The sequence below is a fragment of the Piliocolobus tephrosceles genome, chromosome 13 (genome assembly GCF_002776525.5).
Source record: "Piliocolobus tephrosceles isolate RC106 chromosome 13, ASM277652v3, whole genome shotgun sequence".
Taxonomy (NCBI): Eukaryota; Metazoa; Chordata; class Mammalia; order Primates; family Cercopithecidae; genus Piliocolobus; species Piliocolobus tephrosceles.
In genome coordinates, this window is record NC_045446.1 from 76,655,298 (window position 1) to 76,902,924 (window position 247,627).

Genomic DNA, 247,627 nt, shown 5'->3' on the forward strand with positions numbered 1-247,627 from the left:
TGAAATACAAAAGCTAAGAAGGAAGTCTCTTAGACTATTTGTTTTCTGCCTGTCACATCTCTCCCTTGGGAAATGAAGGAAAGTTTACGTGGGAAGATGTTTGTGAACATTTAAACTTTCATTTTGCCCTACTACAAATACAAGATAGGAATGTGTTGAGCCCTGAAAAGTTAAGGAGAAAATATTCACTCAAGCTGATACTGGACAAATTTTGTTGCTAATGTTATCTTTTTGTATGAAAACAAGCATACCTGCTGATGATCACAATTTTTTGGAACCTCTTCTCTAATCTTTCTCCATTTCTGCCTTTCATTTCCTCAAAAAATCATTCTATGGAGGGCCAATCTGTAGGGAGACCCCATGAAACTATTGCTATGGAATAAAAGATGAAATGCTCCTGATTATTGTAAATACAAAGTTGCATGTAGGATTGTGTAAAGACAATGCCAGGTTGGACTGCCAGAATAAGCCAACAGTGTGTGACGTGCTTCCCCCTGCAGAGAGCCTATGAATGAACGTGCAGTCAGGGAGGTTTCACATCACCAAGATTCCTATCCCAGAAAAGCAGATGTTCATACCTCTGGGAATGGAATGCGACCCTTGTGGAGAGCCTATAAACAGATTCATGAGGGGCACCTGTTCATATGGATAAGATAGGGTTATAAACACCCTCATCTTGCCATGGCGCTTCTGGGACTCTTTAGGGTTAAGGCATACTCCCTTCTGAGAATTTCTGTTCTAACTGGTTGTCTAGCTTCACATCCTGTTTCTATGGATTGTTTGTAACCAGCTTTTGCTGCAACTGTTACTGCTGATTAATATCTTGCTAATCATAGGTTATGGAAAGACTGTGTTTCTGTTTTAAGGCTGTGTTAGAAATTACTGATGCACACACTATATCGTAAATTCTTATCTCTGTATACTGCACTTCTGCATACAGATGTTATGTTAAAGAATTACTTCATCCCCATGTGACCATCTCACCTCATAATCCAATGACCCTAAATCCCTCACTAACCTACCCCCGCCCTCACTAAACTTAATAATAAATGCTGGCATATCCACTGCATTGGCGGCATCGTGGGACCAGAAGGCAGTGACCCCTCTGGACCCAGCTTTCACCACCTTGCATGTGGCTATTATTTCTCGACCTGCTGATCCGCCTGGGAACAAAGAGCCCCTTTGCATTGCAGACTGCTGGCCAGATCCTGCAATACCAATCATCATTAACCAATATTTAAAACAATAGGCTTTCCCCAACACTGCCTGACCTGCCTGAATCTGTATCTGCTGCACCCTTGAAGTAATTTGTCTCTAATATATAATAAATTACTATAATAGTGTTATACTAATATATTTTTTAAAAATATAGAATGCTGGCTGGGGGCAGTGGCACACGCCTGTAATCCCAGCACTTTGGGAGGCCGCGGTGGGTGGATCATGAGGTCAAAAGATTGAGACCATCCTGGCCAACATGGTGAAACCCCATCTCTACTAAAAATACAAACATTAGCTGGGTGTGGTGGCACATGCCTGTAGTCCCAGCTACTCGGGAGGCTGAGGTAAGAGAATCACTTGAACCCGGAGGTGGAGGTTGCAGTGAGCTGAGATCACACCACCACATTGCAGCCTGGTGACAGAGCGAGACTCCATCTCAAAAAAAAAGTAGAATTCCTTGTTAAAGAAAAATAAGTTAATTTTGGTAGGTTCAGGTGAGCAGATTTAACTTCATAGACCTTTTTACTGGAGGAATTTATAATTTACTGTCATGGGTAGCTGTCAGTACTACAGTACTACAGTCAGACCCTAAAAATTGTTTTTAAAAATTATATATTGACAAATTATAGGTGTATATATTTATGGGGTATAAAGTGATATTGTGATTTTTGAATACCATGTGGAATGATTAAATCAAGTGAATTAAAATGTCCATCACCTTAAATATTTAACATTTTGTGATAAGAATATTTGAAATTTATTCTTTTAGAGAGACATTGACACGTAAAGTGCTCATTGTATTTACCACACTGTGCAACAGATCTCAAAAAGATATCAAACTTGGCTGGGCGTGGTGGCTCACACCTGTAAACCCAGCACTTTGGGAGGCCAAGGCAGGCGGATCATCTGAGGTCAGGAGTTCGAGACCAGCCTAGACAACATGGTGAAACTCTGTCTCTACTAAAAATACAAAAAATTAGCTGGGCATTGTGGCACGCACCTGTAGTCCCAGCTACTCAAGAAGCTGAGGCAGGAAAATCGCTTGAATCCAGGAGGCGGAGGTTGCAGTGAGCTGAGATCATGCCACCACACTCCAACCTGAGTGACAGAGCAAGACTGTCACACACACACACACACACACACACAATCAAACTTATTTTTCCTATCTGAGGCTTTGTACACTTCAACTATCATCTCCACATTCCTCCCATGCCCCACCCTCTGGGAACTATCATTCTACTCTCTGCTTATACGAGTTTTAGATTCCACATATGAGAAGATGTGGCATTTGTTTGTGTTTGGTGTACTTCACTTAGCATAATGTTCTCCAATGCTATCCACAATACCTCTACTTTTTATTTCTATGAGATCAACTTTTTTTTTTTTTTTTTTTGAGACGGAGTCTCGCTCTGTTGCCCAGACTGGAGTGCAGTGGCGCAATCTTGGCTCCCTGCAAGCTCTACCTCCTGGGTTCATGCCATTTTCCTGCCTCAGCCTCCCGAGTAGCTGGGACTACAGGTGCCCACCACCACACCTGGCTCATTTTTTGTATTTTTAGTAGAGACAGGGTTTCACTGTGTTAGCCAGGATGGTCTCGATCTCCTGACCTCGTGATCCGCCTGCCTCAGCCTCCCAAAGTGCTGGGATTACAGGCATGAGCCACCATGCCCAGCCAAGATCAACTATTTTTTAGCTTCCACATATGAGTGAGAACATTCAGTGTTTAACTTTCTGTTCTTGGCTTACTTCACTAAGTTCCAGTTCCATCCATGTTGCCATAAATGACAATATTTCATTCTTTTTCATGGCTAAATATTATTCCATTGTGTATATATAACACATTTTCTTTATTCATTCATCTATTATTGGACACTTGGGTTGATTCTATATCCTGGCTACTGTGAATAGTGCTGCAAAGAACATCTCTTTTGACATATTCATATTTGACTTCAAATCTTTGGGACAAACAACCAGAAGCGAGATTGCTGAGTCATATGGTAACTGGGGTCATATGGTAAATGTATTTTTAGTTTTTTGAGGAATCTTCATACAGTGTTTCATAATGGCTATACTAATTTATATTTCCCACCAACAGTGTACAAGGTTTTTCCCATATCTTAGCCAACACTTGTTATCTTTTCTTTTTGATAATAGCCTTTCTAATAGGTGTGAAGTCATAGTTCATTGTAGTTTTAATTTTCATCTCTCTAATGACTAGTGATATTGAGCATTTTTTCATGTATTTGTTAGCCATTCATATATCTTCCTTTGAGAAATGTTTATTCAGGTTCCTTGCCCATGTCTCCTTTTTTTTTTTTTTTTTTTTTTAATAGAGTTGAGTTCCTTATATATTTTGGATATTAATCCCTTATCATATGTATGGGTTGCAAATATTTTTCTCCCAATCTGTAGGTTGTCTCTTCACTCTATTAATTGCTCTCTTTGTTGTGTAGGAATTTTTCATTTTGATGTAATCCCATTTGTTTACTGCATATATTGCCTGCAGTTTTGGGTCAAACCTAAAAAATCATTGCCCAGACCAATGTCATGTAGTTTTCCCTGTGTTTTCTTCTAGTAGTTTTACAGTTTCAGGTTTTATGTTTATGTCTTTAATTCATTTTGAGTTGATTTTTGTATATGGTGTGAGATAAGGGTCCAATTTCATTCTGTTGTCTATGGATATCCAGTTTTCCCAGCACCATATAAAGAATAGCCTGTCCTTTTCCCATTGTATATTCTTGGCACTTTTGGTGAGTATCAATTGACTGTAGATACATGGGTTCATTTCTGGGTTCTTTATTCTGTCCATTGGTTCGTATGTCTATTTTAATGCCAGTACCATGCTGTTCAGTTACCATCAGTTTGTAGTATAGTTTGAAATTAGGTAGTGTGATACCTCAAGCTTTGTTCTTTTTGGTCACGATTGCCTTGGCTATTTGTTTGTTTGTTTTGTAGTTCCGTATGAATTTTAGGATTGTTTTTTCTATATCTATGAAAAATAACATTGGAATTTTGATAGATATTGAACTGAATCTGCAGATCATTCATGTAGTATGGACATTTTAACAATATTAATTCTTCCAGTCCATGAACATGGGATATATTTCAATTTATTTGTCTTCTTCAATTTCTTTTGTTAATGTTTTATAGTTTTCTTTATATAAATCTTTTGCCTAATTGGTTAAACATATTCCTCAGTAATTTATTTCTAGTAGTGACTATAAATGATAGTTCTCTTGATTTCTTTTTTGGAAAGTTCCTTGTTAATGTAAAGAAATGTTACTGACTTTTGTGTGTTGATTTTGTGTCCTGCAAGTTCCCTGAATTTGTTGATCAATTCTAATGGCTTTTTGTTAGAATCTTAAGGGTTTTTTCTTTTTTTTGTAAAAATGGGAGTCTCATTATGTTGACCAGGCTGGTTTCTAACTCCTGGCCTTAAGTGATCCTCCTGCCTTGGCTTCCCAAAGGGTTGGGATTACAGGCTTGAGCCACCACACTTGGCCTAAGGTTTTCTGTATGCAAAATTATGTTGTCAGCAAATAACAATAGTTTTATTTCTTCATTTCCTATTTGGATGTCTTTTCTTTCTTCTGCTTTATTGCTCTAAGGACTTTCAATATAACATTGAACGGAAGTGGCAAGAGTGTACATCCTTGGTCCAGATCTTAGAAGAAAGAGTTCCAACTTTTTACTGTTGAGTATAATGTTAGCTGTAGGCTTACTATATATGGCCTTTGTTGTGCTGAAGTATATTCATTCCGTAATCAATTTGTTGTTTTTGTCATGAAAGGATGCTGAGTTTGTCAAATGCTTTTTCTGCATTTAATGAGATGGTCATATGATTTTTGTCCTTCATTCTGTTCATGTGATATATCACATTTATTGATTTGAGAATATTGAACCATTCTTGCAACCCAGGGATAAATCCCACTTGATCATGGTGAATAATTCTATTAATGTGTTGTTGGATTTGGTTTGCTAGTATTTTGTTGAGGATTTTTGCATCTATGCTCATCAAGGATATTGGCCTGTAGTTTTCATTTCTTGTGATGTGCCTGTGTGGCTTTGGTATTAGGGGAACACTGGTCCTAAAAAGACCAGTATTGAAAGTATTATCTCCCATTCTTTTTGTTTGTTTGTTTTCGTTTTTTTTTTTGTTTGTTTGTTTGTTTGTTTCCTGAGAGTTTGTAGAGAATTGGTATTAGTTCTTCTTTAAATGTTTGGTAGAATTCAGCAGTGAAGCCATCTGTTCTTGGGCTTTTCTTTGGTGAGATACTTTTTACTACTGATTCAATTTCCTTACTCATTATTGGTTTGCTCAGATTTTTCTATTTCTTCATGATTCAGTCTTGGCAGTTTGTATGTGTGTAGGAATACATCCATTTCTTCTACGTTACACAAGTTTTTAGCAAATAATTATTCATAATAGTCTCTCATGATCCATTGTACTTCTGTGTTGTCAACTATAATATCTCTTTATTTCTGATTTTATTTGAGTCTTTTCTCTTTGTCTTTTCTTGGTTAGTCTAGCTAAAGGCTGGTTGATTTTATCTTCACAAAAAATGACCTTTTAGTTTCTTTTGTATTGTTTTTCTAATCTCCAGAGCAGAAATAAAATAGAGATTAGATTATTTCTGGTCTGATCTTTATTATCTCTTTCCTTCCACTAACTTGGGCTTAGGGTTTTTAAAAAAATTCCTTGAGGTGTAACTTTTAGTTATTTGTAATTTTCTTTCTTGGTGTAGGCATTTATTGCTATAAACTTTCCTCTTAGAACTGCTTTTGCTGCATTCCATAAAGTTTGGTATATTGTGTTTTCCTTTTTGTCTCAAGATATTTTTAGATTTTCCTTTTATTTTCTTCACTGGCACACTGATTGTTTATGAGCATGTTTAATTTCCATGTATTTGTGAATTTTCCAAAATTCCTCCTGTTAATGATTTCTAGTTTCATACCATTGTGAAACCTCTGGTATAACAAGGTAAAAACTAGAAAACCCGTGTATAACAAGGTAAAAACCTAATAGCATTGTGCATTGGTTGTTAGAAGAACAAGGTAGATTCCTTCTGGTAAGTTTACCATGGCACAGAGGGGAAAGCTTTTTGAGGAGATGAAGCCCAAACTGAATTTTAAGGATAAACAGGAAAAAGCCAGGTGAAGAGAAGAAGGGGTCATGACAACAGATGTCAAGGCTGTGTGCTCCAGTCTATCAAGGCTGAGATGGAGGCATGGTTATATGAATTATATAGACATAAGGTCTAAAATGTTTTCTATCATTCAACCATTTTAAGAATCAAATTTTATTATAGTCCTTCACTAAACAGCAGATTTCTGAGCAAGTCTTTATAATTTGGATCTTCTTCAATGATCCTCATTGTTAACTACTATTCTTGTCTTAGTCTAACTCTGTAATTAGCCCCAACTTGCTATCATCGAGTTCTGTCTTTTCCAGAAATACAGCACAGCCAGACCAGATTAATGTATCAAAGGATTTCCTATTTCAGTGGTTTTCAATGTTTTGGACAGTCATGGAGTCTTCTAAGAATCTGATGAAAAATATATACCCTTCTCCTAAAAACAGGTACATACTCCTATACAACATTTTGCACGCAGTTACAAGTTTCCTAGGCCCCCTGGACCACAGGCCAAGAATCCCTGTTCTAGATGGCTTTCCTTCACCATTTTTACAAGCTTAGGCTATCAAAAGTAAAGGATTTAATTTGCTCTTGAAACTTCCCTTTCACTTTTTTTTGGCTTTTTTCCTCCTAAAATTCTGTTACTTTGCCTTGATTTTTACATACTTTTGCTGGGTACACAATTCTATACTGACATTTTCTCTCAGCCCTCTGAAGAGATTTTTATTCTCAGGTTTCTTCTCTAACAACTGTTAGAATTTTCTAAAATGTCTAGACTTTGCTTCCTGGCCTTCACATGGCCCCTTTCTTCCTTCCTTCAAAGGGCTGAGAGAAAATGTCAGTGTAGAATTGTGTACCCAGCAAAACTTTTAACAATGAAGGGAAAGTAAAAGAATTTTAGAAAAAAGCCAAAAAAGAAACCTAAAGAAAAAACAAAATATGGTTTACTAACAATAAGGGAAATGGATTCAACAGTGAGAGATTTTCTAGCATATATAAAATATTTATCAAAGTTGATCAGATATTCAAAGGAACCTCCAAAAAAATGCTTCTGGATAAAAGAAAGTAACCTCAGAAAGAATCGAGCTGCAAGAAGGAATAGTGAGCAAAGAAACTGATAATATGAATAAACGTAAACAAACATTGATTTGTACCAACAATAATGTCCAATTTGTGGTGTTAAAAGATTAAGATGTATTAACAACATTAATAGTTAAAGCATACTGAATTCCTTCAAGAGACGGGAAAAGATTCTGAACCATGTTTGACTTTTTCTAAGTTATTTAAGCACTAAAAGAACAGAAATAGGGTATATAATAGACGATATGTATTAGAGAGGCAGACTCCAGAGCCAAAATTCCGGGATTCAGATCTTAGCCTTGCAAAACTACCTATTGGGTACTATGCTCACTATCTGGGTGACAGAATCATCATTCATATTCTGGGTCACGCAATATACCCATGTAACAAATGTGCACGGGCACCCTCTGAATTTATAATAAAAGCAAAAATTAGTTTTTTTTTTAAAAAAAGTCTCATCCCTGCCATTTACTAGCTGTGTGACCTTTGGCAAATTACCGTTCTATGCCTAGGTTTTTAAAGTCAGGACAGTAGAAATGACACTAGTATCTAATTCATAGGGGTTTTGTATTATATTTAGATTAAGCTTCGAACAGCGCTTACCCTAAAATAAGTGCTACGGAAGTATTAGCCCCAGTGAAAACTTTCAAAAGAGTAAAGGGAAAACCTTAATCCAAAACAGGTCAAGAAAGGGTAAAAAATATAGAAATATAGGTCAAATAGCACAAAATAAGAGGGCAAAAATGCATACATGCTTTTTCAGCTAAAAAAGTTTGTCAGACTGGATTTATGCGGGAAAAAAAAGCGCCAAATATTATGTTGTTCCCAAGAGACACAAACATAAAAACAGGTAGAAAAAGATACACTAGTCAGAGTCAACGGCTGGGAAATCTTCCGCAACCTTACCTTGTCTTCCTGCAGTTTCTGTCCAGCCTCTTCCTTGCTTCCTATCCCACCACCCGCGCGTAGCTCCTCACTCCCTCTCCTCTTCCAGTGGGAGACAAGGAAACTCTGGACTCATCCGGCGCTTCTTCGCTTCAGCAACTGGCTCACGTCGGCGGCGGCAGTGGTGACGTCCTCACTGGTCCGCCCAACCGCGATTAGTGAAGACGTTCGCTCGTCGCGCGCAGTCTACGAAAGAGAGGGCTTGTGACGCAACGGCGCCTCGGCGTGCGCGTGTTGGCTCAGTGGAGTCGCTCAGCTGGTCCTCCTAGAGTTTGATAACCCACCGCAGCTTCACCGCGACTACTGCGGCTGCTCCAGGCAGTGCTGCGGCCGCCGCGGGCCCAGCTGTATGGTTAGGCCACCATTGTTCATGAGTAAACATATTCCTTTCTGTGGTGTTCTTGATCACTCGTTTATGGAGTTTCTGAAGGGCCCTGGAGATTACTGCCAGGGTCAGCACGACCTTTATGAGGACAAATGAATGGTGGAAAGTCGTTACTGCCCCACCAAGAAGCCCCCACAAAGCGGGTCACCTGGACACAGAAGTGTAGAACTGAGATCATCAGAGCATTTTACAAGAGTTCTGACCTAGATGGGGTAACCCTTGGGGCACTTCCTTTCCACTGGCTCAGAATTACTGAATTGAAGAACCGTGGCTTCTTGTTGGAAGGTTCATTTCATTTCCTGTCAGTACCAACTTCATATTCAAAGCTCTGTGAATTTCAAGTGGAGTATATTGGCATAGACTTCAGTTTCTTGACATCATTTCTGTATTCAAAAATTTTTAATTTTTTTCATAACCATATCAGTGTCTTTTTTTTTTTTTTAACTGAATTAACGTGGCCCCAATGAATCACCCAGCTCCAGTGGGAGTCACATACGGGAACATGAGATTTCTAATCATACACAACCCAACCAATTCGACCTTACAGAGATTTATAGAAGAACTTAAGAAATACGGGGTTACCACAATGGTAAGAGTATGTGAAACAACTTATGACCCTGCTCTTGTGGAGAAAGAAGGCATCCAGTTTCTGGACTAGCCTTTTGATGATGGTTCATCACCATCCAACCAAATTGTTGATGACTGGTTAAGTCTTGTAGACGTTAAGTTTCGTGAAGAACCTTGTTGTTGTATTGCCGTTCACTGTGTTGCAGGTCTTGGGAGGACTCCGGTGCTTGTTGCCCTAGCATTGATTGAAAGTGGAATGAAAAATGAAGATGCAGTACAGTTTATAAGAGAAAAACGGCGCGGCGCTTTTAACAGCAAGCAACTTTTATATTTGGAGAAATCATTCTCAAATGCGGCTTCGCTTCAAAGACTCCAGTGGTCACAGAAACAACTGTTGTATTCAATAAGCCTGACTGCCTGATGCTATTGCCTTGAAAGTGGGACTTCAGACAAGACCTAATTTATTGTACATTTTAGCCAACATATGGGCTTAGTGAGTAAGTCTGATGAAGCTTCCACAGGGATATTGAAAAGCCACGAATTTAACAGAAATGCAGCTTCTATGTTTGGCTTGGTGCTATTCCCATGCCAGAAAAAATACATAAGAAATCTGCAGATTAGATGCCAAGATCCCCAGCACAAAATTTGTGTATTTTTAGTGTCATACAGAATTAAAACTCCAGGAACTATAACTTTATGTAGTTCATCCCTTAAGTCATATCAAACACTGCAAGTAGGGCCTATATGATTATTTGCCTGCTTCATGTTTACCATCCCACGTGGGTCTCAGTATACATCAGGTTTGTCCAACAGGTGATTTTGTTGGATTCTTTACACATCTTGTGATTATCTGATGTCTTTCTCTAATCTCGTTTTGTTATGAAAACCTCCATTTTGAAAAATCAATGTCTGATTGAAAGTTCATGCAAAATCCACGTTGTACAGAAGCATATGTGTTGAATGTCTTCAGATAAAAAGGCCTTATCATTGATGTTTACGGTGGGGGTGTAACTTAACAGGGAGGGCCCTGAAGACAAAATGAGAGGAGACTATGAAATATTTCTAGTAAAATGTTGTTTTGATCTTGTGCAGAACATATGAACTAGGACTTTTAATTTAGTAAATGTTTTTTAAAAGGTAAAGATGCATTGGTCCAAGATAAATAAAGCAAATATGGACAGAATTACAAGGAAAATTGACAAGTTTACCATAGCAGTGGGAAATTTTATTGTCCCTCTTTCAGAAGCAGATCAAGTACACAAAAATCAAGATTTTGGATATAGATCTACACAAAACAGTCAACAAACTCAATCCCATGAACATACAAAGGGCATTGCATCCAACAGTGGGAGAATAGGTATTTATAAGAGTACATGAACTATTACATTTGACCATATATTTGACTATAAACCCATTTCGGCACATTTTAAGCTATTTGAAAAATACAGAACACCTTTTATCACCACAATTCAATTAAATTAGGAAAGAAGTTAATATCCACACATCCATAATTTTGAAAATCTCTCTAGAGACTTCCACTTCTAAATAGGATGTAGTAGGTCATGGCAGCTTAAAACTTTTCCTGCAACAACTAGAAAAAGATGGAAAAATTATAAAGATCATATTTAAAGATATGTGAGAGCTATGAAAGCAATAAGGACTAGGTGAATGGGAATTCCAGAGAGGGAGGAGGCCTCCTGAGGTAAGTGACCATTTTATTTTCTAGGGACATTTTCTGATTCTGGACATGAACTAATAAGGATCAAGCTTGGTCCATGAAGAGGGTCTGTCCTGAGGGAAAGGGAAACCCAGAAAAGCTTTTGGTGGTCACGTGGGGCTGGTGCAACAAATTGGAAAATTAAGAACTTTGGCCAGTTTCCTCTACCTGTTGTAAGTTGGGTTCCCCAGGAAACAGACACTGAATCTGAGATTGGCATCCAAAGGATTACTGGGGTGTCTTCTCAGGGAACCACACCTATGGGGGAGCAAGAGAAATAGGATAGGGCATAAGAAGTTGAATTGTGATACATAGTAGTTGCAACAGTAGCCTCAGCCAGTCTCATAGGGAGCTCTGAGGATGGGATGGCTATTTAGAGATGTTCTCAATTGAGGCTAGGAAGCTGGGCCTTTGGGCCCTTGAATCAACCAGTCATTGCCTGTAGGCTTCCTTTGGGAATGACAGCATAATCTTGGGTGAAGCGTTCACCTTCAGTTGAGGGCAATGCCTAGAGAGCAATGCAGCTGTGGGCCCTCAGCTGATAATGACATCTGGAGGAATGAGTGTTTCAGACCCAAGGCAGGATCTAGGTGGTGCAACCACAGCATCCACTCTCTTAAATGATACTTGCTGAATACTGGGGCTATGTGTGGGAGGCTGGGGAGTTAGAGGGAAGACTTAAAAGGCAAGGGAACTCCTCCTCAATCTAATAGTGCTTAGGAGACAAAGTTCTCCACATTCTTACCAACACATCTCTCTTTTATTATAGCCATTCTGGTGAGTGTAGTTATACCATTGTGGTTTTAATTTTCATATTGCTAATAATATTAAGCATTTTTTCATGTGCTTGTTGGCCATTCACCTATCTTTTTGGATAAAATGCTGATTTAAATATTTTCCTCATTTTAAAATTTGAATTGTCATCTTCTTATTAAGTTGAAGTAGTTCTTTATATATTCTGGATCCAATGTCTTTATCAGATATATGATTTGCAATTATTTTCTCCCAGTCTGCTGCTTGTCTTTTTTCCTCCCAAAAAAAGTGTTTCAAAGTGCAAAATTTTAAATTTCGATGAAGTGCAATTTATTTCTTTTATGAATCATGCTTTTAAAGTTGTATCTCAGAACTCTCCTCAACCTAAGTCATAAAGATTTTCTGCTATATTTTCTCCTAGAAATTTTACAGTTTTAGCTCTCACATTTAGGTCTGTGATCCGTTTCAGGTTAGTTTTTGTTTGTTTTGAGATGTGTAAAGGTTAATTTTTGTGTTTAGTGTGAGGTGTCTAAGTTAACTTTTTTTTGCATGTGGATATTCAATTGTTTCAGCACAATTTGTTCAAAAGACTCTCTTTCCCCCAATGAATTACCTTAGTAATTCTGATGAAAAGCCAATTTACCATAAATGTAAAAACTTATTTGTGAACTCTCAGTTCTGCTTCATTTATTTATATGACCACACAGTCTTTTTTTGGTATAAATTTAAGGTGTACAAGTGCAGTTTTGTTACATGCATATATTGCATAGTGGTGGAGTATGGGCTTTTAGTGTAATCATTACTCAAATAGTGAATATTATACCCATTAAGCAAATTCTTATGCCTCGCTCCTCTTCCACCCTCTCACCCTTCCAGGTCTCCAGTGAGATTCCACATTCTTTGTTCATGTGTACACGTTATTTAGTTCCCAATTATGAGAACATATGGCATTTCACTTTCTGTTTCTGAATTGTTTCACTTAAGGGCCTCCAGTTCTATTTATGTTGCTGCAAAACACATGATTTTATTCCTTTTTTACGGCTGAATAGTATTCCATTGTACATATATATTCATTTTCTTCTCTATTTTCTTTATCCAACCATTGACTGATGGAAACTTAGATTGATTTCACGGCTTTGCTATTGGACCACACAGTCTTGATCATTGTATCTTTATGGAAGGTTCTTGACATTGAATAGGGCACTTTGTTCTTCTTTATACTTTTTTTTGACTCTTTGAGATCCTTTACATTTCCACATACATTTTAGAATCAGCCTGTAAGTTTCCACCAAAAAAGCCTACAAGGGTTTTGATAGGTATAGTGTTGACTTTATAGATCAATATGAAGAGAATTGCAATTTTGACAATATTGAGTCTTCGAATCCATGAACAAAGAATCTCTCTCAATTTATTTAGATCTTTAATTTCTATCAGCAATGTTTTGTAGTGTTCGGTATACTATACTTGCACTTCTAAAATTTATTTCTAAGTATCTTTTCTTTTTGATGCAGTTGTAAGTGAAATTGTTTTCTTAATTTTATTTTTAGATCATTTGCTGCCAGCATATAGAAACACAACTGGTTTTTATATGTTGACCTTGTGTTTGGTGATCTTTCAAAACTAATTTATTAGTTCCAGTAAACAGAGAGAGAGAGAGAGAGAGAGAGGAGAGAGAGAATGAATGAATGAATGAATGAATGTGTATGTGTTCTTTAGCATTTTTTACATGCAGGATTAGATTCTCTGTGAATCAAGGCAGTATTAACTCTGTTTCCAGTCTTGACACCTTTAGCTTCTCTTTCTTGCTTCGTTGCACTGGCTAAACACCCTCCGTGTTGACTAGAAGTGGTAAAAACAACATCCTTGCCTTGTTCCAGATCTTAGGGAGAAAGTGTTCATTCTTTTACCATTAAATATGTTATCTTTGGCTCTTTATAGATGACCTTTGTTAAGTTGAGGATGTTCTTTTCTATTTCTACTTTGTTTAGAGTTTTTTCATAAACAGGCGTTGATGTTTTTCAAATGCTTTCTTCATATCTATTGGCATGATTATATGATTTTTTGTCTTTCATTCTATTAACGTTATTGAACAACCATACTGAACAATTTTTGAATGTTAAAAAGCTATATTTCTGAGGATAAAGCCCACTTGTTTGTTGTATGTAATTTTTAGATTTCATGTTGCTGAATTTGGTTTGCTAATATTTTGTTTAGGATTTTTGCATCTATATTCATGAAGGATATTGGCCTGTACTTTTCTTGTGCTACTTTTATCTGGCTTTGATATGGCAATACGAGTATCATAGAATGATTTGGGAAGTGTTCCTTCCCCTATTTTCTGAAAGAGTTTCTGAGTAATTGGTGTTATTACTTAAGTATTTGATAAATTCCAGCAAATGAAGCCATCTGGACATGGCTTTTCTTGGGGGAAAGATTTTTTAATTACTAATTTCATTACTTATTATAGATATATTGATTTGTGCTCTAATCTTTGCTTGCTTTGAATTTTGTTTGCTGTCCCCCACCCCCAGTTTCTTAAGGAGGAAGTTTAAATTATTCACTTGAGACTTTTGTTCTTTCCTTTCTCTCTTTCTTTCTCTTCTGATATAGGAATTTGCATTAGTCAGGGTACTCCAGAGAAACAGAATCAATAGGATCTTTCTCTCTCTCTCTGTTGATTTATTATAAGGAATTGGCTTGGCTCACATGATTATGGAAGCTGTCAAATTCTAAGATCTATAGGGTGAGTCAGCAAGCTGGAGACCTAGGAGAGATGATGGTATAGTTCCTGTCTAAAGGCAGGAAAAAGCCAATATCCCAGTTAGAAGGGCATCAGGTAGGAGTAAGTCTCTCTTACTCAAGGGAGGGTCAATCCATTTTTTCTATTCAGGCCTTCAACTAATTGGTTGAGGGCAATTAGTGGAGGGCAATCTACTTTACTTAGTTTAATGATTTAAATGTTAATCTCATCCAAAGATACCCTCACAGAAACACCCAGAATAACATTTGATCAAATATCTGGGCACCCTGTGGTGCCATAAAATTAACTATGACAACCTTTAAAGCTATAAAGTTTCTTTCTAAATGCTGCTTTAGCTATATCTTATTAATTTTCATATGATTTTAAAAATTCAGTTCAACATATATAACTTGGCTTGTGATTTCTTCTTTGATCTGTGGGTTATTTTGAAATGTACTGTTTTCCAGTATTTTGGAATTTCCCATAGTTTTCTGTTTATTGATTTCTAATTTAGTTATTGATTCTGTTACTCTATAGAGCCAATTGCATTTGAATTGCAAGGGTGAATGCTGTTTCCAGGCAGAAAGTTAGAGTGAACTAAAATTTAATCGGTAAAGAGAAAAAAGGGGAAGGGAAGGACTTCCCAGAAGGAGAGACCAAGCATGGATAATATCAGCATAGGCTTGAAAGTACATGTGTTTAGTGCTGGCAAGATGGTCAGTGTGGCTGGAACAAAGGAAGTGTAATTTGTATCTTCTTTCTTTTTGTCTTGGTTAGTATAGCGAAAGTTTGTTTATTTAATCATTTTAAAAAACCTATTTTGCTTTCATTGATTTTCTCTACTATTGCTTTTCTTTTCTACTATATTGATTATAAAGGATATGTAGTGGAGGTACAGAAGAAGTTGTGGGACATGATATAAAAAGATAGTGTCAAAAATTCCATGGTGTTCAGATTCCAGCTTTGCTCTTCAAACTCTCTTCTGAATAGTTTTTCATTCTTTATGATCCCAAGGATTGTAGAGGAGGGATGTTTTCTCAGGATATTCTTCACTGAGCATCAGCACCGAGGAAGCAGTTTTTGGAAGAATAAGACCTGAGCAAGAGGTGAGTGGTATCTCTGCTAATTACTTCTCTATAAGTCTAATAGTCCATCTAGTCTGTCCTTGAGAGTTGGTCATATAGGACCTATCCGTTGCTGGCAGTGGAGATCCTGAGGCTGAGGTGGCTGCAGGAGTAGAGCCCTAAGCATGATTTATTGATTCCTTTATTATACAATGAAATTAGAGTCTGGAAGCTGCCATCTCAACATGTCTTAACATCTTAGTAGTATCTAATTTCAGGGGGCTGCAAGCTCTCTCCCGCCCCCACCCCTATGAAATGGGCTCTGCTGAACATGAGAGAGATGAAGGCTAGCACTGAACTTGGTCTAAGAAACACCCAGGATGGACTGATATTACTCACTAAGAAAACTGCTTTGGGTTGCTCAACTACTTCAGAGAGTGAAGGATGGAAGCCAGAGTGTGTTCCAGAGCCAGGAAAATGAAATCAAGTCTTCCCTAGAACTCCCTGTGGTGCTCTTCCTCTCACTGCCTCTCTTCCTCCTCACTCCTTGGCAGGCTGACCATCCCCACCCACATTTCTCTGGTTTTCCTTTTAGAAAAAAGAATGTCTAAGACTCAACAACCTAAGGGCAGTGACCTGAATAGTTAGCGAGCTGCCCCTAGCCACTCTTAATTTCACACACTGCCGAGTCTTGAAGGGTGTGTGTTGCTGACATGGACTAAACTCCCTGATGGGTGGACTGTGCTTTCTGGCTGGTGGCTGTGCTCACATTATTCATCTCCCCATGACTCCCACCCATCTTTTCCTCTTGGGACTCAGTGCAAACACTGCTGTCCCTGAAGCCTTCTCTTACATTTCCATAGGAAGCATCCTCTCCCTTTTCTGACTGCCCTCAGTTTTTATCTGCTCTTCTTTCATGCACTTACCACTTTCTCCCTTATGGCAAAATGAATTGTGTCCAGTTTCCTCCACTAGAGCCAGAGCTCTGTGGAGGCAGGATTCTAGGTGAGATTCTGCATTTCCCACAAGGCCTGGCCAATAGTTGATGATTAATGGATGAAGAAATGCTTAGGAAGGAACTCAGAGGAGGGTTCAGAAAAGTGAACTCCCAGGGCCTTCAGAGACAAGGCTTTTATTCACTGTATGCCTTGGCATCTCCTCTCACACCAGAAAGTTTAAAAGAAAAAACACAGCGACAAGGATTCACTTGGGCCATTTTGGAACCCATTTATATTGTGGGTGTTACTCTGGGCTTCATCTAGCCCCATACCAGGCTCTGAGACTGCATCAGACCGTCTGAACATTCATGGCTTCCTTGGGCCAAGTATAGCTGTCCAGTGTAAAGGAGTCATAGTCTGGAGTGTAGACCAGGGATCTCACAAAAGCCTCCTTGTCCTTAGGCTCTGGATAGTAGGAAGCCAGGTTGTGTTTGTACGCGTAGTCGAGAACCTAGAGAAAAACATGTTTGGCTAAGGAACCGGATCTAAGGGGAAACCTGCGTAAGGATCCTTGCTTGGGGTCATGAGGGAGGGGAATACACCTTAAGGAACCAGACTTGTTCCTTTCATGAGTATGGCACAGGCAGCTTCAACATAGTGGAATAAATACTGAGCCAGGATCAAGAGGCTTCAGCATAAATTCTGCCTGCTTCCAAAGGCCTGTGGGTCCTCAGAGGTGATATTATCCTTGCTGAGCCTCAGTTTCCTCATCTGTAAAATGGGAGTAAAGAGATCTTTCTCTGGAGCAGTGTTGATAAAATCAGACAACAGGCAAATGTGTCCAGAACCTGATTTTTTTTCCACTAGAATATGGGTTAAATTGGATGAACAGCCTGGACACTGTTCTCTGGGTATTAGATTTGGCTTCAAGAGAATATGAATCTAAATATCACCCAAAGGAAGAAACTGACAGGGTGAAGCTGGACCCTGAGCTGGACTGTTAATCTTGAGGCTTGATTCTGAATTTTGACAACTCGTGGGTAGTGTGTGCTGTTGTACAATGCATTTTCTGAAATTACTTTTAAACTTATAGAAAATGTAAAACATGCACACTAATAGAAATAATAGTATGATAAACTCTCATATATCTATTATCCAGCTTTAACAGTTATCAATGTTGGGCCAGTCTTTATTGCACCATGTTCTGATTCTTTGAAAACCCATCATCTCTGCACAGTTTTATAGTTTGGAATATTCCATGAAGCTGATCACCCCATAGCCAGCCATTCTGAGAAAAAGGGGAAGAAAGAGATTTACCCTGGCCGAGAGAGCACTGGGTATGGAGCTTTTTCACTGTTCTCTGCCAATCTCCAGAATTCTGGGAGAGGAACTACTGGCCCTTTGAAGAAGGAGGAAACTGAGGCTCAGGGAAGTGAAGTGATTGGGCCAATGTTATACCATTGCTGATTGGCAGAGCTGGGACCCCAAAGTCTGAGCTTTTTCCATGATGCTATGCAAGCTGACCTTTCTTATAAATGGGCGCTTATGAGTCATTTCTAAAATATTCCCATATTCTGGTCCATGGACTTTGATGACCTTTCTGCTTGGTGTATTAGGGGAAATCCAGGAGATTTCCCAGAACTGGCCTGGGTGGGTGTTTGGGGTGGAGCTCAAGCTGCAAACAAGAGTTTGTCACCCAGCCTCTGGGTTACATGTAGTGCAGCTCAAGGAGATCCAATGTCTCCACAGTTTCCATCTCCTTAACCCTCCTAAAGTCACAGACAGAGAAAGTGTTTGAGCCTCACTACCCATATTACAGGGGTAGGATGCCCCTTACTTTGATGGCAATTCTCAAAGACACATCTCGGATGGTGCTCAGTGGTGGGTACAGTCTCCCCTGGGACAGATGCTGCTCAGAGACTTCCTGGGCAATTTGCTGGGGAGAAGGAGAGAACCGAGAGGAATAAGCTGAGTCTCTGCCTTCCCAAAACAAGCCCAACCCGTTACCCTAGAGGCTCACCCCACCCTGCATAGTTAGTCAAACACTGCAATTCCAACTGTTGGCTCTGTTACCAGGGAAGCTTAATGCTTGGGCTTAAGAGAGGACACATCCTTTCTGTACTGTAAGACTGGCTGAGGCTTAAAACAACATTAAGTGTCTCTGATTTCCAAAGGAAAATCACTAAAGCCAAGATGAATAAATTTGTGGCCTGCAAAGCAAAGGCTATGAGATCTCCTCTTGGCTGGTCCAGCCTGTTGCATGGGGATCCCTGGGTCCCTCGCTTCCTGCGTCCCAGCCTCCTTCCACGTGCTTGATACCATCTTGAGTGACCATCTAGCCTATGTTACATCTTTTTGTTCAGTCTCCTGGAGCTCTTCCTTCCAGCTCTGGTCTCAGTCTGAGGAAGGCCTCTCCTCCAGTGAGTAGCTGAGCCTCATACCTTATTGGAATAAATGTCCTAAGCACATCATCCTGAGAACAGAGCCTCCCATAGCTTCCCTTCCAGGTTCAGAGCTTGCCTCTGAGGGTTAAGCCTCATCTGCCACAGGCCCTCATCCTCCAGGCTAAGACACTGGAGTTTGTTCAGCCTTGCAAATCAACCTCTTTAATGTGGTGGCTCTGAATCTATTCCCACCCAGTGTTCTGGTGTTAAATTTAAACTTGGGAAATGCCACTTGTGCTCTCTGAGAACTGTGCGTCTTAGAAGTGACAAGACTGAGAAGTTGGTCTCTCCTCAATGTTTTCAGATATGAGGGAAGTGAGCCTCCCCCTCTACCTCCTTCTCACACTTCCATCTTTCTTTTCCATTCATTCAGTCAAATGCTCACTGGTCACAGGTCAAACTTGACCTATTTTACAGAGTCGTTATAATGAAATGAGGTGGTGCATGCACATCTCACTAAAGCCTATATTAATTGAAAATCAAATTCAACTTAAATTATCTTCACTAAAAGTACCCTTTTCAGAACTATAACTTGCCAGGCCTTTGAAGACCATAATGTGAGCTCCTATAGGGGAGGGGCTTTATCTTCCTCACAGTGGGTGATGATAAGTAGATCCAGGAGAGGTTCCTGTATAATTGATGGACACTGCTCGTGAAATGATGGAGCTGAACTGTCTCACTGTACTGGAGGTAGTGGGGCAGATGTGTGGATGTCGCATGGTATTGCACAGGAAGGACTCTAGCAATTGTGTTTCTACTCAACAAGGGACTTTGCTTTCAGGCTGACTTCAAGCAGAAAGTGGCTCTTTCCATCCAATGGGGGCTTCACACAGCTCTGCTCACAGCTACAGGACAAGAACACCCACCATAGCAATGAGAAGATAGACAAACAGAATACTCAGACAAAAGGAAGAGAGAACTGTAACACAAAGTCATAAGTAGTGTGCACGGGGCAGGGGGCAGCTGAAGAGCCTTTGGGAGACATTATTTGCACAGCCTTGGAAAGCCAGGGCTCAAAGACTAGACATAGTAAGAAGGGACCTGGTGCATGAGGTTAGCTCCCTGTGGGACTCACAGAAATGGATCCAGACAGGGCTGTGTGGAAGCCATACACATGTCTCATTGGCTCTAAGCTTTCACCAGTGCCTCAGTGAGGAGGAAATGCAGAAGGATGTTAGAAGTCACAGGAGAGCCTTTGGAACTTGTTACGTGTAAATATGTTTAATATTTATATATGGCTTTGATTAGCTTAACCTCCCAACAGAAACATTTCTGTGCCTTGCTTTTGTCAGGGTGAGGATAAATGTCAGGTGCCTGGCACTTGGTAACCACCTGGTAATTTCGGCCACTGTAACTGTTATCAATAACCATTAGTGTGAATATAGGTTGTCATTCTTAATGAATTATTTCATGGTTTTCATCATGTCTAGTAAAGAACTCTTTTGTGCGCTTTTCTAGTAAAATACCTGGAACAGGTACATCTCCAACACTCATATCAGTGTTCAAGATCTGGGTCCTCCAAGGAGAAAAAACCAGGTATGACACCCACCCCCTCCCTCACAGAAAACTGTCCTAGTGGGGCTTACTACCGCCAGTTACTCTAGTGATTTGGTTAAGGCCTGTGGCTGGAAGAAGCCATCACCTATAATGGTCCACAAGCCCTCAGTTTTAGGTGGCTTTGATGGCATCTCCTCTGTCTAGGCATCTAGATGGCATTGCTAGGAGGCAGGGGGCAGAATGAGGCATGTTTCGTCCTCTGTTAGTGCCTCTTGCTAATACCCTTCACCACTATTCCTCATTCCCTATCCAAAGCCCCATGTGTGATTGAAGAGGTCAAGCTTCAGGGTGGCCATGAGAGATGCTTGAGGTTTAAGCACTTTGGGAATCCACTGGCAACGTTGGGGCAGATGGGCAGAAGAGATAAGAGAGATCCAGTATAGGACCCAGTGTTAACCCACAAACTCTATTGCAAGCATTTGAGGGAGCAAGGACAGTGATACCTCTGCTGTCAGGAGGAAGATCTCATCTGGGATGTGCCGGATCCCGCCGGCGATGACTCCCAGTGCCACCCCAGGGAACACGTAAGCATTGTTTCCCTGCCCAGGAATGAAGGTCTTGCCATCTTCCAGAGTCACACTCTTAAAAGGACTTCCACTGGCAAAAATCCCCCGGCCCTGGAGGCAGGAAGAAAACCAGAGATGAACTTGGAGATTGGTTTGGGGTAATAATCGTGGCCCCCTATTCTTATTTTCCAAATGTTGGACCCTTCTTCATCCTCTCCCCAATGCCCAGCACCATGCTGAGAACATGGCAGGTATTTAAAGCACATTTGTTCATTTGACCAGAAAGCTCAGCCCTCACCTGCTATTTAGCAGCCAAGAAACTGCTGAAAGGTGATGATGTTCACAGTAACATTTTTGTCACCTCCTGGCAGGGCCAACCCAGGACATGACAGAATGTGGCCTAGAGTGTACAAGTGCCTCAGGTTCTGGGTTCTGGTCAAACCTCTGTGTTATTAAGGGTGAACCTTCAGCAGCATAGCACAAAGAGCTTGGGTTTTGGAGTCAGACCTGGGTTTGACAGCCAGCTCTATTCCTTATTAGTTCTGTGACCCTGGGCATGTTACTTCATCTTTCTGAAACTCAGTTTGCTCATCAGCGATGTATGAATATTTTTCACCCTCATGGGGTTACTCATAGTAATTGTTACTATGTCCTCTCAGCCGGGGGAAGGAAGGACTCCCCGCTGACCTCGGTGACCCGGTAGCACTTCTCAGCCGTGCACTCGGCCTTGCTGGTGGGGTTGCTCAGGGCAAAGATGATAGGGCGCTCGTGGAAGGAGGCCATGTCCCTCAGAATCTGCTCCGTGAAGGCTCCTGCGATGGCAGCAACACCTACAGGGAAAAGGGGGGTAGTGGGGATGCCTACTCTTTATAAACAACTTATTCCTCTTCTGCCGGTGGTGGTGGGGGAACTAGGAACACCATGAAAGACTTGGTCTTGGGCCTGGCATTTGCCACAAGGACTGAGAGAGCAGAAGGGAAAATAGTCTTCCTGCTTGAGCTGCCTGAGACCTCCTTTTCATCTCTAAGGGACCACTGGTCCACCTCAGGTCCCTGCCAGTTAAGCTGCCCCTGTGAAGGCATTCCTAGGCATTTCCATGGACAGTGAGCTGTTCCTCAGGACACAGGGAGATGCCAGGGTCTGCTTTGGGAGAGGAATGCCCACCTCATTGTGGTTAGAGAGACCAGGCTGGGTGCGGTGGCTCATGCCTGAAATCCTAGCACTTTCGGAGGCCGGGGGCAGTGGGGCAGGGACAGTTCACCTGAGGTCAGGAGTTTGAGACCAGCCTGGCCCAAATGGTGAAAACCTGTCTCTACTAAAAATACAAAAATTAGCTGGGCATGGTGGCGGGCACCTATAATGCCAGCTACTTCAGAGGCTGAAGCAGGAGAATCAGTTGAACCCAGGGGGCAGAGGTTGCAGTGAACTGAGATTGCACCATTGTGCTCCAGCCTGGATGAAAGAGCAAAACTCTGTCTCAAAGAAAAAAAAAACAAAAAGAGAGAGAGAGAGAGAGAAAGAGAGAGACCAGCCCTGCACTTTTTCACTGCATTGTATATTTCTGCATCATTGAGCCCTAACTCTGGTGCCTTAGTTCTATGGTTTCTATACAGTAGCCACTCAATAACAGTTTGTGGCATTGAATTGCACTTGGGATAGGGGAAAGAGCTGTTTCCATGGGTTACTTAGGCTTCCTGGCTGAGCCTCTGTCTCTCCATCTGCAAGTCAAGAGGGTTAGCTGGGCTGGGCAGTGGGTACCCTCCCTCCTCCTACCTATGATGGCTGTGGGCTTCACCAGCCTCACCACCTCCTCCAGGGAGTTCACTTCAGGATGGTCTTGGGCAAACATCTCCTTTTCATGGTTCAGGTGGCTCCTCCCCTATAGGAAAAGAACACAGAGCAGCTGTGGTCATGATGGCCTGTTGGGCAGGAGTACAGATGCATTTGGAAACTCTGAGAGCGATTCCTGCTGAGCCCCATGCTTTGGTCTGAGCTGTCAGATGTTTTGGGGCCCATCTTCTTGACTACATTTCCTGGCAGAACCCATGGTGGGACCTAAGTGTGAGAGTGGGGTGTTTGTGTGTGTGTATGCACATTTCTTTAACCCAAACCACATATAGAGAATCCATAAAGAATTTCTTTGAGCTGTTAGGATTCTGGCTTCCTGGAACAGGAGAGAAAGACTTTTGGGCAATGCCTGAGTCTCACCAAGACCCTTTGGCCCAAGGCACCCACCACCCAAGCTCAGTTGAGGGATGGGGACCTGTGCACCCAGGGTCAGAGAGCTAATTTGAATATGCTTATAAGAGCCATTAATTCCCCTGTGAATAATACTAAACTAAGCTCCAGGAAGGTCTTAGAATGACTGGTCATGCCCAAACAGCTCCAGTTCTTCACATTTCTTCAAATGGAAGTGGGTGGGTGACAGGCTGGCATAAGTGCTGGTAAATGGGTTCAGATGCTTTTGATGACTCCTTTGGGTTAGCTGGCCTCATGGGAACCAGTGCAAAGATGTCATCTTTGAGAGCTCCTTGGCTAAGGTTGAGCTTGATGGAGTGAGAAAAATGATGTTCAAAGATGGATAAGAGGGAAGAGTGGGAGTCTCTAGCAGCCTATACCTGTGGCCAGATTTTGCTCTGGAAAGACATGGGGGTGGGAAGAGGAATCTCCGAGGCTAAGTTTCTTTCAGAAGAAATCTGGCCCCATATGGAACAATAGGAAGGTCAGTTATGCTGAGGATCTCTGCCATTCTTGATCAATGTCCTTATGTACTTCCCCTTTTCCCATCTCTGCCATAATTTTTTGTCTCTCACTGACACTCTATGTTAGTGAAATTCTGGGAATTAAAGCACCGAGTATAGCTCTAATGGAGGGGTCCTTCAGTTGTGTCTCTCAACACATGCTAGCTGGAAGCTGGACTATTTCTCTCTCATTCATTCTTTCATTCATGCCTCACACATTAATCATGCACTTACTATGTGCCAGGCATTGATATCAAGACTGTAGTCTAGTGGGGAAACTGGAAAGGGACAACTTCTCTACAGTGTGGTAAGTGCAATGTATGGAGCATAGATGCAGGAAATAAGCTTTTTGGAGGAGGTAACATTTGAACACTATCAGAAGATGAGGAGGAAACTGGGAAGGGGTAAAGGGTTGAGAGGTGGCATGTGGAAAAACGGAGGAAAGCAATTCAGGCAGAATAACAAGATGTGTAAAGATGTGAAAGACAGAGAGCAGGCTGCTTTTGGAAACTATGATTTAATGTGGCTGGAGTCTAGTGCAAGTCAGGAAGTGGTGGGGGACTAGACTAGAAGGGGCACACATCTAGACACTTGCACAAACTTTTGGACAGAAACAATTAAGGCTACTTAGGGATGAATCTTCTGCTTTGGAGTTTAGGCCATTGCCCTCGTTTTGCTCTCTATTCTCATTGAGCAGTTTACTTCTTGGGGACCTCTTCCAGTCCAGTTCCTGGAAGCTGTAAAGTGTCAGGAAACCTCCAGGTCTCCAGACTGACAGTACCTTGACAATGAGCCCTTTAGAGTCCACCATCCAGATCTTTCTTGTGGCCTCTGCCTTCGGTACACCTTCTTTCTCTAGGGCCATGACGAGGAGGTGAGCAATGCCCATAGCTGCCTAGAAGGTACCATAGGGTGGATGTTCAGACACAGGGCAAACAGCTGCTAAACATTTATCTGATGTCTCACCATAATGACCCCCTCTTCTTTCCCCCACCTCCATGACTCCCAGGAGGCCCAATTAAGTCCTTGCCTTGAGACACCCAATTGTCAGAGCCTAGGCAGCTGCAATGATCACAACATGTCTGTGCTGCTTCCTCTCTTCAGAACCCCAGAATGCCTCCCTTTTTTGATATACTTCCACCCATTCTTATTCTCTTCCTGGAGCAAAAAAGAAACCCTCAATGCCACATACCTCGCCTGCACCTTGGAAAACAAACACGTGATTGGAAAGCTTGTTCTTGGTGATTCGCAGAGCAGCCAGGATCCCTGCCACAGCAACGGAGGCTGTGCCTGAAACAGAGTGTCCTGAGATCAACCTCTGGCCACAGGCCCCCAGCTCCCAAGAGAAGACCCTTGGCAGAGTACCCCACACCTTGGACCTGTGGAGGAACAGGCAACTTTTCTTAACCCTTATGCCCTGTAGGCATGCAAGTTTTGGTGCAAATCCATGCTCTTTTTTTGTGGATAACTTTCTTTGTTGTTGAAGTTGAGAAACAGCTCCTGGTTTGTTACTTGACCCCATAAGATGGGATCAGATAGCCAGGTGCTGCTACCACCATCATTCATAAAGAAAATGATAAATATAATGGAAGACCAAAAAAAAGCACGAGTCTCTTAGAATTATATAAGGGCTAAATGCATAAAAACATTTAAAAAATGAGAACACAACCTGGCCATGAGGCATTAAATGACCATATGGCCTGAGCTACCTATCTTATCCACCAAGTCATAAGGTTGGGTGTGTCTGGTCACATACCATCATCAAATGGCTTCAGTATGTCTGGAAGGGACAAGTAAGTCATATGAGTAGGTGGCTCAGATTCATTAGAACCACTGCTACATGACTTTTCCCTGAATCCACATCTAAGGCCTCATTGGGGATTCCTTAAGAGTAGCTGACCAAGGAGAAAAAACTTGGGCTTGGTTTACAAGTTGTTGTGAATAATATGCTGATACCAACCAGAAGTGTAAGGTGGCAGCTTCACAGCCCCAGTAAAAGGTAGCCTTCAAAGGTAATGGTGAAGGACATTGGACATGACTTCAAGTGGTAAATTTAGTTGTATACTTTGGTCCAAGGGATGGTTAGCACTACACTGATTCATGAGCAGTTGCTAATGGTTTAGCTGGATGGTCAAGGACTTGGAAAGAACAAAATAGTAAGACTGGTGATAAGGAGGTCTGGGGAAAAGGTAGGTGATGGACCTCTTGGGATAGGTACGGAGTAAGGATATTCGTGCCCCATGCGAGAGTTTATCAAAGGACATGATGAAAACAGTCTTTCAATAATCAGGTGAACAAAATGGCATGACCTGGGTATGTTAGACAGCATCTTTCTTTAGTCACCCAGGGTTTGCTTAATGGACTTATGCATCAAACAGCCATGGTGGTAAGGATGGAGGTTATGCATGGGCTTCATCTTACCAAGCTGGCCTGTTACTGTTGAATGATTAACCTGTCAAACACAGAGAACAATGCTGAGCTCCTGAGGGGCACCATTCCCTGGGGGGACCATCCACCTGGTGGCAGGATGATTACACTGGACTGCTCCCGTCATGGACAGGAAAGAAATCTGTCCTAACTGGAGCAGATATACATTCTGGATAAGGATTTCTTTCCTTGTCGATAATGCTTCTGCCAGCACCATCATTTATGGATGTTTGAAATACCTATTTGTCATCCAGATATATTACAGACAGCAAGGCTTTTAATCAAGGAGTTTACTTCACAGTAAAAGATGGGCAGCAATATGCTCATGCCATGAAATTCACTGGTCTTAACTTGTGCTCAGCCATGCAGGAGCAGCAGGCTTAGTAGATCAGTAGAATCTTAACTTGTGCTCAGCCACGCAGGAGCAGCAGGCTTAGTAGATCAGTAGAATGGCCTACTGAAGAATTACTTAAGACTTAAGTCAAAGCAACACCTTATGGAGATAATGAGCTTCTGTTTTTTGGGATGCAATGTATGATGACTTAGCAAGCAAGACATTGTGTTTTTCTCTCATAGCCAAAATGTGTGTCTAGAAATTGCGGGGTGGAAATGGGAGTGGCTCTTCTCACCATTTCACCTAATAACCACGTACAGAATTTTTGCTTCCTGTCTCTTTAATTTTGTGCCCTACTGGATTGGAGGTCTTAGTTGCCAAGAAGGAAATACTTCTATTAGGATTTATGACATGGTTCTATTGAATTGGGAGTTGAAACAGCTCCCTGGCTAGCTGGGGCTCTTCATGCCACTAAATAAGTGGGCAAAGAAGGGGATTACTTTTCTGGCTATTGTGATTCATCCTGATAATCAAAGGGACAGTGAGGACAAGGAGGACTATGTCTGAAGCCTAGGGGAGTCTTCTAGGGGAGTATCTTCCTATTTCCATGCTCAATAGCAAATATTAATAAATACTATTGCAACTAAGGAGATTCAGGCCTATGGAGGATTCAGATCCTTCAGAAATGAAGGTTTGGGTCACTCTACTGGGTAAAGAATCTCGGCCACCTGAGGTCCTGTCTGAGGACAAGAAAACATGGAATGGAAGATTGAAGAAGAAATTTACAAAAATCATCTTTGACATCATGACTGGTTACAGAAACAAGGAATATAGCAGCCATGCATGTTTTTCTTCCTTGATCATAATGTGACTATATATAATGGTATACATGAGCTAATTTCTTCTCCCTTCTCCTATTATTTTATATAAGTTCTGTTGGAGGTTAATTCCACACGTTAGTCTTTAGATAACAGAGTTTTCAAATGTGACTGAATTTTATGAGCTATTAATTCTGCTTAGAGGTGGATAGCGTGACTATCTTCCAGAGCCGACTAAAATGTCTGTTGGGACATTGTCTATCCCCATGTTGGAGAGAAGGTGAGAATGTCTTCATTTGTTGGAAAACTAGTTGAATGTTGTGAGGCATTTTGTTAGAAGTTTTTTTTTATTTTTTAAATTTTAGACAGGATCTCACTCTGTCACCCAGGCTGGAGTGCAATGGCATGATCTCAGCTCACTGCAACCTCTGCCTCTTGGATTCAAGCAATTTTGCTGCCTCAGCCTTCCAAGTAGCTGGGATTACAGGCAGCCACCAACATGCCAAGCTAATTTTTTGTATTTTTAGTAACGACAGGGTTTTGGCATGTTGGCCAGGCTGGTCTCGAACTCCTGACCTGAGGTGATCTGCCGGCCTTGACCTCCCAAAGTGCTGGGATTACAGGCGTCAGCCACCATACCTGGCCAGAGTTGTTTTTGTTGTGTGGAAGTACATATGTGCCAGACAGTGTATGTGGATGCTGAATAGCCAGAAGGGTGGACTGTATCAATTATTGGGTAATTATTTCTCAGCTTCTTTACACTGCTTTGTCTGCAAACCACTTTTCAGCTTTGCCAACTTGCTCTATGCTGGGCTCTGCCAATAGTAGGTGCTAGAGGGAGACAAAGGCTAGATGAGGGGGATAATGTGTTCCCCCCTCCCCCAGCATCATCCGTCTTGTTAGGATTGCAAGGTAAAATGTAGGACACTTTGTAAAATTTGATTTTTAGATAAACGACAAGTTTTTTTTTAGTATAAGTATGTCCTATGCAATATGAGCATAAATACACTACAAATTATTTGTTTCTATCACCGAAATTTAACTGAGTGTTCTACATTTGGTTTTGCTAAACCTGCCAGCCCCACAGCCTTAGTTCTTCAACTCTCCGGCAGCAGTTTGTTCTTGAAGCAGAAGTTGAACCCAGTTTGCAGTTTGGCCATCACTGAGAGAACTAGCTTCATAGCTGCCACTAAGTGACACCAGTGCCACTAACTGCCACCTCCTCTTTCCTTTGTTCCCTTAGCCTCAGGAGTTGTAGCAGATCCTTAGTGTTTCTTTTTTGGCTTTTGAATTATTTAATAGACAATTAACATTTTTTTAAAGTATTAAGTGTTCTCTGTTAAAGCAAGTGGTATAGACTCTGATACAGAGAGCTCACAATAAAGTAATCACAATCAGCAACGCTAAGCCCCCACGATGGTGAAACCAAACCAAAACAAAACAAAACAAAAGGAAATTAAAGTAGGATTATTTATGGCTTACTACATTTGGATAATTAAAAAAAAAGTTTTCATCTATGACTGGTGAGGGATGAATGAAAAGTAAAATGTCCCAATATCCTTTGTGTTTTGAAGTGCTACAATCTTTTGTGGAGAACTGTTTCCCCATCTAGAGCAAAGGCATAAAATATTTTTGCCCTTTGACCTTATACTTCTACTTTTGAGAATCTATATATGGAAAAATCCAAAATGTATATACTAGGATATTTATAACAGTGTTATTTTTAATACAGAATGGCTGGAAATAACCTACACATCTAACAAAGGAGTAATGATTAAGTAAAGTAGCCAGTGTAGACACAGTAGACTGTTTTATAGCTATTAAAAAGGATCATCATGAATATTATGCAGCAACATGGAAACTGCTATGAAGCTAGTCACTAACATCAGATATTGTTCCAAGTACTTTATATGTCTTAACATGAAGACAGTTATTTGTTTAATCCTCATTGTTGCCATCCTCATTTTACAGATTGGGAAAATAAGGTATGGTTTGCTGAACTGTACAAGATCATATAAGAGCCAGGATGTGAATCCAGGGAATCAAGCTCTGGGACCTGTGTGCTTAAGCACTAACCTATGTTCCATTGAGTTGGCTGGAAGGAACATTAAATGGTATGCATATGATGATTCTAATTGTAATGTATCACACACACAGAATCCAGAAGGAACTTACAAAATAGTAATGGTTGCAGGGTAGGGGTATGAGTGAATTTTCTATATTCTCTGTTTCCAGTTTTCCAGGTGGCTTATTTTTTGCTAGCTCTGGGGTGGGCCTTCTCCTAGATTTATACTTGGCTCAGTGACTGAGATGGGGGTACAGCAAACAGTTGGTGGCCAATAAGTGCACATTCATCATTGTGGACATCAGAAGGTGGGACTCTATGCAGGCTCATACTTGTCAGAAGATGGGGTGCAGGCACCCCTGTCTTCACACAGCTGTGACCTAGAGGGAGTGTTGAACTGTTGGCAGTGTCACAGAGACAGGGCTGAGGATACTGGGACTTCCTAACGTCCTTCCCGAGGTCCCCAAAGTATGCATTGTGCACCCTCTAAGGGCCTAGAAAGTGACAGGCACCATGCCAGGCACTGTGGAAGACAGATGAATCAGGCATGATCCCCGCCATCAGGGAACTCCCAGTTTATGAAAATTTGGGCACAAAACAGTAGAGCACAGTGGGTAGTCAGAGATCACTGGAAATTGTTACATTCATTTATTTTTTGAGCATCAGTTATGAACCAGGCTCAGGTACTGAGGATACCATAGTAACAAAATAGACCAAGCTCATTTCTGTTTGTAAGGAAAGAAATCACTAAATGATTGCACGTGTGATGGCTATTATAAAACAGTTGTTCCTTACATACTTTTTGTTAGTTTATGTACAGAAAAGTAAGTTATCAGCATCAACTTACCTCTGCAGTGCCTCCCCGTGTACTCCACGTACCAGTAGCATTATTCATTGTTGCCTAAACATACCATGCATGTTTATGCTTATGTACATTTCCCTGCTATTCTCCCTATCTAGAAGACCCTTTTGCAGTTCATTATTCCTTAAGACTCAGCCCAAATGATCAGCAAGACATTCCTTGCTACCCCAGGCATCCTTACCCACCCCTCCTTTTCCCATATCTACTTTTTCATCTAACCTGAATGTCACCTGAATGAAGCTGGGCTGTATCATGGTCAGGCTCAGCACTGTACTGCATTCACAAGAAACACCAAGCTGACATCCAAGAAAGTATCAACAAGCAATTTAAATAAGTATTTAAATCACTTAAAGAGAGGGCGAGGAGAAATGAATTGTATGACCCTCTCCTGAAATCTCCAAATCCCCTTTGTCCTTAATTTTCTCCAAAGTCCATTTATTATGTGGAACTCCCCATTTTCTCTGCCTCCCTGCAAATAACTCCGTACTTCTTACTCTCTGCCCATAAAACCCTCTTTCATTTCAGTTCTACGGAGTCAGAATTTGTATTCAAAAAGATCTCCAGATGATTTGTATGCCATTCAAGTTTGAGATGCACTGAACTAGATGGCCTCTCTAGGTGAGGTACTAGTTTCCTGCCATTGGCTAGAGGGAGTTTTCTGCTCTTCGGAGTCTGTTTCAGGACAGCCTTTTGCCTCCCTGAAAGGAGGGGTTGCGCAAAGCATTTGCCACCAGATGGCGCCAAAGGTATTCCATCAGAGATGATCTCGCAGACACTACACTCTGGATGGGTCTTTTTCTTTTTGGATGTCAACTGTCTTCTGGGATTATTTGCAGGTTGAATAACCGGGCTTACTCACAGAAATTCAGTGCTGGATGGGGATTGGAGATAATGGCATTTAACAGCTGTACAAATGAGGAAACTGACAGAGAAATGTGGCTTGGCCCTGTCAGTCACCCAAAGCAAGGAAACCTGGGGGTTTCCTTCCCAGGTTTGCTTCCATCCCTTCACGATCTCTGCTGCTCGGACAGCCCTTCCTGACTATAGTTGAAGGCAGCAGGAGAGGTGTTATGGGGTTTCTCTGGGGAAGGACGGAGCAGGGTGTTAGCAGAGGCAGAGGGAAGTGAACTTAGGCAGTAGATGTCAACATTCAGCTGTACCTCTGGAAGGGGAGGGGAACTCAAAACAATGGGAAATCTGATGGGAAACAGTCACACATTACAATAAAAGGATGCAAGGTCAGCTGCCATTTATTGATCACTCTTACTGTGGCCTTGGCTCTGTGCTGTGTGCTTACCAGCACAGCATTGGCTCAATTAATCTTCCCAACAACTCCATGAAGTAGGGACTACTGTGCTCCTATTTTTTGCCCTTAAAAGTGGAGAGTGAAGCTCAAAGGAAATAGAACTAATCAGGACAGAACTTCTGAATCCTATCACCACCAAGTCTTCAGACCCTCTGCCTCCATGTCCACGTACTTGCCTTTCCCCCTGTTACCATCGATGCCTCCCTGCTCCTAGCTAAAGCACCGCTTGTCTACTGGATGCCATCATTCTTGCCTACTTTTCCTGTTATTCCCTCTTCTATTTCGTGCATATTCAATTTTGCCCTTTCTTTTTTTTTTTTTTTTTTTTTTTTTAAGAGGGGGTTTCCCCCTCTCTGCCCCCCGGGCGGGAGGGCAGTGGCCGGATCTCAGCTCACTGCAAGCTCCGCCTCCCGGGTTCACGCCATTCTCCTGCCTCAGCCTCCGGAGTAGCTGGGACTACAGGCGCCCGCCACCTCACCCGGCTAGATTTTTGTATTTTTTAGTAGAGACGGGGTTTCACCGTGTTAGCCAGGATGGTCTCGATCTCCTGACCTCGTGATCCGCCTGTCTCGGCCTCCCAAAGTGCTGGGATTACAGGCTTGAGCCACTGCGCCCGACCAATTTTGCCCTTTCTACTGTATCATTCTCATCAGCATACAAATATACTGTAAAACTTCCATCTTTAAAAAGCCCTCCCTTGGCCCTATGTGTCCCACCCTATTTCTCACTCTCCTTTATAGCCAAACTCTTCTAAAGAGCTGAATATATTAACTGCATCTAGTTCCTTCCTCCTTGGTCCCCATGAAACCCAGTCCAATCAAATGACTGACCCACCTCTTGTCAGGGTCCCCAAGTACCTCCAGGTGACCAAATTCAGTAATCAATTCTCAGCCTTCTTTCTTGACCTCTTAGCAGCATTTGGTACTGTTGCCCATTCTTTCCTTTGGGAAACTATTACTGCACTTGGCTTCTGGAACCCCACACTCATTGGGTACCTAACTGGCTACTTCTCCCTGCTCTCCTCCCTGGGATCCTGCTCTGAGGCCATCCTCTGAGGTAGCAAGCTGTTCTAACTATAGGCTAGAACTCAAGAGGAAAAACAGTGGTTCTTAAGCTCCAAATTACAAAGTTTGGCAAATAAAGTTATCTGCATTTTTGGGGTGCTCTTGGGCTATGCACTAGGGATTTAAAACTGGAGAGGAAGCTACTTAGCTGTTTCAAGATAAGCACTCTAAGAAGCCCATGGGTCCAGGGATATGCTGGAACATGGCTTGTGCCCATAAATGCCATGGGCAGCTGAAAGTGTGACTGGTTGTTCCTATTCATGATGAAAGAAAAAGTTTTCTTTTCAGAGGGAACTTTCCATAATTACATTTCCTGCCAACTGAGTACTTGAGGTTGTAGGTTCAGGAAATAGCACAAAGGGACATGCTGAAAATGTAGTTTCTGCTTTTAATAGTCAGATTTGACAAAGTTAAAGGAGTTTCTATGCTGAACAACAGATTATTGGAGGAAAGAATTTACTCTTTATCAGATAAAGGAAGACTTCTGACCCAGGCAGCAAGAAGGATAGAGTTAGGCTCTGTCAGGGTCTGGCCATGGTGGCTTTGGAGGTCTGGATTCCTATTGGGACAGTACAACCTCTGCTATGAGGCCACACCTGCTTCCACGATCCATAAGAATTACATTTCTACGGTAGCTACTGCCATTCATTTATTCATTAGTATGTGCTGAGTGTTTGTTCTGGGCCTTCTCTGGACTAGGCTGTAAATAAATAAAGACAAATAAAAGTCTTGTTCTCAAATAAAACTCTCAAGGAGTTGCCAGCACAAGTGTTCCAAAAATTCAGGTTCCCCTTTATTGGACACCAAGCAAAGGCCTTCTAGACTACTTCACTGCAATTTCTGTGTCATAAGGGAATTTTCTGGAGCTCCTGGACTCTCTAGAGGGCAGTTCCTTGGCCCATGGAGCAGGTAGGGTTAGGCGTATTTTGCCACAATTTGGAAGGAACCTGAAGGAATAATGATCATCTTCTTGACTTCTCTGAAGTTTCGACTGTTGCAGCAGCTAACAGGGGAGGTCTCAGAGGAGCCAGATACACGAGATCCACATGAACTTCAGGACTAGGGACAGCCCTGGAAGTGAAGAACAGCCTCAGAACACAGGACTTAGTGAAAAGGAAGGTGTTGGGAACAGGGGAGAGAAAAGGTTAAAGAGACCAGGAGAAGTTTCACTGCACGGGGAGAGATCAAGGAAAGGCCTAGAACTGCTACTCAGTGTGTGTAGTGGTGGTGGTGGGTGACAGAGAGGGCATTTGACCCCCGACAGCTGGAAATAATCCCTGGCATCTCGTAAACAAGACAAACGAGCTGCACGAAGTCTTCAGAGATGAGCCATTCCTGCCTGTCTGCCTCTTCCTTATTGTGGCATCTGAAGCCTATGCAAAGTTCCCCACACCTTCCCTCTCCAACAAGGTCATCATCTTCCAGGGATGTATTTTGCATTTCTTGGCTGAGAGCCCCACTCCTCTCCCTGGGGAACTTTGAAGCATTCTGTAAAGTGGGTGACCACCATCCAGTGTCACTCCCAGATCCTGGGGAAGAGTGGGATCATTTGTCTGTGGCTTGGCCCTGGATGCATTATCCTGGGGAAAGTGAAATGAGCCTTTATGGACAAACAGAAAGTAGTGAAGAACAGAAAGAGAATTCTAGGCAGTGGGACCAGCACATTCAAAATCATGGAGTTGGCAGAAAACTCACAGAAGAGTGACTAATACAACGGGCTGGAATAATAGGGTATATGGGGGAAGGGGGAGAAAAGTGAGGTGGGGTCCTGCCTCTCTTCTCCCCAGAGTTCCCCAGTCCTGTGCTCACATGTGGCCCTCTCCTCACCTCCACCAAATTCTGTGCCTTAAGTCTCCTCTTTCCTTCTTGCCTCCCATATCTATGTGTCAGGAGCCTACTAGGCATCAGAGATTTTAGTAATAGGTACCATGAACTGAGCACTGCTACATGCCTGTCCCTACCTATACATCACTGCAATTCTTACAACAATTCAGTGCCATAAATGGGTGCTGGAAATACTTATCAAGGAATTGGCATATACTACAACCAACCATAACAGATGCTGGCCTTATAAAAGCACCCTGACCATTCTGGTGGTACTAGCTGATGAGCAGTTGTGGCTGTTAAAACTGTTAAGTCCATTTTACAGATAAGGAAAGGAAGGTACTGAGAATTTCAGCCACTTGGCCAAAGCCACAAAACAGGAAAATGGGGATTCAGACCTAGGCTTGTCTTGGTGCAATGCCTGATTGTTAAGCACTGGGCTCACAGGGGGTGCTACTACCCTAACATAACACACAGGAACCTTGATGTGCTGTCTGGCTGGAGATTTAGCAGGATTGGTGGGCAAGGCAGGTCCAGTGAAGGCTGGCCAGGTGGAGGATGCTGCAGAGCTGATCAGCCAGTGGGGCTTTCCTGGCTCCAGCCATGCTGTGTGGTCAGCTTGCACATGGAGGTCAGAGACCCACAGAAACTGGGCCAGCAGCACCCTGGACCTGGCCCCTTGTGTGGCTCTTCTTCCTTCCCCTGTCCCCAGCGTGACCATTCCCACTTCCTTTCCCCTTCTAGGCCTTTCTTTCCTCCCTAAGAGCAGAGATGCTTCTCTGGTCCCAGCTGAAACAACAAAAGTCACCTGAGCCTCCGCCTTTTCCAAAATTCCTGAGAGGCTGCCAGCAACAAGTCAGTGCATTGGCGGCTCTGATCACCAAGGACCAGCCTGGGCCTGGGCCGAGGCTTTATGTGGGTCTGAGCTGGGGTGGGAGGCAAAGATGATCAGAAGCCCTGGCGATCTCTCTTTCCTTCAAGTGCTGGGGCTCCAGAGGCCCAGCCCTGTGGGGTCAGTGATTCTGAGCACATGATACAGTGGGACTGGTTGGGAGACAGTCAAATAATGTGCCCTGGGCTCCTGATCTGCACCAGGCATGGCCCTGCCTTCTGGGAGATCAGTAGACTGGAGCTTTCGAGGATTTAATTCTATCTATCCACTGAGGATGTAACGCTAGGCTGGTGTTCAGAGTAGGTAGCATGAACCTAGTCTCATTTTCATGTGGGTCGCTCAGTTCCAGCCCCCTCCATGTGTGGTTCCCAAGAAGATTCTGAGAATCTGTCTCCAGCTCCCATGTGCGGTGTGATTTGGGTTCTGTTTACGACTGTGATTCTGCATTGCTTCCTCCTCCCTCCCACACTCCCTCTCGCCCCTTCACTCCCAACTTTCTGTGGTTCTCTGCATGGAGGTGCTCCTCTCCCATTATGAGCATGGCTTGTAGTCTTAAGTGGCGTTGCTCCTTACTTTGTATTTGGAGATAAAGGGGGACAATTCTAGCATGGGCTGTATCTGCCGTGTTGGCTCATTAGTACTGGAATTCCTTACTAGTCTTCTCATTGTCCATTTAACAATGAGAACACACATCACAGGCTTCTGGCCTGGAACCATCCCTAACCAGCTCAGGACCGTGGGCCTCATCTTCAGGTCTGCATTCTGTAGGAGTTAGAGGAAGGAATGGAAATGATGGGGAGGACAGGATGAGAGCAGCAGGATGCCAGGGAGCAGCGACACCCGCACTGTTCCAGCAGGGTCTGGAATTTCATCCTTAATGAGAAGACACCCTCCACCACCTCACATGTTCAGGAGCAACAGGCAGCCTGATGCTATGGAGAGAGTGGAGAATTCCAAGTCAGACATAATGGGGTTCCAGTTCCAGCTGTGTGTCTGTCTGGCTGTGTGGCTGTGAGCAACCTTTAACCCCCAGGCTTCAGTTTCCTCATTAGTGACATGGGACAGCTGTGTTTGTCCCCCAGTGAGGGAGGGGGAGATGTTGCCAGGCACTTGTAAGATAGTGAGGATGAAAAGCACTTTCAACCTAAAGTTCTGTGTGCATGCAAAATGTTATTTGGTACAGTTTGGGTCCCCTGAAGGCAGATTCTGAGATATACTGGAGTGTTCAGGATGTTTTTAGGAATTGCCCTTGTGGGAAGGAAGGTAAGGAAGCAGAATGGGTTGAGGGGAAGTTGAGCTGTGATGCAGGCCCCAAAGCCTCAGCCAACTCCATGGGGAGCTTGAGTTGTCCTGCACTGGGCTGAAATAGTTAAGCCTTTATATTTCCTCATCACTGGTGAGGCCAGCTCCTGGTGGGGTGGCGAGGTGGCTCTTTCTCTCTGAGGCTCTGCAGATTGTGCTGACAGACTGCTGTCAGCTGGGCAACAAGTCTTTCCTTGAAGGAGGATCTGGGTGGTGCATGCCCATGCCCACCTCTTTATGGTTGTTAATGATACGGTCACACCTAAACATCAGGCTGAACTGATCAAAGGCTGGTTCTTATCGGGCTCTTGCCATTCCAGCACTATTTGCCAACTGTCCTCATGAGTTCTAGATTGATGGCTTTAGTCTTGAATTTCTGAGAAAAGAATGGTAAATCCCACTTCTCTTTGCTCTGGGACCCAGAAAACTATCCCACTTGGTTTTGCCTGGGAGCAAAATTGACTGTAGAGGCAAGACGCGAAAACCAATGAATGTAAACAAATGGATTGATTTAATTAACAACAGCTCCATGTGTCTGCATGTGGGGTTACACATGTGAATATGTATGAGCATGTGTAGAGGTGCATTTATGTGTGAGCACAGTCAGTCCTTGAACAACATGGGGTTGAGCTGCATGAGTCCACTTACATGCAGATTTTTTCAATACATATATTTTTTAAAATTTTGGAGGTTTGTAACAATTTGAAAAAACTCACAGATGAACTGTGTAGCCTAGAAATATCAAAAAAAAAAAATAAGAAGTATGTCATATACACATAAAATAGGGGTAGATACTAGTCTATTTATGTGTTAATCCACTATTTTTATGTTATTAGTAAGGCTTCTGGTCAACAGTAGGCTCTTAGTAGCTAAGTTTCTGGAGAGGCAAAAGTTATGCGTATTTTTGACTGTGTGGAGTGTTGGCACCTATAACCATCACCTTGTTCAAGGGTCAGCTGTACATGAATGATGACCTGGACAACAGAGAGGCTGCGGGGGCAGGTGTCCAGTGTAGACACACCCACATGAACAGGTGGGTATGCTTATGAGGATGTCAGTTTGTGTGTGTAGACATCATTCGTATATTCTTTAAACATTTATCAGGTGTCTATCATGTAGCAAGCTCAGCGCTGGGAGTTGAGGAACAAGAATGGATAAGGCAATTGTTCCTGCCTCCAGAAGCTTATTATCTTCTGGGAAGGCAGACAATGCATTACAGGCTTTTGGGGTACAATGAGGTAAGAGAACTGACAGAGGGGAACACCTGAGGGACACCCAAATCAGACTGATGGGCCTTCCCTGGGCAGGAGACCCTGGAGCTGAGTCTCTAAGGGTGAGTAGGAGTTACTCAGGTAAAGATGAGAAAGGGTGAGCAGGGCTTTCAAACACAGAAAGAAATGGCAGGTAAGGAGGTGAGAGGAGTAAAATAAAAGGAAGGGCAGAGAGCAGAGGAGAGATCCCGAAGTCTTATATTTTCATTGAAGGGGTGTGAACTTTCTCATGAAGAGAGGGTGGCATGGTGACTGATACTTTCATCTCCGAGGCACATTCTGGCAGCAGTGCAGGGGCGGATGGGGGCTGGTGGGCTGCAGGGCCTGGCTGTGTTCCTGTGCCTGTGTTTAGGAGGATGTATACACATGTGGCTGTCTGTGTGTCTATACAGCTGGAGGCTGTGCACCAGGTGTGCCGCCTGCATGGACTTGTTTTCCACTTCCACCCTCTGGCCTTGGCAGCCCGGTGGGCTCAGGGAACCGGCTGTCCTTCTGATTCATGGGTGAATTCATGCTGGGGAGCAGGTCAGGGTCTAGCAGGCAGGTGCTTCCTCAGGGCCACAGGCACACTCCCACCTGCTGGTCTGACACTGAGGTGAGTGAGGGCAGTGAGAAAATGCTTCCTTCTACCAGCGCATCTTCCTGGACTGCACAGTCCCGTCTGTGCTGTGTCCTGGCTTGTGTGGGTGAGGCTGGCCTAGCTCAGCCAATGCCTGTCCCAGGTCTATGCAACAGGGTAAAGGAGAGACAGAATGGAGACAGGCTGGCAGGGGGTGCCACGTCCCAGCTGTCTCCTTTTGGGTCTCCCCTCTCTCTGGATACCCACTCATCAGGCACTGAAGTCATATTTTAAACTCAATTTTCTAATAGTGTGTTCTAACTGTACTATCTTGCCTCTTGAAAATTTATGACAAATATCACATTTCTTATATTTTGTAATATGGACCATAATGGGGAAAAAAAGGCAACTTGGTTTGTAATATAAGACCTGGGAATTGCATGGTGAATGGTTATAGACTGCAATTTAGAGTCTGAATGCCTGGGCTCAAATCTCAACTCTATGCTTAATGGCTATAAAAGTTACTTACTCTTTTTCTGTTTCAGTGTCTTCATTCATAAGACAGAGATGCTAATGTCTCATCTGTTTAAAAGTGTAGAGTGCTTAGAACAGAGCACGATATGCAATAAGCATTCAGTGATTAATCTTAGCTATTATTACCTGAGTTTGAGTTCTCTGAGATCTATCCCTGACTCACTTAAAGGAAAGTTGTGACCTCTTCAGGCCTCTGGATAAGTCATCTGTAAAATGAGAAGTTGGCCATCCTTTAACAATACAGGGCCAATACCTGTCTCTTGCCAACTTATTCTTTCCACCTGACATGGATCTTTGTTTTAAAAAGATGGCTTCGCAAACTTCATTTGTTAAAAAATCATCAAGGTTTCTCTTGGACTTTACAAAATGCTAGGAACAGCTCACAGTGCTCCTTCCTGTGCACTCCTAGATCAAGTGAGTTGAATCCCTTTCCACTCCAGCTTCGGACACTGGTAACTCCACAGTAAGAAGCAAGCACCTTCAGATATTTCTGGGTCACAGAATAGATGACCAAAGGGAACCTGAACTAGAAGCTGCTTCATGTTGACTTTGGAAAGCTCTGGGTTTCTGGTGTCAGTATCTCTCTCAGGGTCATTATAAGCAACAAACACTTCAGTCAAAACCAGAGAAGGAATTGTCCTGACTTCCGGACTGAGACACGCCTTATATTTGGAAAGCCTAAAAGCAAGTTATCATGGCTGAGGAAGGCCATTTTTATGGTGATTGATGCTTTGTCTGATGAGTTTTATGGGTTAGTACTTTCTATAGTATTGGCTTTGTAAATTTTCACCATGCTCTTTCAAGGCAATCGTTATCCTCTCTATTGACTAGATGATGAAACTGTGGTCAGAGAATTGACTGGTTCATGTTTAACTTGCTAGTAAATTACAGTATTGTTTAGAGTTTCTTACATACATTAAATTACATAATTCTTACCTACCTCTGAAGTAGTAATGATCTTCATTTTGTAAAAAAGGAAACTGAATTCAAAGAATTAAGAATTAGCCAAGTAGGTGTTGAATCTAAGTTGAATGTTCTTTCTTCAACAGCTGCTGGCAGTAAACCAGCTATGAGGTGAGAGCCCTTCACCACCCCTTTGGCATCCCAGTGAGGTTTGAGAATATAAGTTAGTCCCCTGTAGCTTCATCACATGGGGTGGAAACCTACCTTGGATATCATCATTGAACATGCAGTACTTGTTGCGGTATTTGTTGAGCAGGCGGAAGGCATTGGCATTGGCAAAGTCTTCAAATTGGATGAGGCAATTTATTCCAAACCTGTGTGGAGGGAGAGGAAGAAACCCATGATTGCCTCCCTGAGGCAGATCCCTGACAGATCCCAGCTTGCACTGTGGGGTGGGGAAGAGCAGGCCAGGGGGTGGGAAGTGGCATGGCTCCTTCATCTGTGTTTTTGCTACTGGACTCTTGGGCTTGGAGCTCTGCCTGCCCTATCATGGATGAGCATGGTGAAGGGAGAGAGTACGACCCTGGGTTTGGTGGCCAGCCAAGCCAGCATCACTGTACTAAGCTGTGCTGGTGGCTCCCATGGCTTCCATGGCCAGCCCTGGGGGTGACAAGAGGGCCAAGGAGGGGCCTGCCCTCTCTGTAGCCTGTGGCCACCTGAGATCCCAGAAGAAAGCTCACTCCACATCCAAGTGCATGCAGACAGAGCAGCTTCCCCACCACAAATAGGTGGGGAGCCCCTGCATCCTCCAAATATCTCTCTTGCTGGACCCTGACACCTGGAGTTCCTCCACTAGAGACTCCTCTGGCACCAGGCATTGTTCTCTGGTAAGATGAAAAGATGGTTAGGAAAGGCTACTACAATAAGACACTGTTATCTACTAACATCTTGGTGAAGTTGTTCTCCAACTTGCAGGTGTAGAAGAGTCAGTGACTGACCTTGTTTAAAAAGCAGGTCACCAGGCCCATCTCACAGAGTCTCACTCGGTGAGTGTGGGATGGGGTCAGGAACCTGCATTTTGAACAAACACCCCAGAGGGTTCTGATTCTGAGAGCCCTGAGAACCCTGAGAAACAATGCCTTGTGTGTGAAGACAATGGCCATTAAGATGCTTCATATGCCTTATTTAAAATCCATGCTAGCATTGCCTCGTAGATTTCATGGCCTTCCCTTAAAAATGACTGAGTTCGTTAGAGTTTTGTAACCTATTTTTCCTTTTAACATTGCCTGAAAGGAAGCTGAGAGTGAAGTTTTTGCTCATTTGCAACAGGCCACCTCAGCCTGGGCTTCTGCACACAGATTTCCCCTTTACTCCATTCTTGCTCTTTGATCCTGGTGTTTGATAGTTTTGTTTGTGTTTCTTAGCCTTTCTGAAAGCAAGTGTAGTATAGATTATTCAAAACTACTTAATACATGGATAAAAATAGGCTTCATCTCATGGGTCAATTTGTGACTGAGTAATAGTGTCTGAGGTCATGTCATCGAGAAAAAAATGTCCTGATTGATCTATAAGAGGTGCCAGGGCATGTAACAGGTAGAAGTGGCCTGCCCTTCCAACCGAGTGTGACCTACAGGCTTGAAACCAGCTTGGGACCAGCTGTGGAAAGATTTATTACCTTGTTAGAGAGGGTGGGCTTCCTGTGCTCTCAGGGTATCTTTCTGATGAGGTTGGTGGCTATGAAGGAGTGAGGAGCACTGAAATGACCCAGAAAACATTTTTTCCAACCTTATAATTCTGTGCATGACTTACGCTGTCCAGCAGAAATACCAGTGGGTGGGCAAATATTTGTTCCTGCCATGGTCCTTCCAGAACCTTAGCTAGTCAAGGCTGTTGGTGGAAGGACTGGGAGATCGATTCACATTACAGGGGCAGAAACACAGGGGTAGTGACTTGCCACAGCCCAGTGCTTAGAGTGCTGGGCGTGGGTTAGAAGGCCATAGGCCAGACCTGGCTCTCCACATTCAACTGAGTTACCTGCACATGTCACTTCACCTCTCTATTCTACCTCAGTTTCCCATCCGTCAATGGGCACAACAATATCTGCCTGGCCAATATCTGTGAACTGTTGTGAGGGTTAAAAGCTGAGGGTAAGGTTTTCCTCCAGCTTTACTGAGGCATAATTAACAAGTACAGATTGCATATATTTAAGGTATACAATGTGATGATTTGATATATGTGTACGGTGTGAAATGATAACCACAACCATGCTAATTACCGTATCCATCACCTCACATAGTTACTATTTTGTGTGTGGTAAGAAAACTCAAGATCTACTTTCTTAGCAAATTTCGACTATACAATACAGCATTACTAACTGAAGCCTGAGGGTAATTTTTAGACCGTAAAATGCTAAACACAAATGCCATTCTGGCCACAATTCTTATTCACAGTCATAGAACAAATGCTAATGGAGGTCGGGTGGGGGGCTCACTGTGTCTCCCCACCCATCATCCAGCCCTCTTTTCCTTGTACTATGAATAGAAATGATAAATAAAACCTCCCATGCACAAATATAATGCCATGCTCACCAAGCCAAAATTTATTGTGAATTTCAAGTATTTGGACTGGGTGGGGAGGAACAGAATGTCTTTGGTTGCTGGTGACATTTTGCTATATATAATTTCTACAAGATTCCCAGTGTTGCTCCACAACTGGCCTGGAGCTAAAACGCTGAAAAGGTCAGACAACAAAACAATGTGATGAACATTTTGTCTCTCTCTCTCTCTCTCTCTCTCTCTCTGTGTGTGTGTGTGTGTGTCTCTCTGTCTCTCTCTTTCTCTCTCTCTCTCACACACACACACACACACATATACCCCTTTAAGCAACAACACCATTCACTTACTGAGGTAAAAATAAGGCAATAATTATAAATAAATACCTTTGTTCACTGTATGATTATTATTTATATTTAATTCAGTTTTAGATAAGAAACCCCCCCCTCCCTTCCATGGAGCAATTTGATGGAATATAGAATAAAACCTCATTAATTGAAGTCACTTTAATCCTAACTTGGAATTGCATAAAGGGCCATGTGAATCACCCATCCAATAATCTGGACTCAGAGTTCCTAGAACTCACTGGATTTAAGGACCCCCAGAACTCCTCTCTGTCTTAGGTACTCATCCCCTGGCTGCTTCCTGAACCTTTTATCACCAGGAACTGCTCCTACTCTAGGATTTCACACTGTCCCATCTCAGTCTCTGACCACAACCTTTCCTTCTATGTCCTTCCCTTCCACTGCACCTGCTGTTTGTCTGCACCAAGACCTCTAGGCCCTTCACCATGTTATTCTAGTCCCTCACACTCACCATTATAGCTTTTCATGAAACCAGACCACTATCCAGTCTGAGTCAAAGGTGGTTACTTCATGGTGCTACTGTCTTAGCACCATCCATTCAACCATCATCCACCTATTCATCTATCATCATCCAACCATCCATTATCCATCCATCCATCCATCCATCCATCCATCCATCCATCCATCCATAACCCAGCCATAAATTCATGCATCCAAAAACCTTTATTGAGAACCTATGATGATCTGTACTATAGTTTAATGTTTTAGGAAGGGGTGGATCTATGAAGGAGTTGGTGGAAGCTTAGTGATTGGAGTTTGTCTGCCAACTCTTTAAACTAATTAAAAACCAATTAAAAACAGAAAATTTCAAAGTGGAAATTTTAAATGGCTTAGTGGGTAAAAAAACATTTCTCAATTCATCCCTGTATATCCAAATACAGGTAATGAGCTTTCACTGTAACACTAATCTAAATGTTAATTATCAGTTGCCTTACATATTCATTAAAATACTAACAACAATGATAAAAAATATAGCTAGCTTTTATCAAGTGTTTATTACCTGCTGGGCACCACTTTACATATATTATCTTAATTTATCTTCACATCACTTTATGATGTAGGTGCTGTTTCCAGAGAGGAATCTAGAGCTACAGATTGCAAGTTATTTGCCCACAGGCTATTTACTCTATTGCGCTTGGTAAGTGGTGGAGATGGAATTTAAATCTGGTTCTATCTGACTCAAGAACCAGCCTCAGTTTAATTTTAATAGCCTTACAGGTTCTTAAAAAAAATAAAGCTAAATAGGTAATAAAGCTGGATTTCTTTCTCCACTGAGAAAGATCATGGGTGTGGTGAAGAAAACATTGACCAGGGGGACAGAGAAAACACAGGAGTCTTGGCTGAGTCCCCTCTCTCTGTCTGGGTCTCAGTTTGCTGGTCTGAGAGCACTGGAGGAGTAGCACAACCTACTTAATATTTGGGACTGGAATTGAATACTAGAAGCTTCACTCAGATATTTCTACAAGTCCAGAGCAGGGAGGTCAGACATTTCTCTATGAGAACAACATATGAGGAACATATGGGGGGTCAGTGTCTTAGAGCCCTTTGTGCTTACACAAACCGGACCAGCTGAGTGACCTGGGTGAGGCAGCCACCCTCCAGGTCATACTGTGGAACAGAGGCAGGACCCCTCCCGAGAAGCCCGCTCTCAGCTCCCTACTCAGGGCTCTGGGCAGCTTCCCGATTCTAGCGCTGGCAGCAGCCTGCTGTCTGACCTTCTGTCCTGTAAGAAGCTCCCTCTTACCAGAGAGGGTCCTGCTCATCTGCCCCCGTTTTGCAATTTTGAACTCTTCACCCTCCAACCCTGGCAGGGGCCGAGGAACACTGATGCTTCTCCAGTGGAAAATTCCTGCAATGGAGAAAGAGGCACCTTCCCAAGCCACACAGATAGCTTCCCAGACTTCCCAACCCTGGGGGCTCAACTGGGAAATGGCCTTGGAGTAGCCAGGGAAGGCATTCCAAAGCCAGGGCTCACTTAGAGACACAAGGCTAATGAGTGGATGTTTGATTTGTTTTTTCCTCAGTACTCGGGCAAGGGGAAGCCAGCAAACAGTGACCTGTGCCTGGGAGTCCTGGTGAGCTGTGTGTGACAGTGCGATGATACCCAGGCCACGACCAACAGTGCCAGCACTTGCCACCTGAGACACATCCTTCCATGGGTAGGAGGGTCCGAGGTGGCTGTTCTGACCTTCTCCCCGAAGTGTGAACCAAATGCAGAGTGAGGGATGTTGGTGGTGCAGAACATTCCAGGGGCTGCAGACCTAGTTTCTCTTTTCCATAGGTCAGGACCTGCCATTTTTTCAAACACCTGGGTCTAACATCTTTCAGGCCTGAATAAACATGAGGGACTGGGAAGAACAGGTGAACTTACTCAACCTGCCTCTAAATAGAATGACTAAAAGCTACCTCTCATATTTCCATGGGAGTCCATTCTGCTCCCCTCCCCGCAGAAAAAACACACATGCAAGACTTCCACAGCAGAGTGTTCAGTGAGATTATCAGTTGTCACCCAATGGAAAACTATTTCTTCTTTTATTTCCTTCCAGGAACTAGATCTGACCGAATCATTAAAACTCTTGGTCTTTTTTTTTTTTTTTTTTTCTATTTTACATATTCCATTAAACTCTAGTCCCTTGAGATGGTCTCAGAGAGAGGTTCTGTGGTTAAGCAAATTTGGAAAACTCTGTGTGTTACACACAGCATACACAATGTATATTAAAAGCTCTGAGAAATCTTGCAGTAAGAAACCTGTTTAACCCAACATGTTCAACACTTATTTGACCAGAGACCTTACCCTATTGCATCCCACCCTCACCACCTATGGTGGAACACACTTTGGGAGACATGGCTCTGCAGGAAGAACTTTGTACAGGTGGGGCTGGGTGGATTCAGGGCAAGGCCATCTCTCCCCAGGATTACTGCCATTGCTGCTTCTGTCCAGAACCCTGCAGTGACTGATCTCATCTCCTTCAAGTTTATTTCCCCTCCCCCAATCCATCTTCCACGTATTTCTAAACACAAGTTTATGTCGGCTACTTATTTTCTGAAAATCCTAAGAGGGCTTCCACTGCCTGTGGGGTTATATCCTAATTCCTTAGGTGATGTTTGCTTTGGCCCCAGCTCTATTGCTGAACACCTACTCAGGTCTGCTGACACTCTAGGCACATTGGCACATTTTGATGCTTCTTAACCACCGTGGGCCCTTGCACGGTCCCCTGTCTTTGCTCAAGTTGCTGGTTCTTTCCATCTAGAAGGCCTCTTTTTGTCCAGGTCAACCCTTACTTAAACTGTAAGGCCCAGAACTGTTTTTTTTTTTTTTTTTTTTTTTGAGAAAGAGTCTTGCTCTGTCACCAGGCTGGAGTGCAGTGGTGCAATCTTGGCTCACTGCAACCTGCACATCCCGGGTTCAAGCAATGCTCCTGCCTCAGTCTCCTGAGTAGCTGGGACTACAGGTGCGCACCACCATGCCCAGCTAATTTTTGTAGTTTTAGTAGAGATGGGATTTCACCATGTTGGCCAGGATGGTCTTGATTTCTCGACCTCATGATCCACCCGCCTTGGCCTCCCAAAGTGCTGGGATTACAGATGTAGGCCCAGATCTTAAACCGTAACCTCTTCTAAGAAGGCTTCCTTGACACATCTCTTTCTCCACCCTTAAAATAGTGCTAATTCTTCTCTTCTCTGGGCTCCCATGATATTCTGGACACATCTGTAACAATATATGTCACATTGTATTACAACTATTTATTGACATTTCTGTTTCAATTAAAGAAATGTATTGGGCAAGTTATCTTCTTTGTGCCAGAAACTATACTAAGTATGATATAATAAAAATTCAATTCAACAAACATTTTATTTTATTTTTTTATTACACTTTAAGTTCTAGGGTACATGTGCACAACGTACAGGTTTGTTACATATGTATACATGTGCCATATTGGTGTGCTGCACCCATTAATTTGTCATTTACATTAGGTATATCTCCTAATGCTATCCCTCCCCACAACCCCCTCCCCACTACCCCCTCCCCACAATAGGACCCAGTGTGTGATGCTCCCCTTCCTGTGTCCAAGTGATCTCATTGTTCAGTTCCCACCTATGAGTGAGAACATGCGGTATTTGGTTTTCTGTTCTTGCGACAGTTTGCTGAGAATGATGCTTTCCAGCTGTATCCATGTCCCTACAAAGGACACGAACCCATCCTTTTTAATGGCTGAATAGTATTCCATGGTATATATGTGCCACGTTTTCTTAATCCAGTCTGTCACTGATGGACATTTGGGTTGATTCCAGTCTTTGCTATTGTGAATAGTGCCACAATAAACATACGTGTGCATGTGTCTTTATAGCAGCATGATTTATAATCCTTTGGGTATATCCCCAGTAGTGGGATGGCTGAGTCAAATGGTATTTCTAGTTCTAGATCCTTGAGGAATCGCCACACTGTTTTCCACAATGGTTGAACAGTTTACAGTCCCACCAACAGGGCAAAAGTGTTCCTATTTCTCCACATCCTCTCCAGCACCTGTTGTTTCCTGATTTTTTAATGATTACCATTCTAACCAGTGTGAGATGTTATCTCATTGTGGTTTGATTTGCATTTCTCTGATGGTGAGTGATGATGAGCATTTTTTCAAGTGTCTGTTGGCTGTATGAATGTCTTCTTTTGAGAAGTGTCTGTTCATATCCTTTGCACATTTTTTTTTTTGATGGGGTTGTTTTTTTCTTATAAATTTGATTGAGGTTCTTTATAGGTTCTGGATATTAGCCCTTTGTCAGATGAGTAGATTGCAAAAATTTTCTCCCATTGTGTAGGTTGCCTGTTCACTCTGATGGTAGTTTCTTTTGCTGTGCAGAAGCTCTTTAGTTTAATTAGATCCCATTTGTCAATTTTGGCTTTTGCTGCCGTTGCTTTTGGTGTTTTAGACATGAAGTCCTTGCCCATGCCTATGTCCTGAATGGTTTTACCTACGTTTTCTTCTAGGGTTTTTATGGTTTTAGGTCTAACATTTAAGTCTCTAATCCATCTTGAATTAATTTTCGTATAAGGAGTGAGGAAAGGATCCAGTTTCAGCTTTCTACTTATGGCTAGCCAATTTTCCCAGCACCATTTATTATATAGGGAATCCTTTCCCCTTTTCTTGTTTCTGTCAGGTTTGTCAAAGATCAGATGGCTATAGATGTGTGGTATTATTTCTGAGGACTCTGTTCTGTTCCATTGGTCTATATCTCTGTTTTGGTACCAGTACCATGCTGTTTTGGTTACTGTAGCCTTGTAGTATAGTTTGAAGTCAGGTAGCGTGATGCCTCCAGCTTTGTTCTTTTGACTTAGGATTGTCTTGGCAATGCGGGGTCTTTTTTGGTTCTATATGAACTTTAAAGCAGTTTTTTTCCAATTCTGTGAAGAAAGTCATTGGTAGCTTAATGGGGATGGCATTGAATCTATAAATTACCTTGGACAGTATGGCCATTTTCACAATATTGTTTCTTCCTATCCGTGAGCATGGTATGTTCTTCCATTTGTTTGTGTCCTCTTTGATTTCACTGAGCAGTGGTTTGTAGTTCTCCTTGAAGAGGTCCTTCACATCCCTGTAAGTTGGATTCCTAGGTATTTTATTCTCTTTGAAGCTATTGTGAATGGGAGTTCATTCATGATTTGGCTCTCTGTTTGTCTGTTACTGGTGTATAAGAATGCTTGTGATTTTTGCACATTGATTTTGTATCCTGAGACTTTGCTGAAGTTGCTTATCAGCTTAAGGAGATTTTGGGCTGAGACCATGGGGTTTTCTAAATATACAATCATGTCATCTGCAAACAGGGACAATTTGACTTCTTTTCTTAACTGAATACACTTTATTTCTTTCTCTTGCCTGATTGCCCTAGCCAGAACTTCCAACACTATGTTGAATAGGAGTGGTGAGAGGGCATCCCTGTCTTGTGCCAGTTTTCAAAGGGAATGCTTCCAGTTTTTGCCCATTCAGTATGATATTGGCAGTGAGTTTGTCATAAATAGCTCTTATTATTTGGAGATATGTTCCATCAATACCGAATTTATTGAGAGTTTTTAGCATGAAGGGCTGTTGAATTTTGTCAAAGGCCTTTTCTGCATCTATTGAGATAATCATGTGGTTTTTGTCTTTGGTTCTGTTTATATGCTGGATTACGTTTACTGATTTGCGTATGTTGAACCAGCCTTGCATCCCAGGGATGAAGCCCACTTGATCATGGTGGATAAGCTTTTTGATGTGCTGCTGGATTCAGTTTGCCAGTATTTTATTGAGGATTTTTGCATCGATGTTCATCAGGGATATTGGTCTAAAATTCTCTTTTTTTGTTGTATCTCTGTCAGGCTTTGGTATCAGGATGATGTTGGCCTCGTAAAATGAGTTAGGGAGGATTCCCTCTTTTTCTATTGATTGGAATAGTTTCAGAAGGAATGGTACCAACTCCTCCTTGTACCTCTGGTAGAATTCGGCTGTGAATCCATCTGGTCCTGGACTTTTTTTGGTTGGTAGGCTATTAATTATTGCCTCAGTTTCAGAACCTGCTATTGGTCTATTCAGGGATTCAACTTCTTCCTGGTTTAGTCTTGGGAGAGTGTAAGTGTTCAGGAAATTATCCATTTCTTCTAGGTTTTCTAGTTTATTTGCGTAGAGGTGTTTATAGTATTCTCTGATGGTAGTTTGTATTTCTGTGGGGTCGGTGGTGATATCCCCTTTATCATTTTTTATTGCGTCTATTTGATTTTTCTCTTTTCTTCTTTATTAGTCTTGCTAGTGGTTTATCAATTTTGTTGATCTTTTCAAAAAACCAGCTCCTGGATTCATTGATTTTTTGAAGGGTTTTTTGTGTCTCTATCTCCTTCAGTTCTGCTCTGATCTTAGTTATTTCTTGCCTTCTGCTAGCGTTTGAATGTGTTTGCTGTTGCTTCTCTAGTTCTTTTAATTGTGATGTTAGGGTGTCAAGTTTAGATATTTCCTGCTTTCTCTTGTGGGCATTTAGTGCTATAAATTTCCCTCTACACACTGCTTTAAATGTGTCCCAGAGATTCTGGTATGTTTATCTTTGTTCTCATTTGTTTCAAAGAACATCTTTATTTCTGCCTTCATTTTGTTATGTACCCCAGTAGTCATTCAGGAGCAGGTTGTTCAGTTTCCATGTAGTTAAGTGGTTTTGAGCGAGTTTCTTCTTCCTGAGTTCTAGTTTGATTGCACTGTGGCCTGAGAGACAGTTTGTTATAATTTCTGTTCTTTTACATTTGCTGAGGAGTGTTTTGCTTCCAACTAAGTGGTCAATTTTGGAATAAGTGTGATGTGGTGCTGAGAAGAATGTATATTCTGTTGATTTGGGGTGGAGAGTTCTGTAGATGTCTATTAGGTCCGCTTGGTGCGGAGTTGAGTTCAATTCCTGGATATCCTTGTTAAGTTTCTGTCTCGTTGATCTGTCTAATGTTGACAGTGGGGTGTTAAAGTCTCCCATTATTATTGTATGGGAGTCTAAGTCTCTTTGTAAGTCTCTAAGGACTTGCTTTATGAATCTGGGTGCTTCTGTATTGGGTGCATATATATTTAGGATAGTTAGCTCTTCCTGATGAATTGATCCCTTTACCATTATGTAATGGCCTTCTTTGTCTCTTTTGATCTTTGATGGTTTAAAGTCTGTTTTATCAGAGACTAGGATTGCAACCCCTGCTTTTTTTTTGTTTTCCATTTGCTTGGTAGATCTTCCTCCATCCCTTTATTTTGAGCCTTGTGTGTCTCTGCATGTAAGATGGGTCTTCTGAATACAGCAAACTGATGGGTCTTGACTCTTTATCCAATTTGCCAGTCTGTGTCTTTTAATTGGAGCATTTAGTCCATTTACATTTAAGGTTAATATTGTTATGTGTGAATTTGAACCAATCATTATGATATTAGCTGGATTTGCTCACTAGTTGATGGAGTTTCTTCCTAGCATCGATGGACTTTACACTTTGGCATGTTTTTGCAATGGCTGGTACCTGTTGTTCCTTTCCATGTTTAGTGCTTCCTTCAGGATCTCTTGTAGGGCAGGCCTGGTGGTGACAAAATGTCTAAGCATTTGCTTGTCTGTAAAGGATTTTATTTCTTTTTCACTTATGAAACTTAGTTTGGCTGGATATGAAATTCTGGGTTGAAAATTCTTTTCTTTAAGAATGTTGAATATTGGCCTCCACTCTCTTCTGGCTTGTAGAGTTTCTGCCAAGAGATCTGCTGTTAGTCTGATGGGCTTCCCTTTGTATATAACCTGACCTTTCTCTCTGGCTGCCCTTAACGTTTTTTCCTTCATTTCAACTTTGGTGAATCTGACAATTACGTGTCTTGGAGTTGCTCTTCTCGAAGAGTATCTTTGTGGCGTTCTCTGTATTTCCTGAATTTGGATGTTGGTCTGCCTTACTAGGTTGGAGAAGTTCTCCTGGATGATATCTTGCAGAGTGTTTTCCAACTTGGTTCCATTTTCCCCATCACTTTCAGGCACACCAATCAGACATAGATTTGGTCTTTTCACATAATCCCAAACTTCTTGGAGGCTTTGTTCATTTCCTTTTACTTTTTTTTCTCCACACTTCTCTTCTCGCTTCATTTCATTCATTTGATCTTCAATCACTGATACTCTTTCTTCCAGTTGATCGAGTCGGTTACTGAAGCTTGTACATTTGTCGCATATTTCTCGTGTTATGGTTTTCATCTCTATCAGTTCTTTTAAGGTCTTCCCTGCATTGATTATTCTAGTTATCCATTCATCCATTATTTGTTCAAGGTTTTTAGTTTCTTTGCACTGGTTACATAGTTCCTCCTTTAGCTCTGAGAAGTTTGATCAACTGAAGCCTTCTTCTTTCAACTTGTCAAAGTCATTCTCCGTCCAGCTTTGTTCCATTGCTGGCAATGAGCTCTGTTCCTTTGGAGGGGGAGATGTGCTCTGATTTTTTGAATTTCCAGCTTTTCTGCACTGCTTTTTCCCCATCTTTATGGTTTTATCTGCCTTTGGTCTTTGATGATGGTGACGTACTGATGGGGTTTTGGTGTGCGTGGTCTTTCTGTTTGTTAGCTTTCCTTCTAACAGTCAGGACCCTCAGCTGTAGGTCTGTTGGAGTTTGCTTGAGGTCCACTCCAGACTCTGTTTGCCTGGGTATCAGCAGCAGAGGCTGCAGAAGATAGAATATTGCTGCACAGTGAGTGTTGCTATCTGATTCTTGCTCTGGAAGCTTCGTCTCAGGGGTGTACCCCACCGTGTGAGGTGTGAGGTGTCGGTCTGCACCTAGTGGGGGATGTCTCCCAGTTAGGCTACTCAGGGGTCAGGGACCCACTTGAGCAGGCAGTCTGTCTGTTCTCAGATCTCAACCTCCATGCTGGGAGATCCACTGCTCTCTTCAAAGCTGTCAGACAGGAGCATTTACCTCTGCTGAGGTTTCTGCTGCTTTTCGTTTAGCTATGCCCTGTCCCCAGAGGAGGAGTCTACAGAGTCAGGCCGGCCTCTTTGAGCTGCAGTGGGCTGCACCCAATTCGAGCTTCCTGGTGGCTTTGTTTACCCACTTAAGCCTCAGCAACGGCGGGTGCCCCTCCCCCAGCCTTGCTGCCACCTTGCAGTTAGATCTCAGACTGCTGTGCTAGCAATGAGGGAGGCTCCATGGGCGTGGAACCCTCTGGGCCAGGTGTGGGATATAATCTCCTGGTGTGCCGTTTGCTAAGACCCTTGGTAAAATGCAGTATTAGGGTGCAGTATAAGTTACCCAATTTTCCAGGTGTTGTGTGTCTCAGTTTCCCTTGGCTAGGAAAAGGGATTCCTTTCCCCCTTGCGTTTCCCAGGTGAGGTGATGCCTTGCCCTGCTTCAGCTCTCGGTGGTCGGGCTGCACCAGCTGACCAGCACCGATTGTCCAGCACTCCCCAGTGAGATGAACCTGGTACCTCAGTTGAAAATGCAGAAATCACCCGTCTTCTGTGTCACTCACGCTGGGAGCTGGAGGCTGGAGCTGTTCGTATTCAGCCATCTTGGACACGCCCCCAGCAAACATTTTATGCTTGATGCGGTGCCACATGCCAGTCATCCCAGCTACTCAAGAGGCTAAGGTGGAAAGATCATTTGAGCCCAGAATTTCAAGGCCAGCCTGGGTAACATAGTGAGACCCATCTCTTAGAAAAACAAAGCAAAACAAAACAAACATTTCAAAGTGTCCACTATGAACAAGGGACTGTACTACTCTCTAAAACCTCGCAGATTTCACAGTTGAATGGGGACACAAGAAAACAAAAAAGCAGTTGCAATACTCTGTGGCAGCAGTAATAATAAAGATATGTGCCAGGTACATGGGAATCCTCAAAGAGGGCAGGCAACTCTGCAGTGGGGAGAGGCAGTGAGGGCTTCACAGGGCAGGAGATTAGGAGGTAGGGCTTGAAGGAAGAGCAGAGGTTCCCAGACAGACTGTGGATGGGTGGGGATGGAAGGAGGGAGAAGGGCATCTCAAGGAGAGGGAACAGCATATGCAAGAGGACTGACTATGGTGCCTTCCTGGGGGTGCAGGAAAATATAGAGTCGGATCTTGCCATAGGAGGCTGAAGATGGGGAGAGATGAGCCTTGATGGAATCCAGGAGCCACCCCTTTCCATGCCCATGTAAAGAGCCTAAGCAATCTGGAGGGCAAGGGGGACTGACTGAGGGCTTTAGGCAGGAAGGTGGCGTGTGTTTTAGGGAGTTCATTCTGGCAGCAGAGTGGATGATGGGATGGACAACTGGGAGGACAGACTGGAGACAAGGAGGCATGGAACTGCAGTGAGAGATTGTGAAGTCCTGGTATTAATATAAGGCAATGTGGACACGTAGGCAGAGAAGCAGCTGGGTAAAAGATGTTAAGGAATTGAAAAGAGTAGCCTGGAGGAAAGGCAGAGTGTGGCAGAGCATAGAGAGCTTTGAGATCAAACAGGCGTGTCTCCATCACTTACTAAATACATGACCTCAGGAAAGGTACTTGATACAAATTGCAGTCTTCACTGATAATAGTGGGCTAATAATACCTCTCTTGCAGTCCTGTTATGCAACTTAAATGAGATAATATATATAAAAATCCTGCACACTATAGGCACTGAATCCACAGAGGCAATGATTATTAAGGACAGGATTTAATAATAGGCCAGATGTGGAGAAGAATGAGAAGGAGGAGCCCAGGAAGAGCGGAGGATAGAGGATGGAGTCCTTTACTCATCAAGGTTGGGGATAGGGAAAGAAAGGCAAACTTACTCGATAAGGCGGGGTTGGCACATGAAGAGTCCCAGGTTCTGTGGAATGTCCTAATGAACATGTTTGTGAAGCACTGGGCTATACATGAGGTCAGGAGAGGGGAATAGGCAGCTCAGGGCACTGTGAGCAGTTGAAGCCATGGCATTGGATGAGGGTTCTCAGGCAGCGCCTGTGCATGGAGCAGGGAGCAGGGCAAGGACACAACCCCAGGACACCCTGCATCCACGGAGCAGAGAGAGGCAGTGGAGTAAAGTCTAGCCATGGAGAGTGAGCAGGTTGGGCCTACACAGCAGCTGCTACCAGAGCCATACAATGGGCTGTGGTCAGGAGCATCAAATACTGCCAAGATGTCAAGGGAAACAGGGACCACAAAGTGTCCATTGGAGTCATTGTTTAGAGGCTCATTGGTGACTTTCACAGACCACTTTTGGTGGAGTGGAAGGGAGGAAACCATCTGGCATGGGGTTAAACTGAAAATGGAAGGGGAGGAAATGTCAGTCATCACAAATTTCAAGAAGCTTGACTGTGAAGTAGGTAGGGTGACAGCCATTGGGGGAAGTGGGACTGAAGGGTGAATTTATTTTGGGGATGGGAGGTGTACATATGAGATATAGGAGTCAGGATGGAGGGGAGATGAGAGATGACAGGGCTGGCAAGATCCTGAGGAGCTGGGAGGAGGTGGGGGCTAGAGCGCAGTTAGAATGGGAAGAAGACACAGTCAGATATCATAGGACAGATAAGAGGCCATCACTGCACAGCTCTGCCACAGACTTTCATGAGGAGTGACTTATTCTACTGGGGGTGGGAATGAGAAGAGGGGGTCAGGGTTTGGGGAGGGATTCACAAGGATGACAGGAAATCTATTCCATGCGTGAAAAAACTGGATACTGTGGATTGGAGAAAGAGGGAATATGGAGCCTGAGAAGGGCAAGTGGAATTGGGCATAATGATTATCTTCAATCATAGGAACGACCGTCTGTGGACAAGGACTTAAGCAGATTGATTTTGTATGGCTTTCAGGCAATAGCAGAGCCAATGGGTGGAAGTCAGAAGGACACAGATTCCAGTGCCATATAAGGCAGAGATTTCAAACACTGGTTCGAAAGAGATTCCTGGTCACTGGAGGTGAGTCCATGGTCACCGGAGCTCCACTTGGCACGGAAGTCGTGGAAGGGATTTCAGCCCAAGATGTGAGGGTGGATTGCCGAGGAGGCCCTTCCCTTCCCAGCTCCCAGACTGGGAGATTCCCTGGTGTGCTGGGGTCTGGCAGCCAGACTGGCGGGCTCCTGTGACTGGGATTCTGGCCTAAGGGGGAAAACTCCCATTGACTCGCAACATAGTCACAGGAAGCAGTAACTTCTAAGGAAAAGTCCCAGGATAATGTGGCCATTCCTCAGTCACGGCTCTGACGGCAAGTCCTGGCCAGACAGAAAACACTCAGGAACAGCTTGGCTTTCCTCCTGATTTTCCCTGTTTGTCTGAGTTCCGGGGCAAGTACACCAAATGGTGCCAGAAATCTCAGTGCTGGGGAGGGGATGGTGGCTGACCTGCTGACCTCTCAACCTCCCAAAGGTCAGTGGCAGCACAGAGGTTTTCCTCTAGGGCATGGCAACTCACTCCTCAACCTCCTGCTTATAAAGCCCATGCATTTTTCTTGGCCACCAACCCACTGGCTGGCTTGGGGGCTTCAGCATTTATGTCAGCCCATATTTGTCCTTAGATTGTGCATATCAGGTTGGCATGAGGCCACGGGTGTCCTCCATGAAGGTTCTTTGATTAATGAGGCCTGCTCTGAGTGTTCTGTTCAGTTGCTAGCGCTTTCCTGGGAATAAAGTCATGACTTTTAAAGTCCAAGTAAATGTCTCAGATCTTTTGACCACCTTATGCCCTTTATCAGCCTTGATCAACACTGCAGGCAGGGCCATTGGCTGCATACACATTAAATCTATGCAAACCCAGCAGTAATTATTTGGGAATTTCCCTTGTAGTTTATAAATTCCTTGACAGCAAAGTCTATTTCTGACTTCCTGCCATGTTCAATAAATGAATGAATAAATGGATGGATGAATACATGAATAAATAGGAAAACAAATAGCTGAATGTGGTCTTAAACTATTTTTCTGGTGACTTTATGTGTCCATGTTATAATCACAGGGAAAATTGAATTCTTCAGGACAAGTCTTTTCTTTGTTGATAGAGTTTGTATTTGTGTTGCCACCCAACTCTCATATTGAAATATAATTCCCAATGTTGGAGTTGGGGCCTGCGGGGAAGTGATTGGATCATGGGGGCAGAGTTCTCATGAATGGTTGAGCACCACCCCTCTGGGTACTGTCCTCATGATAGTGAATTGTCATGAGATCTGGTTGTTTAAAAGTGCATAGTACCTCCCCACTCGCTCACCTGTTTCTGTTTTCACCGTATGATATACCTTCTCCCGCTTTGCCTTCTGCCATTATTGTAAGCTTCCTGAGGCCTCCTTAGAAGCTGAGCAGATGTTGGCACCATGCTTCCTGTAAAGCCTGCAGAACCATGAGCCAATTACACCTCTTTTCTTTGTAAATTACCCAGTCTCAGGTATTTATAATAATGTGAGAAGGAACTAATACATTTGTATTGGCCACATTGTGGGGCATAGGGAAGGCACATGATAAATATAGTCTGAATGAAAATTTGGAGGAAATTTCACAAATTATGTGAAGGAGGGCACATAATTCGATAGGTTTTCCTTAATTTCCCAGAGCTTTTCTCATTATCTGGCCTTGGGGAAATAATTTTCTCTTTGAGTCTCAGTTTCCTCATCTAAAAAGTGAGGAAACTGAACCAAATGAGTGGATTGTTTCTTGCTCAGATATTCCAAGAATGCGAGATTCAAGTCCTAGGCTGAATCCAGTGGGAAAATGAGAATGCTAAGATACAGATTGAACCACAGAAGGCATTCCTAATTTTTAGCATATATATATAAAGAAAACTGAGCAATGACCCTCTATGCTGAGAGGGACTCAGAATGTGAACACCCCTGTGAAACATTGCAGTCAGGGCTTAGAGCTAACAGCTTTTCACAATCTTTTAAAATTAAAATAAAATCCTCAAACTTCCTTTGTAGTCTGGATGCTATATGCCTAGGGGTTTTTCTTTGCCTACCTTATGTTAAAACCAACAGGAGATGCTTGGAGCTACAGAGTCTCAGCTAAGCTTTTGGCAGGACACTTGGTTCTAACGTCCTGTCTTGTACGGACTTCCACACTTGACCTTGCCTGCTGTGGACATATCTGCAGGCCTGAATGATGAGATGGAAACAACTCTGAAAATGAAAGGACACTCAAGGCTGGGGAAATAGCAAGCACGAAGCCTCTGCCACTGTAACAAAGACAACACGTTTAAGGAGCAGCAGGAAGAGGGGTGGGAGTTGGAGCTATCAAAGGCATCCTTCCAGCTCTGAGGGCAAAGTACAAGGCTGCTATATGCGGAGCCTCTGAATAGGTCAGTATTAGTAGGTGATCTCAGAGCAATTTTGCAGCTTTCTGTTGGGCAAGCTTCTGTTTCTCATTTCTATACTGAGAAATGTGTCTCATGAAAAGATGTTTGGTTACTTGAGGGGGTGACACCCTCTGAGTGGTGAGTTTGAAAGGCCCAAGTAACACTCAGCTTCAAACAGCTGCAAAACAATATAACAACACCTCAACCCCAGGAACACACGGACCATACTGCTCACCTCTATGTACACATGAATCTACACAACACCGTCCACAGGAGGAGGGAGAACCAAACTGAATAGGTGTGTGTTGGGGGTGGGGATGAAGACCAAGCATTTACTAATTGCACATACCAGGGATCTAAAATGGAAATGGATCACACCTAGGGCTGTTTTGTTTTTGTTTTTGTTTCTTCCTTCCTAGGTTTAGCACTGGGGAAGAGCAGAAAGTAATATTGGAATGAAGGGGAGGGATGGGTGAGGGACTGTGGACAGCAGTGGTAGACATGTGAATGGATACATTAACTCAAACATGAATGCAGGAATGTGGGCACACTGAAGCACTGCCTAAAGGAGGGTGGCTTTGGAAACTGCCTAAATTAATAATAATAGCAAACATGATTTTTTTACTATCACTCAGGTGTATGTTAAACATTTTACATGGATGGCCTCATTTATCCATCATAAATACTCTACCAGTCTTAAAAATGCATTTTAGAGAGGAGGAAACTGAGGCACAGATGAATTAAGTCGCTTGTTGAGAAGTGTGAATAAGTAGCTTGTTAATAAAAGGTTGGAACTCAGGCAGTCTAGCTCTAGAATTCATGCTTTTAACAACTGCAGTTAGTGGGTAGGGTCTTAATTGGAGTGCCCTTTCTTAGATGAGGTACTTGTTCTTTGTAAACTTCAGTTTCTTCATCTCTTAAAATAAAGCGAATAATAGTACCTATCTCATACAGTTGTTGTGAGAATTAGACAAGTTAATATTGTGTGAAGTGCTTACATTAGTGTCTGCTTATGGTAAGCAATTAAATAAATAAGAGTTATTATTGTTATTATTGGTACTTATTCATTAAGAGAAATCAGATCCCCGCTCCCTGCCACCATAAGACTCTTACGTTCCTTCATCTCTTCTGCCACAATCTAAAAGTTTCAGGTCTGGGAATGATTTTGTTCCTATTCTTGATACCAAGCGATAAAATCAGGCTGCTAAGAGAAAATGTAAAGGAAATAGCCAGCTAGTGTCATTGAATCATTTCTCCAGGCAGTGAGCTTCTTCCAGCACATTTTGGCCTCAGTCCTAAGCCGGACCTTAGCTAGTGAACTGCAAACTCACTCAATTATGTAGTCTGCTTGGTGCGATGGAAGTGAAAAGGTCCTAGAGAATTGGGTGCTAGTATGCATTTTGATACAGTCTCCTAGCCTGTGACCCAGGACAGATTCCTTGCACACATAGGAGTTTGTCACCATGCAAAACCTGGCTCTTGTTGTGCTGAGAACATGGAGGAGCTGGACTGTCAACAATGAGCCATATCAGGCTGAAACTGGGAAACTATTCAGCTTCTTCAGAGGAAAGACAAGCCAGAATGAGTTCCAAAGTTCCTTCCTCTGTGCTTCCTCCGATGTGGTCAGATTCACAGCCTTCAGTCTATTCTAATTGGTAGCTAGCTTGGTGTGGACTTTTGACCACTCACCAATCAATCAACTCCCACCTTCACCATTTACTCCAGGAGTAAAGCCACGCTTCCTAGCAACTACCATTGGTAGAGATGTTACTGAGTCATAGGACCTGAGGTAGGAATGATCTATAAAGGCCATCCACGCTGGTTCTTGAACCTTTCTACAACAGTCCAGACATATCTTTGCCCAATCTCTCCTCTGACAATGAAAGCCTAAAGACCAAAAAAAAAAAAAAAAGTTTAAAGAAAAGCAATAGGCCATTTTAGAAGCAGTGTCACAAAACAGAGCATGATTAATTAGCAAATGAATTATACAGCCAGTAAGATTACAGTCAGGGCAAGAGTTTAAGGCCAGGCTGGTCAGAGTATATTTCCCTAGGGAAGGCAGAATTTGAATTGGGGCATTGTTATGGGTTCTGCTTCTAATCTCTTCCCACATCTTGTCAATTTTAATACAATACTTTTGTTACTCAAGAACATACCATGGCTCCCTGTTGCTCACTACATCAAGTCCCAATAGTGGATTAGTAATTTTCAAGCATTTTTAGCAGAATAATTATTTAATAAAATATTGAGCAGAAACCAGATGTAGAAGGCAATGAAAAACAATAAAGTGTTTCTTCAAGTGGTTTAAATTTTTTATGGTTGGTGGAAAGTATTTCATTTCTAGCACTCCTGATATGCTTCTTTGGAGTCCTGGGACCCAGGGAAGCTTGGTTGAAAAACCACTGGATTAGATGACTGTAGCTCTTCCCACTTTTGAGCTCTAATAATCATGACATTTTGCCTGGATTTCAAGGCCTATCATAGTGTGATGGTTAATTTTAGGTGTCAACTTGGCTGGTTTAGGGGATACTCAGCTGGTAAAGCATTATTTCTGGGTATGTTTGTGAGGGTGCTTCTGGAAGAGACTGGCATTTGTATCAGTGAATTGAATAAGGAAGATTCACCCTCACCCAATATGGGCAGGCACCATCCAATTGATTGATGACTCAGATAGAACAAAAAGGCAGAGGAAGGGTGAATTCGTTCTCTCTTCTGAATTTGGAACACCCATCTTCTCTGGCCCTTGGGCAGAACTCCACACTCTTTGGCCTTCTGACTCCAGGATGTGCACCATCGACCCCACTTTGGATTTATACTGAGCTATGCCACCGGCTTCCCTGGTTCTCACTTGCAGACACCGTATCATGGGATTTCTTTGCCTCCATAATCATGTTAGCCAATTCTCACAATAAATCCACTCTCATCTATCTAAATACCTGATATCTGATTGGTTCTGTTACTCTGGAGAAACCTAAATAATAGATGTAGCCAGCACCATTCTTATTTAACCTTATTTCAAACCACTAAACATTCATCTCTAGTTGGGCCATTCTTCTAGATACTCATTGCCTTCCCTGCATATTCATTGCTTTTCTTGTGTTCTTGCTTCTCTCATTATATACTTTCTCTATGGAACATCATTTTTTCTCCTGCTGCTTACTCAAATTCGGCCCTAAATTTATACAACTTCCATTTCTTCCCAATCATCCTTGATTGCCCCATCTCTGAATTTCCATTGAACTGAGGGTCAACACCAAATAGTTGGGTACTTAACTCTTCCCTAATTATTTTCTATTCAAAAATGTCTTCTTGGAAGGATGGTAAGGTTGTTGAGGACACAGCTGATGTCATGTTTTTTTCTTTTTTTTTGTGATGGAGTCACACTCTGTCACCTAGGCTGGAGTGCAGTGGTGCCATCTTGGCTCACTGCAACCTCCACCTCCTGGGTTCAAGCAATTCTTGTGCCTCAGCCTCCTGAGTAGCTGAGACTACAGGTGTGTGCCACCATACCTGGCTAATTATTTTTTGTATTTTCGGTACAGATGGGGTTTCGCCATGTTGGCCAGGCTGGTCTTGAACTCTTGACCTCAAGTGATGCACCTGCCTCAGCCTCCCAAATTGCTGGGATTATAGGCATGAGCCATCGTGCTTGGCCTAGCTGATGTCTTTTATTTTTTTTTGAATCTCATTACAGTGCCTAGTAGAATGCTGGATACGTAGTCATTATTCAGAAGCACTGGAAATGTATGATCAGATACATGCTTTGTTAGTGCTGCTTCAAGCTTCTATGAAGAGTTTTCTCACTTCAGTTATGAAAATAAAGCTAGTTCCCAGAGTTCTGTTGTAGTACCTACTGTTTCTATCTCTTTGCTGGCAAAATGCATTCCCTCATGGGATAAGTATACCCTTTCCAGTTTGAAGAGTCAAATTGCCAAATAGGCATATTTTTTGGAAAGGTGATATGATTTTGTGTACTTTCACAGGAAACCTTTTAGAAGAAATTCCCCAAACAAGGCAGTCACCACTGTCTTTACCTAACTAATGAATTTGCCATCTCCCTCTTCCAAGCTCACTGTCCAGAAACTTCTCAAGCAGGAAGTTTCACTGTCATGAAGTCAAAGCACTTTGTGGGGAATTGGGCCCAGCATGTGCCTGCTTGTGGGGAAAGGCAGGCCTGATTCTTGCCCATGACGTGTCTTCGTGTCTTTGGGGCTGGGCTATCTGGATGTGTGAGTGCTTTCCCCGCTTGTAGAAATGCAATTATTCCCCGCATGAAAGCAGCTGAAGTTCCTCAGGGCAAAGGGGATTCCAGCAGAAACAATGGGCACAGCCCTGCTTGGGAAGTTTCCAGACTAAAAGGAAGCTGCCAGAGCTGTAGGTAGGTGTATTGCAAGGTAGACCTCCATGGCAGGGTGAGCTCAGAGAACATGCTGGGTCTTACCTAATGTAGGTCCCTGCTGATAAAACTGTGGAAAATCTCTGTGTATTGGTCCTTACACCCTCACCTTGGGTTTCAGTCTGACTCTGAAAGTGGGAGGAGCTGGGGCCACACAAGATGCCTCTTCTGGGGATGTTGTCCATCAGTTTCTCTTTTTATTTTATTTTCTTTAAGAGACAGGGTCTCTTTCTGTTGCCTACGCTGGAGTGCAGTGGTGTCATCATAGCTCACTGCAGCTTTGAACCCCTGGGCTTAAGTGATCCTCTTGCCTCAGCTTTCCAAGTAGCTGGCAATAAAAGGGAGTGCCACCACACCCAGCTGCTTTCTTTTTTCTTTATGTTTTTTGGAGAGACGGGGGTATCACTATGTTGCCTGGGCTGGTCTTGAACTCCTGGCCTCAAATAATCCTCCCACCTTGGCCCCTGAAAGTGCTGAGATTACAGGTGTGAGCCACTGTGCTCAGCCGAGGAGTTTCTCAAATTTCAGTCTTTGCACAGCCCTATGAGAATCATTAGGACAGCTTCAAAAATACAGATGTCCGGGTCTCAACCCAGGCCTTCTGTGGCATAGGAGCCTGAAGTCTGTATTCTTGACAAGTTTCCTTGATGACTCAGAAGCAAAGCCAGATTTAGGAACTATAGGTCAGTATTAGCATGCCTACTTTTATTAGACCCACTGCTTTGCTCCAGAGCGGATTGGGAGTGGGTGTGGGGCTGGAGTGTACCCAAGAGAGCATATTCCTGCATGTTTTTGTAACTCAGAAGAAGCAGCTGCAGCTTCATGTGGACTAAAATAGAGGCCTACTTTAGCTCTTGAAATATCCTGAACACCTGGAGAAAAATAACCCAGAGGCTCCTTTAGCCTCCGAGTTGCTATTTCGCTGTGGGAGTCGCAGGACCAGCCGGCATGAGTGTTCACAGAGTCACAGATGCTTAGGTCACAAGGCTCCTCACAGCTCCAAGGAGGGTAAAGGATAGCACAGTGCTGCCACCCCTTATTCCCTGCTCAGGGCAGACATTGCTAATCAACCGTGACACTCATCCCTGTTGAACCCAGAGAGGTTCAGAGTCCTAAGCAATCAGAGCTGGCACAAGGAATGAAACCTGTTACCCTCCTTGCCATTCTTACCAACAATATCCTAGTCTAGTCCTAAAATTTGTTGGGCACTTTGACTTGCAATTATCCATAGGACACAGTTCAGAAAACCATGGTGAGTCATATTCTTTTCTCGTCTCTTTGGGGAAACTCAATCATTCCCTTGATATTAATACTATCTATGGGTTGGCAACTCCCAAGTTTATGTTTCTGCCCCAGAACTCTTCTTGAGCTCCAGACTTACACAGACACTTAGAGGCTAAGAAAGTGTAGAGTCTCAGGTTATCTAAACTTCAATAGATACATACGAAATATTTTTGACTATTTAGCTCTTTGAGAGGGGGACTGCTCATTTCTCTGTGTATTGCTCACTATGCCTGGCTCAGTGTCTGGTATACAGCAGATACTAGGTAGATATGCTTATTGATTTTATATACCATTCCCCTGCTTATCTGCGTAACTGAGTTATTCTTTTCTCATGCCCTCCTATAGTGAGGGCTGCCCCATTCCTTATCACCCCCAGGCTAGATGGGGCGTGGCAGTCTCTGACATTGGTGGCCCCCAATGCACCATGCCTCCTAGTATTTATTTCCTTGTATAACCTCCTCCCTTGGAATCTAGTATAGACCTATGATTTTCTTCAGCCAGTATAATGTGGTGGAAGTTAGACTGTGCCAGTTCCAGGTCTCATCCTTAAGAAGGCCTGGCAGCTTCCACTCTTGTGTTCTTAGGAACCCTAGACTGTCACATAAAAAGTTCAGCTATCCTGTGAAGAGAAGAGGCCATGTGAAAGAGAGACCCTAAGACTCAATGGAAAGACAGAGGAGCCCAACCTTTCCAGTGTCCCAGCTGAGCCCGCTCCCAGCTAGTTAGCCAGCTGAAGGCAGCAGTATGTGTGACCATTGACAAGACCAGGAGAAGAACCACTCCAGCTGAGTCAGTTCAGCTTCCAAGAATCAAGAGCAAACAAAATGTTAAGCCACTAAGATTTGGGATGGTTTGTTACACAGCAAAAAAAAAAAAAAAAAAAAAAAAAAACAGAAGATGTGTTCCTTGACACCACAGATCAAGAGGCAAGTGAACAGTCTTGGAATTTCATCTCCTTATTTTTAGCTTTAACTTTGGTGCTCTGCTCTGCACAAAGGCCTGACAAGTAACAATTCCTTTGATCCCTGTAAATCTGATCAGGGCGCAGTAGAGACATCTAGTCATTTTGACAGCACATATATTTGAACAGAAACCTTTAGGGTAGCCCTCCAAATGTAAGGGTAGAAACAAGTAGGATGAGTAGCAGAGGAGAGATGGAATGGGAGGAGTCCCATTTAGGTTGAAGTGACACAGAGAATGAATGCTGGAGCAAGCGGGGTTGGCTCCGGAAGGCAGGGGCTCACATCAAGTGTGGAAGGTAACATTAAGGGGTGGGCCTGTGTTAACTGGCTCCAGATATCAGAGAGGCCCATGGCTGCCTGAATTTCTCTGAAAACTAGAACTTTCTACAAAGAGCACTAATAGTGAAATTGTGACTTCCAATATGGTATGTATCTCAGGGATTACGTGTGTGTGTGATTATGATGAGAGGAGAGAAAGAGGGAGAGAGAATGAATGAATGCACAGAGATAAAAAAAAATGGAGAGACTAAAAAAAAAAGAATTTTTCCTAGAGCTAAAAAGTAGATGACTTTTTAAAAAGTAAGCTTTCTTTATTATTTCCCTTCTTTAACACTCTAATCTAAGCAGCTTAAGAATCCTGTATTTAGGGTTTGGGAACTAGGGAAGAAGCAGGTGGTTTCCTTTCCTGGTCTGCCTAAAGGCCAAAGCTGCCGATGACATCAAGCTTCTGTCCAGCCCAGGACATTTATCAGACAGAGCTAGGGCTCCAGGTGCAAACTTAAAATATAGTCAATTCCCATCCATACTACTGTAAGTAACAAAAATGAACAATGTGAATGGAAACTGTCAGGGAAAACTTGTGGCAGCAGGAGGTGGTGCTTGGGTACAATGCACCCATCCACTGCGTGGCAGGAAGAGTGGGGCAATCAGTCCTTGCCATTAGTCTTTGTCTCTGCTTTGAGAAGGACACTCCCAGCTGTCTATTGCTGTGGTTCACAGACTTAAATTGAGATTCCTTCTGTCCTGGAAGGTTCTTCTTAGTGGCCAAGCTCCACGACAGGAACTGAGCCATAGTAAGTTTATTTCAGGCCAAAAAATCTTAACATACACCCCTATTAGTGGGTAGGGGTAGGAAGGTGGAGCTTTTTATTAGCAGGATGTTTGGACAGAGCCAAGGATGTTGAAAGCAGGAGTCAACATTTCCCAAGGTTCTTTCTTAAAATACGTTGTGTTTGACTTTGGAACTCCTGACTCACCCCCAGGCCGGGCATTCTGTCCTGGAGCTACTGTATCCCAAGAGTGCTTGGGGAGACCAGCTAATTCCTCACCTACAGTATCCACAGAAACATCTGGTACAGCTTATTAGAAAGTCAAAACAACCAACCATCAATCCATCATCTTTTCTGTTTAAGGACACATTCCTGTTGGCTGACGCATGCCCCTCCTCAAGGATCCCCCCTCCCTGCCCCGGACTGCCTGTGTGTGTCTGTAAAACTGAACTGATTTTGATGATAATTTGCACAGCTTCTTACATCCTAGTTTATTTAACCTTCTCACACGAATAGCAATACTTTTCTTTGGGGAATCACAGAATGATTACTGACTCATTAGATAAGCAGTGAACCCTGGAAACAGGAAGCAAAAAGTGGGCTTTCAAAGCCAATTTCATTCCCTTCTCTTTTCATCCACAGGTGACACAGCATTGTAGAAAGAGTCTGTACTTGGAGTCAGTAGTCCTGGGTTCAGCTTGTAGTCCTGACAGGTACTGTGAGACCTGAGATAGCGAACTTGGCTTCTCTGAGTCTCAGTTTTCTCTTGCATAAAATGGGAATAATAACACCTATCCGGCTGGCTACAGAGGAGTTTTTAAGAGGTTAGAATAGAATACTGGGGTGGGAAGGCAGTTTAAAGAACATCTGATGCTTGAATTCCTTCCTATAATATCACCACAAATAAGCCATGTAACCTATCCTTGAACTCTTCTGTGACAGGGAACTCATTCCCACAGACGGTCCAGTGCAATGTGAGATAGCTCTGATTTATTTTGAGCTGAAAACTGCTTCCTTTAGCATTCCACCAATTGGTTCTTCTCCATGTAAATATATACAAACAAGTCCAATTCTCTTCTGAAAGAAGAGCTTTTAGAATCTGGAGGTGCTAGCATGTCCCTGATATAGACAGAGCCATCTCTGAGTCTTCTCTCTACCAGGCTCAGCTTTTGGTTCTCTTCACTATCATGGTTATTGCGCTCCAAAGGCATTTTAGGTAATTTTTAAGCCTCAGTGTAGCTTCTCTAGCACTGGATGTGGTATTCAGGATTTCTGAAAGGGAGAGAATGAAGTGTGACATTCATCTCCGTTGTCCTAGATGCTATGTCTCTATTAATGCAGCTGACCCTTGAATTTGCTTTATTTAGTGGCCACATCCCAATAGCAGCCCTTCCTCCACAATCTTAGCTGCAAACATCTAACTTTCTGATCACCACTTCCTTTCTTTCCAGCTTATTCCACCTATCATCCAATTCAACAGTTTCTAAACTTCACCAGGACTTACTATCCATTGATCACCCTTTCACTGACCCTTGTCCCTCCCCTCTACCACATCCTCCCATTCTCTCCCCCTTTTACCCAGCCTAGAGCTCATGACACAAGTATAACCATTCCCTCTTAACTCCTTGCTCTTTCCCATTTTCTCTTGCCTGGCAAAATCCCCAACCCTGATTACACCCTGCTCTCTTTGTCTTCCTGCCCTTGGACCCAGACGGTTGAACTTGGCTTCAGAAAACACAGAAAAGGTTAACTAGCTTAAGTTAAATTCATAAACAGTAACCCCAAGGGGGCCCAGAGAGTTGCCTGGTGATCATGATCCAGCTTCCCAGTCTGGACATTCTCCCAGTCTCATAGATAACTAGGTCCCACTTCCTCTATCCTTAAACCTCCCCATCCTCACTCTATGCTGATGACCTTGTCTTCAAGCAGATGGGACTCCCCCCTCACTCCCACCACACATATACCCACCTGCCCCATCAGTGCCCAGTACTCTGCCTTCCCTTTCTCCCTGTGGATGATTTTCTGTGCTCTAAGACTAAGCTCTTCAGGTGTGCATTGGATCCTTTTTCCTGCTTGCTTACTTAAGGACTTTTGCCCCCCATCCTACAGTCCATCATTCATTTCCTCTTTCGACGGGATCATTTCCACCTTATATAACCACAATATTATTTTGCTCTCATCTTAAAAAACAAAACACAACACCAACAAAACTCTTTTCTTATCTCCAGATAAGGAAACTAGATAAGGAGACTCAGAAAAGTTTAGTAACCTGCCCAAGGTCACATATCTGAAAAGTGGAGGGGTCAAAGGTCAAATTATAGTTTGCCCACCCCTAAAGCCCACCCAGATGAGACTTCGTGCAGTTTGTGGGCTCCAGCCCGCTGCTGTGGTTGGAGAGGCTGAGCTCGGGCAAGGGAGCACTTCGTCAAGGATGGGCAGGTCATCTCTGCCAAACCTGTGCAATCTTGGGGCAGCAAGAAGGCTGGAGCTTTGCAGGTGAGAAGGGAACCTGCTTTGTCTTCAGAGGCCCACTGAGCTGCTGAAACTCTGGCCTGATCAGCTTTTCTCTCAGAATAAACATGGGCGCGTGAGGGCTGTCATCAGGCCTCCATTCCAGCGGCACGTCAGCCACAGCAGTGTGAGCGGGTGGCCATGATGGCAGACAGATGGGGCAGGCAAGCAGGGTGGAAGCTGCCAGCATTGTGAAGCTTCCCCAGTGAAGACATGACACCTCATAAATCTTGCAGGCCCAGAGCCCATGTGGTCTGCCACAGTGCCTCATTAACACTTCCTTGTTCTCACATAGAGGTGGAAAATAACCAAATGTGACAAGCTGTCTTCCAAAACCATTTCATCAGAAGGGCACACATCTTTCCTCTATCACTTGCAACATCCCTACTTGTGCTGAGAACCCTAAACAGCTCAGGCTAAGGGGGTTTTTCTCCTGGGAAAACGATACTTAACTACCTCCAGATCACAACCTTCAGCCCTCAACTCTCTCATTCCCTCCCCTCTCTGCTCCCAGAGATTCTCTCAGAGAATGAGCCCATTTGGCATCCAGTCTTATCACTCCAAGCGGTCAGGTTGGAATTTTCAGGATACCTGGGAAAGCATGCATCTACTGCCTTTGCTTTGTGTATTGGCCAAAACCAGTGTTGGCTTTAGTCATGGCATCTCTTAAAAGTCCTCTTTCAAAAGGGACAGACTGGTCCACTTACTTGTCTGTCACAGCCTGCATGAACTCGTCCAGCAAGTCATCGTACGCCTTCCCGCGCACACGCTGGTGTTTCAGGCCGATGTACAGAGGGTCTCTGAGCAGCTCCTGGAACAGACAGCACCCATTGACTAAGCCTATTCCCAGTGTTCCTGTTTTTTGTTTTTGTTTTCCAACAAGTATCCAGGATTATTGGGAAGAACCAGAAGGTGGGAGGAGAGGGAGTGGTAGGAAGCTGACTGGATCTCCCCCGCCCAGGTGTCATTTCTGAAAGGGTCTGGAGGCTAAGCCAGTGATTGAGGTTGGACCCTCAGATGATCCTCATTTGGAAACCATGGATGCTTTGAACCAGGCAAGCCTTTCTCAGACACAGTCTTTCAACCTCTGTCTGCAGGCTTTAGGGTTATTTCAGGATTTCTCAACAGTGGCATTACTGACATTTTGGCTGGGATAATTCTTTAACATGAGGCCTGATGTGCACACTGTAGGATCTTTATCAGCATCTCTGGCCTCTAGCCACTAGATGCCAGTAACACTCGCAGTTGTGGCCATCAAAAATGACTTCAAGCCCGATGTGGTGGCTCACACCTGTAATCTCAGCACTTGGGAGGCCAAGGTGGAAGGATTGCTTGAGCCCAGGAGTTTGAGGCTGTCCTGGCCAACACAGCGAGACCCCATCTCTACAAAAAAATTTTAGAAAGTTAGCTGGGCATGGTGGTGTGTGCCTTTGGTCCCAGCCGCTCAGGAGGCTGAGGTGGGAGGGTCACTTGACCTTGGGAGGTCAAGGCTGCAGTGAGCCATGATCGTGCCACTGCACTCTAACCTGGGCAACAGATTGAGACCCTGTCTCAAACAAACAAACAAACAAACAAACAAAAACAAAAAAGAAAAAATGAATGTTTTGAGACATTGCCAAAGGTCTTCTTAGGGACAAAACTGTCACTGGTTGAAAACCACTGCAGCTGACTTCAGGCAGCATCTGCATGGAAGTATTGGGTCGCATCCAGAGTCCCTGGTCTGGACTCACGTTCGAAAACCAACCCACCCTCCTTTTCTTTCCATTCCTCTCTTTTCCTCTCCCTTCTTCTCTTCTTTACTTCTCTCTCTCCCTCCTTGAAATCTTACTGAATACCTACCCTGTGCCTCACATTGTACTGGGCCCTGGGGATACAAGCATAGAATGAAACAACCAGGAATTTCAATTCAAGAGAGATGCTCACCTTAACACCTAGCCTGTGTTCAGGGCCCCTCCACCTGACCTTCTGCAGCTCTTTCCATCACAGCAGTCATATGCTCTTGGGTTATCTGTGTCTGCGTTGGTGTGAATGACCACTCCTGCTGGCCGACTTGCCACATCTTCCATTCCTCTCACCGCTACACAGAGTCAGTGGACTCATTCATGCATGACACATTTATTTCTCATCTACTATTGCTGACACTGGACCCAGTGGGGGATTTGTAGAGGAGCAAGAAATGGTTGTTGCCTTGTAGGTGCTGACAGGTGGCTGCTGAGTAAACAAACACATTCTACTGCAGGGCAGAGTGGCACTGCTTTGGAACAAAGTGTGACACATGGAGGGACAGTGATGAGTGAAGAAATTCCCTTTGGGGGACAGACTGGGATTGTGTCATGGAGAAAATGGTCAGGTAGGAAGAGATAGGCAGATTTCAGCAGGTAGGCCTCAAGGCTGAGAAGTCAGCACAAAGAAAGGTTGAGGGCTGGAGGCAAGAGGAAGAAATACCTGGTGTATTTGGGAAATGGGAGGTAATTCCATGTGTTAGAGTTTCCTGGAATAATCTACTTTTTTGTCTAACTCACCAAAAATATAAATTCCTAGAGGACAAGGTTTTGTGTTATCTTCATCTCCATCTGAACTGCTGCTACACACAAAGATACAAAGATAAGGACCAGTGGGCCTACACTCTGACCCTCAGCCCTCGGGGGCTTACAGTCAAGTCCCACCTCCATCACTGTGATCTGTGTGACTTTGGGCAAGTCATGGGGCCTTCTGACGCCTTATTCTCATCTATCAAGTGGGGATAAAATATGGGCTGCATGGGGATGATTGTGATGATCAAGTGGAAAAATACATATGAAAGAGCTTGGTGAATTATAATATATGCTATAAAACAGTGGTAGCAATTTTAGCTTTCACAGTGCCTCCAATGTGTCACGTACTGCCCTAAGTGCTTTACTTAACCCAGTGAGGACATATCAGCCATGGAGGTGTGTGGCTCGGAACTATCTTAAGGGAACCTGCTGACAGAGGGCAATTGGTGGACAGCCTTCAGTTTGCACACTCTCTCTAGATTGCTTAATGATTGAGCATGGAGGGGGACTGGGGGAAACCATTCCTGCCCAACTGAGACTCTGCTGGGGCAGGAACTTCCCACCAGCCTGACGGAGCTGGGGAGGCTCTCCCTGGGCTCTCATACTCAGTCCTCACTCCCTCCTGCTCTCCCTTCACAGGTGTCTGACCTGTACTACAGTCTGAAGGCCCCACTCAACCCCAACTCCTCCCACTCCCTCCCCCTTTATTCTTCACAGGTGTCTACCCAGTACCTCTCTCACACATCTATTTCCCCCATTTTTAAAGAGGCAACAAGACTCAGAGAGGTGACGCAGCCTGCTTAAGACCTTGGACTTGTAAGTGCAGGAGTCAGGATTCAAAGCTGGGCTGTTGGGTCCAGAGTCTATGGTCTTAAGCACTCAGTCGTGCTGCATGGGTGGCTCTTCTGCATATCAACAAGAATCAATTTTTCTTTTTAAGGACACTGTTCTGGGTCCACACTGCTTTGATATCACTGTAGTAGGTGTGGGGGAGGGTGTAGTTTAAGGGGCAGAAAAGAACAGGAAATATCTGTTAACCCTTCACCCCAAATCTTGGGTACACATAAGATCTGAGGTGGATTTAGCACTTTGTCAAAGATACCACAGGTTTACATTTAGAAAGATGGTGGGTCCTGGCCTCCTCTCTCACTCTCCTAATCCCCTGGATTGGACACCCTTGAAACTGTTTAGGATTCTTCACTGGTAGGGGTATGTGCATGTGTGTGTCAGTGGGGGAGGACCTAAAGGGTGAAAGTGGTGCATACATGGTGCCCACCCTTCCACATGCTACCTTCAAAGTGACCATCAAAAGCCACTTAGAAGCATCAAACATCCAGAAAGAAGAAATGATAAATGATAGTAGAGTAACATGATGTATAGCTAGGCAGTGATTAAAATTGGTGGTTTTAAGACTTTGCAATCACCTGGACAAATTTGTAAGAGATTATTTAAAGTGGAAAAAGCAGGATACAAAATTATACAGATATCATAATTATAACTCTCTGAAACACACAAATACAGAGCTTGGAAGGACATACATTAAAAAATGACTGAAAATAGTATTCCTCTTGGCACTGGCAGAAAACATTCACTTTGCCAGTTCTTACAAAGATTAAAAGGGTCCATGGTGAGTTATAATTTGGAATGTTGCCAACTCACAGATTTGAATCTTAGTGCGTCAGGCAGCATAGAGTGAATTTCTCAATCCTGCATATGCAGTTTCTAGGGTAAGTTAAGTTCCCCAGTGGTGCTAAGGGATTTTTACATTTTCAAAAAATTTCTCAGTATACTGCAGTAAAGATCAAAGGTCAACCATATGAGATACTGCTAAGATACAAGGGCAACTATAAAAAGCTTTTTAAAAGTCCTTATATTTTGCTTCCATAATAAAATGTTCTATGTCTCAGATACTTTAACCACAAAACATGAAAAAAGTTCCCTTATGGATATGACGTTAAAAAATAGCTTATGTTTATATAGAGCTCTCAAGTAATGCACTCATTTGTTCCTTCTAATAGTCTGACCTCTTCTCATCCCATTTTAGAGGAAGTTGGAGTTCAAGGGTTTAAATAAACTGCCCAAGCTCACAGAGCCAGAAAGTAGCTATGCTGAGATTGAGCTTTGTCTGGGTCTCATGATGAAGCATCCTCTTTGTCCCATCACTTGATATTGTGGGAGCCAGGGAACCAGGGAGCCAAGGGGCAGCTCCTTACCCTCTGCCTGGTCCTCCTGGAAGAGGTCAGTAGTGGCTGGGAAGGTCCAGGCTCTTGACCTGCAGACCAGGCTGGGGAACGGGGAGAGCTGGAATGAGTTCAGAGGAAGGCTGTGTCCACATCTCTAGTCAACTGGTTCTTTTTTACCAGGAGTGGAAATGGCTTCTCTAAAAGAGTAGTGGGCAGAGCTCCCACAGCTGACTTGGCACAACATGGAACAAGCAGCCCACATTCTGCTCTGTATCCGCCAACTGATTCAGATATAAGAATGCCTGCCAGTAAGGGGTAGGAGTAGTAACCTGCCTGGACCCTCTCCTTGTAGCCCTCCTCTATCTTGACTTCTTCATATGATTTAGAAGAAAAGAGAATATTTCAGCAGATAGTATTGCCAGATAAAATATAGGACGCCCAGTTAAATTTGAATTTCAGACAGGCAATAATTAAAAAGAAATGTTTAGAATTAAGCGTGACCTATGTATTATGTGGAGCACACTTACGCTAAAAAACGTTGACTTGCTTATCTGAAATTTAAATGTCACTGGTGTCTGGCATTTTTATTTGCTAAATCTAGTAACCCTATCAATAGAGGCAGAGGAATCTTCAAGTTTGGAGGCAACATGCCATGGGGGAAAGGACACTGCTGGACCTGGTGGCTGTGGTCAGGATGCTCCCCTGTGAGCATCCTCGGTAGGGCCCAAAGGGGCTCTAGGCTTTCAAATCAGATAGACCTGGGTTTGAATTGAGGCTTTGTCACTTGACTAGCTCTGTGGCTTTGGGGAAGGTATTTAACTTTTCTCTGCTCTCTGTTAAATAGGGATAATAATTTCTATCACACAATGGAAGCTCTTTGAGCTCCTCATTCATCTGCATCTCCCCAGCTAATTGTACAGTGATGGAACACATAAGCCCTTGAGAAGCATTTAGTGATATGATTGCCAGAGTCCTGGGACTGGGCTAAGGAGATGCTGAATTAAAAACTAGGAAGGTCTTAGAAATCACTTGGTTCAGCTTCCTCCAAATGAGTTTTTGAAGGTTGGAAAGAATAAATGAGCCGCCCAAAGTCACAAAACACGTTGGTGGAAACAACACGGCAGAAATCATAGTTTCTAGACCAGGACTCTTCCCAGGGTGGGAACCAGGTTTATTCACTTCCAAACTTTAGTGTTCAGTAGGGTGCCTGGCACCTAAATATTGAGTGATGAAATCTTTCCCCTCTGTTAGTTACTGAGTCCCCTTTGGAATCAAGTAAGTCAATGATTATAATTTTAGGTGAAGGCCTTTATTCAAAGTGGGTGAAGCAGAACTTTCTCCTCTGCTGTGGGAGTTAGAGGGTTGAATGTGTTCTCTGTGGCTATTTGCCTAGCTCTGCCTCCTGTAAGGTTTGTCTTGGAGACAAAATGTCACGGAAAACGAAACGGTTTCCTCCTCTTCACTGCCCATATCAGTGAGCATTGCATTTCAGCTGGAAGACAGATAAACCTCCTGGTTGAAAAAATATTTATCTTGCATAGCAACAGGCATGCTGTGATATTACTCAGGGAACCTGGGGGTCTGGGAGGTCACAGGATTGGATTCATGCTGTGGGCACAGCATGCTTTCTCCTTACAGTGGCAGTCCCACCTACCACTCATTCCTTGGGAAGCTCAGCTAAGCCTGGGGTAAGCTACAAAGATCCTAGCAAGGGCATCCTCATAGGTTACACTTGTGTAGAGAGTGAGCTCTATGATGGCACCACATGGTGAAGGCTAAATAATGATAATCTTGCAAGGTAGAAGAAACCCTGCAACACCCAGCCTGATAATCTTGCAAGGTAGAAGAAAGTCTGCAACACCCAGCCTGGTTGTCAACTCCATGCTTCCTTGGCAATTCAATAACACCCAAAGCACTATTTACCAGGCTCTGCTGATGCTTGTTTCCCTAAGCAGACACGACTCCCCTCCCTCCTCCCATTCTTCAGTTCCAGAAGATCACACAGCATCTCCTTCTGAGGTGAATTCATAGAGGCTCAAGACTTCTGCCAGGAGAAGACCTCCAAGGCTCAGCAGGGTCATTTTAAAGCCAAGCCCCATCCCCCAGGATTCCCCCACCCTGCCTTAGCACAGGGTGGGATGAGCGCTGGGTTTGGAGTCAAACCTTGGGGAAGCCCTTTCTGCTCTGAGTCTCTTTTCCCCTGTAAAACAAGGGGGTTGAACAAGATGGTACTCAGGTACCTTCTAACCTGAATAGTCTGTGACTGGCTGCATATGGATGAAACAAAATAAATCCAATTCACATGCAGCCACGATGGAAGGTTGAGCAGGCACTCCCTTCCCCTGCCCGCTTGGAACTTAATCATGGGATGTCCTTTCTTCATGGGATCACGGCCCTACATATTTATTTTTCCAAATCTCCTTGTTGTCGGCAGGTAAAAGTGACGCAGAGTTTCAGGGCTGTGGACAGCAGATGTTTTCCTTCAACAGGAAACCTGGAGGGGTGTTGTCTTTGACTGTGATTAAAGCTCCTGTTGCCTCAGGAGTTTTTATGGAGACATACACACAGATGGTCAAGTTATTCTGACACTAAAATCCCCCATGACAGCATCCTCCCTGCGTGGACATGTGAGATTAAAATGGTAAAAGGCCAAGCTTCCCTCTGTTACATCTCAGGCTTGCTCTGAGCAAAAGGTGTGCCCTGGGACTTCTGGGAGGAATGTCTTGCAAACGGATTCATTGAAAAAAAAAAAAAAAAGGAAAAAGGAACTGTAGTTGGGAGATCACATAGTAAATCCATTTGAAAAGAGAAAAATCACCATCTTGCTAATGTTGGTCACTTTATAACTTTGAACATTTTGTGTCCTGAGTTTCCTCAAATGGGTCTGGAGAAGGCGCACCATTCCCTGGAGGGGATGGTGTAAACAGTATTGCTATCCTCTGACTTGATTCTGAATGTCCATGGGATCCTGCCTGTGTGAAACACCCATTCTTGGCCCCCATTTCCCAGTCTATAATGCAAACACCAGACCCCTTGGAACAGTGCACCATGTTGGGCAAGGCAGCTGTGGAGCCAGAGAGCTGTGGAGCCAGAGAACTGGGTTCCAATCCCAGCTCTGACACTTAGAGCTGTGGGAAGTAGTTGACATGTTTCAGCCTCAGTTTCCTTATCTGAAAATGAGGAGAATAATATACTGGGGAAGAACGGCTTCCTCTCACTCCCGGGGCACATACGGAGGGCAGATCAGGGCATGTTCCCTCCTCTCAGATGGGGGTACTCTGGTCCCTCCCTGACATAAGATGCAGACCCAGGGGAGGTTCTCTCCCCTCTACATCCAGGAGGAAGAGGTGATTCTAGAGGCCTAAAGCACCAGAAGAAGTAGACGCTTTGAGTAGATGTGACACACGACTCATTGAAGTGACCAATTAGGTGACAGTGTTGAAACACTGACAACTAGAATATTCTACTCAGGCTGACCCACGTTTATCTCCTTCAGGCTCAGCAGGGTGCCTGACACCCACTAAACACTCAATAAACTTTTATTAACTAAGGCAAAGTGTTCACAAAAGAATCTTAATTGAAGAAATTAGAACAAAATTACATTGTGATTACACCTAGGTAATAACTACCCTTATGTATAGGCATAGAAAAATATTGGGAAGAAACACAAATGCAGCATTGTGGGAGAAATACCATTTCCTTTTTCTTTAAAATTTTGAATAATGTTCTAAATTTATTTTAGCAATAAAAATTCTAAAAATCAAGAAAAAATCTTTACTTACAAAGCAACAGAAACTAGGCATAGATTTAACATGGGGAGAGGAGCACAAACTTGGATTTGGCTCCTAGCCCTGCCTCTTCTAGCAGATCTTCTTGGGCAAAAAAACTCTCTGGGCCTCAGTTTCCTATGCTGTAAAAAACAGGGTAATGACAGATGCTCCACTCACAGGGTTATTGCAAGGCTTAAACTGAGTGGTCCATAAAAAGGGCCTGATCCACAATTACTGCTACCTTCCAGTCATTTTTTCTGGTGGGTTTGTTACAAGTTAGAGCCAGCTCTAAACTTCAGCATATCATTGCTGAGTGTTGGACCTTCAATGACAAAGGATCCCAATGCACCAGCACAGCCAGCACCCTTCCAGTGGATGCAGTGGCCTCAGAATCAAACTCAATCTGTTCTAATTCTTGCCTAAAGCCAGCTTGTAGAAGGAATGAAGGTCTCAATTAAATCCAGTTGGAACACAGCAGGAGGTATTGGAGAGGAAGAATAAAACAAAGTTTGCTGCGCTCATCCATGTCTGCAAAGAAGCATTCTGTGAGGCCAAAAGACAATTTCAGCAAAACTCATATACCTGGCTGGGGGTAGGGCATTACTGTGCAGAGCAAAACTTGAAGACTGGTTTTGATGAGCAGCTGTAAAGCATGTATCCTGATCCAACTTCCTGTCTCCTGAGCTGGTGAGGAGACACATGGAGACCAGGCAGTTTTAGAGGTTGAAGGATGCTTAGTAACTTTCTGGTCTAGTCTCTCAATAAACTGAAAGGGAATTAAGTCTAAGGAGGTGCAGTGACTTATCTGGCTCGTCATGGTACTGGAACCAAGGTCCCAAACCAATAGTTTTCCCACTTTCTTGCCCTCCCTCATCTCATTCCCACCCCCAGGATTTCCCAGCTATTAAACAAGGTCTGCCCACCATTCCATCATTTGATCGTATCTGCAGATGAAGCCTGAATAAGCATCATTCCTTACTAGGATCTAAAGTGCTTGCTTTTGTTTGAAATGGGGATGCCTGGGCTGGGCATGGTGGCTCACATCTGCAATCCCAGCATTTTTGGAGGCCGAGGCCGGCAGATCACTTGAGGTCAGGAGTTTGAGACCAGCCTGACCAACATGGTGAAACCCCATTTCTACTAAAAATACAAAAATTAGCTGAGCGTGGTGGCGCATGCCTGTAATCCCTGCTACTGAGACAGGAGAATTGCTTGAACCAGGAAAGCAGAGGTTACAGCGAGCCAAGATCACAGCACTGCATTCTAGCCTGGGCAACAGAGGGAGAGTCCATCTCAAAAAAGAAAAAAAAAAAAAAAGAAAAGAAAATAAATGGGGATGCACTGTGTTTAGGCAAGAGGAAGGCCATGTAAAGAGTCTTGGCAAATTTTCTTAAGAGAGATCACTGCAGAATGCAAATAAGAATAACTTTTTGACAATGTGAATCAAGAATTTAAAAAATGACCATTCCTTTTGCTTCAATACGTACATTTCTAGAAATTTATCTTAAGGAAATACTCAGAGATAGTAACAAAGACTCATCTGCAAAAATGGGCTTCAGAGCACAATTTATATTTTAAAAAGACTAGAAACAACTGAAGTGCCCAACTGTGGGGGTTTTCTTATACAAATTATGATATACCAGGTAGCTATTAAACTGACACTATGGAAGAATGGTTAATGACCTGAAAGAAAACTCATGACAGATAATTAAATTTGAAAAAGAAATATAAAATACTGTATATATAATAAGAACATAACTTTTGTTTTATAAGTTCATGGAAAAAAAAAGCTGGGAGAAAATATACCAATATGTAAACAATGATTAGCACTTGTTGTGTGGCTGATACCTTATTTTTAACACTTCTCTGAATTGTCTTTATTTATTTATTTATGACAGAGTCTTGCTCTATCACCCAGGCTGGAGTGCAGTGGTGTGATCTCAGCTCACTGCAAGCTCTGCCTCCCAGGTTCTCCTGGGATTCTCCTGTTTCAGCCTCCCCAGTAGCTGGGATTACAGGTGTGTGCCACCACACCCAGCTAATTTTTGTATTTTTAGTAGAGATGGGATTTCACCATGTTGGTCAGGCTGGTCTCAAACTCCTGGCCTCAGGTGATCCCGCCCCGATCGGCCTCCCAAAGTGCTGGGAATACAGGCGTGAGTGACTGTGCCCGGCCTCAATTTTGAAAAGATGAACATGCACTGATCTCAAAGATAAATATCATTAAGAGGGAATCCTTGGATATTTTTTCATGTTTTCTGACACAGAGACAGAACTGCGAATCACAGACATGCCCATGGTGGTTCCCAGAGCAAGGAAACCCTTGGCTGGGGCCTGAACTCCTTAAACCACAAACTGCTAGGAATAGTGCAGCTGTAGGATCTCACCTGTCTGAGTCAGACATTTTGGCACCTGGTACTTTGAATTCTAATCCTTCCATTGGGGCAGACTGCCTTGAGAATGTTAAAAAACACAGCCCAGGGGTCACTCCCACCTCAAGGGAAATGGAAATTGCATAGGGTAATGGGGATCAAAGAGGAAGGAAGCCCAAGCAGGGGTCATTGTGGGTATAGAGGGCCTCATAGAGGTAGAGGATCAAGGGGACCCAGGAGTGGGAGAGGGAACAGAATGGAGCTAGGGGTGGGCAACCAGGGAAGAAGGTCCTCTACTCCACAACTGTGTAGGAGGAGTGCCCTGGTCAAGGGGATGCCAAGAAAGAAATAGCCTCTTGCTGTGTAGATATAACCACCCACAAACATGCTCCTCACCCTGTCTCAGTTGCTACCTTCTGACCCCAGAGCTCCTGGCCTGGGCAGTGTGTTACCTCATTGTTGGTGCCGACATCCAGCAGCACAGGGAGGCACTGCTGTGGGTTCACTCCTCCGCACGCTGTGTACAGGGCCAGCTTGCCCACAGGGATGCCCATACCGTAGCAGCCCAGGTCTCCCAGGCCCAGGATGCGCTCCCCATCAGTCACCACCACGGCCTGAAAAACAGTAGGGCACCATCAATCAGGGACAGCACTTCCCGCGACAGAGTGCTCATTTTAGCAGCCCCGGCCCATCAGGCTTGGTGACTGGATGCCCACCGACTTTGCCGGTGTGGAAGAGTTTGTCTGGGATAAGGGCAGAGCATTTATTCACCTGCAGGTGGCCGGTCCTTCCTGGCAGGCTGGTGAGAAACCCTACTGAGAAGATAACAGAAAGATGCCTGCCTTGCATTCTGAGCTTCAGGTGGGGGCTGCAGAAACAGCTAGAGGGAAACCACATCAAGTCACTTGACTCTTCCTCAAGGAAACTAAACAGACACTCTTAGCCTGAGACTTGGGGTGGTGGGGAGGGAAGGGCATAATTAAAAGAGAAAAGGAAAAATGAGTGTTCGTGCTGCTGCTACAGCTCCAGGATTTAGAGGCTAATCTAAATGCTCTCCAACCTACTCCTGGATTATGAAAAATCCGATTTGCAAAGAACAGGACTCCTTGTGACATCTTCTAGGATCATTATTGCACATGAAATCAGGAAGAGTTTCAAGCTGCACTGGGATTTACCTTTTGCATTTGGCAAAGAATTGCTGATGTACTAGCTGTCGTGCTACTTCAAGGCTTACCTACTGTGAATTAATAGATGTGAATGAAGCTGATGGTGATGAGAGGAATAATTGTATTATTATAATGGATATTCTTTTATTCATGTAATGCATATTTATGAAGCACCTACTTTGCATAAGACACTGTGACAAATTCTCGGGGAGCTTCAGTTTGCACATCTACAAAAACAAATATGCACAGACCCAGTCCTTAAAGGATTAATGGGCCAAAGGAGTGATGGAATGTGTTTATTAATAATCGTGATTCTGGGAGGGAAGCCGGACTGCAGCAGAATAGCATACAGGGTGGCAGAGATTAGAAGATGGGAGGGTAACCCTTCATGGGTGAAGGGACACACAGGCCCTACCTTGGACAGGTGGAGATTGTGGGGCATGGGTCGGGAGAAGGGCATTTGATACAAAAGAAAGTTAAAATCCAGGGTAGAGGTGCTGGGGGTGGGGAGAAGGTAGGGTGTGTTTGGGGAACGAGGAGGTGTAGGTTGCAGGAAGGGAAAGAATGGAAAGTCAGGCAGGAGTCAGACTGTGAAAGGCCTTGAATGTCAGGTCAAGGAGAGCCCCTCAGGGTAACAGTGAAGTTTTTTGTAGGCCACTCTCACCTGCTCACCAGCGCCAGCTCTCTCTATCTCTACAACAGTTAAGTTTATAGGTCCCTTATCCCTTCATTGGAACCTGGCTTTGGATCCACTCTAGGCTACACATGTCCTGATGGGCTATGGGCACCATAGGGTTTGGTTAAATCCATGAAGGTACATTGCTAGGCACTGGGGGTAAAGAGATGAAGACCCCTTCTTTCCCTGGAAGAGTTTATGATCTGGTACCCAAAGGGCTTATGGTTTCTTCTCACTTCTATTCTCTCTCTTTTAGTGGAAATAGGTGTAGACAGTTTTAAAAACACTTCTCTGCTTCTGGAAAGGGGTCTCTGGAGAGTGCAAGAGATTCATGAAAATCATGATATTCTCCCTTAGATTGGTCGACTGCCTCTGTGCAGAGTGCTCACAGACTGCATCTCATGTGACCCTCCCCATAACTTGGGCAGGTAGGTGGATCTGAGGTTGTTTTCTCTGCTTCACAGGTGAGCAAACAGAAACCTTTATTTCCTCCATATATTTGTTAAGTGTCAGCCACATGCCAGGCACTGGCTGGATGTTTCCACATCAGTTATCTTAAAAGATTAGGTGACTTAGCAAGGTCATCTTGCTAGTGAATGTGACAGGGCAAGGTTCCTGGTTCAGGGCTCCTTCTACCACCCCAACTGGCTGGGGTAAAGTGCGTGTGATCTTGGCAAAGTCCTGCCCTGCTTTGGCACCACCCTCTCTGCAGCCTGCATCTGACCTCCTCTTGGTAGCTCTCCCTGTTGGAGACTATGCCCTCATGCTGCCCCTGGGTGTCCAAACTCTGGGCATTTTTCTATCGTCTCTCCTAATTAGAACTTCCTTATTATGGTTCCCATTCTCTCAGAATCCTTCTCTGTGCTGAAGGGGCAGTGAGTGACATGAAGTTAAGCAGAGGAAATCTGCTACTCCAGGCTGTTATCCCTATAACCCTAGGATGGTGACAGGGCTCTGCAGTGGCATTCTCCCAGCCTGGACATGCCCCAGGGCACTCTACTGCATGCCCAGCTCCTCTGAATGAGTGTCTCACCTCCATCTACTGTCCACCCGCAATCCTACCATGGTTATAGTTGAGTTATTGCAACAGTTTCACAACGAGACTGCTTGCCTCTCACCTTCTTTCCTTCCATTCTCTCCTGCCAACCAATGTCAGATTCATTGTGTTAAAAGCCCATTTTCATTATGCCATTCCCAGGCTCAAAGACCTTTAGTGACTTTGAACTGTCCGTAGAATAGAGTCCAAAATACTTAACTCTTTAATGATCTGAATCCAACCGACCTTCTGAAACTTATTTCCTGCTACACATCTGTACACAATTGCCTTCTCTGGCTGTGCTGGCCTTCTCATTCTTCCCAGACACACTATGAATTTGCCTACCACCTCTCCATCTCAACCTGTCTATTCCTTTCTCCTGGAGGGTCCTTCTCCCCATTCTTCAGCAGCATAAATTCTGCTCATTATAATCTACTGAAATTTCTCCTTCCCCTGAATTGCCATATCTACCACATACCCTTCCTGTCCACTTGCCTGCCTTTCGCAAGCATGTATTAAGGACCCACTGCCTGCCAAGACCTGCACAAGGTGTTATTTAATCCTTTGATGGTGAAAGCAGCTGGGTTGTTATTAACTTTGTTTTAAAATGCACACTTTATCTCACCAAACAGCCTTAGCGGTTAATGGCAGGTGCTTTGGAGTCTGATAACCAGTTTTTGAATCTAGGATCCTTGATGATGTGCCATGTGTAATTTTAGATAAATAGATAACTATTCTGAGCTTCAATTCTCCATAAAATGGGTATAATAATAATAATACTTAACTCCTCAGGTTGTTGTAATGATGAAGTAAAATAACATATGTCTCATTTTAACCTGGTGCCTTGTATAAAGTAAGAATGATGAATAAATGGTTGCTGCTCTTATGATTGTAATGACGATGATTATTTAGGGCAAAGATTATATCTCAGACTTTGAAATTATTTCTGATCTCTCCAGTTTAACATTAACACAGAAAGACCATGCAATAATTGTCTGTTAAATGAATGAATGAAAAAGAAACCAAGGGGAGACCTTGGCAAATGCAATATTTAAGAAAGTCTGGCCATGCAAAACTTAACAGCTTCAACCCTGGCATCCTCATCCATTGCTATGGCTCCTACTGTCCTCTCTAAGTAGATGACACCTGTAGATAACTATCTGCTGGACATTGCCACTCAAATGTCCAGTACTCTTCCCAAATCCCACAATTCCCTAACCAAAGGAATCCTCTTTTCCCTTTTACTCCTTTTGATCATTTTTACTCTGCTGTCCTCCTGCTCTGTTACCCTGTATCTTCCAAGTTCAAAAATGTCCAGTCTTCTTTGATTCTTCTCTGTTAGTCAACCACAGCCAATTGGTCACCAAGTTCTGCTGATTGTGCCTGCTCCCTATTTTAAACATCTGTTCCATTATCTTCATATTATTGCTACTGCCTCGGATCGGATCATCCATCTTCACTTGAGCCATTGCAGTGTTCTCCTGACTCCAGTTCTCCTGACTGGTCTCTCTACTGGGTTTTCCCCATTCCATTTCATTTTTTCCGAAGCACACCCAGGTATATCACTTTCTTGCCCCCAGATCTCTAATGGTTCCCAATGTCTGTAAAACAAAGCCCAAAAATCTTAGACTGGCACCTAAAGCCTTCCATGGGCTAGGCCCAAGCTGCCCTTTGAATTTCCTCTTTATTCTTTCCATGCTCCATCCAAGCTGAAATATTTCCAATTTTGCACAAGGCTTGTACTTTCTTGGATACATGCTATTTTACTTCTTGATTTCTTTATCTCCTTGATACAAATCTTACCACCCTTGTGTGTTTCAAGGAACAGTTCAAAAAGCATTTCCTTCCATGAAGCTTCCCTTCTGAATTTTTTCACTTCCTTCTCTGAATTCCCACAGCATTTTCCTCACCTACAAAACCTATCATTCTCTTCCTTGTATTACAGTTGTACATTTCCTTGTGCTTCACAGTTGCTTGAAGCTCTTCTGGGGCCAGTAATGGGTTGTGTCATCTTTGATTCATCAGCACTTAACTTGGTGTCTGTAATGTGATACGCACTCACACATGGCAGGCAATGTGATAGATGCAACGGGGAGAACAAAGTGTCTTCGGCACTGAACAGAGTTCAGACCTGCTGTGGATTAACAAGTTTAGAGAGAAGACACTGCACCCTGTTTTTCGTAACATCAATGGACCTTATGCTGGGAGCCACTAGTTCTGTAAATTGTCAAAAGGCTGAGGGCAAACCTGGGCAGCATTCTTGAGCTTTAAAGCCAAGCAACCTTTTCTAGAACAACAGAATCACATTTTCCTTGTTTGGAAGAGTTTTACAATTCATAACTCCCCTGTCTCTCTATGACTATGGGGAGGTTTGTGGAATGCTGTGCCATATTCTTCCTTTGCCCACCTGCCTCAGACCTAAGGCCTTTTCTGAATTATTGCCCACACCCTTTAGTTTGGGTGAACCCAATGGGACTGACCCAAGACTGACCTGACGATCAAATGTCCTTGCTTGCTCTGGAGATTCCTTGGATTTGTAGCTATAGTATAAACATACAGCACTGTTTATACAACCCTCTTCTTCCTCTTCCTTTTGTTTCATCCTTCCTTCTCATCTTACCTTTTATCCTCCCCCTCCTCCTTTTCTTCTTCTGCTTCTCCCTCTCTCTCTTTCCACAACAAAAATAATGCACACTTCTTAGTTTCAAATCTTGGTTCCACTCCTCCCTTGCAAAGAACCTAACCTCTCAGCTTCCTTGTCTAGAAAATGGGGATAACAATAGTCCCTACCTCTTACTGGGTTGCCATGAAAATCCAATGAGTTAATCTATGTAGAGCACTTGGCATCATACCGCATGAGGTGGATACGATGATGTGCTGCCCAGATCCTCCTGCAGGAATGAAAGAGTTATTTTCCCAGCTGTATCCTTGGATATCGGTCCACTTAGGGGAATTTCCTCTACTGAAAAGAGCCACCTTGCCCAAAGCCACACCTCCTTCCAAGGGCAGCCCAGTACAGGAATCTAAAGGTCCACTCCGCTGCCTCACTTCTGGATGCCTTTGAAGGGCCATCCCAGCTCCAGAGCCTCCTCAGGGGCTCTGCGGCACCTTGCTTGAGATCTTACTGCAGCCCAACCTCTCCTTCTACTCTATCCTATTTCCTTCCTTCCCACAAGTGTTGACCGACACAAGAGCACTCCCTAATATGTATCTGAGACTGTTTTTCAGGAATTCTAACCTCTGAAAATAAGCACAGAGTGGGCTTTAACACAAAGTGGGCCAATGCATGGTAGGTAGGCACTTGGCACTAGCAATCTGCTCTAAGTGTAAAAACCTAAGTGACTGTTTACAGAGGATGTACCCAGTAGCAGAGGAGGATCCCTTGGCTCTCAGCACCTCCTCCCGCGAAGCTCCTGGGACTGGGGTGAGGGAGAGATTTAGAGCTTGGGAAAACTGTTAGGGAGGAGGCTATTCTCAGCTGGACCTTCCTATAGGCTCCAGGCAGTGGCCACTGTGGGAAAGAGTCAGAAAAGCAGTTCTCACTCCTCTTTGTGATTTACGCTGGACAGCTCAAGGCAGCCTGGCCTGGCCCGCCCCCTCCTTCCTGAAAAGCAAGTCCCACAAAACTTCGTGGTCTCCCCAGCCCTGGGCTTTGGCCCCATTTCCCTCGCAGCCTACTTTTCTTACACTGCAGTTTTCAACTCCACTTTCCTTCTGGGAAACCACAGAAAGTCATTTTTTACTTTCTGACTCGATTCAGAAGCTCCTCTAAACCACTCCTCTTCTCTAGGCAAGCAGCTAGCAACAGGTCTAAAGATACATATACCTTGAAAAACTCTGTCTCCCCCACTTATCAGCTGCTGGAGAAGTGATTTAGGACCACAGCTCTGGGCTGGGCACCAACACTTAATTGTGGGTAACCTCAGACAAGTCACTTAACCTCAGCTTGCTCATCTGACAAAAGACACAATCCTATACAGTCTTTTTTTTTTTTTTTTTTTGAGACAGGATCTCACTTTCTCACCCAGACTGAAATGCAGTGGCCAGATCTCAGCTCACTGCAACCTCTGCCTCCCAGGCTCAAGTGATTCTCCTGCCTCAGCCTCCCGAGAAGCTGGGACTACAGGTGCGTGCCACCATGCCCAACTATTTGTATTTTTAGAAGAGACAGGGTTTCACCATGTTGACCAGGCTGGTCTTGAACTGCTGACCTCAGGTGATCTGCCCACCTCAGCCTCCTGAAGTGCTGGGATTACAGGCATGAGCCACCATGCCCGGCCCTTTGTTTGTTTGTTTGTTTGTTTGTTTTTTAGACAGAGTCTTGCTTGTTGCCCAGGATGGCGTACAGTGGCACAAGGCTCACTGCAACCTCCGCCTTCTGGGTTCAGGTGATTCTCCTGCCTCAGCCTCCTGAGAAGTTGGGACTACAGGTGCCTGCCACCATGCCCAGCTCATTTTTGTGTTTTTAGTAGAGATGAGGTTTCACCATGTTGGCCAGGCTGGTCTCAAACACCTGACCTCAAGTGATCCGCCTGCCTCGGCCTCTCAAAGTGCTGGGATTACAGGCGTGAACCACACCCGCCCAGTCTCACTCCTACACATTCTTCAGGAACCACACTGGGGGTTTCAGATGTCCTTAGTCCAACTTCTCCCAGTGACTGTGGGAACAGAATGAAGTAGTGAAGGAGAGGTTCTGCATCAGTTCCCAAGTGCTATGAAAGAATAATGAGCAGAGATTCCCTACCTAGGTAGGGAGACCTTCCTCTCCACTTTCTAAAATAACTGGAAAACACACATCAGAAAACAAGAAAGACTGTGGCTTGGAAATTCTAAACCTTTGAAAGGGCACCCTGGGGGTTGGGGGAGAGGAACCTCCAGATAAAGGCCAGTGAGTAGGGCAAGGAGGGGTCCGGGGTAAGCCACAGGCAGTCCAATCAGCTCCAGTGGACCTACTTACATGCCAAACTACAGGCCCAATATTCAGAGCTCCTGGCTTTTCCAGAGAAGCCACAAATCCAAGTCCTTGGATATATATTTCTCATGAAATCTCCTGATTGAAAAATGTTGCCTACAAATTCAAAATGTTAGAAAACCACTAACAGCCAAATGAAATATGTCAAGGGGTCAAATCGTTTGATTGCTCATTTGTGGCCTGTGATTCCCAGGTAAGGGAGCCCCCTCAGGCCCTGCCTGCACTGCTGTATGGGCTACAGCTGCCTCCATCACCTCCAGTGATGACAGTATCCGTTCAAGTGCCCTTCGATGTGTATAGACTTTATCATAGTTAATCCTCACAATAGGAAAGCAAAGCTCAGAGAGAATATCGGCACACGCAGCAGGTAAGTGAAGCTTCAAGGCCAGAATCTGGGGCTGTCTTATTGCAAAGTCTGGTCTGATTCCTCTACACAGTCACTGGGACTGATCTCCAGGTTTCTTCAAAGTGAGACAGGAATAAAGGATGGAGGTGGTCCCAGGCACTCACCTGTGTACTCTGCGGAACCACAGGGTGGGTGGGCAGTCAGTCACCTGTCTGCTCCTTGTCCTCTGGGGTGCTCTGTTTGGCAGCACAGATGCAGTATACTGTCACTGTTTCTGGATCAGTCTTTCTAACTAGACTTTGAGCTCCTTGAGTATGGGCCCGTATACATTCTCTGTATCTGAACCTCCAGGGAGCTCTTCCAGAGTAGATGTTTTCTAAAAGATGGTTGAATGCAACTGAATTCAGTATTACGGGCCCAGATCTGTTCAGGCAACTTAACATTCTCCTTAGAGACTCTGGATATCTCTCTTATTTGGGGACTGCTGGAGTCCTACCTCTTCCAGGGTGTCCAAAGCCCTGTTTCTTTTCCTCTAAAATCACAACAGTTGTGGTCACCATCTCTTTGGCAATTAGCGTTCAGTATTTAGAAGGTTCTCAAAATACGTTATTAAGTCAATAACTATTTAGCTCCTAAGGTTCTATTTTGAATTTACATCTTGCTTTCTTAACCACAATACGAGGCAATTTGAGGGCAGGGTCCATGTTTTTCTCATTTTGCATCCCTCACAGCAAGGCCCTTGATACAGTTGTGCCCTGATAAGAGGAACAATTGAAACCTGAAATCCAGTCCATGATCCCCTCACCAAGTCCCTGTGTCAGCTTGGAGGAAAGGGTGCCTTTTTGTTAAACAAAGGTACCTTTTCATCATTCTTTCTAGTTCCTCATAATTTGCACAAAAGCACCAAATATATTAGTGGAGAACCTCCCGGCACAGTATCTGTGACATGGAAGATGCTCAGTATGTCTATCAACTGAATTCATTCAACTCTGTAGGCATCTACTGAGTGCCTCCTATGTCCAAGGTTTCCCCATGGTTGAACTGTCCAGGAAAGTGAGTGAAAGAGGTAACTTTACAGGACCCCAGCAGCATATCCACTAAGATTAGTCCATCCAGTAAGCTGGCTTCCCTTAATGTCCTCAAGGTTTTATTATAGATTCATGCTAGACATGCTCTGGAAACTTGCTTCTCTGGGCCTGGGACCAAAACCTGCAGGGCCTGCAGGACATATAACTGAAGTTGAAGCAGATAAGCAGGAGGGAGAAGCACAAGGCAAAATGATACCCAGACACAGATGCAAAAAACGAGCGAGGACTAAAGTCCCAGGGCCTTGGCTGTGGCTCCAGCCTGGCTCCTGAGGGCCAAGGTTCTGTCCCCAACCTGGTCTGTTTTTAAATAATGTCATTCCCTGGAGAGAGCCAGGAGTGGGTGGGACACAAAGAGAGGTAGATAGAAAGAAGCTGTATTTGGTGTCCAGTGGAGAAGGGTGGAGGGGCTCAGGGAATGGGCAGGGAAAAAGAGAGAGAGGTGCATGGTTCTCTCATTGGCAGCAGAGACACAGTGTACTGTCATTGTTTCTGGATGAGGCTTTCTAACTAGACTTCGAGCTCCTCAGGTATGGGCCCGTATACCTTCTCTGTGTCTGTATCTCCAGGGAGCTCTTCCAGAGTAGATGCGTTGGAGTACCACAGCCTCCCAGGCAAGGCAGGGTGATGTGAGCACTCATTGGCCCTGAAAGTTCCTTGTACTATACTTGGTCAGCACCAACACCTCCCCAGCTCAGGTGCCAAAAATGCCCTCACCCACCAGCCAGTGGATGTTCTGCATTTTTGCCTCACCCATATTGTTTCAGAAGCAACAATGATCTTAGATACCAGAACCCCTCAAACTCTTCCATAGATATCTCTATAGCAGGAGGAGATCTGGGGATTTAGCCAGAGGCTAATACATTTCTACAAATTTGCATGTTTTATATATAAAAATTAACATCACTAGGCATGGTGGCTCATGCCTGTAATCCCAGGACTTTGGGAGGCCTCGATGGACAGATCATTTGAGCCCAGAAGTTCAAGACCAGCCAAGGCAACATGGTAAAACCCCATCTCTGCAAAAAAAAAACCACACACACACACACACAAAATTACCCAGGCATAGTGGCCCACGCCTGTAGTCCCAACTATGGGGGAGGCTGAGGTGGGAGGATCACCTGAGCCCAGGAGATTGAGGTTGCAATAATTCATGACTACACTCCAGCCTGGATAACAGAGTGATACTCTGTCTCCAAAAAAAAAAAAAAAAAAAAAAAAAAAATTAAGGCAACTTTTGCTTTCTATAATGTATATTGTTTGGTATATAGAAATGTTTTCTTCTTAAATTTTTGAGTAAAATGGATGCTCCTGGAAGAAGTGGCAGGTTTATTTTGTCACTCTACATTTATGTCCCACATCCCCACCCCCACACTGCTGTGTACACCCAGGGGTACACATATCCAGGTGTGAAGATATTGTCCATCATAGGCTTTTACTCTTGGCGCAGAATGTCCTCACTCCACAGCCTAGTCTCTCCACTACCTAACTGTCCACAGCCTACCCCTAAATTCAAGGCTTAGCTCCACTGTTACTTCCCCCATGAAGTCATCCCAGAATCTCCTCAGGCTAAAAATCATCACTGCCTCTAGAAGAACACCCTCAGTTCTTTTCGTGTACTTTATTTATCTCTGGACAAGTACCACCTTGTTAGCCTTTTGTGCCTTTGGCTTATTTTCCGCATAACATGTCAGCTACTTGAGAAGGGGGTCTATGCCTGATTTCTCTCTGTGTCTACTATGGAAACTGGCACCATATATTTAGCAGGGACTCAACACATGCTGAACATATCTTCAGACTAATAATCACAATAATGAAGGGCAATGTCACATGGATGCCTGCTTCATGCAAACCTCTGCTCTGTGGTGTGTTTGTACTTGGCTATAACAGGTCTGTGGCTTAGGAATGGGTGGTAGTATGCTGCCTTCAGTGTCATAATGGCTCATTTTATAGCTGGAAATGACTCTGGTTCAGGCTGAAAGGATTCACCCAACAATGATTAAATAGCAATGAAAACGGGATCATACCTTAATATTGTCTTCTGGCCAAGAGTTCAGCATTGTTGCAAGATGGCCCTTGTCATGAATGGTGATGAACAGTCCACTAAAAGAAACAAAACATGTACACACAGAGAAACCAGGCAGTCAGACTAGGAACTGAGCAAAGTCCATAGTACTAGGTAGTCTCCTGCCCAGAGCCCCAGCAGTTTAGAGGGTCATCCTCAGGCTTTCTTCCAACTGCTTCTCTCCGCAGGGCAAGGAGTCCATGGGGCCAAGGGCTGTGCCCGCCTGGAGCCTGTGCTCCCCAGAGTCTGTGCCCTTCTTTCCTTCCTCTAGACCAATACCCAGGATACCAGAATTCCCTGACCGAATGGCCCCAAGGCTGATTCCAGGGACTGGAAGAGGGACAGCCTCTTCTCCAGGTCCCTCCTCCCAAGTACAGACCACACTGCAGTGGCTGGATACCTAGGGCTGAGTCCATGACTGAAACTTGGACACGTGAGTTGGGATGTTCAGACACATGTGCATGAGGTTCTTACAGTGGGGGATGGAGCTGGGGATAGGAAGAGGGGTGAGTGACAGTCTTGAGCTACTCCATCATCACACACACACACACTCACACACACACGCACGCGTGCGTGCACGCGCGTGAAGGCAATGGGGGTTGGCCAAGATCAGACAGATACTGGAGGGGAATCAAGCTTTGAAAGCAGGAATTATACCTTTTGGGATTTGCAAGTTTGCAGCTTTTTGCCTGAAGGCAGTCCAATCTGCAGGCAACTTGGGGCAACAGAGGCCAAAGTCTTAATAGCTTGAGGTATCAGATAATAGAGCTGGGGCTAGAAGAGAAGCCAGGAAATGAAGAGGGGGTGGATTCTGGAAGGGGACAAGCCACAGAAAAGATAAACTCCCAAATCTACCCAAATTATTGGCTGACCACTAAACTATGTACACACAGGGGGACTGGCAAAAAATAAGTACAGCTGGAATCTGAAAGAACCAAGCAGAGATTTCAGTTATTGCTGATTAGGAGAGACAGAGTTGGGAATTTGAGTCCAGCCAAATCAACTCCCTCCTAGAACAAACATTAGTCATCTGAGAAATAAAACAGAATCCAGAGTGCATAGAATCTAGGGTACATTGAAGCCCATTATAATATTCTGCTTACTTTATATATGTTAGAAATTTTCCATAATAAAAAAATTAAAACAAAATAAAACAACTACAAGAACACCACTGAACCCCAAACTGTTCTTGGCCTCCATATTTCTTGCCAGAACTGTTCTTTCACTCTCCTCCCTTCCATTGCCAAACTTCCTAAAAGTATTGCCTACGCTAACTGCTTCCATTTGTCCATCTCCCATTCATTCCTCAACCCACTGCAGTATGCCTTTTCTCAACATCATGCTACCAAAACTGCTCTTGCAAAGGCTACCAATGACCTTCACATTCCTAAATGCAATGGACACTCATCAGTCCCCATTTCCTTTGTCTTCTTGGTAGCATCCAACACTTTTCATCACTCCCCTACCCAATTTTTGTCTTTTGTGACTCCATTTTCTTTGAGTTTTCCTCCTACTTCTCTGCTGCTCCTTCTCAGTGTCTTATGTTGGGTAAGTCATCCAGCCATTATGCATTAAAGTTCCTCAAAAATCTCTACTATCCCACTTTTTTTCTTACTCTTATTCTTTCTATTTGTGATCTTATCAATACCCAAGGCTTTTGGCCAATGACTCTCAAATATCTATAGATCAGCGTTTCTCACCTTTGGCACTATTGACATTTTGGGTTGGATAATTCTTTGCTGTGAGGGGTGTGGTTGTCCTGTACATTGCAGCGTATTTGGCAACATCCTTGGCCTCTACTTTCCAGATACCAGTAGCACCTCTCACTACATTGTGACAACCGAGAATATCTCCAGACATTGGCAAATGTCCCCTGGAGGAAAAAAATTATCCCTGATTTTAGAGCCACTGCACTAGACCTTTTATTTAACTGCCTACCTGACATTTCCCTGTGCATACCTCAAAGGTACTTCAAACTTAGCATGTACCAAAACAAATTTATCATCTAATCTTCCAATATTACGACTCAAATACAAGACAAAACAAAGACTCAAGACAAAACTGATTCTCTTTCCTACTCCCTTTCTCAGTGAATATTTCCCCTTACATATCTAATTTAACAATTCCAACCCCTTGAAATCATCCTTGATGGTCTCCTCCCTTCTTTTATACAACCCATTGCCAAGTTTTTCATTTGTACTTTCTCAATAACTCCTGGTTCAAACACTTCTTTCATCAGTAACACTACCTCCTTTATCCAGCCTTCCAATATCTGTTGCCTGAAGTGCTGCAATAACTTTGTAACATCCACTCTTGCCTGTCTCCTATCTATTTTCTATATGCTAGTGAGAGTGATGTTCTTGAAATCAATGACTCATTGTTTTACTTCTTGTGCTAAAAATAGAATAAAGACCAAAGTCCTCAACATGCCCACAGAATCTTGTCTGGCTCTTGCCAACTTCCTTACTTCATCTTGTTCCACTCCTCTTCTCACTCCACATTCTTCAGCCACATTGGTCTTTTTCCATTCCTTTATGTGCCATGTTCTTCCTACCCCAGTGCTACTTTGAAATCACCTTTGCAAAGATTATGACAGTGAGAGAAATCTAGCACGGCTGTCTTCATGTTGCTTCTAGTCTTGAAGGCTGGCTGTCCTCACTGATTACTGGGCATGGGGCCAGGCTAACCATGGGAGGAATTTAGTTTCTAATTTAACTTTGAAGCAAGTGTGATAATAGTGTCTCCCTGAAACTGATCCCTTCTTTGTTCAGTTTTGTGGGCTGAAACTGCCTTTGTAAGACTAAGGAAAGGCCACAAGATTAGGATTATGGAAAGGGCCTGACCTCTGCTAAAATGTAGGCATAGTTTCTATAATCCCTTACTGCTCAGCAGCCATGTGGCTTGAGGTCACAAGATTTTTGACTTCCCTAGTTGTTTCTATAGATAACATCACTATTGCAGGACCTAAGATTGCTCTTTTTTTTTTTTTTTTTTTTGAGACGGAGTCTCACTCTGTCGCCCAGGCTGGAGTGCAGTGGCGCGATCTCGGTTCACTGCAAGCTTCGCCTCCTGGGTTTATGCCGTTCTCCTGCCTCAGCCTCCTGAGTAGCTGGGACTATAGGCGCCCGCCACCAGGCCTGGCTAGTTTTTTGTATTTTTAGTAGAGATGGGGTTTCACCATGGTCTCGATCTCCTGACTTTGTGATCCGCCTGCCTCGGCCTCCCAAAGTGCTGGGATTATAGGCGTGAGCCACCACGCCCGGCCAAGATTGGTCTTTTGAGATGTTTTTCAGATTTTTGCATTCTGGCAACCAACTGACCCCATCAAGACCCATGACTCATGACTCAAATGGTCCTGTGGCCCCTACCCAGAGGTGGGCTCAGTGCACAAGAACCATTTTCCACACTCTTATCATTCCATCCCCAACCAATCAGCAGTGCCCATTTGCTAGCCTCCTGCCCACCAAATTATCCATAAAATCCCTAGCTTCTGAGTTCTCAGGAGGCTGAGTCACTCCCTCCTCTCAGTTGCCTTGTGTTAATTAAACCCTTCCTTTATTCCAATACCATGGTCTTTGTGAATTGCTTTTGTCTGTACAGTGGGCAAGAAGAACCCACTAGGCAATTACAAGTTCATGTACCATTCCTTCTGCCTAATACACATGCTTCTCCTCACTCTGTAGTTAATTCATACTCATGCTCTTGATAACTTCCAATTCAAAGTAGAGGCTCTCTGCTATATGCTCTTAAAGTACTCCATCCTTACATAAACAAACTTGTCACATTTATTTGTGTGGCTATTTGATTAATAATCCCCATCCCATTCATTAGACTGAATTTCAGAGGGCAAAGTGTGCATCTATTTTGGCTGTTATTGTTTACCACTGTATCCCTAAGCTTAGTCCATAATAGATACTCAATGCATAATTTCTGAAGAAATGGAAAATGAATACACGAATGATGATAATGATAGCTGAGGGATGAGGATGAAAAGTGTTGAATAAAGCTGGAAGAGAGTTGGAACAAAGGCAACTTGTGTGTGTGCTATGTTGTATCATGTTCAAGGGATCATGTGGGTTGTGCTGTTGCCTGTGGCTTAGAGCAGGAAAATGAACACATGGAGATGGTGGATGAACGAGGAAAGAGGAAAACACCAGAATTTAAGACTTGGGGAGTGCAAGGCTCCGTTTATCACACTGAAGTGGGGCAGGGTAGGTATTTGAATTAACTTACTCATAAAGTTTGAGAGCAAGGTCCAGGTGAAGGGTACCAGAATATGCCATCCTAAAATGTGCCTGTTTGACCTGTAGATTATTTTGAGCTAAAGACCATCTAGAATAACCAGAGGCAGGAAACGCTCTAAAAACAGGGCACAAGTTTTTCTTTAGTAAAGGAGATTTACTTTTATAAAGGAGATGTCTCCTTCTCCCTTACCAGGAAGAGGAAGACTCTTAACAACTCTTATCAATGGAGAAGGCAAACAAAGGGGTAAGATACATGCACTATTTTAGACCTTACCAAAGCTCTGGTGGGGTTAATTAAACACAGGATAGGTGTGAATACTTAAATTATCTGTGTACATTAAAATAGGCCCTCTTTGTTGAAGATAAGGAGAGGGAGGAGGGACACTTAAAATGAACATTTTTACATTTAAATTAGAGCTACTAAAATTTCAAAGGACTCTTTTTTCTTTTTCTACATGTACAATTTCATGCTCTGCACTGCAAAAATAACACCTTTTGAAATGCATTAAGAGTTTTTAACCACTTCTCAAAGTGCTTTCCCATCTATTGCCTAAACTGTGGCTAGCTACAAAAGATTTTGAAAGGATTGCCCTGGCTGGGGATTTTGAGATGTCTAGTCCAAAGACTTTATTTTATAAATAAGGACATTAAAGTGCAGAGAGGTGAAGTGACTTGTCCAAGGTCACACAGCTCATAAGCAGCTGGGTCTGCCTGAAGCAGGATCCTGAGCCCGATGCACTTTCCACTAATGCAGAATATTGGTTTTCTCAAGGATCTAGTTCTTGACAGACACCTAGAGGAGGGAAGTGTGCCAAACAGAAATGCACTTTGGGGTCCCTAATAGTTTTCTTCGATGTATATTGAGGAAGTAAAATGTGCAGGGCTAGGGATTATTATGATAAGCAGATGTATTGCAGGTCCCAGCCAGAACCCTGCCCATCCTTCCATTTCCTGGCAGTACTGCATCTAAAGCAGCTCAAAGAAGATACAGTATCCCCAGGGAAGAACACCTCTTCAATGACCTCAGCAATGTATTTACAGATTTAGCCTATTTTCACTCAGAGGCTACCATTTTCTCCAGCAGTAACTAGTGATGGGGTTGGTTCTTATCTGTTTCCATGATGATATGGTGGTTTTGGGTCCCCACCCAAATCTCATCTTGAATTGTAATCTCCATGTGTCAAGGGAGGAACCTGTAATCCCCACGTGTGGAGAGAGGGAGGTGAATGGATTATGGGGGCAGTTTCCTACATGCTGTTCTTGTGATAGTGAGTGAGTTCTCATAAAATCTGATAGTTTAATAAGCATCTGGCATTTCCCCTGCTTGCACTTCTTTCTCCTGCCACCTTGTGAAGAAGGTGCCTGCTTCCCTTTTGCCTTCTGCCATGATTATAAGTTTCCTGAGGCCTCCCCAGCCATGCGGAACTGCAAGTCAATTAAATCTTTTCTTTATAAATTACCCAGCCTCTGCTATTTCTTTATAGCAGCATGAGAACAGATTGATACACATGAGATTCTGATCACCTGAGGAATGCACTCAGCCCTCTGCATTCCTTCTTAGTGGCTTCAGGAAGAACATTTAGGTGCCTCAGGAGGTGCTCCTACCTAGGCCTGCTTAGTTTCACCCTGAGATCTCAGACCCTGAGACAGGAGTCCCTGAGGCTGGAATGGGGATTTTCAAATGATTTCCCATCCTACAAGGCACTGAAAAGTGATGAGGCTTCAAACAATTCAACTGACGGTTCACTGAAGTTAGAGAGAATGTAGTATAGACTAGGGGTTTAATGTATATGCTTTGCAAATGCAGGCTCCAAGCCCAGCTCTGTTACTTCCTAGCTACATGGCTATGAATAAGTTACTTCCCTTCCTCAAGCTTCAGTTCCTCATGTGTAAAATGGAAGCAGTGACACCACCTGCACCATACACTTGTTACAATGATTAAATAAGACAACGTAACTTTAAAGAATATATTACAGCGCTGCTGGCCCATAGTAAATACTTAACAAATGGTAGCTCTTAATGTTGTTGATCTTGGTGCAGAGGTTAGAAGTGTGGGCTTGGGAGTCAGGTCGCCTGGGCTCAAATGCTGGCAAAATGTCCAGAGAGATATTTGGCTCATAGTAAGTGTTTGGTAAATGTTTGCAAGTAATTATAAATTAGTGTTTTAGCTAGAATCATCCATTTCAATATGCATGTTTGTCAGGAGTCATGATGAATAGTTATACATGTTACTGAAATAAGAAGACGGTTGCAAATAAAGTATGGCAGGTAGAAAATCTTTCATTATGTGGGTGACTGAGTAAGAACAAAATAGAAGGATCTTTGGTAATATACAATTGGGACTAATTTTCCATGTTACCTGAAAAAGCTAATATTCAATGAAAAAGAGATCAAGGGAAAACATGTCACAAAAAGGCAACATTTATGTTTATTTAATGAGCTTTCTTGAGTATCTCTGTTCCAGGGACACTGGCAGGCCCTTTATGTACATTGTCATAATGCTCATGCAACACTATCCAGGGGACTTCACCATCATTTTATAGATGAGATTAAGAGGTGGATCTGTGAAGGTGGAGGTGAGATTAGAACACAGGTCTCTTGGATCCTTGAAACATGGCCCCTATAGGTGTGTGACTTGGGACTAGTCACTTCACCTGTCTGTGCCTTAGTTTTCTCATCAGTAAAATGGGGACAATGGTTTCTCCATTACAGGAATGACTGTGAGAATCAAACAAGGCAAGTTTGCAAAATCCCTGCACACTATAAAACCCTGTAGACATGTGAATTTTAATATTTGTCTAACCTTGTCCAGTATGGTAAGTCTGAAGGGGGTGTTAGAGTGAGGTTCCCTAAGATCCCACTGCTATGGTTTCCTGGCAGCTCTTTACGGATGATTGGGGTAGTGATTTAGGTGCCAAGGAGCTCTCTGTATTCCACAGCTGGGTCTGTTTCAGTCTTTTCTCCTTGAGAATGAGTCAAAACCCCTGGGAATGAATGATGTCCTGTGAGGCGCTGCCTTTGACAGCTAATGTGACATGTTTAAAGTGGTATTATCCTGCTCTGAGGCACAATGGGAGGCAGGAAGGTGGGAAGACACAGGAAGCCATGGGCCTGGATCTGCAGAGGTGCAGAGACATTTCCAGCTTTTGAGCAAATTATAGGCTGCCCAGGGATCCCAAGGCGCTAAACATCCTGCAGTGAGTTACTGCAACCTGAATACTCATCAAGGCTAATGACTCCTCTGAGTCATTAGAACACAACTTCTTTTGCTACTCCTGGAGCTGAGAACATGGCCATCTGGAATAGAAGCAGTCATGGAAATCTTGCTTTTAATAGCCATTAACTGGAACAGGACAAAAACAAAAATAATTTTAGCTACTGATTACTTCTCCCAAGTTTTTCCTGTTTACTTCAGGGAATCAATTTTGGAACCTGAGGGATGGAAAAATATATAGTGAATATGGCATGCTGCCTACCTATGGAATCCAAGGTTTAAACAAATAGATGTCTTGCTTTACATAAAATATAGTTTTTACCTGAAAAGTTGTGAGTAAATAAAATCTCTCTCTCTCTCTCTCTGTATATATATGCTTTGAGAGACAGTGTCTCGCTCTGTCACCCAGGCTGGAGTGCAGTGGCATGATCTCTGCTCACTGCAACCTCTGCCTCCCGGATTCAAGTGATTCTCCTGCCTCAGCTTCCCAAGTAACTGGGACTACAAGCATGCGCCACTATGCCCAGCTAATTTTTGTATTTTTAATAGAGTGGGATTTCACTGTATGTTGGCCAGGCTGGTCTTGAACTCCTGACCTCAAGTGATCCACCCACGTCGGCCTCCCAAAGTGCTGGGATTACAGGTGTGAGCCACCATGCCTGGCCTAATATCTATATCTAAAATTATACATGTCGATAGGTTGGAGCTGATTAAAGTGGAAGTGAGAGAACCCCCTTTTTGAGGGACTTTGCACTGCTTTTCATCTCAGCAGCCACTGTTCTTTCAACAGACCTCTGGCAATGAGAGCAAAGGAAAAGAACTCCTTGTGGGAAACGATGCTATGACACTGGCAGATAGTAATTGCTATGTAGGAAATTATATCTCTGATGCATATCTCCTCCCACTAGACTCATGTTCCATGAGGGCAGGACGACATTTGTTCCCAGAGCCTAGCGTAGCACCAGGCACATGGCAGGTACTCTATAAGCGACGTATGTGTTAGGTATGGTGAGTTGTTCAGAATATGGGTACTGGAAGGAGGCAGAGCTGGGTCTTTATTTTGACAGTTGTAAACTAGACATATAATAATGTTCACTTTGAAGTATTTCCATGATGATTAAATAAAAGAATATATATCAGGAACATGGCCTAGGGCTTAGCATGTGGTAAATGCTCCAAAAGCGGTAACTCATATTGGTTACTTATGGTAGAGAGTGGGAAAATACCCAAAACTTTTCTGAGTGAGAAAAATTTCCAGCCATTTGAGTTATATCCCTCAAGAAAATATGTTGAAATCTGAAGTTGTGAAGGCTGTCCCATCCCCAAATATGCCATCTCGTGAATCGATTATTTAGAGTTGAAAACAGTTGGAGAAAATGTAGTTTCAGAAAGGGAGAGCTGACCTGTCTCTTCCTGCATGCAGCCCATGACAAAGATTCCTCTGGGAGTGGTAACCTCTCCATACTAGGGGAGAAAATGCCCTTATCATGAGAGACTGGGAAATGGAGGCTGTGATCGACTTAAATAAACATACTTAACAAAGTAACGCTTATCATCATGCACCTGTTTTACATTCCCCATATATCTCCCAGTGACTCCCCTAGGACATTTACTCCCCCAGCCAGATTTTCTTTGTACTGTCATTTCTTCTCGAATTTATCATTCTTTGTCCAAAATGCACAAAAGCATCTTGCTTTGGCCACTTCTACAGACTTCACTCTCTTAAGATCTCCATGTATAAGTAAAATTAACACAATTTGTATATTTTTCTCTTGCTTATCTGCCTGGTGTCAATTTGACTTCTAGAACCAGCTGAAGAGCCCACTGAAAGCTATAGGGGGGTGGTAGAGGTGATCTCCAGCTCCCCACAAATTCTAATGTCGGGTACCTGTGACCCTATTTGGAATAGGGTCTTTGCAGATGTGATCAAGTTAAGATGAAGATATTAGTGTGAGCCCTAATCTAAAAGCACTGGTATCCTTATAATAAGAGGAGAAGACAGGGACATGCAGGGAGAAATACCCATGAGATGAGAGAAGCAGAGATTGGAGTGATGCATCCAGAGGTCAGGAATGCCAAGGATTGCCAGCAAATAACAGAAGCTAGAAGGGGCAGCAAGGAGTGTACCCGACGGGTGTCAGAGGGAGCACGACCTGCTGACATCTGATTTTGGATTTCTTGCTGCTAGAACTATGAGAAAATACATGTCTGTTGCTTTAAGCCATCCAATTTGTAGTATTTTGTTATATACAGTAGCCCTAGGAAGCAAATATGCCAACCATCCAATTTTTTTGTAGTAGCCATGAGTAGCGGCGATATCACAATTCCTTCCCTGTACATTTCTTAAAGGTCAAAGTCTGCTGGAATTTCATCAGGGCAAGTATAGGTGAAGTTTCCTCCATCCGACAAAGGCATGCAAATTACATCACTATCTCCAGTTTCCATCAGGAGCCAGAAAATTCCTCTTGAATGTTTGAATTCAGTTACACGAGAGAGAAAGAAAAACAAAGACAATGTTCACTTAGGAGAATGTTATTTCTTGAGAAAAAGACTCTTATCCCTTATCTCGGCCTGTAGAAGAGTGATTCTTGGAAATTTCCTAAAATAGAATTGAAAAAAAGAACCCTCAATAACACCCACTCAAGTAGACAATGTTCATTTAGGCTTCTTGGCACCAAGTCCAACAATAAAGGGCTTAATTAAAACAGAGTCAGCGATGTTAGGCAAACCACTGCAGTTGGGCTCAGGAGGAGGGGTATGCACTGTCGACTCTAACAAAGGCTCGCTGTTGCCAATGAAACCACCATTCCACACATTTTCTGGCAGGAAGGGAACCTGTCCTCTGAGAACCTGCAAGAGGCTATTTTTAGAGTTCAGTTGCAGTCTCCCAGAGTCAACAGTCCAGCAAGAAAACATAGGTAAGTCTAAGAAGCCCAGGAAGCAGATCTAAGAAATCCTTGAAGGCTCTGTAGGACTGGAGGGCAGAACTGGAGATACTCAAGTGAGGTAACTGTCCACGCCTTGGAAGAGCTTTAAAATCCCACTTTCCACTGCTTTCTGTGGAACATCCTCAGGGAAGTGTGATAGAAGTGCGGGATGGGGTGGCCACAGCCAACTCAACATGTTAGTGGTGAGTCACTTGTAATCCTTCCTTGGTGTTATTTTCTATCCTGAAGAATATTTTGATTATTTGAACCCACTGAACAACCATAGCTAACTTCCCGTACCTTGGAAAGCCCATCTTGTTTGCCTCTGAGATGGGAGGTTACAGAGGGAGTGGCTATGTCCCCCTCCCAGCCTCATGGAGTCCCCCTTTCCTTCTGATCCTCCCAGATAACCAGTGGATGTGGAGTGCTCCTGATTTTAGAGCCCAGGTGTAAAGGTGTGGGCCCTGACATCTGTCCATGTGACTCCATCAGTGGGACCTCCCTGGAATGGGTGGGAGTTCCTCAATTTCCTACACTTGAGATGAACAAGTGCCTAGGCCCTGTACTGACTTCATGCATTCTGCTTTGCACCAGGCACTGTGCTGAGCACATGGAAAACAAGTATGAGGGAGACTGTATCTCTGATCCAGAGGGGTTTTCTGATCCAGTCAGATCAGAAACAAACAACAAACAAAAAACCCCCAAAAACCTTACAATGGGGTATAACAAATATTATTTGAAGACCGAGGAGAATTAGAGAACAAGCAGGCCCAGAATGGCTAATTCACAGAGTGAGAGAGCTGCAGAGCTGGGCCTGGAGTCCCTTCTAGGGCCCCTTGGCCCTCCCCTTTCTCTGCTTCCCTCTTGTTCCTGCAGGATGGTTTTCCTCCAGTGGACTCCAAGCTCAGAAGGGCAGGAACTGTATCCTCCGCTTCCGTTGATTGCATGGGTCCCCTAATGCAGCCCTGCAACCATAGTGTCCACTTCAGAAAGGGATTTCTGCATAGATGGTCAATTCCTTTCTCTGAATGTGGGAGTGGAGCATTTAGGACAAGCGCAATGTAAGTTTTTCTACGACTATATCTAACTACGTGAGTTTGGGAAAGTTACCAGACCTCTCTGAGCCTGTTCCTCAGTCGGTAAGATGAAGAAGGTAGATCACATAACTTCCAAAACTTTAGAGTTCCATGACTATAATCTAGCAAGGCACACAGTTATCTGTGACTTGGAGCTAGACAGACCTGGGTTCAAAGCCCAGACCCAACCTTTATTTGTTGTGCAACCTTGGCAAAGTATTTATCTCCACCGAATCTCCATTGTTCATTATTAAATGGAGCTGTAATCATTAAATCTATTTCACTAAGCTGGTATGAGCATTAAATAAAATAATACACGTACAAAGTTAGTTGTAAAGGAGTCTCTCTATAAATTTTAAGGTGGAATTTAAGAAATGTTTGTCAAAGGTATGAATGTCACTGCCTCTCCAAGAGACACAGAATTTCATGTTATGGTTCATGGACAGGGCAACCACATACTTTGGTTCCCCTGTGTCTTGACACAATTATTAACACAATTATTATTTATTTTCCTTTTCACTCTCAAAAACTCATTGATCTGTAGAGCCAGTCTACTAATTTCAAAACTACATTTGCTAGGTGCCTACTATAGAAAGTCAAGCTCATTCTCTTAGTGGCATTACTTTGAGTTCTTTCCCAGTGTAGTCATTAATTAAAATCCTGGTAACAACACAAAGCTTCTGTGAAGTGGCTTACAGTTGGCCATCCATATCCACAGGTTCTACATCTTGGATTCAACCTACCATGGATTGAAAATATCAGGAAAAAAGTCCGGGCATTGTGGCTCACACCTGTAATCCCAGCACTTTGGGAGGCTGAGGTGGGTAGATCACCTGAGGTCAGGAGTTTGAGACAAGCCTGACCAACATGGCAAAACCCCATCTCTACTAAAAATACAAAAATTAGCTAGGTGTGGTGGCAGGTGCCTGTAGTCCCAGCTACTCAGGAGGCTGAGTCAGGAGAATTGCTTGAACCCAGGAGGCGGAGGTTGCAGTGAGCCGAGACCACGTCATTACATTCCAGCCTGGGTGACAGAATAAGACTCTGTCACAAACAAACAAACAAACAAACAAAAGAAAACACATTAAGAAGAAAAGGCCAAATATAAAAAACACAATGATAAAAAAAACACAAATTAAAAATGTAGTGTAAAGACTATTTTTTTCTGTTTTTTTTTAACAGTATATGTTAAAGACTATATGTGCAGAATGTATTGTTACATAGGTATACATGTGCCATGGTGGTTTGCTGCACCTATCAACCTGTCATCTAGGTTTTAAGCCCCACATGCATTAGGTATTTGTCCTAATGCTATCCTTTCCCTTACCCACCCCCTACCCCCTGACAGGCCCTGGTGTGTGTTATTCCCCTCCCTGTGTCCATGTGTTCTCATTGTTCAACTCTCACATAAGAGCAAGAACACATAGAGTTTGGTTTTCTGTTTCTGTGTTTGCTGAGAATGATGGGTTCCAGCTTCATCCATGTCCCTGCAAAGGATACAAGCTCATGCTTTTTTATGGCTGCATAGTACTCCACGGTGTATATGTACCACATTTTTTTTTATCCAGTCTATCATTGATGGGCATTTGGATTGGTTCCAAGTCTTGTAACAACTATTTACATAGAATTTACATTGTGTTAGGTATTGTAAGTAAGCTAGAGACGATTTAAAGTATATTGTAGGATATGTATGTTGTAGGTGAATACCATACCATTTTATATCAGGGATTTGAGTGTCTGTGGATTTTGGTATCCAGTGGGGAAGGGGGTCCAGGAGGTTGACTATATATTATCCACAGTCTTTTGCTCTTCATGACTTTTTGGTAGTCTACAATTCACTCTTTGCCAAACTCTATGGAGAAAGACTTAAAGGTGTTAAACCAGCAAACCTCAGGCCTGGTCTTGGCTCCTTGAAGACCTGATCTTTGGACTGAGGCAAGTCATGTCATTATTGCCTTAGTTGCCATATGTAAAAAGTAAGAAAGAAAAGAAAAGAAGCCAACACTTATTTAGCTCCTATTGGGAACATTTTATAAATGTGACACCATTTACTTACTGCCACAAGTCCGGGAGGTTTAGGTTGTTGTTCTCATTTACACCTGAGATTAGCGAAGCTCAATAAGATGAGGTAATATCACTGAGGTAAGTTGCCAAAGTAGTAAGGGAAAGCAGGTAAGAAACCATTGTGCCTTCCTGCTTTTCTTGTTGGAGTTTCAGGTGATGATTGTAAAATAGCCCCATAGAAGACAGGCTTCTATTAACACAGAAAAATACTGAAATAGGTTTATAATTGTTGGACCCTTTTTTTCTTCCTGGAATTTGCAAATCTCAGATATTGCTCTAGCCTCTTTGTTGATTATGAGATTTTTTTTGGCAGAAAATAATTGTTCGAGTTGAGTTCCAAGGGTTGAAAGAGTTTCTCCTTCTATTCTCCTTGAATAAGAAGAATCCTGATAAGGTGTGCAAATGGTTGAAGAAGTATAAGTGCAATTTTCACTAAAAATCCTGAGTACCTGGAAAAGCTGATGAAGAAGGCCTTGAACCTCCATCACATCATTAGCTGACTGAACATTTTATAATCAGGAGGGAAAAAAAGGCCAAATAGAAGGAAATTTCAGCTGAAACTGACACCTTTATCCAAATAGAAAATCACTTCAGGATCTGAAAATCCTAATTCCGCAAGTCACAGATGCTTCCAATTAGAACAGAGATGGTTAATGTAGTTTCAGCTGTTACTTAAAATATTAAAATGTGCCAAGAAACTCAGAGAGTTGGTACAAAGAAGTTTCTTTTTCTACTAAAATATTTACTCCTTCAGAGATAATAATCAGAGGCTTTAGGCCCCTTTCCCTGAAAAGTCACACTTAACACTCTTCACTTTCTTTTATGGCTGTGAACATGGTACAGACTCACACATGCCTCCACTTTATAAAACAAACACCTTCCTGATGTCTAGAAGGCCTCTAGTGAATGTAAGTTTTTGGAATGTGTCTCTGTTCTAATACAAACATTTGATTTCCAAAGCAAATAATCATTAAACCCGCAATTCTGAAATTACTGTCCCCTTGACTCAGAGGCACAGCCAATGAGTCACTTATTTACATGTAAGTACAAGATAGGGAGAGAAAAACATCCTATCTGCTTGTTTTTCCAAAGCAGGTTTGAGAAGTAGTCACACATTTTTTTCCACTGAATCATAAATCTGCAGCCTCAGTTTAAGCAACAGGCTAGGAGCTCAGAACCCTGTGAAGATACACCAAGATAATAGTCCCCTACGCCAAGGACAAGCTGAAATTGTAAAAGCTCAAATCCATTTTATACTAGCATTTATGAGGCAATTCTCTGGACAGGCATCTGAGTCCTATCCTGAAGTAATTTGTAAGCAGAAGACCCCGCCCACTTTAATTTACCAGATAAACATTTCTGGAGCTATCATTGCATATTAGTCATGAAAGCTGGAATTTAATAAGAGAGAACAGAATGCAGTTTTCAAAGTGCACAAAAGTTCACTGGGAAAACATATGCTTAAACTTCAGGGACCATGATCCCTGGAAGCAAATGGAAGAGACAGCTAAGTGCCTGGAATTAGATGTCTGAAAGGACTACTCATCAGATGCAATTAAGCAGGGGGAAGGGGAGAAGCACACATTTGACCTAATGTGTTGTTTTGACTAAGTTCAGTCTCCAAACTACAAATCCCTTGAAAGGAAGGAATCTCAGAACATTTAAGATCAGAAATGTTAAAGGCCAAAAAAGTATTTGCTTTGAAATGATTGAGAAAAGATGTGTGTGTCTCTGGTCAGGCATAAGTTCCAGCGAGACCCACTCCAAGTTTCAAAACATTGATGTTATTGAGAAGCCTAAGAGCAGAGGTTCAGACAGATTTAGACCCAAATTCTAGGTCATTTGGTGAGTAGTGACCTTGACAAATGACTACAGTTGAGCCTGTTTTCTCATCTGTAAAATAGGGGTAATGAAATGTTTCCAATAAAGTAGTGACAATTAAAAGATAATATATGAAAAGTAGTGAGCACAATGCCTGATACATTTGGATTAAAATACATAATTCTTTGAAGAAAGTTTCTAACAGAAACTTTTGATGTTGACAGAAAACCATCAAACCGCAACAGCAAGAGAGGAAGAAAGGAATAGAGATATCCACAAAACAACCAGGAAACCATTAACAAAACAGCAGTAGTGAGTCTTTAGTTACCAATAATTACTTTGAATGTAAATGAATTAAATTCTTCTATCAAAAGACATAGAGTGGCTAAATGGTTAAAAAAAAAAAGACCCAACTATATTTTGCCTACGAGAGACTCAGTTCACCTTTAAGAATGCACAGAGGCTGGGTGTGGTGGTGTGGTGGCTTATGCCTGTAATCCTAGCACTTTGGGAGGCCAAGGTGGGTGGATCAACTAAGGTCAGGAGTTCGAGACCAGCCTGATCAATATGGTGAACCCTGTCTCTACTAAAATACAAAAATCAGCCAGGCATGATGGCAGGCGCATATAATCTCAGTTACCGGGGGAGACTGAAGTAAGAGAATTGCTTGAACACGGGAGGCAGAGGTTGCAGTGAGCTGAGATTGTGCCATTGCACTCCAGCCTGGGCAACAAGGGCAAAACTCTGTCTCAAAAAAACAAACAAACAAAAAAAAAAAACAAAAAAAACCAGAGACTGAAAGTGGAAGGATGGAAAAAGATACTCCATGCAAATGTAAACCAAAGAAGAACATGGGTTAGTTATATCAGACGAAATAGATATTAAGTCAAAAACTTAGTATATAAAAAAGAGACAAAGATCATTATATAATGATAAAGGAGTCAATTCATCAAGAAGATATAACTTCTATAAATATATTTGCACCTAACCTTGGAGAACTTAAATACATAAAGTAAATATTAAAATATCTGAAGGGTGAGATAGACTGTAATACAATAATAGCGGAAGACCTCAATATGCAACTTTCAATAATAGATCAGACAGACAGAAAATAAGAAAACATTCGACTTGAACTACACTTTGAACAAAATGGATCTACAGACATATACAGAACATTTCTTTCAACAGCAACAGAATATACATTCTTCTCCAATGCACACATAACATTCTCCTGGATGGATCATATGTTAGGCCACAAAACAAGTCTTAACAAATTTAAGGATGTTGAAATCCTATTTATGGAAAGTATATTTTCTAATCACTATGATATAAAAAGAAATCAGTAACAGGAGGAATTTTGGAAAATTCAAATATGTGGAAATTAAACAACAAACTCTGAACAACCATAGGTCAAAGAAGAAATTCAAAAGGGAAATTTAAAAATACCTTGAGATAAATGAAACTGGAAACATAGCATAATGTAACTTATGAGATGCAACAAAAGCAATTCTAAGAGGAAAGTTTATAGCAATAAACTCCTACATCACAAAAGAAGAAAGGGGCCTGGCATGGTGGCTTACACCTGTAACCCCAGCATTTTGGGAGGCCAAGGTGGGTGGATCACATGAGGTCAGGAGTTCCAGACCAGCCTGGCCAACATGGCAAAACCCTATCTCTACTAAAAAATCAGCTGGGCATGGTTACAGGCTCCTGTAATCCCGGCTACTCAGGAGGCTGAGGTGGGAGAATCGTTTGAACCCAGGAGGCAGAGGTTGCAGTGAGCTGAGATCGCATCACTGCACTGCAGCCTGAGTGACAGAGCAAGATGGGGTCTCCAAAAAAAAAAAAAAAAAAAAAAAAAAAAAGACTCACAAAGCAGTAACCTAATCTTATACTTCAAGGAACTAGAAAAAGAAGAACAAACTGAGCCCAAAGTTAGCATTAGGAAGGAAATAACAAAGATTAGAACAGAAGTAAAGACTAGAAAAATAATAGAAAAAATCAACAAAACTGAGAGTTGGATTTTTTGAAAAGATAAGCAAAATTGACAAACCCTTAGCTATACTATGAAAAAAAAAAGAGAAGACTCAAAATCAGAAATGAAAGAGAAGATGTTATGACTGATACTACAGAAATACAAAAGATCATAGAAGACTGTTATGAACAATTATATATCAAATAATTGGATAACCTACAAGAAACAGATGAATTCTTGGCAACATATTACCTGCCAAGACTGAATCATGAAGAAATAGAAAATATGAACAGATCTAAGAGTGAGTAAGGATATTGAATCCGTGATCAAAAGTCACCCATCAAAGAAAAACCCAGGACCAGATAGCTTCACTGCTGAATTCTACCAAATATTTAAAGAAGAGCTAATACCAGTCTTTCTCAAATTCTTCCAAAAAGAGGAGGAAATACTTCCAAACTCATTTACAAGGCCAGCATTACTTTGATACTAAAGCCAGACAAGGACACTACAAAGAAAAGAAGACTATAGGCTAATATCCTTGATGAATACAGATAAAGAAATCTTCAACAAAATACAGTCACAATGGATATATGTAATGCATCATTAGACAATTTCATCACTGTGTGCAGTTACCATAAAGTGCACTTACACAAACCTAGATGGTATAGCCTATTACACACCTAGGCTATGTGGTATAGCCTATTGCTCCTAGGCTGCAAACATGTACAGCATGTTATTATACTGACTACTATATGTAATTGTAGCAAAATAGTAAATATTTGTGTATCTGAACACCCAAACATTAAAAAAGTATGGTAAAAATGTGGCGCATATATATAAAATGGTGCACCTGTATAGGGCACCTACAATGAATGAAATTTGCAGAACTGGAAGTTGCCCTGGGTGAGTCAGTAAGTGAGAGGTGAGTGAATGTGAAGGCCTAGGACATTACTGTATACTACTGTAGACTTTATAACACCGTACACTTAGGCTACACTAAGTTCTTTCAAAAAAATTTTCTTTAATAATAAATTAACCTTAGCTTACTGTAACTTTTCTACTTTATACAGTTTTAAGTTAATTTTTTTCTTTTTAACACTTTTAAAATAACACTTAGCTTAGGCTGGGTGAGGTGACTCACCCCTGTAATCCCAGCACTGTGGGAGGCTGAGGCTCACAGATCACCTGAGGTCAGGTATTTGAGACCCGCCTGGCCAATATGGCGAAACCCCTCCTCTACTAAAAATACAAAAATTAGTGGGGCAGGGTGGCGCATGCCTGTAATCCCAGCTACTCGGAAGACTGAAGCAGGAGAATTGCTTGAACCTAGGAGGTGGAGATTGCAGTGAGCCAAGATCATGCCATTACACTCCAGCCTTGGCAACAGAGCAAGACTCCATCTCAAAATAATAATAATAATAATAATAATAATAATAATAATACTAATAACACTTAGCTTAAAACACACACTGCACAACTGTGCAAATATATTTTCTTTCCTTATATCCCTATTCTATAAGCTTTTTTCTATTTAATTTTCTTTTACTTTTTAAATGTTTTTTTTTTTCTGTTAAAAATGAAGACACAAACATATACATTAGCCCACGCCTACACAAGGTCAGGATCATCAATATCGTTATCTTCTAACTCTATACCTTGTTCCACTGAAAGGCGTTCGGGGCAATAATATGCACGGAGCTGCCATCTCCTACGATGACAATGGCTTCTTCTGAAATGCCCTCTGAAGCATCTGCCTGAGGCTGTTTTACAGCTAACTTTTTTTTTTTTAATAAGCAAAAGGAGTACACTTTAAAATAATGATATAGTTTAGTATAGTAAATAAACCAATAACAGAGTTGTTTATCATTATCAGGTATTATGTTTTGTACATAATTATTTGGGCTGTATTTTATATGATTGGAAACACACTGGATTTATGTCAGCATCACCACAAACACATGAGTAATGCTTCGTGCTGTGGCGTCACTAGGTGATAGGAATTTTTCAGCTCCATTACAATCTTATGGGACAACTATTGTATATGTGGTCCTTCATTGACCGAAACATTGTTATGTGGTGTATGACTGTACTAGCAAATCAAATTCAGCAGTGCATTAAAAGGATCATTTGCCATGATCAAATGGGATTTATCCCTGAGGTGCAAGGATGGTACAACATAGGTAAATCAGTTAATGTGATTCACCATATTAACAGAAAGAAGGATGAAACACATATGATCATCTCAATAGATACAGAAAAAGCATTTGAGAAAATTCAACATTCTTTCACCACTAAAACCGTCAACAAATTAGGTATAGAAGGCATGTTCCTCAACACAATAAAAATTATATGCTAGCATCATACTATACTAAAGACCCATGGCTAACATCATACTCAGTGGTGAGAAGTTGAAAGCTTTTCCTCTAAGATCAAGAACAAGACAAGGATGCCCACTGTTAGTACTTCTATTCAACATTGTGCTGGAAGTCCTAGCCAGAACAATTAGGCAAGGGAAAAAAAAAAAAAAAGCATCCAAATAGGAAAGGAAGAACTGAAATTGTCTCTCGTTGCTGACAATATCATCTTATACATGGAAAACCTTAATGACTCCATTAAAAAACTGTTTGATAAATTCACTAAAGTTACAGGACACAAAATAAACACAAAATCTGTAGGAGTGTTTCTATACACTAACAATGAACTGTCCAGAAAACAAATTAAGAAAACAATCCCATTTATAATATCATAAAAAATGCTTAAGGAATAAACTTAAACAAGGAGGTGAAAGATCTGTATACTGAAAATTATAAAACATTGATGGAAGATAATACAAATAAATGAATGCCCATCACATTTATTAGCTTGGTGCAAAAGTAATTGTGGCTTTTGCCATTACTTTAATGGCAAAAGGAGTACACTCTAAAATAATGATATAGCATAGTATAGTAAATAAACTAATAACAGAGTTGTTTATCATTATCAGATATTATATATTGTACATAATTGTATGTGCTACATTTCATATCACTGGAAATGCATTATAGCAAAAAACACAATTACTTTGTAACCAACCTATTAGTAAATATTCAGTAAATAAAGCTATTTTTACTTTTATTCCACACAAACTATCTTAGATAATTCTTCACATCCCAGGTGTTTCATTAGTAGAGGAATATAATGAATAAGGCTTAAAAAAGGTTGACCTGATCTAAATTATGTGGGTATGAGCAATATGCTTGCAATATTACTTCTTTTTTTGGTATTGGAACACCTTAGGTCTATACAGCCAAACCCTAAACTCTTCAATGACAGAAATGTCAAATAAGGATCTCATTCTTAATCTGTGCAAGAGACTGTGACAATATTGGTGCCACTATGAACAATTTATGCTGTAATGCTGAGAAACACAACAAGCACATTCTTTCGTTTCTCTTGGCTGTGTAAGCTGAAGCACCGGTTTATGAATTATTGAAGTCTTCTATATAATAGGTACCCTTTTAAGCACTTGGGATATTTATTTATTTTGATGAAAAAAAGACAAAAGTTCCTGCCCTCATGTAACTTATATCCACTCCATTCATTTATTTATTCATTCATCTTACCATATGGCAAATGCCATACTAGGAGTTATGAAAGGGAAAAGACAAAGATACAAAGAGGAATATGATACACTGTCTGATGAGCTCCTTGTCTGACAAAGTGGAGAGTGATAGAGTAGATCCGAAAATAGCTACTGTATTATAATACAGCAGCTCTACAATGGAGTATTAGCAAATGGCACCATGAACAGACATGGAAGAGCGAGCAAAGTATTCTCCCAGGGAGGGAGGAAGAACAGAGACTAAGGAGGTGGCAAGAGATGAGGACATTTGAGGAAGGTTAAACAGGGTTTGTCAGTTGGGGAGACTGGAGAAAGAGCATCAGGCAAAGCAAACAACTGCTGGGTTCTATCAGTTAATCAATTAATGAAGTATATGGTAGAATGTAAAATCAAAAGAAGGTATAATGTCTAAACTAAAGTCACTTATTTGGGAAACAACTCTTATCAATCACCAACTAATTAAGCTCTTAAGCTCTGCCTTTGTCTTTTTTTTTTTTTTTTTTAAAGTAGGCCTTAGTAGAGAACAGCCTTTATCCTCCCTAAGTTTTCCACAAGGTGAGAATAGTTGGGTGGACTTCCACTTGGGTTTGCTCTCTGATGCTCTGTGTTTTCCCAGGGTAATGTTTAAGAAAATATGGCCCATCTGTTAGCTGTGTGGAGAGTAAGCTTCCTGCAGGAGAATAAGTTGTAAGTAGTCTTAAAATGGAGAATCTTGGGCCCTACTCCTGACACAATGAATCAGAATTGGCAAGAGGGCTGGAGTCTGTAATTTTTCATGAGTGGATTCTTAATGGAGGTTTAAAACCACTGACCTAGGTAGAGATTTACTCTCAAACACTGCCTTCTCAGTTCAATAATCAAAATCATTTACCTATTTATCTTAATTATTTTAGCCAGCATTTTACCTGTATTTGTTCTGCTATTACTTGAATTCAAGCTTCCTGCATCTTCTTTGCCTAGTAAAATGTAATTTTCTCTGCTCCTTACTACTTGTTACCTCCACTCCCACCCCCTTACAATCCAAGGAGGTTCACTGTAGCTTCATCTATTCTTCTAGTTAGTAAAAAATGTTACCATGACAACATCACATCTATGTCCTCCACTTGGCTGCACATGAGAAGCACGGATTGGACCCAGGGTCCATCCTGCAGTGGCAGGCCAGGAAAATCTATGGAACCTCATTTGTGATGAGGATTGGACATTGTTATTAATTTTCCAGAAGCAAGGACTCTGGAAGTGTAGGACATAATCTCATTTCACTCTAGCTATTGATTTCTCCCCAACTGATAGGCTGGATTTGGGGGTAAAGTTACTTTGCAAATAATGGATAAAGTCTATCCTTTATCCTGATAACAGAAACTTTTTGAAACTACTTTTATCTCCCCATCCTAGCATTAAATCCAATTAAGTTTCAGAAACATTTACTGAATGCCCACTAAGCCCTACACAAGTCTTCCTGCTGAAGATCCTTAAAGGAATCAAACCACTTTTTACATTCATTTTTTTAAAAATTTAACACACAATGCATTTTAAACAAAGTTACAGAGTTAGAGCTCTGTCTTTAAGTAAGGAGCCATGGATAATAGAAGCTTACTCCTTTAGGATTCTATTGGAAGTTATCAGAAAAATAAAACTCAGAATTTCTTCTATCTATCCACTACTCCTTCCATCCATCCTTCCTTCCATCTGACAAGAACTGTGTGGAGGGCTCTGTGCTAGATGCTGGGTATAAAATGATGAGCAAACAAATTTGTCTCCTGACCATTGGAAGTTTATAGCTTAGTAGCAGAAAGAGTGCTGGAGGCAAACAGAAACTCCAACCCTAGGTTCAGCTCTCTCTCTATTTGTACAGATTGGGGGAGTCAGTGAATTTCCTGAATTCTCTATTTCCTTGTGTGGAAGGGGGCTGCCTTGTCTGTTGCACAGGGCAGTTGACAGGATTGCATTTGAGTTCACCCTAACAGTTTGAAGTGCTACATAAATATAATAATTGCAAATTAAGTTTGATTCAAATAGTGGAGAGAATAACTATCATGTGCGCAATGGAGAGAAGTAAAACTTATGAAATAAGAGGGAGGAAACCTGAATTCTAGTCCTATCATTTACACGGACTTGTGCCTGTGCCCTGCCCATGGGGCAAGGAGCCATTTCTCCCCTTGGCCTTGATTTGAGCTGATTGATTTATAGCTTCATGAACCTCTCAGTGTATGCTACTAGGAAAGGCAAACCTGCAGAAATGCAGAGCTCAAGTGTCTCTTAAAAGCTAATCAATTCCATCTGTTCCCATGTCAGGCTTCCTGAAGAGATCTTTCTTTTCAAAGGTCTCTTAGGAGGCAAATATCTCAGCCTGTCTTGGAACCCAGTGCAGGGAGCTGTCTAGGAGTGTTCAGAAGTGGGCTGCAGGGGCACACAGGTAACATCTGTGTTGGCTAGAGTGCTCCACAAGCTGTGCAGGGAGGTTTCAAAACGTGGAGGCCATTAAACATCCTGACACCCACTCAAGGGGGCATCATGAGAGCAGGAGCTCCATGAAGTTTTTGGTGTGACTTAAAAGGCTCTGCCTGTGCAGGTCTGAAGAACCTGCCCAAGGTGCAAGCCCTGGCTTTCTTGCTGAGGCTCTTTAACATGGCACTTTGATGTGGCATGGAAATTCACAAACCCATTTCACTCCATCTCCCTGCAAGGGACTCTAGCCCTGAGACTGATACACATGGACTCCTTCAGATACCTGTTGCTGATTTCATTCACTCTAGGAATGTGTTTGCTTTCTTGTGGTTGTTTGGGGAGAAGGAGCATATTTATGGGGACACACATAATTCAGAAATGCTGAGTTTTAACAATATAGGACTGAGGGATTTCAATATGGAACAAGGAAAGTCCTTGGAATAGAATAGATTCAGATTTGAATCCTGCCACTTGCTTGTCATATGGCCTTAGGTGATAATAAACACAACTTTATTATCTTAAAGTTATGATCAGTAAAAGGAGGTGGTAGTAGTTGTTATAATCATTGTTCCATTTCTGGAGCCCAAGCTCAACTTCCCACAACTGTCAGTCCACCACAACACAGTTCGCAATCTGACAATTCTTCCTCTCACTTTCACCTTCACATCCAGCTCACCCCCACACACCACAGACTCCTCTTTCTTGGCCTCTCGGATTTCCACCTCTCATTTCCACACCTAGGAACCCATCAGGCTCTTCCCTCCTCATACTTCAGTTAGTACTATAGCTCCCAGTGGACTCTCCTCTTTAGTCCTCTTGAGAATTAACCTCCTCAAAACTTGCTTTCAAATTACAGCCTACCCCACTGGAAAGTGCATCATGATCCCTGATCCAATCCAAACTCCTCACTTTGCCCTACATCCGGCCTTACCTTCCCTACCCTGGCCAGTGGAGCCATTACCCAGGAAATGTCCAGGGGAGAAGAGGGGCTTTCTTGTGATGAGGAAAGCTTTTCCCAGAAGTCCTCTGGCAAATCACTCTCACATTTCTTTGGCCAGAATTAGGTTATATATCTACACCTAAAGTAATCACTGACAAGAGACCACAACACTATGATGGCTGGGATTTGAGACCTAAGGTTGATTCTGGGAAGGGCCAAGACTCCCTCAACGTGCATGACCATTTGGAGGAAGATGGATAACTGAAAAAATTGGGGTTGTTAATAAGGAGGAGGAAGGGGAAACCAGCAGTGTCCCTTACACTCCCAATCCTGAGAGTCTATGATTCTTGGCTTGTTCCAGCCTATAGCCTTGCCCATGCATTTTCTCCTGTTTAGAACTCATCCAGTAAATCTTTGCATGTCAGAGACTCTGCTGGGCCATCTTCCCAATGTGAATCAAAATCCTTCTTTCAAGGTTTAGATCAAGAACCAATAATTCAATGGAGGGATTTCCTCCCAAAATGAATTACCTCATTACTTGCAAAGTAAACTTGACAACCCATGCCGCACTTCACACATTGGCTTATATTGGCTTAGAATTTTCTCAGTTGAGCTGTAAACTCCTCAAAAACAGAGACCATCAATGAATATCCTTATTTCATTTGGATCATACATGTACTTGTGGTGGCCAACCACAAAGACGGTGCTTAACCAATGCTTATTGAATTTAATAAGAAGATAGTCTCTATGCTCTTTCTCTGGTAGGTGCTTGAAGACACCATGCTTAGCACCATGGCAGATATAGGGAAGAACAATGCACAGCTCCTCCTCTCCTATAGCTTGTATTTCAGGAGATGAGATCACATACACTGTGTGAAGCTGCAGAAGTCCATCTTCCACCACCCACATTATTCTTTGTCCTTTTAGTCTGTTCATACATCCCCATCAGTAATCTTCTGCACTACGGCTGTCCAACCTTTTGGTTTCACTGGGTCACATTGAAAACAGAAGAATTGTCTTGGGTCCCATATAAAATATAGTAACACTAAAGATAGCTGATGAGCTTAAAAAAAAATCTGGACAATGCTGACAACACCTCACTAGGGCACTCTGCCTGAGCCTTGTTTCCATCTCTGGCAAGCTATATGGTAAAGATATCTGATAGCAATAACTTAAGCATACCCTGAATGACTCAGTATGGCAGATGCACCTGAATGTCTGTTCTGAGCTAGGGAATCTGGAAGTGGCCAACCCGGAGATTCATTCCTTGTCTATAAGGAACATCTGAGCCCCTGTCTTGTCCTGTGGAACACAGGCCATACAGGGAATAGAGGCCCCAAGTTCTGAGTTGAATGATGGTTGCCAGGTGGAAGTTGTTAGGGAACGGCAGTTAAGTGAAAATGCTACATAAACTGCATGCTTTTTTGTTGTTGTTGTTGCAAGCGGTTGCAGTTCTACTGTTCAGCCTGCCACCACTGGAACAGTGGTTCTCCTATCCAACCTACCGCTACTGGACACGCTCTCTTATATGTAAGCCCCATGTCTTGACCCAAGGCTCTGGGTCTCTTCTTCGGCCTCTTGAACCTGATGCCACCCCCAGTGGAGTGGATAGGGGTTTGGTATGATACACTCCAGATAGGACCTTCCTGATCTATTCCTTCACATCCTCTATGAAACAAAACCAGTCCTTCCTAAATCCAAATCCCTATGGGCTTGGGAAATGCTGGATTAAGAGTCTATAAGAAATCAGTTCATAGATAAAGATTTCAATGTTACCACTCCAGAGCACAAAGGAAATTTGCAAGGGAAATTTACAGTAGATATATGGATTAACACAAGGACATGAAAATAATAATGCATTTTAAAGGCTGGTCAGCTGAGGTTCCGGCAAGGCAGCCTTCACTTTTCAATGATCCTTTACTCTTCCTCTACCCCAGAACATTTGCACTGCTTGCAGCTTCTCTTAAGAAGCCGCTATCAAAGTGGCTGGCAAGATGGCCAAACAGGAACAGCTCCAGTCTGCAGCTCCCAGTGAGATCAATGCAGAAGGCGGGTGATTTCTGCATTTCCAACTGAGATACCTGGCTAACTTCATTGGGACTGGTTAGACAGTGGGTCCAGCCCATGGAGACAAGCTGAAGCAGGGTGGAGCGTCACCTCATCCAAAAAGTGCAAGGGGTCAGAGAACTCCCTCCCCTAGCCAAGGGAAGCCATGAGGGAATGTGCCATGAGGAACAGTGCACTGTGGCCCAGATACTACGTTTTTCCCACTGTCTTCACAACCTTCAGACCAGGAGATTCCCTCTGGTGCCTCTGCCACCAGGGCCCTGGGTTTCAAGCACAAAACTGGACGACTGTTTAGGCAGACACTGAGCTAGCTGCAGCTTTTTTTTTTTTTTTTTTTTTTTTTTTCATACCCCGATGGCGCCTGGAACACCAGAGAGAGAGAACTGTTCACTAGCCTGGAAAAGGGGCTGAAGCCAGGGAGCCAAGTGGTCTATCTCAGTGGATCCCACCGCCACAGAGCCCAGCAAGCTAACATCCACTGGCTTGAAATTCTCACTGCCAGCACAGCCTGAAGTCGACCTGGGACACTTGAGCTTGGTGGGAGGAGGGGCGTTTGCCATTACTGAGGCTTGAGTAGGTGGTTTTCCCCTCACCGTGTAAACAAAGCTGCTGGGAAGTTCGGACTGGGTGGAGACCACTGCAGCACTGCAAAGTCACTGTAGCCAGACTGCCTCTCTAGATTCCTCTTCTCTGGGCAGGGCATCTCTGAAAGAAAGGCAGCAGCCTGAGTCAGGGGCTTATAGATAAAACTCCCATCTCCCTGGGACAGAGCACCTCAGGGAAGGGGCAGCTGTGGGCACAGCTTCAGCAGACTTAAACGTTCCTGCCTGCTGGGTCTGAAGGCAGCAGCAAATCTCCCAGCACAGTGCTCGAGCTCTGCTAAGGAAAAGACTGCCTCCTCAAGTGGGTCCCTGACCCCTCATGCCTCCTGACTGGGAGACACCTCCCAGCAGGGGTCAGTAGACACCTCATACAGGAGAGCTCTGGCTGGCATCTGGTGGGTGCCCCTCTGGGACAAAGCTTCCAGAGGAAGGGGCAGGCAGCAATTTTTGCTGGTCTGCAATCTCCACTGGTGATACCCAGGCAAACAGGGTCTGGAGTGGACCTCCAGCAAACTCCAGCAGACCTGTAGCAGAGGGGCCTGACTGGTAGAAGGAAAACAAATAAACAGAAAGGAATAGCATCAATATCAATGAAAAGGACGTCCACACAGAAACTCCATCTGAAGGTCACCAAAATCAAAGACCAAAGGTAGAAAAAATCCATGAAGATGAGGAAAAACCAGCGCAAAAATGCTGAAAATTCCAAAAGCCAGAATGCCTCTTCTCCTCCAAAGGATCACAACTCTTTGCCAGCAAGGGAACAAAACTAGACAGAGAATGAGTTTGATTAATTGACAGAAGTAGGCTTCAGAAGGTGAGTAATAACAAACTCCTCTGAGCTAAAGAAGCATGTTCTAACCAATGCAAGGAAGCTAAGAGCCTTGAAAAAAAGTTAGATGAATTGCTAACTAGAATAACCATTTAGAGGAGAACATAAATGACCTGATGGAGCTGAAACACACAGCATGAGAACTTAGTGAACAATACACAAGTATCAATAGCAGAATTGATCAAGTGGAAGAAAGGATATCAAAGATTGAAGATCAACTTAATGAAAAAAGATGTGATGACAAGATTAGAGAAAAAATAATGAAAAGGAATGAAGAAAGCCTCCAAGAAATATGGGATATGTGAAAAGACCAAACCTATGTTTGATTGGTGTACCTGAAAGTGATGAGGAGAATGGAACCAAGTTGGAAAACACTCTTCAGGATGTTATCTAGGAGAACTTTCCAAACCTAGCAACGCAGGCCAACTTTCAAATTCAGGAAATATAGAGAACACTACAAAGATACTCCGTGAGAAGAGCAACCCCAAGACACATAATCATCAGATTCACCAAGGTTGAAATGAAGGAAAAAATGCTAAGGGCAGCCGGAGAGAAAGGTCGGGTTACCCATAAAGGGAAGCCCATCAGACTAACAGTGAATCTTTCTGCAGAAACCCTGCAAGCCAGAACAGAATGGGAGCCAATATTCAACATTCTTAAAGAAAACATTTTTCAACCCAGAATGTCATATCTAGCCAAACTAGGCTTCATAAGTGAAGGAGAAATAAAATCCTTTACAGACAAGCAAATGCTGAGAGTTTTTGTCACCACTAGGCCTGCCTTACAACAGCTCCTGAAGGAAGCACTAAATATGGAAATTAAAAACAGGTACCAACCATTGCACAAACATACCAAAATGTAAAGTCCATCGACACTATGAACAAACTGCATCAACTAATGGGCAAAATAACCAGCTAGCATCATAATGACAGGATCAGATTCACACATAACCATATGAATCTTAAATGTAAATGGGCTAAATGCCCCAATTAAAAGGCACAGACTGACAAATTGGATAAAGAGTCAAGACCCATCAGTGTGCTGTATCCAGGAGACCCATTTCACATGCAAAGACACACATAGGCTCAAACTAAAGGGATGGAGGAAGATTTACCAAGCAAATTGAAAGCAAAAAAAGCAGGGGTTGCAATCCTAGTCTCTGATAAAAGACTTTAAATCTAGAAAGATCAAAAAAGACAAAGAAGGGCATTACATAATGGCAAAGGGGATTGATGCAACAAGAAGAGCTAACTATCCTAAATATATATGCACCCAATACAGGAGCACCCAGATTCATAAAGCAAGTTCTTAGAGACCTACAAAGAGACTTAGACTCCCACACAATAATAGTAGGAGACTTTAACACCCCACTGTCATATTAGACAGATCAATGAGACATAAAATTAATAAGGATATTCAGAACTTGAACTCAGCTCTGGACCAAGTGGAGCTAATAGACATCTACAGAACTCTCCACCCTAAATCAATAGAATATACATTCTTCTCAGCACCACATTGCACTTATTCTAAAATCGACCACATAATTGGAAGTAAAACACTCCTCAGCAAATGCAAGAAAACTGAAATAATAACAGTCTCTCAGACCACAGTGCAATCAAATCAGAACTCAGGATTAAGAAGCTCACTCAAAACTGCATAACTACATGTAAACTGAACAACCTGCTCCTGAATGACTACTGGGTAAATAATAACATAAAGGCAGAAATAAATAAGTTCTTTGAAATCACGAGAACAAAGACACAATGTACCAGAATCTCTCAGACACAGCTAAAGCAGTGTTTAGAGGGAAACTTATAGCACTAAATGCCCACATGGAAAGCAGGTGATATCTAAAATTGACACCCTAATATCACAATGAAAAGAACTAGAGAAGCAAGAGCAAACAAATTCAAAAGCTAACAGAAGACAAGAAATAACTAAGGTCAAAGCAGAACTGAAGGAGATAGAGACACGAAAAACCATTAAAAAAAATCAGTGAATCCAGGAGCTGGTTTTTTGAAAACATTAACAAAATAAATACACTGCTAGGCAGACTAATAAAGAAGAAAAGAGAGAAGAATCAAATAGACACAATAAAAAATGATGAGGGAGATATCACCACTGATGCCACAGAAGTACAAACTACAATCAGAGTTCTATAAACACATCTACACAAATAAACTAGAAAATCTAGAAGAAATTCATAAATTCCTGAACACATACACCCTTCTCCCAAGACTAAACAAGGAAGAAGTCCAATCCCTGAATAGACCAATAATAAGTTCTGAAATTAAGGCACTAATTAATAGCCTACCAACCAAAAACAGTCTGAGACTAGACAGATTCACAGCCAAATTCTACCAGAGGTACAAAGAGGAAATGGTACCATTCCTTCTGAAACTATTGCAAACAATAGAAAAAGAGGGACTTCTCCCTAACTCATTTTATTAGGCCAGCATTATCCTAATACCAAAACCTGGCAAAGACACAACAACCAAAAAAGACATTTTCAGGCCAATATCCCTGATGAACATTGATGCGAAAATCCTCAGTAAAATACTGGCAAACCAAATCCAGCAGCACATCAAGAAGCTTATCCACCATGATCAAGTTGGCTTCATCCCAGGGATGCAAGACTGGTTCAACATATACAAATCAATAAACGTAATCCACCACATAAACAGAACCAATGACAAAAACCACATGATTGTCTCATAGATGTAGAAAAGGCCTTCGATAAAATTCAACACCCCTTCCTGTTAAAAACTCTCAATAAACTATCGATGGAATGTATCTCAAAATAATAAGAGCTATTTATGACAAACCCACAGCCAATATCATACTGAATGGGCAAAAGCTGGAAGCATTCCCTTTAAAAACCAGCACAAGACAAGGATGCCCTCTTTCATCACTCCTATTCAATATAGTGTTGGAAGTTCTGGCCAGGGCAATCAGGCAAGAGAAAGAAATAAAGGGTATTCAAATAGGAAGAGAGGAAGTCAGATTGTCTCTGTTTGCAAATAACATGGTGTATATTTAGAAAACCCCATCATCTTAGTCCAAAATCTCCTTAAGCTGATAAGCAACTTCAGCAAAGTCTGAGGATACAAAATCAGTGTGCAAAAATCGCAAGCATTCCTATACACCAATAATAAACAAGCAGAAAGCCAAATCATGAGTGAACTCCCATTCACAATTGCTACAAAGGGAATAAAATACCTAGAAATGCAACTTATAAGCGATGTAAAGGACCCATTCAAGGGGAACTACAAACCACTGCTCAAGGAAATGAGACAGGACACAAACAAATGGAAAAACATTCCATGCTCATGGATAGGAAGAATCAATATTGTGAAAATGGCCATACTGCCCAAGGTAGTTTATAGATTCAATGTTATCCCCATGAAGCTACTATTGACTTTCTTCAGAGAATTAGAAAAAAACTACTTTAAATTTCATACGGAACCAAAAAAGAGGCCATATAGCCAAGACAATCCTAAGAAAAAAGAACAAAGCTGGAGGCATCAAGCTACCTGACTTCAAATTATACTACAAGGCTTCAGTAACCAAAATAGCATGGTACTGGTACTAAAACAGACATATAGGCCAATGGAACAGAACAGAGGCCTCAGAAATAATGCCACACATCTACAACCCTCTGATCTTTGACAAACCTGACAAAAACAAGCAATGGGAAAGGATTCCCTATTTAATAAATGGTGTTGGGAAAACTGGCTAGCCATATGCAGAAAACTGAAACTGGACCCCTTCCTTACACCTTATACAAAAATTTACTCAAGATCGATTAAAGACTTAAATATAAGACCTAAAACCATAAAAACCCTAGAAGAAAACCTAGGCAATACCATTCAGGACACAGGCAAGGGCAAAGACTTCATGACTAAAACAGCAAAAGCAGTGGCAACAAAAGCCAAAATTGATAACCAGGATCTAGTTAAACTAAAAAGCTTCTGCACAGCCAAACAAACTATCATCAGAGTGAATAGACAACCTACAGAATGGGAGAAAACTTTTGCAATCTATCCATCTGACAAAGGGCTAATATCCAGAATCTACAAAGAACTTAAACAAATTTACAAGAAGAAAACAGACAACCCCAGCAAAAAGTGGGTGACAGATATGAACAGACACTTCTCAAAAGAAGACATTAATGCCACCAACAAAAATATGAAAAAAAGCTCATCATCTCTGGTCATTAGATAAATGCAATCAAAACCACAATGAGATACCATCTTACGCCAGTTAGAATGGTGATCATTAAAAAGTCAGGAAACAACAGATGCTGGAGGATGTGGAAAAATAGGAACACTTTTACACTGTTGGTGGGAGTGTAAATTAGTTCAACCATTGTGGAAGACAGTGTGGCGATTCCTCAAGGATCTAGAATCAGAAATACAATTTGACCCAGCAATCCCATTACTGGGTATATACCCAAAGGATTATAAATCATTCCACCATAAAGACACACGCATGCATGTGTTTATTGCAGCACTGTTCACTATAGCAAAGACTTGGAACCAACCCAAATGCCCATCAATGATAGACTGGATAAAGAAAATGTGACACTTATACACCATGGAATACTATGCAGCCATAAAAAAGGATAAGTTCATGTTCTTTGCAGGGACATGGGTGAAGCTGGAAACCATCATTCTCAGCATACTAACACAGGCACAGAAAACCAAATACTGCATGTTTTCACTTAGAAGTGGGAGTTTAACAATGAGAACACATGGACACCGGGGGTGGGGGGGATATCACGCACTGGGGCCTGTCAGGGGATGGGGGGCTGTGGAGGGATAACATTAGGAGAAATACCTAATGTAGATGACAGGTTGATGGGTGCAGTAAACCACCATGGCATGTATATACCTATGTAACAAACCTGCACGTTCTGCACATGTACCCCAGAACTTAAAGTATAATAAAATAAAATAAAAATAAATTAAATAAATAATTCAAAACAAAACAACAAAAAAAGAAGCCACTCTTTTTAGGCGAAACTCAGTGTGAGCAAATGGAACATTTAGTGCATTTTATAGGTCAATGGGAGATTAAGGTCATCTGAGGAATGGTACACTCAACTCCTGCTTGCATGTACGTATTTCCTTCTCAGGGCTAGGAAATTCTCCCCACACCTATCCTTTTGATCACCATGGCTGTGATTGCCAGGGACAAAGGAGGAAAAGGACAGAGCCAGATAAAAAAGAAACAAAAGTCAGTTTGTTTAAATTGCCAGGGAATGATGCCTTTGGCTAAAGGAAGTCAACCCAGAACATCCTGTTCTAGTTAATGAAGTTCATCTGTCTCCCATTTAAGTAAGGAAAACATAATCTCTGCATTTGTGGGGGCTGCTCAGACATTGCCACCTTCACTCCCACCCAAACTCATGGATGGCTGAGGAGTGTCTGTCCTTTCCCGAGAGCAAGCTGCTCCTTCTGGACATTCAAGTCCCAGGCAGGTCACGTGCATTTAAACACAAACTCACTTTTTCAGATGCAAATCTCAAAGCTTTCACTAAAAAAAATAAGCTAAATCCCTCAGTGATTGAAATCTGTATAATTCAGACACAAAAATAAATGTTCCTTCTCTCCTCTACCTCTGTTCCAAAGTATTTCAGCAATGTGGGATCTAGATACAATTCACTTACTTACTCCATGTGACATTCATGTCAAATAACAGCTGAACAACCTTATGCTTTGGAAGGACTCCTTCTCCTGCCACCTTCCTAAGATCTATTCCGGCATCAATTCCCAAGTCGCGGCATCAAATAATCCATGACAGATTCTGGATTGCCCAGCTGGTCTGTCTGGGAAGGTGCCCATTTGTGAATCAGAGCTCTCAGCAAAAAAATGACACTTCTGCAGATAAGCCTGCAAGCTTTTTCTTGTCAGAAAATGAAAAGTATGTGTTTTCATTTACTTTTGCATTTTCCTCCCTTAAATGCCAGAAACCTCAGAGGCAAATTTGTAGCCACGGTGCTCCAATCTGCAAGAAAAATGAAAGACTGCGAGGGTTGGAAGGAGCCCTGAGATCACCTACCAATATCGTCACTTTATAGATGAGGAAAGTGAGGTCCAGAAAGGGGGAGGGATTATAGGTCACGCTGCTAGTTCATGACAGGAACCCATATTTCATGACTCCCAACTCCATCTACTAATGTACAGTGGACCGTGGAAATATCTACTACTCCTACCTCCTTCCCATGGTCTCTGTTCACTTTGCAGTGAGCTGCCTTTCATCATCCTTTCTGGTGGTTCTCAAAGTGTGGTACCTGGCCAGAAGCATCAACATAACCTGGACCTCGTTGATACATAAATTCTCTGGTCTCCTCCCAGACTTGCTGACGCTGTTTTAACAAGCCCTCCAGGTGAATTTAATGCTCATTAAAGTTGAGATACTTACTTTAACCTGTTAGCTCCATCCAGCCTATTCACAAGGGATCAGATCTATCTGATTTCATAGCTCTTTTTTCAGTTTGGCTGTTCTAGTTACCTAAGGCAGAAGTTCACTTAAGTTACCCCTGGAGAAAGAGTGCCTATTGTAAAGTTTTGGATAGGAACTGGAATGGAAAGCTGTCATGAACTGAGGCAGCTTGAGGGGCCACTCTCTCTGTGTTTTTCCCTGTTTCTCTCCCATCTGCCCTTATCTCCTCTCTCGAAAATATTCCTTTACTTCCAGCTCTATTATTTTCTGTTCCTTCTCAGCTGGCATTTGCCATTGGCCTACCACAACCTAACTCTAAAGTCTAAACCAGGGTATCCTTTTTGCTTTAATTTTTCTTCCCAAGTGGAAAATTCTTTCTATATGACTTCTATCATGTCTCATTTCAAATTCCTGAAAAGGACATTAACTGGCCCAGTGCATCTCTTGAGCCAGGCCACACTGGTCACACGGTTACCTAAATGATTAACCACCCTTGAGCCAGATGTTTGCTCCTATCTAATCAATTATTGCCATCACATGAGTGGGCAGCTATTACCATTACAAAGTAGGTGATTACATGGGGGAGTCAAGAGAATAAGAGTGAAACTTGGAAGTGAGACTTCTGTGTAGTGATAGGAACTTGTGTACTGAGAGGAAATTGGGGGAGAGAGGAGGATGGCAGATGTAGAACTCCCCCACCAATCCTGTGAATGAGATGAGGGAGCTTGGGTGGTGGGGCTGAACAATTTGGCTTACTGAAGGTTGAGTTGGAGACGAAGGTTCTGTTATCTTATTATGACCTCAACCTTCAAGAGTACTTCCAGGTTGGGATGGGCTGGAAAATATGGGATGCAGATTATCAACTCCCTAAAAGTCACAGAAGATTCAAGCTGTAAGGAATTTCAGGGAACACCCAGCTCAGCAGTTCTCAGCCCTGGCTGCCCATTAGAGTCCTCTGAAGAGCTTCTGAAAACCAGAGATGCCTGGGCTCCACTTCAGGGATTCTGATTTACAGCTCCCTAGACACTTCAAGTGCACAGCCAGGACTGAGAATTGGTGCTCTAAGTAGACCCTCTTAATTTTACAGGTGGGGAAACTTAGGTTTGGCTGCATAATATTACCATGGATCACTTAAAGATCTATTTCTAACTTGGTTATAGAGTTTGGGTTACTAGATCATAAAATGTTAGAGCTAGAGGAGATCATGAAAGCCATGCAGCAGAACCCTACCACTGTTACTAGAGGCTAATGAGCTAAGTGACTTGCTTAAGGAGTTGTAGCCAGAAAGGGGATGGTTGAGGGGTAGAACCCAGATCTCCTGACTCCCAATCCAGTGATCTCCCTATAACAGCCAAGGACAAGGGACTAAAAGAGCCAGATGAGACATTAACCAGAACCAGTTGCAGGCCTTGCACACACTCTACTCAAGAAAGTCTTTCCAGCAGCATAGCTGAAAGTCTGGCAGCAGAGTCTTGGTGGAATTGGAATGTCAAGCAGTCTTAGCCAAAGGAATCGGTGCTTTGGTGCCCTGAGATTGGGCAGGAGGCTGGTTTGATGATGCTAGTCCTTGCTTTCTGCTTGCCTCCCGGTTGTCCTGGGAGTATGTGTGTGTGTTTGTGCATATTCCCAATCAATGGTCAGCTGGGTTGGAACTCTGTTGTGATGTGCTCAAAAACCATGCCCTGGGTGTCAGCGATCTCTCCATTTACTGGGGCAAGGTTGTCTTTGTTTTCCAGAGTGGCTTTGGTCAAAGTGTTGACATTCATTGGTCTTGCGTAGAGTTGGAAATGGGCTCCAGTGGGTATTTAGGAAGCAGAGGCATGTGATTCGTGTCCCAGGGGTCGCTCTGTGTATATGTGCACATGCATGTGCTTGTGAGGGTTGCTAGTGGAGGTGGTTGAAGACAAGAAGGTTCCAATGCAAGAAAATGAAGCATACTAGACATATTGAGCAGGAAGCAGGAAACTCCAAGGAGGTAAATGTGAACTGTAACCATATCCTCTTACAGGTATGGGGTGAGGGGAAAGAAGAGATGAAAAAGTAATACCCCTGCTTTAAGCTTATGAGGAACTTTACAATTGATAAAGCATGTTCACATGCGTTTAGCCCTTCTGACCCTCATAATGATCTCACAAGGTGGATAGTTCCTGTGATCCGAACTTGCAGTGGAGTAGCTAGGCTCCAAGACCACATGGTATTTAGATGAGGGGGCTGAACCACTACTTCTGACTCCAGCCCAAGAGCTCTGTCCAACGTGATATGCTATGCCTCCCAAGTGTGAGTGTGTGTGTGTGCACACATGTGTGTGCCCCTCCTGGGTGCAGACCTATCTGGCAAGGGAGTTTAAGTGAAGGCCAGAATGAGGTGTCATGTTTACCAGGGCCAAGCATAAACTGGACTATGAATTCAGGAATATAACACAGGAAGTTGGCTCTGGGTCAGCTGTGATTGTCTTAGATAAGTTAGCTTTCATTTTCATCTCAGTGAAATAATAAGCACCTCAAGGGGTTGTTGTAGGACTCAACAATAATGCACACAAAATAGCTAGACCACGTCCCTCCCATGAGAAGTACATGCATTCAATAAATGGTAACTGTTAATATCCTGTATATATGTTATTGGCCGGTGTGCAGAAGACCACCTGTTTGCAGATAAGAAAGACAGCAGCTTGGCTCAGGGCCAAGGGTTGCTGGCCTTGTCTAAATACATCTTCAGGTACTTTCCACAGAGCCTCCGACTATATAAACCAAGTCCCACTTCCCTGCCTCACCTTTCTAACTCATCACAGCCCGATCTCTAATTCCTCACACATACTTGCTAATGATTTGCTAGTTAAGTGCAAATACAGATGATCAGGTCTGAATCAAACAACAGAGTGTGGCAGTACTTCAGAGGACTGGGGTGGCCTCAGCAGGTTTACAGTGTGTATTCTTCGGTGGGGTGACTGAGTAGATGACAACTCCTGGGGGTCCTGGGTCAAGCAGATCACAGCTGCTGAGCTCTTACTAGGGCCAGGCCCTTTACATTTGGAATCTCACTGAATCTTCCCAAGCAGCCATATGAATAGGTGTGATTTCCATTTTATATATGAGGAGGCTGACGAGGTGCTAAATTAATTGCCAAAGGTCATCAGGAGCTGAGATTCAAGGCCTGGCTTCAAAGTCTGTGCTGCTTCTACTACCTACAACCCAGCCCTCTGACAAAGACTCTCCTTTGACCAAAGCTTTAGTTGCGCTCCTGAGTCTCCTCTGACTAGGTCAGACATTGGGTTTCCCTCCCTGTCCTTGTAGAATCCAGTTTGAGCAAGAATCCTGCTAAGCCGGTTTGGCTAAAATCCTCCACCTACCTTTGGTAACTCGCCACCCTTGTTATCTCAGGACTCTGGCCTGCCTTCAGCAATAATCCCATCCTATCAATTTAACCAGAAACCCCCTATTCTTGATGTTTCCTCCTAGTAATTTTCCAAGCACCACCCCCCATGCTGTTCCTGGGTTATAAATCCCCATTTGTCCTTATTGGAGTCAGAGTTGAGTCCAGTCTCTCTCCCTCACTGCAAGACTCCTCTGCCATAGTTATATGTCTATCGTAGTCCCCTGCTCTCCAGCTCCTGAATAAAGTCTGCCTTACCATCTTTAACAAGTGTCATAATGTTTTCTTTCAGATCTCCATCATCCATACGGGTTGGACCTATACCAAAGCCGGGAAATGTTAGGTTTACAGGCGGGTGCAGCACACTGCTTGGAGCCCAAGAGGATGAGGTATGTGAAGACAGGGCTGGTCAAGAGTGATGTGGCCTGGGAAAGGGAGAGTATTCACTGACACTGGACCCCATGTTGGCTTCCTCCCCACCCCCTTCCTCTGGGTTGAGTTCTATCTCGGCCTCCACCCAGCCTCACCTCTGGCTTTTACCTCTTCCAGCTTAGGGGGCATTCCCTTAAGCCAGGCTCATGGAGGCGTATGCAGAGAATGTGTCAGGTGAGAGGCAGGATGAGGCAGAGGAGGCTCCACCAGAGCCCAGAACCTTCTGTGGTGCCTATCTGCCCAGGGACACTCAGGTGCCCCTGAGATACTCTTTCCCTGGTTGTGAGGTGATGCAGAGCCCCAGGCAGGTTGACGGCTCAATTTTAGCATCAGCTGGATGTAATTAGCTTTGGTGGGGGGCCAGACATTTTACAGAGGACTTCATTGTTCTTGGGAACCTGGCAGGAGTGTTTATCATTTCAGAAACTGAGAAGGCGCTGGCTCTCTCCCTCTCGGCCTCGGGACTGTCCTCCCTTCAGATGCTAATCCACAAAGTAAGTCCAAGCCAGGTCTCAGATGAAGTTCAGGGCTTGGGTGGAGCCCAAACTTTTATTTCCCTCAGGAACAAGGCAGGTGTGGAATCCACACCTGGAAAGCAGCCAAATGGAAACCTAGAGCAACAACTCGGAATGTCACATGTCAAATAACTGAATTGGGTAATCATCTGAAGAAGGGTTTGTGCACAACATATTCAGGAAGTCTGAACCAAGAGTGTGAGGGACTAATTCAAGAAGACGGTCAAGTCTGCCCAAGCCTGCCTCAAGCTCACCCAGCTGCAGGCCCTGGGACCTTGCTGGATCAATTCCTCCCAGGAGAGCTCTAGAAATGGTATCTAGCAATCCCCACCTGAGACCCCTGGGCAGTCAAACATTCCTGGAGCTGCAATGACATCCCACCCAGAATGCCCACCAGCTGTGCACAGTCCTAAACTATAAGAGTCAATGTAGTGTGGTGGTTGCCTGTCTACACTTTGGTTCAGATTGGGTTGGGCCCTGGCTTTGCTGGTTATAAACTATATGTGACTTTGGGTAAGTTATTTCCCTGTGCCTCAGTTTTCCCATCTGCAATTGAGATAAAAATAGGGCCTACCTCCTAGGGAGGTTGTAATAATTAAATGAGTTAAGATATGTAAATTTAGTCCTGGTGGTTTCCCTGGATTCTGGAGTGGGCTCTGGAGGCAAATTCTACTTTCATAAGCCTGTTGCATATGCAAGGTCCTGACCCTGATACTAGTTTATCTGGAACCAACTGAAGCCACTACAATCTAGTTTCCATAGGAGCTTACAGAGTGAGGGCTTCCACACATCCTGGCAATAGGGGCCAGAGTGGGATAGACTTGAATTTTCGTAAGATCTTAGTCAGGGGAGATGGTTAATCTTGCCTTAGGGGGATAAAGGTCTTCTTCAGGAAAAAGCTGGTTCTGGAAAAGCAAAATTGTATATGTTTGCATAATCTTGGGTTCGGTTTCCTTCTGAAGTTAAAAGTGTTAGTTTGTTACATGTTCAATGATTCTACTTTCTTGGTAAATATTTAAACATGCAATGTATAATATGACTCTACATCTATTAATCCTTTCTCCTTGCTGCAATAGTTACTGAAGAGAAATAGACACTGACATTTATCTGGTTCCAATTTTCTGCCAGGTACCTGATCCACACTTCTCATTTTACCCTCATAATGATTGAAGTAGGTAGTATTGTTACCTCGATTTCATAAATGTGGAAATTAAGGCAGAGAGAAGATAAAAAAATCACCCAGGGTCAAGGAGATTAAAATTTGGGGCTGACTGCAAAGAACTAATTCTTCACAGTGAGTACACAGCATTACTTTCCCAACTGAGTGACAATTACTTGCCAAGTATTGGTCTAGAATACACAACTGATCCATCATGTTTCTTGCCCCTTCAAGAAGTTTGTATTCTAGTAGAACAGAGTTATATACAAACAATAACTAAAAACATGAAAAACAAAAAAGAAAACTATGGGATAGAAGAAGTATGTGTAATGGATTTTGAGGAGGCCAAAAAAGGGGTGGTCAGTTCAGCCTGAGGGGATGGGGGAGGGCTCCATGGAGAAGTTGACCCTTGGGGTGGGCCTTGAAGGATAACCTGAATTGTGATGAGTGGAGACCAAGGAAAGGGGAGATGCAGGAGTTTGAGGCAGACAGGACCATATGTATACAGGCATGGAGAAGAACTTCGGTGTACTTGGGCATGGAGAACAGATCGGAGCAGCTAGAACATTGAATTTCGGAGCTGGGCTGTGACAGGCTTAGATCTCTCAAAGTGTTGGTCTTGATTCTTTAAGCCCTAGGGAGCTGCTAAATGCTTCAGATGAAATGCCATGAGCTGATCTGTGCAGAAAGGATCATTTCTGCATAGGAACAGGGAAGTACATACAGTCCCGTATCCTTCAGAAATGTACCATCAGCTCCTAATGTCTCTGGCACTATTGGTTTTGGGAATGGGAATAAGAGAACAGGAGTCTCTTTCCTGTTGAAAGAAGCATGTTGAAGACCAGAACTGCTATGGGGCCCTGGCATAGTGGGCCTCTATAGGTTTGCAAAAGCTTAGCTGTTCTGAGTGATGAGGACGTGTCTGCTGCAACAGCCAGACACACCACCATCAGGATGAGGTTTGATGTGCCGTCCTTTGCCAATGGTAACAGTGGGACCCAGAAAGAAACAGGACTGGCAATGGGAACACACTGTAACCGTCTTGTAATATTCAACCCAAATGCTAGCTACAAAACTAGAAGATTGTTTTTCTAAATTAAAGCCGTTTTGAATTCATGATTACATGTTCCCCATATAACATGTGATTTACAAACACTGACTTATAAATTCTACATAAATGTAAATTACACATCTGTGCACAGTATGTTACATATTTGAACGTAGACTAGAACAATGTTCCATTACATATAATAAACCGGGTAGCTCTTTTAACATTAGTGCTAGAACTATGTGTTTATGATTATAAGGCAACTTCCCCCAAGGACCCTACCATTTTTTCTTTTTTTTAAACATATATTCTGAAGTCATTATGAAAAAAAAACTGATTGCTTTAGAAAACTGCTCAAAATTCTTTGGCTTTGAAAGAAAATGGAGTGCCAAAATTTGTCTAATCAAATGACATTTAAAGTAGAATCTGAGTCAAGCCTGAAGGAAGATATACTGGTTTTTCGAGACAGCAAAAAAAATCAGTCTTTGGTATCCAACACTCCATTATTCATTGGCCTGAATTGGCAGGAGAGCTGTTGGTACTTTGGAGATGACCAGAGAGGGCGAGAGAAGTGATAGGTAGATAATGGGAGAAATACAACCTGAACTCTCTCAGGTCAACTCTGAGCACGCTGGGCATTTATTATTTGGAAGTGAAGAAGATTCGATATCCCCTTGCTAGCTACTCTTTCCGCTCATTTATCTACTTACAGGGTCATTTTCCTGAGCAAATGCTTAAAATCAAATGTCTTTTTGTTGGACAACTGACCCAGTCAGGAGTTAGCCTCCAGGGTCCCAATACATGCATGAACGGTGGAAAGAATTTATTCCCCTCTATGAGGCAGCCCCTCCCGGAACCCTCACTCCACGGGGGCTCACCGGGGCCTGCGGAAGGTGAGGCCATAGTGCTGACAGGCCAGCCCCACGGTGGGTGTGTACACGATAGGCATGAACTTCTCCACATCCGAAGTCAGCACTCGGTAGAAGAGCTTCTCGTTCCGGTCTTGGAGTGTCATGAGAATGATGTACCTTGGAAAGGGAGAGAAAAAGCAAGCTGACATGGGGTAGCAGCAGGCCCTGATGCCTCTGTGGTATGGTGCAAAGACCCAGGGCTCCCGTTCCTGCCCAGCTACAAGGGCACCTTCATGGGCAAGCCATCTGCCCTGAGCATGAGCTTCAACAGTTATGAAATGTGAAGATGACCTGCTTGTGGTGCTTATTATTATACATGGTGAAGGTGCTGTTAAATATTTTACAATAACTCCTTTAAAACCTCTGGTGGCTTGTGAAGTAGGGATTATAATTCTTGCTATTTTAGAGGCAAGGAGACTAATGTAGAGAGAAACTGACTCACCCCAGGTCCATGGCAGGGTGGGAATTTGAATCTAAGCAGTCTGACTCTGGAATCTGTGCTCTCAACCATTGTTCAAGATGCTTATGATATTATGTGAACATTAATGAAATGACAATAGCATAATAATATTCTGGGGGTGGGGTAGGGTCAAGGAAAATCCTGGGCATATAAGCACTCTATGGACCGGCCTCTCCTACCACACTGGGCTGGTTCCTGTCACAAATTGTGATTTCTAAAAACAATCTCTCTTTTACCTGATCCCTGAAACCTTATCACTAAGCCAGGAAAAGAGCCTTCCATTCAGACTCCTAAGAATGCAAAAACCTCTGTGAGAGAAAACCTAGGGGCTGAAATTCACAATTAAGTGTGACTGCTAATATCACAACCTTTCTGGATAATAATCTTGGGGAGAATACTAAGGTACTTGATGCTCTGGCATGGGGAGGGATGAGAGAAATGCTCTAACAGGGAAAAACATCTGTGGTCTGGTGAAATGATCACTGGGCATGACATCAGGATCCTGGGGACGAAGTGGAGCAGAGACGTAGAGACAGGCATGTTAAGGAAGTGGTACGTAGCTTGGGTTCCTGGAATTAGGGGGACGTGGTGGGGGAGAGGGAAATGGACAGGGGACGCTTTAGGATAGACCTAGATGTCATTTGTTGGAGGCTATGGGCAACAGTTAATAACCCTGCCTCCTCTCTGAGTTCTCCTCCAATAGAGAACCAGACATAAAGAGCCAATGGGGAATCATGTGTGAACTTGGGAAAGTCCTGTGTGACCTCTTGGGTCTCAGCCTTCTCCTCTCTACCAAAGGAATTGGTCCTTTGGTGGAAAACTAAAAACTGTGCTCTGGAAGGTGTTTTCAGCAAGAGAGGACTGATACTCAGGAAGAGCCAGGATCTCAACCCATTGCCAGAGTGGGATTCTCTTACCCAATAGCCATTTGTGCACATCTTTTCTCAGTTCTACCTTCAGTTATGTCAAACTGGTAACCTGAAACTAGCCATCTTACAAGTATTTACACTATGGAATCTGGCGGATGCCATAATTTCCTACCCCATTCCTCACCCCACACAGAGAACCAGTTATTAAAGATTTACCAGCACACCACTGCCCTTACTTGAAAGAAGATGAGGAGTTTTCTTAGCATGTCCCCAAGCACCCTGTAAAATGAGGGACTCCTGGAAATAAGCGGGTCAAGGTGGTCAAGCAGCATCAGGGATGAGCCTCTAGAACTCCCAGGAATGGGCACACTCTTCTGTCCCTGAACCTGGAATGTTTCCCCAGATCTATGAGTGAGGCCCATCTAGCTGGAAATAACTGGGGAGGGAAGGATTTTTGAATTTAACGTTTAGAGCTTAATATCTGTAGGAAGAGGATTTCACTTTGGACTTGATTTCTTCTTTATAAATTTAACAAAAGGAGAAGGTTCAGATTATTCACATTTAGGGCGTGTCTCATCCTGTTAGTTGAATTCATTGTGTCATTTCTGGCTTGCTCTTCAGAGTGACTTAGCTAGACCCAATTAGAGTTAGATAAAAAAGAGAGAGAGGATATTTGGCCTGACTACAGTATGGCCTTGGAGTTAATGTGACTAACATCCTTTGAGTTTAGAGCTTTGGGAGTAGGGGTGGAGGTATGAGCAGAGGCTTCCATGCTCATCACCACTCAGAAGCAATGGATGGTATGAGGGAAACAGGAATATGAGTGCAGGGTGACCCTGGCATGCTGCTGAGCTCTGCCCCTAGGGGGACAGCCACACCTTCAAGGACCCGAAGTCTTGGCCAGTTTGTTCTATAGATTGAACTGGCCAAGTTCTAGAGTTTGTTCGTTCTAAGAGGGGGATTCCTTATCTTCTTCCTACATTTCTGCTAGAGCCAATAACAAGGTGACATATTTACTTGACAAACGCTGACATACTGCCTACTATGTGCCAGGCACTGTTATAAGCCCAACACAAATACTAAGGCATTTAATCCTCATAACAACCCTATGAGTTTTCCCTATGGTACTCATTGTACCAATGGGAAAAGACCCATAGAGGCTAAGTAACTTTTGCTATTAAGAGGTAGAATATAGATTTGAACTCGGTCTAGTACTAGAGTCTAGTCTTGTAGCCACTGGTCTCTGCTGCGTCTTAGCTGTGGCATACCAGAGAAATGAAAAGCATAGACTCTGGAGCCAGGTCTCTGTGTTTAAATTCCAGCTGTGCCCATTTATAGCCATGCGACCTGGGAAGTGACTCCCTTGTTTAGTAAAGCTGATAAAGTTGACCCCATGATTCCCCATTGGCTCTTTATATCTGGTTCTCTATTGGAGGAGAACTCAGAGAGGAGGCAGAGTTATTAACTGTTGCCCATAGCCTCCAACAAATGACATCTAGGTCTATCCTAAGGTGTCCCCTGTCCATTTCCCTCTCCCCCACCACGTCCCCCTAATTCCAGGAACCCAAGCTACGTACCACTTCCTTAACATGCCTGTCTCTACGTCTCTGCTCCACTTCGTCCCTCTCAGTGAAACATTCTCTCTGAACCCCACTGCTGTCTGCTGAAGTCTTATCAGTGCTTCTTATGCTGACTCAGCTTCTACCACTTCCCAGAGGCCCTTCCAGATTCCACTGGTTGGAATGCAGTTTCCCTTTCCAGTTCCCCCAGGACATGTCGGCTGTGTCTCAGTCATAACAAGCCTTGTCTCTCAGGGAGACTATGAATCCTTTAGAAGGTAGGATTGAGTCTGGGATCAATTTGGGCTCTCAGCCTTTTTTAGCTGGAGAGTTTCTGGAAAACCCTCTGTGAAGCATAGGAAACAGACAGCTCAGCCCAGGGACCAGGCAGAGAGAACAGACACTAGGTACTGACTTGTCCAGGTCACTCTGCTGCCGCTCATAATATCTCATGATTCGGAGGAGCTGGACATCCTGACTCAGAAAGCAGGGTGGGATTAAGCCGTGGATTCCAAGTTGCAGTCTTTCTTCAAGGGTAAAGGCCATCCCCTGGCAAGAACAAGAAAAAAACACCCACACATAAGTGCATACACAGGAAACAAACGAACAGAAGGGGTCCCACCCACAGACAGGTAAAAGTCAGTGTGACTCAGTAGAAAGGTCCCTCAACTCAAATCCCACCTCTGCTGTTTAAGTAGGAGGGTCATCTTGTGCCCGTTACTTTGACACTCCTGAACTTCAGCTTCCTCACTGGAAAAAATGGGGAAACTGTATCATCAGGGTTTTTCTGTTTTTTTTTTGTTGTTGTTGTTGTTATTGTTGTTGTTTTGTTTTTATATACATATGTTTTATTTTATTTTTTAGAACAGTGATATGATTTGTCTCTGTGTCCCCACCCAAATCTCATCTTGAATTGTAATCCAAATTCATAGTCCCCATTTGTTGAGGGAGGGACCTGATGGGAGGTGATTGGATCACGGGGGCTGTTTTTCCCATGCTATTCTTGTGGTAGTGAGTGAGTTCTAATGAGATCTGGTTGTTTGATAAGTGTCTGGTGCTTCCCCCTTTTCTCTCTCTCCTGCTGCCATGTAAGATGTGCCTGCTTCCCCTTCACTTTCTACCATGATTGTAAGTTTCATGAGGCCTTCTCAGCCATGTGGAACTTGGAGTCAATTAAGCCTCTTTTGTTTGTAAATTACCCAGTCTCAGGTAGTATCTTTATAGCAGTGTAAAAACGGACTAATACAAACAGTATTTACAGAAAAACTGAGAAGACAGTACAGAGTTCCCATATACCCCCTCAACCAGTGTCCCTGATTATTAACATTTGACATTAGTATTATACTTTCATTAGAGTCAATGAACCAGTAATGAGCCATTATTATTAACTAAAGCCTTCAGTTTATTCAGATTTTTTAAAGTTTTTATCTAATACATATACAGATATATATAAATATGTGTGTGTATATATATAAAAATATGTGTGTATATGTGTGTGTGTATGTGTGTGTGTATATATATGTGTGTGTGTGTATATATATATAAAATTCCAGGACCCCATCCAGGATCCTATATTAAGTTTAGTCATCATGTCTCCCTAGGCTCCTCTTGGCTTTGACAGTTTCCCAGATGTCCCTTGTTTTTGACAACCTTGACAGTTTGGAGAAGCCCTGGTCAGGTATTTTGCACATACTCCTCTACTGGAAACTTGTCTGATGTTTTTCTCATGGTTGGATTGTGGTCATGGGTTTTTGGAAGGAAGATCACAGAACTAGAGTGCCATTTTCATGACATCAGACCATGGGTACATATAATAAATGTGATTATCACTGTTGATATAGACCTCGATCAGTGGCCAAAAGTCATGCTTGTCACGTTTCTCCACTCTAAAGTTACTCCTAGCCTTGGCCATTGGGAGTGTTTTCGGTTGGCTCTTGCATTTCTTTGATATACTACCCATAATGTAACGGTAGTGAGTTGGTTGTTTTTTTTTTTGCTTTTGTTTTTGTTTTGAAATCCCTTACTTTCTGGCACTACAAGATGCTCCAGGTTCATCTTGTACATTCCCAGCCGTGGTCCTAGACTAAACCATTTCTCCAAGGATCCCCAATTCCTTTTTCGGAGCATGGTTATTAGAAGGCGAGATTTGGGCACTATTTACTACTTGTGTCCCTTGCTTATTTCTAGTCCCTGTCAGTTAACAGAGCAAGGAAATATACATGTGTATATTAAAACTGGAGTATAACCACATATCTATAAAGTTTTCTATATTTAACCATCTGAACCTGTATTAAGCTGAACATAAGTTCATACTAATGTCTCCAATGTGAATTCATTACCACATGGATCATTTTAACCCCATCACCTTGCTAAACTGTGAATTCCCACTCCAACGATAAAAAGTTTGGCTTTGACCATCTCCCATTTATGTACTTAATTGCTTAATTTCAGTATACCCATATAGCAGTGTCAAAATTGTTAACCTGAACCACTGTGGGAAACAACTATAAATTAGAGTACAGTGGTTATGTGCAGTTCTCTTTGCCTTTATTCTAACAGACTCCACTCATTTCCAAAGTTACTTAAGTCAAAACTTTTTCCCTCTACTCTCTTCACTGAGATTGTTACATACATCTGTAATACAATTAGATTCTCCTGTCATAGTCTGCATTCCTTTCTGGAATCCCCCAACCTATTAAATAATTTTTTTGAAATCTGGACACATTAAGGTTCATTCTTTATGCTGTAAAGTTCTATGGGTTTTGACAAATGCATGTCATGCATCCACCACTACAATATCATACAAAATAGTTTCACTGCTCTAAAAATTCCATGGGCTTTACTTGTTCATCTCTTTCCTCCCCCAAACCTCTGGTGACCACTGACCTTCTGTACTGACTACAGTTTCATCTTTTCTAGAATGTCATACAATTGGAACCATAAAGTATGTAACTTTTTCAGACTGGCTTCTTTTACTTAAAAATATGCACCTAGAGTTCATCCATGTATTTTCATCTCTTGATAACTCATTTATTATCATTGAATAACATTCCACTGTACATTGGTACCATAGTTTGTTTCTCCACTTATTGAAAAAGCTTGGTTGCTTCTAGCTTTTGGTGATTATAAATAAAGTTGCTGTAAATATTCCTGTGCAGGTTTTTATGTGAACATACGTTTTTAAATCAGTTGGATAAATATGTTGGAGTGCAACTGCTGGATCATATGGTAAAACTATGCTTAGCTTTGTAAGAAACTGCCAAACTTTTCTAAAGTGGCTGTACCATTTTGCATTCCTGCTAGAAGTGAATGAGAGTTTCTGTTGCTCTACATCCTCTCCAGCAACTGGTATTGTCAGTTTTTTGGATTTTAGTTGTTCTAATAGGTGTACAGTGATATGTCATTATTGCTTTAATTAGCAATCCTCTATTGACATCTAATGCTGAGTATCTTTTCTTTTTTTCCCTTAAATTTCAGTCTTTATTTTAGACACAGGGGTACATGTACAGGTTTGTTACACAGGAATATTGCATGATGCTGAGGTTTAGGGTAGAGATCTTATCACCCAGGTAGTGTGTATAGTACCTGATAAGTAGGTTTTCAACCTCCAGTATCCTCCTTTCTCCCCCATCTAGTAGTCTGCACTGTCTATTCTTCCCATGTTTAAGTCCATGTGTGCTCAATATTTAGCTCCCACTTGTAAATGAGAACATGTGGTATTTGGTTTTCTATTCCTGCATTCATTCACTAAAGATTATGGCCTCCAACTGCATTCATGTTGCTGCAAAAAAACATGACTTCACTCTTTTTTAAGGCTGCATAGTATTCCATGGTATATATGTACCACATTTTCTTCACCCACTCTATCATTGATGGGCACCTGAGTTGATCCCATGTTTTCGCTATTGTGAATAGCACAGAGATGAACATACAAGTGCATGTGTCTTTTTGGTAGAATGATTTATTTTCCTTTGGGCATATACTCAGTAATGGGATTGCTGGGTCCAATGGTAGTTCTGTTTTAAGTTTGAGAAATCTCTGGACTGCTTTCCATAGTGGCTGGACTAATTTACACTACATTTACATTTACAGTGTATAAGCATCTTTTCTCATCAGCCTCTCCAGTATCTGTGGTTTATTGACTTTTTGATAATAGCCATGCTGACTGGTGTGAGATGGTATCTCATTGTGGTTTTAATTTGCATTTCTCTGATGATCAGTGATGTTGAGCATTTTTTCATGTTTGTTGGACACTTGTATGTCTTCTTGTATGTTTTTGCTGCAGTTGCTTTTGAGGACTTAGTCAAATGTTCTTCGCCAAGGTTGACGTTGAAAAGAGTATTCCTTATGCTGTCTTCTAGGATTTTTTTATAGTTTGATGTCTTATATTTAAATCTTTGGTGCACTAAGTTAATTTTTATATATAGTAAAAGGAAGAGGCCCAGTTTTAATCTTCTGCATATGGCTAGCCAGTTAGACCAGCACCATTTATTGAATAGGGATCCCTTTCCCCATTACTTGTCTTTGTCAGCCTTGTTGATGATCAGATGGTTATACGTGTATGGCTTTATTTCTGAGTTTTCTATATTGTTCCATTGGTCTCCAAGTCTGTTTTTGTACCAGTACCATGCTGTTTTGATTACTGCAGCTTTATAGTATCATTTGAAGTCAGGCAGTATGATGCTTCCAACTTTGCTATTTTAGCTTAGGATTGCTTGGCTAGTTCAGCTCTTTTTTGCTTCCACATGAATTTTAGAATAGCTTTTCTAGTTCTGTGAAGAATGACATTAGCAGCTTAATAGGAATAGCATTGAACTTGTACATTGCTTTGGGCAGTGTGGCCATTTTTACAATACTGATGCTTCCAATCCATTAGCATGGAATGTTTTTCCATTTATTTGTGTTGTCTCTGATTTCTTTCAGCAGGGTTTTGTAGTTCTCTTGGTAGAGATCTTGCTTTTCCTTGGTTAGCTGTATTCCTAGTTATTTCATACGTTTATTTTCTATCTGTATATCTTCTTTGGTAAAGTCAGTAGGGAAATGCAAATCAAAGCCACAATATGATACACTGTACCACTTTACACCCACTAGAATGGCTGAAATTAAAATACACACGTACACACACACACACACACACACCAGGAAACAAGTGTTGGTGAACATGTGGAGAAATGAAAACTCTGGCTGGTACATTGCTGGTGAGAATGTAAAATATAGCAGCCTGTATGGAAATTGTAGTGGTCCTCAAAAAGCTAAATATAGAATTACCATATGACCCAGCAATTCTGCTCCTAGGCATATACCCAAAGGAATTGAAAGCATGGACTTGAACAAATAATTATATGTCAATGTTCATTGCAGCATTATTTACCATAGCCAAAAAGTGGAAATAACCCAGGTGTTCATCAACATATGAATGGATGAACAAAATGTATGTACATGCAATGAAAATTTATTCAGCTATAAAAAGGAATGAAGTTCTGCTCTGTGCTACTTCATGGATAAACCTTGAAAACACTGCTAAGTAAAATAAGCCAGACACAAAAGGGCAAATATTGTGTGATTCTACTTATATGAAATGTCTGGAACAGGAAAATTCATAAAGACAGAAAGTAGCTTTGAAGTTACCATGGACTTGAAGTAAGGGAAGTGATAGCTATTAATGATTGGTTACAGATTTTCTGTTTGGAGCGAGAAAAAGTTTTAAAAATGGATCATGGTGATGGTTTTACAACATTGTGAAAGTACTTAGTGCCACTTAATTGTACAATTAAAATTGTCAAAATGGCTAATTTTATGTTATATATATTTTACTACAGCTTACAAAACTACTAAGGTAATATATCCCAAACTGTTGAATTATACAACCTTAAATGGGTGAATTATATGGTATATAAATCTATTTCAAAAAATTTTTTTTAAATACTTCTTTGCATGTTTTGAATATAAGCCTTTTACTGGACATGTATTATGTAAATATTTGTCCTAGTCTGTGGCTTGTCTTTTCATTCTCTTGGCAGTGTCTTTCACAGACCAGCATTTTCTAGTTTGAATGCTGGGGAGAGAGATGGGGAATAAGATGTCATGGAGTCTCTGACCTGGTCACAGTCAAGCCCTGGAGAGACAATGTTTGCTGGAAGAAGTTGCAGGAACTGTTCTCATAAAAGACACTGTGAGAAAGGGACATAAGCTGCCCCACCTTTATCCCAAGATGAGAAGGTGCAAAACATGGTGAAAAACAAAGACCTTTTCCGTGTAGAACTCAGGGTGGCCCTGCTGGAGTGAGGGCTGCCCTGGCACTGGAGCTCCTGGACACACTCAGCTTTCTCACAGGAGGCACTAGCAACACTGACAATAGTGATCCCGAGTGGCTCCATGGGCGGCAGACATCAAGAAGGAAGGGGCCAGGATCCCCATGGAGGGATTGCGCAGGCCTGCTAATGTGACCCCTGTTGAATTCAAGGCTGATCATAGCTGGGGCAACTGTGGTTAAGTCTTTTATCCATACTGAGTCCCAAATAATGCAAGTTTCCCCTAAAAGTGAAGAAAACTGTGCGGGTGATAAACGAGACCTCAATTATGCTGTTGACAGGCAGCTTCCCCCAGATTTCCTTGGGGAGAGGAAACCCACAAAGGTAGGGAGCATCAGAGCTCCCTTCATTCCTCCACCACCTCAAAATGATTTCATCCAAAATTATTACAAACCCTTTGATAGGGAATTACTAACCATAGGGAGATTCAAACCCATATATTGATTATCCTCACCTTAGAGGTGTTGCTATCATAAGCTCTAAAGAAGAGACTTTAATAAATATCTAATCTTATTCTAACTTTCCTTACAACCACATTGTGAGGAAGATTTTACAACCTTCCCTTTACCAGTTGAGAAGGCTAAGCAAGAGAGGTTACATAATGTTCCTGAAGTTCCATGGCTATTACTTCATACTCTATTGCTTCTTAAACCAGGAGGCATTTTATAATCAATAAGTATATTTAGTGTGATAATTTTTTCCTGATGATTTTCTTTGACTAGAGGTATGTGATAAAACCATTTGTATTCTTGCCACTATAGTGCACATCCTCCCAGGACTTTGGTGAGACAGACCTCAGAAAATGTGATGGGGTGTCAGGGGAGTTGTGCAAAAGGAATGGATAAAAAAAGAAAGAGAGTGGCCGGGCACAGTGGCTCACACTTGTAATCCCAGCACTTTGGGAGGCTGAGGCAGATGGATCACCTGAGGTTGGGAGTTCAAGACCAGCCTGACCAACATGGAGAAACCCTATCTCTACTAAAAATACAAAATTAGTCAGGCATGATGGTGCATGCCTGTAATCCCAGCTACTCAGAAGGCTGAGGCAGGAGAATTGCATGAACCTGGGAGGCGGAAGTTGCAGTGAGCTGAGATCATGCCATTGCACTCCAGCCTGGGCAACAAGAGTGAAACTCTGTCTCAAAAAAAAAAAAAAAAAAAAAGAGAGAGAGAGAAAAAAAAAAAAGGGTGAATGAAAGACTCCTTGGCTACTCCCAATTTCCTCTTTGTTTTGTAATTTTGGATCTTTAAAACTTTGAATACTGGACTTCTTTTGTATTTTTACAAAGTAATAAGGACAACTTATGATAGAAGGGTGCCGGAGACTGGGCACTTTCACCAAATGCCTTTAGGCAGGTGACTGTTCACTGCCTCAGTAAAGACTATGATCACCTTTCCTTGGCCCAGAGCATCCTAGGGAGGCCCAGGTATCTAATTATGACATCATCTTTGTTAATGATCACCATGGTTTTTAACAACAGTCCACTTCTCTCTACAAGGAGAAATGTTTTTCTTGGCTGACTGCCACCAACTTCTTTTTTATTTGAGGAAAAGGGATGACTGTTTACCAACTGGTAATTTCAGGGATTACAAAATAATACTTCTTGAAGTTACTTTTCATCCTGAAGCTAATAATAAGGCAACCTCAGATTTACAAGTCTGCAAAGCAGAAATGCAGGCACTGTAGTTGCACCACGGCCTCCAACATAGGACAAGCACAAGAGAGTTCACTAGGGCTTAAGAGGGAAGTGTGAGAACTTACATTTCTCTACAAAGGAAATGAACTTTGGTAATCGGCACTCAGGTGCGTGTTCTGTGTATGTAAAAAAGTCGTAGGGTATATGAGGGATCCAAAGGTAAGAGTAGGGACTGTACAACATGTACAACTCGGAGGAGTTGAGAAGTTACAGTTTCTGTGTGTCTAGTAAATAGAGTTACAGAATATATTATCTAGTTTTAACAAAACTCTCAATATAGGATAGGTGGCTTTTGAAAAATGGCTGACTCTCACAGTGATATTTTAACCTCATACGCTTGTGGAATTCAGTGAGGACATGCTGGTAGGGACCTGCCTATTGTTACTAGTCTTAAATGTCTCATCTGTTACAGTGCCACTGCTCTGACCTCTCCAAGTCAGGTGTAGTCCCCACCTGCTCTGGATTCTCCCAGGGAACTTTTGGATCTCCTCAAGATCTAACAACTAATGGGTTAATGTCTGGAATAGTAGGAGGCCTCAAGACCCTTCCCTAGCACTAAGGACCTGTGACCATTTTGACTGGTCAGTGCTTATGCTGAATCATTTTAAATCTTTTAACTATCACTCCTGACTTTACCTATTTCATCAGCTTTCCTGAATGATCATTTCTGGTACAGCTACTGAACTCTACCCATGGGCTTGGCCCTGCCCAAGTTACCAGGATGAAATTTACTGGCATCGGAGAGAGGATATTTCAATAGCTCCCACCATCAAATGGCAGGGCGCAAAGGCAACAAGCCCCTTAGATGGTGCTTCTGTCCCAGCCTCCTGCTGTTCAGATGCCCGGGCTTCCCAGTACCCATTCCTTATGTCTGAGTTTGTCCAGGGTTCAGTCTCCCAGTACTGCTTTGTGATCTGCCTAGTGCCTCTAGGCCCAGAGCCCTACTGTGTACCTGACAATCTCTTCTCATTCATTCAACAAACATCCATGAGCTCCTACTTTAGGCCAGGTCTGCCATGTTAGGCACCGGGGATTGTTGAACAGAACAGGTCCTGGTCACTGTCCTCAAGCGTCTACTAGAGGAGACACGTGAGTTAACATACAAGAGCAATCCTGGGCCTCTGCCTTGGGCAAGCTGCTTCTCTCACTTATTAAATGAAGTGCTGCCCATTTCATGTGTTGTGGGATTAAATGAAATAATGCAGGTAACATGCTTAGCACAGATATTGGCACATAGGAAGTGCTCAGTGAACACCAGCAGTTCTCCTTATTACTATTAGTATTGTGTTCATGGGACAGGGTGGCATAAGAGAACTCATGAGCAGATGCTGGAGAGGAGCCTTGAAGGATGGTCCAGAGCTAGTTTGGCAGAAGGCGCTGCAAGCCAGGAGCTGAAGTGACATCACCACATCACAACGTAACTGCTTGTCCATGGGCTCAGCCACCATGCTGGCCTTTGCGGCCCTATGTGTTCTCCCCACACGCATTCTGGCTGTTGTGCTTTGACTCACACCAGCACCCCTGTTCCCCATTCTCTGACCGCTTCCTCCTCCCCTGCTTCCAATCCACAGTCAACCATCTGCAACCTCCAGGGGGCCTCCCTGCCTCCACCATTCCACACAGCTCTCCCCCTTCTCTCAGAGTCAGTGTCATACAGTTTAGCACATACAATGTGTCTCCTATTTGATTTCTTGAGTTGTAACCACTAGATAATAAACTCAGGGTGGTGGGGAGGCAGATGCTTTGAAGAAGCTAATGCAAGTTTATTGCAAATAATATTATCATCATCCATAATAACAATGATGACCTTTTATTGGACACCCACTAGGTTGGGTCAGGCACTGAGACAGATACTTTACACTCACCATGTCCTCTCATCCTCTGACTTTGGCAGGAAGGCATGATGATTATTATCCCCACTTTGTGGACTAGGAAACTGAGGTTAGAGGGGTAAGTTACTCGCCCAAGGTCACATAGCAAGCTGGTGGGAAAACCAGGAGTAGAACCCAGGCCTAAATATTTCCAAAGTTCTGAGTCTTTCCTCTGAGCTAATCAACAGCTTCAAGACTTGAAAGATTGTAAAAGTTGTTGACTGAGTTGGGTTTTTTTGATTAGGGATGTGATTATTTTTACCTACAGAGTCAGGTATCTTAGATTTCAGCTACTGTTGAGCATTCCTCTGTATTTGCCTCAGATCAGTCAGCCCATCTGCAAACAGGTATGTCTGCACCTCTGAGTTCATGCACTTGGCCCACGGCACACACACAGCCGTGTTTCCTTTTACCAGCATCATTACTGGAAGGAAGGATTAGCAGACACTGTATAATAGTAAAGGTTTTCTCTTCCATACATCATTACGTCATGCTCTGAACTGACTGTTTATGCTATAACTGGCTTCCTCCATCAATCAACCATGGCAGCATAGAGGGTAGAGCTGTGGGCAATTAGCTCTGAGATTGTACAGTTTAAGCTGATGAGCTATTAGGGGACCAGAAGGCATTTCCTCCTCTTTGGGCATATTCCTTCTTGACTTTATTTGTTTGGGATTTTTATGAGTTAGGGTGATGTGGATTCTGGTTGGAGACAGGAAGTGGGATTATTGAGGCTGCTGTTCTCTGCACTGAACCCTGCTTTATGAGGGCCCCTGAGCACACTCCTGAGATGGATATATGGGGATCTCAGAAACAGAGCATTGGGAAGTCTCCGCAGACACAGACCTGAGAATGGCCTTCCTTCCAGAAGTATTTCTGTGATCAGGTGCAATGTTACAGATCCAGAAACACATCATAAATTCCTAAGAGGGGAGTAGAGGATATGCTGCTCATTACTGCTCAGAACCAACCCTAAACAAGCCTAAATCTCAAAGATTGGGCTCTGGTGCCATGGGCTGGACTGCCTGCAACCTTCCATGTGTGACATACACAGAAGCTCTTGTTCTGGTTAGGAGATAAGATTCAATTTTCCTTCTATGGGATTCAGCCAGTATATGGAGGTGCTGTGCTCACACAGCCAGCGTGGGGGAGTGGGAAGGGAACTGGACGACAAAGGTTCTGCATTCAGTTCCTCCCCTGGCTGTGTGATACTAGAGAAATCACTTCACTTCTCTGACTCTGCTGCCTTTACTGGGTCATTATGTCAAAGGAGAATGTTAAAATTCTGTGAATTCAAAGATGGGGTTTTAAAAAGTTTTTAAAAGGCTGTGCGTATTGCAGTTTTAAATCTTTTTAGGTTAAGGGTTGTAAGCAATTTGGAATTGCACTTCATAGTCCCTTCCTGACTCTTTTCCCTGCAAGACAGTAAGTTTTTTGAGGTCAGGGACTCTGTCTCAATGAACTGCATGTTCCTTTTGCCTCACACAGTAACTGATACAGGATAAGTATTCAATAAATAAGTGGATGGATGGATTGATTCATTTCTTTGACAAAAATGTATTAAGTGTCTTCTATGTGCTTGGTCCTATTTTAGATCCTGTGGAACCAGCAGTGGAAAGATATAGAAGGTTCCATTTCTCTGTAGGCTCTAGGTGAGCCATTCCTATAACTAGTTTGTGGCAGCCTGCCCTCACTACACCACACTGTGGCTATCGAGTACTTGAAATGTGGCCAGTACAACTGAGAAATTGAATTTTGTATTTCCTTTAATTTTAATTAAATTAAATATAAAGAGTCACACACTGTATTGGACAGTGTGGATCTTTCCCACACTGGGGATCACTCCCAGCCTGGCCTAATGGAAAGCATGGGAACTGCGGACTCAGAATCCTGACTTTGGGTCCAGCTCTGGCCACATGGTGGAGACACCCTGATCTACCTTGATGCAGAGTGATGGTTTGTTGTGTGGAGTAGGCTGGGGAGGGCAGGGTAAATAGGAGTTAGAGATGAATGTCATGCAAGGGAAGGGCGGGAGCTTCACAGGGAAGAGCACTAAGGGCCTGTGACCACACCTAGGAAGCAGCAGGCAGGAGAGGCCTTCAGAGGAGCTTGGGATCCTCATTCTGGCCAGCCCAGCTCCTCCAGAGAACGGAAGTTTAATGATGTGAGGCTAAGAGGAAACTTCAGAAGAGGCAGCACAACTTTCACAGTGAGTGATTTTAAAAGTCAAGGATGAGGAAACAACACAAAATGACTGAAAGTAAAATAGAAGCAAATAAAATCCAAGGGACAGGAATTCCTATAACAGGTGGCACAAAGAACGAATCTTTCTTCCCAGAAGCCCTCGTGGGTATATACCGGAAACAACTAGTACATCTCACAGATGGGTTTTGTTGGGCTTTGTTGCATCCAGTAAAGCTCTGAAATAGTCTACAACCTGGTGTATGAAGGCTCTTATTTGCAGGCAGCCCTGGACAAAATAACTAAAGGGATTTTTTTTTTTTTTAAACCTCTGGGATACATGTGTAGAGTGTGCAGGTTTGTTACATAGGTACACATGTGCCATGGTTGTTTGCTGCACCTATCAACCCATCATCTAGGCTTCAAGCCCCGGATGCATTAGGTATTTCTCCTAATGCTCTCCCTCCCCTTGCCTCCCACCACCCAACAGGCCCTGGTGTATGTCGTTCCCCTCCCTGTATTGATGTGTTCTCATTGTTCAACTCCCACTTATGAGGGAGAACATGCGGTGTTTGGTTTACTGTTTCTGTGTTAGTTTGCTGAGGATGATGGCTTCCAGCTTCATCCATGTCTCTGCAAAGGATGTGTTCTCATTTTTTATGGCTGCACAGTATTCCATCATATATATCTACCACATTTTCTTTATATAGTCTATCACTGATGAGCATTTGGGTTGGCTCCATGCCTTTGCTATTGTAAATGGTGCTACAATAAACATATGTGTGCATGTGTCTTTATAGTAGAATGATTTATATTCCTTTGGATATATACCAGTAACAGGATTGCTGGGTCCAATGGTATTTCTGGTTCTAGATCCTTGAGGAATTGCCACACTGTCTTCCACAATGGTTGAACTAATTTACAATCCCACCAACAGTGTAAAAGTGTTCCTGTTTCTCCACAGCCTCTCCATCATCTATTGTTTCCTGACATTTTAATAATTACCATTCTGACTGGCATGAGATGATATCTCATTGTGGTTTTGATTTGCATTTCTGTAATGATCAGTGATGTTTAGCTTTTTCTCATATGTTTGTTGGCCGCATAAAGGTCTTCTTTTGAGAAGTGTCTGTTCATATCCTTTGCCCACTTTTAATGGGGTTGGTAGTTTTTCTCTTGTAATTTTGTTTAAGTTTCTTGTAGATTCTGGATATTAAACCTTTGTCAGATGGATAAATTGCAAAAATTTGCTCCCATTCTGTAGGTTGCCTATTCACTCTGATGCCAGTTTCTTTTGCTGTCCAGAAGCTCTTTAGTTTAATTAGATCCCATTTGTCAATTTTGGCTTTTGTTGCAATTGCTTTTGGTGTTTTAGTCATAAAGTCTTTGCCCATGCCTATGTCCTGAATGGTATTGCCTAGGTTTTCTTCTAGGGTTTTTATAGTTTTGGGTTTTACATTTTAGTCTTTATTTTTTTTGGTGTATATGAATGCTTGTGATTTTTGCACATTGATTTTGTATCCTGAGACTTTGCTGAAGTTGCTTATCAGCTTAAGGAGTTTTTGATCTGACACAATGGAGTTTTCTAAATATAGAATCATGTCATCTGCAAACAGAGACAATTTGACTTCCTGTCTTCCTATCTGAATATACTTTATTTCTTTCTCTTGTCTGATTGCCCTGGCCAGAACTTCTAATACTACGTAGAATAGGGGTGGAGAGAGAGACCGTCCTTGTCTTGTGTCAGTTTTCAAAGGGAATGCTTCCAGGTTTTGCCCATTCGGTATGATATTGCCTATGGGTTTGTCATAAATAGCTCTTATTTTGAGATATGTTCCATCAATACCTAGTTTATTGAGCGTTTTTAACATAAAAGGATGTTGAATTTTATTGAAGGCCTTTTCTGCATTGATTAATCATGTGGTTTTTGAAGTTCTCATGCTGTGTTTTTCAGCTCCATCAGGTCATTTATATTCCTCTCTAAACCGGTTATTCAGTTAGCAGGTCCTAGAACATTTTATCAAAGTTCTTAGCTTCCTTCCTTTGGGTTAGAACATGCACCTTTAGCTCAGAGGTGTTTGTTATTACCCACCTTCTGAAGCCTACCTCTGTCAATTCGTCAATCTCTTTCTTCATCCAGTTTTGTGCCCTAGCTGGAGAGGTGTTGAGATCATTTGGAGGAGAGCAGGCATTTTGGCATTTGGAATTTTCAGCTTTATGCCCTGGTTTTTCCTCATCTTCATGGATTTATCTACCTTTGATCTTTGAGGCTGATGACCTTTGGATGGGGTATTTGTTGGTGGGGGTCTTTTTGTTGATGATGTTGTTGTCTTTGCTTTCTCTTTGTTTATTTTTCTTCTAACACTCAGGCTCCTCTTCTGCAGGTCTCTTGCAGTTTGCTGGAGATCCACTCCAAGCCCTGTTCACCTGGGTATCACCAGTGGAGGTTGCAGATCAGCAAAGATTGCTGCCTGCTCCTTCCTCTGGAAGCTTTGTCCCAGAGGGGCACTGGCCTGATGCCAGCCAGAGCTCTTTTTCTGGCAGAGCTCCTATGTGACATATGACTACAGGAGAGTCATAAGTCACAGCAGTCCAGACAACTGCAAGGCTTCCCATGTGGAGGCTTGCCCCTGTAACCTGAGACAAGACTCAGTATGTCAACTTTCTCATAGTCACTCTTAAAAGGAAGGGGCGGGAAAGTTTTTAAAGTCAATAAAACTCTGTAAAACAGCTGCTGACGAAGTTTTCTTTACAAGCCTCTGAGTTTCAAAGGAGGTACCACTTTAAAAAGCCTTCCATGTGAAGGTATCTGAAAGTTCCAAGGCTGTTCACTCCATTTTCTGTGAACACTGGCAGCATGCAACCCTGACAGGGTGTCCAGCCTGGGCAGGGGCCAACTTGTTCTCAGATGCAGCAAGGTGTGGATATGGACACGGCCTGCTTTCAGTGCGTGGGAAGCAGTCATAGTAAAAAGGCATCACTCTCTGCCCTTGAAACATATCTCAAGGTCTTCACACAGCTCTTCTAACATTTTTAAAATGTGCTTCTACTAACTGTTGGGCCAATGCATTAAACAGCCATTGGAGATAAAACCCTTGGGAAAATGTGCTCCAGGGTCAACTCCCCATGCATGCTGTCACCTCCATCCCAGGTAAGCTTCTGGTTCCAAGTTTCTAGGATAAATGTGGCACAGATGTAGAGAGTCCACTTTAGCTAATGTTCTTACCCTTTTGTCACATTATGAAAGGGTGTTATTTCTATAGACCTTGGTTTTACCTGTTTGGGAAATGGGAATAATATGTACCTCATCTACTTCACAGAGATGTAGATGATTCAGCAAGGATAATGTGCAAGGAAGTGATTTGGAATATAAATATTACAGGTATTAACAGTGATAGTAATAACTAATGTAGCATCATTGCCCCTTTCTCTGAGGTAAGAATAAACTTGGGACTGTTGGCAATCATTTCTGAGAGGCCTTGGTTGCCTTTTAGTGGAGTCAGAGATGAAGTGGATCATGTGCTCCCCACCAGGTTGGGTGCAGTGACTCACGCTCCCTCAGAGCTTCATGTACACCTCTACCAGGCTTCAACATACTGCCTTGCAACTATCTATTCGTGAGTCTGTTCTCCTGGAAGACAGGGCCATGACTTGGTCTTATTCATTTTTGCAACCCCAATACAATGCTAGTACATAGGTACTTTATAGCATGTGTTAAATAAATGAACAAATGAATGAAAGTCTGTGAGTTCCACTTTATCAAGAAAGTTGGTGTAGAGGGCCCTTAGTGGTTCATAAAGTGGAGTGTGAAATTTTGAATAAGAGCCGGGCTTTGGAATCAGGCAGTTCTGGGTCTGAAAGTCTGCAACTTCTAGCTTTGTGACGTTGGGCATATCGTTTAACTCTTGAACAGCAGTTTGCTCATCACAAAGCTGGAATAATAATACCTGCCTCAAATGCTAATTTATGATGAATATATGTAATCAGATATGCGAAGTCTCCAGCACTAAGTACTCAGTGAGTGGTAGGTAGCTAACATCATTATTTGTTCCTTAAAAATAAAGGAGAGGATATAATTAATTCTCTGTGAGAAGCTTAGAGGAAAGTGGATGGGGGAGGAGGGTAACCAAGGCTTTTTGGAGGAGGTGACAGGAGGTAACTAAAGAGAGGAGGCCAAGAGAAGCTGCCACACACATCTTAATGATAGTAACCTGCACTGCCGCCTCCCCTCCGCCTCAGTGCACTTCAAACCTTTGGAGGTGAGAGGAGGCCAAGGTAGAGAGAGGAACTGTGTCCATCCCCAGCACCCAGCCTCTCCTGTCCACTCTGCTTCCATTCACCCTACCTTCCTGGGGCCTTCTGCAGCTGAAATCTCAGAGTGGGGCTCAGGAGAACCACTTCTTCCATGTGCTGCCTGCCTGAGCAAGCTCAGGGCAGATCAGCTCGTGCACTGTCCCCTGCAGTACTGGCTTATTTGCTGGTTCCATTTCCTTCCTCTATGTGCCCTTCCTGGAGATATGGTAAGAGCCCTTCTCTCCTCTCTGGCTTGCTGCACCACTGCTACGTGCCCCTCAGTGTGGGCCCAGCCTGAAGTCCCCCTCAGCTACATTTCTTGCTGTGTGCTTCTTCATTCAGGGCTCACATTTGGTTCTGCCTGGTAGACTAAGGGCCCCAGCCTGGCAGATAAACCATCAGAAGCACTTGAAAGCATCCCCAGAAACTGGTAGTTATGCTAGGGAACCAGAGAACGTATATATTTTTAAATTCCCTTAGTTGGCTCTGATTCTATTCAGATTTGGAAACTGCTAGGCTGCATCTTTTCTTTACCTGAATGTTAAGCTCATTGTGCTCCAAACCTAATTCTGCCATCTTTCCTTTCAAATAATCAGCCAAGTCCTCTGGATTCCTGCTGTGGAAGAAGCAGGATGGAAAGCTTCTTATCCCACCACTCTTTGGGCAGGATTTCCCCCTCTCCTGTTCCCATTCTAAAGCCTGTTTTCACCTTCAATGGCCACAACTGTGCTTTAGGACACAAGCAAATTACCCAATATCATTTAGAGAAACAAGGTTACTCAGGCAGCACTGAGTCCATTTTGATCCAGGTCATTGCCAAAGAGATTGCACAGATAGGGGATAAGAAAAGCAAAGCTGAGGAGGGCCTTGGGGCCACATGCACATGCCTGCTAGAGTCCTCATAGTACTCTGCTGAATGAGAATGAGAAGACTGCCAATCCCAACCTTGGATTTCTGGAGGTTCAGGCTGCTTTCCTAAACACTGTCTTCCTCCATGGAAGAGTGAAAGTTCTGTAGCCTGTTTATTCATTCACTTGTTTGTTCAACAAATGTCGGTTGCCTCCTCTGTGCTGGGTGCCTTGCTAGATGCTAGGGCTGCCACTACTTTCCTCACACAGCTCCTAAAACCTCACTTGGCACAGTGTTGGTATTAAGTTGGTGCCTCCTGCAGCATATTAACCAAAATGAAGAATTTCCCATTCCTGGGGAAGTGAAAGGAATCATAACTTTTTAAAAAAGAGCTCATTTTTATATTCTATGTTATTTACTTAAGTTCTTTATAAAAATAAAATTCATTACACAAGTGTCTATATGCCTTGCCCAATATCTTTGCCAATTATAAATAGTATCTTGCATATTTTTACTGCTTCATTGTTTCTAAAATGCTCTCATATGGCTTACGTCATTTGATCCTAGACAGGCTGGTTTTATTATCCCCACTTATAGGAGAATATACTGAGGCTTAGATGGGTCAATGACTTGTCAAGGGTGTGTGGCTAGTAAATGCCCTACAAATACATGTGAGAATAATGGCTATTTCAATTGTTTTGCTATTGAAAGACTAGTTTTTGCAAAGTTGTTGGATAAGAACCAGCATGGAAGGGATTCCATTTCTCTTCAAGAGAAATTCCATATCTACTCCTGAAATACTTGGTGACTTTAGGATTTTGTCCATCCCGACCGAACAAGGGAACAGAGGTGGATAGTTGGAAAGATTATGAATCACTTTCTTGGCAAAATTCCCTGTTAGTCTGAATGTTTCATGACCCTCTCCTCCCAAGAGACTATTATTTAAAATTTAAATAATATTGTTCTTGGCACCCTAATGGCCCTCTGAGTCAGCTGGACCTCAACAAGGTAATAGCAGAGGAAGGTTACAGGCAGGGAAGCAGCTGAGAACAAGGGAAGTAGCCTCTTTCCTGCAGCAACACAACAGCACTTTGATGGGCTCAGCTTGGGAGGACTGGGTCAAAAGATGAACTATGACCAGAAGGAAGAAAACAAACAGACACACTTTGGGAGGGTCTCAGAATAGGCACTGTACATGCATTCCTGATGCGTGCAAATAAATGGGCGGGGTGCCAGAACTGGACATGAGACAACCAAGGACAAGCTCATCTGACAGGGCAATTGTCTAGCAGAAGGCTGTTAACCTGTTCCAGCCCTAATATGAACCAAATCCTTATTCTCCTGGGCTTCAGTCTCAACTCTGCCACCTAATTGGGTGAACCAGGAAGGAAGTCATTTTTCCCTCAAGAAAGTGGACCACTGTGGTGCACAGGAGATCACAGCAATCAGTCCCCCTCTCTGTCTTGACACCAAGAAGCAGGAGTTCCATAATCCAGAGGCCATTTTGGACTGAGTTTATAACAACTGTTTACACTTCACTGCTTTGTTAGGGTCTACAAAGCAGTTTTATTTGCTATGATAGTAGTTCTGAAACTTTGCTACTCATTAGAACCACTGCCCTATGTGGTAGCTGTGAAAGTGTCATTCCCATTTTGCAGAAAGGAAAGTTGAGGCTAAGAGATTTCAATGATTTGCCTAAAATCATGGCCCTAGCAAGTTCCAGAAATGAGACTTGAATTTTGAGTTCTATTTCACTTTGTTGGCTCATTAATTCATTCATATTAAATGAGTTATTCATTTAACAAGTATGTTTTGAGTAGCAGCTATGTACTAGGCATTAGATATACACTAAGAGACTAAATATATGTAGCCCCTGCCTTCATTGAGTTTCAGTCTAATGATCTTTCCATTTGAACCAGTATTCTTTATACTCTTTCATATTTCAGAATTAATTTCAAATTATGTAGGCTGGGTTAGTGCCCAGCAGGCTCAACGCTCAGCAGAATAGCACAAGTGGTACATTTACTAGAGTTCAGGTGTGCAGGTCCAAACTAGCCCATGAGAGGCAGTGGGCCACAGAGAAGGGAGATCAGGCCTTGAAGGTGGTGTTCCTGGCTTCAAATAGTGTCTCTGCTCCAACTGGCCATGTGATCACAGGGAACTTTCTAAAGTTCTCTCTCTGTTCTCACTGTCCTCAGTGAGGGACTGAAGATTGTAATAGCCAAGCTCCCTGAGTATCATGTGTCTGGCTACTGGCTGGCACATCTGAGGCACTCACTAAACACAACTCTGACCAGGCATTACTAGACGCTGAGTACTGTGGAGAACAACCGATTCATGAACCTGGTGTTTCTGAGAGGCACAGCAGCCTACGGATGTCCTTAGAATTTCTTGCCCTGTTTATTCCTCCTCCTTTAATCTCTGTCCTCAATCCATTCTATTCATTTTCCTTAATAATCACAGTTTGGGTACCACTTATTTGGAATTTAAGGATAGGTGGTTGATAAATTTTAACTGGTGATAGTGACTTAATGCAGATCTAAAATTAATAGAGAAACTCACAGGTGACTGGATTTCAAGTTAAAAGTTCAACTACTGGGAATGCTTTTTGAATGGCATTTCCATTTTTTATTAGACTTATATTAAAGGAAAGAGAAATGAAAATATGGAACCTTGGAACTTCAAACCTTTTGAGATTTCCTTCTTTCCAGTGGTTAGCTAATACAATCAACATTGAGTTGTTTTCTTTGTCCCTTTCTGAGATAGAATCTAATTCTTGCACTTATGAATTTGAGAATCTTTAAAAATATTTTCTCATTTCATGAATATGATTAGCTCTAGAATCTATATGTTTAGGGGCTACATGCACTTTGTCAAATTGCTCTTTTCCATTCTCAGTTTCCAGAAAGGTCATTGGAATTCCTGTAAGTGTGGCTCTGCTGTTCTAGATTGACATTGTCGACCCTGAAGGAAGTGATGTTGACGTTCACAGAGACCTGCAGAGTGACCTCTCCTCCAAATGCCTCAAAATAAATGACGGCATGCCTGAGACTACATTTAGTGCCATTTGGCTACCAGGTTCTTCTAAAACCTTTATCTTGTGGCAAATAAAGTCAATATTTAAAGTCTCTTTTTAATTACCTACTAATAGCCTGTTCTAAATTAATGCTGATTGACTAAATACATGACTGAATGATTGATTGGGTCATTATTGAATAGTGTGGAAATTTTAATTGTTTTTATAGATTAATGCTCAATTTGTGGGTCTGTATTTTATAACTTAAATTAATAAAGATATTAACACTACTTTTTCAGTCTTACTATCAAATACTCTTGTGGTAGGTATAGAATGAACTAAGGCACTATTTCAGTTTTGTTCTTCTGCCATATCCCTACTAAATAGGAAACCTACCCAAGATTATACAGTTAATAAGTAGTAGAGCTGGAATGTAAACCCAGGTATGTGTGCCTCTGGCCACTGCCATCCATACTGGCCACTGAAGTCCATTTGTGTAAAATAATCATTATTTTGCACAAATTTTAAGCATTGCATTCTTTGTTGTGATTTTGGACATTTTGCAACCACCTTTGTCAGCCACACTAGAGACAAGGTTTGATCAGTCTACCAAAGTAGGTGTTTCCTGGTCAGCCTTATCCCACAATATCCCAGCTTTTAACCTTGGATACTTTCTCTAGAGGAAAAGCACACAACAACATTTAAGTGTTCTCTTCCAAAAGGTGGGAATGACAAAGTCTGGGAGTTGAAGTGAAATATTCTCCCCAGGGGAATAAAATACAGCAGTGTTTGTCAAACTCAATCCAACTCTGGCTGTGAAATAGTAAGGAGAAACCAACATCTAAAAAAATAATATAGCCTTAAGTAGAAAATATCAGGTTGCCTCACATTTAATAAAAGTACTGTTTTGTTAAACTTTTGCTTAATTGCATATGTATGTGTGTATATACACATGCATCCATGTGTAATATGTATGTGTGTGTACTAGCTTGTGGTATGAAGTGTACTTTTAATGATAGGTTGTGATTTAAACATTTTGAGGAATACTGTAGCATAGGATAATAATTATGAGTGATGGATCAGACTGTCCAAGTTTGAATGTCAACTCTGACCCTACTAGGTGCATGGCCTAGGTAGGTATATTTTAACTTTTCAAGTTTCAGTTTTCTCCCCTAGGAAAAAAAATAACTCATAATGTGTGTAAAGTGTGCAACAGAGTACCTGATGCTTAGAAAGGACTCACTAAATTAATGTCAACTATTGCATTTTAGTGAAGCAGTTTGGGCAGAAATTTGATGGCAAGCAAGAGCAATGCTTTGCATTATGTCCTCAGAATCATTTTAATTCCAGATACATACATTCATCTGCTTGCTGGCCATCCTCACATACATGTCTCAGAGGCATGTCAAACACCACATGCCCCAAACCAAACTCATCTTAAGCACTCCTGCATTCCCTACTCAACAATGGTACCACCAGTTACCCAGTAACCCAGTAAAAACTGGAGAGTCACCCTGGATTCCTCACCACTCAGCCTATATATGCAGTCAAGTCATTAATAAGTTCAGTGATTTTCTATCTCCTGCATAGTTCTAATTTCCTCCTCTGTTATCCATCCTCCTCAAAATCTCTGTTCTTTCCAATATTGAAATCACACTTTGTCTGCTATTAAACTAAAATCTGGCAACTCCTGAATTCTAGTCTTCACTCCCACTGTTCTGCCCCGGAATACACATTTTAGAACTTCTGCCAGACTGCCATTTTCCAAAAACCAAATCTGATAATTTTCTTGCTAACTTAAAACATCTTTAGCAAAGCCTGCAAGGCTCTTCACAAGCTGTGCATCATTTTTGGCTTTGCCACCAGCCACTCTTCCACAGGTGGCCTTTAATATAGCAAACTATACCGTTCCCAGAAGAAGCAGGCATTTTCATAGCTCTTTGTGTGCATGTGGTAGTTCCTCTGTTGGGAATGGCCTTCTGTGCCCATGTGCTAATCAGTATAGTGGATTAGAGGATGAAGAAGACATTGATTCAAACCTACATTTAAAATTAAAAATTCAGTGTGCATCAGGAGATCAGGAGCACCGTAGTTGGTGGGTTAAAATTCAAGTCCTCGGCCCCTACCTGTAAATGTTGATTCCAGGGCTTTTTGCCTGCACCCCTGATGATTATGAGAAACTGCCAGAAGGAAGATAAAATTTCTGTACAAATGCTAATCCTTAACACACATTTAGGAGTGGAGGTGACAACCTTGTCCTTGGGAAATATCTCAATAGAAATTCAATTTGGAGCATTTCCTAAGGGGAGTGGATAAGTGCTGACTTATTAGTAAAGGTAGGTCTTTTTAAATGAGTAGCAATGACAAGAAGGAAAAATACTGCTACTTAATGTAATTATCTATTAATGTTATTGCCTTAAAATATAAAAACTGCATAGTGCTAAAGCCCAATGATGGCACTGATCCGACATTGTTGTAGTGAGATCTCTTTACCCTAGCTGAAAACCCCACAGGAGTCCTGTCACTGGCTAAGTTTGTAACAGAGAGAAAATCAGTTGCCTCACCTACAGGCAACACAGAGGCCCAGTTGTTTCCACTGAGTCTGAAACAAAAGGCTTTCTCTGTATTTTCCACAGTAAGAAAAAAAAAAAAAAAAAAAAGAAGACGAACAGAAGCTTCAAGTTAAGTATCTGGGCATTAGTGGCAGTTAAAACTTGGTGAGAAACCAAGATCAGAGGCTGGCTTTTTATTGGGAACAAATTTCTAAAGCATTTTTATGGCTGAAAGTTAATGTAAACCAGATAACCCAAGGCTTACAGATAAGGATCTTAGAATGGGTTATCTGTCTCTTTTGAGCTGTCCACCATCAGACCCACCCTGCTTACTCAGCCTAATCATTCATTCATTCATTCATTCATTCATTCATTCATTCCCTCTTTCATTTAATGAGCACAGACTGTGTGATATACATAGTGCTAGGTATAGATGGAAAGAAAGATGAGGAAGCCTAAATCTCACATTCCATTAGGGGGAGTTGACACAGAAGATATTAGGTTGATGCAAAAGTAATTGTGGGTTTTGCCATTAAAAGTAATGCAAAAACTGCAATTACTTTTGCACCAACCTAATACAAGATGTAGTGATTTGTCATTCAAACAAAAATGGTCATCAAACAAAGTGATGCTATTCATTCCTCAAAAATTTGTAGAGCACCTACTTTGTATAATGAAGTATGTCTGGCAGTGGTTGTTATCTGGGAAAAACAAAGGTTCATTTTCTAATAGTAAAGACAGCTATTAAATAGATAATAACCCAATTAATTAATTCATTCAAAGAAATACTACAAAGCAGGTGCAGAGGATGCTATTAAAGGACATAAGGAACTCCAGGAGTCCCGATGTCATTTTTTTGTGTTGGGAATGGTATGTGATTAGAAGAGACATCTCTGAGGAAGCAATATCCAAAATGAGATATGACAGAGAAATAAAGAGTTAATTGTCTTCAACAATGGTATTGAGAAAACTGTATATCCACATGGAAAATAATGAAATTAACCCTTATCTTATATTCAAAAATGGATTACAGACTTAAAATGTAAGACCTGAAACTACAAAACTCCTAGAAGTAAACATAGGGGGAAAACTTTATGACATTGGACTTGGCAATGATTTTATAGATACAATATCAAAAGCACAGGCAAAAACAATAAAAATAAAGAAGTGGGACTGTATCAAACTAAAATGCCTCTGCACAGCAAAGAAAACAATTCACAGCATGAAAATGCAACCTTGCAGAATGGGAAAAAGTATTTGGAAATCATATATTTGATAAGGGGTTAATTTCCAAAATACATAAGGAACTCTTACAACTCAAAGGCAACCCCCCCCGCCCAATAACCTGATTATAAAATGGGCTAAGGACCTGAATAGACATGTTCCCAGAGAAGACACAAATATCCAACAGGTATATGAAAAGATGCTCAGCATCACTAATCATTAGGGAAATGCAAATTAAAACCACAACGTGATATTACCTCACCTCTGTTAGAGTGGATATTATCAAAACAAAAGGTAACAAGTGTTGGTGAGACTATGGAAAAAAATGAAACCCTTGTACACAGTTGATAGGAGTGTAAAATGGTAGTAACCACCATGGAAAACAGTATGGAAGTTCCTTGAAAAATTAAAAATGGAACTACCGTATGATCCAGCAATGCTACTTCTGAGTATTTAACCAGAATAATTAAAATCAAGATCTCAAAGAGATATTAGCACTATTCACAACAGCCAAGATGTGTAAAGGATCTAAATGTCCCTTGACAGATAAATGGAGGAAAAAAGGGCTTATACATAAAATGGAATATTATTCAGCCTTAAAAATATGGAATGCCTGCAATATACAACAATATGGATGAATCTTGAGGACATTATGCTAAACGCAATGATCCAGTCACAGAAGGACAAATACTGCATGATTCCACTTATATGAGATATCTAAAATAATCCTTCTCATAGAAGCAAATAATAAAATGGTGGTTTCCAGGGATTAGGGGTACGAGGAAATGGGAAGTTTCTAATCAATGGGTATACAATTTCAGTTATGAAAAATGAAGTTCTAGAGATCTGCTATATAACATTGTGTCTACAGATAACAATACTATATTATACACTTAAAAATCTGTTAAGAGGGTAGAGCTCATGGTAAATGTTCTCACCACAGTGAAAAAAAAAACTGTGATAAAGACTAATAAAATATCTTCAAACATAACAACAAAAAGAGTTAATTGGTCAAGTGGTGGTGCTCGAGGTGGGGTTCGGGTTGAGCAACTTTCTAGGCAAAGAAACACCTCGTTCAATGCTTGGAAAAGAGAAGGTGCACAGACAGGACCAAGACTGTGCAGTGTGTAGGTGACTTTGCTGAGGACTTAGGTTTTCAGCCTCAGGGCAATGAGAAACTACTGAAATTTTTGAACAGAAGAGGCGTAATTAAATCTGTGTTCTTTAGAAAAGATCATTTTGGCTGCAGTGAAGAGAATTTTTGGAAGAGTCCAAGAATGTGCTGATAAATTAGGAGTTTCCCGCAATGGTCCAGTTAAGAAGCAATGGTAGCTTGTGCTAGGATAGTGGAATGCAGATGGAGAGAAGGAGGATAAGAGATACATGCGGGGAAAAATGCACAGGATCTGGTGATAGATGAAATTTGGGGGTCTAGTGAGAGAGACGGGTCAAGGATCACTGCCATCACAACTGGGTGAATGGTTATGGGGTTCACTGAAATGCGACACTAATGCGAGGACCAGGACTGGCTTTGGGTGGGAGTGGAAGGAGAGGAGCTCATCTCAAGTTTTACTTTATATACATTGAGTTTTCCTTTGAGACATTTATCTGGAGGTGTCAGTGGACAGTTGCATATCTATAAGTCTGGGTCTTAGAGGGTAAAGAAATAAGTTGAAAATGGTGAGCAAAAAGATGGCAATTGAAACCGTAATGGGGATGTATGTGTTACTCTATGGAGAGAGCTTAGAGCAAAAACAGAGCCTGGCCTGAGCTTTGAGAAGCTCCAGCTTTTGAAGGCTGGACAAAGGAGGAGACTGAGATGGAACAGCGGACGGGAAGAAGAAGAATGATAAGATGGGTTGTCGCCAGGTTACAAAGGAGGATGTGTTTCAGGAAGGGAGGTGTGACCAACACTGCTGAGTTGCTCTGAAAGGTCATATCATTAGGATGACTGAAAATCATCTACTGGATTTGGAAAAGTGAGGTTCTCCGTAACCCAGTGAAGAGTTAATGGAGTTACACTGGAGTGGTTTGAGGAAAGTTGTGACAAAATGGAAACAGCAAATGCACAAAACTTTTTCAAAAAGCTTAGCTACTAAAGGGGGTGGTTTAAGGTGGAGATATATGAGCATGTTTAAATGCTTATGGGATGGAATCCTCACAGGTATAGGAGCAAATAGTTTATGGTGTTGTCAGGAAAAGTGGGAATGATGGCCTATGGAACCCAAGCTGGGTAGGATTAGGTTAGTGGATAGGAGCAATGGCTGGAGTAAGTGAATGGGAAAATGTAAAGTGGAGGGCTGAGTAGGATTGGAGACTGTGGGGTGTTCTGAGGGCACAGCTGACCCAGCAGCATCTCTGGTCAACAGTGTGTTGTTAGAATCACTGATTTCTGACACGGTGGAATTTCACAAGATGCCAAGGTCCATCTGGGAGAAGCTGAGGAAAGGTATTCCAGTTAGTCAAGACTACGGTGTTGGAGGAGCCAACATATTGATGCTGAAGTCACCCAGGGTGATGGCAAGACTGGGTGGAGAAGGTCTATAAGCTGGTGCCAAAGTCCTGAATAATTGAAAGGTGGCAAATGACAGTGATGAAAAGGACAAAAGGTCAATATCTCTAAATGGCACAACTCTTCAAATAGGAGCAGAGAAACAGATTTTGTTGTGGTGGTAGCTGTTTTTCTAAATAAGAGGATGGGGGAATACAGCTCTGAAAATGGTTTTAGGGAAAGAAAGGATACCTAGCTGTGTCCTGACTTGGGAGTTGAAGAGTGAAACGATAATGAGAGGGGTTTGGATGAAGCAGTCACTCAGGGTAAGGGTAGGTTTTAGTTGATAGACAGAGTTGGATAGAACTTGTGAAAATAACTGAAGATATAACAGAAATATGTTCCTAAAAGCCAAGTAAAATGGGGTGGAGAATGGAAGTGGCAAGGATGTGCAGATCTGAATGTCTGACAGAGAAATAGATGCAAATAAAGAATGAGTCAAGAGTGTGAAGAATGGGACTAACTGCTTAGGGTTACAAAGGAGGTAGATGGAAAGGTTTTGCAAAGGATGTCTTAGCTGAGCTGAGATCAAGTAGAAGTTCTGCTGATGAGCAAAGGAGGAGAAAAGCATCCAGGTAGAAGAATCAGTAGGCACAAAGATGCGGAGGCCCAGGAGGCATGCGCCTTGACGCCAGTGCAGTTTGCTTCAGCATGGCTGCTCTGCAGACTCCCAGAGGACCAGTGGTAAAGGAGGAGGTCTTTCCCTGAGACCATTTTCATCAGGCCTGGGCAGGCATGATGCAGGCAGGCACAGGTCAAGGAGAGCTTTGGTGTCCAGCTGGGGAGCCTTGTGTCTTAGGGATGGAATTTTAAGCAGGGCCGAGATGTGATTGTCATTGTTCCAGATGGGTGGGTCTCTTCGCTTTCCTCATAGCCCCACCATGCTGTGCTCACACGATCACTGTGATGTGCAACCCTCTGGGTAAATCTTACTCATCCCTGAGGCCTAACTCAAGTCTTATCCCTGGAATAAAGCCCTTCATGACTACTGTAGCCCACACCTTCCTCATTTCCCCCAAATGTTGTTATTCTTCCAGTTAGAATCACACTTCAAAAGAAAGACGGTGGAAAAAGTTGTCATTCATGGTTTGTGTTAGGAAGCATCCTCCCTACCTAGCTAGAGAGAAACCTGGTAGGACATAAACTTACTATAATTAAGGGAGAATAACTGGTCTCTCTCATTTAGTAAGATAACAGAACACAAATTGAGTTACTCTTAGAACAATAGAAAATAAAGGATTTCCTTCTTTTTTCTGTTTCACTGCCAAAAATGAGTGCCTTCTGGCTCAAGTATAAATAAGGGTTCTGTTTGAAAGTCCTGGATTAATACTCTCTCAGTTAATGTCTGGATGTGTGGCCTTAAGCAAGTTACTCAACTTCTTAGAATCTCAATTTTCTCATCTGTAAAATGGGCTAATAATACTAATTCCACAAGGTCACCAGAAGATCATACAAAGTCATTTGTGTATTTATGCATCATATTAATTGTATGCCTTACTATGTGCCAGGCATTGTGCTAGGAGCTAAGCTGTGGCATGCACAAGGTAGGCACAGTCTTGCCCTCCTGGAGCTTATAGACCAGCGGGAGAGAGAGACAAACAGTTTCACAATTAATTGGCAGTATCATAGTATAGAAAGCCTGGCAACAATACACCTTTAATATCCATTAGTCCCCTTCTGTTCTTAAGTTCTCTCAAAGTACTATAACAAGTAACAACAATAATATAACAAGTAATATAAAAAGCTGTTTGCTAACACACATTAATTACTTAACTAATTTTCAGAGGCTCTCACACTCTAAGTGGGGCCTATCTCAGGCTCACACAAACACAGATGATGTGCTGAGGAAACTATGGAAAGGTGACTAAATTCATGTCCTACCAAGGCTCCTAAGTCAAAGGAGACCCCATAGAAAATGCCATATTTCAACCCCAATATGTTTGGCTCACTAGAGCAGAAAGGGCAACACAGCAAGCTGCAGGGTGAGCCATTGTTTCAGGACTCAGACTGTGGAGGAAAAACAGTCGCCTCAAGTGGAGCCTTGGAACGCGGCTACTGAATGCAGAGGCCTAACCCGCTCCATAGCCTGTCCATCCACTAAAGTATGAAGGGCAGGGGAGGGCCCTTTCCCCTATTAATGGGCTCAATTCATTTCTAGTGAAAGAAAGCCTGGGTTTCCCTAAGGTTTACTCATGAGTGACAACATTATTTAAAGATCTCTGGGCACAATGCCTTTCCTAACTCCCCAGAGCCTGAGACAAAAGAGTTGGGCTGAGGCGCTGGCCCTGCTCATTGTGAGGTGGCAGCTGTGTGTCCCCAATGCTGGAGAGAGATTTCCTCCCCCTGCCCTCCCTCACCTCCCAGGGTCTGCTCCATGCACTCTGCACCACTGGGGATAACGGCTGAGCTGGAAGGCCCTTAATAGAAAAGCTTCCTCTTTTATTCCTTTAGCAGCAGCGGGGTGGGGAAGAAATCTCATTGGCCTGGAAATCCAGGCAACCTCATTTTGGGTGCACACTGGAGAATCAATTGCCCTTTCCTTTCTTGGTAAACTTGCTGCCACCTGCACAGCCCTAGAGCTCTAAAAATATTTGTCAGATTTACTGAAAGTGTTTATTTACAAGTCTGTCTCCCCATTTAAACTCTTAGGTTTCCTCAGGGCAGGTACTATGTCTCATGTATTTTTACCTTAGTGCTTGGCTTGTAGTAGGAGCTAAATAAATGGGGGTGGGGTTGTGGGAGGGAGAGGGAGAAAGAAAGAGAGAATATATGAATGAATGAATGGATGAATGAATGATGAGTGAATGAATCAATGAATGAATATCAGTCCTCAACTTGATTAGGAGATGCCAATCAAGGATGTTAAGACTCTAGCATATCCTCAGAGATTCTATAGAGGTGTCAAGTGGGGAGTGGGAAAAGGCATGTCAGGAAAACAGAGGCCTGTCTTACTTCCCCAACTGTGGTTTAACCCAGCTTTTATGATACTAATCTGTCTTAGACATTGATCTTTCTATTTGAGATTTTGTTTTAATAAAAGATTCTGTGACCAAGAGAACTATTTGAAAAATCTAGTTGGCCAGGCGCGGTGGCTCAAGCCTGTAATCCCAGCACTTTGGGAGGCCGAGACGGGCGGATCACGAGGTCAGGAGATCGAGACCATCCTGGCTAACACGGTGAAACCCCGTTTCTACTAAAAATACAAAAACTAGCCGGGCGAGGTGGCGGGCGCCTGTAGTCCCAGCTACTTGGGAGGCTGAGGCAGGAGAATGGCGTGAACCCGGGAGGCGGAGCTTGCAGTGAGCTGAGATCCGGCCACTGCACTCCAGTCCGGGCAACAGAGTGAGACTCCGCCTCAAAAAAAAAAAAAAAAAAAAAAAAAAAAAAAAAAAAAAAAAAGAAAGAAAAATCTATTGGGCTAGATTTTTCCTCCCGCCTTAGGTCTCTTCCAACGGGGATGTTTTCTGTGATGGGCAAGTATTTGTACGGCTTCTGCGTTTGACCACTATTGGAAAACATTTCTGCATCTTATTCTGATGAAGAATGACACAAATAAGGGGCCTACTTGTAAATATCCACATGTTCTCCTTGGACCAGAGCTCCAACAGCTGCTGCCTGACACCTGCATGTCCTGGTGTTGTTAAGTGTGCACTGCCCTACATCACAGTGATGGGGTGTGGGGACTTTTGAGGTGAGCGGTGTTTTTAGCCTCTATCTCCAGCTCTGTTTTCTCACATCTAATTTTAATATAACTTACTCAGCACTTTATATCTCTTCTGCTGACTCTCCCAAACCAGGCAAGAGAGTCGGCCCATGGAGGACTAAAGCGTTGCCACAGATGGGTAGGTCATAGACAGTATCAAAGGGGAGTTTGTTACTCAAGTTTGCAAAGGACGTTATTAGACAACCCAACAATCCCACAGCAGCATGGTCATGCAGAGACTTCCATGACTTCATCTATCTACTTATGCTGCACCTATCTACCCAGCATCTACTATGTGGGGCTAACTGTGGCACTGAAGATATAGACATGAGAAAGAGAGAGTGCCTTTGTTAAGGAGCTCACATCCCAGTGAGAAAGCAAGGTTAAGAAAGTGATACGATTCAAGATGATAAGCACAGACACAGAAATGTGTCACATGCTATGGGACTGCAGAGAAGGGAGAGAATAGTTCTCCCTGCGGGCTGGGAGGAGCAGTGGGGAAGCCTTCATAGAAAAGTACCTTTTCAATTAGGCTTTAATTTTGGACAGTTCTTCAAAGCTGGAGGTAGGAGAGGGAAGTAGGACAGGCATGGAGGCACCAGCCACAGAGCACCTCAAGGCAGAGGAGATTTGGGTGCTGTGCTATCTGGGAGGTGAGGCTGATAGGACAACTGTGCATCAGGCAGGGAAGCTGGAGTGGTAGGTCGGACCATAATGACATGGGTCCTGAATGCTTTGTTAATTACATTACTCTGGAGGCAGTGGGGAGTCACTGAAGGTTTTAAAGCATGGCCTCCTGTGCCGTGCTAAGCAACAGCTAATAATACTGAAGGCAATGGTGAAGGCCATCAAGCAGGCAAGGATTTTTCCAGTTTTCCCTTTGATGAGCCCACTAGCACTGTGAGGCAGTGATAAGGCTGCTGCCATAGTCCATGTGAAGGAAGAAGATGTTCTACCAATGCAAATGGAGTAGAGGTGAAAAGATAGATTCAAGGTACATTTCAGAGAAAGAGAAAACAAGACACGATTCCTTCTTGTGTGTTGGGCGATGTGGGGAAGGCAGAAGACATGCAAGCCTTGGATGTTTCAAACCTAGGGGTCTAGAACTGGTCCCATTTATGTTCCTAAGCACTGCTGTGGCATTTATGCTGGAATCCTAAGGGTCAATAAGATATTTTTCCTTTTGTAGGGGTCAGATTAGCTGCCATAGCTCTGGAGGAGTTGCTGACATCAGCCCTTAGGGTTTGGAATATGGCAATACTACTTTATCTGGATTCTCCACAGGCCCCTGTTATGGGCTGAATTGGGTCCTCCCAAAATTCATGAGATGAAGTGCTTGCCCCTAGTACCTCACAATGTGACTGTATTTAGAGATAAGTCATTTAAAAAGGCAGATGCATTAAAATGGGGTTGTTAGAGTGGACCTAAATCCAATATAATGGGTGTCATAGTAAGAGGAGATTAGAACACAGACAGAGGGACAAGGACTATGTGAGGTCACAGCAGGAAGGTGGCCATCTGCAAGCCAAGGAGAGAGGCTTCAGGAGAAACCAAACCTGTCAGTATCTTGATCTTGGAGATTGTATTACTCTGTTCTCCTGCTGCTGATAAGGATATACCTGAGACTGGGCAATTTACAAAAGAAAGAGGTTTAGTGGACTTACAGTTCCACATGGCTGGGGAGGCCTCACAATCATGGTAGAAGGCAAGGAGGAGCGAGTCACATTTTATGTGGATAACAACAGGCAAAAAGAGCTTGTGGGGGAAACTCCCCTTTTTTAAAACCATCAGATTTCATGAGACTTATTTGCTATCACAAGAACAGCATGAGAAAGACCTGCTCCCGTTATTCAGTTACCTCCCACTAGGTCCCTCCCACTACACGTGGGAATTCCAGATGAGATTTGGGTGGGGACACAGCCAAACCTTATCAGACATCTAGAGTCCAGAACTGTGAGAAAATAAATTTCTATTGTTTAAGCCACCCAGTCTGTAATGTTCTGTTATGGGAGCCTGAGCAAACTAATACACTTCCTATGAAGAAAATCTCACATGAAGTCCAAGCCTGTCTGGACCAGGAGATAAAAGGCACCACCTGGGAACTGGGACTTTTTTTTTCTTTTTCTTTTTTTGACGGAGTCTTGCTCTGTCGCCCAGGCTGGAGTACAGTGGCGCGATCTCGGCTCACTGAGAGCTCCACCGCCAGGGTTCATGTCATTCTCCTGCCTCAGCCTCCTGAGGAGCTGGGACTATAGGCGCCCACCACCACGCCCGGCTAATTTTATTTTTGTATTTTTAGTAGAGACAGAGTTTCACCATGTTAGCCAGGATGGTCTCGATCTCCTGACTTCGTGATCCACTGACCTCGGCCTCCCAAAGTGCTGGGAATTCAGGCGTGAGCCGCCGCGCCCAGCCAACATATTCTTTGTTCTAATTGCTCCAGCTAGTCCAGCTTCTCCACTAACCTACTCTAGCATTACAGACATGAACACCATGACAATGATGGGCAGGTGTGTTGGGAATTCAATCACTTGAACAAGAATGTCCCTGGGTTATAACATTCAGGCTGCTGTTTTTTTTTCTAAAGCACCAGTCAATTCATTCACAAAGCTCCCAATAACTCAGCTCTCAACACTCAAAGCCAGTTTCTTAGGCCTTGAGGGGGGAAAATACCCTATTTAAACTCAAATGACTATTGAGCTTTGCTGACAAAATACCACTTGGAAGAATAATATAAATGGAATCCATCTTCAAGGAAGCAAAGGTCAAGGAGCACTTCACAAAACCTATGTTTCTCTAGCCACAGTGACTTCATTACTACATCTGAGGGGAGAGAAGTGTGAGCTTAATTAGGTAAACATAGAGACAGTGTTTGGGAATCTCACTGTAACCAGTGGGAAGGCAAGGTTTTCATAGACAATTGCTGGATGTGATTAGGTGGGTCTCCAGATCTGAGATTAAACCCTTTATCTAAGGGTTACTACTTAAGCCAGCAAAAAGGAGCATTTTACCCAATTCCCACTCAGATTTAGAGATGCCAAGTTTCCCCTGTTTCTGACTAGCAACAACAGAAGAAATTAAAACAGCTCAATCTGGAATATCCCAGGAACCCCCAAATTTAGCAAGATTCAGGGAATATACCACCTAGTCACTCCTCCAGAAAGGGGCACAGTGATGGGGGACAGCACAGAACTCAGGCATCAAACACACTGCATTTGAGTCCTGGCTCCATGGGTTACTAAGTGTGTGACCATGGGCCAGTTATTTAACCTTCCATGGGCCTCAGCTCCCTTATCTATTAACCTGGTGAAATGCAGACCCCACTGCATAGGGTTACAAGGTTTCAGCATGACTGCATATGAAAAGAGAACAAAGAAGCTTCATGGAGATGACTGTGGCCTCGGCTCACTGCCAGGAAAATGACTCATTTCTGTATGTCAGGGTTATAGTTCACTGTTACCCTGACAAATGAATGCGGAAGACCCATGATTTCCTCCACCCTCCTTCACTCACATAGTAAAAGTTAGCTACTGCCTGCAACATACCAGGCACCGTACCACACGAAACTGTAGGCTCCTCCTCCAGGAACTGACAAAGTCATTCTCAACCTGTTGGAATTTTAACACCTGTCATAAAAGGATCTCATGATGCTTTGGATACTTTCTCAAAAGTTGTCACATGCTGCAAGAGTAGTAAGGACAGCAATAGCTATCATTTTGTACTTGGGTTTCATGTTTAATATTTTGTAAAACAATACTTTCACATATATCATAAGAGCCCCACAAAGGCTCCAGAACCTCAACATACAACCAGTAAGTTGCAGAACTGGATCACAAGCCTGGCCTCCATCTCCCTAAATTCAATAGGAATTTTCTGATACATTTTCTCCCAAGTTTGAAAGTCATATATGCTTATTATGTACAGAAAAGTTGGAAAAAAAATAACCACATCTTGGCCGGGCGTGGCGGCTCACGCCTGTAATCCCAGCACTTTGGGAGGCCAAGGCAGGCAGATCACAAGGTCAGGAGATCGAGACTATCCTGGCTAACATGGTGAAACCCCGTCTCTATTAAAAATACAAAAAATTAGCTGGGCATGGTGGCAGGCGCCTGTAATCCCAGCTACTCGGGAGGCTGAGGCAGGAGAATGGTGTGAACCCGGGAGGCTGAGCTTGCAGTCAGCTGAGATCACGCCACTGCACTCCAGCCTGGGCGACACAGCAAGACTCTGTCTAAAAAAACAAAAAAAACAAAAAAACAAAACAAAACAAAACAAAAACACATCTTATTTTCATCACCCAGAGATAGCCACTGTATCATTTTGTTTTGTTCTATTTTCTTCCAATCTTTTTTCTATGCTTAAAAAGATTTTATTTAAATAAACTTGAGATCATACTAAGTATAAAATGTTATACTCTTTTTTCCCCACTAAAAATGTTATGATTAGCATTTTCCCAATACTAAAACTTCAGCCTAAAACATTATTAAAAAACAGAAAAACACAGCATGCTTTATCTAATAATTCCTGTTTTATGTAATTGTTTCCAAACTTCCACAATTATGAATTATGCTGTAATGAGCACAAAACTTTTTGTTTCTGATTTTTCTTTAGATTGAACTGTAAGTGTACTTAAGAGACTGATCATTCATTCATTCATTCAACAAATATTTAATAAGCACCCACTAGGTGCTGGACACCATTATAAACTGATGATACAGTAATAAGGAAACAAAGTAAAAAAACAGACAAGATATCCCTGCCTTCATGAATCTTACATTCTAGAAAGATATCAACAATTTTAAGTATCTTTAGGCATATTGTCAAATCACTTTTAGAAAGGTCGAGCTATTTTATAACTCTACTATCAGTACATAAGTAGCTGTCTTACTACATTTTCACCAATACTGAGTATTATGATTTAAATATTTTTACAAATGTATAACATTTAATGAAAATATTGCATTCCTTAGAGATTTTTCTCCTTTGCTCTCTACCCCTATATATTCACCTCTTCATAAAATACAAGTACACTGAAGAGACATTTAAGTTCTCATCCAAAGTTGGTCTCCTGGCTGGGCATAATGACTCACACCTGTAATCCCAGCACTTTGGGAGGCCAAGGTGTGTAGAGCACTTGAGCCCAGGAGTTTGAGACCAGCCTGGACAACATAAAAATACCCTGTCTCTACAAAATAATAATAAAAAAATCAGCCAGGTGTGGTGATGCATGCCTGTAGTCCCAGCTACTTGGAAGGCTGAGATGGGAGGATCACTTGAGCCCAAGAGGTCAATGCTGTAGTGAGCTGTGATTGCACCACTGACAGAGCAAGACCCTTTCTCAAAAAACAATCCAAAAAACACAAACAACAAAGAAACCAAAGTGTGCTCTGCAAATCTCAAATTTCAAAGGATTTTTCCTGCCTGCAGTGAGAAAATAATCCCAGCCCCAAAGCAGGGATGGCAAGAGTGGAAATGCCTCTGATACTTTGCAAGGTAGCCCTTGAAGGTAGCAAAAAATAATGATGACAAATCTGTGCCTTGTTAGGGCCTGATATGTCTGGGGACTGAGTCAGCAATGAGTTTCTCCAATCAAATGCCAGACTTCTATGGGGGATGAGCTAGGACAAGCCAGGTGGGGACTCTGCAGGGGTGGTAAGGTCAGGATCAAATGAGGCTCTTTCATGAAAGCTCCTGGTCAACTATAGAGCATTAACAATAGAAGGGAGCTTTGCTCTTTTTTAATGGAGGCCTTTGGAGAATTTTGAGGACTTTGACAGGGGCTTATAATAAGAAAAAGGGGATAAGCATATGTATGGAAATATTAAAATAAATAAAATATTAATAAATAAAATAGGTAAAATATGTATTTAATATTTTTGGGGTGTTATCACATGTTAGCAATTTTCAGAATATTCTATTTTACATATATACAAGTATATACATATATATATATAGAGAGAGAGAGAGAGAGCTTGTATCAGTCACTGGTCCAAGCACTTTGACTCATGTAACCATAATTGGCTTATAAGGTAAATATTAGTATTCTCTCCATTTGACAGATGAAGAAACTGAAGCATAGAGTTAAGTATAAAACCAGGATCTGATCCCAATTAGTCTGCTTGGAGAGTCTGTGCTCTTAAACACTATCCTGTAAGAAGGAAACTGACGATCAGATCGAGTAAGTGCGTGCCGTGGTACGAAAGGTCAGGCAAGAAGGATTGATTGAGTGTCTGCTATAAATCAGGCACTGTGCTGGCTCAAGGTCACAAAGCTCATGAGGGGAAGTGCTGGGAACTGGGATCTGGCTCAAGATCTGCCTGACTCCAGGCCCTCACTATTTCTACTACACTCTGCTTAAAGGGAAATACTTCTGCATATGGGTTGATGTGTAAGAGGCAAGGCTGGCACAGGGTGCAGTGCTCTTGGAACAAAATGCCACAGCCAGAAGAACAGAAGCTCCCAGGTATGCTGTTATGGGAAAAGTAGTTGTGTTAGAGGGCACCTCTGGGTGGGCCCCTCACCATACCTTCTCGGCCTCAGACACTCTAATATGGTCCAGGTGATTCAGAATTTACCGTTTGGGTTCAGATGCCTCCATGCAATAAACATCAGTCTTTAGAAATTCCAAGAAGTGTTCTCACAATCTCAGGCTTTGGAATTAGAATTTGTTGAACTTTCAGTTATTAAAAATTCTTTTATATTTTTCCCTTGACAACTCACACTGTACTTCAGACTGCTTTGATAGTTCCCTTAACAGTTGACTTCGTATTTCAAAACCTATGAACTTATATATTTCAAGGGATTATTCATTTTTTTCCAATGGAAAGCATACATACTCCATAATGCTTTAATAATGATAACCAGATGGATTGAGGGGTTTTTGACAAGGGTTTTCTTTAGCTAATTTGAGAACATACTGAATTTCAGTCTCTTTTGACTAGTGAAAAAAATGGGCAGAATGTAAAGTGCCCTGTAAATTTCCTACTTGTACAATTTTAATACTTTCATCGTGGTCAGATGAAATCTAATTAAAGCTAACTGTCCCCTCCCTCTATTTTCAAAGTACAGGTTTCAGGCTTTTTCAGTGAAGCCCAGGAAAATGTTTAACCAGGAGTATTGGATACTCCTAAGTAGTTCCCACTCAAAATTCTGCCAAAATTACTTCCCAATCAGTGCTTATACCTTGACCTCCTTCTCCCTTACTCTCAAAGGAGCCCTTGAGACTTTAAGAAGATTTCTCACTTTCATGTAGAATCATGAGGTGCTAGGGCTGGAAGGGACCTTAAGGATCATCTGGTCTACCTCTTTCACGTTATAGATAAAGAAACTGAAATTTCAGAAAGGTTCAATGACTTGGCCAAGGTCACATAGGTAAGAAGTGACAAGGATTAGACTTGAACTTTATTCCATGTGTAACTCATTATATCACTTGGCCTCCCTTCTGCTCTCCTTTTCTGTTATTTCCCTCTTTTTTCTTTATGTTTTCCATTTTCCCTGTCAGAACCAGGTCATAGATGATGATGGGATGGGCCAAACCAAAGTGGACCAGGTTGTGGAGAACATCAAATTCAGCAAAGGAAAGCAGATCATAGACGGAGGCCTCTGGCAACAGGCAGCCAGAACAAGCCTGGCTGAGAAATCCAGCAAAAGGCAGAGGCCCTGCTTAGACAGATGGCACAGGCAGAGCAGGGAATCTGACATCAGGTCATGGAAGTGCTGTAAGCAGATTAGGTAATAGCAGGTAGCAGGGCCCCAGACTTGTGAATGACATTTCAGCAGCAGGACTCCACTTCATAAGAACTAAGGTGTATTGCCAAGGCAGGGATGTGATTGCAGGGTCCCCAGGGACCTGGAATCAAAATCTGGAGCTCAGTTCTAAGGAACACGTTCCAAAGTCACAGCAGAACCAGCAATGAGCTTCTGGTCCAGAGTTCCTTACATTATCTCAGAGCAATGTGGTAGAGACATTTAGCAGCTTAACAAATAGTCCATATACTTCCACACATCTCCCACCCTCTCTTGTAGCTGGATTGGGGCCATGTGACTATTTTTGGTCAAAAGACTTTGAGAGGAAGTAGAAACCATGACAACCAAACCTCTTTTTGTTGGAAAGGGAAGGAGGAACACTAGAAGTCTTTGGGAACAAGCCTGTTGTTAGCTCCTTGTCCCTCTCACCCCAACTCTGTGAAGTATGCTCTCTGGAGCATGTGCAGCTTTAGACACAGCATGACCTTTTTACCTGTTAATACCTACATGGGAAATGCCTTTGAGCAAGAAAGTATATCTTGCTACTGTTGACAAAAAGAATCAAATTCTTTAAAATATTTGAAGAGATTTATTCTGAGCCAAATATGAGTGACCACGACCCGTGACAGGGCCCTCAGGAGATCCTGACAACATGTGCCCAAAGTGGTTGGGGTGCAGCTTGGTTTTATACATTTTAGGGAGACATGAGACATCTCTTATATGTATCTTATATGTATTTGATTGATGTCTCATGTCTAAATCTATAGTGAGATTTAGAATGTCTTTAACTGGCAATTGGTTGACAGAGTTATCAATAGGGAGGGATGTCTGGGTTGCGATAAGAAGTTCTAGAGACCAAAGTTTCATTATGCAGATGAAGTCTCCAGGCTTCAGAGAGAACAGGCTGTAAATGTTTCTTATCAGGTTTAAGGTCTGTGTTGGTGTTAAAACTGGAGGGGTAAAATGAGGTGTGTCCAGCCCCCGTTTCTTGTTGGGTCATGAATCAGTCTTTCAGGTTAAATTTTAGAATGCCCTGGTCAAGGAGGGAGTCCATTCAGATAGTTGTGGGGTGAGGTGGAGGGCTTCAAATTTTATTTTTGGTTTACACTGTGCCAATATGATTTTCAATCTATACTACCGGTTCCTCCTCAGGGCATCTGCACATGCTATTCACAATTAGAAGGTTGAATGTGCTTCTGAGTCTTGGGGCCTTTGACTTAAGAACCTGTGACCAGGTATTGGTCCTGAAAAGCATTTTAGGGGTGTCATATAGAAAAAATTACTGTGGTTTTACAAGACTTTTGTTGGGTGCTCAGCTTTGCCACCAAAAACTGCTTAATTTAGCATAAGGCCAGTCTCTCTGGACATTAGCTATCTCATATATTCAGAGTCCCTTCTAGCCATGACAATCTATGATCTGGAATTTTCTGTATGAACAAGTATTTTTTGTTGAATTACATTGAAGTCAATGATCCTTAAAATAGTCATTAATCATTGAAGTTTTTTATTTTAGGCTCTGTTTAACTTTATTATTTAAAATCTTTGTAACAACCCTTTAAAATCGATTTATTAAAAATCACACCCATTTTACAAACGGCATGGACAAGTAACTTCCCTGAGTCATACAGTCAGAGGGGCAAGGGCCAGAGCTCAAACCCAGAGAGCCCGATTCCAAACACCAGTTTTGTTTTGTTTTTTTCACTTCAAATCCCTGCCTCCAGGACACTCTTTCAATTATTTTCTATTCTCTAAGTTTGCCTACCCCCAACCTCACCCCAAGTCCCATGGATCTCCCACAAGTGCCCAGAAAAATCTGACTATTTCTCCATTCCAGCCATTTTCTAAGAGCTTCTGGAGCCTGTGTGCATCCCTTCTAGTGAAGGATCTGGGAGTTCACCCTGTGTTGCAGAGAGAAGACTCCACCCCTCCTCCCTCCCCGAAGCTACCACAGCTTACAACAACATCATGTGACCCTTACATAGCAATGGTCAATTTATCCATTGATCTCTACTATACAATGGGATTGTGACAGCAATTCCATAAGCTGGGTGAGGATTAACTATAAATGAGGATACTGAGGCTCGGAGAGGTCACCTGTGATGGTCACATACCTGGCTCCAAGTACACTATTTCCCTCCTGGACCTTTGCCATGCTGTGTTGAGCTGCAGTTGGGGAAATATTTCAGGGACATGCCTCATCAGGGTTGTCTGTTGTGGACAGCAAAGGGATAGGTGCATTTCTGGCCACTTATAGCCACACACACAAGTGCCACTCGGAACACTGGCCCTGACCCTAAAGAATCAATTAGTGGTCTGCCTCCAGTGAAGCTATTTTCAGGGCCCTTTTGGTGCTCTCACATTCCACCAGGTGTCCCCCTCCGCCCCATGAGCTTGACAGTCTTCCAAAATATTTCTAACAACCCCAGTGAGTGATGTTCACCAGATGCTGCTCAGGCCTCATGTTCTTACATGGGTATAATGGGAAAATCATTACATACTGGGAAGTGACCAACAGTCCATGGTGTTTATGACTCTCCCCATACAGAAAAGTGTGGAGGAATTTCGGTGAAGGAATGTGGTGTCTTTGGTTGGTTGATTGGTTTTGATTTAGATGTTATTTGTCTTGAAAATCTGGCTGTGGGTTAACTAATGCTTACCCTTCCTGTTTTAATCATTCCTACCTCTTTTTCTAATCCATGTGTCACCAGGAGAAAGAAATGTAAATATGTGAGGTTGCTGTTTTCAGCAAATTCATTCAGGATTCAATGCCAAACCAGGCTTTGCCTGAAAACCAACAACAAGCACCAAAAAGAGGAGATAGGGTTACATTTCTTGTAAACCAACAGTCTGATTTTCATTGACACATCATGGGTTTTGTTACTGTTGTTGATCTGGATAGAGGTACAGGCTTATTTTCATAGCTGAGTTTATGACTAAGTGCAACACTGCTTCCTGAAACAACTTGCTGAATAAATTCCATCAACTTAACATATTCACAGCCATTAAGAAATCTAGCAATCTATTCTCCCCTCTGAATGATCTTTCTAAATTGCAAATGTGATGGTGCTACTTCTTATTTGGGATATTCTGGACGTAACTGGGATACTTCAGACATACTGGAGGGCCTGAACTTTAACTCCTCTCATCCTTCAGTGTTCTCAGGCATACAAAATTTTCCCTAACTCCTTTCTGTTTCCCTTTTCCCACCATACACATTGTTGGGCATTCCTTCCTCTCTGATTCATAGCTCCATACACGTACAATGAGTTGAGAGACGTAGGGTTTTTTTCTTTTTTTTAATTTCAGGGGAAAATATCCAAATAGAGCCAAGTGAATATCATCAGAAAAAAGGCAAACTAGGAGAGTAAGGCCTTTCTGTAAAGTCTTGCAGAATCTTAGAGTGGGAGGGGACTTAAGAGGGTAGGTACTTCCCACTCCCTTCAAATCTATCTCTTCGACAGATTTTTTTTCTTTTCCAGCTTCCAATAGAGCACATCTAGAGAGAGGGAAGTCAGTGTTTTTTTTTTTTAAAGAAATATATATATATATATATATATATTTTTTTTACATTGAGCAAAAGTTGATCTCGCAGTGAACTCTACTTATACGTCCTTGGTCGGCTTCTGGAGCCATGCAGAATATGTCTACTCCCCATTCTACATGATGGCCCTTCAGATATTAGAGGAGGGCGCCCATCTGCCTTTCGACCTTCAGAAAGAGAATGGGGCCCTGGAATCATTCTTTCTGGCCTGTTGGGACACGGATCACGCAATGACTGTCTCTGGGCGCCAAAAGTACTTATCAGGCATTTCCCACATGTTTGGCACCAGGCTGTTGTTTGGGGAGAAAGTAAATACATTTTATTTCAGGATTGATTAACTTAAACATAAGCAGTATACTCCTTAATATAAAGTTACAATGCAAAAGAAACCAAAAAACAAAGCTAGAAAAATCCAGAAGGTAATTCTTAGAGAGACAGGGAAGGTTCCAAATATTTTTAAATGGATCTAGCAGATTAAAGTTCAGCTGTAGCTCATTATTTGTGAAATGTTATTCCTGTTTCTTGCAGCAGCCAAGAAATACGGCCGTATAGCTCTTGAGTCCACGCACGCTTGATTAATTTGGAAAAAATTCCTAGGAGGGGCCACTGTGGGGAGCTGGAGACCACTCTGTAACGAAGCCCAGTTCTACTAAAACGAAGTATGCATGAGATGGAAGCGATGTGGGCAATGTTGAATCGATTTGGGGAAATGATCCCGAATTTTTCTCTGAGGATGCACTCACAATAGTGGATAGTGATGTTTTCAGATGTGATTTAAATGCCATTTCGCTCAGTCAGAGCAATGGACTCGAATTCCCTCTCAACTCCCTCTAGAGGCTAAAATGTGCAGCTGCTGGCAAAACCTGTGGGCTTGGAAGCCGGCCCATGTCCAGAGGGCAGTCAAGGATGAATACAAGCAGTTATCGGTTCTTTCTGTCAATTAGAGCAAAATCTGTTGGCTGAAAAAATTAAAAATAAAGTAAAACTTTATATTCTCTAAATACGGTAAGGCTGAGATAAAATACATTGTGAATATACATTCATATAGAAGAAGAAGTAGTAACTGATATATCAGATAATTAATTGGTATATCGGATAATTCACTGGTAAGTCTCGGTGCAATGAAGAAAGCAAAAATTCCATAATGACTTCCCAAGTATGCTTACTTCTAAAAAGGCACGTATTTTTTTGGATAATGGATAGCAATTGACATGATCATGATTATAGCCACCAATTATTGAGCTCTTATGTGTCAGGCACTGTGTAAACACTTTAGTGGCATTTTTCTCATGTAATCTTCAAAAATCCCTTTTAGATAGATTCTATAGTTAGCACCATTTTACAGACCAGGAAGCAAGAACTTACAGAAGTTAATTCCTTCATACAAGGTCATACAGCTGACATGCAATGATGCCTGAATTTTAACTCAGGTTTATTCTCTTAAACACAATAAAATAGTGTTTTCTCATCAGAGGTACAGGACTCAGCAAGATTAATGAGTAGTCCCAGGTACCCAACTAGTAAGTGGTACCATTAACGTGTGGTTGATTGAGAGTGCATATACAGTGCCTGGTCCGTCATGAATATTCAGTGAAAACCAAGTCCCTTACCCTCTGAAATGACCACAGTTCTGACTACACGTGTCCTGAGTGTGTCTTCCAGAGCAGAAAAATTCCTGGGAGATAGCCTGTGCCATTTAATCTTAGCATTCTGTTACCTAGACCTGTACACTGCCTATACTGGTTGCCAAATGAATATTTGCTAAATGAATCAGTGAATGATTGAATTAGGCCTCTCTTCAAGGAGCTTACAATCTGCTAGGAATGATAAGTGTGCACATACGTATGCATGCACACACACACACCCCTAACCAAATCCTAGTATAATACTAGTCAGAATAATACATTCATATAGAAGAAGTAGTAACTGGTATATCAGATAATTAATTGGTATATCAGATAATTCACTGGTAAGTTAAAACATACTGAAGAACATATATCAGCAATTCTGCACTCTTAAGCCAGAAAACTTGCCCATGTATACAAAGACATGTACAAGAATATTGATTACAAAATTGTAATAGCAAAAATTGGGAAAAACTTAAATGTTCTTCAACACAGTCATGGAGAAGTACGTTTCAGTTTACTGATATGATGGAATGCTAAATAAATGGTCTAAAACCAAATGTATAAAATGGATAACTCTAGAAGCACAATAAGCAAAATTATATATAAATATAATGATAATAATAGCTACCACTTATTCAACACATTGTGCACCAAGCATTTCTTTATGTGTGCTGCATTTGTTAACCCATTTAGTCCTCACAACCCTTCAAGGGTATAAACTATCATCAGACCCATCCTAGAAATGAGGAAGTTGAGGAAGGCTACATACATTTGGTATAATGTTTAAAATGTTTAAACATATGCAAAAAGGCTATAGTTTAAGAATTCCTCCATGTGTAGTAGAAGTGTAAAAACATGGAAGGGGATCATTAAACACCAAATTTATGATAGTGATTACATTAGGGATGCTGAAAGGAAGAGGAACATGACCAGAGAGGTGAATAGAGGGAGCAACAGATGTATTTATAATGTTTCATTTAAAAAATTAGATGATTGGTATATGGATATTTTTCATATTATCTTTTTATTTTTTCCTATGTCTGAAATACTTTATAATAAAGTGATTTGCAACCAGAAACTAAATACCTTAAGAATTCAAAGGAAAGCACCATTACTCCTCATATTTCATGGAGAAAGGGACATTTAAGTTGAGCCTAGATATTATGGGCAGGACAGTGCTAAAAATTTAGCAAACGTGGAAATCAGTGCATATGCCATGGGAGTAATGCCATGCACAAAGGTAGAAAGTGCAGCAGAAGGAAATTCCACTTTCCATTCCAAGGGCCCTGGGAAGCCCAGCCTGAGGGACTCACATCCCTCGCTGCTCAGCGTGGCTGTGCATGCATGAATCTACTGGCATCCTGTAGTTCTCTTTTGGGCTGTTGTGGGGGCAGTACTCTAGTCTGCTACTCAAAGGCAGATTGCTGCAATTGGGGGTGGCAGGGGACAGGGTCTGTGCTCACAAGCACAAACAATAACTGACAGAGTATTTGCTTTTGAGCTTTGGGAGAAACAATGAGGACTTGTTGCAACTCAAGACTCAGTCAGTGACTGGCTGACAACAAATAGGCGATAAATGTTTTGCTGAACAAAACAGCACCAACTGTTGGCCAGAAAAGCCAGGCACAGTGGACGACTGCAGACGATCCAGTTGTCAGGCAGCTGTAGCACTGGGGTCTGGACAGTCCCAAACTCCAGATATCGCTTCAAGCCAACCTGACTTCCCAGACACAGTTCCGAAAATTTGGGTCTCAACCTCATATATATGTGAATATTATTTAGCCCTAAAGAGAGAGAAATCTTGCCATTTGCCATAACATGGATGAACCTGGAGGACATTAAGCTAAGTGAAATAAGCCAGACATAGAAAGACAAATGCTGCATGATCTCAGTTATTTGAGGAATCTAAACAAGTTGAACTCATAACAGAAAATAGAATTGTGGTTGCCAGGGCCTGGGGTGTGGGGAAATGGGGAGATGTTGGTCAAAGGGTATAAACTTTTAATTATGAATAAAGCCTCTCCTTATGGCAGACACTTGTAAACAAAAAGAGAAAAAATGATGAGTAAGTTCTGAAGATCTAATGTACTGAATGGTGACTATAGTTAATAAGAATTGTATACTTGAAATTTGCTAAGACAGTAGATCTTAAGTGTTCTCAACACACACACACAAAGGTGGTTTGCTGCACCTATCAACCCATCATCTAGATTTTAAGCCCTGCATGCTTAGGTATTTGTCCTAATGCTCTCCCTCCCCTTGCCCCCTGCCCCCACGACAGGCCCTGGTGTGTGATGTTCCACTCCCTGTGTCTATGTGTTCTCATTTTTCAACTCTAGCTTATGAGTTAGAACATGCAGTGTTTGGTTTTCTGTTCCTGTGTTAGTTTGCTGAGAATGATGACTTCCAACTTCATCCATGTCCCTGCAAAGAACATGAACTCATTCTTTTTTATGGCTGCATAATATTCCATGGTATACATGTACCACATTTTCTTTATCCAGTCTATTATTGATGAGCATTTGGGTTGGTTCCAAATCTTTGCTATTGAAAACACTGCTGCAATAAACATATGTGTGCATGTGTCTTTATAGTAGAATGATTTATATTCCTTTGGATATATATCCAGTAATGGGATTGCTGGGTCAAATGGTATTTCTTGTTCTAGATCCTCGAGGAATCGCCATACTGTCTTCCACAATGGTTAAACTAATTTACATTCCCACCAACAGTATAAAGTGTTCCTATTTCTCCACAGTCTCACAACCATCTATTGTTTCCTGACTTTTTAATAATTGCCATTCTGACTGGCGTGAGATGGTATCTTCTTGTGGTTTTGATTTGCATTTCTCTGATGATCAGTGATGTTTAGCTTTTTTTTCATATGATTGTTGGCCATGTAAATGTCTTCTTTTGAGAAGTGTCTGTTCATATCCTTTGCCCACTTTTTGATGGTGTGTTTTTTTCTTGTAAATTTGTTTAAGTTCCTTGTAAATTCTGGATATTAGACCTTTGTCAGATAGGTAGATTGCAAAAATCTTCTCCCATTCTGTAGGTTGCCTGTTCACTCTGATGCCAGTTTCTTTCGCTGTGCAGAAGCTCTTTAGTTTAGTTAGATCCCATTTGTCAATTTTAGCTTATGTTGCAATTGCTTTTGGTGTTTTAGTCATGAAGTCTTTGCCCATGCCTATGTCCTGAATGGTATTGTCTAGATTTTCTTCTAGGGTTTTTATGATTTTGGGTTTTGCATTTAAGTCTTTAATCCATCTTGAGTTCATTTTTGTAAGGTGAAAGGAAGGGGTCCAGTTTCAGTTTTCTGCATATGGCTAGCCAGTTTTCCCAGCACCATTTACTGAATAGGAGACCCTTTCCCCACTGCTTATTTTTGTCAGGTTTGTCAAAGATCAGATGGTTGTAAAGGTGTGGTGTTATTTCTGAGGTCTCTGTTCTGTTCCATTCATCTCTATGTCCCTTCATGTTAAAAACTCTCAATAAACTAAGTATTGATGGAACATATCTCAAAATAATAAGAGGTATTTATGACAAACCCACAGCCAATATCATATTGAATGGGCAAAAGCTGGAAGCATTCCATTTGAAAACTGGCACAAGACAAGGATGCCCTCTCTCACCACTCCTATTCAACATAGTATTGGAAGTTCTGGTCAGGGCATCAGGCAAGAGAAAGAAATAAAGGGTATTCAAATAGGAAGAGAGGAAGCCAAATTGTCTCTATTTGCAGATGACATGATTTTATATTTAGAAAACCTCATCATCTCAGCCCCAAAACTTAAACTTATAAGCAACTTCAGCAAAGTCTCAGGATACAAAACCAATGTGCAAAAATCACAACCGTTTCTTTACATCAACAGTAGATAGCAAAGAGCCAAATCATGAATGAAATCCCAGTCACCATTTTTACAAAGAGAATAAAATACCTAGGAATACAGCTAACAAGGGATGTGAAGGACATTTTCAAGGAGGACTACAGACCACTGCTCAAGGAAATAAGAGAGGACATTAAAAAACGGAGAAACATTCCATCCTCATCGGTAGGAAGAATCAATATTGTGAAAATGGTCATACTGCCCAAAGTAATTCATAGATTCAATGCTATACCCATCAAACTACCACTGATATTCTCCCCAGAATTAGAAAAAAACTACTTTAAATTTCATATGGAACCAATAGAGAGATTGTATAGTCAAGACAATCCTAAGCAAAAAGAACAAAGCTGGTGGCATCACCCTATGTGACTTCAAACTATACTACAAGGCTACAGCAACCAAAACAGCATGGTACTGGTACCAAAACAGACATATACTCAGCACTTTGAATCAGAATCTCACATCATCTTCCCAGGACCTCTAAAAAGGAACTGGAGAAGACAGAGCTTAAATGACTTGCCCCAGTCACTTATTGCCTCAGCTAATACAGAGTATGGAGCTGGCATCAAACTCATGTCTCCATGTCTGACTCCAAAGACTATTACAGCACTGGAGACTGCAAAGTACTTTAAGAACGTATTTTCACTACTTATGTAGAAATTATAAACTCATTTCAGCCAGTTAAAACATCCCCTCTTGAACTGACCTGATTTGGAGTTAACTCAAACCCAAAATACACAGAATGAATTTTGCCTTTGCTGTGAGTCCAGAACCCCTCTTTGCTCCATCTGAGCAGACTGGGGATCTGTTTTCCTTTCTGTCTGGGCCCTCAATGGGTCAAACAAACACCAACCCCTTCTCAAAGCAGGCACAACCTTCTCTGAGGGACCCAGGTCTCCAAATTCCCAGGGTGGCGCCTTATCTTCGACCTCAGTTCCTTGTCTTCTCAGCTTCTTAGCAACAGGCACCAACCAGGTGCCTGTGGATTTTTTTCATAGTCTCTCAAAGCTAAGTCCTCATACACCAAATATTCACTTGATTTGCCAAACACTTCCCTGAGTTAAGTGTTTTGGAAATTAAGCTTTTCAATATCTTCTCTGTATCCCCCTAGCCTATAAACAGGTCCAACCACTTCTCTGACACTGGTATTATTTTTCATATTGTATTGCATATTAAGAGCTTGGTACTCCCAGCTCCATACCACTTACCACTTCCAATAAATTAATGAGCTGCTTTTTAACGAAATGTCTAACATACTAAACCATGTCACATGTGACCATGAGATGACTTTTAGAGTTTTCGGCCATAAGAATACACACAGTCTGGCAGAACCAAATCCTTTTTTAAAAAAAATATGATGGAGTATGAAAAACTAAGAGCTGTAGACTTTGGCTGGAGGTCCTTTTGGGACTTTTTTTTACTTTCAGAAATCAAAACAGGAATTTATGAACTATTCTTCCATAGGTACAAATCTTAGTGAGCTTCTATCCACATCTGGACCCTACACATATTTTTTCAAGGCCACAATTTGAGAAGCTTTAGCCTCTGGATAATTGGAATTATGGAATTTTTGAGTTGGAGATTACCCAAGAAATCATCTAGTACAGGATTCTGAAACTCCTGGTGAGTAAGGATTAACTATTCAATCATGAATGGCACTTTACATACATTAACTTATTTTGTCCTCCCCCAATTCTCATAACATACATTTTGGTATTATTCCCATTTTATGGATGAAAAAATGGAGAAACAGAGAATTAAGTAACCTGTGCAAGACTCAACGTCAGGTAGTAACACTCCACTTAACCACATCTTTATACTGCATCTTGATCAAGGTAGAAATACAGGCCTCAAGGTGGGATGACTTATTCCAGATCACAGAGCTAGTAAGAGTTCACCTCTGTCTGAGTCTGCACCTTGCTTTCAGAAAGCTATTGAGGAGGTACTTCATTACTACTTACCCCATATACATGGGGGTATTGGTGGTGGTGTGAGGTAAGTAGTAGTGAAGCACCTCCTTCCTCTTCTCAACTTCCCATACTCAGAATCTCAGCATGCTGACCTTGAGAGTGCTATGGCTTGGGGGTTGGGGCTGGGAGACAGAGTGAAACCTAAGTCACAGGTTTTGCTCCTAAAGATTTTCTTGTGTAACCACTTCTTAAAGTCACAAAATGTTCTTGCAGTGATTTCAGAGCATACTTCTTTGAAAAGAGTAAAAACTATCATTAACAAAAAAAAAAAAAAAAAAAAAAAAAACAAACCCTCATAAACATCCTAATTGCATAGAATGCATGGATAAGCAGAAGGAAGTAAAACTTATAGTCTCACCACCAAAGCACAACCACTATTGACATTTTGGTATGTTCTTCTTGTCACTTTAAGACAGCACATATATTGTTAGTTGTGACTATAAACAAAAAGCAATGTTATATCCTGTTTTTTCCACTAAATATTGTCTACATTATGACCCATCTTTGGTAAATATCTTTTTTAAAGTTTGTATAATATACCATGATGAGGGATATGCCATAATTTACTTAATTATTCCTTTATTGTTAGGCATTTGTGCTATTTTCTAAATGTTTCATTATCATAAATAGCTGTAAAGAACTTTTATGAATAAAGCTTTTATGATATTTAGGCTTACTTATCTTGGACATATTTTCAACATGAAAATACTGGAATTTCTCTTCACTGGAAACATTACTTTATGAGGAACTTCTCAGTGCTGATGTTAATTCTTAAACTGTTAACTGTCTACATGGAAATAAGCAAGTCATTTTGGGATTTTAAATTATATTATCTTTTTAAATGAACTATTTTTTCCCTAAATCATACCAGTATTATAGTTCATTCTTTGGTAGAATGACAAATAGAATTACCCTGCCCACTAATAGCACAGGCACATCTGAAAGTCACACAGCATCAGAAAGTTATTAAGAATAAGAATTCTACCTTTGTGACAGTCCTTTAAAAAACTCATAACCCCAGTCTAATAATGAGGGAAACATCATATAAACCTAGTTGGGGGACATTCTACAGGATACCTAGCCAGTGCCCTTCAGGACTGTCAAGGTCATGAAAAATAAGGAAAGATTGAGACACTGTCATAAACCAGAGGAGATGGGGAGACATGGCAGCCAAATGGAATGTGGTACCTTGGATTGGACCCTAGAACAGAAAAGGGACACCAATAGAAAAACTAGTGAAATCCAAAGAAAGTCCAGAGTTTAGTTCATAGTCATGTAGCAATATTAATTTCTTAGTTTTGATAAATGTTAAAATGATAAAACCATGGAAATGTTAACAGTGTGGGAAAACTGGGTAAGGGGTGTACATGAGCTCTTCTACTAGCTTTGCAACTTTTCTATACATCTAAAATACTCCAAAATAGAAGTTTAGTTTAAAAGAAAAAAAAAAAAGATGAAGAACAAAGGATCTGGAGCCAGTCTGATTTGGTTTTCAGTTCTGGGTCTGGCATTTATTACTGCTGAGTGGCCTTGGACAAATTATTTCCTTGAGCTTTAGTTGATCTAGTATATACATAAAAAATTACCTACTAAAGGGGATTGTAGGTTTTGAAAATAATAATGCAGTTAAAGCACTGAGCATTATTCCTGGCACAAGGTGAGCACTCAACAAATGTAAGCCATGTGTTTATTTTGTTTAGTTTGAAGGTTCTTCTTTCCAATTTTTAGTTTCCTCTAAGGTAACTAAGAATTTTATAAAACAAATGCACAACTATGTAAAAAGTGGAAAATTAAAGTCTCATTTAAAAGTTAAACTCAATATAAAGAAGAAAAACTGTTGCATGAATCTGGAAATGATAACTGATGTGGGCTTTGGGGTCATTGCTCTTGTTTTCTATGTTTTAGGTTGTTTCCTAAGGGTAGGTATACTGAGAAGATGCAAGATTTTGAAGAGACTCTACGTTTTAGCACAGATTGCCCAAAATAACCAACTTACAAATGCCCACTGTAAGACATGGGAATTTTTTCATTTGCGCTGCTTAGAAAAACAATCTTGTAGAGAATTTAAAATGGTCTGTGCTTGGCCTCTACCCAAAGGCAAATTATTTTAGTATGAAAGTCTAAGGAAAATAATTTAACCACAAGCTATGTGAAGAGGAAAGGAAAAATAACCAAAGGATAAAGAAAAATATACTCTGGCTCTTTCATATATAAAATTTCTTTTTTGGGTGCTAAACTGCAGCACAGATGTGAAACCTGATCTACAAGTTAGGGTCTAATTGACAAAGGAAAAATAAATAATCCAAAAATCTAAAAACTATTCTGAGATGATATTAAACTGCAGTCAAAGACTATAAATGAGCATGGCCAAAAACTGTTATTTAATATTGGACCTGGAGTCTCAGACCTGAGTTCAAATTCACTTACAAGATGTAGGATCATGGCTGAGCACAGTGGCTCATGCCATCGCTCTGGGAGGCCAAGGTGGGCAGATTTCCTGAGTCCAGGAGTTCCAGACCAGCCTGGGCAACATAGCAAAACCCCATCTGTACTAAAAATACAACAAATTAGTTGGGCATGGTGGCACGCACCTTTAATCCCAGCTACTTGGGAGGCCGAGGTGAGAGAATAACCTGAGCCTGGGAGGTGGAGGCTGCAGTGAGCTGAGATTGTACCACTGCACTCCCACCCTGTCTCAAAAAAAAAAAAAAAAAAAAAAAAGTAAGATCATAAACTACCTAACATGAATCACCTAGCTTCAGTTTTCTTACTCCAAAAATTATAGTAATATTCACATCAAAAATTCTTATAGAGCTAATACAAGGATTAAATGAGATAATGTCTATGAAAAACACCTTCCACAGATGTCACATATAGGAAGCAATGAAGAAATATTAGCTAAGTCAAAATCTAAACATACACAGCCTAGAGCTGGTCACATATATAACACTGTTTCTGATATAGTTTGGATATTCGTCCCTGCCCATATCTCATGTTGAACTGTAATCCTCAATGTTGGAGGTGGGGCCTGGTGCAAGGTGTTTAGGTTATGGGGCAGATCCCTCATGGCTTGGTGCTGTCCTCATGATAGTAAATGAGTTATCATCAGATCTGGCCTTTTTTTTTTTTTTTAAGATGGAGTCTCACTCTGTTGCCCAGGCTGAAATGCAATGGCATGATCTGGGCTCACCGCAACCTCCACCTCCTGGGTTCAAGCGATTCTCCTGCCTCAGCCTCCCGAGTAGCTGGGATCACAGGCACATGCCACCACACCCAGCTAAGTTTTGTATTTTTAGTAGAGACGGGGTTTGACCATGTTGGTCAGGCTGTTCTCAAGCTCCTGACCTTCTGATCTGCCCGCCTCGGCCTCCCAAAGTGCTGGGATTATAGGTATGAGCCACCACGCCTGGCCGAGAGCTGGTCATTTCTAAGTGTGTGGCACCTTCTTTCCCCGACCCACCATTGCTCTTGCTAAGCCCCCACTTTGCCTTCCACCATGAGTAGAAGCTCCGTGAGGCCTCCCCAGAAGCAGATGTCAGCACTATGCTTCCTGTACAGCTTACAGAACCATGAGCCAATTAAACCTCTTTTCTTATAAATTACCCACTCTCAGGTATTTCTTTACAGCAGGGCAAGAACAGCCTAATACAGTTTCTAATGTTAAATATGCAATCTTGTTGGTGAAAAATACTATTAATGTGAGAAATTATAGAATACTGAAATCATATAATAAAGTACTAAATTGAGGGTTAAAAATAAGGTACTAATTAACTTCAGTTTTCTTCTGGCTGCCAAATTTGATCTTACTTGTTGATATGGTTTGGCTTTGTCCCCACCCAAATCTCATCTTGAATTGTAGCTCCCATAATTCCCACATGTTGTGGGAGGCACCTGGTGGGAGATAATTGAATCACAGGAGCAGTTTCCCCTCTACTGTTCTCGTGGTAATAAATAAGTCTAACGAGATCTGATGGTTTTATAAGGGGAAACCCCTTTTGCTTGGTTCTCATTCTTTCTTGCCCTCTGCCATTAAGAAATGCTTTTGCCTTCTGCCATGACTGTGAGGCCTCCCCAGCCACGTGGAACTGTGAGTCCATTAAACCTCTTTTTCTTTATAAATTACCCCATCTCGGATATGTCTTTACCAGGTACATGAAAACAGACTAATACACTTGTCAACGTGTTACCTTTTATAAGTGAAAATAAGGAAGGGCTTGGATTAAATATTATACATTAATTAGGGCAGCAAATTCATCCCTTAAATGTGAGCCTGATTAACTGATTAATGTTCTTCCAACTATGGGATTCACAGTAATTCACAGCCACAAACCATTTATCCAGGGAATAAGCTCTTCCATACAAGTAAATTTTCCAGTGTAATTATCTTACCCTGTTCAGTGCTAAAATGTCAATATTTTTTGAACAAAAATAAAAAATAAAAACTTACATTATCTGTTTCATATTCTAGATTACAAACACAAATCCTATTTTCCCTTAAATCTCTACACTTAGCACAGTGCCTGTCATGTACTAGATGTTCAAAAAACATTTTATTAAACTGAAATGTATGACATATATCCTTACTTTTTTAAACAGAGTACATGAATATGATCCAATCTTATCAATGACTATAATAATTATTCTTAACTCAATAACTATATATCATTTCAGGTGAGTGAAGTCCTTTGGGCAATTTGCCTTCATGAAATGGTCTCAGACATGTAATATTTTAATTTTTCCAGCTTGCTTTTAAAGTTTTCTATCTCTTCTTTTATTGAAAAGACATCAGTGATCACTGCTATCTGTTGTCACATTGCCTCCTTTGAGGGTTTTCTAATATGTTGTATATTGGGAACTCAGAGAATCAACTTGTTAGGATGACATCTAAAAATAAGAGTGATACGCAAGGGACTTTGGAGTTAGTATGTGAAATCAGATCTTTGGATTAAAACTGCAGCACTATGCTATATGGTCACAGAAAAAATGTCAACCACATGTAAGGGAACAATCATTAAAGGGAGTTTACCTCACGTTCATTTGCACATTTGTTCTGAAGCTTACAAAGGGGTTACCTTTATGCCTTCAAGAAGATACAGGCACCTTTACCAGGTAGCCCACTTTGAGGAGTTAATTTCAGCTATTTGTGTGCCTTAAAATCATACATCTTTTTTTGATCAAATGTTTTAAAATTCAGACATTTTGCTAATTCAGCCAATTTCTCTGTCCTCTAGGGCCTCAATCCAGTTTCCTGAGGTTTTTAAAAAATGGGCTCCATCTGACCTAGGCCCACTTGTCTTGGTGCATTTTCCCAGCAGAGCATGAGGTTTCTCATGGTTGTGATTGGTTAACTAATACAAGACAGCCCAGGCTCCTGACCAGGCCTCCACCAAAGTAAGGTCTGGGTTTGGATCCAGGGGACAAATGATGTTGAGGGAACTCTTCCAAGCCTCACGATAAAGTGTCCAGACCAAAATGTTTCAGTTTTGAGTCCAGATCAGAAAATTAAAATCCACCTATTCCTGCCATCTCCAAATTTTGCTAGAATTGCTTTGGGAAAATTGTTTGCCAACTTGAAATATTTATTTCCCGTCCTAACACAATGTTCTTTGAGGTAATAAGAGGTAATAAAGTCACTCTTTTCAACAATTTCAGTCCGGGTCTAAGGCCAGTAAGAAAACATTGTTTTTATTGGCATAGAATTCATGGATTTAAGAACAATTAAGGTCAGCTGCATCATAGTTTTTAAACTTTTTTCTGCCTTAGTCTTGGCTAATTTGTTAGCATGATTCTCAGAATTCTTAAACAAAAATGCAGAACTCTGAATTATTTACAATTGGCCTGAGAATGTCTCTTGAGTAATCATCAGGCCAGGACTGGTTTCATCGCTTCAAAAAGTTTTTTTTTTTCTCTCTGTAAAGTTAAATTAGGAGTCTTTCTTTTCTTTCTCTCCTTCCATTCTTTTTCTTTCCTTCATTCCTTTCTTTGTCTTTCTCGCCTACAAATTCCTCAACCTTAAACTTGTTTTTGTGAATAGGGTTGTATTGTATTCAAATTCAAGCTGACTTAAAATGTAAATTTAAGGCAAAGTTAGTCTAACCTCAGCATAATTTGATAATGAAGATCTAGTGGGCTTTCAGGAGAAATAACATTCAAATCATAATTACAATTGAGGTTGGAATAATGGGGAGAGGGAAGGTCTGAGTGAGATTTGAAATAAATCAGAATATAAAAATATGTCTTAAATGCACTTTTATATAAATGAAAATGAACCCTGTAAAGCAGAATGTGATTTACTTTTTCCTTTAAGAGAGTTATTTATTTTTAGAGCTTCCAGGAGCTTTATGGATTATCTCTAGTCCAGAGATAACAGGAAAGTTTCAAATTCCAGCATTGCTAGTGGGTGCCTAGGGCTCGATGTTAAATATTGTATTGGATAGCCTCATCAGGCCTCAACGAGGAGGGTCATGATTGATTAATGATGTTTGCCATGGCCAGGTGAGAATGTAGGTGGTACAGGACTTGTGGAAGGATATGTGTGGAGGGACACGTTCCAGATACCTTTCACGGATCCAGTCTAAACTACAATCTTGACAGCGGTAAAATCTTAGACTGCAGAGAAATTGTCTGCCACTAGCCACATGGATAGGTTGTGCCACAGCTAAAACAAAAGCTGTGCATGTGGATTCTCATTTTACACCTCCCTATCAATGGGAGTCATTTAAAAATGCATTACATAGTTCAGACACTGCTATATCCCTGATATATCTACAAGGATTGTGGGAGGGCATTAAAAAAAAAACAAAAAACAAAGTTGTTTACTGCTCACTCAGTGCTCTCTTGAGATGAGAGCACCTAATAGTGTCTGTTAAAACAGGTGGCTTTCTGGTAGATCTGATCGATTACTGATTCAGTCAAAGGTGAGGCCTCAGCAACTATATTTTTATCAAGAGCTCAGAAAGTCTGTGGACCACAGTTGAAAAACCCTGAGACAATATCTCATTTCTTCCTGACAGTTATGTTCACTGGTTTTCCCACTTCACACTGTCCTTTTTACCACCTCTTCTCTCTATGGATCTCTTTCTCCTGCGTATATTTTTTGATGTTTTCTTGTTTCTTCTCCCACTTTTTGGTGCAGCTTCTCTCTTATTCCTGACTCTGGCTGCCATCATTGGCAGATGAAAGAGTTCCTTTTATTTATTTGGTGAATTGATCCATCAAGATTGTCTTCAAAGCTTTGTCTTTGAAGTTTTCACCTATTCCCAACCACTCCCCCTGGAAGCTTGTTTCCTGTACTGTTAAGAGCATGGACCCTGAAGGCAGACTACCTGAATTCAAACCCTACCTCCACCTCTTATTGGCAGAGTGACCTTGTGTAAATGACATCAGTTCTGTGTCTCAGTTAACACATCTGTAAAATGAAAATCGTATCTACCTGTGATGGTTAGTTTTATGTGCCAACCTGACTGAGTCAGGGAATACCCAGACAGCTGGTAAAACATTATTTCTGAGTGTCTATGAGGGTGTGTCTGGAAGAGAATAGCATTTGAATCAGTAGAATGAGTCAAGAAGTTCTGCATAGTCTCATCTGGAATCATCCAATCCATTGAGGGCTCACCCAAATAGAATAAAAAGGCAGAGGAAGGGTGCGTTGTCACTCTCCTCTTGAGCTGGGACATCCATCTTCTCCTGCCCTTGGATATCAGAGCTCCTGGTTCTTGGGTCTTCAGACTCTGGGACTTACACTCTGGCTCCCCTCTTTCTCAGGCCTTTGAACTCAGACTGAATCACACCACTGGCTTACCTGGTGTTCCAACTTGCAGATGGTATATTGTGTGTTCTTTCTGGCTTCTGTAATTGCATGAGCAAATTCCTATAATAAATCTCCTCTTACATATCTGTATATGTCCTGTTGGTTTTGTTTCTTTGGAGAACACTGACTAATATACTACCACATGATTGTTATGAAGATTAATTTAAATGAGTTAACAAAAGTTAAAGTGCTTAGAAGAGGGTGTGGTATATTAAGATGTTATGTAAGTTGTTGCTATTATTATTATTATTTTTGGCTTCATACTGTTTAAGGCTACCAGACAGTGGAGAATAAAATAACCAAGGCATTGTTATGGAAATAGCAATGTTATAGAAATTACAACTTAATCTAAGGCTCAATCAACCAATCATTTCACAGATACCTCTGAGGGCCTTTCCAGTTCAGCAGCAAGCAGTAATGAAATGTTCTGTGTGTGCCTAGGTGTGTTGTAGAACATACTTTTCCCCTCTGGAGATTATGAATGCCTTTTCTTAATAGAGTAGATGTCTTCTGGAGTGTCTGCCCAGATCAAAATCACACCTCCCCACCCACCCACACACATATGCCCACTCCCTCTCCAGCAGGCTTGATGTACAATGTGACCCCTTCCCTCTAGCTGCTGACTAAACCAGGAGTAGCCACCTAACTCCAGCTGGGCCAATCCATTCTTTCCCTTATAGTTTATTTTTGAGACCAGGAGTTTATACCTCTTAGGTTGGAAGTTGAATATAAATTTTGGGAGCTCTGGGGCAGCCATATTCCCCACAATTTTGGGAAGTTGAAGTTGGCTTATCGACCGTAAGAAAGAAGCTGGACGATTCTGAGGGCTTCTCAGCCCTGAGTTCAGTATTCCCCTGAGCCTGCCTGAATTCCATTAACTGGCTCTTGTCAGACACCCCTATAACCTCCTATTCTCTATTTCTCTTAATCTAGATACGTTTGTTTTTGTTTAAACCAGCAGAGATTTAGCATTTACTTTCGCTAGCAGTTGCTGTGAAATTTGTGGATTCTCTGACAAATCTCCTCCAAGCTGACAAACAGAATCAAATAAAAACAATATGTTTACCATATAAATATAGGTTTGAGAACACTCCTCTATTCTCCTTACTCCCAATGCCCCACTCAACCAGATTACTGCCCTAGGCCATACCTCATGCAGAGTTTCTGGAGTGGCTACTATTTATAGGAACATTTGAGACAACTGGTCACAGAAAATCGCCTAAGATTGATTTTGTTGACTTAAAAACAGCCTATGTGGAAAACTTAGCTGATTACATTGAGTGATTCAATTTTATTAGCTGGTTAATAGGTAAACTGCATGAATAAATGTTTGTGAAACATACCATTCTTCTGCTTTTCTCTGTTATTTCCATCTGATTCCTCCACACTTCTCCTCTGGCATCAGATAGTGGGAGAGAAAGGGCAAATGGGCTGCTTTAAGGACCCGATCACAGAGGGTCTCATGTACCATTGTCAGGACATTGGCTTTACTTGGAGAACAGTATTGCAAAGGCCACAGAGAAAAGAGAAAATGTAGCATGTGGAGCCCTGCAAGTATTTGGACTATGTGTAGAGAGATGAGAGCAGAGAGGTAGATAGGAGTTGGAAAATGACAGGCTTAGGAGAAAGGACATTGTCCTGAAGTAACAGAATACCATTTAGTCATGTTCAAATTTGCTAGAAGAAACACTTCTGTTTTCAGTATTTTTAATTAAATATTTTTCTTTAGTATTCTCATTATAAGAAATCCAAATAGTTAAACAGTACATAGAATAAAAAATAGGAGTGTTCTTATGCCCATTGCCAAACTCCTCACCAGACATTAACTATCGTTTACAAAGTATATCTGAGAAAGCTTGGGTAGAAGATCCAGCACCCTGGGTTTGGTGACCATAGTTACAGAGTACAGGTTGTTTCCATGCAGCAAGATCCAAGAATGAAGAAGCATAGCTGATCGTACATCCTAGATAACTCAAAGACCCCAAGGAACATCAACATTTGTTCAAAATACAGGAACAATGATGAATTTGCAGTGCCTCAATTACATAATCAGGAACCTCCCATATCACCGGCTAGAAAAAACTCGTCTGCCAGCTCATGACTAGGGAGAATATGGGCTCTGGAGTCAAAGAGACCTGGGTTTGAATCCCAGCTCTTATGGGTAACTGTTGGCTTAACCTTTCTGTAACTCAGATTCCTTCTCCGTGTATTCAACCATGCAATAAATATTTATCCAGAGCCTTCTAAGTGTCAGAATTTGTGCCAGGCACAGGGGATTAGCAGAAAGAAACCCAGTCACTGCCATCATGAAGCCAGCCTCATGAGAGAGACAGACATTGAGTCAGAATTCACAAATTAATGTAAAACTGAAATTAAGAGGCTCTATAGTATCGAATGAAGAGCACAGAGCCTGAAATGAGATTGTCTGGTTCTTCTGCTTTCTACCTCAGCATAACTTTGAGTAAGTAGGTATTTCCCTCTCTGTGTCTCTGTATCATTAGCTGTAAAATGGGGATAATATGAGTATATACTTCCACAGGGTTTTTACGGGATTAAATCTTGAAAAGTGCCTAGAATTGTGCTGATACATAGTGCTATATAAGTATTCATCTTTATTTTCACTAATTATAGTAAATGATATGGAGAGAAGATATACAGTGCAATATAGATATGATAGAGGGGACTGACTACATCAGGAAGTTCAGGGAAGGCTTCCTGTGCCCGTTATTAAATTATTGTCTCATTGCTCCAAACCTACTCCTCTATTGTCTGTGTTGCAATGTTGGGGCTGGAACCCTGTAAACCACATTGCAAACTGCCTTTATGCTTGGCTCTGCCAAGAGAGTACAATAGAGACCAAAAGCCTGGAAAAGAAAGAAGAAACTGGCTCCTTTCTGTCTACTTCCTGAGAGATTTCTGTGGTATCCTCTACCTGTGAGTGGCACCCAGGGAATGCTTCTTCGCCTAGGCAGTAGCAGTTCCCTCCTGTGGCAACAGCTCAGTGTAGTGAGCAATTTTTCTGCTATTTGTAAAACCAGCCTCATCTCACCCTATCTCATAGACACCTGCACCAGCCAGTTGGTACCCTTTCCTCAGAAGTCTGGGTCTCAGACCTCTTGGCCTCTTCTCTAATTTTCTGCCTTTTAATAATTCCAACTTTTGTCCCGACCTAAGATGGTAGGTACTTCCTAGGGTTGCTATCCCTGTGATACCTTAGAGCAGAGACTGTCAAACTTTTTCTGTAAAGGGCCAGATAGTGAATATTTCAAACTTGGTGGGCCACATAAAAACTTTGTTGCATTTTCTTTCTAACAAGCTTTATAAAGATAAAAACCATTCTTAGCTCACCAGTCATACAAATAGGCCATGAACTGAATTTGGCCCACGGGCCACAGTTTGCCAATCCCAGCTTAGAGTTTTCCTTTTTCTTCTGTTACCTGGCCAACAACTTTGCACTTGTTTAATCATTCATTATATTATATCCCCTCTGTTTCAAATAACTGGTGTGGTTTTTGTCTCCTGCCTAGACCCTGACTGGCATATTTTCCTTGGGATCTGAAGGAAGAGTTGGAACTAAGTAGGTAAAGGGTGATAGGAGAATTTGGAGGTGGAAAGAGGGAGAAGGGTTTTCCAAAAGAGGAAAGTAGGTGTATAAATGCCCTGCAGTGGAAGGAAGCAATGCTCACTTAAGAACTGCTGTGGTCAGAGCAGACAGAACCACAGGCAGTATGGGGTCAGCCCATGCAAGACCTTGGAGACAATGTTAGAGATTTGGCTTTCTATTCTAAAAGCTCTGGAAAGTCGAGAAGGGTTTTAAGAACATGGGTTATAGGCTCCTATTTGTATTTTGAAATTATCTTCATGGGTAAAGTAGAGTGTGGCAAGGATTAAATGATCTAACATTTAGAAAACAACTTGTATAAATCTAATAGATGCTCAAGCAATCTCAATTTCTCCTTTTTATCTCCTTTCTGTACCATGACTATAAGGACTGTTGCTGGATTTCTGACAAAATTGTAACCAAATTTGCTTGCCCTTTGTGGTTTTCAACTTTGGCTTTTCAAAGTTGGCTTTTTCAAATAGTGAAAGTCTTTCTATCCATATGCATACAAATATTAAGTGTATTATTTCTTTATTCTTGTCTTGCCCAAGACCGTGAATATAATTTTTCAATCAGACACACAATGAAGTTACCAAGATTCTGAGAATCATATACACACCCATTTGGCAAGCACAGTCTTGGCAGCTTTTCTGCTGATTTATGAAGTCTGCCCACTCTCCTTACTCTGAAGGATTCAGTATCAACCTCAAAATCGCAACCCTCAGGACCCAATGAATATCCTTAAGACTCCTCTGCCAAGGCCATCTCACTAGCAGATTTAATGTGCAGCAGAAGCCTTCATACTTGTACTAAAGAAAAAGCACAGGAAGCTGAATGTGGGGCAAGAAGCCTATGGGCTCGCAAGGAAAGAGTGGCTTCAGTTACACCACGTATAAGCAATTCCCAGTTTCAGATGTAAAAGCAGAATGGCTTCTGGAATCAATTAAGATGAAAATATCACCCTTTCCAGGATGTCTATGCTTCCAGCTGAAGTCCCCCCACCCTCCATGTCCAGTCACCATGTGTGCGGTCCTGTGCTACGCGGCCTGAGAGAGTGCAAAGAAGAACAGCAACAGGTCCTGCCCTCTGGTGCAGATGATTCAATGGAGAAGATGGTAGACATCTTTTGGGTGCTTGCATCTCAAACTCTGAGAGAACTTATACTCCATTTGGAGAGTTAAGATTTAAGTTCATAAAATAATTACATGCCAGTATATAGGAGTCAATCCTTTGGCTCCCACTGTGAGACACAGTCAGTGTGGTGTGTGGCTCCCAGCCTTGGCTGAGCTCCCTTGCCTGCCTCCATCTCCAGCCTCCTCCCAATACTTCGGGAAACACTGGAGCCTGTTCTGGGCCCTACTCCTGGGGCAGCAGATATTTAAGCAGCTCCATCTCCCCCATCTAAGATGTTATTTCTGTCTTTCCTAAGCATTTGTTCTCACTTTTGGCTACATATTTGTGTTACTTGGGGAACTTTGAAAAATTCTGATGCCTAGGCCATAAGCTAGACCGATTTGTTCAGAATCTCTGCAGGTGAGACGGCCATTAGTATTTTTAAAAATTTCTCAAATGACTGTAAAGTGCAGTCAAGGCTGAGAATCAGTGTCCTACAGTGGCTCTGTCCTCATAGACTATTTGATACTAAGGTCTATTTTCTGATCTAGACATCAGTCTTACCTGGAAGCTCTTAATAATGTTTCTGTTCTGGTCACCTGCCTAGGAACTCTGCTCCTTTCTAGGTAATGGGTTAGGTAACCATGTCAGAAAATGGAAATACAGACTTTAGATTCATGCAGACCACAGTTGCAACTCCTGCACTGGGTAGGCCTTGACTCAATTATGGGGCCTGTGACCTTCAGTTTCATAGTCCTACTTCCAGAAAAGTCTATAAGGAAGAAGGAGAAACTTCACATGGAGAGAAACCTCTAAATCTAGTATTGACAAGCAAGGGATGGAAAAATCAAAGATAAAGAAAGTGCTGTGCTTGTCATCTGATTCTCCCAAAGCATAGAACCAGTCTGCTCTTCTTACTCACGGTCTTGCATTAACAATTCCAATTAAACAGGGTCTGCAAAGAGAGGCCTGGGAGCTACATGCATGCCCCTTGTTCCTGCAAAACCTAACTGGTGATACAGAGAATTCAATGGGTCTGACTGATGATTTGTCTTTTGGGGAAAGAAAACCCAGGCCTGGAAACTGGAACCCTGCTATCTTTCTCACCAGGTCATGAGAATGTCTAGCATCTCGAGTTCATGTCCCTGAACTTGTATTCCTTTGTCATAACATTCAGAGCAGCTGGACTATTCCCAGAGGCATGGCTTTGTCTGTGGGGTTTCAAAACACATTTCGAGAGAAAGATGCAGGGTTCGTACTCATTTATTTGTTTTCCTAAAGAAGCCCTTAACTTAAAAACAGTTTTTAAAAACGGAGAAACAATCTCGTTTGCTGAAGAAGGGAGGTTGACTAAATATGTTTTGGGTAAGACCCTCCCCGTCCCCCGTGGGTAAAAGACACATTTCCTCCCACCAGGAACTGGTATACTTATACTGGATACAACTCCCTTCATCACTTGGAGCCTGAGGCACTGTGTGAAGATAAAACTACTTGAAGTTTGAAGTTTTACTCTCTGAGAGAAAACATATCAGCCAGTCTACGCTGTCCTCCAATATTAAAGTCAACTCTTACTGTCTTGGGTATCTTCTGTGTCTTGGTGTCCCATTGTTTGTTTCCAGAGTTCAAGAGTAGCCCTGCGGACACAGGCCAGGGGTATTTGCGGCTTTGAGCAAAGCAGTCATTCTTATCTAATGAGGCAGCTTACAGAACTTACCCTGCTAGCTGGGCTTACTACCACCCACCCGCTACTGCCAGGTGCCTCACTAGCAGCTTAGATGGCTGAGAACTTGTGATTGAAGTTGGATGTAAATAACAGTCTAAATGTGCACTGTTGAGGTTTAATTCTGCTATAGCTGCACCATGACAGTGAGGCGGTATGAAGCATGCAGAAGAGGAAACTGAGTCTGAATAATGCCTACACAAGCACTTGTTTCAAAACTGTAGACCTGGAGGAACTTCGGAGGTTCTGCAGTGATTTACTTGCCACCAACAACAGAGATCTACATCCCCTGATGAACCTTTTGTTGTTTTGATCTATTTTACATACAATATGTCCCCCCCAAAAATGTTCTTTTGAAGAAGAGAGTTCAAGGCCATGCTAATAACATATGAGCTAAAGGTTTGAGTTACCTCTATTAATAAAGGGAAAAAGCAAGCAGCAGAAGCGTTGATTTCTGGTCATGAGGCCCTGACTGACAGCACTTGTTTGAAGTATTTTCCAAATGCAGCTGGACTCGGCAGGCTCCAACTCCAGTGACATCTCTGGGGGCCTGACACCTGAGTGGGTTTGGTCTCCAGAGCCTCTCCTGTATCCTTCATGATGTTATGGATTGTGCTGTCTCTGGGTTTCCACGAAACAGAGCACTGGGAATGTGTTCCTGGCCTTTTCTTTGCTACAGAGTTTAAACAGCCACAAGTGCTTTACACACAAGCTTCCAAGCCCTAAAGCAACATTATAATTTTAGGTAAAAACCAAACCTCCTGCAGTGTTTGCCTCAAACAAGTCCAAATGCCAAGAGAAATCAAAAGGATGAAGCAGATTTGATCAAATCAGGCCTGTGGTCTGGAGACAACACACTCTTCGGCATCTTCTCGGAATACCAACCTCCAGCGTCTCCTCAGAAGCTGTTGTTATTCTTCAATGACTATGTTACTAAGTGTGAGTAGAACGTTAGAAACCTGACTCAGGACTTTCAAAGGCTGAGGCCAGTGCCTGTGCAGTGCCGCACGGAGTGTGCAGGCAGTGGGGAGGCAGTGAAGGTTTGAAAGGGAGCCATAGCTAATCAGGAGCCCCTGAGGAAATCTGGAAAGGAGCAGGGTGAGAGAGGGTCGGTGGTTAGATGGTGTTTGTGGAAGTCTCATTTCCGATGGAGGCGGCAGGGATGGCGGGAAGGATGTAAATGGGGGAGGACTGGGGTGGGAGGACCAACCGAGTCACAGATGAGCCCAGGTCTGGGACCTGAGGCTCTGGGAAACATGAGGTTGGAGGAACTGCTGGATTAGGGGAAGGATGCTATGTACTGAATTGCAGATGTTAGGTTGAACAAAATCTCTCTTAACAAGCAGTTAAAAAATAGTGGTCATGGAGCTTGGCCTGAAGAGCTATAGCCAGTAAGTTCCAAAACTTGGTCTGAATACAGGGATTTCCAATTCTGAAGCCAGTGGTCACAGTCCCTGTACTGTCCTGCCTCCCTCTTCTCTGCACATTAATGTCTTGGTGAGATGTAGCTCATTAGGAGGGATAGGTAAGTTACAGATCTAAGTTGGGGTCTTCCAAAGCTAAGGTCAGTCCACCTACAAAATTGCCTGTAACTTGTAGGCAGTGACAAGAATGTGAGAGAACTAGTGCCAAACTCATAAGAAAACCGTGGGCAATGAAGGGGTTTTAGTGGTTCTCAAATCCAAATACATATCAGAATCTCCTTGGTGAACTTTAAAAAAAAATTCCTTAGCTCCTTCTCCCACCTAATAGATCAGACTGACTTGTTTAGAAAACTCCTCAGATAATTCTGATGCATGTAGAGCCATGGGCATAACAAAGACAATTTGAGTGAAGCTTTAAAAATAAGTCAATAATAATAACAGGCATGGCACATTGGATGCCTACGGGCTGCCAGGCATTGTTCGGATAGCTATAAATTATTATTTTGAGATCGAGTTTTACTCTTGTCACCCAGGCTGGAGTATAGTGGCACAATCTCAGCTCACTGCAACCTCCACCTCTCGGGTTCAAGCAATTCTCCTGGCTCAGCCTCCTGAATAGTGGGGATTACAGGCGCCCACCACCATGACTGGCTAAGTTTTGTATTTTTAGTAGAGAGAGGGTTTCATCATGTTGGCCAGGCTGGTCTCGAACTCCTGACCTCAGGTGATCCTCCTGCCTCAGCCTCCCAAAGGGCTGGGATTACAGGTGTGAGCCAACACGCCCAGCCAAATTATTTTATTTCACCTATATGAAGAAGACTGCAGATGAAGAAACTGAGGCTTAAAGAGGCTAAGTACCTTGCCCATAGCCACATAGTGGCTGTGATTCCACCTCAGACCTGCCTGACTCCAACAGCATAGTGGTGTGGACTGGAGATCTCTAGAAGTGATGCTTTCAAGGGCTGCTGGGTGTAAGAGAGTATAGCCTAAGCAGAGGGCCTCTGGGAGAGCAGCTTCACAGGGGCCTCACAGTTTGCTGGGGAAGTAGTGGGGAACTGCCTGATCTGAGAGCCTAAATGGGGGAGTGAAGAAGGGAGACAAAATGGCCGAGGGGAGCCAGGTAGAGCAGGCTCTGGAAGCCAGGTATCTCAGACTCGTTTCCCTGTGCCTGCTTCTGCCTGTTCCTCACACTACAGCCAAGAAGATATATTCTTTTACTTTAGCAGGGTTTCCCGAAAAGAACATGGACTTTGGAATTAGTCCTCAGAATTCCAGTCCTGACTGTACTACTGAAGACCCTGCCTCCCTCAGACATTAGTATCCATGTCTGCAAAATAAGGAACAGCCCTGGACATCATCCTCAGGCCCCTCCAGCACTGCACACACTGATTCTCTGGCCATGTTTTGGAGAACCTGCCATATGTGTGCCAGCCTGCGCTGCGAAGGAGGGCACAGACGAGGCCACAGGGGCAGAACTGCGCTCCAGAGACCTTGGGTGGGCCCAGGTGCAGTGAGTAGTAGTGAAGGCCATGGTTTCCTTCAGGGCAACCCAGGGTGCTCTGTAGTCACACGAATCTCTCCTGGGCACTGGTCCTCCACGGAAGCCCCAGGCCCTGGGGCAGGGCTGTATGGACAGGAAACACACGGTGAGGAAGGGCTTTCAGAATCCGCATCCCTCAGTCCTCATGCATGAGTCAGCCACCATGGCTGGATGGTAGCACTTAGTCACTCTCCTCCCAACCACCACACAGCCCCTGTGCCCAGGGACACAGAGTCAGGACGTCGAGCGTTCCCACAGAAAACTGCTGTGGGTCTGATATGCATTTCAGTAATGACCACTGAGTCACCATCCAGCGTTGTGTGGCCAGGCTGAGGGTTTGGTTGCTTATTCTCTAGCCACAGAAACTCCTCTCTGTAAAGTCCAAGGCCACATTACAGTCTCCAAGCAGCTCATTCACCCACAAGAGAGATGTGACCAAGGACATAAGCACAGTGACAGACTGACATTTAGTCACTTACTATTTGCTAGGTACTTTCCTGGGCTTTGTGTGTTTTGATTCATTAACTCTCCTTTGCAGATCAGGAAACCGAGTACAACATGCTTACATAATTGGCCCAAGGGTGCCACAGTCTAGGGAGGCAAAGCCAGAATCTGAACCCAGGTAATGCTGCTTCTAGAGCCCGTGCTGTTAAATGGCACATTCCACTGCGCACATTAAAATAGCTGGAAAGTAAGGGCATGGAGGAGAAATGTAATAAGAGAAATGAAAAGGTGCTAGATAGGACACTTAGGGACATTGAGACTTGATTGGTATGAGACGGGTGGTTGTGAGGGAGAGGAAGATACTCTCATGGGTGTCTTGGCTGCAAATCCAGGTTGCTCTCAAACCTAAATGCATGCTGTTCTATAGGCCAGAGGTCAACAGAGGACCACGCTAGAGGGGCCCAGAGGAGGAGAGTATGTCCATCAGATGCAATCATGAAGGGCTTCACAGACAGAAGCATCTACCATAGACCTTGTGGGGTCGTTTGGGGGAGGTTATCATGGTGATGCTGTAGGGTTACATGTCCACTATCTAGAGGGGAAACCTGGGCTCAAAGCAGTTAAATGACAGGCCCACCATCAGAGGCAGAGCTGAGATGAGAGTAGGGCCACTGGCTCACAGTCCCGTGCTGATTCTGCCACTATGGTGCCTTTGGAGTCCAGATAGGAGGAAATAAAAGGAACCATAATTTCCTTCTTATAATTATTCTCCCTTAACCTTGATATGTTCCATTAACTCAGTCCCCAAATCCCTTCCAAAATACACCCCTCTCCTTCCATTCTAACAAACAGCCATCTTGGGCATAAGGAAGGAAAGAAGGATGAAAAAAAGGAGAGGTAAGAGTAGAGGGAGGAGAGATTGGGAAACCTGAGAGGGGTGTTCAGGGAGGCCTCCATCTGGTCAGTCAGAAGTGGGGGCCCTGATTTAAATCCCCCTCCCAAATGGACTGGGTTGTATGGAGCCAGAGCCTGGGTTCATGTCTCTACATGGGTGCCACGTAGAGTGGTATGATGTTCCCAACCTCCTTCCTGACATCCGGACTGTGAGTAGCATGTCAGCTAATGGTCAGCGTGCCCATGGGACAGCTTCTTAAACTCTAGACTTCCCAGTTTTCTTAGCTCACAATCAGATCATGAGATTGTCTTTCTTACTGTCGCTCAGTTGACCTGTCTCTCAGCAAAGCTGTGGATTTGGTTTGAAATAAATTATCATGCTGGCAAAAGAAAATCATCCGTAAAACAAAGAATGACTCATAGCATTTTAGTCCTGTACCTGGGGCACTGTCTACTATGAATGAAGGCTCATGTTAGAGACAGTATCACATTCCCATACTAGAAAATAGTTCTGGGTTTTTTTTGTTTGTTTTGTGTTTTATTCTGAAAATAAAACATCATAGATAGCAGCTGGTTTGTCCACTGTCTTCTTTCTTGGAAACCTTATGGCAGGTTCCTTTGAACACTATCCTTGGCTTCTCTGTTAGGGCAAACTGAAACTGTGATTGATGATAATAAACAATAAAAGTTAATTTAAACAGGATTATCCATTTTTATTGACTTGTGATCGTGAGAATAACAACAACAACAACAAACAGAACCTCTACATGGCAATTCTTGAGGGGTGAAATTGTATCTTTGCTCCATTCTGGATATTACCAGCCACCATTTAAAAAATTAGGAACAGGCTGGACACGCTGGCTCACACCTGTAATCTCAGAACTTTGGAAGGCCAAGACAGATGGATCGTTTGAGCCCAGGAGTTCCAGACCAGCCTGGGCAACATGATGAAATCTCATCTCTACAATAATTAGCCAGGTGTGGTGGTGCACACCTGTAGTCACAGCTACTCGGGAGGCTGAAGTGGGAGGATCACTTGAGTCTGGGCCCTATAAGAAGAGGATTGGGTGATTGGCTCTATAAGAAGAGGGAAGGACATCAAAGCTTTCTCTCTCCACCCACATACACTGCAGAAGGGCCATGTGAGGATGCAGTGAGAAGGTGGAGGTCTGCAAGGCAGGAAGAGGGCCCTCACCAGAAACTAACCACGATGATACCCCAAGCCTGGATTTCCAGCCTCCAGAACTGTGAGAATAAGGCCACCCAGTCTATGGTATTTTGTTATGATAGCCTGCTGTGGTCTGAATGTGTCCCCCAAATTTCATTTACTGGAAACTTACTTACCTCCATTGTAATGGTATTTAAAGGTGTGACCATTAAGAGATGATTAGAGCCCTCAAGAATAGATTAATGCCATTATCTTGGGTGTGGGTTAGTTATCTCAGGAGTAGGTTTCTAAAGAAAGGATGAGTTCTACTTTATTTCCTGTCTCTGTCTTGCAGGCTTGCTATCGCCAGATTCCAGAATCATGTTCTTGGACTTCCCAGCTCCAGAGCTGTGAGGAAATGCCCTTTTTTTCTTTATAAATTACCTGGTCTGTGATATTCTGTTACAGCAGCAGCAAATGGATTAACACAGCCTATGTCATTTTCCAGAACAACTCAGTGATGTTGATACTCATCTTGCAGATGAGGAAACAGACTTAGGGAAGTTGAGGGACAAGCACAGTCTAGTTAAATGGCAGAGCCAGAACTGGAATCCTGGTCTTTTGGCTTGATAATTTCTTTGCCTGGTTCTTCTGGGTCTGCTTTGTTTAACCTAGTCCCCATATCCTGGGAAGTTTTGGGCTAAAGCTCACACATTTTCAGGGGAGATGGTAGAGATCATTTACCAGCCTACAAGGATCCTAGAAAGAAACCTGGACCCTGTGGAAGCCTGAAGCTTCTGAGGGGTTGAAGGAATAGGAGGCAATTCAGTGTAGTGGGAAATGTGCTGGGGGCAGGGCGGGGGATGTCTGGTTTGAGACTTTCTGGGTTAAATCCTCTGTGAGAGCTTAGGGATGTCTATTACATTCCCTGAACCCAGTTTTTTTGTGTGTCTGTTTGTTTTAATCTATATGAGACTAACTAAGGTATTTGCTCCTTGGAGCTTTTATAGAGTCTTTAAAATGAGATAATGTCTGTGAAGTGCTTTTAGGACACTGCCTGGCATAAATACTCATAAAGAGAGGGACTGAGGTCATGGCCAGGACTGGAGAGTAGTAGCTGAGCACTGCCCGACCACTGCAAGCAACGCTGGTTCAGGAGAAGCATCACTTGGTGCACATCCAGAGTGACAACACTCCCTATGCCCAGACACACATGACAGCCTGCAGGGCATGTATAGCCCTCATTCCTGACTTACTCTTCTAACAACCTGGTGATGTTTCAGATGGAGAAAGTGAGACCCGGAGAGGACAAAGCAGTCCAGTAGAACATGCACAAGTTTTGGAATCGGAGCTGCATTTGTACTCTGGCTTTTCTATTTGCTGTGTGTGATCTTGAACAAGTTACTTAACTTCTCAAATACTCAGTATCTTCATCCTAAAAAAGAGAATTGATAAATGATTATCTAAAAGGGTGTTACGGGAATTAAAAGAGAAATATATGTGAAGGTGTTCCTAAGAAGGTTAGTTTCTGTTTTTCCTTAAGTGCTTTGCTTATAGTCACACAGCAGCTCGTAAGTAGCAGAGTAGGGTCTAAAAGCTAGGCTTTAGGATGCTGTGAGGCCACAGGAGTAGAATTATAGAGAAAGTGAGAAGCCAAAGATCTGGACAAGGTTGTGTTAAGAATCTACTGTTTGCATGCCGTCATTCTTGAATCTATGTAAGAGTAAAAGAAGCAAAAAATGGCGAAAAAAATGAGCATATCAGTAATGGTACCTGTATCCAGAATCCCCAATTGGCTTCAAGACTAACAGTGGCTGGGTCTTATACGTAACTAATATCTATACATGTATATTCAGGGAGTCTTCATTACCTCTTTCAGTTAACAAATACTATGAAGCATCTGCCGTGTGTGTGAAGCACCAAGCCAGGTTCTTAGGGTTACAAAAACGGACAGAACAGTCACTGTCCTTGGTAGATCCTATTATAGTACTCAAGGTAAAACTTAAACAACAACAACAACAACAACAAAACAAAAAGCAAAACTCATTACAGGAGTGTGATAAATGCCATGGCAGTGGAATAAACACCCAGACACAATGAGAAAGCCCGTATTTGGTCTAGAGCTCTTAGGGAAGATTTCCATGGGAATTGATGTTAGAGCCATCAGGGCTAAGAGAAGCAAGGGAGTAGGCAGCACAAAGATGTGGAACAAGAGAGCCTGGTGCGCACTTGGGAGCAGTGAGTCTGGTGTAGCAGGCATGGCACAGACTAGGTAGTAGGGATGATGAGGCTTGATTGAGACATCCCTCGAGAAGGCCCTTGTGTGTTGTGCTAAGGAGTTTAACTTTGTGCTGTAGGTGGGAGGAAGCACAGGAAGCTTTTTAAGAAAGGGAGTTCATGTATTACCAATTTCATCTGGTAGAGGTTGATGAAGTTGAACTGGGAGTAGGAGAAATTGGAGATAAGGAAATCAATACGGAGACCACAGAAATGTCCGGATGAGATCCTGAACTCTGCACACACAGAAAAATAGTCACTGATGATTACAGTGCACGGGCTTGATATGTAGAAATAATATATCTATGAATTTATGCAATATATGAATATATATGTGCAGACATGTTCATGAATACACACACATAAGGAAGCTGGTTCTGTCTTTACTATGGCACCTGGGTATGAAACTCACATGGCTCCCAGCTTCCCACAGGAGCCCCCAGGCCTGGCTGTGCCTCCCAACATGCTGTCTTAGAAATGGTGTACCCTCTGACTTTTCTGTTGTGGTAAACCCAAGTGGCTTTTCATTTCCATGCTAACCTCAAAGCTAGAGTTTGAGATGATTAAATACTGCCTGTGAGGTTGTGGTACTGGAAACTTCCTCCCAAATGATGTAAGTACAGGGAGTGCAGCATGCCTGGGTATACGCACAGCACATCCAGGGCCGTGCAGCACAAGAGCAGCACAGCTGCATTCATTTCTGTAATCAGACCTTTAAATTACATAACAATTACAGCTACAGGAAAAGGAAATCAGCATTTACTATTGATCTTTTATATATAAATGCAAAAAAAAAAAAAAAATCACAACCACAGTACACACTTAAATAAATAAGTAGTACTTAATGTGTCTTTGTTAAAATAAAACTCCTGCTCAGAAAAGGATGAACTCATGTGAAATGTAGGGTGAGGGTGGATGACACATTGTCTTTCAAGTTTGTAGAACTCTTACTAATATGATGTCATCGCTAGTAAAGGGTAAGGGAGCTTAAACTAGCATTTACTGTGGGCCTACAATATGTCAGATATTGTGTTAAACAAGTACTTTAAATAGCTATAATATCTCTTTTAATCCTCAGAACAACCTTAGGAGGTTAGAACTGTTATCCTCTTACTATAGATAGCAAACTTCAGGAAAGATAGATCAAGTAGTCTTCCCAAGATCACACTGCTAGTAAGTGGCAGGGTCAGGATGTAAATCCATGTCCCTTGAATTCCTAAGCCTGAGCTCCTTCCACTTTACTACCCCACTTACCTCCTCACCAAAATGTGAACCACTGTACTTCCAAACCTGTCTGGAAAGCCCTGCCAGAAGTCACTGTCATCGTGTCCAGTCTATGTCTAGAGAATGTTAGATTGGAAGGAGCCTTGGGTGATCAACTATAATACCCCAGAAACAGAAGTTTGCAGGTAACACAACCGAGAAGCAGAGCCTCTCACTCTATATTACTGTCTTCTCTCTCCCTGGCAAATGTTCTTATTACTATATCTATCTGAGATCTCCTGTCTTAGGAATTAATGGTTTCCCACAAAAGTTTGTTGTTATTATTGTTGTTTTAATCACAAGATTTGTATTCTTGCCTGTCTGAAAAGGAGCTAGAGGAGTAATGCCTTTTCCTTTAGCAGATTTATTCAATGGAAATGCATGAGCTGAGTCTCCCTAATGTACATAATGTGCTTCCAGAAGATCCTATAAGAGAATGAAAAAGAAGTGATTCAATCACAGCAAAATGGTTGTATTTACAATTAGTGCTCAGTTTCTTGAAACACAAACCTCCCACCCAAATATTCATCCGAAGGATAAACATCTCCCCCACATGTTGCCATAACCAGTTCCTGCTGGCACAAAAACATACATCTAAGCATCTGTATCCAGGATATAAAATGATGCCTTCCAAAGCAAGGGTTCAGAGGACATCCTTGTGTAGTGGTGCCTCTCCTAGAATCCTGGATCTAAGTTTTATATTGGGTCTGGATTCAAAGCTAATTCTCTCTCAAATAAGAAAATAATTCATAAGCTCAGTTGTGTTGATCTCGATGATATCTTGAACAGAAATTCCTCCTATGTTCTACAAACTGAGATACTAAATGGAATAAAAATGAAGTAGAAAACTTCAAAGTAAAAGAAACCTGAATATCCTTTCAAATTAGGCTATAACCATAGTTTTGCTTTAAGGGTTATATGGTTCAAAGTCTCTAAGACGGGCAGATAATTGGGACACAGTCTTCCAACTATGTTTGGCATGAGTGGGTGATTGGGGGCAGGATGTATGAGACAATTGAGTGAGCAGAACTGATGGGAATCAAAGCCCACCTCGGGGCATGTGGTATCAACATCTTCTATTGAGCAGAGAGTGGGGATGAGACCAGAATTGACCTTTGGCCTCAAGGCCAAACTTTAGCCACCCTACAGCTAAGGTGTTTCTGTCCCAGCTTCTATCATTCTCCTATTCGTAAGCAGGAGGTACAATTAAATAACCATTTGAGAGGTCCCTGATATAGGAAGAGGAAACAACAAAAATAAGACTGCATGACAATCTTTTGGAGCTTAGGCCAAACTCCTGCAAGGCCATCTTCTGGTACGTAGGATGCTGCAATCAGAGAGTTCAAGCTTGGTGGAGATCCACAGAACACATTAGCGTCTAGCACAAAAGGCCAGCAAAGTATGGAAAGAAAGAGAATATAGGGTTTCCCAAGCCTAGACGGCCTCTGATTTTTATTTCTATGGACCTCGGTGGCCCTGAAGTCCTTCAAGCTGCAGCTGCATAGGGTGATTCTACCATGGTCTGTGAAGGTAAGTGGCTGTGGTCCCAGTATTTGAAGAACAGCTTTAGCACATGACTAACATGTGCTCAGAACCCCACCTGGGGCCACAGGTTCTCACACTGACTGAACAGGCCTTAGCCATCTGGCCTGGTTGTTTTCAAGATGCACCTAAACAATAATGTCCAATGGGTATTCAGCAGTCACTCATTCTGATGCTGAACGATCTCACTTTGCCTATTGCAGATCTTGATCCTCATTCCTCTCTCTCATCACCTCTCTTCCTATGTGACATGTTATACCTTCAGTTATGCTCTCCATGATACAGAATCCAATTTCTGGCCTCTCCCACTGGCCCACCTATCCATTCAGTTTCTTTACTCTCCTCTCTGATTCAGTGTTTCCCCACTGATATACCTAGGAGACTTACCTCTATCTTAGCCCAGCTCCCAGGATCTCATCTCCAGGATGTTTCCCTTTCCCCATCTCCCCACAGGGAAAGATGGGGAAGAAGGTGTTCCCAACTTCCCAGAGGCCAACATCATCATGTTCAACAACTGGGGAGCAAGCAAAGCACACATCTAATCTGCTCTCAATTTCACTGGGAGGTCAATGAAAGGCACATGTGAGTAGATCTAAAAAAAATGAATGCATAATATATATTTAAATTAAGTATAGTTTTTACTAACCCTTATGCAATTCTCTGGGCTAAATACCATGTCCTGATCCCAAGTAGAAAAGGACAAAATAGGAGAAAAGTCTTCTTCTAACCCACTTGAAAAGAAAAAAATAGAAAACAGCAGCAAAATTAACAAAATAACTCAAGACAGAAATGGAATTATACATCAAAAATCAAAGGAAAGTACCACAGAAAAGGTTATTTGACCAAAGATGTTAATGAAGCACTTCCTCTCTGAGTGGGTTGATGGGAAATGCACCTCAGAGGCAAAGCCAATGAAATAAATGCTTCCTCATGGAAAGCAAGGACCCAAGAGTCCCTCAGATCTATAAACCATCAGCTAACTGGATGCAAATGTGTTTACAGCCTGACTTCTTTGAAGCTACAATATTAAGAAATGTTTACAGTGTTAGACCCCATTATAAAAATTTGTTCTTTTGAAGAGGAAGTGAATTAAAGAAAACCACTATAGTTACACTACAAAGAGTAAGTTATACAGGATCAAAGACTTGGAAAACTCATGGTGTAAAACCAAAGATCTTTTACAATTGTGCAAGAACTATAAGACTTCTAGTCTCCCAAGGATTTTTCATTCTGGAAAACTTGTTTTCCTCATTGGACTTTCTATGATATCTGTAGCATCATGGTTAGAGTCATACCAAGTGACAAATGACCTTGTCCAGATGATACCAAAAAAATGTCAAAAAATAAGAGCTGGCTTACAATGGTATTTTTGTTCCTGATGCTATTAAAACTTCACTTCTTTTTTTAAAAAAACTTTAAACAGCTTTTTACTTGGACAAGTGGCTGATACTGGATCAAACTAGCCAAGAAAATCATTCCTGCAAGCTTCTGATTTTCTATTTTTATTCCCCAGGAATCATGGTTCATAAAGACAAACTAAGACTTGGAAAAGAGAAAGGCAAGCTAAAATTCAACCCAATGGAGAAAGTGACAACACTTAGCCCATGCAGGGCCAAATTTGTGAAAGGTTCATGTTGCATAAACTCCAAATCCTGTCTTTATTCCACCCTAAGTCTTCTAAAAAAATAGAGCCAAGGAAATTCTCATCTAGAAAATATACTTTCTGAACTACAAACATTACTTCCATTTTTAGTGTAGGAAGTTATTGGTTTTCCATGGGACTAAGAAAAAGAAGGAAGTCTCTTGAGCTTTTATAGGTGTGAAAATAGAGTCCCACCCATGTGTTTGTGATTGTGGGCAGCGATGCCAACTACTGCATGGGAGGCTGATCAATGCCCACAAAATGACAAAAATGCCATCTCATGCAACAATGTACTCAGCAAATTGGTGCTTTCCATCTATTTTGGGAGATAAAATTATAACCAGAGTGTTGCTTTATGAAAACAGAACCAGAGTAAAGATGGTTAAAGATCAATGACCCCAATACTCACAATAAAATTCTTAAAATAAAAATTTGCCATGTGTGGTGGCATGTGCCTTTGGTCCCAGCTACTTGGGAGACTGAAGTGGGAATGGATCCCTTCAAACCTGGGAGGCAGAGGCTGCAGTGAGTCGTGATCATGCCACTTGCACTCCAGCCTGGGTGGCAGAGCGCGACCCTGTCTTATAAAATAAAATCAAATAAAAAGGGCTCAAGTATGTAATTCCTCACATATTCCTCAGTCTCAAAGTACTCCTTCATGAATTTCATGTTTTGAAAAATCCTGCATTTATTAATAGTTATTTTCCAATGTTTAAGACACATACGACTGCCAACCAGAACTTTTGATACTCGCATGAGATAACCAGTATTAATAGTTTTATTCTGTGTAATTCTAGGTAAAGACAGGAATGTGATATCTTGGTTAAGCTGTGTCAATTTATGATGGATAAATATAAGGTTTCCATTAGTTTTTTTGGCATGTTGACAATAACTCTTGGACTCCTATTACTGCTATTATGGAGCTCAAGGAATTCTGAGAAGAACCCAGTCTTTTACTTCCTTAGGACTCTCATGTCTGCGTTTGCCTCACTATTGGTCATGCAAGGTCCTCATCTCCCTCACAGAGACTGAATTCTTTCTTGACTAGTCTCCCAGACTCTGTTTCTGTCTCCTACCTGGGGCCAGATGATCTGTCTAAAGTTCAAATCCTATAGTGTCACTCTTCAGTGTTCATCTTCAGAACTAAGGTTTAACTCTTCATGCAGGCAAACAGCAGCCCCCACCCCGCCCCCATGACTTTCCCTCCTGCCCCATCCTTCCACACACTCTGTGCTCCATTCAGAACCACCCACAAATCCTTTCAAACCATACGGTTTTGCTGAATTTGCTTGGAACACCTTTCTCCCATCTTCTCTTCCCAGGAAATCCCTATCTATCTTTTAGGTCTTAGCCCTGACACACCAAGAAAAAGTAATCACCCTTGGAAAGAGGTTACAGCAACCTTCCTTCTCACCTGGTGCAACACATTATTTAGGTAATTTAAGATCAAAGGCCAGCTACTTTAAGAAACCTTCTTATCCTTCTTTGTCCCCACGAATGTAAAACTTGGACAAATTATCAATAACATACTTTTAATATGAAACCTACTATACTGCTTTACTCTTATGAGCTTGCTATTCTGTCTCTTCTTTGCACTCTAGGTTCCTTGAGAGCAAGGACCATGAACCCAGCACAGTGCCTGGAACACAGTAGGTGCTCCACAAGTGTTTATTGAATAAGTCAGTGAATGGTCTCTGGGAATCTGGAATTGAGGCTTGCTGATGCCCCTTACTATCTGGGAGACCATGGGCAACTCAGTCCTCTGGGCCCCAGCATCGTGCCCTGTGTAACGAAGGTAGTAACACCTGCCTCTCAAGCTTTTTGTGGGGATCAGATGAGATGACCAATCAGGAGCACTTTATAAAGGTAAAACAAAAATATTTGATTTCCTTATTATTATGAAGAATGCTGAGGAACCATGGAAAGTAACTGCAATAAGCAGTGGTGGTGACTGTGAGGGGTGTGGAGGGCAGAGGGCGGAACACACAGACTGGGTTCTGATGAATCCCAAGAACACAGTGGGCAGCCCCAGTTGCTGTACCTTCTAATTCTATTTCTAATCTGAGAGCTCCCGCTTCTCCCTGACCCCTCCATCCCAGCACCCATCTTCTCCTGCTCCGATGACTGCACTGGCCTCTAACTGGTCTTGCTGCTTCCACTCTTTCCCTCCTCCAATCTGTTCTCTATGCAGCACCCAGAGAGATCTTTTACTAATGTAAGTCAGAAGCACTTCCTTGCTTAGAACCATTTAATAGTCATCACACACCAGGGCCTGTCGTGGGGTGGTGGGGAGAGGGGGAGGGATAGCATTAGGAGATATACCTAATGTAAATGACAAGTTAATGAATACAGCACACCAACATGGCACATGTATACACATGTAACAAACCTGCATGTTGTGCACATGTACCCTAGAACTTATAAATAAATAAATAAATAATTATAAAAAATAGTGTCCCGCTTTACAGAGGATGAAACCCAGCCCACATACGCAGACTCCCAGGCCTGGGACAATCAGACCCTGAGCTCTTTCCACTCTGATTTTATGCAATTTCCCTTTACTAATCACACTCCTATTAGACTGTCTATTGTCAGCTCCCAGAACCTTCCATGCCAAGCTATTTGTGGTCTCCAGACTCTACGTGATATGAACTGTTCCTTCTGCCCCAGTCTTACTGTGGCTTCTCCCCTGGCTGGCTCTTTCTTTAGGTCTCTTCTCAAATATCACTTCTTTAAGAGGTCCTCTGTAGATTCCCTGTTATTCTCTTACATGTACTCTGTTTATTTATTCCCTACCACCAATAACCATCTTTAGGATTCCCAGGCAAGATGGCCAAATAGGAACTGCTCCAGTCTGCAGCTTCCAGTGAGACCAACGTAGAAGGTGGGTGATTTCTGCATTTCCAACTGAGGTACCTGGCTTATCTCACTGGGACTGATAAGACAGTGGGTGCAGCCCATGGAGACCGAGCTGAAGCAGGGTGGGGCATTGCCTCATCTGGGAAGTGCAAGGGGTCGGGGAACTCCCTCCCCTAGCCAAGGGAAGCCATGAGGGACTGTGCCATGAGGGATGAAGGTATGTGGCCCAGATACTATGCTTTTCCCACTGTCTTCACAACCCACAGACCAGGAGATTCTCTCAGGTGCCCACACCACCAGGGCCCTGGGTTTCAAGCACAAAGCCAGGCGGCCATTTGGGCAGACACCAAGCTAGCTGCAGGATTATTTTTCTTTCTTTTTTTTTTTTTTTTGTAACCTAGTGGCGCCTGGAATGCCAGCGAGACAGAACTGTTCACTGCCCTGGAAAGGGGGCTGAAGCCAGGGAGCCAAGTGGTCTAGCTCAGCGGATCCCATCCCCATGGAACCCAGCAAGCTAAGATCCACTGGCTTGACATTCTCACTGCCAGCACAGCAGTCTGAAGTCAACTTGGGACACTCCAGCTTGGTAGGGGGAGGGCTATCCACTATTACTGAGGCTTGAGTAGGCTGTTTTCCCCTCACAGTGTAAACAAAGCCACCACAGCTCACTGTAGCCAGACTCTCTAGATTTCTCCCCTCTGGGCAGGGCATCTCTGAGAAAAAGTCAGCAGCCCCAGTCAGGGGCTTATAGATAAAACTCCCATCTCCCTTGGACAGAGAACCTGAAGGAAAGTATGGCTATGGGTGCAGCTTCAGCAGATTTAAATGTTCCTGCCTGCTGGCTCTGAAAGGAGCAGCAGACCTCCCAGCACAGCGCTTGAGCTCTGCTAAGGGACAGGCTGCCTCCTCAAGTGGGTCTCTGACCCCCATGCCTCCTGATGGAGAGACACCTTCCAGCAGGAGTCAACAGACACCTTCCAGCAGGGGTCAACAGACACCTCATACAAGAGAGCACCAGCTGGCATTTGTGAGGTGCCCTTCTGTAACGAAGCTTCCAGAGGAAGAACAGGCAGCAATCTTTGCAGTTCTGCAGCCTCTGCTAGTGATACCCAGGCAAACAGGGTCTGGAGTGGCCCTCCAGCAAACTCCAGCAGACCTGAAGAAGAGGGGCCTGACTGTTAGAAGCAAAACTAACAAACAAGGAGCAATAGCATCAACATCAACAAAAAGGACAACCACTCAAAAACCCTATCTGAAGGTCACCAAAATCAAAGACCAAAGGTAGACAAATCCATAAAGATGAGGAAAAACCAGGGCAAAAAGTCTGAAAATTCCAAAAACCAGAATGCTGCTTCTCCTCAAAAAGATCACAACTCCTTGCCAGCAAGGAAACAAAACTGGACGGAAAATGAGTTTGATGAATTGACAGAAGTAGGCTTCAGAAGGTGGGTAATAACAAATTCCTCCAAGCTAAAGGAGTGTGTTCTAACCTAATGCGAGGAAGCTAAGAACCTTGATAAAAGGTTACAGGAACTGCTAACTAGAATAACCAGTTTAGAGAAGAATATAAATGACCTAATGGAGCTGAAAAACACAGCACGAGAATTTCATGAAACATACACAAATATCAATAGTGAAATCAATGAAGTGGAAGAAAGGATATCAGAGACTGTAGATTAACTTAATAAAACAAAGCATGAAGACAAGATTAGAGAAAACAGAATGGAAAAGAACGAACAAAACCTTCAAGAAATATGGGACTATGTGAAGAGACCAAACCTACAATCCGTGTACCTGAAAGTGACGAGGAGAATAGAACCAAGTTGGAAAACACACTTCAGGATATTATCCAGGAGAACTTCCCCAACTTAGCAAGACAGGCCAACATTCAAATTCGGAAATACAGAGAACACCACAGAGATAATCCTCGAGAACAGCAACCCCAAGACACATAATCATCAGATTCACCAAAGTTGAAATCAAGGAAAAAATGTTAGGGACAGCCAGAGAGAAAGGCAGGGTTACTCATAAAGGGAAGCCCATCAGACTAACAGTGGGTCTCTCTGCAGAAACCCTACAAGTTAACAGATAGTGAGGGCCAACATTCAACATTCTTAAAGAAAAGAATTCTCAACTCAGAATTTCATATCTAGCCAACCAAGGTTCATAAGTGAGGGAGAAATAAAATCCTTTACAGACAAGCAAATGCTGAGGGATTTTGTCACTACCAGGCTTGCCTTACAAGAACTCCTGAAGGAAGCATTAAATATAGAAAGGAAAAGCTGGTACCAGCCCCTGCAAAAACATACCAAAATGTAAAGACCATTGACACTATGAAGAAACTGCATCAACTAATGGGCAAAATAATCAGCTAGCATCATAATGACAGGATCAGATTCACACATAACAATATTAACCTTAAATATAAATGAGCTAAATGCCCCAATTAAAAGACACAGACTGGCAAATTGGATAAAGAGTCAAGACCCATTGGTGTGCTGTATTCAGGAGAACCCATCTCACAGGCAAAGACACACATAGGCTCAAAATAAAGGGATGGAGGAAGATTTATCAAGCAAGTGCAAAGCAAAAGAAAGTAAAGGTTGCAATCCTAGTCTCTGATAAAACAGACTTTAAACCAACAAAGATAAAAAAAGACAAAGAAGGGCATTGAATAATGATAAATGGATCAATGCAACAAGAAGAGCTAACTATCCTAAATATATATGCACCCAGTACAGGAGCACCCAGATTCATAAAGCAAGTTCTTAGAGACCTACAAAGAGACTTAGATTCCCACACAGTAATAGTGGGAGACTTTGACACCCCACTGTCAATATTAGATCAACAAGACATAAAATTAACAAGGATATTCAGGACTTGAACTCAGCTCTGGACCAAGCAGACCTAATAGACATCTACAGAACTCTCCACCCCAAATCAACAGAATATACATTCTTCTCAGAACCACATTGCACTTATTCTAAAATTGACCACATAATTGGAAGTAAAACACTCCTCAGCAAATGCATTATAATGGAAATCATAACAAACTGTTTCTCAGACCACATTGCAATCAAATTAGAACTTAGGATTAAGAAACTCACTCCAAACCACAGAACTACATGGAAACAGAACAATGTACTCCTGAATGACTACTGGGTAAATAACGAAACTAAGGCAGAAATCAGGAAGTTCTTTGAAACCAGTGAGAACAAAGACATAACATACCAGAATCTCTGGGACACAGTTAAAGCAGTGTTAAGAGAGGAATTTATAGAACAAAGAGACAATGTACCAGAATCTATGGAACACAGCTAAAGCACTATTAAGAGGAAAATGTATAGCACTAAATGCCCACATCAGAAAGCTGGAAAGATCTCAAATCGACACCCTAAAATCACAATTAAAAGACCTAGAGAAGCAAAAGCAAACAAATTCAAAAGCTAGCAGAAGACAAGAAATAACTAAGATAAGAGCAGAACTGAAGGAGATAGAGACACGAAAAACCTTTCAAAAAAAAAAAAAAAAAAAAAAACCCAATGAATCCAGGAACTGGCTCTTTGAAAAGATTAGCAAAATAGATGGACCACTAGCTAAAAGAGAGAAGACTTAAATAGACACAATAAAAAATGATAAAGGAGATATCACTACTGATCCCACAGAAATATAAACTACCATCAGGGAATACTATAAACACCTTCACGCATATAAACTAGAAAATCCAGAAAAAAATGAATAAATTCCTGGACACATACGCCCTCCCAAGAAGTCAAATCAATGATTAGATCAATAACCAGGTAGAAGTTGAATCCCTGATTAGACCAATAACAAATTCTGAAATTTAGACAGTAATTAATAGCCTACCAACCAAGAAAAGCCCAGGACCAGACAGATTCACAGCCAAATTCTAAGAGGAGCTGGTACCATTCCTTCTAAAATGATTCCAAACAACAGAAAAGAAGGACTCTGCTCTGTTTTTATGAGGCCAGCATCATTGTGATACCAAAATCTGGCAGAGATACAACAAAAAAAGAAAATTTCGGGCCAATATCCCTGATGAACATTGATGCGAAAATTCTTAATTAAATACTGGCAAACTGAATCTAGCAGCACACTAAAAAGCTTATCCTGCACCATCAAGTCGGCTTCATCCCTGGGATGCAAGGCTGATTCAACATACACAAATCAATAAGTTATTCATCACATAAACAGAACCAAAGACAAAAACCACGATTATCTCAATAGATGCAGAAAAGGCCTTTGATAAAATTCAACACCACTTCATACTAAAAACACTCCATAAACTATGTATTGATGGAACATATCTCAAAATAATGAGTTACTTATGACAAACCCACAGCAAATATCATACTGAATGGGCAAAAGCTGGAATCATTTCCTTTGAAAACTGGCACAAGACAAGGATGCCCTCTCTCACCACTCCTATTCAACATAATATTGAAAGTTCTGGCCAGGGCAATCTGGCAAGAGAAAGAAATTAAGTGTATTCATATAGGAAGAGAGGAAGTCAAATTGTCTCTATTTGCCGATGACATGATTGTATATTTAGAAAACCTCATCATCTCAACCCAAAAACTCCTTAAGCTAATAAGCAACTTCAGCAAAGTCTCGGGATACAAAATCAATGTGCAAAAATCACAAGCATTCATATACACCAATAATAGACAGAGAGCCAAATAATGAGTGAACTCCCACTGACCATTCCTACAAAGGAAATAAAAGACCTACAAATACAACTTACAAGGGATGTGAAGAACTCTTTCAAGGAGGACTACAAACCACTGCTTAAGGAAATAAGAGAGGACACAAACAAATTGAAAAACATTCCATGCTCCTGGATAGGAACAATCAATGTTGTGAAAATGGCCATACTACCCAAAGTAATTTATAGATTCAATGCTATCCCCATCAAGCTACCACTGACTTTCTTCACAGAATTAGAAAGAACTACTTTAAATTTCATATGGAACCAGAAAAGAGCCCGCATAGCCAAGACAATCCCAAGCAAAAAGAACAAAGTTGGAGGTATTATGTTACCTGACTTCAAGCTACACTACAAGGCTACAGTAACCAAAACAGCTTGGTACTGGTACCAAAACAGAGATATAGACCAACGGAATGGAACAGAGACCTCAGAAATAATACCACACATCTACGACTATCTGATCTTTGACAAACTTGATGAAAACAAGCAATGGGGAAAGGATTCCCTATTTAATAAATGGTGCTGCAGAAACTGGGTAGCCATATGCAGAAAACTGAAACTGGATCCCTTCCTTACATCTTATACAAAAATTAACTCATGATGGATTAAATATTTAAACATAAGACTAAAACCATAAAAACCCTAGAAGAAAACCTAGGCAATACCATTCAGGACATATGTATGGGCAAAGACTTCACAACTAAAGCACCAAAAGCAATGGCAACAAAAGCCAAAATTGACAAATGGGATCTAATTAAACTAAAGAGCTTCTGCACAGCAAAAGAAACTACCATCAGAGTGAATAGACATCCTACAGAATAGGAGAAAATTTTTGCAATCTATCAATCTGACAAAGGGCTGATATCTAGAATCTACAAGGAAGTTAAACAAATTTACAAGAAAAAAAACAACCCCATCAAAAAGTGGGTAAAGGATATGAACAGACACTTCTCAGAAGACGACATTAATGCAGCCAATAAACATATGAAAAGAAAAACTTATCATCACTGGTCATTAGAGAAATGTAAATCAAAACTAAAATATCGTCTCATGCCAGTTAGAATAGGGATCATTAAAAAGTCAGGAAACAACAGATGCTGGAGAGGATGTGGAGAAAAAGGAATACTTTTACACTGTTGGTGGGAGTGTAAATTAATTCAACCATTGTGGAAGACAGTGTGGGGATTCCTCAAGGATCTAGAATTAGAAATACCATTTGACCCATCCGTCCCATTACTGGGTATATACCCAAAGGATTATAAATCATTCTGCTATAAAGACACATGCAAACGTATGTTTATTGCAGCACTATTCACAATAGCAAAGACTTGAAACCAACCCAAATGCCCATCAATGATAGGTTGGATAAAGAAAATATGGCACATACACACCATTGAATACTATGAGCCATAAAAAGAATGAATTCATGTTATTTGCAGGGACATGGATGAAGCTGGAAGTCATCATTCTCAGCAAACTAACACAGGAACAGAAAACCAAACACCACATGTTCTCACTCATAAGTGGGAGTTGAACAATGAGAACACATGGACACAAGGAGGGGAATATCACACATTGGGGCCTGTCAGTGGGGGGTGGGAGCAAGGGGAGTGATAGCATTAGGAGAAATACCTAATGTAGATGATGGGTTGATGGGTGCAGCAAACCACCATGGCACACGTATACCTATGTAACAAAACTGCACATTCTGCACATGTATCCCAGAACTTCAGTATAATAATTATAATAAAAAAAAAAAAGATGATGCCGATCTGCAGTTCCCAATTACATGCTGGCCACAGTATTAACTTGTGGTCAAACTAGAAGAAAGACTCCTGAGGTACCATTTTCCTTTAGAAAAAATAATAACCATTTTATAATGTCGTTTGTTCACTTATTTATTATCTGTCTTTCTCACTAGACTGTACACTCAATAATAAGAAGAATCATAGCTGGCAAGCTTATGATGTTATTCTTGATACCTCACAGCACCTAGAAGATAGCAGGTGCTCAATAACCATTGGGTGGATGATTGGATGGACAGGGATTCAGGGGTGAAAGTAAAGAAGACATGAGTTCTAGGACAGGAAGCAGAATAATGTAAGATGAATAGGTTGGTAACCCTCAGCATCTTAGGGGTACCATGAAGAACCTCAGGATATGCCTCATATATGAGGCAGTCTATAAGGAAGAAGAGGCCATGAAAACAGGAGACGGGAGAGACACAGGCAAAGTTTACCTTCTTTACAATTTTTTAAAAAATTTTTGAGACAGAGTCTCATGTTGTTGCCAGGCTGGAGTGCAGTGGCGCAATCTTGGCTTATTGCAACCTCCGCCTCCCGAGTTCAAGCGATTCTCCTGCATCAGCCACCTGAGTAGCTAGGATTACAGGCATGTTCCACCGCCTCAACTAATTTTTGTATTTTTAGTAGAGATGGAGTTTCATCATGTTGCCCAGCCTGGCCTCGAACTCCAGAGCTCAAGTGATCCACTCGCCTCGGCCTCCCAAAATGCTTGGATTATAGGCGTGAGCCACTGCACCCAGCCTGCAATTTTTTCCTCTGCTTGCAAATATATGTAACACACCTATGAGAGTAACTGGCACAGTAGGCATTATATAAGTGATTGTTATTATTTTTAATATGATTGTGCCAGTAATTTTGAGCCCCAGAGGAGGCAGCTGACTCTTTGTCCAGTTGACAGTAGTACATCACAGAACACTGAATAGCTCAGGCAACAAGAGAGCAGCAGTCAAGGCTAGTTACCAGTCCTGCAGTCAAGGCCAGTTACCAGAGGCAGGACTGCCCCTCTGCTTGGCAGGCCCTTGCTCTGGGCACCACCTGGCCAGCTGCCCCACTGGCACCCATGCCATCATCTCCCACAAACATGGCTAGGCATCTCCCGAGGCTTCTCAGATATGAGGAGAAACTGCTGCCAGCTCTGGGAGTGTGAGAACAGGGGAAATTATTCAGCTCTGATGGGTGGATTTAAAAGTCTGTTTCTAAAAATGGCTATTAATAGGTTTTTCTCTAAACCAACCATCCCTACTCCTGTTTCATCAACAGCAACTGCATTGATATTCACTGTCCTTGTGACCTCAAGTGATTTTACCAGTCAAAACAAATACCTACTGCCTAGGATAGACCAAAAATAAAAGAGATAAGAAAGGAGAGTATGACATGAGGGCTAAGCTTTCTGTCAGTTTGTGGAATGTTTTCAAGATCATGTTACTGCCAAGAAATACATAAAAGTCAAAAGGAGGGTGGTAACTGGGAACTCATACAGTCATCACAAATGGACACACAAGAGTGACAGCAGGAGCTACCTCAACAGATACTTAGGTTTGCAACATATGACATTGTTTAATATTAAAGCACTTCATCTGCATTGTTTAATATTCAAGTTTTTCTATGGAGAGACTCAAAAGCCCTCTGCCTAAGTTGACTGAGGCTGATTCAAGACCCTATTTCAGGACGGCAGGCAAAGAGCTACCTTTCAAAGATGGTAGGTATAAGAGACAGACATCACTCAAGGAGGGAGTTACCCTCTACCACTTACTTCCTGGACAGGACATCAACCCCTCAGGGCCTCTGAAAACTTACATAGAATAGTGATAAAATGCTAGGATATTATCTGCCCAAAGCCTAAAGGCTAGTCAAGATGACCTTTTTGTCTTCTGGAGGGATGATCATCTTGTGTTCCAACAGAGGAGAAAAGTTTGATTCACGTTGCGTATGCAAGTATTTATTAACTACCTGTGGCAGTGTGGATGGAGACTATCTTAAAACTTCCTGCCCAATCTAACTGCTAGCTGGGTGAAGTTGGCCCAGCCATGCCCTATTTAGCTGGCTATGAAACAACATTTTAACTTTCATCCTAAATTACCATAGTAGACATTCTCTTAACTTGCTGTCTCACTGTCAGACTCTCATGAGACCGGAAATGTTATAATAGTGGCAGGTAGGTAGGTAGGTAGATAGAGACATAGACGATAGCTGAATGGATGAATGGATGGATGGATGGATGGATGGATGGATGGATGGATCGATAGATCCAAATTTAGCTGGATCTATTTTTTTAAAGTTAGTTTTTAAACATTGGCTAGAATGTGCCAAAATGCTGGGACAAAATCCTGAGACTACCGATGATATCCACTATCCTCAACACCAGCTTCAACTTCCAGAACTACTAGCTCTTTAAATGACACTTGAATTTCTGCTGCTAGTGACATTTTAATTTAAGCTTCTCTCAGGCAAATGTCTGGATTATCCAGGCTTAAGCTCTATCCAATACTGGGAAATCATCACTAAAGTCTCCACCTAGTCTGCCTCTTCTATGACTCACTCCTCTCCGTCAAGTCTGCCAAAATTAGATGTAGCCCATGGCCGTGGAGAATGAATTTGATCCTTTAGTCTTTTCCTCTCCTTCTGGATTGGATGTTCTCAGGGGGCATGTAGCAGATCTAAATTCTATCACATCTGTGACTTCTGCAGCCCACACAGGGCTTCACAATGTGTTAGGAATGGAACAGAAGCTTTAGGATGTGGATTAATCAAGAACTAATTGGACACTTACCATCTGCTTTACATACACTACTTCACTTAATCATTATAGCAACTTGTCAAGTAGATATGTTTTACTGTCATCCCTTTCACGGACAAGGAAATGGAGGTTTAGAGAAATATCCCATATCTAGTGAACAGCAGAGCTGGGATTGGAATCTTGGATTTTTCTGACTCGAAATCCCTCGATTTTTAGCCAGTGAGCTCTGCTGCCTAATACCTGGTCACAGCTATGCCCCTTGAGGGGGTTACACAAAATTGATTCTAACTGACTACTTTTCTTTCTTCCCCAAATCCTCTAACCTGTTGCAAGTTACAACAGGTCTAAATTTAACGTCTTTAAAGCAGCTCAAGGATGAGAATTGATAATCTCATCACAAAGATGCTATTCTTTAGATGAAGTGCACCTGGCATAGCATCAGAGCAGAAAACTCTCTTAAAGAAATGTATCTCCAAAATTTGTATGATAAAATAAAAGATTTTTGTGGCTTTCAGAATTCTCCAAGCCCTATGGAGTGATCTAAAAGTGTCAGGTCAAGATTTTCACCATCTTTTCAAAACAGCTGACAGATGGGGCTGGTGTATCATCAGTCTTCACCACATAGTTTCTGATACATCAAGGAGAAGGGGATGTAGAAGTAATTCACGTAACTAATTTTTATTGAGGTTATACTATGAGGAAGACATTGCATGCTGGCTATGAGATGCCCAAGACAGTATCCTGGATCTGAAGAAAACACATGCACATGATGGCGATACATGTGCTAATAAGTGTACACTGAGGCCAAATGTGGAAAGAGCCATGACTACTACAAATGCTAAATGTCAAAGGAATGTAGAGGATGAATGAGTCACTTCCATGTGGCATTATTGAGGAGGCCATCATAGCGGAGGTGACCCTGGAGATGCCGAACCCTGAAGCATGCCAAAGTTTTTAAGCGGATCCAGTGTAGATGGGGCACCCAGGCATTGTACAACATAAAAGTAAGGGAAAGAACAAAACCAAAGAGCATGTCAAAGTACTGGAGAGATGTCTTTAATTCTATTTGTAAAATTAGAAATGTCATATTATTTAGCTCTCTGAAGATGAGGTCTCTTACAGGGTACATGTCTATTGCTCAATTTCTGCACATTCAGCTACAAAAGTAATGGGTGACTATACTCAGAGACAATGCCATTCTCTCTCATGATCTGACCTAAATAGCTTCTCCTCCACCATCTTCATCTACCACCTCTGACACTTCCACGGGTGTCAGCTTTGCCAACACTGCCATTGGAAGTGTTTCTGCACCTCTCTTCCATGCTTCCATAGTCCTTGTATGAATGCACCTCTCGTTACATCTACCCGCTGAATTAGAACTGCCCCTTACTAACTGGTCCTTACCCGTACCCTTCCTACACTATAAGCTCCTTCAAGGCAGAGAATTGTATTATATTGACCACAGTGTCTCCACTACCTAAAACTAAACAGGAACTCAGAAAATAACTATTGAATAAATTAAACAAACAAATGAGTCTTGGGAGAATTACACAAATTTAGAGGGTGAGAAAAAGGTATCCAGTGATCTTTAAAGTTCTTTCCAGCTCTAGGAATCTACAATTCTAACAGAGCCAGTGGAAGTGAAAAAAGCCAGTCAGAAGCCCACAGTAGGGAGCAGGGAATACCCTAGGTATTTCTCTGGAAAGACCACAGCACATCAGACTTCATGCACTAGTCCCAAGCCAGAGGGAACCCGCACACTAGAAGTGTTAGTGCAGCCTAGGGGATGAGCCCTAAAATCAGATGGCCTGGGTTCAAGACTCAGTTCTGCCACTATGAGTTGTATGACCTAGGACATGTTAGCTAACCTTATGCCTCAGTTTTCTCGTCTGTAATATAAGAACAATAACAGTGTCTGAGGGCTGAGGTAGGAGGATCACTTGAGGCCAGGAGTTCAAGACCAGCCTGGCCAATATAACGAGACCTTGTCTCTACAAAAAATTAATTTTTTTAAATTAGCTGAGCATGGTAGCTTGCCCCTGCAGTCCCATCTACTTGGGTGGCTGAGGTGGGAGGGTCGCTTGAGCCCAAGAGTTCCAGGCTGCGGTGAACTGTGATTGTGCCACTGCACTCCAGCCTGGGTGACAGAGCAAGACCCTGTCTCTAAAAAAGTAAAAATGGAAATAAAATTTAAAACAGGAATAATATAATAACAGTGTCTACCTCAAAATGTTGTGGTATTGTATTAAATGGGTTAACGTATATAAACTGCTTAGAACAATTCCTGGCACACTGTATGACCTAAAAACATTAGCTGTTATTACTTGACTTCCCTCCATAATGTTACCAAAGAAAACTCAGTATAATAGGAATCTGGATTGGAATCTTCAACACCTCTTTCAAAACCAGAGAAAGAGGAATGGAGAATGTCTGTTTTCATTGGAACCCTAGCTCCACTGTACACTTGGCAATCCCTTTCCTGTTGGGGAAGTCCCTGAGCAGCCTTATAACTCAGAAGCTATGCCAATTTGCAGAGATGTGGACTCCCTCCTTCAGTTTTCTAAAAGAGCAAAGCAAAATAGAGCAAAACAAAGGAATCAACAGAGCCTGCCTTCTCCAGAATTCCACACCATAGGGGAAGATGTTTCAGGACCAATTAAGTAATGGACTTCATGCAGCTCACTACCAAACGACAACACAGAATCCAGACACAATGCTTTTAAAAAATAATAATCTCATGTTGCTTATCATTCAACTGTATCTTCTAAAATCCCTCTAGTTTTCAAGAATCACTTTTAGAAAGCCAATGCAGCTCTGACTTTCTCTTATTCAAGTTTCTCAAAAGCTGCGGATCTTTCCACCAAAAATCCCTCTCCTCAAATGACTGGGTGCATTTTACTCTTTACTGTGTCCTTTTGGTAGGAATTGTGTTTTAACCGGGCTGCATGGCAACCTTTCAGATACAAAATGAATGCATGCTTTTAACCACTGACCTCGGCACCCCCAACTGTAGGATATCCATCACATTTTCATCACAATCATAGAGCATCTTTTGTGCTCTACATCAGAGAGGCAGTCGGACACCACCCCAAAGGATTTCCCGATATACTTTCTACACATCAAAGTGAAGGTTTCTGAAACTCACTGTAATCCATGACTTTGCAAACAAAAGTGCTGCACATTAGAGATCCTTTTGCAATGGACTTAGAAATCAAAAGGCCTTTCCCCCTCCTCTCACTATAATACTGACATTTGGAATGAAGAGAGTAGATGATAAAAGAAACCTTTGGTAGAAATGACAAAAATGTGAAGTAAAATAAGGCCATAAACCACAGAGTCCACAAAGGCCAAGAGAAATTGGAAACAGGGAGACTAGAGATGATCCTGAGAAAGTGTCCAAAAATATGCCATATATAGAGCCCAGACTTAGACTGACTTAAGATGGGCAAGACACATATTTCTGTATGGGATTTGCCCTTCAGCGCTGCTGCTGATGTAATCTAGGTATGCTGTTTACAATTGCTATTAGAACAGGCAGCAGGCTCCTCTGTTAACATTGTGTTATTACATTTTGTTATTACTTTATTGCCTCTTGAAGATAACTAATAATAAAAGCTTGAAAGGAGACTACTTCAGAGGGCTCTCCACCTATATATTACAGATGGGCCAGCTTCCCAAAGTTGGTCTGAATATTATTTACTTGGCTCTAGAAACAATTCCCAACAGAAACTGTAACCTAAAATTGAAAAGAAAATGGAACATTAAAGGACAAGTACATAAGGAGGAAATAAATCTCCCATAATCTCACTGACGTAACACAATCATGTTCACACATTTACTTCCAAGCCCTTTAATATTTCTATCATTTTACAATAACATTCATGAGTATACAGTCCACTTAGTATTTTGCAATTTGAATTAAGCATTCATTAACATAAGCCAATGTTTCTGAAGTCTTAATAATGATTACACAAATGCTTACTTAACACAAGATATACTTTCTCTGGAGGATGATTCAGTTATTTACAACATGCTTATGAGAAAACACTTTCTGAGTATCATCTTCAGGTTCCAGGAACAGCAAATCTCCCTCTTGTGTTCCTGGCACCCCATTCCATACTTCCTTGATTTTTGGACCCCTGGGAGAAAAGGCTCTGAGTGGTTTCCTTTGACTTTTGTAGGGGTCCTACAGAACAATGGAAATACAGAAATTCTGAGCAGGAATGAATTCTCCAAGGATTCAGAGTGGAGGGTGGGAGTTCTAGGGAGTTAGAGATGCTGACAGATGCTGGGGTCTCCTACCTCTGGTCTATTTCCTAAACATCTCCTTTTGTGGTTTCCGTGGGCTCGAGAATTGTCCCTGTCCACCTCTGGTTCCAAGGCACCACCTGTGTCTTCTTAATAGGAGTTCCTTCTTCCCTGGGCTCTGCTTAAAGCTGGAGATAGAGTTAACATCTCTGCGCTATGCTCCTCCAGCACTTCATTCTGGGCACCCAAAGGACTGATGTAAGATGTATACACACTCCAGTTGGGCATGTCAGCACCACAGATGGGGGCATTGGGGGACAAGAGTCACCAGGGTGAAAGAAGGGGCTCTGGCAAAAGGAAGCATGAAGGGAAGAGATGAGAGGAGGGAGCCTCAGCAGACGTCTCTTTGAATGACTCACTCATTCACTAACTGCTTACGAGCACCAACTAAGTACCTGTGATATATCAATGAACAAATAGACAAAGTCCCTGACTAAGTGGATCTTAAATCACAGTAGGAATGAACAGATAATAAGCAATTGACATACTAAGTAAGAAGATAGCATGTGAGGAAGTGTCAAATTGTATGGGGGAAAGTAGGATGTGTAGGGGGCACAAGAAGGTTGAAAGGACTGTTCATGACTTGACATGTGTCAGTCAAAGCAGCTCCCACTGAGAAAGTGAGAAACTTTGAAAAAGGGAGGGAGTTAACTATGTGGCTATGGAGGAGTGGTGTGCTCTAGGAAGGAGGACCAGCCAGTGCAAAGTCTGGGTAGGAGCACAACTGAGTGAGGAGGCCAATGGGGTTGGAGCAGTGAGTGAGGCAGAAAAGAGTAGCAAGAGATGAAGTTAGAGAGCGTCAATGTGAAAGGCATCATCACAACTTGGATGTGGCCAGGTTTTAAGCAAAGAGTGACATGTTGAAACTTAGTTTTTAAAAAGTCACCATGGCCATTGTGTTGAGAATAAAAGGAGCTAAAGGGAAAGAAAGGAGAATAGCCAGGAGGCTGCTGCAGGCATTAAGCAGAGAGAGGCTGGTGGTTTCAATCAGTGGGGACCCATGGTGAACAGGGGCTGCATTCCAGATTTAGTCTGAAGGCAGAGCAACAGGATTTTCTGGTGGATTCTATAAGGGGTCTGAAAGAAAGAGTGGTCAAGAATAGGACCAAGATCTTAGCATCTCAAGATATGGTTAACAGACACAGAGGAGAAGACTGAAGAAGACTGGAAGTTGGGAGATCAATTCAGAGGTTCTTGCATAATCTAGATATGAGATGGCAAAGGAGTGAAAAAGGCTGATAGTAGTGGGTATATAGAGGAACCTAAACTTTTAAAGGCTGGGGTAAAATTGAAAAACAATGAAAGCTTCATATCAACATTTTGTGGTAGTATCTTCAATTTCCATTTTCCCTTTATTTAATAATGTAGAATTTTTAGCTGAATACATGGGTGCCCAGCCAAAGATTACATTTTCCATGTTCTCTTGCAGCTAAATGTAGCATATGACCAACTTCTGGCCAACTGAATGTAAGTGGAAGTGATATTTATAACTTCCAAGTTGTGCCCTTAAAAGGGATTTCCCCTTCCCAATTGACCTCTGCGTGGAATTGATAGCAGAGGTGAGACCTGTCATCCCGGACTTTGAAATGTAAAATGCATACTGGATGGCAGAGAAACAAAGTCAAACCACACATCAACTCACAATTGCTTGCCCAGACTTGTTCATAACAGTGAAATATACTTATATCTTGTTTAAGTCTCTGTATCTGGGGTTCACATTGTTGTCACTGCCTAACCTGTAGCAAGTAATAAACATTCTTTGAGCTGTTCTAAAAACAAAGCCCCAATACCAATATTTACCAATCCTGTGAAGTTAGGACAGTATTCAACAGAGTAAAGTTTAATTTCAACCTACCTCTGCTAGTTTTTTCCAACATATCTGAACAGTATTTGAGCTTCAATGCCCTGAGTCATTGCACAAGCTCAAATCTAGAGTAAATTGCCACTTATGGAGCTAATATTTACCCAATAATCCACTGCTTCTCTCAACCGGGAGGCACAATTCTACATCATACCTGAAGCAGAGGTCTGGAGAAGATATATTGTGTAATCTGCCTTCCAGGCAAAAAACAGCATTACCAATAAACTTCTAATTATCCATACAACCCACTTACCCTCTCCTGATTGATTGATGAGCCAAAGTCCATGATAGCAACCTCCCCTTATCCAAAGGAGACAAGATCAAGTTCTAAGCTAGCAGAGAACAAAATCATATACTTTATTCAAAGGCAAATCCTAGCTGTGTGGGAGTCTAATAAATCATCACTGAATACAGAAGGGATTCAGCTGAAACCTGTGCAGTCTCAGATGTACAGCCAACACTGCAGCACTGTCAAGCCTTTGCAGGTTTACTGCTCTAAACGTATTAAGTCCACCTGGGAAGGCTATCACCCATGGTGCCTTGCAGTCTCTGAGGCCCTACTACCTGAAATGTCCTGGTCCATAAGCACAGTGATTTGACTAAGCACACTTGCCATTCATTCTTTCCCTGACTATCAAGCTCAAGAGAGCAAAAAACTGCAGAGAAGCAGGTGAAGGATCAGTGGAATTTCATAGCAAAAAAAATCACTGCTGGTACATGGATCAAAGGGGGAAGATTGGTGTGTTCTGGGAAATAACGCACCCCTTCAGTTAAATGACCTGAAGTCTGGGAAGATGAGAGTCAAGTGGGTACATTTCCTCCAAAATGGGCTGTATGTAGCCATTTATTTAGGCAGCAAGATCTTTGGGCTGTAAAGTAGTGACATTAAGATTAATAAAGTTGAGAGGAAAGGGGCCATGACATGATTGAAATCATTTAAAGAACAAATATTTATTGACCATTTCAAGTCAGACAGAGAGAATGCCACAGGACAAGACAGAGTTTCTGTCCTCGTGGTCTAGTGTGGAAGACAAACCAACAAGCCATTGTAGTAGTGTGCTCAGTGCCAGAAGGAAACAGTGTGATAAGAAAAATAGGAGGGGACTCAGATCTAGTTTGGCAAGTGGGGAATAGGACAGCTCTTCCTAAAAGATGCTATAGGTAAATGGAGCTCAGAAATATGTTGATGGCCCATCAACACGTCGCTACACTTATAGAATGGGGATGGCATCTTCCTATGAAGGTATCCCTGTGAAATGGGGCTGATAGTTGCCTATTTAATGCGAGTAAAAGATGGCTCATATAACCAAAGATTTACTCTGTTGCCAAATCTGTATGGACAATAGAAGAGGTTATTACATAAATTTTAGAAGAAAGGTAGAATATTAGTCTTAAAAAGAAAATAGAAGCTCATGAGTAGTTAACTTGCATCATTTAGAAAATCCAGACTCCTCAAGGGAGTTTGGAATCATCTAGTATCAGTTCTGTCACCATCAGGAATATGCCTAAATCAGTCTATGCAGTTGTGAATTGTCATCATTATTCAGTAGACTCAAATACAGCAGGCAGGCTGCTTCTGTCCACTTCTATGACCAATGATAACCTCTGTGGAGTTGCTTGGCTTCTTCCTTGGCTTGTCTTTTCTTTGGAAAATGAGAATGTTGGATGAGAACAATTATTTTCAAAAACTTTTTGTTACTACAATCCACAGTAAAAATAGTCATTTTACATGCTGACCTGATAAAATATCCATCTTTATTAATTTCAGTGCATTTGCTGTTTTTCTATTTCATTCTAATACACTTCTTTTAAAAAAAATTGCTGGTAGATGCACTAAGCTAATTTCATGTCTCGTAGTTTGTAACTTATAGCCTGAACAATTCCAGACTAGATCATCCCTGAGGGGCCTTCCTACCCCAATTATGGAAATCATCCTCATTATCACCTAATATCTCCCACACAGGGGCTGTCTCCTATGATCCTTAAAGCAGTAGTGTGACACGGACAGAGGAGCTTATGAGATTCATCACAGATCCCGCGGCCAGAGCATGACAGAGCTAGTACCAGAACCCAGTGAACGCACAATAGCAGCAATGCTTGCCCTGGTTGGCACCTCTTCTCTCAGAGAATTCCACCTCCTGACCACCCTCTGTCATACAGCTGCAACTTAAATGCCACTCCTAATCTATCGAAATGAGATGCAAATCTAGTGAACACATTCCAAGAATTTAATGTTAATTTTTATATTAATGCTCTTGCTAGATCTTTTAGGCACTACTCCATGCCAAACACAGGTGGATGAAACTCATTCCCTGGCCTGAAAGGGCTCTCCTTCTAACAGAAAAAAATCCACCCTCAGACCTGAACACTAAGCATGGCACTGAAGACTCTTTCAAAACTGCACTTCCATTTTGCTTCCTCAGTAATAAGCTCATTGTTCTATTTAACCTCAGCACTATCTTCTCACCTGACTGATGGAAAATACCAAGGCTCAAGCCTTCCGTGGAGACTCTCTGAGCACTGGAGACCAACAGAACAGCCAGAGGGTGGCACTCCAGGGGGAAGAGAAGGGCACTCACAGCACCTCCCAGGGAGCACTCCCTCTGTTGCTCCCCTTCTCTCCCTAAGGGTAAGTGAATAGGGGATGCCAACAGGCTGTCAGCCTCCTTCTACATACCCTTCTCATCCTAGACAAGCATCAACTGACTTCAGGAATATATAAAAGACGTTGTTTGACATCATGGAAAGGTCAGGTCCCTAGATTTATGGATAACACCTGTATTAGTCTGTTCTCACACTGCTGTGAAGAAATACCCAAGACTGGGTAATTGATAAGGAAAAGAGGTTTGATCGACTCACAGTTCCACATGGCCGGAAAGGGCTCAATAAACTTACAATCCTGGCAGAAGGCACCTCTTCACAGGGTGGCAGGAGAGAGAATGAGTGCCAGCAGGGGAAATGTGCCAGGCACTTTTAAAACCATCAGATCTCGTGAGAACTCACTCATTATCACGAGAACAGCATGGGGGAAACCACCCCCGCGATTCAATTATCTCCTACAGGGTTACTTCAACAACACCTGGGGATTCTGGGGATTACAATTCAAGTTGAGATTTGGATGGGGACACAGACAAACCATATCAACAACTTATTTATAGTACTTGGGAGAAAAAAATTTACATCAGAGGCAAACGACAGGGGCAAGAGTGATTTCAGGGGACCAAAATCTAGGTTTTAAAAAAAGACTTAAAGATCTTCCTTCATTTTCTTAACTACTCACAAAGCAGTAAGTGCTGGTTAGTAACATGCCAGTACTTCTAAGGCAATTATCTTCACAATGATTGGAACCTGTAGTGGAAATTTATTGTTTTGCTTTCCACATCCATTCCTCCTCTTTCTGATGACAGTATCCATATTTACTGTGAGGATCTATATTCCCTTTATTCCAAGCCAGATGGTGTGGGTGGCCCTACCTTAAACCCTATTTTAACTCCAGGGGTGGGCTCTGACTGGCTTTAATTACTGGTGATTGGTTTTGGTTGGGGACTGGGAAGAGAGAATCTAATCAGAGTCAATAAGGCAGAAGGATTCACTTTCTGAGGCGTCAGAGAAAGAGTCTTTTCTCTTCCACAAGAGCTACCAGAAAAAAAGTATCTTTCCATTCCTGGATGATGTGGTGTGAGAACAGGAGATGGAGGACTGTGGCAATAACAAGGTGAGAGACTTCACTGGATAGAGCTTGAGGATGAAGCTGACCTTGCAGAGGCAGAGTAGAGAGCCAGAGAGAATCTGCATCTTGAGCAACGCCATCTGGGCTTCTGGTTCAAGCCCTGCCTACAATCCTTCCTCTAGATTCATTAAAGGAGCCTTTGTGGGCTTAAGCCAGTTTGTATTTTCTAATGCTTACTAGTGAAGTAATTCAAGGTAATAACAAACACCTTGAACACTTTGGAAAGTGGTAGTGTCCAAACAATTTAAGGTTTCTTTTGGAAAGAGCAGGAGTCCAGTGTGATAGAGGTTGATTTTTTTTTTTTTTTCCTTAGCTGCTTCTATTAATTCTGCAGGAAACAATCACAATACTTCACATTATATAGTTGCTCCTACTTCTCAAAAACATCTTTTCCACACAGATTGCCTCACCTGAATTTCACAATCCAGAGTCAGAGCAATTATAAAACATTTTTTATTTTGCAGTAATTGTTATTCAGCACTTTATACAGTTTAAAATATGATTTCAAGTTCAGTGATTCATTTTATTGTCACAATAACCAAATGAGATAGAAATGTTGAGTCTATCATATTATCTATTTTAGGCTGGAGAAAGTTGAGCCTCAGATAAGTTCAATGAGATGTGTGAGTTCATTTGAGGAGGTGGGGGGAGACAGGACTTAAATCTCACTCTCTTGCTTCGATTTCTCTCACCCAGTCCTCTAAACCAAATATACTAAACTCTATTCCCAGAAACAAATACAAAAGGGCTAGCGGTGGGTTGAACTTGACCAAAGCATTCGAGATCTGGATTCCAGTGGCAGAGCCAGAACTAACTAGCTGGTGACCTTGGGCAAGTTTCCTTTGTCTTGTTTTTTGTAAAAGAAGAGGTTTAAACTAGGATCTCTAATGCTCCTGCAAGCTCTAAAATTTCTGTAAGTCTAGAGTTTTCCCTCCTTTCTCTCAAATTAATTTTTTTCCCAGAATAATAATCATAACCTTATTTATTCTCCCGCTGGGTACCAGGCACTATGCTAAGGTTCTCCCATTTTCTACCCCCATTTTCTCTTTAGATCTCACGACATTCCTAAGACAATTATATCTCTTTTACAGATAAGGAAACCTGGACTCATGTAGGTTAAATGAACTGCCCCAGACCAGCAAAATCAGTAAGTATCAAGCGGAGAGCTGACCGCAGGTCAGACTGACCGCGAGGATCTAAGCCTGGTCTATGTTGTTATTGCAGAAGAAATTAGGCTCCCTGCATTACTGGTCGCCTCTCTCCGCACATAAAAGGGAGAGGAGGGACAAGAAAGCCAAACCAAGTCACAACAAGCCCCTGCAAGGCAAAAACAGAAAAACCGCTGGAAGGGCTCCCTGGAGGATCCTTTCCAGGTCCAGGGGGCGGGGCGCAATTTTCAGACAGCCACGGGACCGCAACGCCGGCAGTCCTGCCCTCGGGCCCGTTACCTTGTTGAGATGAGGGTTCCTGGTGACATCGTATCCGCGCTTCTTCAGGGGCACAGGGCGCGCCGGGCCGGGCTTGGAGTGGCAGCCTTGGGCAGGCGTGGAGGGTGCCCAGCGCGGGAGGGCGCCGCAGGCCCGGCCCGGCCAGGGAGCCAGCCGCGTGCCTGTCCCCAGCGCGGCGCCCATAGTCCTTGTGCAGACCTGGCACGGGAGATAAAGCAAGGTCAGGGCCTCCTTCCAGCCAGCCAGGACCCACGCGCGCTGCGGGGCACCGGGCCTGATCCGGGGACGCCCCCTCTGGGAGAGGGCAGGGGTTCCCAAAGGGTTAAAGGCTCCAGCCCCCGCCACTCCTCGGCTGCCACCTGGTCGGCTCCGTGCGGTGTGCCAGGCCTAGCCAAGAGCCAGGCAAAGCGAAACCAAGCCCTGGAAGCAGATCCGGTGCGGGTGACAGCCGGCGCCACCCCCGCCCCCATCCCTGTGAAAAAGAGGCGACTGCGCGGCGAGGGGTCCCCGAACCCTCAATCCCGCGTGGTGGCTTGCCTGGGTTCCCTCTTTCCCTGGCCCACCTGCGCTGCTCTGGGAGCTGAGGTCTACGCGGTCCCGCTGCGGAGCAGGCGGTGAATCCTCTCCCGCCAATGGGTGGACCGCGCTGGCTGCCGGGAGCTCGCGGAGCTGGTGCGTTCCTGAAAGAGCGGTCCTACAACCTTTGTTCTCAGTGCCTGGCTTCCCCCTGAGGACGCGCGTGGGGCGCCTCAGCACTGCGTGCACGTGGTTGTCCCCAGTGACAAGCAGCAGCTCAGAAGGCCCGCCTGAGACTCTCCATCTTGGCAAGACTAAATGCACAGAGGGGGATTTGCATTTAGGGGTCAGCATACCCTCGCACTCTCCCAACATTGGGGGAAGGGCGTGCCTTCAGGATTTGGAGTCCAAATCCTCAGGCATTGGGTGCTCAGTGCTGCCTTGTGCTGTCCGATACAATGATATAATAGCCATTCGCCACGTGTGGCTATATAAATGTAAATAAATTAAATAGAATAAAATTTAACATCCAGTTCTGCAGTCACACAAGCCACATTTCCAGTTCAAGAGCCACTTGTATGCGGATACAGAACATTTCTGTTTTTGCAGATACTTCTATTGAGCATCGTTGATATAGGAGCCACAGTTACTAAGAGGACTCCTGAGGACCCCATGGAGCTTGCCATGGGTTATTGGGGCCAGATAGAGATCTTGGGGTCCATCTAGCCCAAAACTTAATTTTATACTTTCTCCACACAGTAGTCAGGAGATTCCTTTTAAAGCAAACAGTTTGTTGTGTGTGGAATAAAATCCAAACTTTCAGGACCTGCAAGATCTCCCATAAGCTGGCTCCTGCCAACTTCTTCAAACTTATCCTACTCTTTTCTTCTCACTGATCTCTGGCCATACTTCCTCCTCCCTGTGTCTTCACCCCACTCGGTTCCCTCCCACTGCAGGGCCTTTGCACTTGCTATTGCCTCTCCTTGGAAGGCTCATCCTCCAGCCTTCCAAACCACTGCTTCATTCCCACCTCTCAGTTCTCCACTAAGTTGTCAACTCGAAGGCCTTTCTCTATTCCATCCAATGTCAGCCTGCACTAGGAACTATAGAGTGAAGGGGTTTTTCTCTTTAGAGAACTTAACAGTCAGTAGTGCACTTGTTTTTCTGATTGTTTACTATCTCCTGTCTAGAATGTAAGCTTCATGAGGAGAGGCTCTTTGCCTGTGAACCTGTGTGTCCTTACTGCCTGGTATGTAGTTGCACTATAAATAGTTGTTGGGTGAACTGAGGGAAGTGACAGCCACTTTCATAAGGATTGTGAACCCTGAGACTTACTGACAGACAGGTGGCACGGTCCTCTGCTGATGCCGCTTCAAAGCTCCCCGTGCCAGCATTAGCCCCGTTGTAAGTACCCAGCAGACATCATGGCACATAATGTGCTAAGAGCTGCTCCTGCTTGAGTTCAGGATTCCCTCATCCCTTCAGGAATAATTGTCTCCTCCTGCAGTCTCTCCCCTCCCTGTGTAATATCCAATTTTCAACTTGAATGATCGACATAAAATAGTTCTTTCCAAAACAGAATTACAATTACCTGGTAGGAAATAAGGATGGGACAAAAATACAGCTTTCCAGGCCCCATCCATGAAGATTCTCATCCAATAGGGTTTACATCCCTGAAGTCAGGTTTACCCTTGGACTGTATATTTACATAAGCTTATGATTTTTTCTGCCTTAAACCAGTTTGTGTCAGATATGTGACTGTGTGCAACCAATAGTATTAACTAAATCCTTTCAACACTATTTTTATATTGGCACTTATTCCCACCAGTCAAATAACAATTTTGGGGGGCAGAGATCATGTGTGTTTCCACCTTTGGTATCTAGTGCACACAAATAATTGGAAGCTGATAGTTGAACCAGTTTGCCTTTGCTGAATACAATGACCTTTCCCTCCCCTGGAGGGTATTTAATAGGTCACTTTAGTCATTTGAAACCAGGATGTAAACAACAAAGGTTTCCAAACAAGCAAATATAATTTTTATAGCATCAATTCACTAAAGCTTGTACAGTTTACATATAAAAGTCTCTCACATGTCCTCACCTGTGGCCTATATTCTCTTAACCCAGGCATAATTCTACAACGTTGTTTTGTGTGTGTGTGTGTTTTCTTTGGTGACAGGAAAGGAAAGGTTAAAGGCAGGTCCACCAGGAACAGTGACAGAAGGCAGCAGCAAGAGGAGGTGGCTTCTCAGTTCCATAGAGTTGTCCAGGGACCCAGGTTTTCTCTTTTGCTGCTGGACTCTTCTTTAGGTGTTACTTGCATCTACACAGCACTAATATCAGGTTAGCATCCCAGCCATGGAAAAGGGGAACAAGGAAACAGAGGGAAATCAAATCTATTTTTTTAAAATTGAGACAGCGTCTAACTGTGTTATTTAGGCTGGTCTTGAACTCCTGGGCTCAAGCAATCCTCCTGCCTTGGCCTCCCAAAGTGCTGGGATTACAGGCGTGAACCTCCGTGCCTGGCCAAAGCAATTCTATTTTATGGAAGTGACATGAAAGTTGTATATAGTTCTTCTACTCACATTCCATTGGTAAAAACTAAGTCACACATTCACATCAAGCTACAGGGAGGGCCAGAAAATATTGTTTGTAGTAGGAAAGGCATGTATGTGCTCTACTAAAGCTCAGTGGGGAGTCTATTACTGAAAGGAAGAAGAGGAGAATGGTTCCTAGGGACCACTAACTAGAAGTCTAAATATAATACTCATTTTCTATTGAAGTGCTTAGCCCGTAGTGGATGCTCAGAAACTGTGAGCTGTTATTATTGGCACGTGTGGTTTCCATCTCTGCTTTCGTGGCAACTTCCTTACTTTTAGAGCTGAATATAGGATTTCAGAGACCAGGTTCAGAACCATGGAAACATTCCAGAACTTTTTCCAACTCCATACAACTCTGACTTCCTTAGCCAGCCAGGAAGTTGGCTTGTGATCTGGTAATCTGGTCCAGCACTATACAGAACTAATGGGTCTCCATAATTTGTCTTGGCCTCTCTCCCTTCATATCCCATTTACTGACTTCTGCCATCGTTGTAATGATGCTTCTTGGGATGGCAGAGAAGGAATCGCATTCCATCCCCTCCAGCCAATGATTCTACATTCCAGGTATCGTTAATACTTTTGCTTTTCCATTGTGATTACAGATTTAAATATCTACCTGTTTCCCTACTAGATTGTGAATTCCTTGAGGACTAGAACCACCATTTATAAGTCTTTGCAGCTCTAGTACCTGGGAAAGTGCCTGGCACTGAGAATTAACTCCGTTTGTTGAATTAAATATAATTATGGTTCAAATTTGTGCATAACCTTACAAGAATTGGAATTGAAACTAAATTTGGTACATTGTTAAAAGGGTACAAAGGGGCTTCAAGTTAGATTTTTAACTCAGTCAGCTATCTTAAAACAAGATCTCTTATCTTCTGAAAGCAGATAATGACCTTACACATGGATTTTAAAAAGGAGGTGAATATAAAATTCATCATTTTTCAGTTAATCCCATTGCTTCACAAACTTACTCATAACATTCTACACAACACTTAATGTTCATGATTGCCCCAAATAACTCTTTAAATTCATATTGCTGCTAGTAATATTTGTAAACACTTCAACTCTATTATTATTATTATTTGCAGCAAAGGAGAATTATGGGGATCATTTATTTCTTCCTAGTCTGCATACTCATCACTCCATCACTCTGCTTACTGTCCTGAACTCTGGGCCTTTGCTCAGCAGTTTCCTCTGCTTCCAGCATCTGCCAGTTGAAGCCCTGTCTGTCCTTTACAATTCCACTCAAACACTACCTCCTCCAATGAGCCTCCCCAGAGTCCCATCCAGCAGCTTACCCTCCCTCCTTGATGCCCACAAACTCTGCTATTTGTATCTCTATTTGCTTTTATTGCACTTTTGAAAATCTCTCCTGTTGTGCAAAAAGGCTCATAGAGGTGAACAGCTTTAAATCCAGATAGTCGGGACTCCACCAGCGAGTGACTTAGCATTTTATGTGACCTCTTTAAGCCTCACCATCCTCATGGATAAAACTGAGATCCTAACATCACTTCTCATGTTGTTTTTTGCGGAATTTATTTATTTATTTAAAATGCATTACAACACACACTTACCACCTACATGCCGGGCACTGTTCTAAGCACTTTATAAATGCTAAGTCATTTACCCTCATGAGTTATTATGCCATTGTACTCAGCTCCAGATCTACCTTTTTCTACTCTGGCTTATAGCTGAAGCTTGGGGCCTACAAACCAGCTCTTTGGCAGCAGGGTTCTTGTTGATTTCTGCCAATAGGGGGCACTAGAGGGAGACTGAGTGCTGGAGAGGGGAAATTTTCTCCTGTTTGCTTGCTGTTGGCTCATTGCAGCATCCCCCCAGTAACAGCCATTTACCTGGCATCAGCCATAGGGCCCAGCCTCCAGCCCCCTTTCATAGCCTAGAATCAGGCTTCCCAGGCTTCTGCAGACTTAGCAGCAAGTCTTTTCACCTCAGGTCCAGATTCTGATGGGCCAACCACTTCCCTTTGTTCCTCCAGCCCTGGGGATGGAAACTGTGTCCTCAGGTTACCACCTGTGATTGCCTCAGCACTCCTTTTCTTTTCTTCCAGCCCTCCAGCACCTGGGAAACCAGTTCTTTATATCAACTTCCTCTTGTTGAAATATACTTTGTGTGGTTCTGTCTCCTCAACTGGACCCATCTGTTATAGATCAGTACCATTATTATCCTCATTTTACAAATAAACAAAATCCAGGAAAGTTAAATAACTCACCTGAAGTGGGCTGGGATTTAAACCCGGGCTCAGGTGCCATGGTAGTCCCAGGACACTAGGGGCTCGTGTTTGTAAAGTGCTTGGTCAGGCCTGCTGCATGGCCAGCACTCAATGAACAGTGGTTGTCTGATCTCCAATCATCATCCTCATCACCACTCTTCAGCCTTTCATCCTACCAACACCTAGGACATGGTGTGTGCAATCAATGCCTACTAAATTGAGTCTGATTACCTAAATATGGGAGGACTGTGGCATAGAAGGGGCTTGAGTTAGAAAAGGGCATGGAGGAGACAATGGGGCCGCGAAGCTTCTACATCCTGTCCTTCTGACTCTTCCTTTGGAGTTGTTTCCAAGGTAACTGATTCTCCCTCTCTTCTTGACCCTCTCCGCACCTCCCTGCCATGCTTTCCATGTCCTACGCTTTGGCTTCTTCTGTTTTTCTATTTATTAAGTAGGAATAAACAATTCTCCGACATTCTGAAAATATCAAAAGCAAAAACAAAAAGGCCATTTTGTTGGGTAGCAGAAAACATGTTTCTTATTTCTCTGTTGCATTACATTCTATTTCCCTATTCTTCTGTTGCATTGTCATAATTTTAATACCCAATTTTAACAAGAAAATATTTTTAAAATATACCACATTCCTAATAGAGGTGGTCCACAGGGTTCAGTTATCCCTGAAGAGTGTTATCACAAAATCACCTTGAAATGTTTGTTTACAAACTAGTTCAGGCTTCTGTTCAAGTCGTGGTTGCACCATAATTGCTTCCAGAGAGAAGGATACAATAGACTGCATTACTCCTCAGACCCCCTGGCTGATTCTCATTTAGTCTGACGCTAACTCTTAAGGCCCACTTATGTTCCTAGTGTGGCCAGCTCTTATTTTCGTGGCTGCTTTAGTCACAATTTACAATCCATTTTAGACATGCCCCCCCTCCTTCTGCGTAGTAGAAGTTCCAAGAAGGAAATATTATCCTCAATCAGAGTGACCAGGGAGAGAACTAGTAACCAGTACTTTTGGTGTATTTTCCAGGCCTCCACATTTCCCAGAAGTTATTTTAAAAAATCTATTTTCTGCCCCTCTTGAAACACTATTCAAGAACTCAGTCCTCTGATAGCCACTGCAGCATTTCTTCATTATGCCCTGGGCTCCTTGGCCTCCTCCTGCCTCACACAAAAGTTAGACAAAAAGGCAAGTGTTAGAAAAAGGCAAGATGCAGAAACAGAAAGCCATGGCAGCAGCTGCTGAGCTAAGCAGCTGATAAGGGGGAACAAATTTGTGCCCTTAGTGTTTGTTTGAAGGTCAGGGCGGTGGCCCAGCAGGATAGGGGGTAGAGCTTTTTGTTCACGGTGTGATTTGCCCATCTGGCCCATTCAGCATCCCCTGGACAAGATGACCCCTGCCACCAGCTTCACTAGCTCCTCCATGGGCTCCAAGCTTGTTAAGCTGTAATGAGCATATCCTTGAGTTTCCTAATTAACTTTGCAACAGTCCTGACACACTTCCATAATGGGAAACAAAAATATTAATAGTTTTCCCTGTTGATAGTCATTTCTTGGTGGGACAAAAATCATCGGTGATCTGGAGGAATCCTGGGGTTCTTACTAGGATTTAGGTTATTTTTGATGTAAGTGTTGTTAAACTGTGTTTTCTATGTGTATAATTGGTGAGATGAAGACAGGCTGTTCCCAGTGCATTTGGATTCTCTTCAGCTCTTTATCACCTCAATTGGTTTTTGTTTTCCCTTCTCACAGATTTAGCCACTTGACTCCCCCTTTCAGTCTGCATTTAGCCTCCAATCCTTTGGCCTGATTCACTGAGGATTCCCCAAAGAGACGTAGTTTGTTTCCTTTGTGTATTCACAGGTTTTGAGCTTCAGTTTGTGTAGTTTGTTATTTAATGGATGTTATCTGTGTCATCAGCCAGCCCACAGAGCAGGCATTCACTCAGCTGTGGAACCGAGCAAAGATTTTGACCACAAAGCTAACGTTTTTCCCTCCAGGTCATACCAATTGTTCATCAGAGGCACCTTATTTTCAGGGATACGTGTGCTTCTAAGAGCAGGTGGATTTAGTTCTCCTTAGCTTGAATTTTGGGTCTAGTATCAAATCTAAAAGACTGACTCACTAAGGCTAAAAAGCGGAGACTGATTAAGCAGCATACAGATGATACGGAGTGGACAGGTATCTTTTTGCTTTTCAGGCATTGTAATTAGCTACACACTTCAATAATTTATTTGTGTTTTTTACAGGCTTGACACTGCTGTTGCTAAGCAGATTTTGAGATCTGAGCTCCAGCTGCATGTTATTTAACACTTTGATTTGCACAAGGCTGTAAACCGAGGTTGCCATTTAAGGTTGTCGGCTCAGATTTTTGCCAGTATAATTTTCATGTTCTGGCCAGGCACGGTGGCTCACACTTGTAACCCCAGCACTTTGGGAGGCCAAGACAGGCGGATCATTTGAGTTCAGGAGTTTGAGACCAGCCCGGGCAAAACCCCATCTCTACAAAAAATACGTCTGTAGTCCCAGCTATTCAGGAGGCTGAGGTGGGAGGATTCCTTGAGCCTGGGAGACGGAGGTTGCAGGGACCAAGATTGCACCACCACACTGAAGCCTGGGTGACAGAGTGAGACCCTGTCTCAAAACAAACAAACAAATAATTTTATGTTCTTTGTATAGTAGCTAGGAGCTTTCTCTTTAAAGTCAGATACATCTGGGTCTAGATCCCAACTCTGCCACTCACTAGCTGTGTGATCCTGGGAGATTTCCTTGATTTCTCTGAAGCTTAGTTTCCTTATCTATAAAATGAAGATAACAATACTAGTATTTAGTTCATAAGGTGGTTGTGAGGATTAAGTGCCTGGCACATAGTAGATCTTTAGTAAATATTAAATATTACTATTGCAATACCTCTTCTGTATTCCCACAAAACAATTCCAGACATGTAATAATTGCTGAATAAACGTTGATTAAAATGCACGTAAGTGCATTTTCAAAGGCCCAGACTTCAAAGGCTTAATGTGAAATCTCTCTAAGGCAGGTTAATACCCAGAGGTACAGGTTGAATATTTAGAGTCTCCTTATATTTAAATTATCACAATGCATGTGGTTTAGACACACGCACACAGAGGTTTAGCTACAATGTTAGGTTCTATTAAAATGGAAGTCAGGTGAAGGTCCCCTGGGCCCCACTCATCTCACATTGCAGGTAGGTTTACTTGCACGACTGGCCTTTATTAGTTCTACCTCTACCACCTATCAAATACCAGGACCTCAGCTCACTGCAATTTTGTGCATATCTGGGAGTCCACCTAACACATAGGCAAGTTTTCTATATAATGTGAGCTACAGGTGTAGCTCCTCTGCTTCCCTTTTGCTCACTGGGGTTGTGGTCACCTCTTTCAGCCCCCAGCACTGCTGGAACTCAGCTCAGATTCCCACTTATGGCCCTGGCCACCGTAACTTCTGCAGCCCTCTGGATAGCTGCTTCCCAGCTGGTTCTGCTTGAAACTCTGCTGTTTCTATAATACCTCTCTCTGCATTTCTGTGATTCCTCACTCTTTCTCTCCTGATGTTGCAGGGTAAGAGAGAGAGAAAAGTCAAGAACTCCTTGAAACACAGTCCCTAGAAAAGGGCAGATCCCCAGCAGAATGGCATGGGCCTCTACAGATTCCATTGTTATATCTTTTTCTTATCGGAGCACACAACAGTCCTGGGGAAAGACCAGACCAAAGTGGATTCCAGGACAACTTCATACCATATTGTGAACTTCTGCTTTCTCCAGGACCTGCTTCTAGCCTATCCTGCAAACATTTTTTGTTTACTATGTTTTTTTCTGGAGGACAGACATTCTCCATCTCTGCATTCAAGCTTCAGTAGGCCCATCAGGTTTGGAAGACATACATGTCGGTCAATTGTAACGAGGCTCAAGTTCCTCTTCATAAGGCTCCAAGGCTCCCTGTAAATCAACGATGTACCCAGATGGCTCCGTAGATATCCCTGACTACCCTGCCACATTTAAGATGTTTGTCTGCTCCGGGCACATGGCGGACCTCTGGAGGAAGCTGTGCAATTCAGAAGATATCCATCCAAATTCAGAAGATGTCCATCTGAGATACTCTGCCTCATATCTTTAAAAACATTTCATTTAACAAGATGTATGTGACAGAGATGAGGACAGGAATGGAGTTTCTTCACACATCAGAAGTATTGAATTTGAGCTTTCTGAAATTCCTGCTAATTACAGGGTATATGAAATTACATAATTCTAAAGTTGGAAGGGATCTAGGTTTTATAATATATCAGTGATGCTGCCAAGAATAGCAACTTTGCTCCCCGAGAGGCTTTCCAGAGGCAGGGAGGCTCAGCAAGCCAGCAGTGGAGGGATACCTAATGAAATGGGGAAGACTTCTTCCTTTCAGGAAGAAAACCATTAAAAAAGGATGATTGCACTTGGCAGCCATATTTTTACCCTCTTATTTTTCAGCTTTTATGAAGCCTCATGTTAAAAAAGACATGTTCTCCTTTATAAGAAAAATGTGAGAGATGATTGATAAATGGCCCATATTCTGAGCACTAGAGCTATCATAAAGAGAAAGTTCATGGCAATTAATAGATTCTAAGAATTTTTTTTATCTAATCAGAGGAACTGACAAGCTCTAGCCAAGCCAAGAAGATAAAAATCTTAGAGAAAATAAGAAAGGATTAAAAATAAATGAGAATAAGTAGAAAAGCTATCAAATTGAAACAGTATGTTTGCATTTGTAAAATCTTGCTTACTATTCTATATATAGAGTATGACAGGATATTGAATGGGATTTTTCTTGTTATCTCAGGATTTCAGCTAAAGCTCCAAGCTAAGGTCAATAGGTGGTGCCCCACATTCTATAAAGAAACCAAGGAGACACCAGACATGGCCTCCAGTACTTTAAGGAGTGGCCAAAGAGATCCTCCAACTCTCACCCCCACCACCCCATGAGTAGAAGCCTGGACCCCACGGCTGAGGAGAGTGTGTAGACAAAGAATGAAGCCTCCAAGGGGGTCACACATGGAGATGAGGTCTGCTGTAAGAGAGCACCTGGTGTCTCAGTCTCTGGCTCGAGGCTTAGCGAGCTGCCCAATTTGGGAGGGCCACCAGAGTGGACTGCCATGAGGCAGCTCATGAGAGAGGCTGAACCATGGCCCCGGAGGTAGGGGATTCTGTAGGCAGAGGCAGACTAGAGAGGTCAGTGACTATGGGAGGAAAGAGAGCAGTTTCATGGTGGAGTGACCACCTCCTCTTCACATTGGCTAGGGTGAGTGGAGATCCTTGAAAGCCAGGGAATACCACAGAAAGTAGCTGAGTCATTTGAGGGTCTTGTACCCATGAGGGGGCCTGTTTGGGGGAGGAAGTTGTAGCAGTAAGAGGCTATGGAACTTGTCACCCCAGCTGGACCTGAGCGAAGGGTCACAAGAGGCCATCCAGGGAGCTCTTTACCTAAGCCAGGCCCCTTCAAGGGCATCCAAGAAAACCTGCTCTTGCACCCAACAACATAGCCAGCTTTGGGACACTTGCCCACGGGGAATCGGCAGCCATGAGAGAACTATAAAGAGCACAATCTAGGCCAGGCACGGTGGCTCAAGCCTGTAATCCCAGCACTTTGGGAGGCCAAGGCGGGCGGATCACGAGGTCAGGAGATCGAGACCATCCTGGCTAACATGGTGAAACCCCGTCTCTACTAAAAAAATAAAAAAAACTAGCTGGATGAGGTGGCGGGCGCCTATAGTCCCAGCTACTTGGGAGGCTGAGGCAGGAGGATGGCATAAACCCCGGAGGTGGAGCTTGCAGTGAGCTGAGATCCGGCCACTGCACTCCAGCCTGGGCAACAGAGCGAGACTCTGTCTCAAAAAAAAAAACAAAAAAACAAAAAAACACAATCTAAATGAAAAGGATTTTTGCCCTTTAGCCTCTTAATTTCCTAGGGCTGCTATAACAAATTATTATAAACTTCATGGTTTCAAACATCAGAAATGTATTTTCACACAATTCTGGAGGCCATTCAAGGTGTCAACCGAACTGTTTCTCTCTCTCTCTCTCTGTCAGGCCTCTAGGGGACAATCTGTTCCTTGCCTCTTCCAGCTTTTGATGACTCCAGGTATGTGTTGGCTTGTGGCGGCACCCATCCAAATGATCTCCACAGTCACATTGCCTCTTCCTCTTCTGTGTGCTTCTCTATGTTTCTTATCATAAGTCCTTATATTTAGGACCCTCCTGGATAATCCAGGATAACCTCAACCCAAGATCTTTAACTTCATTACCTCTGTAAAGATCTGTGTTTTCAAATACATTCACAATCACAGTTCTAGGAATTAGGATGTGGACAGATCTTTTTGGAGGTTACAATTCAACTGCCTACATTCCCATCCCCCTTTCCTCCTCCAACCATGCAGGAATCAGAATTAGCAGGATGAGAGGAAAAAGGAAGGAAGCACAGACTGTGCCCCTCCCTCACTCCTATGGAGGTTCCTCATTCCATGGGAAGCAGGCCCAAGCTTGGGAGAAGAAGCTCTGAAATGAATGAAATTGAAACTTTACATTGTACCTCACTAAACTTTCAAACTGAACTTTGAAGTTTTGAGATCTGCCTGAGATTTTCTCAACGGTCATGAAGGGAAGACTGGACCAAGCATAACTGAAGGCAGTGATGGGAAAGGATAAGGCAGACATTTCCTGTTGTATTCCACTGAGTTCAGTATATTCAATAAACTAGTTACACTAATATTAGCTAATAGCTCATTCTTTTCTAATATAAGAGATCTGTTTTTCCCCCCATAAGAAAAGCACAATTTAGAGGCAAAGCATGCTAATATGTGTTTTCAGTGAACATCACATTAGGAAAGGACTAGGTGTTTGGAACAAATATCTATGGAAATCTAAACTATAAAATTGTATTAAATGCCAATCACTGAAGTGAGAAGAGTAAGAATGAGGTTCTTTTGATAGCAGATACTCTTGTCCACCTGCCTGACCACCAATTTCAGATGTGGACTGATAAGGAAAGTATAGTGGAACTATTACCTACCTCAGTCCATCAAAATTCCAGTAATGCAGCCTCAAATCACCTCAAACTGGCAAGAGCTCTGTCACGTTGCTGGCTACATTGAGTTATTAATGGAAGCCCAAAGGTCAGATGAATAGCTAATGAGGCAGCTGTCTATTTGAATAATTGACAATCTTTTTTGGGATTATAAAAACTTTAAACCGAAATACTTCTATGTTCTTTTATTTCTTTTAAGTGTAATTTTGTTTATTTCATCTCATGTTTTCAGCTTGTTGCAATCTTTATAACATTGACTTTGTAATCCGGTGTGTCAGTGGTCCCTCCGAGTTTTACATCGTACACATTTGGTAAACTGGTCTTCTGGGACTGCATTACCAGGAACTTTGGAGACAGGACACGGTCAAAGGCAGTTGGTACAGTATTCAGCTAGCCAAAATATCAATACTGGGAAGCCCTCATTTAGTAATTTTTGCAGCATTGGGCTTTTTAAAGAGAAACACTAATAAAATAAGCTAATATAGAAGTCAGTAAGAAAAAAAACTACATAGTAAGGATGGACTCAGTTGCATTCTACCCAATCTCTCCTATCCCTTGTGCCCCTACAGTAGTTATAGGTCTGCAAAGGGAGAATTCCTCTTTAATAACTTTTAATCATTAAAAGGAAAAAATAAAGAGTGGATAAATCTATTTTCAACAAGATGTGAAACACCTAAAAAATTCATTTAACCTCAAGTTAACTGGAGAATAGGGTCATCTGTCCAGATAACCCTATTATCTGATTTTTGGTATAAATAAGCTATTCTTTTCTATGCATTAAAGGATGGTTGGAGGTATCGTGGAAAGGGGGTTGTAGGGTAGAGATAATTTAGTAGAAGGAAGAACTGACAAGAGAAGTAAGTAATATTAAAACATGAAGTTCAGAGATCAAGGAACTCTGAGCACAGGCATCTTAGTTAGATGTAGCTCATGGACCAGATACCATCCTTCTGAGTGAGAATTTTAGCCAAAACAAAAAATGCTATCTAATTAGATGACACATCTGAACTAGAAAGACAGAGTTCTATAATTACCTGTTCGACTCTCCCATTGTGTGGAAGTGTCACCTCAGCAGGCATGGATCAATTTATTAATCATTAGGAAGAAAGCGAATGCTATTGTCTAACTTGGAGGTGTTAAGGCTTATTTCCATTAATGCTCTGTTATAATACCAGGGCTTTAAAAAGGATTACTGAATACGAAAAACATAGATTTAAAGTAAGTTTTCCTATGCATGTGTCTCATGCTTGGATCACATTCAATAATCCATGTCAGGCATGGATCCTCTTGACTTATCATTGTTATTGGTGGATTATGTATATACATGAAAACCCTTGGATGCTTCTGCCCTGGACGTCCTGAGAGTGCCTGGGATCCTGGACCACATAGCCTCTTCCAGGCAGTCATGGTTCCTGGGAAGCCCAAAGCAGATTTGATCATAATCCTGCCTGGCTCATTAGGGTCAGAACATGGTAAATCCCAACAGGATTTACCGAAATGCTAAAATTAATAAAGCAGAAAAGATGAGCATATAATGACTCCTAACTCTAAAACTTTGGTTGCTGCAATGGAAGGCACTGTGGGTTTTTCTATGCTGAGAAACCACCGACAACAATGATCTCTTAAGAGGTTCAAGGAGTTAGTTGGTTTTTAGGATACTTTAAAAGCTTAGGATGAAAGAAAACAAACCTTAATACTGGAGATA

At 42.4% G+C, this 247,627-nt stretch overlaps 1 protein-coding gene and 1 pseudogene across 2 annotated transcripts; one reads left to right on the forward strand and one right to left on the reverse strand.

The window, feature by feature from the left end:
* The first annotated feature begins 9,226 nt into the window (after window positions 1-9,226).
* On the forward strand, window positions 9,227-9,737 carry LOC111540714 (annotated as a pseudogene).
* Window positions 9,738-10,748: 1,011 nt separating this feature from the next.
* Window positions 10,749-234,352, reverse strand: ME3 (malic enzyme 3). 2 transcript variants are annotated; one of them, XM_023209232.2, is made up of 16 exons: window positions 234,058-234,332; window positions 233,495-233,692; window positions 134,996-135,129; window positions 131,660-131,809; window positions 89,969-90,044; window positions 79,113-79,274; window positions 68,509-68,612; window positions 40,216-40,325; window positions 24,983-25,080; window positions 24,572-24,685; window positions 22,823-22,928; window positions 21,737-21,879; window positions 20,987-21,160; window positions 18,380-18,478; window positions 16,875-17,053; window positions 10,749-11,305 (listed from the first exon to the last, which is right to left on the reverse strand). In XM_023209232.2, the coding sequence occupies exons 2-15, from the start codon at window positions 233,675-233,677 to the stop codon at window positions 16,892-16,894; spliced, it is 1,815 nt and encodes a 604-aa protein (XP_023065000.1). In that variant the 5' UTR covers window positions 233,678-233,692; window positions 234,058-234,332; the 3' UTR covers window positions 10,749-11,305; window positions 16,875-16,891. The 2 variants fall into 2 exon arrangements, with proteins under 2 accessions (XP_023065000.1, XP_023064999.1); XM_023209231.2 differs by lacking the exon at window positions 10,749-11,305 and having other exon boundaries at window positions 16,721-17,053; window positions 234,058-234,352.
* Between the last annotated feature and the right edge of the window lie 13,275 nt (window positions 234,353-247,627).

What these genes read in the sequence shown, in the direction of transcription:
- ME3 (XM_023209232.2), bottom strand. Translation starts at nt 233,677, where the DNA reads ATGGGCGCCGCGCTGGGGACAGGCACGCGGCTGGCTCCCTGGCCGGGC. An exon ending in ATGTCGGCACCAACAATGAG is followed by an intron (nt 68,613 to 79,112) that starts GTAACACACTGC and finishes TGTCTGTTCCAG; the next exon opens with GAGCTGCTCAGAGACCCTCT. An exon ending in AGTGCTACCGGGTCACCGAG is followed by an intron (nt 21,161 to 21,736) that starts GTCAGCGGGGAG and finishes TCCTGCCTCCAG; the next exon opens with GGCCGGGGGATTTTTGCCAG.